Below are 288,358 nucleotides of genomic sequence, written 5' to 3' on the forward strand. Positions count from 1 at the left end.
TCCCATTTGAGCCCCATAGGGATCAATGGGAATAGGGAAGGAGCAAATAACGCTATTAGCGGTACCGTTATTCGTCCTGAAGTCCCTCAGCGGGTACCTTCCTTAATGTGTGGTCTGGCCACAAGTTAAGGACGGGACCCGCTGAGGGACCTCGTAGTATGGCGCTAAGGGATTACCGGCACCAGTGACCTCACCGGTGCGGGTAATCCCTTAGCACCATCCGTGTAATGAAGCCCAATGTCTGAATGACACTGTTTCACCAAAGTAGCATAAAGGGATACCAAATCCAGCTACTTAATTCCACGCAATTCCATATAAGAGAATCCAAGATGTACAGCCACTCTGCAACGATCTGCATGTACCTCCAACCAATTTATCCACGAATCCCCCAAAATCCAGACAATCTGCTTTCTAAAACACACAGCCATAGCTATCTCATCTCCTCACAGGAAAAATACTTTCTGACAAACTCTCTGCTCACACATCACACCCAGTAAACCCTATTGACCAATCCCTTGCTGCGCAATGTCTCATTGGCATCCCCCTCAACCTCAAAAATCCCATATGTAATACGTGCTGTCCTAGGACATCGGTGGTGTCGGCGGACAAATCGTAAAATCTGAGCATGTGGAATTCAAATTTAAATAGTGTCCCCATTTCCCTTTTGAGGTTGGCTCTGAAAAGAGCCTTTTTTGTTTTTTGGCAGATGCTTCAGAAACACCTTTTATTTTGTATTTATTTTGTTTTTTTCCTTATTTTCCTCGAATAATCTTGACATAAGCTTCTCCAAAGCAACCTTTATGTTCCAAAACAGCATGGCACAAAAGATAAAGACATGCCATTTTCTTTAAAGTAGTCAACTTATCAGAGTCATTGTTGGAAAAGAACATGCCAGCTCTAAGCATAAAAGCAAACATGCCTCAGTTATTAAACACCTAGCAATATTTTGCTGAGGACAATAAACTGAACTATTGTCCCATATTGGCCTAGGTACCAAACCAGAAAAAATTACCTTGGCATTTGGAAGTAGTTTCATTACTGCCTGGACCAAGTTTTCTAGATCTTTTAACAAAGTAGTGGCACTGACATAACCCAAATGCAAAGTACCACAGTGCAGAACATCCACTGTGGACTGTTAACCCTAGCCATATATTGGCAAACATCTACCATTGCCTGCAAATTGAAACCAGGCACAGTGCTCCACACCACCTCCACTCCTTTTACATCAAAATTCTTTCCCACATTCCTACATTTGCATACTGCTCCAACCCATTCACAAACATATCTCCAAGCACCAGCACCCTGAAATTCTCCACCTCCTCCATCTTCACTACACGCAGCCTCTCTCAATATGAAGCAGAACCTCAACACCTGATTGGCTAATCCTCAAAATACACTACCATTTCATGCTCGGAAGCCCCGGATGTGCCATGTCCTGCCTGTGAATAGCCGTGCTAGCCGTGGAGCGCATAGATAACACTGAAGCAGCCCTTCTGCCCTTTCCACTTCAATCTCTGCACCATTCCCACAACGGCTACTGTTAAGCAGTCAGACAACCATCCACCAATCACATGCAAGACCTCTACATCTAACATCATCATCACAATTCAGCACTTTAGATGTAGTGTTGATCACTGCTAGTACAATTGCGCTGTCCTTGCAAAGCACTTAGTGCAGCTAATAGTAAACTCTCCAACAATTCTACTTGCAGATTCATGCAAATCCACATGCATGAACACAAAGTACAGGTATGAATATTTTTTTCACAGTACATCATACATGCCAACATTCAGACCCATCTGGGAGAGACATTTCCTCCGAAAATTCGTGAGACAATATTTGTGTCATAAGAATGCATTGGGCAAAGATGTATTTTCAGTGAGAGAATGTTAAAAATAACAATATTTTTCACAGAAAAATGGGGAGTCTCCCGCCGAAATTGGGAGGATTGGCATGTATGGTACATGTACATCTCTTGCATAAATGCATATAAACAGAGTAACTGCCACTTACCTTGTGTAACCTATAAAACAAGCTTACTGTCATTTCTCCCATCTGCTATGATCAAGGGTCACTTGCAAAGTTGTCTGTTCTCCAAATTTTTATTTACCCATATTATTAACTGCAATGTGCAAACTGTTATTTTCTTAATTCATTCTATCATTTCTGTAACCACTGCCACATATTTAAACACATTTCAACCATGATACCATTTAATGCATTATAGTGCATAAGATGTGCATACCATTTCCTTTCTATACATTCTGCATATTTCACATACATTCTATCATTTCAACTTCCTTTACAAATGACTATATTAGTAATCAGACACAACACACACACAGCTATCTAACAAAGTGCCATTTCATGTTAAAGGATGGGAGAAATAACAGTATAATTACGGAAAAAGACTTTCTAGTGTGTTATAAAATTACGCACATCCAGGATGAGTACATGCATCTTTATTTATACACACAGATCGCCAATATCATTTGAAAGGCTCCCAGCTGAAACAACACCACTGCCTCTACAACTGTTCTTCCAATCTAGACAGCTCTCTCATTCCAGCTGATTGCCCATTCTGTGCTAGATTTCACAACAGCATTCAACTATGCACAGGTGCAGTCATATCTATCACATCATCTACAACTATGTACAGTGTTGTAAAGCAAGACATACAACATCTCCCCCCTTCCCTTCAGTCTGCAACACAAGCACCAGGTCCTTCCTTGCAACCCTTACTTTATTTCAGACTCTCCCATCTCCAAGCACCACAGAATCACCCAGTACTTTAGTAATCACCTACTGAGTAATAAGCGGCTGACTTCATCAAATTCTTCTGATTTACTTCCCACACCTTCACAAATATATACATTGCATACTTTTCCATACAGTTCCTGCCATTTACCCTGTAAAATTAACGTACAAAGCATAGAATTATTTGTTCTATCTCCTAACATTCAATAACACCGCCTTACAAAGTCAAGTGTGCTCTTTGCGCTTACTATTGTATGCATTTCTAAAGCACATTCAACTAACAGATTCTTAATAAAATATACAGAATGCACATAGGCAAAGAAAAGTGCATGTACATGCTATGTATAGTTATCAGAAAGCACTACTACTGCAAAAACAAAGAAATCCATGTCTACATTAACAGCGTCTGAAGTACGAACGAGAACTCAGAAGAAACCTACTCTTTCCATCCAAAAAAGTAAGTGCTTCCCCTCACCAATCCACACATCATCTCACTATCCTATAAACACTATTACACTACTACCAATCATTGCTCACATTTTTTAGAACAAATCCCCTAAGCAGCCCACATACCACAATCAAAATGTTTGGTAGTGTTGTATAGTTATACTGCGGTGGTTGTGGCCAGGGCCTAGAGTCTTGGGGGCATGGCCTACGGCCTACGGCCTTCGGCCTTGCCCCAAGACTCTGGGCCCTGGCCACAACCATTGCAGCATAACACACACATAGAAACAAACACCTACCAAATGACCACAACCCAAAAACATAATACATCTACCTCAAAGCTGTGCACTTCAATTAACATTCTAAAACATAATTACAACCAACATACAAACTCTTCAATACATAATCTCTTCACCCAATGCTCTTCTAACGACCCAAAACCAACATCATACTAAACTAAAATAGCCAGTAGTGTGCCCAGTATCTGGTATGTATAACCACGGTGACGGCGGATACCGCAAACACATCACGGCCTTCTCCCACCTAAACAGATACAGCATTTGACCCATCTCTTACTCCCCCACCCTCTACAAACACTCATACACACCAACACACTCCCCAACATTGGATTTATGCTCACTTCCAGCGCATGTCCGCACATCCAATATGGCGGGCACATCGAAACAATTTAACGCACCTCACGCCTCATCCCAGCCAATCAGAGAGCACGTTGCGTGTCTGCGGACATGACGCAAGCCGATTATCCAATCAGTGCCCTGTCTGCATAGTGAACAGGGAAGTGTGTCAGCGGCGCGGACATATATATCACACATTTTTTTAGACCTACTTTTTGGTCGTTTTAAAAAAGACTACTGAACAGATTTTCACCAAATTCACTAAAGCATGCTTTTGGGACCAAGCCGCCACTCCTGCTGCAAATTTGGTGAAAATCCGTCAAGCGGTTTGGACTGTAGGCGCAACAGAAATGTTTTCTCCATTCAGTCTATGGGAAAAAAAATGTTGGGACCCCCTCTATTACTTTGCCCCCCCTGGACCAAACCTCACCAAACTTTGCACACAAATTCAGAGTGGGACATATACTTGTTTTGCAAAGTTGGTGAGGTTTCCTCCCGGGGGAGCAAAGTTATAAGCCGCCAAAAAGTGCTCTTCCTATGGGTTTAGCAACTTAACCATAACTACACAGCCGCCACTGCGTGCTGTGTATATATATATATATATATATATATATATATATATATCAGCCTGCGGCGTGTAGTTGTGGTTAAGATGCTCAACTCTTAGACTCTTAGAGCAGTTTTGGGCCAGCTTATAACCCTGAAATCGTTTCATAAATCCTCACCAAACTTTGCAGAAAAAATATATAGGTTCTCGGGAATGATCTTGCAAAGTTTGGTGTGGTTTTGTCTAGGGGGGGCAAAGTTATAGTGGGGGTCCCAAAACGTTTCACATCCTCAGGTACATAATGGGAAAAAAGATTGCTCACACTTACAGCCCAACCGCTGGACACATTTCCACCAAACTTGTACGAGGAGTGGTGGCTTGGTCCCTAAAGTGTACTTTTGCAAATTGTGGTGTAAATCTGTGCAGTCATTTTTTTTTAAAAAAATAGCCAAAATGTAGGTAAAAATAAAACAGTGATATCTGCGTCCGGTCTGCAGACTTATGTCCTGGTTCGGTGTCCGCAGATGCCTCTGGACTGCAGGGAACGAAAATAGTATTTGTAATCTGGGGGAATGATATGATTGAAGTGTATATTGTATTTATGATTGTAGCACAATTGAGGATAGTGCTTATGGAATCTGTAGTTGTTAATTTGTGAAGAAAACAAAGTTTAATACTGGATATGGATACTTGGCTGGATATGGTAATAAGGCTGGAATTCCTTGTTCTTTTTGTGTGAAAAATTGCATAATTTGTTAAACAAGATAGTCTAAAACCTTTCATTGCATACAATTATACATAAAGATTTAGGGGGTAATTCATGGATTATTTGCGTCGAAAAAAACGGGATTTGTGCGCCATTCTGACCACAAATCCCTGTTTAACAAATTGGGATTTGAGGGAAGAATGGTGCACAAGTCCCATTTTTTTGAGCGCAAATAATCCATGAATTACCCCTTACTTTTTTGACCCTCATAAATAGTGCTATATTTGGTACAACATAAGCGTGTGATACACTGTTGTATAAACATGAAATAATCATTAGATAATTGGGAAATCCATAGTGGCTTAAAAAACCCTACTCTATTTACATACTGTTTTTGGCATTGACATGGTTTTAAACAATATACATACTAGAGAATACATGTGTGTGGTAGCATGGATATAGTATGTAAGTGTAATAGTATGTTTGTTTGAAGAGTGTTGTAATAAAAGGTGTGTTTAAAGATGTTAGATACCTGTTGTTGTATTCTAACTATTTTGGATTGTATAAGAAGTATTGTAGTAGTATGAATGTGTAGTGCAAGAATAACTGTGATGACACATTTGAAGTGTATTATCATGAAGGATATCTTTAAAGTAGTTACATACACGTCGGTGTGTACTAACTGTGTTGGATTTTACAAGTACTATTGTAGTGGTATGGATGTATTATGCAAATAAAACTGTGATGGCATATTTGAAGTGGATTATCATCAAGGGTATAAAGAAGTTAGATACCTTTTAGCATATTCTAACTGTGTATTGCAGTATACTTTATTGAGTACATTTTGGTTGAAGGAATATTAAGAAGCCATTTGTTAGATTTGCTAATAACCTATGTTTTGGAATAACAGAAGTGTTGTTACATTCAAACCAACCACTTCTTTTTATTAAATCTGCAGTATAGTGGCCTGAAGTGGATGTGGCACCAGTGTGGTAGATTACACCTAATGTTGTGAAAGTATTCTTGCGAAGAGATACTTGGCCATGTGTAAAGCTAGTGAGCCTACCACCATTTTTTGTACCATCTGCATTGCACCTTAGGAGCATTTGTATGACATATTGGCCATGTGAGTTTATTTGTATGCTTGAAAGATTGTCTTAATTGAAAAAAGGCCATAATATACCATGATTTTTATTCTGCAAAAGCTGGTTAAATCTAAGGTATTCATCATTTTGTATGTATACATAGAGAACTCGTTCATTAGGGATGTGATCTTGTGAAACATGGTTGCAGAGAGTGCATGTATGTTTTTACGTGTATGAAATATGGAAGATTTAATTTATAGGAATGTATTTTTTTTCTAGTACTTTTAGTAAGTACATTAGATATTATTGTGGATCTTCCTGTGTGTTTATGGTGATTTTACCATTCCTTTCCTATACCTGGTTGTTTGTGGCATTTCTATGAAGGACAAGCATTTGCAAACACAACTGGTCCGAGACGTTTAAGTAAATGTTGTGAACAATTGGTGGCAATTGAAAGAGAATATTGATTGCTACATTTGCATCGCAGTTTACTCCAACTGTGTTTCTAAAGGTGACGATATGTAACAATTCTTTGAATTCTCCCATAAATTCACTCATAAAGGTAGAGCCCTGATCAGTCAATATCTCCCTCAGGAATCCTACTTCAGAGAAAAAAGGGATGAAATGTTTAAAAATGTGTTGCGTGATGTTGTTTCTCAAAGGGAAGGCCTCGGGATAAATCTCGGGATGGAGTAAGGTCTAAAATGCCCTATGCTAAGGTTGGATTTCCCTACCTAAAGAAACTAAGGAAAGTCTGTGTCATTAGGTTCAACTGAAAAGTCTGTCTGTGTCCAAAATCTATGCTTGCCCCCACAACTAAGACAAAACAATGAGTAGGGATGTCTACCATAAACTAAGCAGTGGCCTTCATCAGGAGGTTGGAGGTAACCATGCCGCTTTTAGTGGCATGGTTGCCTCCTTCCCACATTCCGGGCCTGGGTTCCTCAAATGAGGACTTACCTGGTGATCACAACCTTGGCGGACCCGGTAATTCCCCGTCCGAGGAACCCAGACCCGGTCCATTCCCATTTGAGCCCCCATAGGGCTCAATGGGAATGGGGATGGAGCTAACAACGGGCCTGTTGTTAGCTCCCTGGTGTCCTTGCGGGACCCGGAATGGATGCCTAGTTTTTCCAGGCGCCCATTGCGGGTCCCGCCAGGAGACCTCGTGGAAGGGCGGAATGGGTTTACCAGTACCGGCACCCTTACTTGTGCCGGTCAACCCATTCCGCCAACCTTGTAATGAGGGCCAGTGTGTCAAAAGTAAGATTTGGAGCTATTTCCAGCTCAGTCTTATTCTTCAGTCTCTTTTCCACAAATGTCAACCAGTTAGTCACAATGTTCAATTTACCTTCTGTTGGTCTCAAAGTAATAAAGTTACACATTTTTATAAATGGCAGCATGCCCTTCCCCTAGTTCAATATATTTTCAGGCTCGCACGTCTCAAGTTTTCCTTCCCCAAGTTCAATGTCAAAAGACGTCACAAAAATAAGTATCTTGAAGTTTTGTTATTTACACTGTGTTTCAAAAGTTCTTTACAGCTCAGGGTTCCCTTCCCCAAGTCTGGTATACACCAGTGGTAGCTTTTGATATCACAGCAAGTTTCCTTGTTAGTTTATAGGGGTTCTGTGGTCTTGGCACAGTTGTTAGACAACATAGTCCACCCATTAATGGTCACGCAACCAGGAACCCTTCATTAGCTTTCAACAGTTCTTTATTGAACTTGTAGGAGTTCTCTGGTCTGGGCACAGTTGTTGTATTGCACGATCCACCCATTTTAGGTCAAGCAACCAGGAACTTCTAGTTCTCTTTGAGTAAATAAATATTCAGCTAAACCAGTGGTTTCTTAAATGTAGCTTCACAACTTCAGTAAACAAGAGTTTTCTCAAATGCAGTTCCACACCGAGCACTTGCACAGCCTTGACTTCAACTCTGCAGTTAAAGTCCTTCATTCAACTTAGTTTCATTCTTTCTTTAATTTCATCTTTTAAACTTAGCAGGTTTGATATTTGCATTCAGTTTGATGTTCAATGTAATTTTCTTTGCCTTGTTCAATAAATGCAATTTAGCTTGTGTCATTCAATTTGGTATTCAATAAATGCATCTTTACTTGTTTTATTCACTGCAGTATTCAGTAGGTACAGTTTTGCTTGTTTCATTCAAATCGGTATGTAATAAATGCAGCTTTGATTTTTTCATTCAATTTGGTATTAAATAAAGGCAACTTTGCTTGTTTCATTCAATTCAGTATTCAATAAATGCAACTTTGCTCTTTGTCATGGACCGCTATTGTATTTGCGGTCCCTTGGAGCGCCCAGGTAGTTCTAGTGTCCCCGACGCTTACCAGGATCCGTCATCTCCTCTGGGTGCTTTCTCCCCAAGTGGGAAAACCTGTTTGCTGGGTGCTTCATTCAACACACTCGGCACTCGTGCATAGCTCTTCCTTCGCTCCACGGCAGTGCCTTCTGTCCGCCTTCCCTTTCCGAGGGTTCTCTGTCATGCATAGTCCCACCAGCAGGACTCCCGGATCTTGGTCGGCATCTGGGCATCTTGGCTTCTCGTGTTATCACACTGCTGCTTCTATTGTGTTCCACTCTTTCCCAGGTGCAGTACTTACGTGCTTCTGCAGTCCATCTTTTATACACCTGCGTTCCGTTAATGGGCCTCAGGTTTATTCCATTAATTAAGTCTGCCTGACTCTGATTATAGGGACATGCCTGACCTTCATGCATCTTCTTTTTACCAGTACCAAAGTACCAAAGTACCGAAGTGGTGAGGGTAAGTGGTGTCCATTACTCTCAGTTGTTTCTTCCATGTCTCAGTACTAGAGTGGGGAAAGTGAGTACAGTTCCTAACTCTCTGTTTTTCTTCCCCGTCTCCATACTCTTAGGTACCCCAAGAGGGTAATAAAGGGGAACTACATTATAATGACTCATAATTGTCAGGGGATGGTTATGCTAATGGTCTTGATGATACCGGGATACCATGTCTCGCCTAAAAGTACCTCATTCCCAATCCCCAATGACCCTCACCCATGGTAGTCCTCCCTCACTTGTCAACCCCCAGGGTCAGGATCCAATAGCAATGGCCTTTCTATAGCCACCTGCATAGAGGATGCAGGGGGAGTAAGAGTGAACATACCCTCAGGTTTCTCACACCGTATAACTCATGGATTAGTCTTATTTTTAAGATTAATTGTTTATCTTTAGCAAGAAGACCAGTTGTAATGATTTTTAAAATGTGAGCATATGTGAGATCTGCAGACTGACACATGTTTTGAGTTAATTCTCTGTAGCAAAAATGTTGGCAGATATTTACATTTCCAATGCTGCCAAGTGTATTACGGAATTCTTTGTGTCCTAATGTTTTGAACATAGTTTGACCTTTTTCTGGTGTTTTCCTCCAAACAGTTCTTCGTAGTTGTTTTTTAGGACATCTTGCATTCTTAGATGAATTAAAGCCAACATGAGGTTGGAAACCATGCTTACTTCATCAATCAGCAGGACTTTTATTTCTTTCAGAATTCTGTGTACCTCCGTAGCAGCTTCTGCTGATAATTTGTTGTATTCTGATTTGTTTTGGTGTTCTACTAGGGTGAGAAGTAGCCGGTGTAAAGTTGCACCTCCAATGTTGTAGACAGCTAGACCTGTCAGGGCTGTTACAACAACTGAACGGTTGCTGTTTGTTAAGTCTTTTAGAAATATGATGATTATTTTAATTAAGAACATATCGCCAGAAGAAGTTCCACCACTTACATACAGGGGCAGAGGTTTATAATTGTTACAGCTATATGTTTTAGTTTCATGTTTAAAACCATATTGAATTTCTTCAGTGACATCTAGATAAATGGTGAGTTGTTTGTTATTTAGCTGTGATTTCAGCACTGTCATGTATTCTTCAGATTGTTTAGATTGATACATGGTATTTTCTACCTCAGTCATGGATATTTCTGCTTCATTTAGAATGAGTGGTTCTCAAAGTGTTTCTTGGCTTCATTGTCCAATATTTGTTTGTATTGTTTGAAATTGACATTTGTTATACTGCTTTAATTTTCATTGAATGCTGCTTCAAATGAGTCATGGTCACGTAATAATTCTTATTCTTTTCTCCAAGGTTTGAAAAGTTGTATTACGGCCATATAATACATCTATGTTGCAGAAATCTGAATGATAATGTAATATGATCAATTAGGCTGGGTTTGGTAAGTTTTACTAGGCTTCCTTCACAAGTTGAGACTGAATATTTACCAGTTGTCTCATATGGAGTTACATAGCTTTTGTAGGAGTCGTTTTGGGTTATGTTGTACAGGCAAATGTTTTCTAAAGCATTACTTCTGTTTGGATAGTATGTGTCAATAACACTGTTTTTTAAAATGTCTTGGCTGTTGGGATAATGTGTGGCTTTTGTTTCTATCTCTGTGTAGGTTTTTAGTGCCCTTGTTTGAGATGAAGCTGGACTAAGGTTTAGCCAGACAATCTTTTCAGATTTATATAAGGGTGTACCTGTTAAAAGATGTGAAGCTTTGTAGCACCCACATTTTCTATGGGTGATGTGAGACATCATGGTATTAAGAGAGACACAGACTCAAAGGTTAAAGTTTGAAAACCTTTATTTAATAAAGTTCTGGGATTGGTGTAATAACTAACTGGCCATTGCTCTATAGGGATTGTTTCTTCAACTGATGTTTGCAAGTCCAAAACAAAAATCTGTCTGTGTCTAAACCTATGCTTGCCCTAACTCTTTGATATAATGGGGTAAGCAGTCTTCTTAAAGAACAAATAGTGGTTCCAAAAATAATTATAACAAAGGCTGTTTTCAGGTGGTTTTCCCACCAGATGTCATTCTGACAATGTCCTAAAAATGTGTACAATAAAAAAGGGTTGTTTGTGAAACCTACCCCAGACAGTTCTTGCAATATTTTCAAACAACTTTGAAAGTCTCTGGTTCCTTGGCATTCCCTTCCACAAGCTTCAATTCTTCCAGGTTTCCAAAAGAATACAACAAAGTTTTTCTCCTTCACCTGTGCAGAACCACACCTTGTATAGTCTTCAGTGTAGTCAAGTGGAGTCAGGTGTGTACAGTTGGGGAAAAGTGCCTGAGCTTGCCTGACTCTATTAGTGGGACAATTCAAATGTGTTACATGGTAGGCCTCACTTTGTATTCCTATATGGGTAATTCTTATTGCTCCTGGTTGCCTCTTCTTCGTCCCAGTACTTTTAGGAAATGGGAAGTGGTGAATGGAGTGTATTGAAATACCCCATTGAGGCTGTGGGCCAGTGGGTTGGTGTCTAATTGGAAAAGGGGGAATACCATGCCTTGCCCTTGGGCATTCTCTGTCCAATACACCATAACCCTCCACTCAGGTGATCCTCCATCGCTTGTCCTTACCCGGGATCGGGATAGAAAAGCGATGGCCCTTATCTGGTCACCTGAATGAAAGATTCCGGTGAGTAGTTGGGAGAATACCATCAGGTTTTTCAGAGATCATTTTTATTCCAAAGCTGTACACATTTTGTGACAGTGTTTTGTTAGATTATATCTCATCCCAGAGGTCTTATAGCTCTATCTTCTCAGTTTTTGTGAGATAGGTTGTCACATGTCTTGCAACTGCAGTGGAATTGTCTGCAATGTATTATATGCCTATATTTGTATTCCACAAGAAGGCAATAATTGTATTGTAATCATTGATGTACTTGGATTATTAGCCCCTCTTAATGTTGCATGTGTTTTAGGGAATATCCCTTTTACACTGTGTCTAACAGAAGACATCAAGGTATTTACTTGTCCTTTTATGCAAACTGGTCTAGGGAAGCCAGAATGGCAATTGGTATAGAATGTATCTTTGTTTTTTATATCGACATCAGCAGTATTTGCCACACATGTTTTTGGAAGCGTAAGATTTGTGTACGCAGGTCACTATGTGTCGTGTCTGAAGGGATCTCACAGGTAATGTATTTTTCAATAAATTGGAAAATACTGGTATCACTGTCATGGCCAAATGTGGGAGCATGTTTTATCCCCAAAAGCATGTGGATGTGTGGTGCTCCTCTGAATTGATATTCTTTTTTCCAAAAGAAGTTTTCCACTTCTACGAGCGGAGGACTAGTTTATTGCAGATGAAGTGCAACATGGCAATGAAGCAATGGTGAAAGTATCTTGATACATTGACAGGGTCTATGGAACAGAGTTATCATAGTATTTTTGTATCTATTCCTTCTTTATTTTGGTTTGCAGTACATAAGAACTCATGCAAGTCATCTCATGCATATTTTGCACTACTTAAAGTAGCACACCATGTCGGTCGGCTTAGGTTCCTTAGCAGACAAAGTACATCGGCGTGATGTCAGAACTAGTATTCTTTTGTACCATGCATGTTTGCCAAGAGATTTGTGAAACTTGACTGCAAAACCTCATCTTTGGCTTTTATCTTTTGAAGCAGTTGTGTAACAGACATGTTCAAGAAATTAGAGCCTGTTTTTAATGTGTGTGCAACTCCATAACATAGAGTTGCTAGTTCACTTTCAAAAAGGAGGTGGAAAATGTATTCTACATTTTGTCTGAATCTTGGGTCTTCAGAATACATTTGCAAAAATAGTGATGGACTAATTTGTGCGGACCTTTTATCATATCTTCCTCCTTTTCCTGTAGGAAAGAGTAGAGGAACAGAATGTGCTCCTACACTTTTCTTCCATATGCTCATTGGGGATCCTTTGACTTGACGCATTTGATATGTTTCTAACACATCTTCTATGGTGTATTTGGAATGTAGTGGGTGAATTGTATACTAGTCTAAAATGTTGGCATCAGTAAGAGGATCTACATCTTCAAATTGACCAGTTTGTGGTGAATCTCCAATTATTTTGGTGGTTTCTCTTGTTTTCATCTATGTTCATATCTCTGTAGTATTCATTGTTTTCTTTGCAATATTGTTAAAGTTGACTAGTTGTTGCCAATTGTCTGATCACAGAGAGAAAAGGCCAAGACTAGATAAGGAAGACGCAGTCTTGATCTTTTCTCTCCACGAACAGCCATACACTAGCCATGTGTAGAGATTAGTAGCAGACAAGACCAGCACCTAGTAAACAAGATATCAAGTTGTAGAAAACCAGCATTGAACGATTTAATCTTACGCAATAAGGAAGAAAGCTAACTGTTAGAATCCTCCTCTCTGAATGGAACTCATATCCATAAAAATAAATAATTTCCACGAGTGTGAACAAATTTCAGATTCAACAGAAAAGGGTTAGATGAGCGATTGAAGTTCTGCATTTAAATGATTGTCTGGCCTGATGAAGCCCCGATAGAAACACAATAAGATGATCACCTGCATGTGCAGACCATTATAAGAAGGGCCAAAACACCCCATGATGACACTACCCCACAGAAAAATACTGCTGTGAAAGAAGAAAGGGGCAAATAAGTTTACTTTCATGCAGCCGCCGGGCATTTCAATGAGTTTTGGAATTATGTATCATGCGAAATGAGAAACAGTTTTTACATTTCAATCTTATAAGCATGTGAATTGTTTCTTGTTATTGAGAACTGCGCTGATTGTGTATTATGTTTTAAGATAAAAGGATAAGTGAGGTGTAGTGCAGCATCCATTCCACATCTGCACTCTTACAGATGACGCTAGGTCTGGAAATATGAGGCAGGGCAAGCTGTATGCTCGATCTGTGTTTAATATGCCATGCAAACATAACACAGAAATAATTAAACAGTTCTAACTGAATGCATTTAATGAGCTATGTTGCCACATCAACTTATATTATTGGAACAAACAAAACTTCTTAATTAAGGTTCAAATATGCATCATCACTCAGTACACTTAAGCAACCTACCATGTTCTTCTATTACATATGCTTCAAAACCCTCCCCCTAAGCATATAGAACAAAGAAATCACCTAATAACACCATTTCCTTTTTTATATCATAAAATATAGTAATAGTAAAGTAACGCAACAGAAAGGAGGAAATTACTATTTCTACCTGCATTCAAATATCAGTACTAAACACAATTAGCACCCGAGCAGGGGGGGAGCCCGCTAATCAGATGGCTAGGAATGCGTTATTCAACCGCCGGTGCAAGCCCGCTTTCCAAGCTGCCTGATGGCTGGCTCCCTGCTCTGCTATCTTCCCCCCACCCCTTTCTTATCCTTCCCGCATCCTTTCCTTACCTTTTTTCGGCTGCAGTGGCGAGTTCTGCCGCTGCATCCATGCCTTATGCTTCCATCCCACAGGCTGCCATGGAACGGGAAGAGGGGCTCTGTATGAAGCCCTGCCTTCCCTTTCCCTGTTGGCCATCTTTGTAAAGGATTTTCCCTTATTCAATAGATCGGGTATTAACGCCACAAGTTCACATTCTCATTTCACATTAACCACTCACATTGTGACTCAAACACGTTTTTAAAAACACACAGGGCCTCATTACAACAATTGCGGAATGCATTTAATGGTGCTGGCGCCGTTAAATGCATTCCGCACTATTACGAGGTTTCTTCGGGGATCCGATGTGGAAGTCTGGTTTTACCAGACGTCCAGAGCGGGTCCCGCGAGGGGACAAGGGAGCTAACAATGGGCCGGTCGTAATCGGCGCGTTGTTAGCTCCCGCACCCATTCCCATTGAGCCCTATAGAGGCTTAATGGGAATGGGGAAGGTCCGGGCCCAGGATCCCTGAAGGAGGAATTAACGGGCCCTCCAAACTCAGAATGGCCCGGTAATTCCCCATTCAGGGAACCTGGACCCGTACACAGTTTTGGAGGCAGCCATGCCTTTATTAAGGGCATGGCTGCCTCCAAAGTCATAATGAGGCCCACATAGTGGTCAAAATACCCTTTCTCATAAACTAGATTTCTAAACTTCAGTACCCAAATATTAAAACCTATGCTGTGAAGCTTGTACCCATCACAGTCAAAGTAATTCCTGGTATATGTAAGTATTGCCAAACACTCACTATCAACTTTTACAAAAGATGCAAAGCTTTTCACAAGAGCCAACCAATAAGCATCAGCATACTAGAAGTTTTGCAAGCAGAGTGATAGTTATCCACAAAAAATGTGCCTTTCAAACTTTTCAAAAAGCAATGGCAACAACAGAGGACTCAAATTTTCAGGAACTACATAAATGGTTGACCCATTTGTACTTCAAACTATCACATCCAATAACACAATGCAAACAATCAAGCCTACCAATTGCAAACACAAACATTGACATCATCCATGCCCACTCCTGCTAATAGTTGCATTATAAACAAACATGCATTTTCAAGAAGACAGTCACAGAGTCCAAATATCATGGCTGGAACTAAGACTGTATGGCTCTTTGAGACAGCTGGTTGTTTTAGTTAATGTGTTTTTGTCAAAATCTACATATTGACATGGACCTTGGTTTGACTGATTTTAGAGGTAAATGGTTTGGATTGCAGAAATGCGATGGTCCCAGAATGTTCCTACATTGTTGAGTCTGAGAAGCACATGGCAGCCAAACATCATACTCATTTATTGTGGTGGGAATGATCTGGTGAATGTTTAAGGCATATAATAAGCTTTTATGATGAAGCAAGATTTTAAAAAACTCATGGGGCCTCATCACGAGCATGGAGGTAAAAAATGCAGTCATTACCGGCATGGCGGTATTAGCGTATACGTGCACCCTCGACACCGCTAATAGCGGGTGATTATGAGAGCACGAGCATGCGCGAACCCCCATGCCGGTAATGGCCACACCGCCATGCCGCTAAAGGCCCCCCAAACCCTGATTGCACCATCATGGGACCCACCGATACCACCTCCACCTAGGAGCAACCCCTTAATAACAGACCCGGCAATACCATCATGCAAATACCGGGTTCGTAATACCGGACCCGGAGGTAACATCATTGCGCCGAAACAGGAAATGTGCCGGCAGCCATCTTTAAAAACACAATCCATTGCAATCCTCTCAACACAGCAGTGCTACAGAGTGGAGAGCAGGGCCATACTATCCATCATGTCTAAGGCAACCCGCAAGACCACCCCCCGCTTGCACAAGAAGCGCTTCTCCGACGAGGAGCTCAACATGCTTGCAGATACGCTGGCAGCCCATGTGGATGAGGTGTTCGCCAATAACCTGAAAAGGGAAGTGCAACTCCGAAAAAAACAAATATGGGAGTAGGTGGCGCGGAAGGTGTCAGGGGTTGGCACCACAGCCCGCACAGTGAAAGACCGCAAGAAGAGATGGGATGACCGACGTCTCCGGGTGCGAAACATCCTATCATCAAATCGCAGAGAGGGCATGGCGACAGACGGGGGGGCCCACTCACGTCCATCATGATGTGATTGGAGGAGACCTGCAGCACCACTATAAATATGGAGTCGGTTGAGGGCTTCGGTGAAATGGAAATGGGTGTGGCGACATAGGGAGATGGAGGTGAGTGACCCCGCAAACCCCAGTAAACCAAAGTATGATGTAGTAGAACAGATGTGAAAGTGAACCAAGCCCATGCATGGCGCATAATACACACATATACAGATCCATGTCCTGATGGTGGCCCAAACCCTGGCACAATGAAATGCATGCTGGGTGCCAATCCCATTATCAACAGACACCTAACACACATGGGTCATTCACATGTGACACATCACGCAAACCGCAATACAACGGTATGCCACCTGGCACACATCAGTACAGAATGGAGATGCCACGGCGTATGCCAATATGCCGCCTCCTCCCCTTGAAAGTACCCTGTGTGTCACACCTATAAGAATGCAATGCATTAAAAATGAAATACTGTACAGCACCAAATCATGCATCTTGCATCACTGATGCCCTGCATCTCTTGTTCCCCCACAGGCACTGACACAGAAAGTGAAGGGTAGGACCCTGCCCCAAGGGCATCGACACATTCTAAGGCATCCAGGGCCACACCAGAAGGCACTGGGCCTTCCACCTCCAGGGCAGCACCAACGCCCAGAGTGCAACCCAGGGCACAGTACAGTCCAGGCCAGCTGAGGAGGATAATGCAGCAGCCGACGAGACTGCCAATACAGAGTCGGCAACAAGTTCAAAGCCAGAGGCTGATGGTACGCAGTCCGCTACCACCAGTTCTGTAGGTGAGGCAGCAGCCACAGCCCCCCACAGCGACGTGGATGTCCACGCAGAGGAACACCAGGACATGGATGACAACATCCTTGTAGAATGTCTCCATACTCCAAGACCCAAGTCCACCCCCCAGCACTCCACACAGGGCACACCAGCATGCACCATGCAGGTACATGTGGTTCTACTGGGAAGTCCGCATCTGACCACCACATCAGAGGGCAGTCCTGAAATGGTCCACCCAGCCACAGCACCCTCCACCTCCACAGCCCCCACTGACATGGAGGCACACCTGTCGAGGGTAGAGGCCCGCCAGGACTCAATGATAGAACTGGTCCACCAGTATGTGGCCGAGGGGGAACAGACACGCTATGAAATATGGGTGGCAAATGCCGCAACCATAATGGCCATCAACTCCAACACCATAGTCATTCATGACAGTTTAGGGGCGGTGACACAGGTCCTTAGCAAGATGCTGGAACATATGCAGCAGCAACAACCTGAACAGGTGGTACCAAATCCATCCACCTCCACCCCATCATCCACACATGCCAGCTTGAATTCCGCAAGCCCTGTGCGGTGGATGAAGTGCAGCGCAAGACACACAGACAAGTTTATTGGGGGTATGGGGTGATTGGGGAGGTATGGGTTTTTTGGGGTGTATGGGGTGTTTGGAGGGTATAGAGGGAGGGGGGCGTGTGAGTGGTGGAGGGAGATAGCAATATATTGTTGTTTTTCCTAATACACCTGTTGTGTTCAAATTAATTTCATGACTGGACATTGTTCATTTCGTGTGTGTTTATTCAATTCATGACAGCACACAGTGCCCAGTTCCCCACACACCGTGTGTCCATGTCCACACGATCCCAGTGCTCAGTGTAGTACTAACACATCACTATCAACATCCCTGTGGTTCAGAAGTAATCGTCAATCAGTGAGTGGCGCACAGCACGGCCATCCTGTGCATCATGAACTGTCAGGGGTGCTGCTTCTCCTCCATCATCATCCTCATCATCCTCACCCGGTGCATGCAGGTCAATGTCAGGTGGCAGTGGTAAGTTTCTCTGGATGCACATGTTGTGCAGCATGACACAGACCATGGTGATCTTTGCCACCTTCTCAGGCCCATAAAGGAGTGCTCCACCAGACCTGCTGAGGCAGCGGAACCATGCCTTCAGCAGGCCAAAGGTCTGCTCAATCACAACACGGGTACGGGTATGAACCCAATTGTACTCCTCTTCGTGCCTGTTCTACGGGTTCTGTACAGGGGTAAGTAGCCACGGCTTAAAGGGATAGCCACCATCACCTGCATGGGAGCAGAATGAGGTATGTGTGAGTCAATATCTAACCTGACACCTTTAGGAATCACTGCCATGGCTGCAGCTATTTGGTGTTGACATGCACATGTCCCTGGATGTATGCAGACAGGTTCATTTGATGCATTGTGTAGTGTACTATGTTCTGCTGGTGTGGATTGCGTTGTACAGATGATGCAGGGTGTTCACTTGCATGCTGATGCAGATGTACTGTGGATGCGGAACAATGTCTTGCCACCCATATTTGCGGTGTATATTACTCTGCACCTATTCCCACTAGCAGCATTGCCACATGTGTAATCATGTTTAGTCTTTCATCACTTGACATACCCATGGTGGCCTGCTTATGCGTCTGGCATGTTGTCATTGATGTGCAGTTTTGGTCTTATGTATGCCATTGATGTGTCAAGTTCAGGTTGGGATGTTCAGGGCAACAGTGTTTAGCTGTAAGTACATTGTCCACCCACCGCCCAATCTCACCTAGGTGGAGTATGCATCCCCCATCTCACCCAGGTGGAGTATGCCTCCTGCCCAATCTCACCCAGGTGGAGTATGCATCCCCCCCAATCTCACCCAGGTGGAATATGCATCCCCCCATCTCACAACCCTACTGCACTGCCATGGTCCAGTCAGGCAGCTTACCAAGCAGCCAGGCACGTCGTCCAGCATGTCGCTCCATGTCGCGGGGTAGCATGGAGTTACGCAGCACCATGGCATCATGTGTAGATCCAGGATATCGGGCGCAACAATGTGTGATGAGCTTGCTGGAGTCACATACCATCTGCACATTGACAGAGTGGAATTGCTTGCAATTTCTGTACACCACCTTATTGGCATGAGGGACCACCAATTCTACATGGGTGCAGTCAAGGGCACTGACACAATTGGGCCTGCCTGCCAGTGCATGGAAGCCTACTTTAGTGTCAGCAAGCTCCTGGCCAGTCCGTGGTAGGGATATGTGGATGCTTGCATGCTTTAGGAGGGCATCAGCACTTGGGTCAGCATGCGAGAAAAGAGTTGTGATATGCCATGCAGCTGGTCCACTGTGTGCTGGTAGGTGCCTGTGGCCAGGAAGTGGAGCAGAGACACCACCTTCAGTAGAGGGGGGGTGGCAGTGCGGATTTCTATCAGGCTGACAATGTTGTTGTGCATCATGTCCACTATGTTGTTGATGGTGCCCCAATCCAACCAGTACAGGGTGTGGATCTGCTCAGGGGTTTGAATGGACTGGCTCTGATGTGAGGGATTGGTGGCTGCCTACGTAGTACCACTGTCTGCACTGGTTGGACTTGTTGGGCCTGTCTCACCCTCCTTCTCCTCCTACTACTCCTCTGTGCAGCCTGTTGTTGTTGTAGCTGTAGTTGTTGTTTCTGGTGTAACAGTGCATGCATGTCCTCCAGCCCCAGGATTGCAATAGCTAGTGGGATCATTTTGGTGTAGGAACGGGTGTGGTGTGTGGGTGTGCTCCTTTTGTACTCAGACAGGCTCCATTGACTCCACCTGTGGTGATTGTGTGCAGTTAGCTACACTGCAGGTTGCTATTCATGGGTGGTTCGCGATTCCTGTGTTGCCGCCATTGTGCAGGCCCTTTTTACCGCCTTTGGGATGCCGGTCAGTGCATGCCCGCGTAACTTTTGATGTCCTCCTGTTAGCGGCATCCCGGTATTTCCACCGCGAAGGGGCGCATGTACGTGCACATGCCGGTAAGAAGGGGCACGGTACGGGCGGTGGCGGTATTGCCAGGTTGTCGGCTCGTAATGGCCCAGACCTGTTAGCAATGCCGGTAATACCATTCCGCCTTCCTTTTATCATTACCTCCATGCTCGTAATGAGGCCCATGGACATTTTTCCTCAGACCACCTTCATTTTTTCCAACCGGAGTCAGTGGCAAAAATGGAAGTGGACCGCCAGATTTAATTCTATTTTAAGAAAGTTCAGAAAAATGTTTATAAAGTAATTTCTGCTTTCACCCACAAACACAGGTGGATATAAAACAACATCCATTTTAACATATCTAACCTGTATAAACATAATGGAGTACATCTAACTGATCAAGGAAATGCACTCTTCCTGGGCAACATTAAAGCAGAAATCCAACTTTGCTAAAACACTACGCTCAGTGTACCCCAAAACAAACCTTTTACCTACTATACACATTTACATATATATTTATATATTACAGGTCCTGTGGTGGCAGCCCTGTAGTTATGGTTAAGTAGCTCAACACATAGAAAGACCACTTTGTGGGCGGCTTATAACTTTGCCCCACTAGCCCCTGGGCAAATCTTCCCCAAACTTTGCAAAAAAATGATATGGCACCTTTGGAATTATTCTGCAAAGTTTGCTGTGGTTTTGTTCAGGGGGGTAAGTTATAGGGGGATCTCAAAATGTTTGAAATCCTCATAGACACAATGAAAAAACAAATTGCTAGTGCCTGTAGCCCAAAACGCTGGACAGATTTTCACCAAAAAGGAGCAGCAGCTTGGTCCCAAAAGTGTGCATTTGTAAATTTGGGGTAAATTCTTTCCAGTAGTTTTTAAAAAACTGGCCAAAAAGTAGGTAACAAAACATTGTGATATCTGGGTCCGGTCTGCAGATTCATCAAAAACACACACTGACTGCTTGTTTGAAAATGTGAGCTGTGTCAGATGTTCTGAAACAGTCACCATGTTGGATCTGTGCACTGCCACAGTTGGAGACGGACAGTTTTTAACCCACGAATGGGCCCTTTTAAATCCGTAACATGCAATACAAGGATGGGGAAGCAGAATAACTCTTACACCAAATAATAAGACCGACTCAGGATGTTTGGCAAAATGTCTCCTCTGACGGTTTCATTTTCAATTGTCTAAAACAGGGAGTTACAACAGACATCAACGTACGTTCAATCATGCTTTCAAATATTTTGCATAAAAAACACACTTAAGTAGTAAAGATTCATCATATGTGACTTCATACTACGTGGCAAACTAAGAAACCCTACGTGGGATTGTGATAGATTAAAGGGGAACATCTATGTATGCTTTCTTTGGGGGATCGGGTTGTGATTGGGTCTCTTAAATCAGGTGGACAACTTATGCCCACACCTAATGCAAGTCATCCTCATCAGTTACTAGATGCACAATGCACCATTGGCTCTCAAAGATATCTGGCCTTCTATAATTGGTTGGCATGCTTGTGCCCTTCTGGAACATTCTGCTCACTAGTTGCACATAAGATGGTACCCCAGGTGCTGGTGGGTAGACCTGACAATGCCTCCCCACCCAATTTGCCCTAAATCTGTAACGCTCACCTGGTTCCCACGGAAGCGCAGGTCTAGTCTGGATTGCTGTGGCCTCTTCAAGCCTGATGCGCAGAGCCCAGAACACCGATTGAACTGGTTCCCCAAATCTTGCTTGACTGGCCCGTAGGAATATCCTTCTGCAGATGAGAAAGGGAATTAACCGTCTGCAGAATAGTGTCCTTGATTCCCCCCTTGCTCCCCTTCGTTCTCCTCTAACTTCCTCCTCCAAACCCCCGGTTTAAGCTCACCTTATGGTTTGGAAGGATGAACTCTCCATCCTGCGTCTGGTGCAGGGGCGCATGTTAGTCCAGTTACTTCACTGGTTTTCAGAATGGCGCTGGCAAAATCCTCTTCACTTTTCTGAGCGAAACGCCGTAAGTATGAAGATTCAAAAGTTCAAGAGTGAGCCCCCTTTTATGTTGTCTTCCTAACTTGTGATCTGTCCTTTATTTCAGATGCAGAATGAAGACGATGCGTTGAAGGGGTTAATTGCCGATGGTAAACTCAGGTGAGTTAGTGAGGGCGATTCCTCTAAATGTCTTTATCATTTCCCAATAATGTCTTTTGTCCTTTCCCCATAGGGGCCGGGGTGCGGTACCTGCCAACGGAGCGGCGCCGACCCGAAATATGGGATGACACCAAGAAAAGCTGGTAAATATTATGGCTGTAAATTAGGCTTTCCTCCGGTGTTCCCTTTGCTCACCTTTTGTCTCTTCTTCTCTCCCCTAGGCGCAGAAGTGTGGCGACATGTGCTGACAGCCGCGATGGAGCCGGGAGATGTCTCGAGGACAGGTGAGTGAAGAGCGCGCTGCAGCGAGCAACACAATGCTTTTAAATGGAAGTCCTTCTTCAGGGATGCTGGAGTGAAGATTCCGGATGCAGGTAAGAAGTTTGAAATAGTTCGTGGTTTTCACCTTTCTCTTCTCTTCTCTTCTTTCCTAACAGGAGTTCCAGGTTCGAGGCGGGCGTGGTTGGAGTCCAGGAGCAGGAGCAGACACGGTGAGCGTTCAGCTGCTGGAATGCAGAACAATGCGAAGCATGAGCTGCTGTCTGGGCGTGGCTTAAATAGCCTCCAAAGAAGTCCCAGGTATGTATCCTTCCCCAACTAGGTATGTATCCTTCCCTGGCCACGCCCGAGTGAAAAAATAGTCCCTATGAAAAAATAGTCCCTTTCAGGTCTCAGGGAGGGCTGAAGCGTGCAGCATGGTCTGCATCAGGTAAGTGCACCAAACACCTCCCTTTATGAGTCTGGCGCCTATGGCGCCAGGACTGATGTCCAACATGAGCCTGGCGCCAAAGGCGCCAGGACTGAGTCCAAGGAGCCCCTATAAGGGGCCGCTGGGCTTTTACCCGAGGGCAGGATGCCTGCTTCCGGGGGTGCTGGGCCTGGCCTGGTGCTCCGGGGGCAGGCATCATGACAACACTCCCCCCCAAGGCCCCTCCCAAGGTCGTTCCTTCTGGAGGTTTCGGTTTGTTTGGGAAATTCCGATGGAACCTTTTTACCAGCCGAGGTGCATGTACGTGGTCACTTGGTTCCCAAGACCTTTCCTGAGGCCTGTGCCCTTTCCAATCAATTAGATAGAAAAGTTTTGATTTTGAGATTTTAGAATCCAAAATGTTCTTAACCTCGAACTCAGGCTCCCCATCTATCTGAATCGGTTCTGGTGGCTTTGTTAATCTGGTTCCTGGGTGCACTGGTTTCAAAAGTGACACATGAAAAACGGGGTGAATCTGCATGTTAGCTGGTAGATCGAGCTTGACTGCCACTGGGTTGATTATAGCTTTGATCGAGTAAGGGCCTAAATACCTTGGATTAAAAGTTTGAGGCCCCTTGAGTGATAGGTGTTTGGTAGCCAACCATACTTGATCCCCTATTTGGTATGGAGGCGCCTCTCTTCGATGCAGATCCGCATTCTTTGTGTATTTCCCTTTCGCATGTTGCAAATGTGCAGTTGCATTCTAGAAGGCTTGAGTAATCGTAGAATGCAAATGGTCCACTGCGGGCACTTCAAGGCTCAGAGGTGAGTCCAAGTCTGAAGTATGAGGGTGATGTCCATATAGGGTATAAAAGGGGCTCTGACCAGTTCCAGAGTGTATCGAGTTATTGTATGCATATTCAGCCACCCATAAGATGTCCTTCCAATTACCCTCCGATTGGTGCAATATACATCGTAGATATTGTTCAAGGGTCTGGTTCGTTCTCTCCGTCTGACCATCGGTCTGTGGGTGGTGGCTGGTTGAGAGTCTTACGTCGATTTGTGCCAGTTGACAACACTTTTTCCAAAAATGAGAAATAAACTGGCTTCCCCGATCTGAGACTAGTCTGGACGGGAATCCATGCAATCGGATGATATTTTCGAGGAATTCCTTGGCAAGAACAAAAGCTGTAGGTAATCCTTTCAATGGAATAAAATGGGCCATTTTGGAAAATAAATCCACCACGACCAGAATAGTATTGTATCCATTACAGGAGGGCAGGTCTGTGATAAAATCTAGTGACAAGGTGTGCCAAGGTGCTGGTGGAATGTCTAAGGGCTGAAAAAAAACCGGCGGGTTTTGTTTTCTGACCTTTGTTTTGGGCGCAAACTCCACAGGACATCACGAAAGATTTAATATCCTTTCGCCAGGAAGGCCACCAGAATTGTCGTTTAATCTTTTCCTCTGTTTTGGCAATGCCAGGATGTCCTTCCATCAGGGTATCATGGTGATGGGAAATAACCAGTTCTTGCAATTCCTTTTCTGGCAGAAATAAGCGTCCTTGGAAGTAAGGTAAGCCATCGGTTACTGAAAAGTAAGACCCCCTTTTGATCCAATCCTGCAAGGCTGAAGAGTCCAGGAATTGTTTTACTCGTGCTTGAATGTCTTCAAGGGATTGTAAAATCCCCAAAATTCTTTGTTCGGGAATTATCGGCACAGGCTCTGAGTTTGTGTCTATTTCTCCCATTCCATTTCGAGATAGAGCGTCCGCCTTGCCATTCTTACAGCTGGGGCGGTAGGTGATTACAAAATCGAACTCAGCAAAGAATAAAGCCCATCGGAGCTGTCGAGACGATTGAGCCTTGGCAGTTTTTAAATATTGCAAATTTCGGTGATCAGTGATCACGGTGATGGTATGCCGGGCGCCAAGAAGGTAATGCCGCCAAGCCTTAAAGGCAGACTTAATGGCTAATAATTCCTTATCGGTGATTGCATAATTTACCTCCGGCGGCGAGAACATCCTGGACCAAAATGCTACAGGGTGCAGTTGGTTCGTTTCAGGGTCTCTCTGAGACAGGACAGCTCCCATGGCTAAACTGGAGGCATCGGTTTCAACTATATATGGGAGATCGGGACGTGGGTGCTTCAGAATAGGTGCGGACGTAAATTTAGCTTCCAATTCCTGAAAGGCCTGTTCGGCTTCCTTGGTCCATTCAAAACGTTTATTTTTCCGCAAGAGTGCAGTGATGGGATGCACCACACATGAAAATTCCGGGATAAACCTTCGATAAAAATTGGCAAAACCAAGCATGCTTTGGACGCCTTTCACCGAACTAGGTGATGGCCATTTGAGGATGGCATCCACTTTCCGTGAGTCCATTCGGACCCCTTTAGGTGTCAAGATGAATCCAAGAAACTCAACCTCGGTGGTATGGAAAACGCATTTTTCCAGCTTTGCAAACAGTTTGTGCAGGCGCAATTTCTCTAGAACGGCCCTGACATGCTTTCTGTGATCAGATTCCGAAGAGGAGTACACAAGAATGTCATTGATATACACGACAACACAGACATCGATGAGTTCCCGAAGGACATCGTTCATGAAGAATTGGAAGGCAGCAGGCGCGTTGCACAACCCGAAAGGCATCACCTGGTATTCAAATAGTCCATATTTTGTACGGAAGGCCGTTTTCCATTTGTCGCCTTCTTTTACTCGTACCAGATGATAAGCCCCCCGGAGATCTAACTTGGTGTATATGCAAGCGTCCTTCACCTGGTCAAGGAGTTCAGGGATCAGAGGCAGAGGGTAACGATTTTTAACAGTTATCTGGTTCAATGCGCGGTAATCGATACAAGTTCTAAGGTCGCCTTCTTTTTTAGGCACAAAGAACAAAGCCGAGGATGCCGGAGACTTTGACGGGGAAATGAAACCATTGGCTAGGTATTGATCTAAATATTGTCTCAAATGCAGATTTTCCGGTTCTGTAAGGGCGTAAATCCTGCTACAAGGGGGTTGTGCACCGGGCACCAGATCGATTTGGCAATCGTACGATTGGTGGGGAGGTAACGTGTTGGCCTGTTCCTTTTGGAAGACGTCCTGAAAGTCTTGGTATTGTGGAGGTAGTTGCATGGAGTCAGAGGTTACTGATGCTAGACTAATTTTCAGATTTTCTGGGTAGCAGGTTTGTGCACAATCCGGGAAGGTTATTCTCTTCGCTCGCCAATCAATTCGAGGGTTATGTGTCTCTAACCAAGGAATTCCAAGAATAACCTGAAACTGTGGAGCCTTGATTACGTCAAACACAACTGCCTCCCGATGGCCGTCTGGACCAATAAGAGTCACCTCAGTAGTGGAATGTGTTACCGGTCCAGAGGCAATTTCAGTTCCATCGACTGTGGTGATGACATCTTTGCTGGTTTTAGGACGCAGAGGGCGGTTAATCCTAGAGACCAATTCACGATCCACATAGTTTCCTATAGCCCCGCTATCGATGTATGCCTTTATTGCATGCAACCGCTTAGGCTGTTCCGGATCTACGAGAACCATTGGCACAATGAAATGCGAGGTCTGAGAGTTAGTTTTCAAGCTCGGCAAGCGGACCCCTACGCTTGTCGGGCGGGGTCGTTTCCCGAAACAGAGTCTTCATGGTTTTTATCAGCGGCTCCTACCACCTTCTTGGGCGGTTTTGCCGGGCAATCTCGTAGAAAATGTCCAGAGTTCCCAAAATAAAGACATAATTATAACTGCCGCCTCCTTTCACATTCCTTTTGGGTTAAAGGTCCTTTAACCTCTCCAATTTGCATAGGCTCGGAGATATCGGCACCCTTGGGATTCAAGTGGGTCTTGACCAACGGCCGGGTTTCAAACTTGGACCGATCTGCTTTTCTGTTTTGAAGTCTGTGATCCAATTGGATCACTAAGTCTATATATTCTGTGCATTCTTGGGGCGGATTCACAACTTGGGCCAGGACATCTTTAAGTTCTCCGCGTAAACCTTGATAAAATAACGTGATTCTCTTATCCTCTGGCCACCCAGTTTCCACAATTAGTCTATTAAAGGTTGCAATGTAGGATAGGAGGTCCTGATTGCCCTGTCGCAGGGATAGAAGTTCATCATCCAGAGCCTGCCCGTGAGAGTGTCGAGCAAATTACCTTTCCATGCTTGCTTGAAATCCTTGAAAGTCACGGAGAATCGGGTCATCTTGAGTAACCAGTGGAACTGACCAATCGGCAGCACAGCCGCTGAGATATGACAATAAAAAGGCTACCTTATTCTGGTCATTAGGGAAGGCCCCAGGTCTGCATAGGAAGTGCAAACGACACTGATTCATGAATACGGCAAATCGTTTGGGGTCCCTGCAAAGCGTTCGGGTGGGGCCAGCGGCATGTTTCCAGGTAGATTAATCTGTACAGGGTTACTGGAAACCACAGGAGTGGGGTTCCCCCGGAACCGAGTAAAGGAGTTTGTCCAGCTTCACCTTGCAAAAGATGTCTAGCCAGGTCATTAGTTCTTTCCCTTGTTACAATCACTTCTCTCCTTAGGGCATTAGTCTCTGGACGAGCGGTGTGCACCTCGGCCCGTAATTCCCCCAGTAGTTGGGCCAGTTGGTCAGTCTCTGAAGTTTCCATAGCGCCTGGGTGGGAATTTGTAGGGAGGCTTCGTGTTCTGTAACGCTCACCTGGTTCCCACGGAGGCGCAGGTCTAGTCTGGATTGCTGTGGCCTCTTCAAGCCTGATGCGCAGAGCCCGGAACACCGATTGAACTGGTTCCCCAAATCTTGCTTGACTGGCCCATAGGAATATCCTTCTGCAGATGAGAAAGGGAATTAACCGTCTGCAGAATAATGTGCTTGATTCCCCCCTTGCTCCTCTTCGTTCTCCTCTAACTTCCTCCTCCAAACCCCCTGTTTAAGCTCACCTTATGGTTTGGAAGGATGAACTCTCCATCCTGCGTCTGGTGCAGGGGCGCACGTTAGTCCAGTTACTTCACTGGTTTTCAGAATGGCGCTGGAAAAATCCTCTTGACTTTTCTGAGCGAAACGCCATAAGTATGAAGAATCAAAAGTTCAAGAGTGAGCCCCCTTTTATGTTGTCTTCCTAACTTGTGATCTGTCCTTTATTTCAGATGCAGAATGAAGACGATGCGTTGAAGGGGTTAATTGCCGATGGTGAACTCAGGTGAGTTAGTGAGGGCGATTCCTCTAAATGTCTTTATCATTTCCCAATAATGTCTTTTGTCCTTTCCCTATAGCGGCCGGGGTGCGGTACCTGCCAATGGAGCGGCGCCGACCCGAAATATGGGATGACACCAAGAAAAGCTGGTAAGCATTATGGCTTTAAATTATGCTTTCCTCCGGTGTTCCCTTTGCTCACCTTGTGTCTCTTCTTCTGTCCCCTAGGCGCTGAGATGTGGCGACATGTGCTGACAGCCGCGATGGAGCCGGGAGATGTCTCGAGGACAGGTGAGTGAGGAGCGCGCTGCAGCGAGCAACACAATGCTTTTAAATGGAAGTCCTTCTTCAGGGATGCTGGAGTGAAGATTCCGGAAGCAGGTAAGAAGTTTGAAATAGTTTGTGGTTTTCACCTTTCTCTTCTCTTCTCTTCTTTCCTAACAGGAGTTCCAGGTTCGAGGCGGGCGTGGCTGGAGTCCAGGAGCAGGAAGAGACACGGTGAGCGTTCAGCTGCTGGAATGCAGAACAACGCGAAGCATGAGCTGCTGTCTAGGCGTGGCTTAAATAGCCTCCAAAGAAGTCCCAGGTATGTATCCTTCCCCAACTAGGTATGTATCCTTCCCTGGCCACGCCCGAGTGAAAAAATAGTCCCTATGAAAAAATAGTCCCTTTCAGGTCTCAGGGAGGCCTGAAGCGTGCAGCATGGTCTGCATCAGGTAAGTGCACCAAACACCTCCCCTTATGAGCCTGGCGCCTATGGCGCCAGGACTGATGTCCTGAGGTGCTCCAGGGGCAGGCATCATGACAGCATCTCTCATTGCTCATGCCTTCTGCCATTCAGATTGTCTTTGAACTTGGCCTTCCAAAGTATCACTGCTCCTGAGAATAAACAGGAGTACAGGCACATCCTTATCATAGTTGAGGTCTGCACATTCACTCCTATTTTCATCCTCAACTCACATGACAGGATACCATACCTTGTCCTGTTTTTTAAATTTTTTTAAAATTTTTATTTTAATTAACAACACACCAAACATTACAACATAGAGGACATATACTTTCCAGTCAACTGCAATATAGTCACACATTGTACATTGCGGTCCCCCCCTTTAACTCGAGCCCCTATTGCCATGCCGCCCACCCTAAATATCTCATTTTGCTCTCACGTCTCCGGCAGAGTGTCCTCATTGGGACCCGCCTTAGGGATGCCTGCTAGTGTGGCCACCAGTTGCCTCCATTCAATCAAGGGTCCCACTTCTTCCTCCCCGCCCCTACTAATTGCTCCTTACCATGCAGTCATCTTTGCGTCTGCTCATTTTAAGCGGTCCACCCACCACACTTCTATCCTGGGGCACTGGGCGGCCTTCCAGCACATTGCGATTCTTCGTTTGGTCAGGATGTAGGCCAGGTCCTTCATTTTTCTAACGTGCTTTAGGTTACGCAGTCTGGCGAACACCCCCAACAAACAGGCCCATACTGATTCCACCTCCAGTGTAATCCCTTTCTCCGCCAGGCGTAGCTTGATCTCTGTCCAGAATCTGCCCACCTCCGGGCAATCCTAGAACATATGTACCAGCCCTGCTTCCACCTCCCCGCACCGTGGGCACTTTTGCACCGCTAGGGTCCCAAACTTGGCAATCCTACCGGGGGTCATATATGCCCTATGGGTGACATATAGCTGTAACTGCTGAAGCCTTGCGTTGCGAGACACCTTCTTGTGGTACCTCTGGACTCTCTCCCATTGTCCATCTAGTAGGGCTTCTCCCCCCTCCTCCTCCCAATCACGTCTCAGTTGCACCACCTCCTTACCCACCCTGGACATCAGTAACTGGTATATGTGGGAAACGTCATGCCCCCCCTCTGAAATATCATACATTGTCTCGATGGCCGTATCTGGTATTTCGGATAGGACCTCTGCCGGCCATCTGTCCAACACCCGTTTAATGACTCTAGTATTGGTAATGTGTTGGCCCACATGCACCCCGGTATCCTCCATCAGCCTACTGAAGTCTAGTGTCTCACCCTCTTGCCATACATCCCCAAGGGTCACAAGTCCCGTTGGTTCCCAAAATGTACAGATCACCATTGTCAGTTGTGGGTCCTCCCCGCATACCACTACCAACGGCACCTGCGGGGAGCATGGGGTTGGGATTCCCACCAGCTGCCATTTTTTATTCCAGATTTCCCAGCCTAGAGTAAGGAGCCTTGCCCTCCCCTGCACCACGGTTTTGGGCAACCACGCCACCTTCCCCAGGAAGAAAGGGGCAGAGTCCTTGTACAGAAGCCTGGTCTGGGCGGACTCTTCCTCGGCCAACCACCTGGTCACGTACTTAAGTGGTCCAGACCGATAGTATAGCTCAAAGTTCAGTAGGTTTATGCCCCACTTGTCACTCGGGTTTTGTAACTTCCATAAAGCCACCCTATTCCTGGTATTGTGCCAAATAAAGCCCCTACATATACTGTGGAGTTTCCCGAAAAACCGTCTAGGGAGCATATATGGAATATTCACAAAGAAATTCAACAGTCTCGGCAAGACCACCATTTAAAGCAGCGCCGCCCTACCCATCATGGCTAAGGGGAGTCTAGACCAGAACCCCATGCTGTTCTTAATGCCCGCCACTGCCCGCTCTGTGTTATGTTTGTGTTCATCCTCAACCGAGTAATATATATCGATGCCCAGATATCTAAAAGTCCTGGTCTGCCAGGGGATTGGCAAGACCGGCAAGTGCGTCTCAGGGACCCTACGGGGAACGTGCTCGACTTCCTGGGGTTCACCGCTATGCCCGAGAGCGTGTCATAACGTTCCATCACCTCTAGGACAAATTGCAAGTTTTCCTCCGGGAAGCGCAGGTATAACAGGATGTCATCCGCATACAGCGAAGTGAGGTGCGACCCACCCTTTGTGGGGATGCCAATCTCCCCATACTGTTGTCTGAGGCAGATTGGCAGCGGTTCCAGAGCAAAGATGTACAGCATGGGTGACCAGAGGCAGCCCTGTCTCGTGCCTCTGCTGAGCTGCCACTTGTCCGAGATCATGGTGCCGGTTTTAACCCTGGCGACAGGGGAGCTATAAATCATTCTAACCCACCTCAGTAACCTAGCCCCATGCCATATTCCCTCAGCGCCGCCAGCAGCCACGGCCATCTCACCGAATCGAACGTCTTAATGGCGTCCAACGAGACTACTGCAATTTCACCCGGGTTGTTTTCTGTTTGTTCAATTATGTGGTGGAGTCTCCTGTGATTATCTGTGATATTCCTGCCTGGTACGTACCCTGTTTGATCAGTATGGACCAATTACCCTATAACGCGTTTAAGCCTGTTTGCTAACGCGGCAGTAAGGATCTTACTATCCTGGTTGAGCATGGACAGGGGTCTGTAGGAACCGCAGTCCGAGCTAGGTTTGCCCGGTTTCAAGAGCAGGATTATTACCGCCTCCCTAGAGGACTCCGCCAGCCTCCCCTGTTCATACACCTCGTTCAACATGGCAAGCAGTGGGGGGCGAACCTCCTGCTTGTATGTCTTGTAGAATTCACTCGGGATCCCATCTGAACCCGGAGCCTTGCACGTGGGTAGGTGCTGTACCACCATCTCAAGTTCTTCAAGGGTGATTGGGGCATCTAGATCCTCCCGCTCCTGGTCACTAAGCTTGGGCTCCTATGTCCTCAGGGTTTCCAGAGTCTCTTGCCCCGTCTCCTCCGCCGTGTCCTCATATAAGTGCCTATAGAATTGAAGAAATCCCTCATTGACTCCTTCTTGGGTATCCCAGGTCTGGCCGTCTTCATCCATTATCTCCCTGATCACTGGGCGCGGCGTTTCGTTCTTGCATAGCCACGCCAGCAGCCTACCCGGCTTATCTCCCCCCGCATGTTGCCTCTCAATGTACTTTTTATAATTTAACTTACAGAGCCTGTCCTAGTGCCCACTGCTAGTCTGCTGGAGTAGGGCCACCCTCCGAGTGCACCATTTCCCCGGCTATTCCTGAGGAAGCAAAAAAAGAGTCCAGTCTAGTATATAAGTTGTGGGGGGCCGAATAGTGTGAGTACTGCCTGTCCCTCGGGTGCAGCAGCCTCCATATGTCGACTAGATCAAAATCCCGCAGGAGGGCCGTTAGTGCCTTTGCCGTGGGGGTGGTTCTCTAAAGTTTCTCATCAGACCCATCCATCCCGGGGTCTAATGTGCAATTGAAATCACCCCCCCAGATGATTGCGCTACCCACCAAGGGGCTAATTTAATCGTATTGGGCCCTATAATAGGTCGCTGCATCCTGATTGGGAACATATTTGTTCACAATGCTGACCTCCCTATTTTCCAGCATCCCCCGCACCACTAGCATTCTCCCATCTGGGTCTGGCGTGGATTGAAGCAGCTGGAATGGTACATGAGGTGCTACCCACGTGACCACCCCCCTTGCGTACGCTGAATAAGTAGCTGGTTCCCCTCCACTTTCTCTTGACCACCTCTAATGTATCCCTGTTAAGGTGGGTCTCCTGCAATAATGCTATGTCCATTTTCAGCCTCCTCAGGTACATCATTACCTTATTCCTTTTCAGGTAACTGTTGAGGCCTCTTGCATTTCAGGTTAAAATCCGGAGACTATCCATAGCCATGAGAAGTGTGTCCGTACCCATCCCGGCCGGCATGAAATCGGGCTCGTTCCCCACCCTCCCCCAAAGTGGGCTATCCAACTAGACCACCCCCTCCCCCTGCCCAACCATTCCCCACTGCACACTTCCCCTTCCCTCCCGCCCCCCAACCACACCCAAACTAATGCCCAACTCCATCCCTGGATCTCAGGCTCCCCCGCGTTTGGTCCCACCTCGGAGTACCGAGATTGGGAACCCGGCAGGGTGTCACCACTATTTTGTGACCTGACTAATGTCCTAACTGTTGGGGTTAAGAGTTCTTCCTACTTGTCTCCTGTTACCGTAATACATTGTGCATCTTCAAAAAAAATTCCTCGCCCCTGCGGATCAACACATCGCTACACATTATTATAATCAATTCCCAGAGTCACCATATGTACAGCACCTCGGTCCCGTGGTCGGGCCTCACTTGTCCGTATCATCATTCTTTCGGCCTTACGCTCCATCTGGGAAGTTTTGGCCATCCAACCACGCCATCGCGTCCTCCGGACATTCAAAAAACAAAGCTCTGGCGTTGTGGAACACTTTCAGCTTAGCTGGGTACACCAGCATGTATCGCTTCCCCGCCGCTCGCAGTTTCCTCTTCACCGTCCCATAGTTCAACCTACGCCTCTGCACTTGGAGTGTATAATCAGGATATGCCGAGCTGGTCGCGGAAGCCCTCTGTATGGTGCCCCCCTTTCTGAAGTATTCCAGTATCTTCTCCCTATCCCGATAGTTCAGAATCTTGGTGATGATTGGCTACGGGGCGGTACCAGGGGGGGGCTTTCTCGTGAGCGCTCTGTGTGCCCACTACACCTCAAAGCCTTCCGTTAAGGTCCCGACTCCTATCTCCTGCAACAACATGTTTTCGACATAGTCTTCTTCCCCATCCGGAAGGCCCACTATGTGCACTTTGTTCCTTCGGGCGCGCCCTTCGGCCTCCTCTGCTCTGTTCTCCAGGTTGATCACCTGCTGCTTCAGGCTATGGATCTCCGAGGCGTTAGAGGTCTGGGCAGTTGTGTTTATGGTCACTTCTTTCTCCAGCTCATCCATGCGTTCTGCCATTTTCTGCACATTCAGTCTAAGCAAGTTGACCCCCTCCTGCACTGCTCCAATTTTGAGCTACAATGCTGCCTTAAGTTCGGCAATGGCTGCCTTAAGCTTGCCTTCCCACGTTGCCTTAAGGTCTGCAATCGCTTCCAGGATCTAACGGTCAGCGTGTGTAGGAGAGGTGTCCACCGGTGGGATCCTGTCCTTAGGTCTCGCCCCCTCTGTTTGTTGCGGGGTCTTGGTGAAGTCTTCCATTGTGGGCTGCTTCACTTTGGATTTGTGAAGTTTGGATGCTGTCCTGCCTTCTGGCATTTCCCCAATTTCAGGCAAGGCCTACTGCCCCCTCGCCACGGTACCGTAGATGGAAAGGCCTGCAATCTCAACAGTCAGCTGACGAGCTGGCCATATGTTGGGGGCCCGCCGTAGGCCCCTGTTGGCCTTCAGACACAGGTGGAAGCTACCACCTTATGTGCACCTCTTACGGGGCCTCTCGGGAGTATCCTGGGTCTGCTGCGTCAAGTCCAAAGGGCACTGATGCGCTGCCACTTCTGTTCCAACAGCCACTGGAGTGACCTCTCTGCTGGATTCCGCAGCAGCACTGCACGGGCTCCTCTCGGTGTCGTGTGGGCCGTTGTACCGGCCATCCAGGGATGCTTCCCCTCAAGGTGCGCAGCGAGCTCTCCTCCCCCGTCCTTCCATTCCTTTGTTCGAGGAGCCCTTATGACGGCCATCTTTGATTCTAAGCGCCGTCGTCTGCTGCCGGCACAATTTCCGCAGTAGCTGCTCTAATATTTGATCAATTTTGAGCGGAGTGCCATCATCTGGTGCAGCTAGCGTTCCTACTGACTCTGGTCTATCTTTGGTAGCAAATCTTCAGGATTAAGGTGCCATGCACCCAAGGATCATTCCGGATCGGCAGGAGACGGTCAGAAGCATGTTTTACGCCATGGCTGCCTAGTCACGCCCCCCCATTTTGTCTTGTTTTACAGCATTTAATTGTCTTGAATTAATGAACTTGGCACTCCTGGTATTCTTTCCTCGCACCTTAACAAGGGCTGATTCAGCTTCTCACGTCCACTGTTCTTCAAGGATTGATAACCTGTTCTTGACTGCTCCATCGTTTGTTACCAGGCCAGGCAGCTATTCCAGGCCTATCCGAGATCTTCAGCTGTTTTGTTGCTGTGACAGAGCCATTCTATCATTCTTTCTTCACGGGTCTGAGCATACTAAGTATGTGACAATGATGTCCAAAATTCTATATAATGGCGGCAGAGCATGCAGTCTATTCGCTACGCATAGCCAACCTTGATGATTACTTAATCTACTTGAGTTATAGCATCTGTGCAGAGATAAAATAGCTTGCATTTTCTGCAGTGCTCTTCACTCATGCAATCTTCATTCCGCATATGAAAGTCTTCTCTATTCTTTAATTCATCATCAGATTCTATAAGGTCTATACATCTTCTTTTTCAACCATTCTTTTGAGTGTGACACACTTATTTCTTGTGACATCACCAGCCTCTTTTCTTCTCAGACATGAGATGTCATCAGTGATGTCATCAAAGACATTTGTAATGTCATCTTTGATGTCCTGGGTGTTAGGCTTAGCAGTGCACAGTGGTGGCGCAAGTTATGGTTGCTTAGCTTACCATAACTGGCGAATTTCAAGGGTTTTTTGGTTTTACTTGGAACCATAACGTCCCTTTAATAAAGTTTTTTCACTGAATTTCATAGGTTTTTAGTAGCGCAACTTAACCATAATGTCCCTTTAACAAAGTTTTTTCACTGAATTTCATAGGTTTTTTGTAGCGCAACTTAACCATAACGTCCCTTTAACAAAGTTTTTTCACTGAATTTCATAGGTTTTTAGTAGCACAACTTAACAATAATAACTTTGACTTTATGTACATGTAATATGGAACATATTGAACCCCTTCTACTGAATTTGATGTCCGCAAACTTTTTTGATGTCCGCGGACATGTTCGGACAACAATACCACTACCTAAAAACTCTGGGAGGGTATGTTTAATTGTTATATCATAACATAGAAACATTTGAAAAATTCACAAAGCAGCACACATACATATTATATGTAGTAATACATAAGAAATGTAACCCATATATGTAACACACTAACCATACATTTAAATACAATATGTTCTAAAATGGAATATACCAAAAGAAGATAAATTGGCTTCCAACAAAATTACCTCACAGACACTCCACAACTAAGAGCAAGACCAGACCTACAGAGTACTCAGAACATATTTTACCTGAAATAGTAAGTGTACTTCATTTTACTCATATATTTATAAACTTTCTGTATTAGATAAAAAAAAATATATTATATTTTTTTTTTTCTCACAGAAATGTCTAGTACTCTGGAATGGTTAGAGGAGCATTTCCCACATGACGAAATGTCAGAAGATAGTGAAACTATTGGTACGAACTTTATAATATAAACCATTTAATTATTATTATTTTATATACATTTAACATATATATTTTTTTTGTACAGAGCATACCAAAATAGAAAATACCTCTGAAGAACCTGTTACAGATAACACTCTTGACAGCATAAAAGAAAAAATTGATATATTGTTGACCAATTTTAATAATTTGGAAACTTTTGTTGAGGAGCATTTTAAAACAAAAACCTCATACCATTGTCCCGCATGTACTTGTCCCCCCTCACCATATCCCAGTCAATTATCCCCAAACCCTCTCCATAACCCAAAATGTTTTGATGAGACTTCCATCCCTTCTTCCCCTGATACCAATCATGTAGAAACCCCTAATTCTCCTGTTTTTGTTTCCGTTTCTGCCTCACCTTCTCTGTCGTGAATTGTTAATATATGTTAAATAAAGTAACATTTTTATATTGTGTTGTAATTAGTTTCAGTTTAAAAAAAAAAACAATTTAGGTGTCCGCGGACAGCGCGGTTGTTCTGAAATGTTCATAAATAAATGAAAATGGAGGTGTCCTGAAGAACACTATACCTGTCCGTAGTGTTCGCTAGCAAGTTGTAACTGTTCTAAGAACACAAGTGGTGTCCTGAAATGTTCATAAATAAACGAAAATGGAGGTGTCCTGAAGAACACTATACCTGTCCGTACTGTTCGCTAGCAAGTTGAAACTGTTCTAGAACACACGCGGTGTACTGAAATGTTTGTATAGAAATGAAAATGGAAGTGTCCTGAAGAACACTATACCTGTCCGTAGTGTTCTCTAGCAAGTTGAAACTGTTCTAAGAATGCACGCTTTGTTCTGAAATGTTCATAAATAAACGAAAATGGAGGTGTCCTGAAGAACACTATACCTGTCCGTACTGTTCGCTAGCAAGTTGAAACTGTTCTAAGAACACAAGCGGTGTTCTGAAATGTTCGTAAATAAATGAAAATGGAGGTGTCCTGAGGACGCTATGTCTGTCCATATTGTTCGCAAGGAAGTTAAACTGTTCTAAGAACAAACGGTTGTCCGTAACTTTTCGTTTGACGTGTGACGCACTTTTAATTACTTCAGGACCCAAACAGTGTCCGTAGAACATCAATGCGCATGCGCAAACCAATGTCCGTGCATTTGGTGTCTTGCTGACAGCCGCTTCCTTCGCGAACATGTTCATGAAGCGATCATGTGACCGTGCCCATGCTGATCGCGTGTTCTGAATGCGAACAATGTTCATGTCCCCGAACAATTTAAAAGTACATTTTCAAGTAATCCACAATATTTCTAATTAAAAACTCACCATAGCACAAGTCCTACATACTAATCCTGAGTTTCTACATACTTTTTGAAAGTTTTTGAACCTTTTTTTGTGTTTGATCTGTCCGCGGACAGCACGCATGACCGCGAACCGCGTACAAGCACCCCTATAAAAGACCACACCCTAGAGCTTAATCTCATTGTGTTTCTGGCTATTCTTCAGAGCACAGGTATTTTTCCTGCAACTTGCAGATTACACCATCATCGAGATGGCATTCATGGCTGCACTACAGCCACCTGGTGCTGCACCTACTTCAGCACTACTCCCAACCCCTCCACCACCACCACCTCCCCAAGGGCCTGAAGAGGGGAGCAGGAGTGAGGATGCAGAGGAGGAAGAAGAGGATGATGAGAATGAGGTAATGGAAATCCCTACTACCCGCACTCGGCGTGAGTCTTGGGTGTGGCGGTTATTTACCATTCATGGGGATGGTCCCAAGGCTCGTGCGAACCGAGTCACCTGCAATGAGTGCAAAATGGTACTCAGTCGCGGGAGGCATGGTTCGTACAGCTTTGTGACCACTACCATGAAGCGACACCTAAGGTCATTTCACTCTGGGGCCATTCGAAGGTTGTACCTTGCGAGGAGCGTAATAGGTTGATTTCCTCTACTTCATCCTCCGTTTCTGATCCTGTCACCACAAGGAACACCTCTGTGGGACAGTGTCTTCCTCAACTGCCTCACACGCCATACATAATGCTGATGACCCTTACCTTTGGAGGGTCACAGTTGTGTGTATGTACTGCAGCACAGTACTCTGCAGGGGGGAGCAACTTCGTAGTGCTTTTGAGACTATCGTCTCAGAGCACGAGAAGACCTGCTCACTACCCAAATAAAACCCACTCTACATTTTCCTCTCTCAGCTCACCCTTTCTTATCCCTGTGGTTGGTGTCCCCCCCTTTCCCCTCCTTTCCCCTCCTCTCCTAGTGTGTCGTGTATAAAAACCCAAAAAAATATAAAATAACAAAAATCAAAAAAATAAGGCTCTTTTCAGAGCCGCCTTTCACAGTTAAAAAATAGAAGTGAAAATAAATGAAGCAGGGCCTTTTGTATTTTTTTGAAGTCTGCGGACAGTCCGCAGACATCTAAAATTTTGGAGTGCTACCCTATCAAAACCATTACAATTTTCTCTGGGAGGAAGTGGCGGCTCTGAAAAGAGCCTTTGGGAGGTGTTTGTGTTTCAAAAATAATAAATACTCAACACCTACTTCAAAATGGATGCTGTCATTCTAAAAAAGGTTGCAATGCATTTTGTATGTTTCTTAGAAAAATCTGATTGCCAGCATAAGTTAGATGTACTCCATCTCTGCGAAAAATGTATGTACTACGAAAGATAATATTTTCATTGTGAAAAGAGGACATGCCAAAATCTCTTAGAAAGGCACAAACAGCCTTATTGACATTGCGCCTTGCTTTCTCCATTTGTGGACCAAATGAAGAAGAACAAAGCCACATTTGTCTCTGCGCAATCCGTGAAAAAATTACTTGAGAATTTGGAAACATGTCCATGACCTTCCCAAGTCCATCTTTCATTGCAAATTACAAAGAAATTCCAGACACATGTCCTAAACTGTTCCCTCCACAATGAATTATAATTATATCTGGATGTTGCTCTGTCTCCAAAGTAGCACAGAGAGGTAACAAGTCCAACCACTTCATTCCACATACTCCATGCCAGTGTACTTCCACATGTGGGAATCCAAAATCTAAAGCTACTCCACAGGTTTCTCCATGCACCTTCAACCAATGTATCCACGAGTCTCCCAAAATCCAAACAATCTGTTTTCTGAAACACACAGCCATAGCTATCTGTTCTTCTCTCAGCAAAAAGAGTATCTGAGAAACTCTCTCCTGGAACAACACACCCACTAAACTTTCCTGACCAATCCCTTTCAGTGCTCGTTCTCATTTGCATGACTTCTGAACCCAAAAATCCCCGGATGTAACACCCGATGTCCGTGAGCTACCGCTATGTCCGCGGACATATTGTAACATGAACAGCCCTTCTACCATTTCCAGTTCACTCTCTGTGCCATTCCCTCATTGCATGTAGCTAAGAAGTCACATGACCATCCACCAATTATATTCAAGACCTCTACATCTAACTGCATCATCATAGATCAGCACTGCAAATGTACTATGAATCTCTCTGAGTACAAGTGTCATATCATTGGCAAGCACCATCTCCAAGAAATACTGTACAAGTCTCCAAGATTTCTACTTGCAGCTTCATGCATATCCTTATGCATGAACACAAACTACAGGTATGCATATTTTCTGTGCAGTACATGAACACATTTTCTAACTGACTTTTAGCTTGTATAATCTGTAAAATGAATCTACTGTCTTTTTTTCAATCTCCTAAAATCAACTGTCGCTTACAAATCTTTTTACTATTTAATTTCTTTATTCACACACACACACTCAAATCATGTTAAACTAACATTTTTTAAATGAAATATATAGACTACATATAGTCAAACAAAATTGCATGCACACTCTTTGTTCAAATCTCAAACAATAATACTTGTACAATTACATAATTTTGTTTTTATGTATTTATTTATTTAATTACTACATTTATAAGGGAGAAGCAGCCCATGACATTGAGACCCTATTACTTGGAAGAGCTTAGTTACAGGAATAATGGCATTCAGTGGTACATTATGAATTTCACAAGACATAGTAAAGATATTTTGTTTGCTACAGTTAGTCATTGCAATACAATTTGTTCATTAAGAACATATCATATGTATTCAACTGGTGCGACGTATCTTATGTAAATAAGATAGTTTTAATGGTTTTGAGGAAGGCGCTGAGTATTTGAATTGAAAAAATCAATGTCTAAATTAAAAACAGTGCAATATACAAACAAAATTACTAATTTATTTCTTTTACAATTGCAGTGAAGACCATTCTCCTGAAAAGAAGCAACTGAATTTGAAGTACAAAGAACAACTAAGAAGTAACCTTTTCATTTTAGAAAAAAAGTAATTAGAATATGACCATAATATTTGTATTATTACTCAAACACACTGTAAGGTTAATTCATGCTATTTCTGTGCCTAAAAATAGAGATTCTGCACCATTCTGTCCAAAAATCCCCATGTCTTAAACAGCGACTTACAGCCAGAATGGCCCACAAATTCCTATTTGTCGACACACAAATTACCCAACTCAACCAATAGAATTTAGATTTTATAGAACAAACAACTGTTTTAATTGTATAGCATTAGATATACTATTTATACTTCTCCACACCACTAGCTTACTTTTTTCTGTCATCTGAACCCCAGTTTAGTAACACAATAATTCAAGAATACCCATCCCTACTAGTTGTAGTTCCCAATGCACAATCACACACCATTACATACATCTTTATCATCTTACTCAAACACTCATGCACACAGCACACTTACATTGCAGAACATGACAACCCATACCTTCTTTATTTTTTTCATCAGACCCTAAAGAATGCCTACCAAAAATCAAGTCCGTAGAAAGCAATGCAGAAGTAGAGCAAATGAAAATAAAAGTGCTTGCTTACTTCTCCACTGGCTTGTTTCAAGATGAGGCGTATGGAGCTGGCTCTTCGGAGGTCTTGGTGTCAGGTTTCGGACTCGGATTCCAAGATGATCGGAGTTCCATCCTGCATGATGATGGACCTTCTATGGTGGTCTTCAACCAACAATCTAACAGTGGGGACCCTCCTTGTAGGATCCCTGCCCACAAGTGACGTTTACCACAGACTCCTCCCTTCTGAGGTGGGGCGCGACGCTGGACCATCTCCAGGTTTTCGATCTATGGACGCCACAGAATGGGCAGTTTCACAAATTATTTGGAACTTCTCTGGCACTGAAGGCTTTCCATCATGAACTTGGTGGTCCAACTCCTCGCGGACAACTCAGTGTCAATGTTTATATCAACAAGCAGGGTGGTACCAAATCACCACCTCTTGTGGACCTTGCTATTCAGGTTTGGGAATGGGCCATCCAGCACAGCATTTGGCTGCTGGCGGTACACATTCCGAGGCAATTCAATGGGACTGCAGACTCATTCAGCCGAAAACCATCGGCCAGCTACGAGTGGGAACTGAACATGGAAGTCCTCTCCACCATTTTTCGCCACTGTGACACTCCAGAATTGCGACTGCGACGAACAGGAAACTTCCTCTCTATGCATCCAGGAACAGTCTAGGGGTCTCCTCTCTAGGGGATGCTCTCGGGATTCTGTGGCACATTCTGTGGCATATGACACACTTAGATGGAATTTCTCAAGTTTAGTCTGCGCAAAATCTAGACAGAAATGTGATTGTTAGCATATGCCACACTTAGATGGAATTTTTAGAAATGTGATTGTTAGCATATGTGATTCTTAGCATGCACCACACTTAGAACTCTGAACCTAGCTTGCGTCACACCTAGATAGAAATGTAATTGTTAGCATATGCCACACTTAGATGGAATTTCTCAAGTTTAGTCTGTGCCAAATCTAGACAGGAATGTGATTGTTAGCATATGTCACACTTAGATGGAATTCTCAAGCTTAGCCCGCTTCATCTAGTTAGCATATGTGATTCTTAGCATGCACCACACTTAGAATTCTGAACCTAGCCTGCGTCGCATCTAGATAGAAATGTGACTGTTAGCATGTACCACAGTTAGAATTCTGAACTTAAGCTTGCGTCGAATCTAGATAGAAATGTGACTGCTAGCATGTACCACACCTAGATGGAATCCCACAATTGCAAGGAGAGCAATGCTAACTGACCAACCAACTAACAATTCCATCCCTCTGCATACACCTCTCAAACTATAACCAAACACAACCACAAGCCTAAAACGCAGCAATCCGCACAAACTTCACAACAATGCAACAACAAAACAAACCACACATAGACTTGCACAACAGCACACGACGACTACGGACCATAAAACACCCCAAGCCCAACCAACGGACCCACCGGGCTGAGGCTGCCAACAGCACATCACTGCTCTCTTGCACTTTTCCAGCTTATTCCCACTAACCAACCCCTGTCCTCCCCTTTTCAGAGACGCCAGAGTGCCAGGGGACCACTTTGGTGGTGATAGTGCGCGGTACAAATGTCCTTTAACGTTAACATTAACATAAGCATCCATCTCTAGAGCAATTTGTAAAAAAAATTGAAACAAAACAGCTAATACAGTCATTTAGTAAAACAAAAGAAGTTTCAAGTACAACAACTTTGCCTCTTCTATCAAAATGTAAACCAAACCAAAAAACAATTAGTAGAAAATCAGCTATCACTACAGATAAAACTGCTTCTTTAAATCTTGATATAGTTCAAAGTAAGCATACCAAGAAAAGTATTTTAGCTAAAATGTTCCGTCACAAAGTCCTTCAAAATCTTATAAAAACAGGAGAGAAACCAGGTTCAAGGCTTAAAACATATCGTAGGAAATTAATCTTAGAAGCGTTGATAGACAGTGCAATTCTTCTCAAAAGAAAGTTATTTATTTTAGTGTTAAACAAAATGAAACCACTAACAAAACTAATAACTAAATTACAAAAAAGACTTCTAAATAAACGAAATGTCAACAGAAAGAACTTCTTAAGTATCTGCGGAGGTGAATGGAGTCACACTACGAGCACAGAACCATACTTTAATGAAGAAGCGTACAAACAAAAGCAAACAAATACAATTGCCGTACATAGCAGTGGTCGAGGTTATGAAAAAGTTAATAATACCATAATGGAACAAGAAGTACTCCTTACAAAAATATGTCCTGAAAACTTAGAAGTACCCCTCCATTCAACTGAATCAGAACGTCTAGTGTACAAATGGCCATGCACGTCAATGTGTAACATCCCCAAACAATTTTTCAAGTCTTTACACCAATTCCTCAATCAATATGTGAAAAGCAAAGACAAAATCAAAATTAAACTACTGCAAAATATGGATACCTGTCCAGTACGCAAGTACACAGGACTACAAGGACATTCATTGGCCTGCATTACAGGACCTACTTACAAAACCACCTTCCATGATATCAAAAGGATATCAACACATCATTCAACTATAAGAAATGTACTATGCTAAAAGTCCTGCTTTAGCACTAGCCAATTTAAATAACATTCTTCTACATGGTACAGCAAAAGACCTACTAGAAGAAATCGACTATATCCAGAAAATATATTTTGGAAGTGAAACCCACTTACAGAATGAAATAGCAGTAAACCAAATTAGTAACAATTCTACACATGGCAACCTTTTACTACACACATACAAAAAAGAAATACTAAAATTTAAAAGTACATCAGCTGAAGTACCAAACCATGTGTGTGTATGCTGCCGCAGAACGTTTTATAAAAGTAACACCAAAACTGTAGACCTATCATACAAAATAGAAGACAATGAAGATTCTAAATGGTTTGAATTAGCTCTCTACCTTATAGCAGAAAACAAATATGAAATAACTGACCCCGTAATACTTTGTAGTTACTGCACTACAAAACTTGACAACAACCAAACTCCTTCACGTGCTATCACAAATAATTTGGAATTATATCCACTACCAAAACCCCTTCAACAACTTAATTTATATGAGAGCATCATAATTCAAACAGTGCACCCATTTCAAGCAATAATACGCCTTCAACCAAAAACTGCAAAATTACCTCCCTCTGAATTAGTGAAAGGTATTTGTGGAAAAGTAGTGTATTTACCATTACATCTAAAAGAAAATGTGCACACTCTAGGAGTGCAACGTCTAATGCAACAATCTTTAATTATCTTGGTAAATGGAGTACCTACAAAATACAAAAAAAAATGGCAACAGCTGGTAGATTTACATAAAGTTAGAGAAGCCTTGCAATATCTTAAAAAGAATAATGAATATTACAAAGAAAATAATATTGAAGAAAACTTGAAGGATACAACTGAAATAATTCAAGAGACACAAGAAGCTGGTCAATTTGAGCTCCTAGATCCTGCTACAATATCAAACACTTTAGACCATTATACAATTCATCCATTGCACTCTAATGACACCATACAATATGCACTGGAAACGTACCAAATGCGTCAAACAAAAGGATCACCAATCAGCATATGGGAAAAAAGTATAGAAGCACATGCTTTTCCTCTACTCTTTCCTACTGGCAAAGGAGGAAGGTACGATGATAGACCTATTCAAATATCAGCATCAGAATACTGCTCATTACGGATGTATTCTGAAGATCCCCGATTTAGACAAAATGTGGAATACATATTCCACCTACTCTTTGAAAGTGAACTAGCAACTTTATGTTACAGAGTTGAACACATATTAAAATCAGGATCACACTTTCAAAATATGACAGCTACACAATTATTACAAAAAGTGCAACAAAAAGATGAGGTTTTACAATCAAATCTTACAAATCTATTAGCAAATATGCGTGGTACTAAAGAGAACTGGTTTCGTCGTCACAGAGATGTACGTTGTATGATCAGAAACCTTGGCCCACCCACTTGGTTTGTTACATTAAGTTGTGTAGAATATACATGGGAAGATTTACATGGATTCCTACGCATATCAAACAAAAACAAAACAAACATAGATATACTAACACCTGGAGAACTTTGTTCCCTGGATCCTGTTAATGTTTCAAGATATTTTCACCATCGCTTCATTGCCATGCTACATTTTATTTGTAATAAAACTGTTCCTCCCCTTGGAGAAGTGCAACACTTCTTTTGGAAAAAAGAATACCAAGCCGAGGAGCACCACATATCCACATGCTTTTATGGAATAAAGATGCTCCTAAATTTGGTCAAGACAGTGATGCCACTGTTTTACAGTTTATTGAAAAATATGTCACTTGTGAAATTCCATCGGAATCCAAAAATAGTGATCTTCACGCACAAATTTTACAATTTCAAAGACACAAATGTGGCAAATATTGTCGTCGCAAATACAAAAACAAAGGGAAATAATACACCAAATGCCGTTTTGTTTTCCCTAGGCCAGTTACAAATATAGGTCAAGTGAACAACCTCATGTCTTCAGTTAGACATAGTGTTAAAGGTAAGTCATCTAAAAATACATATTACATAAAAAGAAAAGAAGAAGAAAAATACATCCATGATTATAATGCAATCATTGCCCATTTATGGAATGCAAACATAGATGTGCACTACATTGCAGACAATTCTACTGCAGTTGCACGATATGTAACAGCATACTTAACCAAAGCAGAAAAGACAGAGCTGCAAGACCTCTGAATGACCTGTCATCAGATAAAACAGTGTCTCAAAAATGATACAGCTTGGGAATAAAAATGCTGTCCCATAGAGAATGTGGATCCTATGAAGCAGCTGATCGTTTAACTGGTACTACACTGTATGGTAATTCTGAAAATATAGTATGGCTAAGTCTTGGTCCAGCTAAATATAGAAAAAGAGTTCTAAAATCATACGAAGATATAGAAACAATGGCCAAACATGATCCCAACAGCCAAGACATTTTAAAAAACAATGTATTGGACACATACTACCCAAATAGGAGTACCACTTTGGAAACCATGTGTCTATACCACATAGCCCAAAACTACACATACAAAAATAATATAAAACCTGATGAAAAAAACAGTAAATACAGAGTGACAAACTGTAAAGGCAGCTTAGTAAATCTCACCAAACCAAATTTAATTAATCATATCAAATTGTCATTAAAGACTCCTCAACATATGAAGTATATTACATGTCCCTGCTACAACTTTTTAAACCATGGAGAAAAGAAGAAGAAATACTAGATAACTATGACTCATATGAAGGCGCTTTCAAAGCAAATGAAAGCACTATAACTGATGTAAACTTTACACAGTACAAAACAATGTTGCACAATGAACAGCAACACGAAGAAGAACTCCAGGCCCAACTAAATAAGGACACTCCTGACAGTAGTCAACCTTCTGTAACAGGAAGCCAAGAACCACTGGGAGAGCCACTAATAACAAATGAGGCAGAATTAGCTATGTTAGAAGTAGAAAACACCATGAGTCAATATGATGATAAACAAGACTTAACTATACTACAATCAAAACTAAATAATGAGCAACGTAGCATTTTTCAAGCAGTAACAAAAGAAATTGCACATGGTGTACAACAGGAAAACAAAGAATGCACCTGCCAAAATTACAAACCTATACTATTGTACGTCACAGGTAAAGCTGGTTCTGGCAAAACATTCCTAATCAAAATCATCAGTAAATTCTTTCAACAATTGACAAACAACAAACTGTCAGCTGTTGTCACTGCCCCCACAGGTTTAGCTGCCTATAACATAGGTGGTGTCACTTTACACCGATTACTACTCCTGCCAGTAAAACACGAAAACAAATTAGACTATTACAAACTTTCTACAGAAGCTGCAATGGAACTACGCAGAGTATTGAAACAAATGAAATTGCTTCTAATAGATGAAGTGAGCATGATCTCCAACCTAATGTTGGCTTTGATTCACCTAAGATTACAAGAAGTACTCAAAACAAACTATGAAGAGCTCTTTGCAGGAAGACACATTATTGATTTCGGAGATCTTCTTCAATTGACACCAGTAAAAGGTGAGCCTATTTTTAAAACATTAGGACACAAACTCTGCCGTAAAACTGTTGGCAGCATTAGAAATGTCAACCTTTGGCAACATTCCCAATACAGAGAATTAACAGAAAACATGCAGCAATCTGCAGATCTCACTTATGCCAACATCTTAAAAAGTATCAGAGTTGGTATACTTTCTAAAGAAGCAGAAGCAATATTGAAAACCCGGCACATTCATGCACTTTATGGTGATAATGCATGTGCTGCAGATGTTATGGAACAATTAGCCCACAAAAATGTCATTTGTATGGCCTTAATGCCAACTCTGGCAAGCTGTTTCAAATTCAATGAAATAATGTTAAGTAAAGAAATGCAACCAATAATAGAAATTAGTGCCACAGACAAACTAGATGTACATGGCATATGACACTACCCATGTGTGACCAAGCCACAACAAGACTAAATAGTTTAGAAAAATCAATCTCAAACACAGCAGGATTGCAAAAGATATTAAAATTATCCTTAAATTGCAGAGTAATGCTTAAAAGTAACATTGACGTGGACCAAGAACAAGTTAATGGAGCACTGGGTACAGTTGTTGGCTTTCAAACATACCCACGTGACAACAAAATTCAGTTTGTCAATATTCTCTTTGACAAACTTTCAGAAGTAAAAAGGATAGGACGCTCAACAGCTCAATTCCTTCTCTTCAAAGACATGTATATACGCAGAGAACAATTTTCTCTAACTCTTGCATACTCAGTCACCATTCATAAATCACAAGGTCTTACCTTAGACAAAGCAATGATAGACATTGGTAACACAGTCTTTAAAGAAGGCATGAGCTACGTAGCAACATCACGCTTACGTACACTTGACGGTCTATTTCTAATCAACTTTGATGCAAGTAAAGTAAACGCTGATATTCCTTGCATTTTAGAATACAATAGGCTTTGCTCACTATACGCCCCCCATCTAAACACATATTCTGTACCACAAAAACTAAAACGTTGTAAAAGAAAACTAAATCAAACAGAAATGCAGGAGGTTGTTACTGCAAATCCTCCAAAGAGAGTAAAAGAAACTAAAACTTCATCAAGTACCACAAACATAAAAGAACCTTTTAGGGAAAGTAAACCAGGTAGTTCATCAAAGAAAGAAGACAAACAAAAAAAAATCAATCAGATACAGAACTACCTGGTCCATTTAAACTCTCAAATATAGTTGGAGTATATTGCTACACAAATGTAGCAATGAATATTCTATTTCAATTGCCACCAATTGTTGACAGCATTTACTTACACAGTACAGACCAATTGTGTTTGCAAATGTTAGTACTTCACAGAAATGCAACAAAGAATCCTGATAACCCGTATAGTGTTTATGGAATAAGACAACAATTGGACTTCTGTGCTGGAATGGTTAAATTCACTATAAACTCACAGGAAGATCCAAAAGAATTTCTAATGTACTTACTACAAGTACTGGAAAATAAAAACATACCTATAAATGAAATCGTGCAGATTTCATACATGTGGAAACATACATGCACTCTCTGAAACAATGTGAAACAAGAAGAAATCCCCAATGAACGCTTCACATAAATATCAATACCTAATTGTGAATCCATTCCATTTCAGCAACTTGTACAAAATGCAAACCATGGTAGATTATGTACTACCTGCAATTCGGATAATCGCTCCATGTTAGTAATACAAACACACAGTAAATACGTAATACTAATGCTTCTACGTTACAATGCAGATGGTACCAAAAACAACTGCAAGCTGACTGGATTCACACATGGTCAAATATCACTTGGTAAGAAAACCTTCACAACAATAGGTATAATCTACCACGCAGGAGCCACAACCAATTCAGGGCACTACACTGCATATATAAAAAAGAAATGTGGATGGTTTGAATGTAATGATAGTACCATTACTCTAAAGCAGAGATTACCAGCAAATCTTACAAATGCTTATTTAATGTTCTTAAAACCAAAATTTAATAACTAAACTGTACTTAAACTTTAAGTAAACTTATAGTAAAAAAAATAAACTGTTAGAATATTCCAAAAGCTATCTAACTGCCCAAAGATTCTACAACAACTAATCAGATAAATGAAAACCACTAAATTAGAGCAAAAAATAGACAGTTAGAATACGCCTACTGGTATCTAACTGCTCCAAAATTTTACAATATCCAAACAAATAAATAATATGTTACTGCTCCAAAAAACTGCAACAAGCCAATGTATATATCATTAGCCAGAATTAACAAGTGAACAATGAAAACAAACAAATAAACTGTAGCATAACAGAAAAAGTTTTTTTTTTAATCCAACATGGATATTTTTTTCTCCCACAGACCCAATGATTTTAGCAACAAACACAGAAACTGAGCAAATTGCAGAGTACTCTGGTTTGTAATCTACTAAATATGAGGGTCCAAAAAAAACAATTGTTGATTATACAATGTAAGTCATTACAAAATACTAATACTAACATGCTATTTTCTTTTATTACAGAAATGAACAAGAAATACATGTACTCCAGTTACTAAACCAAACAGTAAGTATATTATAATAAGTACAACCATCCCAGCATATCACACCCATAGTGGCTTATAACTTTGTTCCTTATAAATTTGTTTTTGACTCAAAGCTATAAGCAACTATGAGTGTGATATGCTGCGGTGGTTGTGGCCAGGGCATAGAGTCTTGGGTGCATGGCCAAATGGCCATGCACCCAAGACTCTATGCCCTGGCCACAACCACCGCAGCATATCACACCCATAGAGTCAAACATTTCAACTATGGCCTATGGAAACTTTTAATGTCCGCGGACATTATGAGTGTTCTTAGAAAACTTTCAACTTGCCAGCGAAAAATACAGACAGCGTCCTCAGAACACCCCCATTTTTTATTTACGAACATTTCAGGACACAGCTTGTGTTCTTAGAACACATTCAACTTGCCAGCGAACAATACGGACAGCGTCTTCAGGACACCCCCTACGAACATTTCAGGACACCGCGACAGTTCTTACAACACTTTCAACTTGACAATGAACAATACGGACAGCGTCCTCAGAACACCGCGAGTGTTCTTAGAACACATTCAACTTGCAAGAGAACAATACGAACAGCGTCCTCAGAACACCCCCATTTTTGTTTATTTACAAACATTTCAGGACACCACGAGTGTTCTTAGAACACATTCAACTTGCCAGAGAACAATACGGACAGCGTCTTCAGGACACCCCCTACGAACATTTCAGGACACTGCGAGTGTTCTTAGAACACTTTAAACTTGACAACGAACAAAAGGGACAGCGTCCTCAGAACACCCCCATTTTGTTTATTTATGAACATTTCAGGACACCATAAGTGTTCTTAGAACACATTCAACTTGCAAGAGAACAATACGGACAGCGTCCTCAGAACACCCCCATTTTTTTATTTGCGAACATTTCAGGACACCGCGAGTGTTCTTAGAACACATTCACCTTGCCAGTGAACAGCACAGACAGCGTCTTCAGGACACCCCCTACGAACATTTCAGGACACCGCGAGTGTTCTTAGAACACATTCAACTTGCCATAGAACAATACGGACAGCGTCTTCAGGACACCCCATTTTGTTTATTTATGAACATTTCAGAACACAGCGAGTGTTCTTAGAACACATTTAACTTCCCATCGAACAATACGGACAGCGTCCTCAGGACACCCCCAATGAACATTTCAGGACACCGCGAGTGTTCTTAGAACACTTTAAACTTCACAACGAACAATATGGACAGCGTCCTGAGAACACCCCCATTTTGTTTTTTACGAACATTTCAGGACACCACAAGTGTTCTTAGAACACATTCAACTTGCCATGGAACAATAAAGACAGCGTCCTCAGGACACCCCCATTCTGTTTATTTACGAACATTTTAGGACACCACAAGTGTTTTTAGAACACATTCAACTTGCCAGAGAACAATACGGACAGCGTCCTCAGGATACCCCCATTCTGTTTATTTACAAACATTTCAGGACACCACGAGTGTTCTCAGAACACACTCAACTTGCCAGAGAACAATGCGGACAGCGTCCTCAGGACACCCCCATTTTGTATATTTATGAACATTTCATAACACAGCGAGTGTTCTTAGAACACATTCAACTTCCCATCGAACAATACGGACAGCGTCCTCAGGACACCCCCTACGAACATTTCAGGACACCGCGAGTGTTCTTAGAACACTTTAAAATTCACAACGAACAATATGCACAGCGTCCTGAGAACACCCCCATTTTGTTTTTTACGAACATTTCAGGACACCACAAGTGTTCTTAGAACACATTCAACTTGCCATGGAACAATACGGACAGCGTCCTCAGGACACCCCCATTCTGTTTATTTACGAACATTTCAGGACACCACTAGTGTTCTTAGAACACATTCAACTTCCCATCGAACAATACAGACAGCGTCCTCAGGACACCCCCTACGAACATTTCAGGACACCGCGAGTGTTCTTAGAACACTTTAAACTTCACAACGAACAATATGGACAGCGTCCTGAGAACACCCCCATTTTGTTTTTTTACGAACATTTCAGGACACCACAAGTGTTCTTAGAACACATTCAACTTGCCATCGAACAATACGGACAGCGTCCTCAGGACACCCCCATTCTGTTTATTTACGAACATTTCAGGACACCACGAGTGTTCTTAGAACACATTCAACTTGCCAGAGAACAATACGGACAGCGTCCTCAGGACACCCCCATTTTGTTTATTTACGAACATTTCAGGACACCACGAGTGTTCTTAGAACACATTCAAATTGCCAGAGAACAATACAGACAGCGTCCTTAGGACCCCCCCTACGAACATTTCAGGACTCCGCGAGTGTTCTTACAACACTTTAAACTTCACAACGAACAATACGGACAGCGTCCTGAGAACACCCCCATTTTGTTTATTTATGAACATTTCAGGACGCCACAAGTGTTCTTAGAACACATTCAACTTACCAGAGAACAATACGGACAGCGTCCTCAGGACACCCCCATTTTGTTTATTTACGAACATTTCAGGACACCGTGACTGTTCTTAGAACAGTTTCAGCTTTTTTGCAAACAAAATGGACACATATTGTGTCCTCAGAACACCCCCCCATTTAGTTTATTTAGAACATTTCAGAACAGCGGTGTTGTCCGCAGACAAATCGAACACAACAAGAGCGTACACCACATAAAACAACACAACATTTAACCTATCTCATACTCTCCCACCCTCCCCAAACACTCTTACACACCAACACACTCTACTATATAATCATTTTAAACCAAGTTTTACCGCGCTGTCCGCAGACGTCTGCGAATCCAAGATGGCGGGCACTACCGAAAATCTGACACGCTTCACGTTCCACGCCGTCCAATCAGTGAACATGTCGCATGTCCGCAGACATCACGCAAGCCAATTGGCCAATCAGGACACTGTCCGCGGAGCGAACAGGGAAGTGTGTTCGCGGACCGAACACAGATATCACTAATTTTTTATGACCTACTTTTTGGTCATTTTAAAAAAAACTACTGGACGGATTTTCACCAAATCTGCAAAAGCACACTTTCGGGACCAAGCCTCTACTCCTGGTCCAAATTTGGTGAAAATCCGTCCAGCGGTTTGGGTTGTAGGCGCAAGCAAAGTTTTTTCCCCATTCAGTCTATGGGAAAAAAAAAGTTTTGGGTCCCCCCCTATAACTTTGCCCCCCTGGACGAATCCTCGCCAAACTTTGCAGAAATTGCAGAGTGGGCCATATACTTTTTTTGCAAAGTTTGGTGAGGATTCGTCCAGGGGGGGGCGGCTTATAAGCCGCCCAAAAAGTGCTCTTCCTATGGAAACAGCAACTTAAACATAACTACATGGCCACTACCGTGGCCATGTAATATATATTTATCATTATTTAATAACTGCAGCAATAATTGCTGCTTTAATCATGGCTATAAAAAAATTAGCGAAGCACACACTATATTTTCAATATTATTTTATACCTTCTACAGGTGGCTCTTAATGTGACCACCTGTCTACTTCTCCCCTTCCATTACAAGTTTCCTTTAAGGGCTTCAAATAAACATTCAGTGTGTCCTTATGCTCTTCCTTTAAATGCTTTATTAATTTTCTTTTCCCAAAAACATAAAATCCTGTGCTCCTTGTCAAACATATCTCTCACAAGACATACACACTGCTGGTCTTTCAAACACTCCTACCACAGTTCTGTTGTGATACCAAAAACATGTACTTAGCCAATGCTTCTAATTAACTTTGCCAAATTGTTCCACATCAATGTTGCATTCACAAAATTAGATGTTGCTCCATAATTTCTGAACAATGAGATTCATCTACTGAAAAATCACTCAGAGTTGACTGCTCCATCTTCAGATCTTCTCTCCATTTTTCCACCTCTAAAGAATTATTCCTCAAATGTCCTCCATTAACAGTAAGTATGCACTCTTCAACCGCTCAACTGCTAATAACACACCTCTCTCTGAGTACAATGTAAAGTAAACACCACCTTCTAACACCATAACATCTTTGAAAATGTAGTTTGCATCGACCAATCACACGTTCAACTGCTATTGTGATTGCTACCAACTTGTCACATTTAACTGTACAGCCACATTTATGAAAACATATGCCTCGATAATTGCATCTGGTTATCTACCTGTTGTAGACGCAGTTACCATATCCCAGCAAAATACATGATGTATTGGGGTAGATACATGAGGCACGCCTTTGTAGCCACTGTTAGACGAGATTGTGAAAACACTGATGCAGGGGGTAAGAAAAGTGCAAATGACATCAGGTTAGAGGTGAGAAGGGAGCAAGAGTGCAGCATGTGAAATCTGGAGTATAAGATTCAGGAAGTAATGATTTTGTAACAATTGAATTTTACGCTAACCAAACCCATTGCCACTTATATAATCGCAGCTACAGCGATGTCAAATATGCAAAATGCAGGGTGCGTATGAGGAATCATACTGTGGATAAGCACAGGGAATGCAGGGGGCATCCTAATTAGGGAAATTAGCACTATGGGGAGTAACAAAATGAGTTGCGCCCAGTCCTCGATGATGATTCTATGACCAGCTGCAGCAGAAGCAACACACGAGGTTCCCCTGAGCCTTTTTGTAACAATATAGCATAAGAAAAAGATGTATGTTGCCAAACAGCGCAGGAGACCCTCAAACCACAAGTTCAAAGTCCTAATTAGTAGGTGTTTTAATTGTTGTTACAGCCGACACGTGACTCAACCAATCAGTCGACCTCAAGACAGCAGTTATCATAGGAGTAAGCATGATTATACAATATTCCATAAATTGATTGATACACATGACATCCACAATCACAGTTATCAGGAAATGTATAATGATGCATGCACAAAATCACCAATTATATTAAAAAGGCAGCATAAATATATACATGCCCAGATAGATATCAAGTACAGACAGGATGAACAGATTCAGAGGGATGGAATAGGAAAGAGATTTCGCTATAGTCCATTCATTTGAATATTGGGCATCTTTCAATTCATCATTAGTGTATCCATTCCTAATGCCCAATGTGAGAGAAACAATGGATGTAATGGTGAGTACATAAGGCAACAAAAGGGAGTTAACAAGATCATGAAAGAGAAGCCAGTTTCCGAGCACACCAGACCCAACCCGTTAACCTTGTGTGAATCTGTAAAGAAAATATAACTATGTAATAGTGACGTGGGGTAATGACCTGGAGGAATGCCATACAGTCAGAATAGAGTAGAAATCCCCATGCAGACAACCCATGGTGGATGCATGCCTGAGATCAATAAAATAGCTCACCTAATTTCTCAGAACTAAATTCCTGTAGGGTTAAAGAGGAAGGGAAATGTGAGGGGAGGGAGAAAGAGGGGAACAGAATCATAAGTTACACAAGGCATCCTACTCCAATGGGTCGGAATGAAAGTAAGCAAGGTTTATAAATCGCCATAAAAGCATGTGGAAGCCTCTATTGACGGGGCTCCTTCTTCAAAGTGGTCTCGTGGACCGGAAGTCAGTCAATTATCCTAATGGATCTGAATACCAATGAACAGCATAAGCAAGATCTCATGAGCAAGCTGCAAAATTAGAGAAGTAACTGGTAATAGCAAATGCTAAAATAGGTATTCCAAGCAAAGGTCTTACCTCAGTGTAAAGACTTGTTTCAAAATAGCTCAAGACCATAGCTTTTGGTAGTCAGGAAATATGTAAGTTCACAAAATCAAATACCTAGGGCAAACAGTAATAGTATAGGTTTAGATGTTGTCACCTATAAATCAGTATAATTTGAGGAACTAGGGTTAGCAAAGTATCAAAAGCACTAGCGGGCTTCTTAGCAGTAGCAAAAGTAATGGGTGGGATTGATTCCTGCGAAAAAGAGTTGATGCGTATGACCGTGCCATTTTGGACCCTATAAAAAGGGTAAACAAAGCGCGCTATGTCATGCGCGGCGTATGACGTCATGCGCATGCCCAAACGCATGAAAGCATAGTGGGCCTGGTCATGCAAGTATGTTCAAGTAAATGCAAAAAGTGGATTTTCACTTCAAATGGAAAAAAATGGAAAATCCTTTCAGGATACAAGAAAGTAAAATTAAAATGAAAAATGACCCCAAAACTCTTGTGCCATTAGAACAGGGTAGATTCTAGAAAGATGGTACTATTTAAAATAGCAGAAATTGCAAGCAGTAAGGAAGTCCCAAGCAACACATGTAAGCATGTAAATATGCAATGAACGTGTGGCGAAAAGAAGGCCTTTTGGAACACTGATGAAAAACGCCTAAGCCTTACTCGGAGGCTGGCATTCTCTTCATGAAGTGATCATATCCAACTAAGCATGAATTATAAGGCATAAAATGCAGGCAGTAAGGAAGTCCCAAACAAAACAAGTAAGAATCTAAAAATGCAAGGAACATGAACATGTGATGAAGAGAAGGCCTGGTGTGACACTGATGAAAAATACGTATGTCTTAATCGGAGACTGGCATTCCCTTCATGACAGTAGTCACATCCAAATAAGCATACATTACATGTGATCAAAAAGTGTATATGGCCGTCTCTGCCATGTTATATATTCCTCTATAGCAAGCTTGTATACATTTTCTTTCTACCTTGCGTTACTGCGTATTTACAGTTATTGGGCAGTAAGTTACTTCATCTTCTTTAGATCCACAATTGCTTTAGCTTTAGGTTCATCTTACTCTCAGAGCTTCAGTTACATTGTTACTTAATATTGTGATATTGTTTCTACATTGTTCATATATCTTCTTCATAACACCATTTGGTCCTTGTCAGATTTCACTTCAACGTCCATTCCCGCTATTCATTGATGCATTCTGAAATCTTGGCAAGCCACATTCTTCCATGTAGCTTTCTCCCTTGCAACATCCTTCCACACTTTCAGTGCAAGGGTACATTCTGTATTGATGTAGGAGTGCATAATGTCTCTCATACACTCAATGCAGTATAAGAACAAAGCCAGGGATTATATTTATGGCTTTTCTCTGACTGTTCCAATATGACAGTGGTGAGGGGCGGGAGCTGGCAAGAAAACGTTGACCTGCTCCTCCACAGGTTCACAACCCTAGATCCAATATAAGGTTTAGAGACATTTAAATGTCAATAAGCCATGACCTCTTTACGTACATTCGGAAGAATATTCCTGTCAGAGGAAAAATGCTGTGTCTCATCCCATAGAATCTCCCCAACACCCAGTGCTCTGTCTCCTCCCAGTTGATCCCCCTGCAGTACACTACCCCCAGGGTGTGGATCAGGAACCCTTTTTCCTGGCCACCTGTCAGGAGACTTTAGGGAGAGTTTCAGTGAGGGAACCATAGGATTCTTCACAATGATCTCTTCTAAACTCTGCAATCATTATTTTGAACACTTGGGATATACTATAGGTTTGGGTTTTCCCCTTCTGGTTCTTCTAAATCGGACCACTCTATCTCTCTCTCTGGGTCTTGGCTCGTGAATGGGCCTTGCACGACTCCCCCTTCCTCCTCATTTTCACTTTCATACCTTTCCTCATCTGAAACACATTGTCCGACAATTGTCATCCTTTTTCTTCTCTGTCCTCAAAATCTAGTTGTTCTGGAGCTTTGTCTCGTATATTCCCTTCAGTGTTTTCTACAATAAAATCAGATCTCTTTGTGGATATCCTACTACACTCCTTTTCACCTTACGAATAACACCACTGTCCCTCCTGCTTCTAAACAGGTTGCCAACCCTCCTTCATATCGCTGTTCACTCATTTTCATCTGGAAGAGAATTGTTTTTCATTGTCACCTCCATTTCGATAAAGCACCTCTCTAAACTCTTTTCTCTTTCCCATTCCTGTTCCTCACTTTTCTCATTCCCTCAAGTATGTGTTTCTTAACGAGTCTTCAAACTACTTTTCACCACCGCTCTCTCGGCTCCGCTCAATCTGGCTCTCCCTTTCTTCTTCTACTTCCCTTGCTGTCTTCTCCTCTGCTTCCTTTTGTATTTCCCTTTCCTCTTTCTGCTTTCTTAGTCTTTCCCTGTCTTCTCTCTCTTTTTCACTTTCTCTTTCTTCTAATTCCCTTCTAATTTCTTCCTGTTGTTTCTTCTCCTTTTCTTTCTTTGGTTTATATTTTCTTTCCCTATCTTCCACTTCCTCCCTTTTCTCAACTCATTCTCTTTCTTCCTCCTCTAACTTCCTTCTCAGTTGTGCCTCTGCTTCCTGTTGGTTGTCACTTTTTAGCTTCCCTTTCCCCTTCTTTGTCTTTCGAATCGTATATATGCCTTCTATCCAATTTAACTAATGTCTGTCCTCCCAATTACTCATTTGGCACAGTCAATGTCTCTTTCCTGTCATCCGGCCTTCTTTTCTTCCTTTGCATCCCTTCTTCGACCTCTATTAGCTTCACTTGTAGTTTGCAGTGTTCGCTATACTCATCATGCATGGAAATTCTCTTTTGATTATTTAACATGGCTCCATTTACAGCATCTTCATTACTGTAAGGGGGTGGCGCATATGTGGGTTTAGTATATAATGACGCTGCATGTAATTCTTTTAGTGGATAAAATTCCTGTCCTTCATCTGGCAGATTGATGCTCTGGGGAGTAGGAGGAGGAGGATCTGGGGGTGCTGTGCCCTCGCCTTCATACTGATTAAGCATCAACTCCTTTGTGGGTGGATCGTCCACCTCGTCCCCAAACATTTTCCATAGTTATAAAAATTGACCACTCTGCCTTCTACGCAGCATATCAACCTGTGGGAATCAGAAAGGATTTTCTCCAAGAGTGATCCTGACAACCATCTCAGTGGTATCCAGTCAATTCATCTAAACCCATTCCATCTACTACCATTACATCAAAATGTTTCCATCTACAACATTTCCAACTTAAGCATTTTTTGGGGTGGTAAAAGGTTAATTTATGTTCAGGTGCATTTTAAAGGGAAGAAAACAGGTGTTTGGGGGGAGACCCCCCAAAAAAGAAAAAAAAAAGAAAAAAATGCAGTAGATGGAAATATTTTAGATGGAAAAATTTCAATGGAATGGCATTAGATGAAATGACCATAAACTGTCTCAGTTCATGCATTATTTTCCAGTTACAATGGGTCCCCTACACAGTCCTCAGACGAAAGGCAGGAACACTCAATAATACCAATATGTAATGGTGGGGTGGAAAATACCAACCCTGAGCAGACCATGTAGGCTCTGAAATGCAATGCCCAGAAACAGAAGATGCAAGGTAAATGACAAAGGCCTAAGTTATACACAAATACATTAAACAGGGACAGCAATGAATATAAAACACTTCCATCCTCTCATCAGTCATATTACACTCTTAGTTTCAAAAACCTATGGTTTGGAGTGATTGGTTAGGGGAATCATCTATGTATACAATATGTAAGTGTTCGTATTATCACTGTTCATACTCTATCTGATGGCTCCGCCTAAGACCACCTCTAAATTGATAACAGTGAATACATGTCATTTCTATAACACTTGATTGCCTGGTGTAACAATTATAGGACAGCATTATTCAAGAATTGAGATTGGTTGGTATTGACTTTTCCAAACTTTATTACTTGGCCGGTCATCAGCACATGAGCAACAATACTTGTAGGGGGAGCAATATAATGGTGTTGCTTTTCCCAAATATTACACACCATCTCTAATTTCCTTGGCTGTAAGCCAAACTTTTAGCTTTGAACTTGGCGATGTCCTGTATCTGTCATGATTTCTGCCCCTCATGTCCCCAGCCCTCGAAGATGTCAGGCTGGAGCCAGGCCACAATCACCTACATGGCCCTCAAGGGCCTCTCCATCCCTCCAAAGACCCACTTGGAGTCAGACTTGGCGCTTGTGGCACCAGACTCTCTCACTCCCATAAGATAACATTGGGGATTGGACTTGTAGTGCATTGATGGGGACAAGATGGATGCCCCCACATATTTCGGTTCCCAGAACTGCATGTGCAGTCTAGTCTTTTGGGTGTGGTTCAGCCCAGAGACACCTGGGATACCCAGAGACTATTTAAGCCACGCCCAGGCTGAGAAAGATGCTTTGTGTTTTCTGCACCTGCAGCATGACACTCACGTGTTCGGATCCGTCTCCAGTAGGCCTGCATCTTTCTTCTGCGCTCAGCTCCTGCAAGAACAAGAACACCGTTAGGAACAGCCTTACCTTGCGGCGCTTCTGCCCATCATTCATCACTTCTTCTGTTCTGCGGGCATCTTCGGCGGTGTCATTCCAATCCCGGCACGCCGCTTCCAAAGGAAAAGGGAAAAGAACAGAAAAAGGCATTAGTAAGCATTCAGTAAATCTTCACTTATTTTTAAAGACTGTACGAGCTTCAAATGCTGACATGAATCCCAGCGGCTCTGGGGGAACTCTGTCTCCGGAACTTCTCATCCATCTGCAAAAGGGAAAAGACACTCCAGGTTAGTGTGGAAACATCTAGAGGCGCCGCATACCGCGCTTACTCACCGCATTTCTTCTTCCTAACCGGCATCCACGCTGAAAACGTCGCAGCACTTAAAAGACGCAGAAAAACAACTCAGTTCAATACAAATACAAAAGGGTCACATCGCGCATCGCGCACTCACTCACCTTCAGCGCTACTCATCTCAGCAGCATGTCGCCATCCCCGGACGCCGGCCATCATCTAAGGAAGGAAAGGAACGAAGTTGGAGAACTGTTCAAAAGACTCATTATACTTACCTGACTCTTGCCAGTGAAGTAACTAGGCAGCAACGAGCCCGCATCAATCAACGTGCCCCTGCGCTAAAAGCAGGACTGAGAGCAAACTTTCCAAGAAAACAAGGTGAGCTGTGGACCAAAGAGAAGGGTTGGACCCCGGGGAAGAAGGGGTTCAAGCACACAGAGACAATAGGGAGATAAACTCTACCAATCCTGTGTTTCAGGCCCAGTCTCCAGTCGAGTAGACTCCAGGGAAGGGTTTGAGGTTGTAAGAGAACCAGAACAGACTAAGTACCGTCACTGTGGATACCAGGTGAGCGTTACAGAATCTTTGTTCTGAGAATCTGAGGGGAGTGAAGGCCTTGGTCTAATTGAGTTTGGCGTTAATAAGTAGCCCTTGTTCTACAAGTTCAAGTCACGTGTGAGGAGACCACAATTTGATTTATTCTGCTCATCTTTTACTGGGATTGTAACTTATTTTACAGTGCGTATCTTCCCCGTTCCTGTCCACTAGAGACTTGTTTGAGCTATTCTTCTTTCCATATTAAGTCTTAATTAATAAGCACCTGGTCTTCAAGGGCTGTTTGTTTCTTTGCTTAACCTAAAAGAACTGTGCCTAGCATCTAGGATTTGTTATCTTCTGTTCTCCTCGGTACTAGTCCAAGTCTCCCTTTTCTATCGTACCCTTGGCAGGAGTTGTGCAGTTACCATCTGCTCTGTTCAGATCTGTGCTTTCAGCAAATCCATTATGCCTATTCTTTCTGTAGCTTTCAGGTTTCTTTGCTGCTTCCCATTCACTCAAACATGGCTGCGCCATGCATTTTATCCAAAATGGCCACTTGTTACTGCTCATTTTCTACATTAAGCACGCATTATGTGTATTCTTATGTGTCTTGCGTTTAAGCATATGCGTAAAGTATGTCTTCTAATGTCTATTTAATGCAGGCAACATTCTTCATGTCTAAATACAGTTTGACCCAGTGTTTGCGTAACTTCATGGGGTGGGGAATGCATGCCTACTTTGTGTCTAATGCATCTACTTGGGTTCATTTTGGCAGTGATGTCATTTGTTTTGGTCATCCTGGGTTACAACATGTCCATTTCTGCTAGAGCTTGCAGGATAATCTATTGTAGATGTAAATGTCATAGCTCTCTTTCCTGCTCCTCTTGCGCTTCTTGGGCAGCTTGGAGAGCGCTTTCTTGGAGCCCTTCTTGGGTGCTGGGGTGGACTTGGCTGGCTCAGGCATGGTCTGCAGCTGGCTGTTCACTCTGAGGCACGGGAGAAATTAGTCAATAATCTATTGTCTGATTGCTCCGGGACAATGCTGGTAGGGTGGTGTCAGTAAGTAGCATCTCTCCTACCTGTTGTATGACAATGGAAAGGGGACATACGCCATGAATGATGTGCTCCTTTCATTCCTATGGTATAGAGGTGGGGGAGGGTCAACATTATGAATGACGCAGTCATCTGTATCTCGACAATTGTATTGCCACAGGAAATGCCACCCTATTAAGTTGGGCAGTGGTTTTTTCCCAACACCAAGCCAACTGCCACCGCTAGAATGTCTTTTGTTTTTTAAGTGGCAATTTATTTCCCTCTTTTCATGAAAAAAATCGCAAAAATTACAAAAATCAACAAAACACCAAAACTATATTCCTTTTTTACCCCTGTTATATATTGCAACCCCAATGTTATTCTCTCCCAGGTCTGATCCTACTTTTTACACGCCCCAAAACACATTTTATACAGTATGTGTTCGAAAAGGCCAATTTGTATACATTTGCTCGATAACCTCTGCCATATTAAAATGTACCAGGATGTAGCCTTGGTTATTTGACTAAAATTAGAAAATTGTGCCTTCTCAGTGTTTATGAAGGTTCCTTGACTTTATTGTTCTCCCCTTACATTCCTCACATCCCAAAACCTCCTCCCTCCCTCATTATGATGCCTCCTGCACTCCCTCTGTATCCACTGTATGTTTTGTGTGATATGCTTATGCTGAGGAGGTGTCTTCTCAGTCATAACTCAATGAAAGCACTTTCAGAGATTGAATTGTGCAGACAGCAAAACTTTGTTTATTCTTCAGCAGCCGGCTGGGAGCAGTTATTCATGCCACATATGTCAGTTAGCATAGCAAAGACTCAGAGCTTGTCCATTTTTAACACACTTTTATAGAAAATAAAGCATTGCACAATAATTTAATGACCTCATATTGTGCCAATTATCATGGAGTTTTCCACATTTTCTAAATCACAAGACATGTTTTTGCAACTTTAAAATTAGAAAATAGCAGTTTCTGAAAATGACTAATTTGTTTCAGACTTAGCACACTCTATCAGTTCATAGATTCGCTCACTGGTTTTCTATTGGTTAACTCATCTGGCTTATCTTTTCTCTGATTTTATGCCAGCTTCATTTGCAATCAAGACTGCTGAAACATAATATATTCTGCTATTTAAACTGCTGATTCACTGCATATTGGCTTCTGTCCAAGAACTCCCTTTCTGAGTTTGCACACAGCACAATATTTTCTATTTGCTCCAGACTTCTAAATTCCCAGGAGATTTAAGGCCTGTGGTTTATTTGTAATACATGATGTGGTATTCATTTTGAAAAGAAGGGGTCCTTTAGCAATTGCTATGGACCTTATTCTGACATATTTTTCTAATGGCTATTGAGTATGGGCAGAGGAGTACACACGGTAGGGCCTGAGGGGCAAGGCCCACTCAAAATCTGTAAATGCCCACTCAGCATTGCTCATAGGGCATTTACAACTGCCACTGTGCAGCCTGAGCAGCTGGGTTTGCTCTCTGGGAAATCCATGCATTGAGCAGATGAGCCGGAGAACGGACCCTGCTGCGTACATGTCAGGAACCAGGAAGCTATCTCTGCTTCCTGATTTCTGTCTGTGTAGGAGATATATAGCAGCTGAGGAGGCAGGAGTGCAGTGAGTCTGTAGAGAAACAAGTAATGGAAGAAAAAGTGTTTTTGTTTGTGTGTATGCGTGTGTGTGAGGATTGTATGTAGGTATGCATGTATGTGTGCATGCTTGCAAGGGTGTGTGTAAGTACACCTGGGTGTGTATGTACCATATGTATGTATGCAAGGGAGCTTCTGTAAGTGCATTTGTATGAATGAATGCAGTGTGAATGGTGTACATTGATGCAAAAACAGATGTGAATGTAAATGCAGTATGAATGTTCTGGATGCTTCTGTGAATGACAGATAATCTGTGACTGGCGGATGAATGTATTTAAATGTGCATGAGTTTGTGTGTCTGTATGTGTAAATGTGTGTGTGTGTCTGTCTGTATGTCTGTGTGTTTGTGTGTGTGTGTGTGTGTGTGTGTCTGTGTATGCGAGGCTGGGGCCCGGGATAGTCATTGGACCATGGACAATTTTTAACAGGGAGGTGGCATGTTTAAGTGGCATTTATGGGTGCAACAAAGCCACATTGAATGTTATTATTTGAAGGAGAGGTTGGTGTAGGCGGAAGGTATTGCACTATAAAAATGCATTGGAAACATATTCTGTGCATTGTTGGAGACTTGACTCTTATAATTAATCTTCCTTGACTGGTTAGGGTTCCCTATATGTGCTTTGTTACTCTTGCACATTTAGACCAGATGCAAGTCCCTCTGCAGACTCCCCTTAGGGTGGGCCATACTGCACTAGCTCCAGGCCCCACTAGTTGCACAATCCTGGCTATGGTGCTGAGTAAGTGTTATATTTCTTAGGTCAGGGAGCTGTGTTCCATATTTTTCATGTTGTGCACAATGTAAGCATTTCTTTATGTTTTTATGTTGTCCTAAATAAATGTGTGCAGTGTCACCTCTTTCTAATGTATCTGCCTATATTATGGGCTGCCTGGCTGCCTCAATGAACAATACCTCTGACTTGTATATTGTTAAACAGGAAGGCAGGGCAAATGCCCTGAATTACATTTTCACCTCTTTATCACCAAAGAGGTGGAGGATCTACTCCTCTTCACTTACATTTTGCATGTTTGACGTTATGAACTTATAGCTGTGATTATACATGTGACTAAATCTGTGATTAGCAAAAATTCCTACATAGTAAAAGCATTATTTCCTGCATCTTTGATTGCAAAATTATACATGCTGTCCTCTTTCCCCCTCCACATCTCTACCGTGATGTAATTTTAACTTTTCCACGCATCTACATCAGTGTTTTCAATTTTTTAAATCTCAGATAACCACAGCTACAACAGCATGTGTTGTGTGTATGTGTAGCCACAGCTATCCACAATTTCTTCAATAGCCACAGTTATTCCAAATATCCTTGAGGCAAGCTTCTAATTTCCAGCATCCTAGACTCCACAATGTCCTCCATACACCTCTAGCCCGATGTCGTTTTAACTTGTCCACCCTTCTACATCAGTTTTTTCAACTTTTTAAATCTTGGCTAACTGTGACTACAATGGTGTGTCTTGTGTGTATGTGTATTTGTGACTATCGACAATTTCATCCATGACAGTGCTTTGGATAGACACGGTTATCTGTAGTCTTTTCTTGATAACAGTGGTATCCTTGGCTCCCACCATTTTCTCAATAGGTGCCCCTCTCCTCCTGCCATGGTCCTCGCACACCCATCCATGTACGTTTCCCTCGCTAGCCTTCCCAACGCACCCCCCAATTGGTTGTTTTACTGCGTGACGCACTTTCAACCCTGTCTGCATTTTCTTCTAAAGCTGTGGTTACTTAGTTAAATAACCACGGGTACAGGAAATCGTTTGTGTTGCTAACTTGATCCTTAGCCCATCTTCAAAATTACACATGGTTTCCTCTCACCTCTTTCCACACCTCTAGCCTGATGCCATTTAGTCTTTTTTTTCCTGCTCCAAATGGCCTTTCCCTGTTTTTTTCTTTACCGGTAGCTGTGGGTATAGCCGCAGTCATCTCTTGCAGTAAAGAAAAAAGATGGCAGCTTTTTCTTTTTTGAATCACCATGGAAGATATCTCTATTTTTTTGAGAGAAGGGGCACCACCTTCTCTGTCACATATTTTAAAAAGTACTGGTCGCAGATACCCCAGCCCCCCAAAAGTATCGCGAGTCAACACCTAGTGACAAAGTTGTTTTGTACCTGGTCCGATTCCATCCAATGATTTTCGGTGCACGCTCAAGCAAAAATGTATCTTTTTTATGTGAAAATCAATGGGGACTAGGCGAAACTGCATTTTTTGTTTTCTTCATAACTGTTTTAATTTCTTAACTGATCGTTCCCAAAATGTCCAGTCTGGGGGCAGTTAGTTATGGGAATGAAGTCAAAGGAATAGTGGGTAGAGTAATGAAGCAATAAGAGAACAACAGCCTAGTCCACACAGTACGATCCTGGAATCACAGTGTAAATAAGTTTAGATAAAATCCTCAGGAATGCTGTACACCCATACTGCCCCATCGCCCTGATTAACATCGGTGGGCACTTCCTCTGTAATCTACTCGCTAACCAGTTGCCATCAGCAATACCATAATTTATCCATAAAGCAAGATTTGTTAAAGATAAAGCATATTAATACAATCACAGCCCTGCTGGATGTTTCAGAGACAGACGGCACTCTTCTAAGTTGGTTGTGGAATTTACTTTATCTATGGCCAGGACTCAGTGTATTGAACCGATTGTTATTGAATTATGACGAATATCTCTAGTTAATTATGTATTAACATTATGTTTTTACTATTTATTTTTTCTCTCTAGGCATCATTTCCCATGCAAGTTCTTGAATGATATTTACACTCATAAATTGTTAGACATTTTTGTTGAAAGAGGAACAGCTGTATACCTCTGCAGGAGATCCTGCACCCCTTCCTCCCATATGTTGAAGACATGAGACTGTGCGTGTTTGACACCAGCCGTTGTGCTAATACCGCAGCGTGTGCTCGAAAGAAGATAACCATTGAGACAACCCAATCAAATGTATCCCTAAGTGATGACAACCTAAGGGAGGGACTCCCTGAAGGAATATGAAAAAGAGAAAAGAAAAAAAGCTAGTGACATAATAAAAATTATGCACAACGTCCCAAGAAACTGTCTGAAGACAATGTATAGATCCTAAAGAAACAAATGAAGAAGTAAAGCATCAGGTGAACTTTTAAATACGAAAAAAGAAGATAACACGTGCACAAGGTGCTCCAGACAATCAACTGTTCAATAAATGTTCAGATCCTGAAACGCAAGGTAGACCAAGTCTACATAGAAACTGGCCATATGTAGTGAATAGAAAACAGGCGAAGACGCCATTATATAGAAGCTGGACATCGGTAAGCTATGACCCATGAAGCGGGAAGAGAAACTGTGTCGGAGCAAGAATAAGCAGAATCCTGGAGCTGCATGTTGAGGTTGTCTGGTCTGGAATCATGACTGAAACAGCCAAAGTCAGCTATCTATTCTGGAAATGAGCAAATGTGCAGAGGATAAATCATCCCTTGTTAAGGTGCAAAAAAATGACACCAAGAGTGCTAAATTTAATTCATTTAGAGCATTTATAAACCTGTAAAATGGACCAAATTGTGGTCTACTCTCGCGTGAGTCAAGGATGAAAATAGATTTTGAACTTGGAGCCCCAGACACGATAGTGAGTGCTATTACTCCTGTGCATTCTCAAAGGCAAGGATAATTTGCAAGGCCATATAGAAAGACAATCTTCATGGCAGAAGGCATGCACAATGAAAGATACTAGTCTAATTGGGTGGGGAGGTAGTGTCATGCCCCATCTCCTTGCGTCTCCATCTCCTTGGGTCTGGGCTTATGTGCTGCTAAATGAGCCAAATGTTCCACACATGGCACAAGCGTGCCAACTAATTATAGTAGTCCATATAACAAAGGACCTTATAGTTTGAAGACCAATGAGAAACTGTGTATCAAATGTTTCTGACAATTACATGTTTTAGAGGTATGCATATGTTGTTCACCTGATAGTGGGCAGCCAATCACAATCCTAGCGCCTATAAAAAAGTATACTTAGATGTTCTCCTTAGCCAATACCGATCCTTGGTAGGGTTTTCATTATTGCCATGTAGTATGACGTCACCTCTAATGTATTTTTGGTGTAAAAACTATGTTTTGTGTAAAGATCACTGAAAGACTGAGCGTACGTTCGTTGATGTTCATTGTAAACACCCTGTTTTAGATAATTGCTAATAAAAGAGTACTTCGCAATCTTCCTGAGTTGGTTTGGTTATTTGGCCTCGGAATTATTCTTTATGATCCCATCCAGTACATATGCACATTCCTAAATGGCGCTAAGCTCACGTGGTAGTGGTATGGATAGTTTAAAGATCCTAACTAGTTCTGCTCCAGAGTTTTGGACAATCGAGCATCCTCTGCCATTAGCTTGAAGAACACAGAGTTTCCTGTGGAGAGCGGCTGAATAAAAATAATCTTGCAAGAAGTACAGAGAGTGTGGGCAGGTCCCCCTTTGAATAAATTCCTGCTCGGTTTTCACAGGCGCCCTGCGGACGGAAGGCAAAGTGGTGAGATTGAAGGAGGAGTCGATACAGAAGGTCTCGAGTTGATTAAAGAATGGTAAGTAGACTAAGGGGAATGGCAATATAAAGGGATGGAATTGTGATAATTTTGAGTAATGGGAAATATTGTGAAGGTAAGAGAGACCACCTTGGAGTCCTAATTCGAATTAATTAGAAGGAGACATTTCAAACTCCAACAGGAGTGAAAATAGAGAAAAACGCATAGGTCAGAACCGTAAAAGGTGATGTCTCAAATCCTGTATAGGGTAAAGTAAAGGCAAGAGAAGAGTACCCTTTATTATAAATGAGAAATAAAGTTACAGAAAGTGCTAGGGAGATTTCTCAGAAATGTGCCAATTCCCTCTAACTTAGAGACCCCCAGCAACTTTGCTGAATTTTGAGGACTTGATTTTTTGAACCTGTTGAGAGTGAAAACCTTTTCAAGTGAAATTGACTTTACTTACATTTGTAACTTTCTAGACCCAGCACACACTGTCTTACAATACGGTGCTGGAAGGATTACTTAGTATCCCATTTGTCTAGCGTCGCATGTAACATTTGTATGTTACCCTTTCCTCACTGAATGGCTGGTGGCAGTGGTTAAATGTTTACTTCCATTATGGGATTTGTCAAAATGGCCCGGTTTTCTTTGTGGAAAGGTCCTTCTTGAGATTTACTCTGCGCACCAAACCAAGTTTGGTCGCTTTGTTCATTTTGCCTTTGGCTGGATTAATGAGTGAAGCCCGCCTCTGGCTCCAGGGAGTCTGGCGGGGGCATGAAGCAAGGGAGGTGTCAAAAGGTCCCTGTGCTCAGTCTCCTACGTGACAGGAATGCACTCTTAGGTGATTGGCCGGCTGGCTGTGCGGCAAGGGCTGCCAACCTGCTGTGTGACAGACAGCTGGGCTGGAATTAATGGGAGCAAGCTGCATAAAAGACAAGGCTCTTTGGCTTGGAAGGAAGAGTCGACCACTGGACGAAGGATTCCGAAGACTACTTGAAGAGGATGCCTGCTGCAACTCCTGGACCATTGGTTTGCCCGGTGAAGCCCTTCTGCTGTGTTGAAACTCCAAGTTCGTATCGACAGAGAAGACCCTGCAAGGACGACTTCTCCCTTTGAGTTGGTGGGACCAATCAACTCCAAAGTAAGCCACCTCTCAAAGCTGGTCGAGTATCTACTCAAAGTGGCTGCTGAAACCGGATAGCCAGGGAGAGGAACACAAGTTTGTGTGCGTTGCTTTTCAGCTGGCCAAGAGCTCCAGGAAGATCATTTGGAATCCCAGGAAGCAGGACCGACCGAGCCTGAGTCCCCTCAACAGCGTGCGGGACCCCAGATGCAAGGAAAGCCGATCTCTACAGCCAGGAACCGCTGTGTTGCTATTTGCGGTAGACACGAGGAGCTGAAACACTGAACAGCCACTTGTTTAAAGTTTGCCGCTTGCGAGTGGTGACCATAAACTTGCAGTGCAGGAGTCCCCAGAAGTCCTCCTTCATGTCCCCACAAATGAGGCCCAGGAACAGCAACATCTACAGAGCTGCACTGGAACAGAAGTCATCTGCTTCACTTTTTCTTCAGCTTAAAGATACTGTAAAGTCTAAGAGAACTTACCTCTTGTTGTGTAGCCACTTGCTTGGTTGCATATGTAGAGTTGCTTGCAGCTTCTTTACTTCACAAGTCTAATCAGCTTGTGGCCCTAATTTGATTTTCTCCTATTCTACAAAAACCTTTTAAACATTGGAAACAACGTTCTACTTGCCTGCAAGAAGTGCTTCAGTTCACCTTGACATTTGCTAACTTAACATTGGCTGGCCTAGGCTCCCTGAATGACTCTTCTCTCGTCTGCTTATGTGTTTTTCCTTCCTTCCAGGAAAGGGTTAACTGACTTTGCATTGAGGGTTGTATTTAAAGTACTTACCTACTTAAGAATAACTGTATGGATACTTGTTTTATTCTGAACTCTCTTCTCTTTAACACTACTCCCAAGAACGTTATAAATGCAACAGTGATATATTAAAGCCAACACCAGCCTAGCTATTGAAGTCACCTGATGGTGTAGGTAATGCCTGTGTGACATCCCAAATGGGTATTTGCTGATTTAGATAACTAAGAGTGTGTATTTTTGAAATATATGTGTGTGGTGTTTTATATTGCTCCCTTCTGAAGAAAGCTTATCATAACTGACTGGTAAATAAATTAATAATTTTTTACTCAAGAAACCTTGTGTGTAAGAGTTTATTTGAATACTTGTCACTGTGAATCTCTGTGTAACTCCCCTACAGCTCACATTGACCCCTCTTCAGATAAGCCTGGCTGCTGCTCCACACGCTACCCACCTGTGTAGTGCAGACCTATACCAAAGGTTGGGTTTCTATTGCCAGAAGGTCAGGGTTGTTGTAGTGCACCCAAAGGGTACTTCATACATTCTTGCCTAAAAGAAGGTGATCGCTGTGTTTTATAATGTATAATGTTTGAGGAGCGATAGAATTGTGAAGAGTTCAAAAGTAATAGTAATTAAAGATAAAGGGCCTCATTACACGGACGGCGGTGGACCAAGGTGCTATTAGCACCTTGGTCCATGCCGGTAAAATACTGGCACCGCCTTGGTGGAAAGGGAAATTACCGCCCTATTCCAAGGTTGGTGGGGCGGTAATTCCCCCTTCCCCCATTGCCCTTCCCCATTCCCATTTTTGCCCCATAGGGCAAAATGGGGAAGGTGCTAATTACGGCACCGCAAATGGTCATTTTGCGGGTTGGTTTTTAACGCCTGCAAAAAGCAGGCGTTAAATTCTCCAACCCGCAAAGGGACCTCAGGTAAGGCGGTAAGGGTTTACCGGTACCGGTAAAATACCAGTACCGGTAAACCCTTACCGCCGTCCCTGTAATGAGGCCCAAAGTGTAGCAAAACGATTGGCACCAATCAAAACAATAGATAGGTAATTGAAATAAGAGGATTGCGCAGCAATTGGTGGTGCTTGCTCATACTTTCTTTTTTTAAACGTTAAAGTGGTGAATTTAGTTGAGGTAAAAAGGTTTATTTAATTATCTGTTAAGTATTGACAGTCGATTGAGACTTGCCATTCCGGAGGACACTCCTCTCATGCACCTATGCAAGACACTGGCAAAACATGCACCCAAGCTCAAATAGTACAGTGCAGAATGTGTTAAAGGGCACAGCAGATAAAATGTTCATGCCATGGCAACAAGGGGGACCATTGTCAAAAGTGGTAATGCAACACATGACCACATACTTGCACGGCGCATATACAGGGAAGACATTAGAGAAATATTTAGCAATTTTACAACTTTGGAAGATGTACCAAGAGGAAAAAGAATATCCGCCACCTGAGGAGTGGATGCTTAATCAGCATGGGGGGAAGGCATCGAGCCCTCATCTCCCCTTACCTTGTCTGAAATTAAGAGTGTTTCTACGGCACAGATAGGAGTGTATGCTTTAAAGGAATTGAAAGCAACAATGGGGTATAGTAATCTGACATGTGAATCCTCCACTTACAGTAGTGACGATAGTCCGGGAGAGAATAAATGAAAGGAAGACATTTGGTAAATTCATGCAAGACAAGGAAGAAAAAGCAAATGGTCGAATTTATAGACAAAGAAATGAAGAGATGGAAAGGAGAAAAAGATAAGGCTGACGAGGTAGCACTTATACAAAACGAATGCTCGCGAGGACAAATATATACTCAAGATAGATGAAAAAAATATCGAGGAAGTTAGGCAAAGAGAAGATACAGACGAACAAGAGAGGAAACATCTGGAACAAGAGAGGAGATTAAAGGAAGATGAGCAGAGAAGGAAAAGTAGGTATCAATGGGAACAGATATGTGAGGAGGAACACAAGAAAGAGGAAAAATGGCAGAGGAACATAGAAAGTACGACAATAGACAAAGCTTGCTAGAAGAGAGGGACAGAAAGGAAAGAAAGAAGGAAGAGAAATAAGCACAAAGGGTGAGGGATGAAAGATTACAGAGATGAAGGGAAGAAGAGGAAAGAAGCGACCGAGTAAGGAGGGAAGAACGAAGGCAGGAGGAAGAAAGAGTAAGAAGAGATGCGAGAAAGCGCAGGGAAGTAGATGAAGAAATAGAGCAAAACAGAAGGCAGCGAGGTTCGGGTAGCAGTTTTATTTGTAAAGATCAAATGAGGCAGAGCCCAGAAATATGATGGGAGAGAGAGATATTCTCCCAATAAAGGAGAAGAAGTTAGACACATCTAGAGCAACGCTAGACGAAGAAAGGTCTCTTATGGAAGGCAGTATATAGAAAGGATCAATAACGCCTACCAGCAATTTAGATGAGATAGCATGTATGGAAATCGAGGAAACGATGAATGATCCCCAGTTCCTCAATCATGAAATTAGGAGAGGGAAACCTGTTTAGTGATCAATGTCAAGCATTGCCTTTGAGCAGATTGAACCTAGACAAAGGTGAGAAGGATGTCAGTCATACTAGTTGGGGTCTAGACATTTCAGATGAGGAAAGAGAGTTTGGTCTTGTGGTAGAAGGAAGGAGCGTGTGCGCCCCTGTAGGAAGCCCGCAAATGGACAAGGAAGTGAGATGGTCAGACCTGGGACATTCTAAAGATAGAACGTAGCACATCCTGAGCTTTCCCAAAGAGGATCATGTATTGAGAAGGTAGAGTCTCCACCATATGTAAGCATGTTAACGTCATTACCGGCAAGGATGTTAATGTCATTACCGGCAAGGAGACAGATAGGGATGATTAATCCTGCCATGGATAGACTATTAGTGGGATCAGACTATAGGATGGAGTTCATGCAGTTCCCCTTGTTATAGAAGGTGGGTGCAAGACCACATTATATTCCATGGCAACAGATGGGCAAGGATAATTTAAAATGCAAGCTTCCTGGTTTGACTTTGAGGACTGGGAAATTGATATACAAATCAGAGAAAATGACAGGAGGAAATACGCTGGCCATAGGTGACATACAAGGTCTCCTGGCGGCCATTCTTGGATAGAGGGCTCATGACAAATGGAGGAGAGTGGGATATTCAAGTGTGACTGCACAAAACACAGTGCATGAAGGAGCACCATTTAATAATTTTAGGGCAGATGTTTGGAGGGCTATCAGGGTATAATATCCTGACACATTGGTTATGGGTGCAATTATGACACAAACAATGAAGGAAGATGAAGACCCTATTGCTTGCATTTAGGATATTCAGGAGAAATGGCAGCTTAAAACTCGCGAGCCATCGGAAAAGACAGTGACATTATTTTACCATATTTCCTGTGAGGGATTGCCTGAACCAGTACAGAGACAGATCAAAAAAAGTGGGGATGGAAGGGAAGCCATGGGCTGAGATATAGTTGACAATAGTACACCATTGCTGGTTATTACAAGTGAAGAACAAAAAGAAAGATGAAAATAGAAAAATTGAGGAAGCCAAGTTGGTTCAGAAAAGTTGTCAAAATTCACCATAGAAGGGGCGGTATTGACAAGCAGATAAGGAATGGGAATGCAGGAAGCAATAGGTACATCACAGGCAAATAATCTGTGCCTGATGCACCAAGGTGGGTATGGGTTTATGCCACGAGGCAGAGGTATGGGTTATAGGGGAAGAGGAGGAAGCAGATTTCAGAATAATCAAGATGGGTTTCAAAACACACAGAACGAGAACCAGAGTGCTCAGGGACGGTATAACCAAGGAGGGTTTACCAGAAAGGCTTCCCGAGTATGTTGTAATTGTGGAATTACAGGACATATTGCGCATGCATGAGAGAGCCGAGGGAGTGCACACAATGGCCAGTTTTCCAGAGGGGGACAACTTATCCACTGCCATACAGCACACAGACCAGAGAGGGCTTTGCCCAAGATCACACATCTTATCAGGCACTGCATGTACAGCAGGTGCCACAGCAGGGAAAAGCAGAAGTGCATCCACTGCATAGGCAGTCGCAACAAGCCCCTATGCAGACACAGCAGTATGCAAATACAGGACAAGTATTAAGACCTAGAATAGGAGGTGTCACTGTGTTAGGAGGAAATCCTTTCACAGGGACAGGGATGAGCTTGTACCCACAGTAGGACAGCTAACAGGGTGAATTTATGTGTTCAGTACTATCCGTAACACCAGTCCCCCGAGAGGAACCAAGGAACCGATGTGACGATTGGAAGCACGTCTTTTTCTTTTCTTGTAGACACTGCAGCAACTCATTAATGTATACGGGAGGGACTATACCCAATTTCAGGTATTGCCATGAATGCTCAAGGGTTCTCTGGAGCTGCAAGCCGAGTTCCTTTTATGGATAAATTACCGGTTTCCATAGGAGAATGTGATATGTTGGTCCCTTTGTTATATTCCCGACAGACACCAGTAAACATTTTAGGAAGAGATCTAATGATGAAACTTAATATGATTATTTCATTTACTGACAAGGAATAGTGTGCTCCACTCCAGGAATAAACAATTTAAATGTTCGTTCACAGGGCAAGTGGCTCTGCGGGGCGATCCAGTAGATTCCGAGAATCTTCTATATGGAGTAAGCATTTTGCTGACATGCCTACCTAGTCTGGTAGGAAAGATTGTGAGGATACCTGATGAGTTTTTATTTAGACAACAAATACTTATGGATGTGAAAGTTGGACAGACTATTCCTATAGAGTTAGAAGCAGCTATATTGCAATGTCAATGATTCAAGGGATAGATAATGAGGGTAGACCGTGAAGAACAGTGATAGCTCTTGAGGAGGGGTACAGACTGACTGACATAATGATGATGATTTGTTCAGGGAAGACAGAAGCAATTACAAAGTGGTTTTCTTCATTAGCATTACATACTGGATAAGAATAGAAAAAGGGAAGTCTCACAAAGAATGGTGATAATGTGGCAACGACCAACATTTTTTCAGGAGGATATTGAAAAGGTGCTGAATGCCCTATGGATTTCAGGCCCCTATGACGAAGGTTTATTGAAGGGGATAGGAGATGTTAAAATAAAGCTTCATCCTGAGCAATTTCACCCCAGGCAAAACAGTACCCCATGTTTTGAGAAGCTGTTAAAGGTACATTTCAGACTATTTCAGCACTGAGGAATATGGGGATTCTGGTGCTATCAGAGTCATTGTGCAATACCGCTGTGTATCAAATTAAAACATCTGAAGGGGGGTTGTGGAGATTTATCCAGGATTTGAGACCTCTTAACCAGATTGTAGGTGCTGAGTTTTGTTTAGTTCCTAATCCTGTGATTATAATATGCAATATCCCAGTAGCAGATCAATACTTCACCGTGATCAATTTGAAAAATTAGTTTTTCTCGATCCCGCTTCACAAATTCTCACAAGACTTGACTTCTTTTACGTTTAGACAAAAGAGACTCAATACTTTTTTGCCTCAAGGTAACTGTGAGTCCCCATTGATCTTTGACAGGATCTTACAGATGGACCTAGGCAATATTGATCTTAAGAGTGCAGTGATACAAAACGTAGATGACCTATTGAATTGCAGTAAAAAGTAGGATGATTGTAGGAAACTCTCTCTCCAATTGAAGACTATTTTAGCAGACAAGGGGTCTAAGGGGGACACAGAGAAATGACAGTAATGTCAGTAGGAAGTGTTGTACATAGGTCAGGTATTTTCACAAGAAGGAAAGAAAGCGACACCTGAGAGGGCTGACCAAAATAGAACACAGTGAGACAAAGGAAGCGGTTTCTGGGTTTGTGCAATTATATTAGAACTTGGTTGTTTCATTACAGCACGTACACAAAGCCACTTCTGCATGCATTAAAGAAAGCAATAGTTGATAAGGCAAAAATAGAATGGACCAAAGAAATGGAAGAAGGATTTGAGAAGTTGAAAAAAGCAATTTGTACAGCCTCTGTTTTAGGGATTCCCAATTATGGCGAGGCATTCTATTTGTTTTCACACACAAATGGGAAAGTCATGATAGCAGTACTTACATAAAGAACCACATTAGGGTATAAACCTTTGACATATTATAGTGGGATTTTAGACCCAGTTATGAGAGGACACTTCCCTTGCAAACAATCTTTGATGGCTGCCGCATTTGCAGTTGAGAAGTCCGCAAGTATTGTCATTGGCTGTTTTATGACCCTTTACATGGAGCATGCCTTGTTTGCCATTTTAGAGAAACCCAAGGGCACATTGACATCCGAAAGAGCTTCAGCTTATGAGGTAATTATTTCCAATCCATAGAAGAAGGTGATCATGTGCACAACTGTGCCAAATATGTTTCATAATGATTTTCCCTGTGTGAAAGAGAATGCTGTGGTGGGAGGGGCACATCTTTTAATTGATGTTCTTTGACCAAACTAGTGGGAAAAGGCATTCAGGCGCTGCAGCAGTAAGACAAATATTAAATGGAGAATTCGAGGTGATGCAGAGTGCAAGGCTACCGTCTCAAACAGCAGAATTAGTAGCGCTTATTGTTGCGCTTGAGAAACATGGAAACAGGAAGTGACGGTGTAGAGTGACTCTGCCTCTGTGACATCAACCGCACACGCTGGGTTTTCTCGTTGGAAAAGGAGGGCTATCTCTGCACAGGCGGCTCTCCAGTGAAGCATGGCTCCTTATTAGATAGGCACATTAAGGCACTACAACTCCCAGTGGCCATAGCAGTGGTAAAATATACAGCGCATACTGAACAAACAGACTTTATCTCTTGCGGGAACAAAGCGAAAAGGGTTGCATATTCTCCATAAAGTTTGGGTTTTCATACCGAGGAAATTAAAGAAAATCTGATTACAACCATGATAGTACAGGAGGGGTTTAATATGCTATTCATAACCCAATTAATATAGATTCCACAAATAGAACCAGATGAAGAGCAAGAACTGTGGAAGCGAAGGGGGTGTTCTTTATCCCCCACGGAAGCTTTATGGTGACAGGAAACCACTGGAAAGCCAGTGATGCTAGTAACTTTATTAAAATTCACCTTTCAACATCTGCATTACCCCACTCATATAACTAGAGAAAGTCTTGCTGCCAATATTGCAGAAGACAGGTTCATTCCTAATTTGTTGAAACGTGTTGCACTGTTTGTGGTGAATTGCAATGTATGTCAAAAGTTTACGGTAGGGCACAGCAAGTCGGGGCTGCTGATGCTATTAGATCTTTCGGCAGCTTTTGACTTGCTGGACCACAAAATTCTGCTCAATAGGATGGTGACTGTTGGAGGTCTCTTTAGGAATGCCATTACTTGGCTTAGATCCTTTCTGGAGGGTCGCCAGTCACGTGTTTATTGGGGCGACTGTGCTTCTGAGCCACAGACAATAACATGTGGAGTTCTCCAAGGGGCATGTCTTTCACCCTTATTGTTCAACATTTATATTTTACCCTTATGTGTTGAGTTGGAATCCCTGGGGATTTTTTTCTGTAATTATGCAGATAATTTTCACTTGGTACCGAACATAACCAGGAACTACGATGTTGATCAACAAACCCTAACTGTAGCATACCACGTCATAAAACAATGGATGTCAGCAAATTGGCTTTGCTTAAATGCTGCCAAAACTGAGTTGATGCTCTTTGGGTCTCAGCATGCTCAATCCAAACTAAACCAAAAATATAATTGCTTCTCCATTGAAGGCAATCAAATTAAGATTGTGCAGAAAGTCAAGACCTTGGGCACTTACATGGAGGAAATTCTTGATAGTGAGGCACACGTCACAGCCATCTCTACCAACACCAACAACCATTTAAAGGTACTTAGACAAGTAGCTCCGTTAATATCGGTGGAAAACCATATAAAACTTGTAAGAGCAGTGATTCTGCCACATGTGGACTATTGTAACGCCTTACTAGGAGGAGCCAATAAGGCTGATATTCAACAGTTGCAGAAAATACAAAATGCAGCCGTGCGAATCATCTTTCAGATGAAATGTTTTGAACCCACTAGCGCTGCAAGAAAAAAACTCCACTGGCTCCCGGTGGCAGCTCGTATTCAATTCAAACTGCTTACTACATGTCACAAATGTCTTTACGGTAATGCTCCCCTATATTTGAAGGAGAAGATCAGCATCTATCAACCGAACATATGATTAAGATCAACGGAAGGCTCCCTGTTGGCACTGCCACGGATAAAAAGATCGCATGGACTAGGGCGGGCCTTCCATGTTCAGGGTGCACAAGCCTGGAACACCCTACCACCTCGGATACGTAAGATAGAAGATCACTTTCTCTTCCGCAAACAGTTGAAGACAATCCTGTTTAGCTAGGATAAATCTCCAGTCTTCTCGTGCTACTTCTGTCTTTTGGCGCCTGGATGCCTGCGGGCTTTGGCGCCTTATAAATCCGATTAGCATAACATAACATACACTGAGAGTGATTGGAGGAGTGAAACCTCAACCAAATTGTCCATTCCAGAATTTACATATCGACTATGTCGATATGTTGAAGACATGTAATGAATATAGGAATCTATTAGTGGTGGTGTGCCCCTTATCTTAATGGATGGAAGCAGGTATGTGTGCACATCCTGATGCCACTTGCATAGCAAAGGTTTTAGTATGCAAAAATTTCCCGAGGTGGGGTGTGTGTGAAGTACTAAGATCCAAAAATGGGCCACAATTTGTCAATGAGCTATTTAAATAAATTGGGCTTTTATTAAGTATAAAGCACACATTCTCCTCTGCATACCACCCAAATGTGAATGGGATATGTGAGAGATTCAACAGCCTCCTCAAAGAGAGATCTCTAAGATGCAATTGACTTTGCAAAATGGATGGCTGTATTGCCTACCCCTGGCTTTGAATGCCATTCGGAATCAGCCAGGTTTGGACCACCACCTCAACCCGCACTAGTTAGTAACAGGGCATTGAATGAGAATTCCCCTTACACCTCCATCTAGGATCAGGAGTGATGCCCAGAGTCTAGCTCAAAACTGTAGGTGAAGAAATGACTGATTATCTGAAATGTATGTGAGTGTTTCTCACCTGGTCCCTGTGGCGGCGTTGTGGCACAGTTGCAGACTTCCCAGGAATTGGATCACCCTCGTCGATATGTCCCCCTGTGGATAGGCTGTAGACTGCGACAACTGGTGACTCTGCTCCTGCGCGGATATGAGAAAATGTGAGTGCGCTGCCCGGCGACTATGGTACCTCCCAAACCCTTCTACCCAAGGTGCGGTTTCTGTGGGCATGTACCGGCCCATAAGGCTCAGCTGGTATTTATTGATGGTGAGCTCTCCATCCTGCTACTTCTGGCAGGGGAGCTTGTTGTTGGATCTAGTTCCTTCACTGATCCCTGGTGAGTAACAGTCCAGTCCAGCTGCGACTATTCTTCTCTTGATTGGTAGTGTTTCTCAATGTCTCTTGTCTTTTCATCCTTCTCTTTTCCCCTTCCCACTTGCTGTCTTGTATTATTGCTCTCAATTTTGTGTTCATTTCCTGAATAACGTTTTCTCTTCTGTTTTCTTCCCAATAGATGGAATCGCGGCTCAACAGCAGCTGTGGAGGAGCGGAACGCAGCCGAGATGAAAATAGATGAAACCGCAGTGTCCGACAACAGGTGAGTGATGGTTTAAGGGAAAGCGCGAGATGAGATGGGAGCGCAACCTTAAACTCAATTGGCCTCATTACGAGAATGGAGGTAATGAAAAAAGGAAGACGGAATGGTAATACCGGCATCGTTAATGGGTCTGGGGCATTACGACCCGACAACCGGCCAATACCGGCACCGCCCCTACCGTGCCCCCTCATACCGGCATGGGCGCATAAACACGCCCCTTCGAGGAGTAAATACCAGGATGCCGGTAATAGGAGGACATCACAAAGGCGGTAATTAGGGCTTGCATGATGGCGGCCATACATGCATCGCGGACCACCCGTAAACAGCAATCAGCAATCAGGCCAACTGCCATAGGTGCACACAATCACCACAGGTGGATTTCATGGAGCCTGGCCCAGTATAAAAGGAGTACACCCACACACCACACCCCTTCCTACACCAAAATGATACCACTAGCTGTTGCAATCATGGCGCTGGAGGACATGCCTATACTGCCACAACTACAGCAACAACAGCAACTACAGCAACAACTACAGCAGCAACAACAGGCAGCACAGAGGAGACGCAGGAGGACAAGGAGGGTGAGACAGGCCCAGCAATTGCCACCAGTGCAGCCAGTAGTACCTCATAGGCAGCCACCTATCCCTCACATCAGACTTAGTCCATTCAATCTAACCCCTGACCAGATCCATACCCTATACCGTTGGACCGGGACACCATCACCACCATAGTGGACATGATAGGCAATGACATTGCCAGCCTCATAGAAATATGCACTGCCATCCCCCCGCTACTAAAGGTGGTGTCTGTGCTCCACTTCCTGGCCACAGGCACCTACCAGCACACAGTGGGGCAGCTGCATGGCATTTCACAGCCACTATATTCACGCATGCTGCAGCAAGTGCTGGATGCCCTCCTGAAGCATGCTAGCACCCACATATCCCTACCACGGACTGGCCAGGAGATAGCCGACACCAAAGTAGGCTTCCATGCACTGGCAGGCATGCCCAATTGTGTTGGTGCCCTAGACTGCACCCATTTGGAATTGGTAGTCCCCCATGCCGTAGAGGTGGTGTACCGCAATCACAAGCAATACCACTCCATCAATGTGCAGATGGTATGTGACTCCAGCAAGATCATCACACATTGCTGTGCCCGATTTCCCATATCAACACATGATGCCATGGTGCTGCGTAACTCTACGCTACCCCGTCACATGGAGCGACATGCTGGACCACGTGCCTGGCTGCTTGGTGAGTTGCCTGACAGGCCCATGGCAGTTCTTTGGGGTAGTGATGTGTTGGGATGCATACTCCGCCTGGGTAGGAAAGGGGGGGATGCATACTCCACCTGGGGGGGAAAGGGGAAATGCATACTCCACCTGGGTCAGAATTGACGGTGAGTGGAGAATGCATGCAGAGCTAAACACTCCTGCCCTGAAACTCCCAACCCCAACATGACACATCACTGGCACACATTTGACCAATTACGTATATCAATGACAACATGTAAGATGCACAACCTGGCCACCATGGGTATGTCAAGCAATGCATGACTGAACTGGATTGCAACTGCAAGCGCACTAAAACTGCGCATGCAAATTCGGAAATAGCGCTCCCAGCCACGCGCGCCGGAATTGCCTCTATCTGCCTCCATATTTGCCCTCTGTGCCTTATTGCACCTTGCCACCCTGTCCCAGGCCCAGTTGCCCTGCCCTGGGGTCCTTTGTGCTTGTGGATGCCATTGCAATGCACGAGGAAGGAAGCACCTTACAAGATGGCCGCACGCCGAGATTCACTGCCTTCTTTACCCTAACCCCAGCCTCAGGCCTCCCTACATGGCTCTGATTGGCTTTCTGGCCGTTTTTCACCAGCCTATCCAGTGAGCCGACAGGCGAAAGCCGGCCCACGTCTGCAAGGCCCAAGGAGACAAGGCCAGCACCTGTCCTCAGCCTGTGTCTCCTTGGAACCAGCCCTCTATGGAGCAGGAGCTCCTTCGGTCCACTGCAGGAGCAGTGGGCAATCCTCGGATGTCCCAGCTGATTTCCCTGTGAAGCGACGGTAAGCGCACTAAAACTGCGCATGCAAATTCGGAAATAGCGCTCCCAGCCACGCGCGCCGGAATTGCCTCTATCTGCCTCCATATTTGCCCTCTGTGCCTTATTGCACCTTGCCACCCTGTCCCAGGCCCAGTTGCCCTGCCCTGGGGTCCTTTGTGCTTGTGGATGCCATTGCGATGCACGAGGAAGGAAGCACCTTACAAGATGGCCGCCCGCCGAGATTCACTGCCTTCTTTATCCTAACCCCAGCCTCAGGCCTCCCTACATGGCTCTGATTGGCTTTCTGGCCGTTTTTCACCAGCCTATCCAGTGAGCCGACAGGCGAAAGCCGGCCCACGTCTGCAAAGCCCAAGGAGACAAGGCCAGCACCTGTCCTCAGCCTGTCACCAGCCGTCTGCCTCTGCATGAACCCCTGCACCTTGGTATTAAGGTAACATTACAGCCCGAGTGGCTATCGGACCATTGTCTGCTTTGTTTGAACACCTGTCCCTGAACTACTCCTCTTGCCCATGTGTACACGCCACCTATCGACTCATAGTGCTATCCTACTTTCACTAGCCTGTTGTGTCACAGGTGCACGCTCGAACTATATTTGCTTCTTAACTATGCTCAGCGACCTGTACTCCCATCTCCCTTTTCTCTCGTCTTCACCTCCTCCCACAGCCACATATTCACCTTGATGTGTTTTCATTACTGCTGCATTGTATGTGTTATCTTTATTGCTGCACTGTACTATGCCACAATCATGCGCATGTGTTCTATGATACACTTGCTTCTTTGGTGAAACCCCTCATATTTGTGTCTTTTGAACTGCTGTCCACACTTCGTGGCACCACATAGGTATTGACCTTACTCCATACTTGGTAATTTACCCTGCTGCCCTACTTGCATTACCTTATCAGGGCTGTCTAATCGGCTTATCAGCTAACTGTTACCCTGCCTACATGCCTCACTTGTATTAACATATTTTGTCGTTGCCTATTGCCACTGCCACACTCGTGCTGCTTGGCGGTGAGCTGGCCCAGGTGCCTCACCTGCATTGACCCACTTTGTTTATTCTTGCTGCCCAATTGTGTTCTGGCCCAGGTGCCTTACCTGCATTGACCCACTTTGTTTATTCTTTCTGCCCAATTGTGTTCTGGCCCAGGTGCCTTACCTGCATTGACCCACTTTGTTTATTCTTGCTGCCCAATTGTGTTCTGGCCCAGCTGCCTTACCTGCATTGACCCACTTTGTTTACTCTTGCTGCCCAATTGTGTTCTGGCCCAGGTGCCTTAACTGCATTGACCCACTTTGTTTATTCTTGCTGCCCAATTGTGTTCTGGCCCAGGTGCCTTACCTGCATTGACCCACTTTGTTTACTCTTGCTGCCCAATTGTGTTCTGGCCCAGGTGCCTTACCTGCATTGACCCACTTTGTTTACTCTTGCTGCCCAATTGTGTTTTGGCCCAGGCGCCTAGTTGCCTCACAAGTACTGCCTTATTCGTGTTGACCAACTGGTACCCGGAATAGGTGCATCTATTAGCACCGCCATATCCCTGCCGCTTAACTGAGGAAGATGTTAATTCTAACTATTCTGTTTTGCACTATGGCTGCCACATTACATACTGGTACTAGAAGCCTAGAGTGCTTCACTGAGCTCCCTCTAGCACCCATACTAGATCCTAGCCCGTTCAAACTGACAAATACAGCTTTACATTTTGCTACGCCCTCACAACCCGCACTCCATATTGCCCCAGGGCCAGCATCCTTTGCTTCCCGACCTTGTGCCACGTCTAATAGAAACCTTAGACTCCGTGCCAGATTAACAAAATTACACGAACCACTAAGAAGATCCCTACCTCCCACCAACCTGAAGTCTAACCTTCAGTATACTTTGAAACCTATTCATTCTAATTTATCACCTTCACATTCTATCGCCAATACTAATGCCCACCAAACCAATAATCATAAACGGAAATCAAGCGATATCACAGCTAAACCTGTCCAGGTCAAAACTGTTACTGAGGCCCCCTCCCTTAAAGGAGCACTTCTCAACGCAAGATCGCTTGTCGCCCATGCCCTTGACATTGCTGATCTAATCACAGAAGGCAATCTTGATTTCCTTGCGATTACCGAGACATGGCTACATAACGCAGCAGGACCATCGCTTATGCTAGCCATCCCAGATGGCTACACAATAGCCAGACAAGACAGAGATGGTGCACGAGGAGGTGGTATCGCTATCATCTCCAGAATGTGCCTATCCCTCAGACTAGCCCCTACCCAATTGTCACAATCCTGTGAATTTCTATCTGCTAAATTCCAGATAAATAATTCTCAATCACTCACCATCCATCTAATATACAGACCGCCGGGTCCTCTTGGCACTTTCGAGGAGGACCTGCATAATATACTTTCTAATAACCTCAAACCAACCTCTCAATTACTCCTATTAGGGGATCTCAACATAGGCTTTAATGACCTCATGGACAAAAATGCTACAGACATAGCTAACTCAATCACGGCATTAGGCTTGTCTCAAAAAGTCAATAAACCCACCCATTTGAAAGGGAGAACATTGGATTGGATAGCGGATTATAACTGTGCAGTTACTATTTCATCCATCACTCCTCTTTCCTGGACAGACCACTCACTGGTGTCCTTTTACTTATCTACGACCAGACCCACTCCTACTGCCCCTCTACTAGCGCCACCATGTCTCACAAGAAATAAAAAGAGTATTACAGTTGATAAAGTAATCCCTGCGATCCTTCCCACTCTAAATGCTTTACCAGAAAATCTAGATCCTTGCATCCTAGTCCATGAATTCAACAATATCATGCTCACTACATTGGACAAAATTGCCCCTCTTAAACTCAGATCTAGCAAACCCAAAGCCCACTTAAATAAATGGTTCACGCCACAACTTAGAGACCTACGCCTTTTGAAAAGAAAAAGCGAAACCAACTGGAGACTCTGCCCCTCCACCGATAATAAAGCCAAATTAACCTTGCTCTCCTCACACTATAAGAATGAAGTCTGCCTGGCTAAACATAATTCTTATGACGAGCGCATCGCCAAATCCAACTCTAGCATGAAGGAACTCTTCTGTATACTAAAAGAATTAGAGTCACCTATAGCCACACCCGATATCTGTACTAAGGATAAATCCTGGTGTACAGACATCCAACAGGCATTATCAAACAAAATTAACATGCTCCAAAACAAAATCCAGCACAAAAAAGAAACCCTGAATCTACAGCACTCACCTAAAAACCCTCTGCCTAGCGACCCACCGAAGACACGCGATAATATCTTCCATTTCACCAAAATGTCTACTCTGGAAGTAGAAAAAATCATACTCTCATTGAAGCCTTCTAATTGTAAAGGCGACATCTGCCCTGCGCAACTAATAAAAGATGCTGCCAGGGAACTATCTCCGTTCATTGCTAAACTGATTAATGCCTCCTTTACTTCAAGCTCCATCCCTGCCAACCTAAAACAGTCTTGGGTGCTCCCTCTCCTAAAGAAACAGACATTAGATCCCCTCATTCCCACCAACTACCGCCCCATTACCACTGTACCATTTTTACTCAAAATATTGGACAAAGCTGCCTATAACCAAATTCAGAAACACTTAGAACGGCACAAACTCCTAGGAGACAGACAATCTGGTTTCCGCCCTCTATATGGAACAGAAACCGCCCTTATCGATTTAAAATCCCATATTCATGAGCTGAGAGACAAAGGGAAGTCAGTACTTTTGCTCCTACTTGATCTCTCTGGACCATAAGATCCTCTGTAGACACCTAGATTCTGCTGCTCACTTCTCCCCTGAGGCTATCAGATGGATTGAATCATTCCTGAGTGAGAGAACCATGAGAGTTTTCTCTCCTTCGGCAGCTGCAGACCCTACCCCTATCCTGTGCGGTGTTCCTCAGGGTTCTTGCGTCCCTCCAACTCTATACAACATCTTCACCAGGCCCCTGTTCGATGATTTGGACCATCTGGGTATCATCTACACCAATTAAGCAGATGATACACAGATTCTCCTCCCGCTTTCTGGGGATTATATCAAGGACACGGAGTTGGTGAACAGGGTATATCTTATCATCCAGGCATGGATGGCCACTCATGGCCTATGCCTGAATGATGATAAAACCGAGTTGATAATCATGGGAACACATGCCAACATCAAAAAACTAGGTCAGGAATTTTCCTCATTCAACATCGATGGAAATACCATCAAAGTCTCCAAGGAAGTAAAAACCCTTGGCTTCTACCTGGACTTCACCCTGTCCTTTGATAAACAGGTAAAATCCCTGGCCTCCACTACAGCCTACACCTGCAAGCTGATCAGAGCTGGCAAGCCATTCCTCTCTAATGACAGCTGCTTGATCCTGGCCAGAGCGTTAATACTATCTAGAACTGACTACTGTAATGCCCTATACAGTGGGGCTAGTAAAAATACCATCAAGCAGCTTGAAACATTTCAAAATAATGCCTTGAGAGCAGCACTCGGCATAAACATAAGAACCCATATCTCCTCCATTAGGCGCCAACATAAATGGCTGTCTACTGGTAACAAAATACAGCTTAAGACCCTATCACTGACTCACAAAGCTCTAAATAACGCTGCCCCTAGCTACCTCACAGATAAACTTCATAGAAGAACCTCTCTCAGACCTACTAGAGCTGGCAATGCCAATTGCTTGGCCATACCAAGATACAGACTCACCACTATTGGTGGTAATAGTTTCCCAGTGAAGGCTGCTAAATCTTGGAACCTACTGCCACCTGATCTAAGCGTAGACCAACCTTTCCCACTTTTCCGAAAAAATGTCATCAAATACCTCATCTCTACCGACCCCTAGTCTCCTACCTTTAGGTCTATTTCGTACCTTGATCAATTGAGTCTCACTCGCCTTTATATTCTCATTTAAACCTTGTGCCTCTCTGTAACCTGTATATTTGTACATTGCATATTTTTGTAACCACATAAGTCCTTATTGTATATTGTGTATATTTTATAACTACGGACACTATGTAAGCCTTTATTGTATATATTGTATCTCTTGTAACTATGTAAGCTTTGCATTTTCTTACTGCGCCCTGTTACTTACAGGGCGCAGTAAGAAGTGAATAAACAAACAAACAAACAAACAAACTGTGCCAATGTGGCTAGTGTGACCATGCACAGTGTAGTATACACAGCAGAAATGGGAGGCAAAACATAGTCCTACAACCACAGTACATCCGCATCAGCATGCATGATTTCACCATGCAGCATCTGTACAATGCCATCCAGACCATATTGCAGTATCGAATGCATCTAAACAATATTTGTGAATACTTACAGGGACATGTGCAGGTCGACAGCAAATAGCTGCGGCCATGACTGTGTATCCTGAAGGTGGCAGCTCAGAATGAGTCACCTAGACCTATCTGTATTCGCTTGCATGTGATGGAGGATATTCCTTGAAGCCGTGGCTACTTAACTATGTGCGGAACCCACAGAACAGCCATGATGAGGAGTACAATGATTGAGCAGACCTTTGGCCTCTTGAAGGCGCGGTCTCGCTGCCTAAGCACTCCTCTATACGCCTGAGAAGGTGGCAAAGATCACCATGGCCTGTGTCATGCTGCACAACATGTGCGTCTGGAGAAATGTACCACTGCCACCTGACATTGACATTCATGCACCGGGTGAGGATGATGAGGATGAAGATGGAGGGGAAGCAGCACCCCTGCCAGTACGTGATGCACAGGATGGCCGTGCAGTACGCCAATCACTGATTGACGAATACTTCTGACCCTTAGGGACGTTGATAGATATGTGTCAGTGACATATTGTACACTGTGTCCATGTGGACATGCACACAGGGAATGTATGGAGTTGGGCACTGTACACCATCATTAATTAAATGGATACACACGAAATGAACACTGTCCAGCCATTGAATGTTTTTTAACAACACGGGTGTATTGATAACAACTGGAGAAAGTGCAACTCCCCTCCAAACCCCCAGTGAACTCCCAAAAACCCCCAGTGAACTCCCAAAACCCCAGTGAACTCCCCCTAATTCACCCGTTCGCATACACCATCTGAGCCACACCCATAGTTCCCCTACACTATTTCCTTAAGCAGGATGGAAGTGAGGACCTGTGTGATGGCCCCCAGACTGTCTCTCATCAACGATGCCGAGGCATTGACGGTGGCAGTGTTCGCCTCTATGGCAACATATTGTCTGAGCAGGTCCAACATAGAGTCATGTCTGGCCACCACCCTCACTAGCTGTGCCTCGAGGTTGTTGGTGGGAGCAGCAGTGGTCGAGGGTGCTGTGACTTGGCCTGCAATGACAGTGCTGTCCTCGGGGGGGCTGCTGAGTTCAGAATCTTGCAGCAGGGGATCCGCACTGCTGCAGGTGGGTGAGGTCTGAATGTGGGGTGGAGGGTGGTCACAGGGCTTTGGGAGCATGTACATGGCACATGGGTCAGTACATCCCGGTCCACATCCTCCTCCACTTGGGTAGCAGTGTTGCTCAGTGGGTCAACAGCCTGCCTTCCACTGATGTAGCCAGCTCAGTGTCCACGGTGTCAGGCGCCCAGGGTGTTGGTGTGGGTTGAGAGGCTGCCCCGGAGGTGGTGTTGTCGGCAGCCATTGTCTTTGGCCGGGACGTGGATGCCCTTGCGGTTGGATCCTCACTGGCATCTTCTCCATCGGTGCCTGGGGGTAGAAGAGATGCAGGGCATCAGTGATGGTGTTACATGCTGGATGCATTATATGGTGCTGTGGAGTATTACATTTATCATGCCTTCATATCTTACAGGTGTGTCACACAGGGTAGTATGAAGGGGGCATTTTGGCGTTTGATACATGGCAGGTGGCATGCCGTTGTGTTGGGGTTTGTGTGATGTATTACATGGGCACGGTCCATGTGTGTTGGCTGTGTGTTGGTAATGGGATTGGCACTCAGCATGCATTTCATTATGGCAGGGTTTGGCCCTCCATCTGCACAAGAATATGTTGATGTGTGTGTTGAGACATGCATTGCCTTGCCTAGGCTCTCTTCCACATCACTTGTGCTATGTCATGGATTCCCCTACAGAGATCTGCAGGGTCACTCACCTCCATCTGCAGATGTTGCGGCACCCGTCTTCATCTCCCCAAATCCCTTGATGGACTCCATCTGAATAAATGTGCTTGCAGTCTCCTCCCAGCTTGTCAGTTTGGCAGGTGAGTGGGGACCTCCGCCTGTGGCCATGGCCTCCCTCCTGTTGCTGGCCAGGATATTCCGAACCCTGAGGCGGAGGTCATTCCAACTCTTTTTGCAGTTCTTCACTGTCCGTGGTGTGGTGCCGACTGCCTACACCTTGTGGGCTACCTCCTCCCAGATTTCCTTTTTGCGCTGCTGCACCTCCCTCTTCAGGTTCTGCAGGTTGATCTCATCTGCATGTGCTGCAAGGGTGTCTGCCAGCATGTTAAGTTTTGCATCTGAAAAACGCTTTTTGCGCAGGTGCGGGGTTGTTTTCCGGGTAGCCTTTGACATGGTGAAGGGATTGGCACTGGTCTCTCCTGAATGCAAGTGGTGGTTTGGGAGGGTGGCAATGGATTGTGTTTTTAATGATGATCGCTGCTGAATTTCCCGTTCCGACGCGATGATGTTACTTCCTGGTCCGGTATTTCGAGCCCGGTATTAGCATGATGTTATTACCGGGTCGGTATTAAGGGGTTCCTCCTAGGCAGAGTCGGTATCGGCGGGTCCTGTGACAGCGCTATCGGGGGGGTTGGAGGGCCTTTAGCGGCATGCCGGTATGGCTATTACCAGTATGGAGGTTTGCGTGTACTTGCGCACTCGTAATCACCCGCTGTTAGCGGCGTCATACGAGCACGGACCCGCTAGTACCTCCATGCTGGTAATTACCCCGTTTTTACCGCGCTCCTCGTAATGAGGCTCAATGTCTTTTTTTTTGTATAAACTTGCTTTTTGCTTTTTCTTGCAGTTTCTGCAGTCACGGACGAAGAGCGTAGTACAGCGATGCCAAGGAGAAGATTTCAACGTCCCTGAAGTCTTTAAGATGAGCTGCGGTGTCAAGACGAAGAGTTTGGCGCTCCATAAGATTTGAAAGTGAGCTTTGGTGCCAAGATTAAAGGTTCGGCGCTCCAGAAGGTTTGAAGGTGAGCTGCAGACGTGGCCAGGTGAGAGCTGATTCCCCAGATGGTAATTATGGAGACAGGAAGCAGAATTTCCTAGGTAAGTTCAAATCCCAGGTGGCGGTGAGCGTTACGCTGTATGGATGTGTAAATATTAAGCGAAGCGTCTGCCTCGTGGATTGGAGCAGCTTTTATAGCTGTGAGCGTGTGCACACCCAGTAGTCCTGGCTTGCTTGCCACACCCTGCCATTCCTAGTGAGTCAGCAAATGCAAGTCAACCCAGTAAATAGCAGCCCCACCCAAGAGTAGACATGGGGCTGCTTTAAGTGATGAAAGTGTTCATGTTAAATGCAGCTTGCACCCGGAATGAGGTGCGATGCTTACAATAAAAGCATTTCGTCCCCAATAAATGTTTCTTGTTGTCTATTATTTATGAGTCTGGTGCCAAAGGCACCAGGACTTTGTCCAACCGGGCCCTGTCTGTGTTTTTGGCCCAATGACAATGACAGCACTTCCCCTCAAGGCCCCTCTCAAGGGTGGTCCTCCTTCCCGTCCTGGCTTGGTGGGATTATTGTGATGGAACTGCCGGATTCAACGTGGAGCATGGATGTGTTCACTGGGTTCCCATGTCCGGTCCTGAGGTCCGTAACCTTTCCAGTCTATAAGGTAATACAATTTGGAACTAACCACCTTGGTGTCCAGGATGGATTTAACTTCATACTCCGGTTCCCCATTTAGTAATTCGGTCTCTGGTGGAGGACTAATTTGCGTATTAGTTTTCATTGGTATGAGAAGAGAGACAGGAAATACTGGGTGAATCTTCATGTGGGATGGTAACTCAACTTTATGGTGGCAGGATTGATTATTAATTTGATAGTATAGGGGCCCAAATATCTTGGGCGGAAGCCCTTGGTCCTTTTAGCGGTATGTACCTGGATGCTAACCAGACTCTATCCTCAACCTGGTAATCGGGAGCTTCTTTTCGGTGCTGGTCAGCAAACATTTTTTGTCTTTCTTTGGCTTTAGTCAAATGTTCTGTCGCTTCCGCAAGAACCTGAGTGATGATTTTATGCAAGGATTTTATTGTAGGCATTTCCGAAGTATTAAGTAGATCAAACACTGATGTCTGCGGATGCCTTCCGTGCACAGTATAGAATGGAGTTTGCCCAGTACTCGTGTGGACAGAGTTGTTGTATGTATACTCGGCTACCCAGAGTATGTCTTTCCAGGAGTACTCGGAGTGCTGCAGCATACACCTTAAATACTGCTTCAACGTCTGATTAGTTAGTTCGGTTTGCCCATCAGTTTGAGGGTGATGGCTTGTGGCCAACCGGAGGTCAATCTTGGTGATTGCACAGCAACTTCTCCAAAAGGCGCAAACAAATTGAGTTCCGCAATCTGATATTAATATCGATGGGAATCCATGTAATCCGACAATTTGTTCTAAAAACAAAGTTGCGGGAATTGATGCAGTTGGGAGTCATTTCAGAGGATGATATTGGCCATTTTGGAGAATAAATCCACAATATCCAAGATGGTGGCATAACCATTGCAGGGGGGAAGATCTGTGATAAAGTCCATTGACAGAGTATGCCAAGGTGCTGGAGGTATCATCAAGGGACATAGTAAACCAGCAGGGTTTTGCTTCTGAGACTTGTGTTGTGTGCAAACACCACATGTTGCAATAAACTGGGCAATATCTTTTCTCCATGTTGGCCACCAGTAGTTTTGCTTTATTTTAGCCTGAATTTTGGCTATTCCTGGATGTCCTTCCACTAATGAATCATAATAGTCCATAATGATCCAGTTCTGTAGTTTCTTGTCCTAGATATATAAGCGTCCTTGAACATATGGTAGATTGTTTTCGATGGTGTATTGATCTCCCTTTAAAAGCCATTCCTGTTTGTGTTGACTGAGTCATCTGGGATTACAAACTGGTTTTTAAGTTATCTACACATGTGGTGGCAGCGATCTTGGTTTTGATTTGTTCTTTGAAAAAGATGGCCACAGGATCAGCCGTTATAAAAGCCTCTTTTCCTTCACTCATGCGTGATAGTGTGTCTGCCTTTCCATTCCCTATTCCCTATAGGTGATAATGAAGTCGTATTCTGTGAAAAAGAGAGCCCAACGAAGTTGACACAAGGATTGTGCTTTGGCAGTCTTTAAGTATTGTAAGTTATGATGGTCTGTGATAACGATGACCGTGTGTCTTGCCCCAAGAAGATAGTGTCTCCATGCCTTGAATGCTGCCTTAATCGCCAGTAATTCCTTGTCTGTGATCGCATAGTTCGATTCGGGGGCAGAACATTTGCGGGACCAGAATGCAACGGGATGTAACTGTCCTGTTTCCGGGTCCGATTGGGACAATACCACTCCCATGGCCACATTTGAAGCATCTCTTTCAACAACATATGGGAGGTCTGGTCGAGGGTGTTGAAGAACTGGTGCTGTGATAAATGCTAGTTTCAGTTACCGGAAGGCTTCCTCAGATTCGGTGGACCAATGGAACTTCTTGTTCTTTCTCAGCAGGGAGGTAATTGGGTGTACAATTTGCGAAAACCCAGGTATAAATCGACGATAGAAATTGGCGAATCCAAGCTCACTTTTTAGTCATTTTGTGGATGTTGGTGAGGGCCATTGGAGGATTGCATCCACTTTTCGTCTGTCCATATGTACCCCTGTGGTGTGAGCATGAAACCGAGAAATTCAACCTCAGTTACATCGAAGAAACATTTTTCCAGCTTGGCATACAACTGGTGTAGTCAAAGCTTCTCTAAGACTGCCCGGACATGACCGACATGTTCGTCCTTGGAATGTGAGTAGATGACAATGACATCTATGTAACAAGTGCACAAACGTCCAATAATTCACAGAGTACGTCATTTATAAATTAATTAGAATGCCGCAGGAGCGTTAGATAACCCGAAGGGCATGACCTTCAAAGAGGCCATACTTCGTACGGAAGGCCGTCTTCCACTAGTGTCCTTTTTTGACTCTTACAAGATGGTAGGCCACTCGTAAATCCAACTTTGTGTAAATATGAGCGTTTTTCACCTGATCCAGGAGCTCTGATATAAGTGGTAAGGGGTATCATTTTTTTATTGTGATCTGATTGATTGCTCTTTAGTCAATACAGGTTCTTAAGTCCCCCTCCTTCTTTGGCACAAAAAAAAGGGGCGATGAAGCAGGGGACTTGGATGGGCGGATAAAGCCATTTGTCAAATACTGATCCAGGTAAGTTCAAGATGTTGGTTTTCCTGTTCAGTTAGAGCGTAAATTTGGCTGCAGGGAATTTGGGCTCTGGGCACCAGGTCTATTTGGCAATTGTAGGGTCTGTGCGGGGGTAAATCGTTGGCTTGCTCCTTTTGGAAGACATCCTGGTAGTCCTGTTATTCAAGTGGTAAAGAGCCAGTGAGGCCCAGCATGATTCCTTTCTTTGGTTTCAGTTTGACGACGTCTTTGTTGTAACAGGTGTTGGCACAGTCTTGAGGAAAGGTCAGAACCCATTTTCGCCAGTCGATCCTAGGATTATGGGTCTCTAGCCAAGGCATTCCCAATATCATCTGGAATTTAGGAACACCGATGAGTTTGAAGGTAATGTCCTCTTGATGTCCATCCTGCAACAGAAGTTTGACTTTCTCAGTGTGTTGTGTCACCGGCCTGGATGATAGTTGAGAACCATCCACTGCAGTGATGTTTTCTGATTTCCGCTTCTGGTGGAGAGGAAGGCCCATTTGGATAGCCAAATCTTGGTCAATATATTTTCCCACCGCTCTGCTGTCAATGTACACCTCCAAGGTTTGTGTTTTTGACGGTTGCTTGTGATTCACCAAAAGTACCGGAAGGACTAGATGTGAGGCTGCACGGATTCCTTTTTCTCGCTCGACAACTGGACCCCTACGTTTGCCGGGCATTGGAGTTTCCTGAGTCCTGTACTTCTTCTTCATCATTTTTGTCGGTTGCTCCAACGATTTTCTTGGGTGGTTTTACTGGGCATTCACAGAGGAGGTGACCTGTCTTACCACAATATAAGCAGAGCTGTTGCTGTCTTCTTTTCTCACTTTCCACCTTAGTAAGAGGGCTCTATAAACCACTGATTTGCATTGGTTCCGACTGTTCGTGTGGTTTGGTCTGGTTCTCATTGGGTCGCACATAAACTGACCTTCCTTCTGTTCTAGCTCGATCCATTTTCCTATTTCGCAACCTAAGATCGAGTTGCACTGTTAGGTATATGTAGTCTGCGCAACCCTCAGGTGCGTTCACAACTTCATCCAACACATCCTTAAGTTCTCCACGCAACCCTCGATAAAAGAGCGTAGTTCTCTTTTCCTCTGGCCAGTTGGTTTGGGCTATGAGACGATTGAAGGTCACAATGTAGGTCAACAGATCTTGGTTCCCCTGTCTGAGTGACAAATATTCGTTGTCCAGAGCTTGTCCTTGAGTATGTTGGGAAAATAATTTCTCCATTTCGTGCTGAAAATCCCCAAAGTTCTGAAGTAAAGGATCGTCTTGAGTTACCAATGGTATTGATCAGTCCGCTGCATTGCCTCCTAGAAATGACAGTGCGAATGCAACTTTGGCTTGATCATTAGGAAAGGCTCCTGGTCTGCATAGGAAATGAAGGCAGCAGTGGTTCATGAATATGGCAAACTTGTTTGGATCGCCAGAGAAATGTTTGGGTGGGGCTGGAGGCACTGCCCCTAAAAGAACTACCTGAACCGGTGCTGGATGCTGTGGTGTGGAAGAGTGGGCTATCCCAGGCAAGTGAACCTGTGTTTCTTGTGCCTGTAGCATCTGTCTTGCGAAATCATCAGTTCTTTCTCGAGTTACAATAAGATCCCTCCTTAATGCACAGGTCTCCTGGCTTGAAGCATGTACTTCAGTCCGTAATTCAACTAGTAATTGGGCCAATTGGTCTGTCTCAGAAGTTTCCATAAAACCCAGGCAGACAGTTGTAGAGACTTTGCATCTGTTACGCTCACCTGATCTCTGCGAAGGCTTTGGGGCACGGTTGCAGCCCTCCCAGGAATTGGATCACCCCCGGTTGGATCTATCCCCCTGCAGATAGGCTGTACACTGCGACACTGGTGACTCTGCTCCGGCACGGATAAGAGAAAATGTGAGTGTGCTGCTTGGTACCTCTCAAACCCTTCTACCCAAGGTGTGATTGTGTGGGCATCTACCGGCCCATAAGGCTCACCTGGTTTTTATTGATGGTGAGCTCTCCATCCTGCTACTTTTGGCAGGGCCGCTTGTTGATGTGATCTAGTTCCTTCACTGATCCATGGTGAGTAACAGTCCAGTCCAGCTGCGACTTTTCTTCTCTTGATTGCTAGTAAGTGTTTCTCAATGTCTCTTGTCTTGTCCTCTTTCTGTTTTCCCCTCCCCGCTTTCTGTCTTGCATTATTGCTCTTGCTTTTGTTGTTATTTCCTGAATAACATTTTCTATTCTGTTTTCTTCCCAATAGATGGAATTGCGGCTCAACAGCAGCTGTGGAGGTGTACGGAACGCGGCCAAGATGAAGACAGATGAAACCGCAGTGTCCAACAACAGTTGAGTGATGGTTTAAGGAAAAGCGCAAGATGAGATGGGAGCGCGACCTTAAACTCAATGGGCCTCATTACACGGTAGGCGGTAAGGGTTTACCGGTACCGGTATTTTACCGGTACCGGTAAACCCTTACTGCCTTACTACGAGGTCCCTTTGCGGGTTGGGGAATTTAACGCCTGCTTTTTGCAGGCGTTAAAAACCAACCCGCAAAGGGACCAGGGAGCTAATTAGGGTACCGCAATTTGCAGTGCCGTAATTAGCACCTTCCCCATTCCCATTATGCCCTATGGGGCAAAAATGGGAATGGGGAAGGGCAATGGGGGAAGGGGGAATTACCGCCCCACCAACCTTGGAATAGGGCGGTAATTCCCCTTTCCACCAAGGCGGTGCCGGTATTTTACCGGCTAAGGCCAAGGTGCTAATAGCACATTGGTCCACCGCCATCCGTGTAATGAGGCCCAATGTCTTTTTTAATGTCTGACCTTGCTTTTCGCTTTTTCTTGCAGGTGCTGTGGTCGCAGACGAAGCACGTAGTGCTGTGATGCCAAGGAGAAGATGTCAATGCCCCTGAAGATTTGAAGATGAGCTGCGGAGTCAAGATGAAGAGTTCAGTGCTCCTGAAGGTTTGAAGGTGAGCTGCGGGCAAGATGAAGATAGATGAAACCGCAGTGTCCGACAACAGGTGAGTGATGGTTTACGGGAAAGCGCGAGATGAGATGGGAGCACGACCTTAAACTCAATGAGCCTCATTACAAATCAGGCGGTCTGGAAATAACGGTGGCGGTAAACCCGCCGCCACCGTTGTTTCCGGACCGCCTGATCCCGACTCCTGCAGCCGGGAGGTGATGTTCCCGCCAGGTTTGTCCTGGCGGGTTTAAGACTGCCCGCCTGCAGGTGGCCGAGGAAACACCGGCAGCATTACGAGATGCTGCCGGTGATTCCATGATCCCCATTCCCATTGAGTCCCATAGGACTCAATGGGAATGGGGTTTAACACCATTCTGCCTCCGTGATTCCCGGGAAACCAGGGTTGTAATGCCCCGGTAATTCCGGGAATCACGGAGGCGGAATGGTAATACGAGTCCGGCGGTAACCAGGCGGTTTTACCGCCTCGGTTACCGCTGGACTCGTAATGAGGCCCAATGTCTTTTTTAATGTCTAACCTTGCTTTTCGCTTTTTCTTGCAGGTGATGTAGTCGCGGACGAAGCGCGTAGTGCTGTGATTCCAAGGAGAACATGTCAATGCCCCTGAAGTCTTGAATATGAGCTGCAGAGTCAAGATGAAGAGTTCAGCGCTCCTGAAGGTTTGAAGGGTAAGCTGTGGTGCCAAGATGAAGAGTTTGGCGCACCAGAACGTTTGAAGTTGTGCTGCGGTGCCAAGAGGAATAGTTTGACGCTCTGGAAGATGTGAAGAAGACGTGCACAGGTGAGGGCTGATTCCCCAGATGGTAAGTATGGAGACAGGAAGCAGGATTTCCAAGGAAGTTCAAATCCCAGGCGGCGGTGAGCGTTACGCTGTATGGATGTGCAGAATAACGCGAGCCTCTGCCTCGTGGATTGGAGCAGCTTTTATAGCTGTGAGCGCGGGCACACCCACTAGGTCTGGCTTGCCTGTTACACCCTGCCACCCCTAGTGAGTAAGCACATGCAAGGCATCCCAGTAAACAGCAGCCCCACCCAAGAGTACACGTGGGGCTGCTTTAAGTGATGAAAGTGTCCATGTTAAATGCACCTTGCACCCGGAATGAGGTGCTATGCTTACAATAAAAGCATTTTGTCCCCAATAAATGTTTCTTGTTGTCTATTATTTATGAGCCTGGTGCCAAAGGTGCAAGGACAGTGTCCAACCAGGCCCTGTCTGTGTTCTTGACCCGATGACCATGACAATTTCTTTAATTTCAGATCAAGTCATGCATCGGAGGGGAAGGTCTGGGAACAAGGAAGAAGATAATTTGGCGACCAAGTAAGTGAACTATTACCACCACCTAAGTTATATGTTGGGGACCTGATTTTAATTAAAAACTTCACCTGGAAATGGCATGAGTCTTGATTCAATGGCCCATTCCTTGTTAAGGAAGTTTCCCCTTCTGCTGTTAAAGTTGCGGGAAGAAGAACTTGGTTGCATCTGAATGACATGAAGATTTATAAAGGCGAGACCCTGCCTCCCACTGTTGCTGATCTAGAAGAAAGACAAGAAGAAGAATTTCAGCATGTGCAGACCTGATTGATGACTAAGAAGAAGGATGATAAAGCAACAAGTGACTAATACGCACTTTATTTGGACTGAAATTCAATACACACTCTGTATATATTTTAGTAGTTAGTGCAAGGACTTGCAGAAAAATCCCAGAGCTTGAAATTAACTTGTATAAATATATTGAAATAGTGAAAAATGCATCAGAATTATGCCTAAACGACAGTTATTGATCATAAATTGGAACAGAGATCAATATCCAGATTCATTTCATGCTGAACATCTGTTTTAATTGATAAAAATACATGATACATGCCAATAGTGATGTTCATCACCTGGTGGTTGCTGTCTTTTTGTTGTTACTACAATCTTACCTTGCTCTTGTTAGAAGAGACGTTAATATTTACACTTTTTTACAGGATCCTAAAAACGGCTGTAAATGTAAAAGAAACTCAATGCTTGTATTAAAAATTATTAATGAAGAAGATGACACGATTATAGAGAGAGGAAATGTTCAGCAAGCAGTTGGATGGCACTTAAAATGGTAGTCCAGATGTCTATGCATAGTATTTATTTGCATGATTTTTCTCTTTATCTTTGTGTTCCTTATTTTTCACAGTCTCTATTATCTTAATGGTGCTACTGAAGAAAGAGTTCCTATTATTTTCCCCACTATGAGTACGAATGATGACAATTTCTTTGATCACTATCGGTATGTTAGAAGACATAAAAGACACGCAGAGGAAGATAATGAAGGGATACATACCTATCTAGATAATTCAGCTGTCCTGGGGAATAATATGTGGTATCAGCACATGGAAAAGATGGGGAAAAGAGCATCTGATGATAGTTGCTATGTCTGCTTTTTCATCCCCTATGCCATGAATACACTAAGGACTTTCATTTCAAAGGAGGTATCAGCATACAATGCGAAATTGCTCAGCCATCTTGCAGCATTTACATACTCAGGGATAGTTTCTAGGAAGATGGGCAACCTTGTGATGGAGTTCAAGATGGTTGTTTCTATACCAGGATGATTATATGAAGGCCATACAAAAGGAGATGGAGCCTGGATGAACAAACAAAATGCTTGTGTATACTGCTGCAGGACAGAATGAGGTGATCGTTGAAGAAATGAAGAGAATGAATTGTTCTGATGTGACGGAAATAGCAGCATAACCTGGATGTTGGGAACAATCACAACTATTTATCTATGGATGAGTGGAAACCAAGAAGGGTTGGGAAGATGGAATGATGTCCCGTGCAGGTCATCTCCTGAAAACGGAATACATAAAGAAGTGCAGATTGTGAATGATGGATGCTTAAAGTCATGGGCCAAGCACTCCAAGCTACTGACATGGGTAGAAGACAAATCAGACCCAGTAGTTGTAATCCCATTGGTAAATGCGACAATATGTTTCCGAAACCATGGAGAGATCCATGTGGGACATAACAAATGATGCAAAACTACAATTGACATTCCCGGAATGAGAAAAGGGACAGCTGTCCTTATGGATCAATATTCAGCTTGTGGATCTAGAGCCTATATGAATTTGTCAAGAAATTGAGGCAGAGTGTGTTCCCTGGTGCTCATCCATGTTCCAGCATTAGTGATTCCTCAGAACGATCTAAACATTGATGAATTTCCAAAAGTGGATTACCATTTGAGAAAAAGAAAATCACTTGATCTCCGACGCACGAAAAGAGAAAATGATTTCTCTGCCAAATCCATAACAGCATATGAAACCATTAATGATGAGCACAAGTTGTTTAGTAAGACTGCTATGATAATGTCAGCTATATTTATGCTGGGAATTCAAACAGTGGCAAATGCAAAATTGGTTGCAAATCACCAGATGGGAGCTTCTGAAGACAATAAATGCTACCTTAAAGGGATTCAACACCATTAAAGAAGAGTTTACGGCCATACGATTGATGACCCTCCAGAATAGATATATCTTGATATGATCACAGCAGAGGAAGGAGGAGTTTGCCCCAACATTGGGCGCACATGTTGCACATTCCAACCTTCTCACGATGGCCAGAATGGGTCCTTGGCAGAGGCCATATCGCTGTTGACAGACCTGTATACCAAGATGAAAGAAGAGACAGATGACATTGAAGATGACAGTTGGTTTAACTACTTATTTTCATGCATTCCTCATTGGTTGGTGAATCTATTCAAGGTTCTTGGAGTAATACTGGTGCTAGTAATATTTGGATTATGTACAGTCAGGATGGTTATTGACCAATGCAACAAAACGGCAAAAAAGTAGTAGGAATGAAGATCATGATTGATGCCAAAGATGAACCAACCACCAAGGAGCTGACTGATGATGCTGTCAGAAAATATATAAATGCTAACATTGTAGCACCTGAGGGAATGAAGTTTCTGTATCCAAAGAATCATAAGAAGTACATGGTATGATGGGTCTATTGTACCCTGAATGGACAATGTAACTCATGACCTGGATTGTAGACGGACATCTCAAATCAGCAGGCACCCTGAGGGAGGTGATGAAAATATGAACACCTAACAAACACTTCTGCAAGAGAAAACACCAGGATGCAGAAACACTCGCAGAGGTGGTCGAGGACTTGACCAGAGGGGGGAATTTAGAAGAGCATCTTTATACCTCTGTGTATTGCTCTCCTCTAAAAAGTGCACGGAACTACCATAAATCACCAGTGCAATTATAGAGCAAATACTTCAACCCAAAAACAGACACAATAATTCACAGCCACGCACACTTTAGAAGATAATCAGCTCTTTACGGCTATTTATTCAAAGCTTACAGGTACATAGAAATAACTCGTACAACTCACATGGGCATAGATCACAGAAAACATAAAGAAGTCAAAGAAAGAAATACATCACCGTGGGCGTAGTTTAATGGAACTTCATCTGGCCAGAAGCGGCTGAAAGACCCCGATAACAGCCAGGCCAAGAGCACAACAACCCACAGGAGTGTCGGACCGAAGCATCCCCCCTCCGACTGAAGTCTTTGTGCTTATCCCGTCTGACCGCTAAGGGCTTCCGCATATATGCCCTCCTCAACAAGGGGTGGCAACTTCTCGAACCTTCTGGCAGTGCGCTTGCGCATTGATGGGTGACCGTTGGTTGCCAGCTGAATCAACCAACAGTAACCTCAAGGAGCAAAGCACTTCTCTCTCCTAAATGCCCCGGTAAACAATTCCATAACTCATCTCAAAACCTTGGCACAGGCCGAGCAAACCCAAAACAAACTTCGCTATCAGGTACCAGCCGGCACCTGCGGATCTTAGCTTTCCCAGCGCCGTGTCCTTGGCTGGGAATGCCTGCATTCCAAGCCCATCAGCAATAACGTTGAAAACATGTTGTTTCGCAAAGCAAGTGTAGCTTTCCACTGAGGCATGGATAAATATCCATCATGGCTCTGAGTTCCCCCAGAATGCACTGCGCACCAGCGCCATGTTTTAGCTCAACCATCACAATCCACCCTTGGATATTTACTTTCCATAGCCCAGTGGCAAAAGAGGCGGTCTTTAAAACCGACGAAATGTTAGAACCAGGTTGGGACAACAACAACAAGCTATTATGATAGCTAATATAATACAAATACAAGCGAAAGCATAACGCAGTGTACCTCCAATATCGGGAACCCAATGAAATAACCAATCCCACCAATTCCCAGTATGTATCCCTCAAACCTTGAATATGACTTTCAATGGATAATGGTCACTTAAATTGAAACAACACATCCCTTCAACTGCGTTACAACCTAAATTATGTTTCAGCAATAGATAATCAACAGCAGCTCTGTTTTGCAAAGTAATCATTATCAAGGAGTAACTCTTGTAAAGCTTGCGAAATATGATTGATTGAAACTCTTAACTACTAAACATGCTAATTTCATCAAAGATTTGTAACCCCACAGCAGCTAAACCCCAAACACCTACTAATGAAATGGTTAATGCTAAAACCCCAGCTTCTGATAGCAAATGTACATGTTAATCACAGTCAGGAAATAATCCCATACATTCAAAAGTTGACCTTTTACCCAATTATCACTGAGTGTAAAGGAAACATCATTAGTTTTAATCAAGTCAAAGCACATGTTACCACATGGAAAGAGCCATCCTGTTTCAAAGTTACCCATCTCTAATTAGAGCTCACACACTTGGCAGCATTACTACCAATCTATTGCTCGCCCAACCCTGCTGCCCAAACAATTCATGAATCATTTTCTGGCTACATGCAATGTAGTAATTTTGGAAAAGGCAAAACATATTAATCTCTGGTTAAGGCAATTCATGGCAAAACATTTCATTTTCTCTTTTCACATATTAATCTCAAAATGCATTTAAGAATCGGGTTTCAACATGTTGGCATTCAAGTGCTGTTTCACACAGCTGTTTGTGGTGCATGATGTCACAGTCCACAACTCATTGTCCACAGTTCTTTAGACAAGAAAGGCAAAACATATCAATAAGGTCATTACAACCGTCGACTGAATCATTCGAATATGCAGCATCAAATGTTTGACAATATGCCAAGTCCGCACCGTGACAGTTCAGCAAAAGTTATTACTTTGTTGGACACTTCTCACAGGTTGCCGAACGAATGTTTTCACTTTTCACGCACGTTAGCAGCCTTGAGTTCGGTGCAGGACAGGTTCAAAGTTGAAATAGCATGTCGCAGTGGCTCGCTTTCTCTGAGAATGCGTCTGCTTGACTGATCAGTGTTACCCGGCAATTGCACACGTCTACCCCTTAATCTACTTTCTTGGTTATTTGCCTAGGCAAAATACAAACAGAAAGGTTAAGATTTCATCAAAAGGTACACTATCAGTGTTATCCACATTAGGATGTCATCAAGACTTCAATATCAACGTTGTCCACCCCTTCCCTTAACACCACCCTTCTGCATGTTACTGGGGGCTTATTTGCACTCAACCATACGGGGTGTAACCGCCTACTCACAAACTCATTCGTGCAATGCGATCATAGTTGGTCAATGGTACCTCAGACTGATCTGTGATTTTACAATAGCCATATAATAAGTACCCAGGTCGCACTTCTCAATGGTCTTTTTCACCAAAGCAATCACGAATGCCAGGCATCAACTTGCTTCCAGTATTTCATGACCTTGATTTAGATTGCCCTGCTGGCCTCACTCCATTTTTCATAGGTAAAGTCTTTTCGTCCAATACTGCCTGCAGTTGCACAAGCAGCCTTGTTTATTTTCTCTCTGTCTTTCAAGCCTCTGGTTTTCCACTTGTCATTTTCCCAAAAGGGTGTTTGTGGATTTCTTGACCACCCTTTTTAGAGCGATAGTTTGAGTCAGTTCCTTTATTTGCTTCAACAAATCATTCATTCTTGCACTAAGCCGTGAGGCTTCTGGATCATGGCTAATGTGCAGCGTTCATGTTATACTCCAAAGCCTCGCTCTGCATGTTGTCTCTTGCAAAACGGCTATCTTTGTCAGTTTGCTTCCATCTGGAACACCATAATGTCTTTGTCAGTTTCTCCAGCCCTGGCAATGTAACTTGCATTTTGCCGGCTGTGTGACAGCTGTGTATTTTCACTCACAAAGCGCCTAGAGGTTTCTTCTCCAGTGCACAGCGCTTTACTTCAGTTCACATCACATGGGGCACTGGAATGCAGCTTGCATGGCAATGTCTCTTGAAATGGGCAGCTGTGTCTTCTCTTAGCCCATTCACAAATGCACAGTTTTCCCCAAATGTTCATATGCGCGATGCGCCCAGTCTGCCATTTGATACTGGGCAAATTTTTTACTTGCATACATCATCCTTCAGTTCAGTTTCAGCATTCTGTAATTGCACCCCCCCCCCTCCTCAGTTTTTGACAGTGTCTCTCACAGGGGATGGAATGCAGGAATGTCATTGTTTATCTTTCGCGCAGCAAGCTTATCTCTTTGCTCTATAACTCTTAAACTGTGGTGGCTTTAATGGAGGCAACTCGTTTCAGACAGTTCACTCAGATTAACTCTTTCCTGCACTGTTCCAGCAACTTAGATCTGCCAGCTTCTGTAAACACCATTTCACCGAACAGGAGTGCAGCATTTTTCTTTTTCTGCCTTCCTTCAACAGTTTTTTTTTTTTCTTTCGCGCACCTCGCCCAAGACAGTGCAAGTTATCTCCAAGCCACAAGCTCCGCACAGCAAGACTCCCATGTTCAAAAGAGGCACATTTTCTTGTCATCAGATTCAACTTCATGTAATTTTGCAAAATGTCTTTTTAGCCTGTTTAAACTGATGTCCCATTTAAAGGCATACATTTTTTTTTTTCTTTTTCCTCGTAACCTTGTAGTTTGGCTTCACAAACTCAGTCCAATGCACTGTGCGATCTTTCAACCCACTAAATCTTTGTGCTGTCTTATCACACACAGATTTTCCATTCTGTTGTACCATTGCCAGAATATAACCACTTATGTCAGTGCATTTAAAACATGTCATGTGTAGTGCAGCTCCCTGCACGTTATCTACAAAAGCAACCCACACTCTGTATTGCTTGTGGGCCGTTAATTGGTCAACAACATTTTCACTATATATCACAATCAACTTGTCCTTGTCTCGTATAAAACATACATCCCTTAATAACAACAGTACTTTTGCTTTTAGCAGCAATTCCATGGTATAGCGTGCGAACAGTCAAAATACTCTAGAGGCAATTTAGAAAATGTAAATTGTCTTTTCCCCCCAAACCCTTGCAAACTGGTTCTGCAATTTCAAATCAATACACAAAAATCGAAAATTCAAATGCCATTCACTCATTCATTTTTTTTTTTTCAAGTGAGCCTCTCACCCATTGCAAACATGGCACAGCAGGCAATTTTAGTGTGTTCCTTAAACATAATGCACCGCCAGCACATGGAATTTATAGTTGCCAAAAACAAACCCTTTAAGCTTTCAACAAGGATGTTACTCTTTCTCCTAAACACAGCTCATTCCCACGTTATCTTCAGGAATGTGAACGCTTCAAAAGCATACATTATAAGAAAGGCGCACCTTGCCTCCTTATATTACAGCCCCCCACTCGCTAGCACACTGGGGCTGAATCCCAAGGTTTAAACACTTAGTCACAATTTGACTGTCAAATACTTGCATTTTTTTCTTTCTCTGCTCTCATGCCAAAATAGAGCAAACTTTCACTTTGCAACTTTGTCAAGGGAAACCGCATGAAAAAATTCTTTCCTAATTGAACATAAATCTTTAATTCATCATTCATCGGAGCACCGTGAACATAGACATTGTTCCGCTTTGCTCACTGCGTTTCGGCTCCTTGTTTTCATTTCCCAGCAGTAAGTCAGCCACGACTGCTTTACTGAAGGGGAAAGATCTCAAACACACATGCTATCGGCCGCGGCAGGCCAACACAAAAGGTGCTGTCTATTGGCTGTCTCAGAGCTGCAGTGAGACGACCAAGGAAAGGCGACAGCCTGCTCTGCACTCTCTCACACAATCGTCATTTCACAGCAAGGGAAAAGGAAAAAAACAAAACAGCTTAACACAGTTCAACACTCACTGCCCAGTTAAAACAACCTTTCGCTCGTTCAAACAGATTATTTGGAACAGTTCATCACAAATATCTCTGCTGCATACAGACGGATTCTTTAATACTTGGAGCAATTCATCACAAATATCCAATCCTCGTCGCCAAAAATGTATTGCTCTCCTCTAAAAAGTGCACGGAACTACCATAAATCACCAGTGCAATTATAGAGCAAATACTTCAACCCAAAAACAGACACAATAATTCACAGCCACGCACACTTTAGAAGATAATCAGCTCTTTACGGCTATTTATTCAAAGCTTACAGGTACATAGAAATAACTCGTACAACTCACATGGGCATAGATCACAGAAAACATAAAGAAGTCAAAGAAAGAAATACATCACCGTGGGCGTAGTTTAATGGAACTTCATCTGGCCAGAAGCGGCTGAAAGACCCCGATAACAGCCAGGCCAAGAGCACAACAACCCACAGGAGTGTCGGACCGAAGCGTCCCCCCTCCGACTGAAGTCTTTGTGCTTATCCCGTCTGACCGCTAAGGGCTTCCGCATATATGCCCTCCTCAACAAGGGGTGGCAACTTCTCGAACCTTCTGGCAGTGCGCTTGCGCATTGATGGGTGACCGTTGGTTGCCAGCTGAATCAACCAACAGTAACCTCAAGGAGCAAAGCACTTCTCTCTCCTAAACGCCCCGGGAAACAATTCCATAACTCATCTCAAAACCTTGGCACAGGCCGAGCAAACCCAAAACAAACTTCGCTATCAGGTACCAGCCGGCACCTGCGGATCTTAGCTTTCCCAGCGCCGTGTCCTTGGCTGGGAATGCCTGCATTCCAAGCCCATCAGCAATAACGTTGAAAACATGTTGTTTCGCAAAGCAAGTGTAGCTTTCCACTGAGGCATGGATAAATATCCATCATGGCTCTGAGTTCCCCCAGAATGCACTGCGCACCAGCGCCATGTTTTAGCTCAACCATCACACTCTGCCAGAGATCCTGCCCCACTTCCTCCCATGTGTTGGAGACATACGACCGTGCCGTGTTTGACACCAGCTGTTGTGCCAATACTGCAGCGTGTGTTCAAAAGAAGATACCGTTGAGCCAACCCTACCGAATGTATCCCCAAAGGGATGACAACCTAAGGGAGGAACTCCCTCAAGGAATATAAGAAAGAGCAAAGAAAAGAAGCTAGTGACATCATAAAAAGTAAGCATGACATCTAGAGGTACTTACTGAAGAAAATGTATAGATTCTAAAGAAACTAATGACAAAGTAAAGAATCAAGTGAACTTTTAAATACGAAAAATAAGATTACACATGCACAAGGTGCTGAAGAAAATCAACCCTTCATTAAATGTACAGATGCTGAAACGCAAGGTAGACCAAGTCATCATAAAAACTGGCCATACGTAGTGAATAGAACGCAGGCAAAGCCACCATTATATAGAAGCTGGACATCGGTATCATGAATTTAGTAAGCCAGGACCCATGAAGCGGGAAGGGAAAACTCTGTTGCAGCAAGAATAAGCAGAATTGTGGAGCTGCATGGCAAGGTTGTCTGGCCTGGAGTAAAGATTGAAACAGCTATCTGCTATCTATTCTTGAAAAGACCAAACATGCAGAGGATGAATCATCCCTTGTTAAGGTGCAAAGGAAGAACACCAAGAGTGCCAAGTTTAAGTCAGAGCATTTAAAACCTGCAAAATGGACCAAATTGTGGACTCCTGTCACGTGAGCCAAAAATGAAAATAGAGTTCGAACTTGGAGTCCCAGACACGATAGTGAGCGCTCTCTCTCCCATGCATTCTCAAAGGCAAGGATACTTTGCAAGGCCAAGTACAAAGACAATCTTCATGGCAGAAGGCATGGGCAATGAGAGATGCAGGGCTACATGGGTGGAGAGGTAGTGTCATGCCCAATCTCTTTGCACCTGGGTCTGGGCTTACATGCTGCTAAATGAACCAAATGTTCCAGACATGGCACACGCATGACAACCAATTATAGTAGTCCATATAACGTATGACCTTATAATATGAAGACCAATGAGAAACTGTATCTAATGTTTCTGAAGATTACATGTTGACTTAGATGTTCCCCTTAACCAATCCCGATCCTTGATAGGTTTTTCATTATTGCCTCTTAGTATAACATCACCTCGGACATATTTTTGGTATAAAATGTATGTTTTGTGTAAATATCATACGTTGATGTTTGTTGTAAACTCCCTGTTTTAGATAACTGCTAATAAAGCATTTTTATCTTTTTTATTTTTATTTTGTGCATTTAGGAAACATTAAATCCTTTCACACATATAAAAACCCTATACTTATAGTAAAATTACATTTAAAAACAACAATATTTTATCAAGAAACAACAAAGAATTACATTTAATTTGGGACTTTAAGCAATATTCTAAAATGCATCCCTTCATACATTCATTCGTCCATTTCCTTCAGCCAAATGGTCAATTACAAAAGGGTACATTGCCTTAATCTTAAGGTATATGTGAAAGGCGCCTCCTGCAATAACATATTAATCACCACAATAGAGCATGCTCCAGAACTGATCTCAACAGTTATCTACAAATTTAGCATAGCCCCATGTATAAAGAGCACTAAGAACCCAACCCCGAAAGTCAGTAAGCACATGATGTACTGTTTCTACCTGAGAATGACATAGTTGTCAAAGGCGCTCCTCTCTTTTCATCCTGTTCCATGCACCTGTGTATCCCAAAAGCGGAAGTATATCTAATCTGAGGTGGACTAAGAATCTTATGAGGCCCGGAAGATATAGTGAAACAAGATATCTACACAGCAAATCTCCAAATTGGCACTGCTGACAGTACACCGCGTACCTGCTCAATTTCACCAATTTATTAAGGGATGTAATACGATCATGGATGCAGGATTTGCAGCTAAACCCGCTCAAAAATATGGGGACATTGCTTATATTGGAGCAGGCTAAGTTAATATCTAGGCAGTGTGAGCCCACCATGTTCTCCAAATCCTGAAAGAAAATGCTTTTGTATCGGAGATTGCCATGTTCCTGTGCTGAATATAGCAAGCAGGAAGTTGTGTTCCAATTCAATTTGATTTCAACTCAATGCTTGGATGCAGCCACTTTCCATCGAGACAACAGTGACTGAAGGCCTCTACTGGTATGGAAGTCGTTAGATTAACAATAAAGCACAGGATTTTAGCGTCAAGTTTTGGAAGCCACAGCACTGCCTTCAGGGGGGAGACTTCTAGCGTGTATAAAATGGTTGGTATAATTGACACCCTATATGCTATCACCAAAGCTTCAATAGATCTGCCCCCATTATCAATGATGACCTTCCTAATAGGCAACTACTTGGCCCAGGTTTTAGTGGTTATCCCTTCCTTCAAATGGGCCAAAGACAAAGAGGCAGAAACCTTCATGCCAAGATATTTATAGTCCGTTATGGTATCGAGTCGAACACCATACAGGACCCAAAGAAGGCTACCTTTGCATTACATCTTTTTGATACAGATCATGACCTTGGTCTTTGCTAGATTAATTTTCAAAGCATTCATTTTGGAATATGCATGTAACTGATTTATTGAACGCTATTGCCCCAAGGCAGTCCTGTCCATGACCACCGTATCATCTGTATAAATAAGGTAGACTGTTTGCCCTCCTCGAAATTGAGGCAAAAAGTTATGAGCCTCTTTTAAAAACTGTTGTAAGTCCGACACATAAAGGGTATATAATAGGGGTGCCAGGGCATACCCCTGCTTACGGCCTATATTAGTGTGGTAGGAAGCTGTCAGGGAGCCCTCTTGCACAAGTCTAACCCTGATCCTGGTGTCCGAGAACAGGAGTTTAACAAAGTACAACAGTGTGTCGTTTATGCCCATGCTACCAATTTGTCCCTGAGGTGAGATCGAATCATACTGTCAAAGGCAGCACTATAATCTACAAAACATAGATACAGTGGCATGTCAGGATATTTATAAGCATCCAATATGAGTGTCTGAAGGATCCAGATGGAATGGGAGGTGTTAAAACCCTTTCTGAAACCAGACTGATGCGGACCAATTACTTTTTCTCTGTCAGGCCAGTTGTTCAACAGCTGTATTAATGGGTCCACAAAAACTTTCGAGCTGCAGTCTAGCATAGCTAGTAAGTGAAAAGCGAGGGGTGAGCACACAAGCCCCATTTAAAAACAGTGATCAAGATCAAGTCTCATGAAGATTGTGGAATCACCCATATCTCACAAATACGTGAGAAGAGCTGTTTCAACAAATCAACCCAATATAGGGTAGCTTGGAGTTCAAAATCATTCCCTCCAAGTTTTCTTTGGCCACATTATGCCAGACAGTGGTTTTGTTCAGGGGAATAGTGGTCAATGTGCCACTCAGGTCCTCTTAAATATCAGAGATGTATCTACCCCAATCTGCCTCAACGACACATCAAACTTCATGTGCCTCGGTATTAGTTTGAAAGTTGCCCAGTATATGCCAACATTTCTTGGAATCGTGAGTAAAGCTGCAAGTGTGAAGAAGCTGCCATCTTGCAGAAGTATAGCTAATTTTATGGCCTTTTAGTCATGTCCGGTATTGATTTTTTAGGATTTTAAATTGTTTACTGCATTCTCCTGGAAATGTATCCAGTTTCTGCCTAATGTGTCTGACCACAGAGCTAAAAGCTCTTACCTTAGCTGCAAATAAAGCATCATAGGGTGGACCCTGCTTAAAGGATTTAATGTGCTTGGTCAATTGTTTATTGCCCTGTGGAAAAAAACGTCCTTTAACAGAACCATATGATAATTACATCTGTCAAGGACCAATGCTGTGGAAGATTTTCCCTAATCAGAGCTTGATAAAAACTGTCAATATTGGCCATAGACCAGAGTAATCTATTGCCCAATGAGTTGACCTGAGGATGGTTCCTGAGGTACTCACTAGATTGTCTATCAACTTTTTTACAGGCCATTCTTAATGTGGCATGATCAATCATATTAATTGGGTAGAACATTGAGGGGCCAGATTTCTAATGGCCTTGTTTACAAATATAAAATCAATTCTGCTATGGCTTGTCCCATTGGAACATGTTGCATTGACTAGGGGAGATTCAACAGACAATAGACTCAGGTCAAAATATGAGGACCTCACGCCAATCCCTTGCTCACTTATTTATAGCAGTCCCCATAAGACCTTCAGCGGGGCACCCAAACTCTAACGAGAAATCAACATTAAAATCTCCCGTAAGTATAATGCCCCCCACCTTCATCCTATCCAGCCATTCACACAAAGTATCATGCACACAATCAATAAGGATAGCAGTTATAGCATCACCTGGGAAATCATAATGTGTAGTCACCAATTGAACACCTCCCTTTACAGGAAAGTCTGATATAGAGACTGCCAGGAAGTTTTTCACATCCCTTACTGCATGGAAAGGTGCACAAGAATGATCACATCTAACACCTGTGCAAAGGCACCTTTAGGGAATCCCCAACAGGGGGGAGGAGAAAGGCAGAAAAACACGAAAATAAAAACAGAAAAAAAGAGATGTAAGCCATTTTTCCTGAAGGCAAAATATGTGATATGACAATAGTTCCTTCATGCCGTTGAGGTTAGTCAGGAATGAGGCATGTCCACGAGTATTCCAAGAGAGTAATGTAAAAAGATCAGATATAAGTTCACTAGAGGGACATGTACCCATGACCTCATCATTCTTCCCTTAGTTGGAATAGATCCTTGATTGTGGATCTCTTCCTGAGTCGATGTACGAGTAGGGCCAGCAGGACCCTCATGTAACATATGTGGCCTAGTAAGCTGGTCGAAGGCAGGATAGAAGGCATACATTTCAAAGCCCAAGTCATAGAGCAAGGAAGCATTTTCACAACCACAATCCACAATCAGGGAGCAGGCCAATTTCACCAGTACCCAGTTTGTGGAATTGTGATAAGGGGGCAGCTCTAAGGACACTATGGGCCTCATTACGACCATGGAGGTAGCCATGCCACTATTTGCTGCATGACTACCCTCATACCGGGTACCGGGTCCTGGTTCCCTGAATGGGGAAATACTGGGCCATTCCGACCTTGGTGGGCCTGGTATTTCCCCATTCAGGGAACCCAGACCCGGTACATACCCATTCCCATTTGAGCCCCCATAGGGCTCAATGGGAATGGGGAGGATGCAAACAACGTGTCCCTTAATAGCAGGCCCGTTGTTTGCATCTGGTCTGCTCACGGGGACTTCTAAGGATGCCTGGTTTTACCAGGCATCCATAGAAGGTTCTGCAAGGAGACCTCGTAATGAGGCCGTAGGGGGTTAATGGGGTCGGCAGCTCTACTGGCCCTGTTAACCCCCTACCACCTGGGTTGTAATGAGGCCCTATGTCCTTCGAGGTAAGACCTCTTAGGTCAGGGATAAGCTACAACCAGGGGGGCAACCATGTTCGATTCAAGAAGGGACTTCACATAGCAGGTTCTCGTTCCACAATCTTGATGAACTTATCGCCGGCTTTATTCAGGTGAATATCTGTAGACATCTTCTCATTTGCCCTGGGTCTACTACCAGGTTTCACACATGTGTGCCATGCACCTAGGAGTGAGTTAGAAAGGCCATTATGAGCCAACTTTGTCAGCGGCAGGGAGAGAGCCAGTTTGTTAGACCTCATGTTAAGCACATTGGGCTGTGCCTCATTATTAAAGTTTGTCTGGTCAACCATCAGATCTATGGCTCCAGTGAAAGTAGAGGGATGACCATTATCTATCTTTAGAGCAACAGGGGGCCGGCTTTCCAACCACTAGATATTTATCAGATATATAAGGTGCTGGGATGGAATTTGGTAACTGTCAGAAAAAGGATGACGGAGCTGGCACCTTAATCAGAGTTTCCCAATTTTTGAAGCAGAAAGGATACATGGCCGACCCCCTGACCTCATCCTACACCTCTTTTCCTTCTTGGGTAAAACCCTAGTGCTGGTTAGAATTGACTGTTCCACTTCAATGGCATCTAAGGCTTTCTTTCTTGAGGACGCTGTCACCCTTAACTGGGGACCCTGGGAGATCACAGGGTGGAGGAGCACTTTTTTGTTAGGATCAAAAGCTGCCTTATTTTCCAGGCCAAGTCTCTTCTCAGCATGTACAATATCATCAGAGTCTCTAACAGGACGAGGCACTACTTTGGTGATCTTCTGCTGGACTTTTGTAAATTAGTGGATCTGTTCCAGCATATACTTAATTGATAGGTGATCTTCTGCCAATTTAGAGCCGAGAGAGAAGACTTCATTCAGTTTAGCCAAAATAGTGTCTGACTGGGGGTCTATAGAAGTCGTAGGACCCCATTAGTTAATTTTGGGTTTACCTCCTGGAGAACTTCTGATTCCTCCTCCTCACTTACCAAATATTAGAAAGATTCTGGTGTTACGTGTTGCTTCAAGTTAGGAGTATAACATAGATTAGAGTTCTCAGCAATAATTTGGCTACATATGTCAGGTGCCATGGAAAGCCTCTTCAAGTTAAGACAATGATTCAGCAGTGATTGATTATTGTCTATTAAGAAAGAACTTTGCAGACGGTTTACATGCTGAACATCACACTGCTGCTGTGCTGGTTTCATAATCAAATTGCTCCCAATCTTGGGCATTGTATGTTTAGATTCAAAGTAGTTGATCATTTTGTTTTGAAAAGATTGTTGAGTTTTATTAATATCACGCTTAGTTAAGGGATTCAGCTGCTTTGTGGATTTGTTCTTATTAAGTGGATGTGGGTGAGATGGTTGTTTGGATGCACAGGTAGCCACCCTACCCATAACGACTTTAATGGGGTTAGGTTTCCCCATTGTATCACTCACCAGTCCCGGGTTAGTTTGCCCGTTCCACACTCCCGCCGTACCTCTCTTTTTGCTCAACAAGGGAAAAATGAAACAGGTCAGGTATAAGAAAAGCACAAGAAGAAATTAAAGTAAGCACAAGACCAGGGGTTTGAATAGTCAATGCCCAGCCATGGCCACCATGGCAAGAGCATCCTCTATGCACCCCAGGTATACAATAAAGTCAAGATAGGGTCACAAAGGTCCGAGTGCCCTTAAAATAGGCTAACACCAGCCGCAACAATTCATCAACCGTCAATGCCCAGAGCCTAGGCACAAGAAAAGCATAGCCCACAGTAGCTCATGCGCCAATGGATGAGTAGCCAGGAGTTGGAATTTCAGATCACGGTCACAATAGCACACTCAGGCCAGCGAGGATAAGGAGGAAGGAGGAAATGGGACTAGCAGGGGGCAGAGCGGGAGCCAGGCAGGGTGCCATTTGTACTCAATGCCTCCTCACTTCAATCATGCCGAAGCTCGCCCCTAAAACCTCCTAAACATACAGTGTACCTGATCTCCCACACTGCCGGATAGTGTAACAGGCTCCGACCACCGTTCGCCAATCAACCAGTCTCTGCCTCGCCCTGCCCCAGTCCTCAGTGGTGAAGAGTCAGGTCCCATTGTCAGCAGGAGAGCAAGTCAGCCAAGTTGGTAAGCGGACAACAGTAGCGTTATGAGATTAGAGTGAAGGATCCTCTGCAACATGCTAGTACATGTCAAACTGCAGTGCTAGCAAGATAGAAAAGAAGAAAGTGATCGAGCAGCCGCTTCTGACATGAACACGATGTGAGATAATGAGGAGATGCTCCCTCCTTCCAACTGTTTCAAATAAGACAGTACTTTGCCATCTTCCTGAGTTGTTTCAGTTATTTGGACTATTTGAATTATTCTGTATGGTTCTATCAACTACATATGAACGTTCTGAAAGGGCCCTAAGCTCTAACTCTGTATAAACAAATGTAAAGAAACATTTGCCATTTTGAAGCCTTGATGAGGACCTAGAAGAGTTGAAACACATGTTGGCTAGGGCAAGAATTTGTTTCACTGTTATTTTGCTTTCATTAAATCATGATGTTATTCATTATTTCTGTTTGATATTAGTTGGGCATGCACACAGCTAGCTGTGTGTTTCTTTTTTATTGAGATTGTTCTGGATGTCCAGCCCAGGGGTCCACATCTAAGGGCCAAAAGCAGCAAAGGGCAACTCCCTGTGTGTGCCTGTTTGGAATGGAAAGAGGGTATAACTTGAGCTTCTGCTAAAGCCTGTCTTTTCTGAGCTTGCCCTTTGCCTGACGTCTGCTCCCAACAGAGAGATTCTTCTCCCAGCGGTTCTCCATTCACTGCAGAGCTGTTATTATCTGTGCCCGTTCTCCCATGATTTCCAACCTCATCTATTCCCCTTGCCTACCACACAACACCTGTACCTCTCCCACTCATGTGATCAATGTTCCTCTTGGCCTCTGGGATGCACAATCCATTTGCAACAAATCTTCCTACATCACTTACCACTTTGACTCGTCTCACCCTCAAATATCACAGAGACCTGAATCTCCCTCCAAGATTCTGCTACACCAGAGGCTCTTCACACTGACCATTTCCCCCAACCACTTGAGAAGAGCAGTGGAGTGGGGTTCCTTATTAATAAGCCCTTGCCATGGTACCCAAGCCCCCTTTGGATGTGAAATCCTCCTCTTTTGAATATGTCACTAATCAAGTGTTCCCTCTTACAGCTTTCATTGTTTTCCATTTTATATAACCCGAAGCACTCACTACTCCTACTTGCCTGACTTCAACCTTCTTTTTATATCACTTCCCATTGATAGTCCCATTGTCATGCTGGGGATGTGTATCTCTTCCTAGCCATCCCTAGTCACCCGCCTTGAAATCAAGGGTAACAATTTCAAGTTGCAGCTTCTAGCCAGCTATAAAAAAGTTACTTGCCAACTCAATTTTTAGCATACACTTAGCACACCATGTCTTAGTCACCAAGAGTAAATTATCACTTACACATGGCTAGTGGCAAGTGCAAATTGTGAGCCATGTTGAAATTATCTGACTCTCCTATCTAACAACTCCTTCTACTTGTGTTCAATAAATTGTTCACTTGAACATCTCAGTCCCTCCCCCTCTACGCCCCATGTGCCCTTTCAATGACCAAGATAAAAATGTAAACATAACTCTCTTGGCCCTTACCCTGATGATTTGAGGACTTTTCTCTAGCCTCTCCCCTATTTATTCCTCTTCCGTTGGCCGCTTTTTCGGATTTTCACTATGCAATTATGACTCCCTTTGACCAAACTATCTCACCTTCATGACCCTGTACTGAGCCCTGTATTACCTCATCCCTGATATTCAGACCCTCAAAAAATGCATGCAATACGACTGACAATGCTGGTACACATCCCGTAGCCCCACCCGACCTCTAGCCTACACAAAATCCCTTGCTGCTCTCTCCTCTACACTGCATTCTGCCAAATCCTCCTACTTCACAAACCTGATCTGCTCTGACTATAATCACCCCTACAACCTTTCATCTGCCCTCCAAGCTTTGCACAACCTAATGACTTTGCTCACTATTTTTCCTCTAAAATCTCTAAAATACATGAAACTAACAGAACACTATTATCTTTCCCTCCCCATACTCCAACCATTCTCCTTCTCTCTTCCCCACATGTTCTACTCCAGACTAGTTCTCCTGTACTTCTCCGAATGAATACATGGCCATCATTCAGATGGCCAACCCATCTTGCACACCTCCCAAACTGTTTGCACTGGAAACAGTCTAGCACGTAGTCTCAATCATCTTCCCTCATCTGCCCTCATATCTCTGAGTTCTATAACCTCTCTGTTTCTGCTGGACTGTAACCTGTTTCCTTCAAATCTGTGACAGTCCCACCCATTTTGAAGAAATTCTTTGCTGAACCAACCGATTAGGTTACTATGCCCCATTTTCTATCCTAATCCATTATTCAATGGTCCTTGAGTGCGTGGTCTTCAACTGGATCGCTAATATCTTGGAGGTTATATTCTTGGAGATACACTTCAATCCAGATTCCTTGGTAAGCACTCAACTGAGACTGTACGTATTCAAATCCCAAACTTTCTCTTTGATGTTCACCACTTCAATCCCTCTTTTATGCTTATTCCTTTGAACTGCTCTGCAGATTTATAGACTGTCACAACCCCTCAATCCTCCTCACTTTCCAGAACCATGAGTTTCACAAATCTGATCAGGCTAGAATTGCATCCAGGCTGGAAGCCACGCATCAAAATCTCCTGTAACTTCCAAACCTCTGATCCCACCCATCTCATTGTCGGCATCCCCCAAGAATCCACCTTGGACCTCTGCCCTTTACCCTCTATATCTCTGCCCTTGTAAGACTTATCTCACCCTTTGGTTGTCACTATCACGTTTTTGCTAATGGCTCTCATCTTTTTTTTATCCTATCCCTCTTTCACCCCAGCCATCTCAGAACAGATTAGCAACTGTCCCACTGCAATATGTTACTGGATGGCTCTCTGCTGCCTCATGCTGAACCCTTCAAAAATTGAAGTCATCTTCCTCCTGGCTTATAATGCCATCCCTAACCTCCCATCTCACATCTCCTTCCTTCCTGCTCATCTTGAAAACTTGGGGTCCTGTTTGATGGCAACCTTCGACTGCAACAATTCATCACAGTCACTATCCGCTCATATCAATCTTCACATCATTTGGGAAATTTGTGTCCACTCCTTGGCCTTCCACTCTACTCCTATACAAAGCCATCAAGTTCTATACCCACACACTCTACCACTTACCCAGGTCATCTACCACTACTACCTACCTACATGTTGGTAGATGGCCCTCCATGCACAAACAATCCCCTTTCAAGTACCTTCTTCTAGTCTACACATCTATTAATTGTCTTGATCCTCATTCCTAGCTGACTGTGATTTTGACTGTTCATCATCTTGTCCTCTCCTCTCCTCCTCTGCACTCATCCTCACTTATCCATCCCCTGTGCCTCCTCTATGCACTTTTGCTCTACTCACCCTGATTCATTGGAACCCACTGCCAGGAACATTCAAATGCAGCTCAACTGCTAGTGGCTAAAGTTACTTTAGGGGGTCTAGGATGCCTGTAAACCCCTTTTTTGGGCCTTCAAAGTTTTCAACATTTTTGTCCACCACCCTCAACCCATCCTCCCGAACCTGACCCCACCACTCCCTCCAGTGCAGTGTAATAATGTGATTTTGGGTATTACCCAATTTGATCAAATATAATAGTTCCAATGGGACATCTGGGTGAATTCATCAAGTACCATTCCATTGATTTAGTTCGATCAAATTGGGTAATCAATACCAAACATGGAGAGTGAGGATTTCAGGGGTGTCCCCTGCTCCCCATGTTTGGGAATTGATGGCATTGGGGGGTTGCAGCGGTGTTCTCCGCTTCCTCAGTATTGGAGACAGGGGCCTAAAAAAAGAGAAAAAAAAGAAAGAAAAGGGGACCAGCGTTAGAGGGACGGAACTGACACTGCAGGGTCAGGAGGTTCAGCGGATATGCAAAAGGTAAGTGGAGGGGATTTGGGGGATGTATTGGGGGTTGCGGAGGTATAGATTTGCGGGGTTTGGCTGCAGTAAAATTGAATTTGCTGCAAAATTGACTACTGTCAATTCCCCCGCGAACAATTCTGCCACGGCCAAATCATACAGATCCTGATTTTGTATATATGTACAGTGGTCCTCTTTAGTTTGCCCCCAAGTTGAATGTTACCTTATAAGTTACCTGTTTTATTTTATATTTATGTTTTGTTTTGTCCCTGGTCTATGTTTGACTTTGTTCACACCCTCATAAACTTGCTGACCACATGTTCTCTTCTTAGTGCTATTATACCAGCACCCTTTCAGAGAATGTCTATGCCACCCGCAAATGTCTTTTGTGAGTAATTTCTGATTGGATCTGAAACCCCTGTTCTTCAAATAGAAATTCAAAATACAAATCTTTTTTCAAATATTTACACTGAGTTTCTGTTCAATTTAAAAATGGTTTCCTTCTGTGTCCAGCACACGTAGACATAACGTAATTTACATAACTAGCACAGTAAGTGGCATGGTGGTGGAATGCCTAGGGGTAATTGCAATGTGCTGGAGAAAGGATACACCTTTTGCTTATTTGTGTAGCATAAATATTAGAGCATTTTTTTCTTTTCATTCCCACGAAGATGGGTAGTCCCAGAAACATCAAAATCAAGAATAATGCTGAATCTTTATAATAAAGATTTTTTTGAAAGGATGATCATGAACAAAACTAATAGCGTATTAGGAAAAACATGAAGTGAATATCACATATCTGTGGTATGGACCTTTTGGAAGCTTTTTGAGCTTTGGATTAAACATGCTGATGACCTAAATTTAAAAGATGATGAAATACTTACCATAGGTGTTTCTGGATAACAACCTGTTGGTGTCTGAGAAGGATAGTAGTGAAGTGAGATGAAAGACATATACACATTAAAGTAATGTAATACAGTATGTGTATAGCACCCTGAAAGCGCTATAGGTGAATTCCCTCACCACCAAGTTCGTGGTATGGGAGGTTCATCAGAGGTGTTTATAATGCGTGTGTACATTTAGCCAATACAAAGGTAGGTAGGGGTGGACAAGGCCCTGCTAGCGACCCATGACGATCTGACTTGGGGTTTGGTGCCATGAGGTTGTCGGGAGACTATGTGAGTCCAGGAGACAGATTATGTGTCGAGCTAGACCATATATTTGTCATAGGGTTTAGCTGCATTCTAATGGCAGAAGTGCTGTGCGATGTGCCACTTGATGTGTAATCAAGTGGCGTATGATTGCAGATGCATGCGGTTGGGTGGTCGTGCCTGTGGCTATTTTACATTGACATGGAGTGCGATACATACCTGTGAGTGCTGGTTGGGTTCTGGTTTTGATGTGGTGCAGATCCTGTCCTGTGGCCTGCTTGAGTCCTTTCTATGCGAAAAGCCAGGTCATGAGGGCTTTCCGGAAGGTAAAATGATACTCTAAGCTGCGGATGGAAATGGTAATTGCATCTCATATTGTGTCTGCCTGTCGCAAAAAGGAGGTTCCCCCTATTCTGGTCAATTTGATGGGAGGGATGACAAGGAGTGTGGTGCCTGATCTCAGGTTTCTGTTGGGGTTGTAAGGGGTGAGCTTGTGTTGTAGGTATTCTAGGCTTGTCTTGTGCAGAGCATGGTTGGTGGTGCACATGCCTTTGAAGGTGGACCAACGCCCGGCCGGGACCCATTGGAGGAGACGGAGAGTGGGTGTGATGTGCTCTCTGGGCAAAGGGGTAGGAAGAGCCTAGCTGCAGTATTTTGGACCTTTTTGAGCTTTCTGAGTTGAGATGCAGGGACGACCATGTATAGGAAGTGAGCATAGTCTAGGTGAGACAGGACAATAGTTGTAATTGTTGTGACTCTATGAGGGTAGGAGAGCTAGTGTAGGCGTATATAGCACAATTTAGAGACTAAGTTGATGTGGTGGGAAAGTGTCAGATCTGCATCCCTGGTACATCTCAGGTTCTTTACTGAGTTGGATGTAGCGGGTGGAGGGTCTAGAGAGGATGGTCACAGAGTGGCTTGGGGCTAGAGGGCAGTATGGGCAAATGAGAGCAGAGATGGGACACAGGTAGAGGTTAAAGAGCAGGAGTGATAGAGAGGCACCCTGAGGTTGTCGGTTGGTGACAGAGTGTGGGGTTGAGGAGAAAGGATGTATGTGTGTAATTTGCAATTGGTTAGTGAGGAAGGAGGCTGTACACATCAATGCCAAGAGGTTGGAGTCTGTCCATGTGGGTGCAGTGTTTGATAGTTTCAAAGGCCTCTTAGTGGGCTAGGAGGATAAGTGTGACACAGACTTCTGAGTCTGCAGTTCTTTTGAGATCATCCCAGGTGGAGACTAGGGGTGATTCAGTTCCTCATAGGGATCTGAAGCCCGGACTGGTTGGGGTCGAGAGGGAAGTTGGATTCGAAGAAAAGGCAAAGCTTGGAGTAGGCTGTTTGGTCAATTAGTTTTACTATGAAACAATTGTTAGAGATAGGTCTATAGTTGGCCAGGAGGTGGGTGTTAAGGGATGTTTGTTTTATCAGGGGTTGATATGGTATGTCTTGAAAGCTGAAGGGAATGTGCCTAATGTGAGGTAAGAGTTGATGATAGATCTTGCCTGCTCAGGTTGTTGAGGAAAGGAATCTTTGCACTGGAAACATTGGGCCTCATTACAAGGTTTCTGGTCTGGAAACAACAGTCCCGGAAAGCTTGCCGGTACTGTTGTTTCCAGACCGGCAAACTACGTGTTCTGCAAGCGGGTGCCTTTCCCCCTGCCAGGTCTGACCTAGTGGGCAGAAGGCAGACAGTTCCGGTGCATCCGTCCTCCCCATTCCCATTGAGTCCAAGGGGACTCGAATGAGAATGAGGATTTTCTTTTTTCCGTCGCCTGGCAAGGGGCCGATGGGCCTGTAATGCCCTGGTAAGTCCCCATTGCCGGGCACCAAAAAAAATAAAGACTCCGGAGGCAGCTGTGCCGTTTTTACCAGCACAGCTACCACCGGACTCATAATGAGGCCCAATATGTGTATAAGCATTGCCACCAAATAAAATAAAAAAACGTGGAGGGAAAAAAGACACACAAAACTGACCTACCAATTGGTTATTACCTGAAAAACACAAGGAATTAAATATTTAAAAGAAAGAATTATGATACCACAGAGTTTTAGACCAAAGAGCCATTGACAGTCGTCTTCTATATTAATAACATTCACCTAATTCAGATAACGGGGGTTCAGACTTTCCATTCTGGTCAGCAGAAGACGTAATGAGGTACACCTTACTTCGATTAACATCATTTGCGGGTAGTTTTATGGCACCTTGGTTTCGCTAAAATCACCCAAAATATCATTGAATGAATGTTGTGGTAGGCCAAGCCCACTTTTGCTATGCTAACCTCAAGTTTTTAAAAGTTATGAAGGGTGAGCAGTGGGCTGTGCTGCACGCAAGTAGTGTGTGGGCTATAACCGTGCCAGAAAAACTAACAGTGGCCAACCAAATTAAAAGAAGTGTCAGCTACACAGGATGGGGCCTCGAGTACAAGTATTCAAGCAGGAGACCAAATGCAGAGTTTGTCTGTGGCATACGAAGATGGTATGTCAAGGCCTCCATGGACACACCACTTAAGTAGTCAGTTAAGGTACAGCGTTACACCGGGGCCCAGGCAGGGCAGACTCAAGGTTTAGCTTTTCGACAGTGGGTATAGTTGGAGACTGTATATATATATATATATATATATATATGTTACACGGCCACGGTAGTGGGCGTGTAGTTATGGTTAAGTTGCTTTTTCCATAGGAAGAGCACTTTTTGGGTGGCTTATAACTTTGTTCTCCCTGGACGAATCCTCACCAAACTTTGCAAAAAAAGTATATGGCCGACTCTGAATTGTTTTGCAAAGTTTGGTGAGGTTTGGTCTGGGGGGGCAAAGTTAAAGGGGGGGTCCCAAAATGTCTTTTTTTCCCATAGATTGAATGGGGAAAAAACTTTGCTCACGCCTACAGCTTAAACCGCTGGATGGATTTTCATCAAATTTGCAGCAGGAGCAGCGGCTTGGTCCCGAAAGCATGCTTTTGTAAATTGTGAAAATCCGTCCAGTTGTTTTTTTAAAATTACCAAAAAGTAGGTTAAAAAAATTGTGATATCTATGTTCGGTCCGCTGACACACTTCCCTGTTCGCTCCGCGGACAGTGTCCTGATCGGCTAATCGGCTTGCGTAATGTCCGCGGACATGCAACGTGTCTGCTGATTGGATGGTGGAGAGCGTGGCGTGGGTCAGATTTTTGGAAACACCCGCCATCTTGTATCCGTGGACGTCCGTGGACAACGCAGTGACAAATGGTGGGGAAATACAATTTTGGCAAGTGTGCTGGTCTGTAAGAATGTTTGGGGATGGTGGGGGAGTAAGAGATGGTTCAAATATTGTGTCTATTTAGGTGGTAGGCACCGCTGTTGTGTGTGTTGTGTCCGCGGACATCAGTGCTGTCCTAGATGTCTGTAATCGACGCATGTGGGGAAGTCCTAAGGACCCTATACCTGTCCGTACTGTTCGCAGGCAAGGTGATGCTGTTCTACGAACATACACGTTGTCTGGGATGTCCGTAAAAAAAAATGGAGGTGTTCTAAGGGCACTGTACCTGTCCGTACTGTTCGTAGGCAAGTTGAAACTGTTCTAAGAACATGGATGGTGTCCGCGGACATTAAAAACGCTATATGGCATGGTTAAAATGTTTGATTCTATGGGTGTGATCTATGGGTGTGATATGCTGCGCTGGTTGTGGCCAGGGCGGTGGTTGTGTTATGGAGCAGTATTTATGAGTTATACTTATTGTAGTATACTTACTGTTTGGTTTGGTAACTGCAGTACATATATTCTTTGTCAATTTCTATTATAAAAGAAAAGATCATGTTAGTATTGGTAGTTTGTAAGGACTTATAGCATTGAATAATAGACATTGTTTATTCATTTGGACCCTCATATTTAGTAGATTACAAACCAGTGTACTGTGCTATTTGCTCAGTTACTGTGTTGGTTTTTCTAATCATTGGGTCTGTGGAAAAAATAAATCCATGCCGGATTAAAAAAAAACTTTTTTTGTTATGCTACAGTCTATTTGTTTGTTTGTTTTCAGAGTTCACTTGTTGTTTCTGGTTAATGTTCTATCTGTTGGTTTGTTACATATTTTTTTGAGCAGTTAGATATCTGTTGGCATATTCTGTCTATTTTCTGTTATAATTTAGTGGTATTGATTTATTTGTTTGGTTGTTGCAAAATATTGGGGAAGTTAGATACCTGTTGGCGTATTCTAACTGTTTATAGTTTTTTAATTGAAGTTTTGTTAATGTTTAAGTACAGATTAGTTATTAAATTTTGGTTTTAAGAATATTAAATAAGCGTTTGTAAGATTTGCTGGTAATCTTTGCTTTAGAATAATGGTACTGTCATTACATTCGAACCAACCACATTTCTTTTTAATATATGCAGTGTAGTGACCTGCATTGGTTGTGGCTCCTGCAATGTATCTTATACCTATTGTTGTGAAGGTGTTCTTACCAAGTGATACTTGACCATGTGTGAATCCAGTCAGTTTGCAGTTGTTTTTGGTACCATCTGCATTGTAATGTAGAAGCATTAGTTTTATGTATTTACTATGTGTTTGTATTAGCATGGTGAAGCGATTATCTGAATTGCAGGTAATACATAATCTACCATGGTTTGCATTTTGCACAAGTTGCTGAAATGGAATGGATTCACAATTAGGTATGGATACATATACCAAGCGTTATGTTTCCACATTTATGAAATCTGGAAATCTGGAAGATTTCATTTATCAGTATGTTTTTGTTTTCCAGTACTTGTAGTACGTACATTAGAAATTCTTGTGGATCTTCTTGTGAGTTTGTAGTGAATTTCACCATTCCAGCACAGTAGTCTAATTCTTCTCTCATTCCATGAACACTATACGTGTTGTCAGGATTGTTTGTTGCGTTTCTATAAAGTACTAACATTTGCAAACACAATTGGTCTGTACGTCTAAGTAAATGTTCTCAAAAATTGGTGGTAATTGAAATACAATATTCATTGCTACATTTGAGTATCAAGTTACACCAGTTATATTTGTAAATTTGAATGGACCAGATAGGTCTGTGTCCAAGTAATTTTTTCAGAGTGTTTGTTGCTTCATTAAAGAAGTACCTGAGTTACTTTGAGTAATAGGTTCTTCTTTGTTTGTGGTAATTGATGAAGTATTTGTTTCTTTTTGTCTCTTTGGAGGATTTGCAGTGAGATCCTGTTGCATTTCTGTTGAAATTATTTTTCTTTTACAACGTTTTCATTTTGTGGAATGTTTTTAGATGGGGGTGTATTGAGAAGGTAGTCCATTGTATTCTAAAATGCAAGGAATATCAGCGTTTACTTTATTTGCATCAAAGTTGATTAGAAATAGACTGTCAAGTGTACGTAAGCGTGATAGTGCTATGTAGCTCATGCCTTCTTTAAAGACTGTGTTACCAATATCTATCAATGCTTTGTCTAGGGTAAGACCTATTGATTTATGAATGGTGACTGCGTATGTTAGAGTTAGAGAAAATTGTTCACTACGTACATACATGTCTTTGAAGAGAATGAATCGAGCTGTTGTGCGGCCTATCCTTTTTATTTCTGAAAGTTTGTCAAAGAGAATATTGACAAACTGAATGTTATTGTCACGTGGGTATGTTTGAAAGCCAACAACTGTACCCATTGCTCCATTAACTAGTCCTTGCTCCACGTCAAGGTTATGTTTAAGCATTACTCTACAGTTTAAGGATAATTTTAATATTTTTTTCCAAACCAGCTGTGTTGGAGATAGAATTTTCTAAGGTATTTAGTCTTGTTGTGGCTTGTTCACACATGGGTAGTGTCATACCATGTATGTCCAGTTTGTCTGTTGCGGAAATTTCAATTATTGGTTGCATTTCTTTTTTCAATATTGTTTCATTGAATTCGGGACAGCTTACAAGAGTTGGCATTAACCTATACAATTGATATTATTGTGTGCTAATTGTTCCATAACATCAGTAGCACATCAGTAATGCCCATGAAGTGAATGGATGTGCCAGGTTTTTAATATTGCTTGTGCTTCTTGAGATAGTACACCAACTCTAAAACTTTTTAAAATGTTGGCGTACGTGAGGACTGTAGACTGTCGCATGTTTTCTGTTAATTCTCTGTATTGGAAATGTTGCCAATGGATGACATTTCCTATGCTACCAATCGTTTTCCACAGGGTGTGTGTCCTAATGTTGTAAAAATTGGTCCACCTTTCACTGGTGTCAATTGAAGAAGATCTCCGAAAACAATAATGTGTTTTCCTGCAAAGAGCTCTTCAAAGATTGTTTTAAGTACTTCTTGTAATCTGAGGTGAATCAAAGCCAACATTAGGTTGGAGACCATGCTCACTTCATCTATTAGTAGCATTTTCATTTGTTTTAACACTGCATAGTTCCATTGCAGCTTCTGTAGAAAGTTTGTAATATTCTAATTTGTTTTGGTGTTCTACTAGTAGGAGTAGTAATCGATGTAAATTTACACCCCCTATATTGTAGGCAACTAAACCTGTGGGGGCAGTTACAAAAGCTGACAGTTTGTTGTTTGTCAATTGTTGAAGGAACTTGCTGATGATTTTGATTAAGAATGTTTTGCATGAACCAGCTTGACCACTGACGTATAGTAGTATAGGTTTGTAATTTTGGCAGGTACATTCTTTATTTTCATGTTGTACACCATGTGCAATTTCTTTTGTTACTTCTTGAAAAAAAAATGCTACGCTGCTCATTGTTCAGTTGTGATTGCAGTCCAGTTAAGTCTTTTGTATCTTCTTCATATTGAGACATGGTGTTTTCTTCTTCTGTCATAGCTAATTCTGCCTCATTTGCTATTAGTGGCTGTCCCAGAGGTTATTGGCTTCCTGTTAAAGAAGGTTGACTACTGTCAGGAGTGTCCTTATCTAGTTGAGCCTGGAGTTCTTCATCGTGTTGCTGTTCATTGTGCAACATTGTTTTGTACTGTGTTAAGTTTACATCGGTGATAGAGCTTTCATTTACTTTGAAAGCGTCTCTATAGGAATCATAGTTATCTATTAACTCTTCTTCTTTTCTCCATTGTTTAAAGAGTTGTAGCAGGCATATGTAATATGGGTCTTTCTGTTGAGGAGTTTTTAATGACAATTTGATATTATAAATTAAACTTGGTTTGGTAAGTTTTACTAAGCTGCCTTCACAATGTGTCACTCTGTATCTACCTTTTTTTCATCTGGTTTTATATTATTTTTGTATGCCAAGTTTTGCGCTATGTGGTATAGACACATGGTTTCCAAAGTGGTACTTCTGTTTGGGTAGTATGTGTCTAATAAATTGTTTTTTAAAATGTCTTGGCTGTTCAGATCATTTTTGGCTATTGTTTCTATGTTGTCGTATGATTTGAGTACTCTTTTTCTAGATTTAGCAGGAACAAGACTTAGCCATACTATATTTTCAGATTTTCCATAAAAGCATTACTGGTTAAACGATCTGCAGCTTCATAGCAGCCACAATCTCTATGGGAGAACATTTTTATGCCCAAGCTGTACAATTTCGGAGACAGTGTTTTCTCTGATGACAGGTCATTCCAGAGGTATTGAAGCTCTGTTCTTTCTGCTTTTGTTAAGTAGGCTGTAACATATCATGCAACTGCAGTGGAATTGTCTACAATGTGCTGCATATCTATGTTTGCATTCCACAATAGGGCAATGATTGCATTGTATTCATTGATATATTTTGCTTCTTCTGTTCTTTCTATGTAACATGTATTTTTAGGTGATGTACCTTTAACTCTATGACTAACTGAAGACATGAAGTTGTTCACTTTACCTGTTTCTGTAACCGGTCTAGGGAAACCAAAACAGCATTTGTTGTAGTATTTCCCTTTGTTTTTGTATTTGCTATAACAATATTTGCCACATTTGTGTGTTTGAAATTGTACAATTTATGCATGAAGATCACTATTTGTTGCTTTTGATGGAATTTCACAAGTGACATATTTTTTGATGAACTGTAACACAGTGGCATCACTGTCTTGACCAAATTTAGGAGCATCTTTTAACCATAAAAGCATGTGGATATATGGTGCTCCTCTGGCTTGGTATTCTTTTCTCCAAAAGAAGTGTTGCCCTTCTCCGAGGGGAGGAACAGTTTTATTACCAATAAAGTGTAGCATAGCAATGAAGCTGTGATGGAAATATCTTGAAACATTAACAGGATCTAGAGAGCAAAGTTTTCCAGGTGTTAGTATATCTATGTTTGTTTTGTTTTTGTTTGATATGCATAGGAAATCATGTAGATCTTCCCATGCATATTTTGCACAACTTAATGTAACAAACCAAGTTGGTGGGCCAAGGTTTCTTATCATGCAACGTACCTCACCATGACGTCGGAACCAGTACTCTTTCATACAACGCATGTTTGCTAACAGATTTGTAATGCTTGATTGTAAAACTTCATCTTTTTCTTCCACTTTTTGTAGTAATTGCGTAGCTGACATATTTTGAAAGTGGGTTTCTGATTTTAATGTGTGTGCAACTCTGTAAAATAGAGTTGCTAGTTCACTTTCAAAGAGTATGTGGAATACGTATTCCACATTTTGTCTAAATCTGGGATCTTCAGAATACATTCGTAATGAGCGGTATTCTGATGCTGTTATCTGAGTGGGTCTATCATCGTACCTTCCTCCTTTGCCAATAGTAAAGAGTAAAGGAAAACATGTGCTTCTATACTTTTGTCCCATATGCTGATTGGTGTTCCTTTTGTTTTTCGCATTTGGTACGTTTCTAGTGTATCATCTATGGTGTATTTAGGTTTTAAACTTTTATTTTTATCGGCAGAGGTTCACAAGGTACAAACATCGAGGCAACAAGCATATGAATCATGTAAAACGTGGAGCTGCTTACAGGCTACCTTATCATCATTACAACAGTGATTGCAATATTTTATGAATAGAGGAGGAAACCAGATCTATGGTGTATTTAGAGTGTAATGGAAAAATTGTATAATGGTCTAAAATATTGGATATTGTAGCAGGATCTAGAAGTTCAAATTGGCCAGTTTCCGGTGACTCTTGTATTATTTCAGTTGTTTCTCTTACGTTTTCCTCAATATTTATTTCTTTGTAGTATTCATTATTGTCTTTTAGATATTGCAAGACTTGTCTAACTTTATGTAAATCTACGAGTTGTTGCCAATTTATTTTGTCTTTGTAGGTACACCATTTGCTATGACAATTAAAGATTGTTCTATTGGACGTTGCACTCCCAGAGTGTGCACATTTTCTTTTAGATCTAATGGTAAATATACTACTTTGCCGCGAATGCCTTTCACCAATTCAGAGGGAGGTCATTTTGCTGTTTTTGGTTGAAGGCATATTATTGCTTGCAATGGGTGTACTGTTTGAATTATGATGCTCTCATATAAATTGAGTTGTTGTAGGGGTTTTGGTAGAGGGTATAATTCCAAATTATGTGTGATAGCACGTGAAGGAGTTTGATTGTTGTCAAGTTTTGTAGTGCAGTAACTGCAAACTGTTAAGGGGTCATTTATTTTGTATTTGTTTTCTGCTATAAGGTAGAGGGCTAATTCAAACCATTTGGAATCTTCACTGTCTTCTATTTTGTATGTTATGTCTATAGTTTTTGTGTTATTTTTATAAAAAGTTCTGCTGCAACACACATCTACATGCTTTGGTATTTCAGCGTATGTACCTTTGAATTTTAGCATTTCTTTTTTGTATGTGTGTAGTAGAAGGTTGCCATGTGCAGAAATGTTGCTATTCTGTTGTAAAGCTATTGCATTTTGTAAGTGGTTTTCACTCCCAAAATATTTACTATGGATATGGTTGATTTCTTCGAGTAGGTCTTTGGCTGTACCATGTACAAGATTGTTATTTAAATTGGCTAATGCTAAAGCAGGACTTTTAGCATAGTACAGTTTATAATAGACTAGATTTCTTATAGTTGAATGATGTGTTGATATCATTTTGATATGATGGAAGCTGCTTTTGCAAATAGGTCCTGAAATGCAGGCCAATAAATGTCCTTGCAGTCCTGTGTATTTGCGCACCGGACAAGTATCCATATTTTGCAGCAGTTTTATTTTGATTTTGTCTTTGTCTTTCACATATTGAGTGAGGAACTGGCGCAAAGATTTGAAAGATTTTTTGGCAATGTTACACATTGACGTGCATGGCCATTTGTATACTCGATGTTCTGGTTCAGTCAAATGGAGAATTGATTCTGAGATCTTTGGAGATATTTTTGTAAGCAGTATTTTTTGTTCCATTATGGTATTATTAAGTTTTTCATAACCTTATCCACTGCTATGGATCACAATTGTGTTTGTTTGATTTTGTTTGTATGCTTCTTCATTAAAATATGGTTCTGTGCTTGTGGTGTGACCCCATTCATCTCCACAGATATTTAAGAAGTTATTTTTGTTGACATTCTATTTATTGAGAAGCTTTTTTTAAAATTTAGTAGTTAGTTTTGTTAGTGGTTTCATTCTGTCTAACACTAAAATAAATAATTTTCTTTTGAGAAGTATTGCACGGTCTATCAAAGCTTCTAAGATTAATTTTCTACCGTAGTTTTGAAGGGTTGTGCATGATTTGTCTCCTGATTTTATAAGATTCTGATGGACTGTGGTGGAACATTTTTGTTAATATACTTTTTTTGGTATGGTTACTTCCTGCTATATCAAGGTTTATAGGAGCAGTTTTAGCAGTAGTGGTACCTGTATTTCTGTTAATCATTTTCTGTTTTCTTTTACATTATGATAGATGAGGCAAAGTTTCTGTACTGGACTATTGTATAGTTTTGTTAAATGACTGTATTAGCTGTTTCGTTTGAACTTTTTGTACAAATTCTGCTAGAGATGGATGCATATTTTGGACATTTTTATTTTTATTTGCTCTATTTCTGCATTGCTTCCTACGGACTTGCTTTCTGGTAGGCAATCTGTGGGGTCTGTTGAAACAAAAAAATAGAAGCATGGATTGGGCTGTTGTGCAATGTATGTGTGTTGTATGCATGAGTATTTGAGTATGATTGTAAAGATGTATCTGGTGGTGTGTGATTGTGCATTGGGCAGCTACAATTTATTGGGAAGGCTACTCTTCTATTTGTGTGTTACTATACTGCGGTTCAGATGATAGTAAAAAGTGAGGTAGTGGTGAGGATAAGCACTAATAGTAAATAAAGTGGTATAACATTAAAACTATTTTTTGTTTTGTAATACCAATATTGTGTTCTGAAAAACAGAGATTTGTGTGCCCTTCTGCGTGCTAATCCCCGTTTATTAAATGGTGATTTTCGGGTAGAATGGTACACAAATGTTTGTTTTTTTGGTGCACAAATTACATGAATCACTTGCACAGTGTGTTTGAGTAATATATTTTAATAACAAGATGATAAATATAACAAGTTAAATAATAATAGTAACAATGGAAACAATTTAAAATTGAGAATCAGACCAAGAAAACAGTAAGTAGACCATTTAAAGTGAAGGGAAGAAGGTAGTGCAGTAGAAGTGAGAGGGAATGGTGGGGAAGAGGAGGAGGAGGAGGAGGGAAACGGATGGGGCTAAAGGTGAGAATGGGGGGAGAGGGAATGGGAGGGAGATGATTAATGAGATAAGGCAAGGGGGGGTGAAGAAGGTGGGAGGGGTTTCAAGTTGGGGAATGGAGAAGGAGAGATTTGAGTAAAGTTTAGAATGAGGAAAAGGTAGAAATACGGTGGAGTGAGAAAGGTAAGGAGTTCCGGTGCAGGGGGGCTAGGAGATGAAAGGAGCAGAAATGGGGTGTGGTATAAGGGGAAGGAGGAACAATGAGAAGAAAGTGGCCAGCAGAGTGAAGGGAGTGCAAGGGAGTGTAAAAAGAGAGGAGAGAGGAGAGATAAGGGAGAGTAAGATTGTGTAGAGATTTAAAGGCTAGGCAGAGAAAGTATGGTAGTATTGTACTTACTCTTTTTTTGTGGAATGAGCAGGTTTATTTGTAGTATGTGTTTGTAGTTCAGATGGTGTTGTATTCCAGGAGAGTGGTCTTCACTTCAATTGTAAAAGAAAGAAGTTAGTAATTGTGTGTTTATAGCAGTGATGTTAATTGAGAGATTCATATTTATGTTTTTGTAATATTATTCTTGTTTGATATCTGAACATAGTGTATGCATGCAGTTTCATTTGACTATGTTCAGCTTTCATATTTCATTTACAATATGTTAGTTCAACATGCTTTACAAATGAGTAGAATATTAAGTGTATATTAAGAAGAAATAATGATATATTTATTTTGTAATTTTTATAAGGGAAATGGCAGAAACTGTAGAGAAAAGCATGGAATGTGTGCATTTGTGAATGTGTGGGGTAATAAAGCAGAAGGATGTGATTTACAGGTATTGGAGTTATTGCAGCTGGGAGCTTTTCAATTATAGTGTGTATGTGTGTGAGTGTATGAAGATGCATGACCTTTTACTGGCTTGTATAATTCTATACTACACTACTAAATGTGTTCCACTATTATGTTGTTATTTCTTCCATCTTCTAATATTATAATTTTTTACATAGGTGTGTATGTAAAAAAGAAGTAGATAGTAGACAGGTTTGGAAGTGACAGTTGATTATTTCAGAATGGAAAAATGACAGTAAGTTAATTTTATAGGTTATACAGTTTAAGTGGCAGTTACTCTGTTTATATGCATTTATAAGAGTTGTACATTTACTGTGCAGAAAATATGCATACCTGTAGTTTGTATTCATGCATGTCTTCGAGACTTGTAGAGCAGTTTTTGTTGTAGGTGCTTTCCAATGATATGAGACTTGTCCTCAGAGTGATCAACAGTACATTTGAAGTGCTGAACGCTATTGACGCAGTTAGATATAGACTTTGTGGATGTGATTGGTGGATGGCTGTGTGACTGGTTAGCTGTATCCAATGAGGGAATACACAGAGAGTGAAGTAGAAATGGTAGAAGGACTGTCCAAGTTACGAAATGTCCACGGACATGGCGGTAGTCCGCGGACATCGCGTATTACATACAGGGATTTTGCGGTGGAGAGGCATGTAAATGAGAGTGAGCAGAGCAATTGATTGGTTAGTAAAGTTTAGTGGGTGTGTTCTTTAAGGAGAGAGTTTGGCAGAAAGTATTTTTCTGAGAGAAGAACAGTTAGCAATGGCTGTGTGTTTCAGAAAGCAGATTGTGTGGATTTTGGGAGACTCATGGATACATTGGTTGGAGGTGCATGCACAACACTGTGGAGTAGTTGTAGATCTCGGATTGTCTCATGTGGAAGTGCACTGGCATGGAGTGGAGGAAAGAAGTGGCTAGACTTGCTACCTCTCTGTGCTAGTTTGCAGACAGAGCATCATCCAGACATAATTCTAATTCATTGTGGAGGGAACAGTTTGGGACATGTGTCAGGAATTTCTTTGCAATTTGCGAGGAAAGAAGGACTTGGGAAGGTCATGGATATGTTTCCAAACTCCCAAGTAATATTTTCTCGTATTGCGCAGAGACAAATGTGGCTGCGTTCTTCTTCATTTCAGTCCACAAATGGAGAAAGCGAGGTGCAATGTTAATAAGGCTGTTTGTGCCTTTCTAAGAGATGTTGGCATGTCCTCTTTTCACAATGAAAATATTATGTTTCGTAGCACATACTTTTTTTGTAGAGATGGAGTCCATCTTACTTATGTTGGTAATGAGATTTTTCTGAGAAATGTACAAAATGCATTGTGTCCTTTTGTGCAAGTACAGCCATTTATTTTGCAGTAGGTGTTAATTATTTCAAGTTTTTCAAATAGAAAAAAACACCACCAAAAGGCTCTTTTCAGAGCCACCACTTCCTCCCAGATAAAAGTGCAATAATTTTGATAGCACAGCACCACAAAATTGTTGATGTCGCAAACTATCCGCAGACTTCTCAAAAAAATGCACAGGAGCCTGCTCAATTTATTTATCACTTCTATTTTTTGACTGTGAAAGGCAGCTCTGAAAAGAGCCTTTTTTATTTTTGTTGTTTTAAATTTGTTTTGGTTTTTTATACACGACACACTAGGAGAGGAGGGGAAAGGAGGGAAAGGGAAAGGGGGGACACCAACCACGGGGATAAGAAAGGGCGGATGGAGAGAGGAAAATGTAGGGTGGGCCTTACTTAGGTAGTGGGCAGGTCTTCTCGTGCTCTGAGACTGTAGTCTCGAAAGCACATCGAAGTCTCTCCCCCCTGCAGAGTACTGCGTCGCTGTACATACACAAAACTGTGACCCTCGAAAGGTAAGGGTCATCAGCATTGTGAATGGCCTGTGAGGTAGCTGGAAGGATGTGCTCTCCCACAGGTGTGTCTCTTTTGGTGAGAGGAGCGGAAATGGAGGATGAAGTAGAGTAACTCAACCTACTACACTGCATTCAAGGTACAACCTTGCGAACGGCCCCACCGTGGAACGACCTTAGGTGGCACTTCATAGTAGTCGTACCAAAGCTGTACGAACCAAGCCTCCCGCGACTCAGCACCATTTTGCACTTGTTGCAGGTGACGTTGTTCGCACGCGCCTTAGGTACGTGACCATGAATGGTAAATAACCGCCGCACCCAAGACTCACGGCGAGTGCCGGTAGTAGGGACTTCCACCACCTCATCCTCGTCATCCACTTCATCCTCCTCTGCATCCTCAAGCCTGTTCCCCTCTTCAGGCCCTTGGGGAGGAGGTGGTGGTGGTGGAGGGGGTGGGGGTGGTGCTGAGGCCGATGTAGCACCAGGTGGCAGTAGAGTGGCCATGTTTGCCAACAGGTTTCAGAAAAATCTGAAGATTGGCAGCAAAATACCAGCCAAAGTAGACAATGCATTGTCAAATAGCCAAAAGCACAATGTGGATGAGCTCTGGGGTGTGGCCTTTTATAGGGGCGCGCTGTCCATGGACAAATCGAACATCCCAAAAAGGCTCTAAAAGTTTCAAACAGTATGTAGAGAGTCAGGGTGATTGTCTGGGACATGTGCTATGGTGAATGTTTACTATAAAATACTGTGGATAGCCTGAAAATGCATTTTAAAAATGTTTGGGGACCCGGACAGTGTCCGCAATTCAGAACACACGATCAGCGTGGGTGCGGTCACAAGATGGGGTCGCGAACATGTCTGCGAAGGGGATTGGTGTCCGCAGGATATCAAATGAACGGGAATGATTGTGCGCATGTGCGCGGGTGTTCTATGGAGTGTTCGGGTCCTGAAATTAATTAAAAGTGCGACACAAGTGGCGCGAACAGTTACGGACAGGCGCGATGTTCGGAAAAGTTACGGGTGTGGTGCACATGTGCATAGATGTTCTTTAGGCAGTATGGACAGGTAAAGTGTGCTTAGAACACCCCTATTTTACATATATGATGACAACCCAGACACCAATTGTGTTCTTAGTACAGTTCCCATTTGCCTGTGAACAGTACGGACAGGTATGGTGTCCTGAGGACACCCCCATTTTGGTTAATTACGGACATCCCGGACACTGCGTGTGTTCTAAGAACTGTTCCATTTTGCTGGTGAACTGTACAGACAGGTATAGTGTCCTTAGGACACATCCATTTTGGGTTTTATGGACATCCCAGACACCGAGTGTGTCCTTAGAACAGTTTCAACTTGCCTGCGAACAGTACGGACAGGTATAGTGTTTTTAGGACTCTTCCATTTTGCATTTTACGGACATCGCAGACACCAATTGTATTCTTAGAACAGTTTCAACTTGGCTGCGAACAGTACGGACAGGTATAGTGTCCTAAGGACGCCTCCATTTTGGGTTTTACGGACATCCCGGACACAGAGTGTGTTCTTAGAACATTTGTAACTTGCCTGCGAACCGTACGGACCGGTATAGTGTCCTTAGGTCAGCTCCATTTTGGGTTTTACAGAAATCCTGCACACAGAGTGTGTTCTTAGAACATTTGTAACTTGCCTGCGAACAGTACGGACAGGAATAGTGTCCTTAGGACCTTAGGACACCCCATTTTGGTTAATTGCGGACATTCCGGACACCCGCACTGTCCGCGGACATGCTAACTGACTTTTTTTTAAAACGAAAAAATAACTGAATTAAGACACATAATATTTTTGTTTTAATATATATAGATGTACAATTTATGAAAGAGAAGGGGAAGCAGAAAATGATATAAAACACAGGGGAATTATGGGTTTGAAGAGGATGGATAGGAGGAGATGAAGGGATGGAAGTCTCATCAAAACGTTTTTGTTCGTGGAGAGGGTTTGGGCATAATTGACTGGGATATGGAGAGGGGGACAGATACATGTGGGACAATGATGTTTAATTTTTCCTTTTATGTGGTCCTCTATAACGTTCTTCAAATGGTTGAAATTTGCCATGAGCATGTCAATTTTTTCTTCCATACGCTGGAGAGTCTTATCCAATGTATCTTTTGGTGTACTATTTTCAATGTTTGTATGGTCTGTTAAAAATAAATATATATATATATATATATATATATATATATATATATATATATATATACACATATATATATATATATATATATATATATATATATATATATATATATATATATATATATATATATATGCTAAGTGTACATAAAGTAATGCTTATTAATTTGGTTATATAGAGAAGTGTCTACCATTAGTATCACTATCTTCAGACATTTCCTCACGTGGGAAATTCTCCTCAAGCCACTCCAAAGTACTGGACATTTCTGTGAAAAAAAATATATATATTACTTTTATTGTATCTTATACAGAAATTTTAGAAATATATAAGAACAATTAAGTACACTTACTAGCTTCTGGTAAGTTGTGTTCTTACTGGTCTGTAGATCTGCTGTTGCTCCTAGTTGTGCAGTTTCTGTGAGGTAATTATGTTGAAGGCTATCTTCTTTTAATTTTGGTATATTCCATTTAGTACATATGGTATTTAAATGGATGGCTGATGTGTTAGATATATAGGTTCTATTTCTCATATATTACTACATATAATGTGTTTGTGTGCTGGTTTTTGAATTTGTGCACTGTTCATATGGCACAATATAATAATTCAAGATACCCCCTGAGTTTTTGGGTAGTGTTGCTGTTGTCCGCGTCTGTCCGCGGACATACACACAGTCCGTGGACATCAAAATCACTAGCTGGGTGTTCAATATGTTCTATGTTACATGTATATAAAGTCAGGGACATTATGGTTAAGTTGTGCTACTAAAAACCTATGAAATTCAGTAAAAAAAAAAAACTTTGTTAAAGGGACGTTATGGTTAAGTTGAACTACTTAAAACCTATGGAATTCAGTAAAAAAAAACTTTGTTAAAGGGACGTTATGGTTCCAAGTAAAACCAAAAAACCCTGAAATTTGTAAGTTATGGTAAGCTAACCAACCATAACTCGCGCCACCACCGCGCACTGCTAAGACTAACACCCAGGACATCAAAGATGACATCACAAATGTCATTGATGACATCACTGATGACATCACATGTGCATTTACTTTTCATGAAAACTCTGTAGAAGGGATTCTTATTGTAATGTTGACAAAAAAGTGTCAAGGAACATTGGAATAAATATCATGAGCTAATTCGTGCATTAAGGAATGTGTTGATATAAATAGCATTCTATTATGAAGTTCTATCCAGTATATTAAGCTATTCATGCAGAAACATAAGCAGTGTGTGCCGCATACATGATGAAGGTGCAATATTCATAATCTTGCCATGTTCAATACTGAAATGATAACTGCTTTTTTTATTAGAGTTTTGCGTATTAAGAAACATGTACTAGATAGCTAATAAAACCCAATTACTACATTATTGCATTACCACACACAAACCACAAACAGACAACAACACATACAAATAGAGCATATACAGGTAAAGTGAAGTAAACAAAAAACAGCAGTATTACCCGACAATTTTCATAACGTAACTGATTATCTTCATGTACAGAAATGATTGCTCTGCTTCAAAGCTACTACTTCCCTATGTATAACTATCACATATTGGGCCTCATTACAACCCAGGCGGTAAGTTCCCTACTTTACCACCATGGTGTAAACTCTGTTTACACCATGGTGGATGGCGGATTTACAGCCCCATTCCAAGGTGAGTGGGGCGGTAAATCCCCATTCCCCATTTACCCTTCCCCATACCCATTTTTGCCCCATAGGGCATAATGGGAGTGGGGAAGGCGCTAATTACGGCACTGTAAATTACGGTGCCGTAATTAGCACCAAGGCGGGTTAGCGCTTTGCATTTTAATGCCTGCTAAAAGCAGGCGTTAAAATGGTAATCAGGCGTTAAGGGTTTAACGGCGCCGACGGCGCCGTTAAACCCTTAACGCCTGGGTTGTAATGAGGCCCATTGTGACTGGACCCTAATGGAAGTAGTGTACGTGCAATGTGTAAAAATATGAGCATATTCAGGGAAAGTACAATAATAAAAAAACAACAGAACTACAAGTCAGTGTTGATAACCGTACTAATCATCTTAGCACATAGAAAGCATTGTTGTCTTCCAAGTCTGCGTTTTCTCCTTTGTATATGTTTCATATGCTTTGAGTGTACCCTAAGTGAACCACTGTAAGAACATATTTGAAGTATATGCCTACAAATATAGTACTTTGTAGTATAGTATAGTGAAACGTTTTTTTAATGAATTTCATAGGTTTTTAGTAGCGCAACTTAACCACAACGTCCCTTTAACAACGTTTTTTAACTGAATATATATATATATATATATATATATATATATATATATATATATATATATATTAGTTATTTAAACTTTATACAATCCAATGTAAAATGAAGAGTGCTTGTAATAACCTGATTAAATAATAAATGACCCACATTTCGCAAAAAAGGCTTGATAGACTATTCGTTAAAAGTTTTAATAGGCACAAGCAGTGGAGTAACTTTGCTGAAAATGTTGGGGGGGACATGGCATCTGAAGAAAAGGGGCCCCAGCCAAATGAATGGGGACAAAAAGTTAGGGGGGACAAACACCCCTGCCCCCCCTAAATCACACCCATGGGCACAAGTGCAGTTTCCATTATTCTTAACACACAAGAATTTTGAGGCACAATGCTTCAGCAGAACAATTGGAATGTGTGCTAGTGGAGAGGGGGAACTGGATGGGAGTATGTACCAAAAGAGGTAAGAACATGCATTATGATGGAGTGGTGAGTGAGACTTGGAGAGGATAGTGATGGAGGAGTAGTGCAACATTGTGGTGTGACCAGCATATTTAGTAAAACAAAGGCAAGAGTTTGAAAATCAAATGTAGGCTGGAGGCAGGAAAATTGAAGGTTCTGTATCAGAGGGTAAACATCTAGGAGCATGGCTACTGAGTAGGACCCTCCCACCAACTGAAAAATGTTGCCATTTCAACTTTTATGCCCTTTTTATGCGTGGCTGTAGGTAGAGGAGTAATGATAGGGGACATGGGATGTGTGGAGGGACACATGACAGGTTCCTGAAACTTACTAAGCAGCGGATCTAGGACTTCATCTTTAAGTTGATCGTCGGACCTGTCATCCTGACATTGTTTTTCGAAACTGATTACAGCAGAGCTCATAGATAGCATGGGAAAGGCTATCCGCTGCAAAATGGAAGTCAGCAGAGGTGAATTCTTGTGTTTCTGGGTTAAGAACTGATACCTTCTAAGGCACATACTGTGGTCTGGAAAAAATGGCAGTAATTCAGGCTCAGGCTTTTTATCCGCACCGGCACACTTCAAGTTTGCCAGTGAGGGCAGCGATCTACCGGCAGGCTTGACCTACCGGTAGTTCAGGCCCCTGTTGGCAAAGAAATGCCTGAATCACCGGCACCAGTAATGCCAATGCGCTGATTCAGGCAAACCCATCCAATTGAGTCCTATGAGATTTCATAGGAATGTGAACTTACTGGCTCCCCACTGCGCGTTCTATATCTTGGGATATCGGGCAGAGGAGATGGCAAGTGCAGTTTGCCAGTATCCCGCCGGTAATGATGTTCAAAGCATTGCCTGTTTAGTGTTTGACAAATGCCTGTTGGCAGAGTTTCTTTTTCGTGATGCTTCTCCTAGGAGTATTACCTCGAAGGTTTGTTCTTGAAGTAGCGCATATGTTTCCATGTTTACTGCTTGTCCTTTCAGTAAAGATTGAATAATTGCCAATCCCCTTTGCATGTTCTAGTCCAATGGAATCCTTGTCTCCGGACACATTCAAAGCTTTTACTGGAGATGCCCAAACCTCATTGATGCTTTTAGTATTATATAGAGGCGTGGCTGCCACATCGACCTTCTGAGGCCAATTGGCTGGGACAGACCACCTTTTGCACGAAGTTTAACTTCGATATCCCTGTTATTTGTGTAGTATCGCAAACCCTTCCTTGATTATTAACTGGGGAATCAGAGATAGACACCCCTCACCAGCTGAAAATATTCTAGAATTTATTGGATTCGAACATGATCATGGAGCTGTCTGGATGGAAGGAGGGTGGAGGGTTCCATTTGTCCATAGTTGATTTTTTCGTTTTTGGTGGGAGTATTTTTACTCACTGTTTTCGGGGGGTCGGGTAGTTACTGTTTTTTTAGGGAGTAAACTTGCTTGCTATGCTGATTACCTGCATGTCTAGATAGAAGCATTATGGCAGTGTTTGTTAAAGGCCTCTCCCATGCTTACACCACTAGACAGACTAATGCAGCATACTAGCACACCAGGAGTAACTCTGACTTACTCCTGACTTGCTCCATTTCCAAAGGTAAATCAGCAGCAAGTCTGAGGCACCCTTGTAACTTCTTTGGCAATCGAATAGTCTGCCTCGAGGAATAAGTCAAGCGTACATCAGAGTTTGCAGACTCATGACGGTCTTCAGACAATCTTTGGGAAATGTGGAGAGGTGGACATAGTGTGACGGAGAATGCGGGAAATAAATGACACACAGTTCCCAATAATCGCATTTTTCAATACAAATACACAACAAAAGTAACATAGGCGCATAAAGCTACAAAACTGCCTGGGGGGTGGCGTATCCTGGCATCTTATTTATTTAAAACATGAGTTAATAATATAAGCTAAACGCTGTATTCCATACACTTTTGGAAAAGGGTAAAAACACACTCAAACTGCCGACGTCATACTATCAATTCTCACGCCTGTTGGCTTACACGTGCTTTAAAACAAGTTAAACACCTAAATACCTTCAAAATGAATATAAATACAACGACAACGTGCTCCAGGGAAAGCTGTGCTAAGATCTCGGTGGCTGGCGGCCTGTGGAGTGCAGAAAGCCTAAAGGCATTGCTTTCTGGGAATACAGCTCCAGCCTTTTCTTCACTGGGACTTTCACAACAAAGAACTGAGACAAAAAAGCACAAGCATTTACAAAAAGAGTATTCTGCTTCAATTTTGGCCGCCTACATTTTGTTTCCCTTGGGAAAGGCAAATGTAGAAAAAGGTCTTTCGGAACGAGTTTGGGGCACCCCGTTGATGCCCCATAAAAACAAATAGGACACGAGGCGTCTGATGGGAGAATTTTGCACCAGACTCTCTGCATGTGGAACTCAACTAACTGCAGTCATGCGATTGGTCCTCAGGCAGAAACAGGAGTGGTCTGCGCTGTGCGTGACCACACACTGTTCTGGTTTACAATTCAGAAGAAGCCAAAACTCCTTTCATTAAGAACAGAGCAGGAGGAAATAAAAGCAGGCGTGTGTGTGTCATTACGCAGGAAGGCACCAATCGGACCTGCTGCTTCATGGAGCATATGTGCCTTGAATTTGAAATTGATCTCGTATTGCAGTGATACATTTGTAAAAGAAAATGAGATATTTGGAGAATCTATAAGCAGATGCCGCAAGTCAATAAACACACAAATGCATCGGGAGGACACATTACATGTAGCCACCCAGACGCAAGTGCTCACTGGAAATAAGAATATACCATTTGGATTTAAGAACAATTCATGGTAGTTGGGCTTAAATGCTAAGCAAAGCAAGGTAGTGCGCTGCTCCTGTGAATCTGGAAACAACCATTCTCTCCCTATGCCCTCAGCAGTGGAAAAGCATTTGCGTGAACATGAGACTCACACCCACCCTAATGCAATTCAGAAAAGAAATCAAGACCGTGCTGATCAAGCCACACCTTCTCCACAAACTGTACAAAACATGCCCCCAAATCCCACCCACTCTAGTATTCCTCCCGATGACCACCCTTTACATCTTCCCCAGTTCAACGCCAAGATGTCTATTCAGCACAGCTATTCGTTGTCCTCTTGCAACATTTGGCTCTCCAGGTCTTGCGGACGGCAACTGTTATCAGTCTTGGCCAGCAAATCAATGGTGAGGAATCATGGGGGCTGTAGTTGAAACATCTGGAGAGCTACAGGTTGCAGACCCCTAAAAGGGCTACTGTCATCTGTAACTGTTTATTGTATGCCTATACACCCTAACACTGTACAGTGCTCCATTGCTCCCCCAAGTTAGGCATGTGATAAATAAATACTCCAAAAAAATATACTCGAATGAATCTACTATTGAAAAATCATTACAGGGTGTGTTTTCAGAATGTACGTTATCCTTATCACTTAGCTCTCAAGCATCACAGCTAATGTCCACCAGACTAAGAGGCACAGTTCCGTGGCTGAAACCCTTATTTATTTTATCAAATACATAATAATAATAATTTAGCATTTATATAGCGCTAGGTATCGGACTGAAGCATATTATTACCCACGGTGTGTGTTGCTCATTTATCGACCTCGGAAGGATGAAAGGCTGAGTTTGGCCCTGCCGAGATTCGAACCTGTGTCGGCACAGATGTCAAAACGAGCGCCCTGGCAATGGGTATTGATGGCAGCTGCGGCAATAGGGCCGTGTTTAAAATATCTTCAGAAACTAAGGATGTTCTAAATGGAATGAAGAACTGTCATAAACATATTTTGAAAGTATCAGAATAAGACAAACAAGAGGAGCCTGCACTCGGGTGGAAAAATGTTAATAGTTACTAATATTCTCCAAAATCATTAAAAGGAGTGCATCGCTGCAAAATCTGTATGCCTAGCCATGTCAAATGCCATGCCAACAACCAATGTTTCTTAAAGAAAACACAAGATGTTGGATTTTTTGATTTTCACACAGTGGTTTCGATATCAAAGATCCAATGTAGCCAAGCTAGTAGTCATCCATCCTCCAACAACATAGGCCCGCTTCCATGTGTGTTGCTTTTGATATGACCATGACAGATATCATTATATTATATATTATTAGCTGCTGTGGATTCAACAGGGAATCCCGGATTGCACCTGTTTATACATGTAAACGTGCTGTTTCTACCTCTTCCCGGGGTAATTAACTAACATTAAACCAAAATTTGGCAAAATAGAAACTTTATTAAATAAGTCAAAAGACAAAATTAAATTAATTGCACCCAGTTTATCAATACGATGACAGCTAATGCACGTATGTCACAGAGGTCTTTCAGAAGCTATCCGTGGTTGAGGACTTTCTATAGTGAAGCAATTGTTGGGGGTGGTCAGTTGGACTACACAGGGCTCAACTTCATTTAGGGAGAAAAAACATGAAGTCATATCTATTTCAGATTCATGATGTTGCCCTTTTACAGGAAACATGGCTCGGGAAAAATGGTACCTTGATGGTTTTACGTCATTTCACCAGGGGGCTCAAAAAGCTCCACAAGGAAAACCATCTGGTGGTTTGATGATAATGATAAGGAACTCTCGCATATCCTTATCTTAACACCTGCCAATTAGTAGGCAAGGGATTCTTGCGGTGAGAGCATCGTTCCTTGTTGCTGAAAATTCATTTCTAAAAGCCTCATGGATTATAATTAGTTTATACTGGAGCCCTGCCCATTCCATCTGTCCGATTTCTTGGATGATACAATATCCTGATGATAACATTTTTATTGGCAGGAGATTTACAGGGTAATTCATAGAAATTCGCACAAAAGTGGCGCATGCGACTGGCGCACAGCGTGCCCGTGCGAATGTCTGCGCCAGCCGCGTGCGCTAAAATCGATTTCCGCGCACAGCATATTCATGAATTTTCACTTCCAAAACCAGCCGTGGCGCAGCGACCCTGCAGCAGCGCCAGTTACGCCCCCAAGAACGCCCTCGCGCAAGGAAAAGCCTTCAAAATCCCCAAATAATCGCAAAGGGCTGCGCTAACCCTGGACCAGTTCACAGGGCTGGCAAACAGCAAACGCCAAGCGGGGAACGTGTATTACAGTGGTTTGCGGGAAGTTCCACACGCGATTGTCCTGTGTACGTGTGCATCAGGGGTGCGCGGGAAGTATCACACGCAAAATCAGCAGGGTACGTGTATTTCAGGGGTGCGCGGGAAGTATCACACGCGATTCCAGCAGGGTACGTGTATTTCAGGGGTGCGCGGGAAGTATCACACGCAATTCCAGCAGGGTACGTGTATTACAGGGGTGCGCGTGAAGTTCCACACGCGATTTCAGCAGGGTACGTGTATTTCAGGGGTGCGCGGGAAGTAACACACGCGATTCCAGCAGGGTACGTGTATTACAGGGGTGCGCGTGAAGTTCCACACGCAATTTCAGCAGGGTACGTGTATTACAGGGGTGCGCGTGAAGTTCCACACGCGATTTCAGCAGGGTACGTGTATTTCAGGGGTGTGCGGGAATTTCCACACGCGACTGGCCCCGTGCGAGCAGGGTACGTGTATTTCAGGGGTGCGCGGGAAGTTCCACACGCGATTGGCCCCGTGTGAGCAGGGTACGTGTATTCCAGGGGTGCGCGGGAAGTTCCACATGCGATTTCAGCAGGGTACATGTATTGCAGGGGTGCGCGGGAAGTTCCACACGCGATTGGCCCTGTGCGAGCAGGGTACGTGTATTTCAGGGGAGCGCGGGAAGTTCCACACACGATTTCAGCAGGGTACGTGTATTTCAGGGGTGCACGGGAAGTTCCACACGGGATTTCAGCAGGGTACGTGTATTTCAGGGGTGCGCGGAAAGTTCCACACGCAATTTCAGCAGGGTACGTGTATTTCAGGGGTTCTGGGGAGTACTACACGTGAATTGGCCGTGTGGGTCCTCCCAGGTGTTCGCTATACAACCTCCACGGCCCCTGCAGGTAGCCCACACCAGGGGGACTACCCTGCACCCCTGCACATGTCCCGCAGGCAGCCCATCCACCATGGGCATGCCCCCCAGCCAACCCACATGTCACCTTGCACTACTGATCAACAATGCATGTCTCCCAGCAACCCCACCCCCCAGCAGTCAGGGGCACCCTTCACCAGGCCCCCACTCATGTCCCCTATTACCCCCACCCCCCAGCAGTGCAGGGGCAGCCTCCACCAGGCCCCCACTCATATCTCCCACCACCCCCACCCCCCAGCAGTGCAGGGGCAGCCTCCACCAGGCCCCCACTCATGTCTACCACCACCCCCACCCCCCAGCCACCAGGGGCAGCCTCCACCAGGCCCCCACTCATGTCCCCTATTACCCCCACCCCCCAGCAGTGCAGGGGCAACCTCCACCAGGTCCCCACTCATGTCTCCCACCACCCCCACCCCCAGCAGTGCAGGGGCAGTCTCCACCAGGCCCCCACTCATGTCTCCCACCACCCCCACCCCCCAGCAGTGCAGGGGCAGCCTCCACCAGGCCCCCACTCATGTCTCCCACCACCCCCACCCCCCGGCAGTGCAGGGGCAGCCTCCACCAGGCCCCCACTCATGTCTCCCACCACCCCCTACCCCCCAGCAGTCAGGGGCACCCTCCACCAGGCCCCCACTCATGTCTCCCACCACCCCCACCCCCCAGTAGTGCAGGGGCAGTCTCAGCCAGGCCCCCACCCATGTCTACCACCACCCCCACCCCTCAGCCACCAGGGGCACCCTCCACCAGGCCCCCACTCATGTCCCCTATTACCCCCACCCCCCCAGCAGTGCAGGGGCAGCCTCCACCAGGCCCCCACTCATGTCTCCCACCACCCCCACCCCCCAGCAGTGCAGGGGCAGCCTCCACCAGGCCCCCACTCATGTCTCCCACCACCCCCACCCCCCAGCAGTGCAGGGGCAGCCTCCACCAGGCCCGCACTCATGTCTACCACCACCCCCACCCCCCAGCCACCAGGGGCAGCCTCCACCAGGCCCCCACTCATGTCTCCCACCACCCCCACCCCCCAGCAGTGCAGGGGCAGCCTCCACCAGGCCCCCACTCATGTCTACCACCACCCCCACCCCCAGCCACCAGGGGAAGCCTCCACCAGGCCCCCACTCATGTCTCCCACCACCCCCACCCCCCAGCAGTGCAGGGGCAGCCTCCACCAGGCCCCCACTCATGTCCCCCTGCACCCCACCCCCCAGCAGTGCAGGGGCAGCCTCCACCAGGCCCCCACTCATGTCTCACACCACTCGCTACCCCCCAGCAGTCAGGGGCACCCTCCACCAGGCCCCCACTCATGTCCAACTCATGTCTCCCACCACCCTCACCCCCCAGCCACCAGGGGCAGCCTCCACCAGGCCCCCACTCATGTCTCCCACCACCCCCACCCCCCAGCAGTGCAGGGGCAGCCTCCACCAGGCCCCCACTGATGTTCACCTGCACCCCCACCCCCCAGCAGTGCAGGGGCAGCCTCCACCAGGCCCCCACTCATGTCTACCACCACCCCCACCCGCCAGCCACCAGGGGCAGCCTCCACCAGACCCCCACTCATGTCTACCACCACCCCACCCCCCAGCAGTGCAGGGGCAGCCTCCACCAGGCCCCCACTCATGTCTCCCTGCACCCTCACCCCCCAGCAGTGCAGGGGCAGCCTCCACCAGGCCCCCACTCATGTCCCCCTGCACCCCACCCCCCAGCAGTGTAGGGGCAGCCTCCACCAGGCCCCCACTCATGTCTCACACCACTCGCTACCCCCCGGCAGTCAGGGGCACCCTCCACCAGGCCCCCACTCATGTCCAACTCATGTCTCCCACCACCCTCACCCCCCAGCCACCAGGGGCAGCCTCCACCAGGCCCCCACTCATGTCTCCCACCACCCCCACCCCCCCAGCAGTGCAGGGGCAGCCTCCACCAGGCCCCCACTCATGTCTCCCACCACCCCCACCCCCGGCAGTGCAGGGGCAGCCTCCACCAGGCCCCCACTCATGTCTCCAACCACCCCCTACCCCCCAGCAGTCAGGGGCACCCTCCACCAGGCCCCCAGTCATGTCTCCCACCACCCCCACCCCCCAGCAGTGCAGGGGCAGCCTTCACCAGGCCCCCACCCATGTCTACCACCACCCCCACCCCCCAGCCACCAGGGGCACCCTCCACCAGCCCCCCACTCATGTCCCCTATTACCCCCACCCCCCCAGCAGTGCAGGGGCAGCCTCCACCAGGCCCCCACTCATGTCTCCCACCACCCCCACCCCCCAGCAGTGCAGGGGCAGCCTCCACCAGGCCCCCACTCATGTCTCCCACCACCCCCACCCCCCAGCAGTGCAGGGGCAGCCTCCACCAGGCCCCCACTCATGTCTACAACCACCCCCACCCCCCAGCCACCAGGGGCAGCCTCCACCAGGCCCCCACTCATGTCTCCCACCACCCCCACCCCCCAGCAGTGCAGGGGCAGCCTCCACCAGGCCCCCACTCATGTCTACCACCACCCCCACCCCCAGCCACCAGGGGAAGCCTCCACCAGGCCCCCACTCATGTCTCCCACCACCCCCACCCCCCAGCAGTGCAGGGGCAGCCTCCATCAGGCCCCCACTCGTGTCCCCCTGCACCCCACCCCCCAGCAGTGCAGGGGCTGCCTCCACCAGGCCCCCACTCATGTCTCACACCACTCGCTACCCCCCAGCAGTCAGGGGCACCCTCCACCAGGCCCCCACTCATGTCCAACTCATGTCTCCCACCACCCTCACCCCCCAGCCACCAGGGGCAGCCTCCACCAGGCCCCCACTCATGTCTCCCACCACCCCCACCCCCAGCAGTGCAGGGGCAGCCTCCACCAGGCCCCCACTCATGTTCCCCTGCACCCCCACCCCCCAGCAGTGCAGGGGCAGCCTCCACCAGGCCCCCACTCATGTCTACCACCACCCCCACCCCCCAGCCACCAGGGGCAGCCTCCACCAGGCCCCCACTCATGTCTACCACCACCCCCACCCCCCAGCAGTGCAGGGGCAGCCTCCACCAGGCCCCACTCATGTCTACCACCACCCCCACCCCCCAGCCACCAGGGGCAGCCTCCACCAGGCCCCCACTCATGTCTCCCACCACCCCCACCCCCCAGCAGTGTAGGGGCAGCCTCCACCAGGCCCCCACTCATGTCTACTACCACCCCCACCCCCCAGCCACCAGGGGCAGCCTCCACCAGGCCCCCACTCATGTCTCCCACCACCCCCACCCCCCAGCAGTGTAGGGGCAGCCTCCACCAGGCCCCCACTCATGGCTACTACCACCCCCACCCCCCAGCCACCAGGGGCAGCCTCCACCAGGCCCCCACTCATGTCTACCACCACCCCCACCCCCAGCCACCAGGGGCAGCCTCCACCAGGCCCCCACTCATGTCTCCCACCACCCCCACCCACCAGCAGTGCAGGGGCAGCCTCCACCAGGCCCCCACCCATGTCTACCACCACCCCCACCCCCCAGTCACCAGGGGCAGCCTCCACCAGGCCCCCACTCATGTCCCCTATTACCCCCACCCCCCAGCAGTGCAGGGGCAGCCTCCACCAGGCCCCCACTCATGTCTCCCACCACCCCCACCCCCAGCAGTGCAGGGGCAGTCTCCACCAGGCCCCCACTCATGTCTCCCACCACCCCCTATCCCCCAGCAGTCAGGGGCACCCTCCACCAGGCCCCCACTCATGTCTCCCACCACCCCCACCCCCCAGCAGTGCAGGGGCAGCCTCCACCAGGCCCCCACCCATGTCTACCACCACCCCCAACCCCCAGGCACCAGGGGCACCCTCCACCAGGCCCACACTCATGTCCCCTATTACCCCCACCCCCCCCAGCAGTGCAGGGGAAGCCTCCACCAGGCCCCCACTCATGTCTCCCACCACCCCACCCCCCAGCAGTGCAGGGGCAGCCTCCACCAGGACCCCACTCATGTCCCCCTGCACCCCACCCCCCAGCAGTGCAGGGGCAGCCTCCACCAGGCCCCCACTCATGTCTCCCACCACTCGCTACCCCCCAGCAGTCAGGGGCACCCTCCACCAGGCCCCCACTCATGTCCAACTCATGTCTCCCACCACCCTCACCCCCCAGCCACCAGGGGCAGCCTCCACCAGGCCCCCACTCATGTCTCCCACCACCCCCACCCCCCAGCAGTGCAGGGGCAGCCTCCACCAGGCTCCCACTCATGTCCCCCTGCACCCCCACCCCCCAGCAGTGCAGGGGCAGCCTCCACCAGGCCCCCACTCATGTCTACCACCACCCCCACCCCCAGCCACCAGGGGCAGCCTCCACCAGGCCCCCACTCATGTCTACCACCACCCCCACCCCCCAGCAGTGCAGGGGCAGCCTCCACCAGGCCCCCACTCATGTCTACCACCACCCCCACACCCCAGCAGTGCAGGGGCAGCCTCCACCAGGCCCCCACTCATGTCTCCCACCACCCCCACCCCCCAGCAGTGTAGGGGCAGCCTCCACCAGGCCCCCACTCATGTCTACTACCACCCCCACCCCCCAGCCACCAGGGGCAGCCTCCACCAGGCCCCCACCCGTGTCTACCACCACCCCCACCCCCCAGCCACCAGGGGCAGCCTCCACCAGGCCCCCACTCATGTCCCCTATTACTCCCACCCCCCAGCAGTGCAGGGGCAGCCTCCACCAGGCCCCCACTCATGTCTCCCACCACCCCCACCCCCCAGCAGTGCAGGGGCAGCCTCCACCAGGCCCCCACTCATGTCTCCCACCACCCCCACCCCCAGCAGTGCAGGGGCAGCATCCACCAGGCCCCCAGTCATGTCTCCCACCACCCCCGCCACCCAGCAGTGCAGGGGCAGCCTCCACCAGGCCCCCACTCATGTCCCCCTGCACCCCCTAGCCCCCAGCAGTCAGGGACACCCTCCACCAGGCCCCCACTCATGTCCAACTCATGTCTCCCACCACCCTCACCCCCAGCCACCAGGGGCAGCCTCCACCAGGCCCCCACTCATGTCTCCCACCACCCCCACCCCCCAGCAGTGCAGGGGCAGCCTCCTCCAGGCCCCCACTCATGTCTCCCACCACCCCCACCCCCCAGCAGTGCAGGGGCAGCCTCCAACAGGCCCCCACTCATGTCCCCCTGCACCCCCACCCCCCAGCAGTACAGGGGCAGCCTCCACCAGGCCCCCACCCATGTCTACCACCACCGCCACCCCCCAGCCACCAGGGGCAGCCTCCACCAGGCCCCCACTCATGTCTCCCACCACCCCCACCCCCCAGCAGTGCAGGGGCAGCCTCCACCAGGCCCCCACTCATGTCTACCACCACCCCCACCCCCCGCCACCATGGGCAGCCTCCACCAGGCCCCCACTCATGTCTACCACCACCCCCGCCCCCCAGCAGTGCAGGGGCAGCCTCCACCAGGCCCCCACTCATGTCTCCCACCACCCCCACCCCCCAGCAGTGCAGGGGCAGCCTCCACCAGGCCCCCACCCATGTCTACCACCACCGCCACCCCCCAGCCACCAGGGGCAGCCTCCACCACACCCCCACTCATGTCTCCCACCACCCCCACCCCCCAGCAGTGCAGGGGCAGCCTCCACCAGGCCCCCACTCATGTCTACCACCACCCCCACCCCCCAGCAGTGCAGGGGCAGCCTCCACCAGGCCCCCACTCATGTCTCCCACCACCCCCACCCCCCAGCAGTGCAGGGGCAGCCTCCACCAGGCCCGCACTCATGTCTACCACCACCCCCACCCCCCAGCCACCAGGGGCAGCCTCCACCAGGCCCCCACTCATGTCTCCCACCACCCCCACCCCCCAGCAGTGCAGGGGCAGCCTCCACCAGGCCCCCACTCATGTCTACCACCACCCCCACCCCCAGCCACCAGGGGAAGCCTCCACCAGGCCCCCACTCATGTCTCCCACCACCCCCACCCCCCAGCAGTGCAGGGGCAGCCTCCACCAGGCCCCCACTCATGTCCCCCTGCACCCCACCCCCCAGCAGTGCAGGGGCAGCCTCCACCAGGCCCCCACTCATGTCTCACACCACTCGCTACCCCCCAGCAGTCAGGGGCACCCTCCACCAGGCCCCCACTCATGTCCAACTCATGTCTCCCACCACCCTCACCCCCCAGCCACCAGGGGCAGCCTCCACCAGGCCCCCACTCATGTCTCCCACCACCCCCACCCCCCAGCAGTGCAGGGGCAGCCTCCACCAGGCCCCCACTGATGTTCACCTGCACCCCCACCCCCCAGCAGTGCAGGGGCAGCCTCCACCAGGCCCCCACTCATGTCTACCACCACCCCCACCCGCCAGCCACCAGGGGCAGCCTCCACCAGACCCCCACTCATGTCTACCACCACCCCACCCCCCAGCAGTGCAGGGGCAGCCTCCACCAGGCCCCCACTCATGTCTCCCTGCACCCTCACCCCCCAGCAGTGCAGGGGCAGCCTCCACCAGGCCCCCACTCATGTCCCCCTGCACCCCACCCCCCAGCAGTGTAGGGGCAGCCTCCACCAGGCCCCCACTCATGTCTCACACCACTCGCTACCCCCCGGCAGTCAGGGGCACCCTCCACCAGGCCCCCACTCATGTCCAACTCATGTCTCCCACCACCCTCACCCCCCAGCCACCAGGGGCAGCCTCCACCAGGCCCCCACTCATGTCTCCCACCACCCCCACCCCCCCAGCAGTGCAGGGGCAGCCTCCACCAGGCCCCCACTCATGTCTCCCACCACCCCCACCCCCCGGCAGTGCAGGGGCAGCCTCCACCAGGCCCCCACTCATGTCTCCAACCACCCCCTACCCCCCAGCAGTCAGGGGCACCCTCCACCAGGCCCCCAGTCATGTCTCCCACCACCCCCACCCCCCAGCAGTGCAGGGGCAGCCTTCACCAGGCCCCCACCCATGTCTACCACCACCCCCACCCCCCAGCCACCAGGGGCACCCTCCACCAGCCCCCCACTCATGTCCCCTATTACCCCCACCCCCCCAGCAGTGCAGGGGCAGCCTCCACCAGGCCCCCACTCATGTCTCCCACCACCCCCACCCCCCAGCAGTGCAGGGGCAGCCTCCACCAGGCCCCCACTCATGTCTCCCACCACCCCCACCCCCCAGCAGTGCAGGGGCAGCCTCCACCAGGCCCCCACTCATGTCTACAACCACCCCCACCCCCCAGCCACCAGGGGCAGCCTCCACCAGGCCCCCACTCATGTCTCCCACCACCCCCACCCCCCAGCAGTGCAGGGGCAGCCTCCACCAGGCCCCCACTCATGTCTACCACCACCCCCACCCCCAGCCACCAGAGGAAGCCTCCACCAGGCCCCCACTCATGTCTCCCACCACCCCCACCCCCCAGCAGTGCAGGGGCAGCCTCCATCAGGCCCCCACTCGTGTCCCCCTGCACCCCACCCCCCAGCAGTGCAGGGGCTGCCTCCACCAGGCCCCCACTCATGTCTCACACCACTCGCTACCCCCCAGCAGTCAGGGGCACCCTCCACCAGGCCCCCACTCATGTCCAACTCATGTCTCCCACCACCCTCACCCCCCAGCCACCAGGGGCAGCCTCCACCAGGCCCCCACTCATGTCTCCCACCACCCCCACCCCCAGCAGTGCAGGGGCAGCCTCCACCAGGCCCCCACTCATGTTCCCCTGCACCCCCACCCCCCAGCAGTGCAGGGGCAGCCTCCACCAGGCCCCCACTCATGTCTACCACCACCCCCACCCCCCAGCCACCAGGGGCAGCCTCCACCAGGCCCCCACTCATGTCTACCACCACCCCCACCCCCCAGCAGTGCAGGGGCAGCCTCCACCAGGCCCCCACTCATGTCTACCACCACCCCCACCCCCCAGCCACCAGGGGCAGCCTCCACCAGGCCCCCACTCATGTCTCCCACCACCCCCACCCCCCAGCAGTGTAGGGGCAGCCTCCACCAGGCCCCCACTCATGTCTACTACCACCCCCACCCCCCAGCCACCAGGGGCAGCCTCCACCAGGCCCCCACTCATGTCTCCCACCACCCCCACCCCCCAGCAGTGTAGGGGCAGCCTCCACCAGGCCCCCACTCATGGCTACTACCACCCCCACCCCCCAGCCACCAGGGGCAGCCTCCACCAGGCCCCCACTCATGTCTACCACCACCCCCACCCCCAGCCACCAGGGGCAGCCTCCACCAGGCCCCCACTCATGTCTCCCACCACCCCCACCCACCAGCAGTGCAGGTGCAGCCTCCACCAGGCCCCCACCCATGTCTACCACCACCCCCACCCCCCAGTCACCAGGGGCAGCCTCCACCAGGCCCCCACTCATGTCCCCTATTACCCCCACCCCCCAGCAGTGCAGGGGCAGCCTCCACCAGGCCCCCACTCATGTCTCCCACCACCCCCACCCCCAGCAGTGCAGGGGCAGTCTCCACCAGGCCCCCACTCATGTCTCCCACCACCCCCTATCCCCCAGCAGTCAGGGGCACCCTCCACCAGGCCCCCACTCATGTCTCCCACCACCCCCACCCCCCAGCAGTGCAGGGGCAGCCTCCACCAGGCCCCCACCCATGTCTACCACCACCCCCAACCCCCAGCCACCAGGGGCACCCTACACCAGGCCCACACCCATGTCCCCTATTACCCCCACCCCCCCAGCAGTGCAGGGGAAGCCTCCACCAGGCCCCCACTCATGTCTCCCACCACCCCACCCCCCAGCAGTGCAGGGGTAGCCTCCACCAGGCCCCCACTCATGTCCCCCTGCACCCCACCCCCAGCAGTGCAGGGGCAGCCTCCACCAGGCCCCCACTCATGTCTCCCACCACTCGCTACCCCCCAGCAGTCAGGGGCACCCTCCACCAGGCCCCCACTCATGTCCAACTCATGTCTCCCACCACCCTCACCCCCCAGCCACCAGGGGCAGCCTCCACCAGGCCCCCACTCATGTCTCCCACCACCCCCACCCCCCAGCAGTGCAGGGGCAGCCTCCACCAGGCCCCCACTCATGTCCCCCTGCACCCCCACCCCCCAGCAGTGCAGGGGCAGCCTCCACCAGGCCCCCACTCATGTCTACCACCACCCCCACCCCCAGCCACCAGGGGCAGCCTCCACCAGGCCCCCACTCATGTCTACCACCCCCCCCACCCCCCAGCAGTGCAGGGGCAGCCTCCACCAGGCCCCCACTCATGTCTACCACCACCCCCACACCCCAGCAGTGCAGGGGCAGCCTCCACCAGGCCCCCACTCATGTCTCCCACCACCCCCACCCCCCAGCAGTGTAGGGGCAGCCTCCACCAGGCCCCCACTCATGTCTACTACCACCCCCACCCCCCAGCCACCAGGGGCAGCCTCCACCAGGCCCCCACCCGTGTCTACCACCACCCCCACCCCCCAGCCACCAGGGGCAGCCTCCACCAGGCCCCCACTCATGTCCCCTATTACTCCCACCCCCCAGCAGTGCAGGGGCAGCCTCCACCAGGCCCCCACTCATGTCTCCCACCACCCCCACCCCCCAGCAGTGCAGGGGCAGCCTCCACCAGGCCCCCACTCATGTCTCCCACCACCCCCACCCCCAGCAGTGCAGGGGCAGCATCCACCAGGCCCCCAGTCATGTCTCCCACCACCCCCGCCACCCAGCAGTGCAGGGGCAGCCTCCACCAGGCCCCCACTCATGTCCCCCTGCACCCCCTAGCCCCCAGCAGTCAGGGACACCCTCCACCAGGCCCCCACTCATGTCCAACTCATGTCTCCCACCACCCTCACCCCCAGCCACCAGGGGCAGCCTCCACCAGGCCCCCACTCATGTCTCCCACCACCCCCACCCCCCAGCAGTGCAGGGGCAGCCTCCTCCAGGCCCCCACTCATGTCTCCCACCACCCCCACCCCCCAGCAGTGCAGGGGCAGCCTCCAACAGGCCCCCACTCATGTCCCCCTGCACCCCCACACCCCAGCAGTACAGGGGCAGCCTCCACCAGGCCCCCACCCATGTCTACCACCACCGCCACCCCCCAGCCACCAGGGGCAGCCTCCACCAGGCCCCCACTCATGTCTCCCACCACCCCCACCCCCCAGCAGTGCAGGGGCAGCCTCCACCAGGCCCCCACTCATGTCTACCACCACCCCCACCCCCCGCCACCAGGGGCAGCCTCCACCAGGCCCCCACTCATGTCTACCACCACCCCCGCCCCCCAGCAGTGCAGGGGCAGCCTCCACCAGGCCCCCACTCATGTCTCCCACCGCCCCCACCCCCCAGCAGTGCAGGGGCAGCCTCCACCAGGCCCCCACCCATGTCTACCACCACCGCCACCCCCCAGCCACCAGGGGCAGCCTCCACCACACCCCCACTCATGTCTCCCACCACCCCCACCCCCCAGCAGTGCAGGGGCAGCCTCCACCAGGCCCCCACTCATGTCTACCACCACCCCCACCCCCCAGCCACCAGGGGCAGCCTCCACCAGGCCCCCACTCATGTCTACCACCACCCCCGCCCCCCAGCAGTGCAGGGGCAGCCTCCACCAGGCCCCCACTCATGTCTACCACCACCCCCACCCCCCAGCCACCAGGGGCAGCCTCCACCAGGCCCCCACTCATGTTCCCCTGCACCCCACCCCCCAGCACTGTGGGGCACCTGCCAGCAGGCCCCCACTCATGTCCAACTCATGTTCCCCTGCACCCCCACCCCCCAGCACTGTGGGGCACCTGCCAACAGGCCCCCACTCATGTTCAACTCATGTTACCCTGCACCCCCACCCCCCAGCACTGTGGGGCAACTGCCAGCAGGCCCCCACTCATGTCCAACTCATGTTCTCCTGCACCCCCACCCCCCAGCACTGTGGGGCACCTGCCAGCAGGCCCCCACTCATGTCCAACTCATGTTCCCCTGCACCCCCACCCCCCTGCACTGTGGGGCACCGCCCAGCAGGCCCCCACTCATGTCCAACTCATGTTCCCCTGCACCCCCACCACCCAGCACTGTGGGGCACCTGCCAGCAGGCCCCCACTCATGTCCAACTCATGTTCCCCAGCCAACATGTCATCACAATCTAGATCCCCGGTCCCTATGGTCAGCCTCAAAATGCAAAACACCCACCCGAGTATTGCATCCACCCACTCAGAAATGGCAATAACATGATAGAACTGCAATTGCAAGTTTGGAAACAAACACATGTCTCTCACATACACCCAATGGGTGTCAGTGAATCTCAAAACCCATATCATGATATGCATGAAACCAATGAGATGATACTACACATTGAAGTTTGATCAAAAAATATTTTTAAAGAAAACATGAATTGAATCAAAAATAAACTAACAGAAATGGGAATGTAAAACAAGTAAAAAGAAGCATGTCCATGAAAAAATGCAAAACCAAAAATCAGAATCCAAAGGAATGGTGTCCAAAGTCACAGTCCAGAAAAGAAAATCCAATGGGAAATTATAATTGAAAGCGATTGCTCCATGGGTAAATTGTAAAAAGAAAAGAAAATCCAACAGTGAACTATGTACAGGTGAACAAGCCAGGGTCCATGATCCCAACAAAAGAAATGAAACCTATCTAACAACACTACCTAATAAAAAATAACTATATACAAAAATGTGGCCCATTGTCCAAAAGGTCCAAAGAAAATGCAAAAACAAAGGAAACCTAACACTAACTACATAACTATTTACATGGGCAGCGGGCTAGTCCAACGGCTCACTGGATGTTGTCATGGGCCAGGGCATCATCGAACTCCTGTTCAATGGCTTGGAGGCGGGCATGTTCCCTGGCCCCGAGGTCTCGCAGGGATAAAGCAGTGTCCAGCTCCAACTCCCTGCGAAGACCCTCGAGGCACTCAGCCCGCCTCAGTGCCCTCCGCATGGAGTTCTCCGCCCTGACCATTGTGAGCCGTTCCTCCTCTGCCCGCTGCCACTCCGCACCTATCTGCTGGCCCAACCGCTCCCACACGGAAGCCACTCCCATTCCAGGGATCTCCTGCCCTCCGGCCGATGCCTGCACCCCATGGCCCCGAGCCATGATGCCTCCCACGTCGAGCCTGCCTCTGCCTCCGATACAACTGCCTGTGCCAGCACGACGGCATCCAGGCTGATGGTATCCACCGACGCCGTCGTGCACGTGTCCTGCCCGATGATGCCGTCACATCCTCCATCTGCTGGGGTCCAGTTGCTGGTGTGTCCACCCCTGCTGGACCTCCGACTCCAGACTGTGGCAGGGATGGGATCCCCACCGAGCCGGCTGCATTGGTCGGGGCAGGTCCACAGGGGGCCCTGGTGGCATCTGTGCCAGAGACGGCATGGAGAACGACTGGTGCATAGTCTCCACAGAGGAGGAGAGGGTCGCCAGATTGGCCGACACTTGTAGGAAACCCCCGACCATGGCCGTTCCCAACTGGGCCACGTCGGCCCAGTGCTCTCCGTGATGACGTGCATGCTCCTCCCGGGAAGCACGCACCTCATCACGAATTGCACCTGTGCGCAACGCGACACCAATCAGGACCTTCTCCATACGGCCAGGGGTCCCCTGTATTCAGGTGGAGGGGAGTCAGATGACATGGACATCCCCCCTACCTGCGGATGGGCCTGGGATGGGGCATCCCTGGTGGTGCATGGTGGTGCAGTCACAGTGTCAGGGCCAGTGACATGCACAGGCCCCTCCACGGCGACCTGTGCTGCCTCCTGCCCCTACCCCTGGACTGCAACACTTGCACCAGCAGGGATGCCCCCACCAGGCCCCATGTGCGCCTCAGTAGCGGCCTCCTCCTCCTCTGTGGAAACCACCAACCCGGATGGCTCCACCCCATCTTCCACCATTGCAAGCCCCTGTGGGGGCTCACCCACCCCTTCCGCTGCAGCCGTGGGGGCATACCTGCCGCTTTGCTCCACAGAGCCGTCTCCGCCCTCTTCCTCACGTGGCGCTGTGTAGAGGGAGACATAGAACACAAGCATCAGGGTACTGTACAATGGTCCCCTGGAAAGGAAGCAATAGCAGATGAGTGGCACTGTCAAAGATCACTTCCATCATGTCCCTCCACAACACATGGCTCAGTGCAGGTAAAACACATGCGGTAACAGGCATGGCGCATGCTATGGACATTAGCATACATGTCCAAGTGATTCTTGAAACATACACTGTTTTTTTGGAACTCACATGCATCATGTGCCATGCCTATCACATGCACACGCTTCACCCTAGTTTCATCCATCTGGCCTTGTACACCACAGACACAGTGGATACAAGGATGACTAGGCTACATCAGTGAACCTGAACATTGCGACAGACATGTGTCATGCATCCCTGGCATTCACAAGTCACAGACACGCAGGTCAGACACACAGACATGGACAGCATACATGTACATGGCATCAGCACCCATCCCTCACCCATGTCCAGGAACAGAGACTGGCATGCTTTCATGTGGCCATTCCGCATAGGGCAACCCATGTTGCATTTGAACACATGCACCAACAATGTGGTTCACACATTACTGGTCTCACATGCATGACGTCCCTGCACACACACATGCATACATGGCCTATGTCACACATACAGGCAAGTATCAGACAACCAGCACACTGCGACATGCCCTGTCTCACACAGCAATGCTTGGCCACTTACCGCTCAACTCCAGATGGGTCTGCCTCTCAAGGATCTGGGCGTGGAGCGCTGGGCCTAAGGGTTCCAGGACCCTCATCTGGATGGTACTCATGCGGCCCCGGCCCCACTCCACGAGGTGCCGGGCCTTCAAGAGGGTCCTGGACCTGCAGTCATCCCAGCGCTTCTTGACATGTTGGTAGTCGCGGACTGCCACCCCCTCCGCGTTGATGGCAGTCACGATGTCCGTCCAGATCCGAGTCCGTCCTTCCTTGTTGGCGCACTTACTTCCAAAGAGGGCATCATACTGCCCCAGGACTTGCTCCACCAGGACACCAACTTCGGTGGCAGTGAAGCTCGTGCCCCTCTGCCTCTCTGGCCGGGGGTTGCCAGTGGTGCCAGATGTTGCAGTGCCCGACATGGCAACCCCAGAGGCAGGAGTGGGTGGGCAACTGGGTCCTGGGGCTGGGCTGTGGAGCGATGGTATCCCAGTCGGGAGTCTTCTGTTCCAGCAGGGGTGGACACAGCAAATGGACCCCTGCAGATGGCTGATGTGCAGGCACCAAATGGCAGGGCACGGTGGCAGCAGGCAGGCAGGCAGGCAGCAGCAGATGGCTCGCGGGAGGCTGCTCGGGGCTCTGGGGGGCAGTAATTCGGCCTTTTGGGCAGGAGCGTGGTCTTCTGTGTGCTTACGCGTGGCCAGCTTGATACGGAGTGATTTGGCACGTGAAAATCCTGCACGTCTGCATGTAAATCGAGGAAAGGCCCTTAGCGCGTATGCACGTCAGCACGCATATGCGATTTCATTGGACCAAAGGCCCTTAGCGCGTGAGCGTGTCTGTGACGTCAGGCGCGCGAGTGTTTCCCTCATTACACGTGATGACAGAGCACACGTGGCTTTCCACCAATCGCGTGTGGAACTTCCTGCGCACCCCAGAAATACACGTACCCAGGCCAATCGTTTGTACGCTCACTTCCCTCCGATTACACGCAATGAGTGTCAAAGCGCGTAATTGGTGGAAATGGCCTCATTGCGTATGCGCGTCTGTGACGTGTGTATAAAAGGTAAGTGTAGAACGCCATTTCCTTGTACGTGCTTTTCGTGGAGAGCAAGTGGGTGAAATCTGTACTTCTTGTCGGTTCACACGCGATTTACTTCACAGCGTTTCCAGTTCGTACTCCCTGTTACCTCTGACAGCTTTTTCTCTTTTCCTCTTTTTCCTGGGCCTGTTTCCTCAAACAGCGTTCCCTACTACTGTTGTCCTTTCTCCTCAAACAGCGTACAATTCTTCTTTTGGCGGGGGTGTTGCCAACGCGCACACGTGCATATTTTTCACGCTTTTGTTCCTGGCGGACGGTGAGTCGCGCACGTATTTAACATCTGTGCTTGCCCCGTGTGTCGCGTACCCCTTCAGAGGTCATTCTAGGCTGCGTGTGACACGCATACGTTCATTCTTGTGTTCCTGGGTGCCACAGCGTAGTGCAGGTTTATTTTTCCACGCACGTGGTCTAGGAGGGGTTGCGTGCACCTTACTTCGCTTTTTTGTGGTGCCTGTGCGTTGCGTGACCCGTCATCTTTCCCCAGGGGTGACATACAGCCTTGCTAGAGCACTAGGGTACGATTACCATCTGGTACCCAACCCCTTTGACCCCCAATTGCCCAGGACAATAGTTCACATCGACTCCCATACGCACAATAAGATCAGTGCCATTGCTGGGAGGCGAAGAAGCCGTAAGGGTGGCAAAGGTGGCCGAACCCCAAGTGGTGGCCGTGGTGGATCCGGTAGGGGACGTGGCCGTGACTTGCAGGGTACCCCTAGCCCCCCATGTGTGGCGGAGCAGTCATGGACACCCATGCCCCTCCCCCTGGTTGAGGTTACCGTGGCTGACACCATCCATGCTCAGCCCTTGTTGGACCAGCCCACTGTGGAACCAGACCTGGCACAGGGTGACTCCATGGCTGACTTCCAGGTCAGCAGGTCTAGGCCACGTGCACCGGTGAACTTTGGTGTCATCAGGCCACGTGGATCAGGGGCAGCTAGGTCACCTGCTGCCCCGCGTAGGCAGGCTGGGGAGGCTGCAGGGGCAGCTGCGGCTCCATCCACCCCACCTCTCAGACACCCATCCAGGACAGTGTTGGTCCAAGTCCATCATGCTGACATTCCCCCTGACACCATCACACTTGAGGTAATGCCTGCACCAACTCCCATGCTGAGTGTGCAATCCCACACTCCTGCCCCTGGTGTCCAGAGCGGCGCAGGACACTCCGGATCCCCACCATCTTCCAAGCGGAAGAGGAAGAGTGCTCGTCCAGTAGAGGATGATGCCCCAGACACGGCTACACAGTCCGGCCCGTCAAGGAAGCCCAGCTTCAATGAGGCCGAACTGAATGCACTTGTAGAGCATGTGTCCGCACATGACCGCGAAATGGTGATTGTTCCAGGATCTAAGACCACACCTGCACACCGTCAGGCACACTGGCAGACCATTGCGGACATCATAAGTGCCCTTGGAATCATGAGGCGCACAGCTAATGAATGCTACAAGCGCTGGAATGACCTGAAGCGCAGGACAAAGAATAAGCTGGCCTCAAGTCATGCCGCAACTGTAGTGACTGGAGGTGGGTCTCCAGCAGACGACATAGAACTCACTCCACATGAGCAGGTTGCTGGGACCTACGTCACGAAGGAACAGATCCAAGGTGTGGGAGAAGTGGCAGATTACGAGGCATTGTCCGGTGAGTGCACATGCATGGGTGTGTCATCCATGTGCATGATGTGTGTGGGAGGGCTTCTGTTTGGGTGCCAGGGGAGGGTGTGTGTGCCTGAGTGGTTCGGCTCACCCATGTGCCTCTTCCTATACATTCTTGGTAACAGCATTTGGGTATAGCAGCATCCCTTCGGCCAACATTAGACATCCAGCCCAACACCACGCCAGTTGCCCTTGGAGTGTCATCTTGCCACAACACTGTTGCTTATTTACCTCTGTTTATTCAGGCAGATTGTTTGCATACCACCACTTTTACTCGGGATTTCTCAGTCCTATTGTCACATATCTGTCATGGCTATGGTACAGTGGACTGGCTCAGTTTCGTGGACATGATTAGTTTGGACATGTCCCTGTGCTATAGGACCATTTTTGACTGGCAGCTGCAGGTTAAACATTTGAACCATTACAGTGAAAATAATCAATTATATGAACAAACTGGACTGAATGAACAATTGGTGACCTCCTCTCCCTCTTCACCTCATGGCTAGGGTACATGCCATCTGTGTGATGGCATGTGTATTTGACCTGCCAATCACTGGCCAATGTGTGATGCCACTGCTAGGCAGCATGCAGAAAATGTGTTCATCTTCCATCTTGGTGTCAGCAATGTGTGCCATCTGCCTCCCCATCACACGCAGTGACGGTGCATGCATGGGAGTGTTTTAGTCATGTGGGACATGTGTCAATCAAGTACTGTTTCTGTAGCCTCTCAGCCCTAATTGTGTGCCATAGTGCTAATGCCTATTTCCATTTGTTTTCTTTCATGTCTTTGCAGGGGAAGATGCACTTGATACTGCTGGGGTTGTGGAGATGGTGCAGACCCAGGAGGGGTCTGAGGGCCGACCGACCACCAGTGAGGGACGTGGTGTGGTGGTGGGTGAGAACCCACAACTGCTGCAGGTCGTGCTCTCAAGGGGTGTCTCTGGCTGCACCTCCCCCGAGCTGTACTCAGGTGTTGATTCGGATGATGAGACCTACGTGCCGTCGCAGGTGAGTGTTCCTGGGAGGGATTCTGTTCTGTCCGACCCACCTGCACCAGGGTTAGAACCCTCAATGGGGATGTCAGTGTTGGCAGGTAAGCCTTTGGTGGTTACGGATGCAGGGTCACACTCCGCGACATCTGATCCTGTTCCTGGGCCAGCAGATCAGAGGGGGAATGCAGTCCTGCAGCCTCAGGCAGTGCCGGCACAGCAAGGCGCAGTTCGCCTTGCCCCAGACAGGTGTGGTGCCCGCTGACGTGGTGGCCGTACGCCACCTGGCAATACCGCATGGGAGCAATCCATTTAAGGTACGGCAACCCAACAGGAAGCATCATCAGAGATGATGGCTCAGGCCATGGATAGGGTGGCCACTTCCATTGTCCCCCCGAAAGGCTGATGGAGCGACTACAGCAGGCAACCGACTCCATCTGCCAGTCACACAGGGAGGACATGTTGGCGTCCGACAGGGACAGGCGGGCGGCACTGGCGACTCTGCAGGAAGCCATCTCCATAGAGTCCCAGGGCCACAGGGAAGCCCTGAGGCTGGAACTCCTTCACCTCAGGACGACTCTTGTTGAGCTTGAGGCTTCAACAAACCGAAGGACAGAACAGCAGCTGGAGCGTCTCACCCGTACGCTCTCAGCTGAGATGCAGGCAACTAGGGCGGAGGTCCGGGCATCCCGTGAGTTCTTGCATGGGGACCTCCGCACACTTATCCTCCAGAACGATACCTACCACACCCGCATGCTTGCAGCCATGGAGGAACAGACTAGGGCTTTGCGTGGGCTGCCTCCCATAGTGCCACCACCTCCGGATGCAGCTGCAGAGGGTGAGGATAGCGACAGCAGTGATACTCCCACAATAGGGTAGCCGTGTAGGCCATGAGCCCATGGAGGTGTTTTTTTTTCCGCAAGATCCACACAGGTGGGTTTTGGTGTGCACCCTGCCCTTGGACCTCCTGGGTGGCCTCCCCAACCCCCGGGCCCATTAATGGCCATTTTTGATTTTATTTATTTATTTTTTTTGGGACAGTGTGTTGCCTTGTGTGGCTCCCGTGGGCATACACTGCATTGTGGCTGGGCACATGCAGGTTTGTCATGGATTTGGTTCAGATGCTTGGGTTTTTGTCACACACACCCCTCCTGCTTCCCGTTTCCATGGGCTTGCAAAGGGTGTGACCAAGTGACATTGACGTACATGGTGACATTGGACTCCCATGAGCTGTGTGGGCAGTCTGTAGTCAATACTGTGTATACATTCATAGTGCATATTGTTGTTGTATTGTACACTGCGTGGTGTATTGATATGTGCCTCTGCATCCATCTCATACTCCATATTTGCAGGTCCATTCCTCATGTCTTTACAATGCGGTCCACCTAGGAACTGGAGTCCATGTTGTAAGCAGTGCACCTACACTCTTGCGTGGCGCTAACACTGTATACTTGGAAGTGTTCGGAGGGCTGTCATCATCAGGTGGTGAGGCTAGCTAATTTTTAAGTCTGTAATGTCATGTTTAAGGTAGGTTGGAGGTTGTGTAGGTGATTGGTATTCTTGGTAAGTATTTGGTAATGTGGGTTGTAGGTCCTGCATTACTGTGAGCATTTCATGTGTGGACATGTTTCCATTAGGGACACTGTAGCTGCTGACACTTGGGGCATGTTGTGGGGAATAATTTCTTTCCTCTCACATTGCATGACATGCCATGGTGTGTTGTGTGGCCGTGCCGGGGTGGGGGTGGGTGACATGGCACTGTTTTCATGTAGTATTTTGCAAGTGGGTATTCATTTCTGCAGCATGGAAATGTCTTTTCATGACACTGCATTGGTGGTGTTTGTGTAGGTAGGGATGCACACATTGTGACACTTCCACATGAACAATCTCAGGCTGCTATGGTTCTGGCAGTTGACAGTCCCTTTGTTCGTCTTAATTGTCAGGTCGAGTCATCATTGCTTATCAGATGGTATGTGCCAGGCCTGTGTGCACTCCACTGGGGTGTGATTTCTATGTGAAGTAATTAGCCACCAGCTGCATGCGGGCTGCCTCGCCCCATGCCCTCTCCCCTCCCATGTGCAGCGGGCGTGCATGTGGTTGGGGATGTGGGGGCACCACCATGTCCACGGCCAGGCCCCGGCGTGTTGCAACATTGTGCAGGACACATGCTGCCACTATGATCCTGCACAATACTGGGGGCGCATATAACAGCTGCCTGCCAGAACGGTCAAGGGAGCGAAAGCGTGACTTGAGCACTCCGAATGTGCGCTCCACTATGCCCCAGGTTGCAATATGGGCTGTGTTGTATCTTACCTCTGGAGGCGTTATGGGGTTCCGAATTGGCGTCATCATGTGGGTGCTCAGAGGGTAGGCACTGTCCCCTGGTGAGGAGGTGATGGGTATCCTTGGTGGGGTAGTGACATAACTCTGCATCTGACATGCATGCATGTGCAGTGGCATTCATACTCACCAAGCAGCCATGTATCGCCATGCCGCCCAGCTTCTAGGTCCCGGTTTAGGGTAGACATTCGGTATATGAAGCTGTCGTGGGTGGACCCTGGATAGTCGGCATATACTGAGGTGATGATTCCCTTAGCATTACATACTACCTGCACGTTGGTGGAATGCCAGTGCTTGCGGTTCCTATAGATGTGCTCAGATGCCCTGGGGGGACGTAGTGCCACATGGGTGCAGTCAATGGCACCTAGCACTTTTGGGAATTGTGCCACACCGTAGAAATCGAGGGTGGCAGCCTGCCTTTCTGCAGGTGTCCTGGGCAGGTATATGTGCCTACGGACTGATGGGCGTGCAGTGATGATGTTCAAGACCTGGTGTAGGCAGCATGACTGCGTGGCCTGTGACACCCCACCCACTATGGCACTTGTCCGCTGAAATGATCCTGTGGCCAAGAAGTGCAGTACATTGAGGACCTTCTCCAGGGGGCTGAGTGCTTGGGAGCACAGGGTGGGTGATGTGAGGTCATCCTCCCACTCACTGACAAGGTCCAGTATTATGTGTGGGGGAAACCTGTATCTCCCATACACCTGGTCATCAGGCATCCCAAAAAGGCTGGTTCTGGGAGTGAAAACTCGGGCCCTCACTATCCTCCTCCTCCTCCTCCTTTGGTAACCCATGCCCACTGCTTCTAGGAATGGTATATTCATCCTGGCGTATGAGCTTGTTTGTTGTTTGCGTGCACTTTTATGCTGCGCGGGTCGACGTACGCCTGCTTCATGCTGGCGTACCTGTCTCAGGATTGGACCATTTATTTTTCGGCACGTCGTAGGCGAACGTGTGAATCTTCCCGCCCACCCCAGGAAGACACGTAGCACGCTCTCACAGGCACAGTTGTGGGTAAATATTCCCACCCACCCCTGGAATACATGTACCCCACTCTCACAGGCCCAATCGCGTGTGGAAGTTCACGCGCACCCCAAAGTACACGTACCCAGGCCAATCGCGTGTGGGACTTCCCGCGCACCCCAAAGTACACGTACCCAGGCTAATCGCGTGTGGAATTTCACGCGCACCCCGAAGTACATGTACCCAGGCCAATCGCGTGTGGAACTTCCCGCGCACCCCTAGGTACACGTACCCAGGCAAATCGCATGTGGAAGTTCACGCGCACCCCGAAGTACACGTACCCAGGCTAATCGCGTGTGGAACTTCCCGCGCACCCCGAGGTACACATACCCAGGTCAATCACGTGTGGAACTTCCCGCGCACCCCGAATTACACGTACCCAGGCAAATCGCACGGCTGGGGAGTGGGGGTTGTGAGAGACATGAGTGGGGGCCTGGTGGAGGCTGCCCCTGGTGGCTGGGGGGTGGGGGTAATAGGGGACATGAGTGGGGGCCTGGTGGAGGGTGCCCCTGGTGGCTGGGGGTGGGGGTGGTGGTAGACATGAGTGGGGGCCTGGTGGAGGCTGCCCCTGGTGGCTGTGGGGTGGGGGTGGTGGGAGACATGAGTGGGTGCCCGGTGGAGCCTGCCCCTGGTGGCTGGGGGGTGGGGCTAATAGGGGACATGAGTGGGGGCCTGGTGGAGGCCGCCCCTGCACTACTGGGGGGTGGGGGTAATAGGGGACATGAGTGGGGGCCTGGTGGAGGCTGCCCCTGGTGGCTGGTGGGTGGGGGTGGTGGGAGATATGTGTTGGGGATCAGTAGTGCAAGGTGACATGTGGGTTGGCTGTAGGCATGGCCATGGTGGATGGGTTGCCTGTGGGACATGAGCAGGGGTGCAGGGTAGTACCCTGTGGTGTGGGCTGCCTGCAGGGGCCGTGGAGGGTGTAGAGGGAAGACCTGGGGGGACCCACATGGCCAAATCACGTGTAGCATTCCCCGGCACCACCGAAATACACGTACCCTGCAGAAATCGCGTGTGAATCTTCCGCGCACATCGGAATACACGTACCCAGGCCAATCGCGTGTGGACTTCCCGCGCACCCCGAAGTACACATACCCAGGCCAATCGCGTCTGGAACTTCCCACGCACCCCCACCTACCCAGGCCAATCGCGTGTGGAACTTCCCGTGCACCCCATAGTACACGTACGCAGGCTAATCGCGTGTGGAACTTCCCGCGCACCCCGAAGTATACGTACCCAGGCTAATCGCGTGTGGAACTTCCCGCGCACCCAGGAACACGCGCACACGCTATTTTTCACACAGCGGGTGTCCGTGTTTGTCGGTGCCCCTTTGCACCTCATTTGTCCTAGAGGGCCACTGTATGGGCCATTCATCATGGCTGTATATGGGTGCATTTTGTTAGCGCACATTTTGGCGCACATTTTTTTCAGTCACAGGGGCGCTACCGCCTGCTTTCTTGTGGCGTTCTTGTTTGGCCCTGTGCGCGTCTTTGACCGTGTGCTGGTTTGCCCTTTTCGATTCCATGAATACGGGTTGTAGGCGAGCATGTGGGTGTTCCGCGCACTTGCCTCCTGTACTTCCCCCATGACGCCCATATTTTCAACGCGTTGTTCCCCATTCCGAGTGTTACGCCCCGTGTTCCGCCTACTTTTGTGATGTGCGCCGCGCTATGTGCGATTTCGCAGTGGCCGTGGTGCACGCTGTTGGATGACCTGTGCGCCGGCGTGCGCGGCCCACATTTTTAGCGCACATCCAATGTTTTTCTCGCGCACAGACTTCCATGAATCGCTGTGCGCTTGTTTTCCTGCGATTTTCGCACTTGCATTGCGATTTTCGCACTTTTCCTGCGATTCGCACGTTTTGGCACCTCAGCGCGGGAATTTTCGGCGCACATTAATTCCATGAATCGACCCCTTAAACTCTAATTGCTTGAGGAATAGTGCTTATGCTAGTGAAAAGACTCCTTCTATCATATATGGTTGTCGGTGGTCTAATTTCTTTGGGGATTGGAACCTTCGAATAGCCAATGGGTCAATAGAGGGCGACATCCCAGCTGCCAAAACATGGAAAAGTGGTGGGAAGTCATCCACAATAGACTATTTTGTTATGTCAGATCAGCTGTATGTGAATTGTAGGGAGTGTAAAGTTCTGGATAAAGGGTCTAGTGATCATATTCCTCTCGCATTATTTTTTGATGTACAGAAATCGTCACAAGTAAGCGACATATATAAAACTGTATTACTCGTAAATCGAAGTGGAAACTGTGTTCGCAGGTTTAGGCAGCATGGAGATCAGTTAAATAAGAGATTAAACCATCAAATGAATATGATTAGGAGTGATACCATTGACTCAATAACATCTCCAGCTATATTTGTGGAATCCCTTTGGGAAATTGATAAACCGATAACCAAAAAGGGAGAGAACCTAGTAAAACATCTGCACAGATTTGATAAAGAAACCACAGCCCACAAAAAAAAACTTAATTTGTGCCATACATAAACTTAAACCAGTGGGGGTGAGTATCAGGTGATGTTTAGGGAAATAAAATCTTTGTGGAATAAACATTGAAACTGGTTTTGACTTCAAAGGGCAGAAAGACTAGATTCAGATGGTAAAGGGATGTTGGGGGCAGTAATGGAGTCTAATTCCAGAAATGTTTGGGATTTAATCAATGGCTCCTCCTCAATGAATTCCAGCTCTCAGTCCAATTGTATTGGCGAGTTGGTCTGGATAAAATATTTTCAATCTAAATTCGAGGAATCTCATCCAATTGATTGCCATCTGGAAAATGGTCAGAAGTGGTCATCAACCATCGATAAAAATCAGATTGAGGACCTTATCAGTAGCTCTAGAAAATCAAGAGCTTCAGGACCAAATGGCTTGACTAATGAGATCTTGTGTAAATCAGTGGGACTATGGTTTTCTATTTTACTTGCCTTGTTCAATAACATCTTGATTTCTTATAAAACCCCAACCTCATGGAATAATGTAATACTCGTACCAATCTTTAAAAAAGGGTGAGCAATCCGATCCAAATAACTACAGACCAATAGCATTGATGGATGTGTGTAGTAACATTTTTACCAGATTAGTCCTTAAAGATTTGGAAGATTGGGTGGATCAAGCCAACATAATATCGAAACATCAAACAGGCTTCCGCAGGGGGATCTCCACTTCATTAAACGGTACTATACTCACAATTCTGTTTACTGACAACACAAAACAAGCAGGTTTGTATGTTGCATGGATCTCTCTTGTCAGAGAAAAAGTCAAGGGCACTAGCCTTCTTTTTTGCTAAATGGGGGCCTGGTTCTAGAAGGAAAAAGTGGGTATCAAGGACAGAAAGAAATAGACACAGGGTACCCCTCCTTTTGGTGTAATAGCGGGGGACCTATTTGAGAACTAGTGATTGATTAAAATAGCTATAGAAGATCACACTTGGATTTATACACATAAAACAAAGTTTAATTGAAACATGTTAAAAAAACATACGTAAAAAAGGTTATAATTTGTTAACCAGGAAGAAGACAACATGGCATGTGTCTTGACAAGAAAAAATTCAATATGATTCTATTCAATATCTACATATGGGCGCTGGTCTGCCTTATCCGCTCGTATGGACTTAATTGCTATTCCTACGCGGAAGATACCCAAATCCTGATCCGCCTGGATCAAGATCATATTAAGGTCTCAGCTTCTCTTCATGATTGTTTGGCATCAGTCGGTGTCTGGATGGACCAAAACTGGCTCAAGCTTAATGGCGACAAGACTGAGGTGATGATGGTGGGCTATCCTCCCTGCCCGTCATTATGGACCCCTGCTTTTTGGCCTACTTCACTGGGCCCCTTGCCCTGTCCAGTGGACAAAGTAAAGAACTTAGGAGTCATTCTTTCCACCTCCTTGTCCATGACAAATCAGGTCTCTACGGTCTGCCAATCCGCCCACCACCAGATTAGGGTACTTAAGAGGGTCCTTCCTATGATCCCAGAGGCTATGCGCCCTCCTGTGGTTGCTGCATTAGTCCTCTCACGGTTGGACTATTGCAATTCCTTATACCTCGCTCAGCCGACAGGCCTTCTTCAACGTCTCCAACGTATACAGAACCTGGCAGCTAGACTGGCCACAGGTTCCCCCTATGGAGCTCATATTTCGCCAGTGCTTCGCCAACTCCACTGGCTCCCAGTGGCCCAGCGAGTTAAGTTCAAATCACTGTGTATTGTCCACCGAGCAATCCATGGCCTAGGTGCTGAGTTTCTTCAAACTAAATTTGTCCGCTATATTCCGGAACGCAACCTTCGTTCCCTGAACACCAATCTCTTGGTGGTTCCTAAGTATACCCGGGAAAGACTCGGCGGCAGAGCCTTCTCCATTGCTGCGGCAAGGCTGTGGAACTCCCTCCCACTGCCACTTAAATCTATCTCCAATCATTTGGCTTTCAGGAAAGCACTGAAAACTACCTTATTTTAGCTCTCTGACCACTACTGTGCTTCCCGTTTGATAGCTTCCTCACCAGCGCCATGATGCCCTAGGGCGACCGTGCGCTCTACAAATTCAGGTAACATAACATAACATAACAGATACTAAACACTAGCTTGGAGAACCAGGTTACAGTTTGTAAGTCAGATACAAATGTTATAGAGACTAAAGTCTTGTTGATGGTGAGATGACTTTCAGGGGCTCTGAGCCTTCTTCAGGACAACAAGAAGATTAATAGATGTACGAATGTTCATCTAAAATAGTAAAAATAGCACACATTAAAAGGGGGGGAGTGTGATCATATCATTCATTATTAATGGAATGCGAGAAGAAAAGGTCTAGCCCTCACCTTAGGTTAATGATGTCTAGGGAGGCGAAAAGGAATCCGGACTTCTTGCATACAGTTGTGGAAGTCTCTAGTGTGCAATGGCTACCTATAATAATAGAGACGGTAAGTGGATTGTGGCAATTGCTATACTAATATGTGTCAATAAGCAACGGAAAAAAAAAAAAAATACCTGGCAAGGCTGATTGATGGTCACAGGATGTGACGTAGTAGGTAGAAGTCCACGGAGGGGGACTCACACTTCAAATGGTTGGCAAACCGTGGGGCAAGTCATAGATGGAGGTAGAATGGCCTGATTGTAGCAATAAGACTGCGATGGCCGGTCGTACATTTGTCCTAAAAAACCACATGAATGGGCATTATTAAAATGACTTGCATGCCTTAGCTTTTGAAACAGCAATATTTGGTAATTGTGTGCTGCGAGCGGCACATGGGGCTGCTTAGACAATGCTGTTGGAAAAATGGGGGCTGTTCAAGATAGTCAGGCGCAGGAGAATGAGGCTGGGTAAGTGAAGGCTGCGGCATAGAGGATGGTTAAACGGGTCAGGGTGATGAGCCCGGAGCATGACTTTGGCAGGAAAACTTTATCATGTGTCAGAAACGCAATAAGTGCGGGTCATTAGAGTAAAATGGAAATTAGGGCATAAATCGCTCGCAGAGAGCGGAGCATAACTTTGGCAGGAAAATGTTTTTGTGTGTCAAAACCTTAATAAGTGCAGATTGTTAGAGTAAAGAGGGAGTGGGGGCATTAATCCATATCGGAGTGCGATTAGAGCTCACCTGGAGTTGTGTGTTTCTCTATGATGCGCTTTAGATTGAATTACTTCATTGGTTCCAAAGGACCGAGAAAGCACAATGTGTCGAGCAGTAGTCTCAAAACACCTGACTTCAATTATAGTGCGGGTTGCGAAAAAGTATGCGGTGCCCTGAGGATCATCGGGATGGCTTTTCACTATTAACCTTGAGGCTATCGATCATTACTTTCCCATCTAGCAGGACTAGAAATAATAATGGGAGCTGATATTTTCCTAGTACAAGAGACTTTGTGTGCCAGACCCTTTTTAATAGCGGGATATCAACTAATTCTAAATCCTGCAATACCTTCAAACAGAGGTCAAAGTAGTGGGGGGCTTGCCATAGGTGCTAAATTATTACACAACCTAAGCCCTTTCCCTGCAAGGATTAGCACTGTGTATGTTCTCGCTGCCATTCTTTCTCCTAAGGGTAATATGCAAGATGCTATATTGATTGTACACATATATGACCCTCCTAAGGGGTTAATGATCATTGCCAGCGATTTTAACACAAAGAGTCTCAGTACACAATACCCTTGTACTAGGAAAATAAAGTCCAAAAAAGCATTTTCTGGCAGCATTTGACCTAGAGCAACTTGGGTTTGACAATGTAGATCCAGATGTAAAAAACTACACATGGACAAACGGATTAGCTGGATACCATCTAGATTATGTCATGATGGATCCATTATTATCTAGCAATCTTATTAAAATGTATTTTAATAAACTGAGTGATCATGCTGTGCTAATCTGGTTTATGACTCTGGAAAATATCTATACTATTAACGTACTCTGCTCCAGAACCACCATAAACATTCAGGGGAATCGATTACGCTGGAGCAAAAAAGATATAAACTTTATAAATGACTTTTTGAATTACAATCTGCAAGACCTAATGGAAAATGGTTTGCCAGTTAACTAAATCACTTGATCTGTAGTAGGCAAAACACCCAAAAGAATGCACTAATGTAAATTTTGAGTTTGATCCAATTATCATAGCACAAAATCATTTATTTCGAGGTGCTAAGATTGTGATAAACAGAAATATTTTGATCCCTGCGGCATAGAAATCGCTTCAACTAACCAGATTATCTACATGCTACAGAAACTGGGTAAAACAACACAAATCATCAATAAATACAACAAATTGGACTTGTGTATTTGGTTGGCTCAAAGCGCATGACACCAAGAGATTCTCTTCCCATTTCAACACCTTTAGAAGAGGTGAACGCCCAACAAATACAAATCTAGTTTCAGAAACTATATGGCTTAAATACTTAAGAGACCTGTATTATGATCCCATTTATGATGATTGTAAGGGTCTCGTGAAATTCAATGCCTTGGTGGCGCTTACACTTGATATCAAAGAAGACACAATAGAGAACATCATTGTCAAACTGAAAAGCTTGCGAGACGGGATTCCAAACATAGTAAAGAAAGCAAATCCGACTTTGTGAGCTAAGATATTAACAAAATGATATCATTAGATTGCACAACCTGCAAATATACTGGATAGCTGGCACAAATCAGTTCTAGTCCCTGTTTTTAAATGAGGGGATAGGTGTAACCCCGCAAACTGCTGACTCTTGGTTATGAACAACGCTAGCCACAAGATATGCACAACAGCTATATTGAAAGAACTTACTACATGGGTAGAAAAAAAGGAATTAAGTCCTTTTCAAACAGGATTTCGTAAAGCCCACAATTTTATTGGCAACATATGTGTTCTGCAATACCTCATCGCTGAGACAGTCAAAAGCAGCAGACCAAATTTATCCTGCTGCTATATAGATTTTACCAACGCCTTCGACCTAGTCTTACGACCAGAACTGTGGAGGAAACTAATGGCTTGGGGAATAAACCCAACAATACTATACTTCATACAGCAATTCTATATAGACTCCTCCATATCTGTCCTCTTAAATCTGACAGGATTACATACCAACTATGTCAGTACCAACTGTGGACTGAAACAAGGATGTGTCTGTTCCCCTATTCTTTACAACCTTTACATGGAGGATCTACCGCAGATATTCCAGCTAATAAAAATCTACCCACCCAAGATAAATGGAATACATGTGCCATGCCTGTCCTATGCAGACGATATAATATTATTAGATCAAACTCTGATTAGCCTCCAGCGATCCTTGGATGCGATGGCTACATATGCACATAGAAATGTCATGACCATTAACATACTGAAAACAAAAACCATGATCTTGGGGAAAAGCTGCAAAAGATCGAAGGAAAAGAGATGATAATGAAAGGATTATAAATTAGAAAATGTTGATGAATATGTCTACTTGGGTTTTCCCATTAAGGTAAATCCTGATGAGAAATATTACAAAACTTACACAGTTGCGAAGACATGCAAAAAATGGTTGGAGGTTTGTCATTACATAATCCACCATGGTGGTCATAATATCCAGGGCCTCATAGAAATCTACCGTACTGAAATAATACCAGGGATTATGTATGCTCTTGAAATGTCAACCTATAAACTGACAAAATGGCTAGATGGTCTCAAAAGGAAGATGCTGCAAACAGTTATAAACCTCCCAAATGCTACCCCTGTTGAGGCTCTAAGACTCAAATTTGGAGTGAAGTCACTTAGATCATCTTGGAAAATACAGATGATACTGTTATATATGACATTTTGCCAAACAAGCCCTAATCCCAACCAACTGTTCAAATTATTGGGTGAAGCTAATAGCACAGAGAATAAAAAGGATTTCCTGCAAGAACTGAAAAGCTCTACAGAAAAATATTTGGAAGAAGTGGGCCTCGATACAGATTACAACTGATCCCAATTTTGAGAAGAAACTCAAAATAAGGCAAAATTATGGGATAGTGTAAAAAACATTGATGCTCTACATACTAAACAAAGATATAAGGAGTGTTTTCATTAGAGCTTTCCAATATACAGACCGAACAGCTACTTGAGACTTAATCTTTGACCTACTAGAGAACACTGCGCAAATTGGAATAAAACTGAATGCACTGATGATACCTGCTGATTGTGCCAAGCTGAAGTGGAGAACAGCAGACACATATTGGTGGCATGTGTTGCCCTAATTGATTGTTCTTACAAAGGCTAAAGGAATATTATGACCCACCTAGAAGATATTAGTGGTGATCAATGTTGGGCTACGCTTGTAGGAGCAAAATCCGTAGTCATTTCTGCTATGGCTTGGACAATCTGGCAGTAGGCGAACAAGAGATTTATTGAGTTTTCTTGAAACAGAAGGATTAATTATAGAGATATTTGATTTTAGAAATTCAGAATAGTATGAAGGCTAATTATGTTTCCTTTTATAGGAATGTTGTATGAATTCTTGTGTTAAGTATGTTGTTTTGTTTTATAAATAAAATGGTAGAAAAAGTTTAAATAAACGAATGCACAATCAAAAAATGAATATGGCACCTTGTTTTGTAACAATCATGATAAAGTACACAAAGCATCTGTGTGGCATATAAACCCAAATGACCAGCTGACTGAGGTGAACCTGCGAAGTCCAAGTAGTATGATCAATTTGCCAGTGGTGAACAACATAAGACCACCTAATTCTGCTACTGCCTAGACCATTCCATAGGTTCAGTGATGTGCCTGCAATAGGAATACATGGATTCACTGTTGTTCTTTTCAATTCAGTTCTGTCTCCCTGGATGTTTTCCAAGAATCAAGTCTGTTGAAGATACACCAGATCTAATCAGTTCTTGTATGGCCCTTGTCCCAAAGGTGTTTGACCTTAGGAGCATTAGCTGTCTTGCATCTACCCCTGGAGTGGTATTCTGAAATATGCACATTCACAGAGGGCATGCTTTGCCTATGTATGGTAAGCCACAGGGACATATCACAACATGTAAAACCTTTTCAATTTTGCAGTTGATACAAAAAGGGATGTATCATAGTTTTGTGTTTATCTCATCTAGTTCATTTTATGTGTGTATGGCCCAATACCAGAGGTGCCACAAGGGTAATGACACATTATTTTTGGAAGGCCCCATAGGATACTCTGTTCTTCTCCTTTTTTTTATAGGATAATAGGTATGAACTAACTCTTTGAAATGTCTTTGTCTTTTCAGGGCAAACACAGGCTTTTCCATGTTTTTAAGGCTAAGTTGAATAATTGGGCCGTGTTTCATATGTACCCTCTTGATACACTGCTTATTGGGACTGAAAGAAGTGATGCAGATCATCTCCTCCTGCTTGCTGTCAGCTGGTATCCATTGATGGGGAACATCTTTTGGCATGTATTTAGCCCAGTTACGGAACAATTAGTAATTTTCTTAGGGTAGCTTTGCACTCAAAATTGGGTATCAAGATCACCTGGATGTTGTTCACAGTCCTCCTTTGAAATGCAGTTCCTCCTTGTACATAGGTACAGTCCATAAGGAAAGTTATCCCTAAGAACACTGGGTAAGAAATTATTATATCCAAGAATAGTTTTATGATCTGTCTCCTTAAGGAAGAGGGAACAACACAGCTTGCCTTCCACTGCTTTAATGGTGGGGCAGAGGGAACAACACAGCTTGCCTTCCACTTCTTTAACGGTGGGGAAGAGGGAACAACACAGCTTGCCTTTCACTACTTTAATAGTGGGGTCTACGAAACTCATCTGTCGATTAATGAAAACATGTGTAGATTGTATGTGTGCGAGAATAACGGGTTGGAGAGAAGAGAGAAGAGAGCTAGATACACAGGTGCTGGGAGCCGTGTCATGCAGGAGAGAGAGACATTGGGGCAGAGGATGGCTGTGAAAGAGTCTGAAGGTCCTGCTACCCTCATGGGTGGGACCATGCAGCAAGAGCTGTGGCACTCCCACAAACCCCAACTGCTGCAGGAAAGCAGGTGAGCGGCAGTGCTCTCTATGGCTGCTGTTCGAGAGAAGTGAAGCTTGGGGAAGCTGTAAAGCTGAACGAGCAGTGAGGGGCCCATTGCAAAGGACTTCAAGCAGGAGGGAGCTGCCGTGTGCGACCGGTGAGTGTAGATCAGGGAAACACTCATACGGGGACACTCTGGTAACTTGTAACAAAGACCTTTAGTGATTGAAAGTACTTTTGAATGCCAAAACAAGTACTTTAAATACCTAACAAACCAAAAGTTACTTTACATTTTTTTTTTAATGTCGCATAGAGTAAAACACAATTGTGAATGGATGAAAAGAAGAGTGATACATGTGGCAGATACCATGGAATGTATTGAATGAAACACAAGTATTAACAAAGTCAAGAGACTGCCAAGATGAGTATGAAATGAGAAACCAAGTATTGGCCCAAAGCATAAAGGGCTACAACAATTGCAGGTTAAGAGGAAGCCTGTCTTGGCAGGAGCCAGGGGAATACAGAAAAGTGCCAATGGACAATTGTTGATGGAAGCAGTCAAGAAGATGTATTGGTTGCGCGACCTGCAATGGGCTGTGTGTTCCAACATCTGCACCTAGACCAAGTGCCCCCCTTTATGAAAAAGCCAATGAAAGAAGCTTGTCATTTGCAACTACTTGTATGTGATTTTGAAATCAAGAAACAGAACTGCCTATGTGAGTTGGTGAAAAGTACTGATATCAAAGGAGCTGGGAAGTGTCCCAAGGAACTGTGTTGTTTTTGAAAGCTGGAAGATTTGAACTCTTAGGGAAGGGAGTCCTGATATCATGTGCATTCACCATAAGCCTAGAGCTGGAAGAAGCTCTGAAAATTATTTTGAACACTATTCATTTTGATGCTGACATCCCTACACATTGTATACAAATAATTGTCAGGGGGGCAAGTATAGGTTTTGGACACAGACGGGCATTTGATTTGAACTTCCTGACACAGACTGTCCATGATTTTCTTTAGATAGGGAAATCCACCTCAGCATAGGGCAAGTTAGGTTTAACTCGATCCTAATTTAATACAACTTTTGAGAATACATTTTGAATCTGTTGTCTGTGTCTACTTCATGATGCCTTCACATAACCTTGAATTTGGCAGAGTGCTAGACCCATGATCTCAATACTGAACTTCTGAGGTACCATGTCCTCCATCTCGGCGGTGCTGAATAGTTCTCTAATGCACTCTATGGCTTCTTGTTGAGGGACGTGTTTGTATGAAACACAAATATCCATAAAGTCCAGCAGTTGTGTATTCACATCAAATGTCAAGTAGATTATCCTTAAAAACATGGATTACTGACCTGGAATTCCATACACAAGTACGAGTCTCTTTACTCAATTGCTGTGGAAATGTATCATACATATTTACTACGTTGTTCCAATATAGATCCACAACCTGAAACTATTTGGCTGCCTGGAGGTGTTGCAGCCTGTTAATGGATCTTTGGGGGTACATAGCCTGAAGGGATATTGGTTTTACTTTCATTCAAGTAATCTTATCCATGTCATGTAATGTAATTCTCCTCAAGATTCCTACCATTTATTTCAAAATAACTTTCTGAATGCCTTGTGTAGGGTCATGCCTCAGTTTAGTATAATACAATAGTCGCAGTCACTGAAGAGACCAAACAGCATTTACACATAGTGACTATGATCCGGTACCCTCATGGAGACACCTTTATCAGAAGGCTTCATTTCTAGATGGTGGTTATTCTTAAAAGACATTAAATCACATTATCCTCCATTCTTGAATAACTTCCCATATATTGCAGTTTCTTTCTCAGGGTTCAGATGTCCGTCGAGACTGCTCATTAAAATCTAATAACTTCAGCAAAGTTCATCCCATCCATTGTAATATTTTTATATTGCCGAATCCTCTTTCAAAACTACTTGGTCTTCAGAAACATTTAACAATCTGATCTAAGTTCCAATGACAACTAGTCATTATGTCCAGCAGGTACAACAGAAAGGCCCCTAATTATTACTGTTATTTCTGCACCATGCAATAAATGGCTCAACAGATAAATCTAAGGTCAGTATTATTGCTAAATGCCCACGTTCTACAAGTCACCTCATCTTGTGAGGAATACCCCCGGCCCGTTGCCAGCACCGTAAAGCGGACGTCTGCGGCAAGTCTCTTCCTCTCTATTCTGTGGCTCTTCCTCTCCTGAACGCTCATTATTATTAGTATTGTCAGACAATGTTATGGACTTTCTTGGCTTCCTGGATCATCCTCTTGATTGGTAGACAAAACATTTGATGTCCTCATTTACATATACTGCCAGATAAGAATATCTGTATTCTTTGTACCTTTGGTTAAAATGCTTGATTTTAAAAAAAAAGTTGCTGAGAGTAAATCATATTTTTTTTTTTGTTAATCACATCAAGTTTATCTTTCACATTTAAAAACGTATTATTGTCCAAAAACGTATGTTCAGCGTCATCCACTTCCTTGTATATCTGAGAACGTATACGTGGTGTTGTAATAAGGGTCAATTGACATTCACAGGCCGATTCAAGAAATTAATGTGCGCCGAAAATTCCGACGCAGAGGTGCCAAAACGTGCAATTCGCAGTAAAAGTGCGAAAATCGCAGTGCAACTGCGAAAATCGCAGGGAAACCAGCGCACATCGATTCATGGAAGTCCGTGCGCGAGAAAAATATTGGATGTGCACTCAAAAAGTGCGCGGCGCACAGGTCATCCAACGGCGTGCGCCACGGCCGCTGCGAAACCGCACATAGCGCGGCGCACATTACAATAGTAGGCGGAACACGGGGCGTAACACTCGGAATGGGGAACAACGCGTGAAAATATGGGCGTCACGGGGGAAGTACAGGAGGCAAGTGTGCAGAACGTCCACACGCTCGCCTACAACTCGTATTCATGGAATTGAATAGGGCAAACCAGCGCACGGTCAAAGACGCGCACTGTGCCAAACAAGTACGCCACAAGAAAGCAGGCGGTAGCGTCCCTGCGCCTGAAATAAATGTGCGCCAAAATGTGATCTAACAAAAAGCACCCATATACAGCCATGATGAATGATCCATACTGTGGCCCTCTAGGACAAATGAGGTGCAAAGGGGTACCGACAAACATGGACACCCGCTGTGTGAAAAATATTGTGTGCGTGTATTACGGGGTTCGCGGGAAGTTCCACATGCGATTGGCCTGGGCACGTGTATTCCGGGGTGCGCGGGAAGTTTCACACGCGAATTTGCAGGGTACGTGTATTTCGGTGTGTGCGTGAAGTTCCACACGCAATTTCAGCAGAGTACGTGTACTCGGGGTACATGGGAAATTCCACACGCGAATCCAGCAGCCTACGTGTATTTCGGGGGTGCCGGGGAGTCCCACACGTGAAATGGCCTTGTGGGTCCTCCCAGCTGTTCCCTCTACACCCTCCACGGCCCCTGCAGGCGGCCCACACCACAGGGGACTACCCTGCACCCCTGCACATGTCCCGCAGGCAGCCCATCCACCATGGCCATGCCTCCCAGCCAACCCACATGTCACCTTGCACTACTGCCCACCAACGCAAGTCTCCCAGCACCCCACCCCCCAGCATCCAGGGGCACCCTCCACCAGGTCCCCACTCATGTCCCCCTGCACCCCCATGCCCCAGCATCCAAGGGCACCCTCCACCAGGCCCCCACTCCTGTCTCCCTGCACCCCCACCTCCCTGCATCCAGAGGCACCCTCCACCAGGCCCCCACTCATGTCCAACTCATGTCCCCCTGCACCCCCACCCCCCTGCATCCAGGGGCACCATCCACCAGGCCCCCACTCATGTCCCCCTGCACCCCCACCCCCCTGCATCCAGGGGCACCCTCCACCAGGCCCCCACTCCTGTCTGCCAGCACCCACACCCCCTGCATCCAGGGGCACCATCCACCAGGCCCCCACTCATGTCCCCCTGCACCCCCACCCCCCTGCATCCAGGGGCACCCTCCACCAGGCCCCCACTCCTGTCTCCCAGCACCCGCACCCCCCAGCACTGTAGGGCACCCTCCACCAGGCCCCCACTCCTGTCCCCCTGCACCCCCACCCCCCTGCAACCAGGGGCACCCTCCACCAGGCCCCCATTCCTGTCTCCCTGCACCCCCACCCCCCAGCAGTGCAGGGCACCCTCCAACAGGCCCCCACTCCTGTCCCCCTGCACCCCCACCCACCAGCACCGTAGGGCACCCTCCACCATGCCCCCACTCCTGTCTCCCAGCACCCCCACCCCCCAGCAGTGCAGGGCACCCTCCACCAGGCCCCCACTCATGTCTCCCAGCACCCCCAACCCCAGCACTGTGGGGCACCCTCCACAAGGCCCCCACTCATGTCTCCCAGCACCCCCACCCCCCAGCATCCAGGGGCATCCTCCACCAGGCCCCCACTCATGTCCAACCTTAAGGCCCCCTTGCACCCCCACCCCCCAGCACTGTAGGGCACCCTCCACCAGGCCCCCACTCCTGTCCCCCTGCACCCCCACCCACCAGCATTCAGGGGCACCCTCCACCAGGCCCCCACTCATGTCCAACTCATGTCCCCCTGCACCCCCACCCCCCTGCATCCAGGGGCACCCTCCACCAGGCCCCACTCCTGTCTCCCTCCACCCCCACCCCCCAGCACTGTAGGGCACCCTCCACCAGGCCCACACTCCTGTCTCCCAGCACCCACACACCCCAGCACTGTAGGGCACCCTCCACCAGGCCCCCACACATGTCCCCCTGCACCCCCACCCCCCTGCATCCAGGGGCACCCTCCACCGGGCCCCTACTCCTGTCTCCATGCACCCCCACCCCCCAGCACTGTAGGGCACCCTCCACCAGGCCCCCATTCCTGTCTCCCAGCACCCACACCCCCCAGCACTGTAGGGCACCCTCCACCAGGCCCCCACTCCTGTCCCCCTGCACCCCCACCCACCAGCAGCCAGGGACACCCTCCACCAGGCACCCACTCATGTCCAACTCATTTCCCCCTGCACCCCCACCCCCCTGCATCCAGGGGCACCCTCCACCAGGCCCCCACTCCTGTCTCCCTGCACCCCCACCCCTAGCACTGTGGGGCACCCTCCACCAGGCCCCCACTCATGCCCCCCCCACCCCACAGCAGTGCGATTTGCCTGGGTACGTGTATTTCAGGGGCGTGCGGGTAGTCTTACACGCGATTTCATCAGGGTACGTGTATTATGGTTCCGCATGAACTTCCACACGCGATATCAGCAGGGTACGTGTATTATGGGGTTCACAGGAAGTTCCACACGCGATTGCCCTGGGTACGTGTATTTTGGGGTGCGCGGGAAGTTTCACACGTGAATTTGCAGGGTACGTGTATTTCGGTGTGCGTGTGAAGTTCCACACGCGACTGGGCCTGTGAGAGTGGGGTACGTGTATTCCAGGGGTGGCTGGGAATATTCACTCACGACTGGGCCTGGGAGAGCGTGTTACGTGTATTCCTGGGGTGGGCGGGAAGATTTACATGGTCACCTACAACGCGCCAAAAAAAAAGGTCCAATCCGGAAACACGTATGCCAGCATGAAGCAGGCGCACGTCCCGCGCAGCATAAAAGAGTGTGCAAACAACAAACAAGCTCAGACACCAGGATGAATATGCCGTTCCTAGCAGCAGTGGCCGTGGGATACTGCAGGAGGAGGAGAAGGATAGTCAGGGCCAGAATCTTCACACCCAGAACCAGCCTATTTGGTATGCCTGATGACCTGGTGTATGGGAGGTACAGGTTTCCACCACACATAATACTCGACCTGGTCAGTGAGTGGGAGGATGACCTCACATCACCCACCCTGTGCTCCCAAGCACTCAGCCCCCTGGAGAAGGTCCTCAATGTACTGCACTTCTTGGCTACCGGATCATTTCAGCGAACAAGGGCCATAGTGGGGGGGGTGTCACAGGCCACGCAGTAACAGTGCCTACACTAGGTGTTGGCCATCATCACTGCACGCCCATCAGTCCGCAGGCACATATACCTGCCCAGAACACCTGCAGAAAGGCAGGCTGTCAGCCAGGATCTCTACAGGGTGGCACAATCCCTGCCATTGATTGCATCCATGTGGCTCTACGTCCACCCAGGGCATCTGAGCACATCTATAGAAACCGCAAGCACTGGCATTCCATCAACGTCCAGGTAGTATGTGATGCCAAGGGAATCATCACCTCAGTATATGCCAACTATGCAGGGCCCACCCACGACGGCTTCATTTACAGGATGTCAACCCTAAAACGTGACATGGAAGCTGGGCAGCATGGCGATGCATGGCTGCTTGGTGAGTATAAATGCCACAGCACATGCATGCATGACAGATACAGAGTAATGTCAATACCCCACTAATGATCCCCATCACCACCTCCCCAGGGGACAGTGCCTACCCTCTGAGCACCCACATGATGACGCCAATTTGGAACACCATCACGCCTCCCGAGGTAAGATACAACACAGCCCATATTGCAACACGGGGCATAGTGGAGCGCACATTCGGAGTGCCCAAGTCACGCTTTCGCTCCCTTGACCGTTCTTGCAGGCAGCTGTTATACGCTCCCCCAGTAGTGTGCAGGATCATAGTGGCAGCATGTGTCCTGCACAATGTGGCAACACGCCGGGGCCTGGCTGTGGACTTGGTGGTGCCCCCACATCCCCAACCACATGCACGCCCGCTGCGCATGGGAGGGGAAAGGGCACGGGGTGAGGCAGCCCATACGCAGCTGGTGGCTAATTACTTCACATAGAAATCACACCCCTGCGGAGTGCAGACAGCCCTGGCACATACCATCTGACAATCAATGATGACTCAATCTGACAATTATGATGAATTAAGGGACAGTCAACTGTCAGAACCATAGCAGCCTGAGATTGTTCATCTGGAAGTGTCACAATGTGTGCATCCCTACCTACGCAAACACCACCAATGCAGTGTCATCAAAAGACACACTTCCATGCAGCAAAAATGAATACCCACTTGCAAAATACAACATGAGAACAGTGCCATGTCACCCAAACCCTCCCCGGCACGGCCACACAACACACCATGGCATGTCATGCTATGTGAGAGCAAACAAATTAATCCCCACAACATGACCCAGGTGTCACAAACTACAGTGTCCCTAATGGAAACTGGACACACATGAAATGCTCACATTAATGCAGGACCAATAACACACATTATCAAATACTTACCAATAATACCTACACAACCTCCAACCTACCATAAACATGACAGTACAGACTTAAAAAATTGGTAGCCTCACTACCTGATAATGCCAGCACTTCGAACACTTCCAACTGTACAGTGTTAGAGACACGCAAAAGTGTAGGTGCACTGCTTACAACATGGACTCCATTTCCAAAGTAGACCGCATTGTGAAGACATGACAAATGGACCTGCAAATTAGGAGGATGAGATGGATGCAGAGGCACATATCAATACACCATGCAGTGTACCATACAACAACAATATGCACTAGGAATGTATAAACAATATTGACTACAGACTGCCCACACATCAAATGGGAGTCCAACGTCAATGTGTAAGTCAATGTCACTTGGGCACACCCTTTGCAAGCCCATGGAAACGGGAAGCAGGAGGGGTGTGTGTCACACAAACCCAAGAATCTGACCCAAATTCAGGACAAGCCTGCATGTGCCCAGCCAAAATACAGTGAATGCCCACGGGTGCCACACAAGGCAACACACTGTCCAAAAAATCAAAAATCAAAATTCAAAATTCAAAATACAAAAATCAAAAATGGCCATGAATGGGCCAGGGGGGTGGGTGAGGCCACCCACGAGGTCCGAGGAGAGGGTGCACACCAAAATCCACCTGTGTGGATCTTGCGAAAAAAAAACACCTCCATGGGCTCATGGCCTGCACGGCTACCCGATTGTGAGAGATTCGCTGCTGTCTCTCTCCTCACCCTCTGCAACTGCATCAGGAGGTGGTGGCACTATAGAAGGCAGCCCACGCAAAGCCCTAGTCTGGACCTCCATGGCAGCAAGCATGCGGGTGTGGAAGGTCTGGTTCGGTTCTGGAGGATAATCGTGCGGAGGTCCCCATGCAACAACTCACGGGAAGCCCGGACCTCCTCCCTAGTTGCCTGCATCTCAGCAGAGAGTGTACGTGTGAGCCGCTCCAGCTGCTGTTCTGTCTTTGTGTTAGTTGAAGCCTCAAGTTCAACAAGAGTTACCCTGAGCTGACGGAGTTCCACCCTCAGGTCTTCTCTGTGGCCCTGGGACTCAATAGAAATGGCTTCCCGCAGAGTCTCCAGTGCCGCCCGCCTGTCCCTGTTGGATGCCAACATGTCCTTCCTGTGCGACTGGCAAATGGAGTCTGTTGCCTGCTGTAGTTGTTCAATCAGCCTTTCTTGGGGGACAATGGAAGTGGCCACCCTATCCATGGCCTGAGTCATCATCTCAGATGATGCTGCCTGTTGGTTTGCCATACCGTATATGGATTGCTCCCATGCGGTATTGCCAGGTGGCGTACGGCCACCGCGTCGGCGGGCACCACACCTGTCTGGGGCAAGGCAAACTGCGCGTTGCTGTGCCGGCACTGTCTGAGGCTGCAGGACTGCATTCCCCCTCTGATCTTCTGGCCCAGGAACAGGATCAGATGTTGTGGAGTGTGACCCTGCATCCGTAACCACCAAAGGCGGACCTACCAACACTGACATCCCCATTGAGGGTTCTACCCCTGGTGCAGGTGGGTTGGACAGTACAGAATCCCTCCCAGAAACACTTACCTGCGACGGCACATAGGTCTCATCATCTGAATCGACACCTGAATATAGCTCGGGGAAGGTGCACCCAGGGACACCCCTTGAGATGATGGTCTGCAGCAAGTGTGGGTTTTCACCCACCACCACACCACGTCCCTCACTGGTGCCCGGTCGGGCCTGAGACCCCTCCTGGGTCTGCACCATCTCCACAACCCCAGCAGTATCAAGTGCGTCATCCCCTGCAAAGACATGAAAGAAAAGAAACGGGAACAGGCATTAGCACCATAGCACACAATTAGGGCTGAGAAGCAACAGAAACAGTACTTCATTGACACATGTCCCACATGACTATAACCCTCCCATGCATGCACCGTCACTGCGTATGAAGGGGAGGCAAATGGTACACATTGATGACACCAAGATGGAAGACCAATACATTTGCTGCATGATGGCTAGCAGTGCCATCACACATTGGCCTGTAATTGGCATGTCCAATACACATACATGACACATGCCATCACACAGATGGCATGTACCATAGCCATGTCACACATGTGACAATTGGACTGAGAAATGCCTAGTGAAAGTGGTGGAATGCAGACAATCAGCCTGAATGAACACAGAATAATACGCAACTATGTTGTGGCAGGATGACACTTCACGGGCAACTGGCGTGAGGTTGGGCTGAATGTCTACTGTTACCAGAACGGATACTGCAATACCCAAATCCTGGTGCACAGAATGTTATGGATGAAGCACATGGGTGACCGAAACCACTCAGGCACACACACCCTCACCTGGCACTCAATCACCGGCCCTCACACACACACCATGCACATGGATGACACACACATGCATGTGCACTCACCGGACAATGCCTTGTAATCTGGCAGGTCTCCCACGCCTTGGATCTGTTCCTCCGTGATGTAGGTCCCAGAAACATACTCATGTGGAGTGAGTTCTATGTCCTCTGCTGGAGACCCACCTCCAGTCACTAGAGTTGTGGCTTGACTTGAGGCCAGCTTTTTCTTTGCCCTGCGCTTCAGGTCATTCCAGCGCTTGTAGCAATCATTAGCTGTGCGCCTCACGAATCCAGGGGCACTTATGAGGTCCGCAATGGTCTGCCAGTGTGCCTGACGTTGTGCAGGTGTGGTCTTGCATCCTGCACTAATCACCATTTCGCTGTCATGTGCGGACACATACTCAACAAGTGCATCAAGTTCGGCCTGATTGAAGCTAGGCTTCCTTGGTGGGCCTGACTGTGTAGCCGTGTCTGGGGCATCAGCCTGTACTGGACGAGCACTCTTCCTCTTCCGCTTGGAAGGTGGTGGGGATCCTGAGTGTCCTACACCGCTCTGGACACTGGGGGCAGGAGCCCCGGTGGACTGTGGACTAGGAGTGTGGGAATGAACACTCACCATGGGACTTGGTGCAGGCATTAGCTGAAGTGTGATGTAGTCAGGGGGAACGTCAGCAGGATGGACTGGGACCGACACTGTCCTGGCTGGGAGACTCAGAGCTGGGGTGGATGGAGCCGCAGCTGCCCCTGCAGCCTCCCCACCCTGCCTACTCGGGGCAGCAGATGACATAGCTGCCCCTGATCCACGTGGCCTGGTGACACCAACGTGCACCCCCACACATGGCCTAGACCTGCTGACCTGGAAGTCAGCCATGGAGTCATCCTGTGCCAGGTCTGGTGCCACAATGGGCTGGTCCAACAAGGGCTGAGCAGGGATGGTGTCAGCCACGTTATCCTCAACCAGGGGTTGGGGGCATGGGTGTCCCTGACTGGCCACCCACACATGGGGCTAGGGGCACCCTGCAAGTCCTGGCCACGTCCCCTACCGTATCCACCACGGCCACCTCTTGTGGCTCAGCCACATTTGCCACCCTTACCGCGTGCTCGCCTCCCAACCATGGCACTGATGTTGCTGTGCATATGGGAGTTGCAGTAAACTATTGTCCTGGGCAATTGGGGGTTAAAGGGGTAGGGTACTAGATGGAATTCGTACCCTAGTGCTCTAGCAAGACTGTATGTGACCCCTGGGGGAAGATGACGGGTCACACAACGCACAGGCACCCCAAAAAAGGGAGATAATGTGCACGCAACCCCTCCTAGATCACGTGCGTGGAAAAATAAACCTACACTACGCTGTGGCACCCAGAAACACAAAAATGAACGTATGCGTGTCACACGCAGCCTAGACTGACCTCTGAAGGGGTAGGCAACACACGGGGCAAGCACAGATGTTAAATACATGCGCGACTCACCGTCTGCCAGGAAAAATCATGTGAAAAATACGCGCGTGTGCGTGTTGGCAACGCCCCCGCCAAAAGAAGAATTGTACGCTGTCTGAGGAGACAGGACAACAGGAGAAGTGAACGCTGTTTGAGGAAACAGGCCCAGGAAAAAGACAAAAAGAGAAAAAGCTGTCAGAGGTAACAGGGAGTACGAACTTGGAACGCCGTGAAGTAAATCGCGTGTGAACCGACAAGAAGTACAGATTTCACCCACTTGCGCTCCACGAAAAGCACGTACGAGGAAATGGCGTTTTACACGTACCTTTTAAACATGCCCACACGTCCAGCGTCACTTCCGCGTGTACGCGCTAAGGCCCTATCCTCCAATTACACGAGCTGACACTCTGATGTGCAGTCATAGGGAAACGCCCGCGCACGCACGTCACAGATGCGCATACGCGCTGAGTCCCTCTCCACCAATTGCATGCTATGACACTCTGACGTGCTTATTTTTTCTATGCGCCATGGAAAACGCACGTGCGCGTAACGTCATAGACGCGCCTACACGCTGGGGGCCTTTGGGCCAATTAATTTGCGTATGTGTGCTGACGCGCTTACGCGCTAAGGCCCTTTCCTTGAATTACATGCAGACGTGCTTGATTTTCACGTGCCAAATCACTCTGTATCAAGCTGGCCACGCGTAAGCACACGGAAGACCACGCTCCTGCCCAGAAGGCTGAATTACAGCCCCCCAGAGCCCCGAGCACGCTGCCACCTGCCATCTGCTGCTGCCTGATTTCCTACTGCCCACGTGCCCTGCCATTTGCTGCCTGCACATCAGCCAGGGGTGCTGTTGCTGTGACCACCCCTGCTGGAACCGAAGACTCCTGTCATGATGCCTGCCCCCGGAAGACCAGACCAGGCCCAGCAGCCCCGGAAGCAGGCATCATGCCACTTGGAGCATGCCCAAAAGCCCCTGTTAGGGGCTGTTTGGGTGCAGTCCTGGCGCCTATGGCGCCAGGCACATAAAGATAAAGTCAGTCCTGGCGCCATGGGCGCCATGCTCATTATTGATAACTTACCTGAAGCAGACCATGCTGCATACTCACCTGAGGCAGACCATGCTGCATGAAGACTCAAGCCAAATGAGGCTTAGGAGGGACTATTTTACTGAAGGGACTATTTTGTTACTTGGGTGGGGCTGTGGAAGAATACTTACCTGGATCTTCTTCCAAGGCTATTTAAACCACGCCCGGACAGCCACACGTGCTTCGCGTTATTCTGCTTGCTGCAGCGTAACGCTCACCGTGTTTTCAGCAGCTCCAGTCTTCAGCCATGCCCGCTTCAGTCCTGGGACTCCTGAAACAAGAAGAAAAGAAGGATAAAGGTTAGAACAGGAGTTTTAACTTTAATCCTTACCTGAATCCTGATCCATTTCGCCACGGAGCTGAAAGACAGAAGTCTTTGAAGCATCGCTTCGCATTCCTACGGCACCACGCTGAACTCACATGCTTGGCGGTACTTCAGCATTCCATCACGCTCTCTCCATCTCGCAGCCGCCCTCCGACACCTAAGGAGACAAAGACAGCAAGGTGAGCAAGGGGGCTCTCTAAGGCTATACATGCTACCCCCAAGGACTTACCTGATTTACCACGGGAGGTACTCACCTCATCTCGGGTCGGCACAGTCAACTCTGCTTCATCGCCGTACCCCGGCCCCTAAGGGGAGAAAGCAAAGACAATACCAGTTACCCCCCCACAAAACTTACCTGATTTACCACGGGGGTCTCACCTCATCTCGCGTCGGCACAGTCAACTCTGCTTCATCGCCGTACCCCGGCCCCTAAGGGGAAAACCACAATAGACTTACCTGAATCTTACCAATTGCCATTTGGAAATCTTCGAGTGGATTAATCGGCAACCTGCAAGGAATCGGACAGAGTGAAGATCAGACATTTGAACTCTTATGAACAATTGGACTTTAGAGTCAATACTGAAACTCACCAATTCCTCTACGCCAACTGGTAGTAACTGGTCATCAACGCGCCCCTGCGGTCGACGCAGGATGGAGAGCTCATCCTTCCAAACCATCAGGTGAGACTAAGGAGGGGACATCAAGAGTGATCTGTGGGAAGACAACGGGAGTGGGGAAGGTGGGTTGACACTCAATTCCACGGGTGGTTAATTCCTCTTCTCCTTTGCAGAAGAATATTCTTGCGAGCCAGACAAACTAGGCTGAGCGGGCCAGTCCAGTCAATCATCTCGGCGCTACACGCTGGTGGAAACAACAGCGGCCCAGTTCCGGTCGACGCCCCCGTGGGAACCAGGTGATCGTAACAACTCCCAACTGGGATTCCATCGCTCCACAGACCAGCCCCAGGACCCAGTTGCCAACTCACTCCTGCCTCTGGGGTTGTCATGTCAGGCACTGCAACATCTGACACCACTGGCAACCCCCAGCCATAGAGGCAGAAGGCCACCAGCTTCACTGCCACCGAAGTTGGTGTCTTGGTGGAGCAAGTCCTGGGGCAGTATGATGCCCTCTTCGGAAGTTTGCGTGCCGACAAGGAAGGACGGACTCGGATCTGGACGGATATCGTGACTGCCATCAACGCGGAGGGGGGGGCAGTCCGACTATTCCATCATGTCAAGAAGCCCTGGGAGGACTTCAGGTCCAGGACCCTCAACAAGGCCCGGCGCCTCTTGAAGGCAGCGGATGCTAAGGGGCGCCGGGGCCACTTGTCGGACGATCAGATGAGGGTCCTGGAACGCATATCCCCAGCTATCCACGTCCAGGTCCTTGAGAGGCAGACCCGTCTGGAGTCGAGCGGTAAGTGTACATGCATCATGATTGAAAGCTGTGCGTGTGGTGGTGTGGCAGTAGTGTGCAGGTTGCACATGTGTATTTATGGTGCCAAGTATGGGGGGTTTACAGGGCCGTGAGGCTAACATATGCGAGGGCTCTCATGTGTGAGACATGGATGGTGCTTGTGTGTGTAGGCTTGCATGCCAAATACAGATGTGTGGGCACACATGTTTGGATGAATGTGTATGTAAGTAGGCATGTTCGTGATGTCACACCTGGATGTTGGTTTCAGCTGCATGTATCAGCACTGTGTACATGTGCATGTGTGTGTATTTGACAAGGGGGATACAGTGATGCAACATGGATGCATGTGACAGCGGGATGTGGAAGCCTGATTGCCAGATGTGACATGGATGCCAATCTGAACACTGCAACAGTTGGCAGAGGCGTACACATGCATGCAAGTGTGGTGGTGTGTGTGCATGTGTAGTGCACTCCGTGTTGGATGGTGCTGCCTGTTGCAATATGGCTGTGTATGGCTCATGTGTGCGAGTTGAAATTACATGAGTGTTGGCGAATGTGATGCCATGTCTGAGGTTTCCAAATGCCACTCATGTACAACTGTCATGTGTGTATGTGTCCATTGTACAGTGCCCTGATGCCTGTGTTTTATTTCTCCCTGTCTGCAGCGTCAACTGATGAAGAGGGCGGAGAAGGTGCTGTGGAGCACAGCGGAAGGGATTGCACCGCCAGCCGGAGACGCAAGGCCCGGCTCCCCTCCCAGGTTGTCATCTCGTCGGGGAGTGAGGAGTCCGGTGCCGCGTCCCAGGCCGCAGCTGCCGGGGGGAGGTCCAAGAGGCGGAGGTCGGAGTTGGACTCCTCGGCAGCAGAAGGGGGAGCTGGGACCCCACAGGGCCTAACGGGGGAAGATGGCACGGAGTCATCCAGGTTGGTGGGGTGTTTGGTGGAGGTGGAGGCCGTGCAAGCGACAGAGACGGGGTCTGGAGGTGGGGATTCCACTGGTGCTAGTGGTGCAGTGCAGGACCAGGGACAGGAGGCAGCAGAGGCCACCGCGGATTTGCCTGTGTGCAATCCTGTCCCTGATCCTGTCACTGAATCATCTTGCACTAGCAGGGATGCCTACGTCCAGACCCGTTTTCAGGCAGGGGATGAGCTTACAACAACTGGCCTTCCTCTGCCTGCGGACGTGGCTATCCAGGTACGGGTTGAGCCTGTCCTGACTGGTGTGGCGTTGCGTCAACGGGCCATGCGAGGTGACCTGCAGTCTTTTCATGAGGAGACTGCACGTCATCTCGAATGGCTCGTTGACCACGCCGGCCTACTGGGACAGGTCACCCAGGCTGGATTCCTCCGTTTTCTGGAGCTTGTTCCGACCCCCTCCTCAACTGAACACCCTATGCGCCAGTCGTCCTCCGTGCCATCTTTCCACCCATTTGTCACCTGGGTGCCCTGTGGAGCTGCCTCTGAGGGTGCGGCCAGGCTGGTGGAGGACACATCCCTGCCACAGTAGGGAGTCGGACCTCCAGCAGCGGTGGCCACATCAACGGCTGCACCCCGGCAGGTGGAGGATGTGCAGGCAGCAGGAGCCAGGGCACGGGCACAGGCACAGCAGCAGCAGCAACAAGGTGGGAGCCATGATGGCTCGGGGCCTTCGACATCGGAGGGGCAGACATCGGCCGGAGTACAGGAGGACCTAAGATGGGAAGTGTCTTCCATGTGGCAGTGGTTGGGCCACGCCATATATGTGGAGCGGCAGCGGGCGGAAGAGGCACGGCTCACGATGGTCAGGGCAGAGAACTCCATGCGGAGGGCCCTGAGGCGGGCCGAGTGCCTCGAGGCAATCCGCAGGGAGTTGGAGGAGAACATGTCGTCGGCGCTGCGGACCCTCGGGGCCATGGAGGAGGACCTCCTCCAGGACATTGAGCAGGGGTTCGATGATGCCCTGGCCCGGAACATCCAGAAGTGAGCCGTCAGACTAGCCCGCTGCCCTTGTAAATAGTTCTTTAGTGTTAAGTTTCCTTTCGTTCTTTTTTTTTTTGGGTTGCTTGGACAATGCCCCAACTTCTTGTATATAGTTCTTCATTAGGTAGTATTTTATTTTATAGGTTTCATTTAAAGGATTGGGCACATGGACCCTGGATGTTCACCTTGTACATAGTTTGACAATGGATTTGGAATTTTATTTTATTTATTTTTTCACATGGATCAATGGTTTTTTCTTATTTTGGAACATTGGATTTATTTTCTCACACTGACACTTTGAAGACTTGCTTTTGGATTGCCTTTCATTTGGATTTCATGCATCTTTTTCATTTATTGGACATGCTTGATTTCATTTATTATTTCCATTTTCCTCTGTTCCATTTCATTGCCTTGCTTTTCTGTTTAATACATTATCATTTTGTACTTCAATGTGTGGTATTCCCTCTTTGGTTTCATGCATGTCACAATGTGTGTTCTATCATTCACATGCTGTCATTGTGTGGGTTTGACGGATATGTGTTGATGTGCAGACTAGCCATTTGGGATGCTTCATGTGCTGGTGATTTCTTTGTCGGTTGGATGTCATACCTGGTGGTGTGTTCGGACTGGGGTGGCATAGGCAGTGTATTGAGTGGGCATGGGGGCCATGATTATGGATCGTCATGAGGTGTTGGGGGGACATGTATGGGGGCCTGGTGGAGGCTGCCCCACAGTGCTGGGGGTGCGGGTGCTGGGAGACATGAATGGGGGCATGGTGGAGGGGGACATGAGTTGGACATGAGTGGGGCCTGGTGGATGGTGCCCCTGGATGCTGGGGGGTGGGGGTGGTGCAGGGGGACATGAGTGGGGGCCTGCTAGCAGGTGTCCCACAGTGGTGGGGTGTGGGGTGCTGGGAGACATGTGTTGTTGATCAGTAGTGCAGGGTGACATGTGGCTTGGCTAGGGGGCATGCCCATGGTGGATGGGCTGCCTGCGGGACATGAGCAGGGGTGCAGGGTAGTCCTCTGTGGTGTGGGCTGCCTGCAGGGGCCATGGAGGGTGTAGAGGGAACACCTGGGAGGACCCACACGGCCAAATCATGTGTAGTACTCCCCGTGCACCCCTGAAATACACGTACCCTGCTGAATTCACGAGTGAAACTTCCCGCGCACCCCTGAAAGACACGTACCCTGCTGAATTTGCGTGTGAAACTTCACGTGCACCCCTGAAATACACGTACCCTGATGAATTTGCGTGTGAAACTTCCCGCGCACCCCTGAAAGACACGTACCCTGCTGAATTTGCGTGTGAAACTTCACGCGCACCCCTGAAATACACGTGCCCTGATGGAATCGTGTGTGAAACTTCCCGCGCACCCCTGAAATACACGTACCCTGCTGAATTTGCGTGTGGTACTTCCCGCGCACCCCTGTAATACACGTACCCAGGACAATCACGTGTGGAACTTCCCGCGCACCCCTGAAAGACACGTACCCTGCTGAATTTGCGTGTGAAACTTCCCACGCACCCCTAAATGACGTGCAAAGGGGTACGCGACAAACACGGACACCTGCTGTGTGAATAATAGTGTGTGCTTGTATTTCATGGGTGCGCGGGAAGTTTAACACGCTATCGGGCATGGGGGAGCGTGGTACGTGTATTTCAGGGGCTCGCGGGTTGTTTAACACATGATTGGGCATGGGGGAGCGTGGTACGTGTATTTCAGGGGCTCGCGGGTTGTTTAACACGCGATCGGGCCTGGGGGAGCAGGGTACCACTCACCGTCTGCCTTGCGTGTAGAAGAACGCGTAGCCAACACCCACCCGCTGTGAAGTAATGGCGTATGAACCCCAACGCCTGCATAACACACGCACCACACCCCACGAAAGGCACACACTGAGCAATGGAAATCCATGTGGGATCTTCAAGCCCTGCCAGGGCAATGCCCGTGGGTGATACATCACAGACGCGCTTACTCGCTAAGGGCCTTTGGTCCAATGGAATCGCGTATGCGTGCTGACGCGCTTACGCGATAAGGGCCTTTCCTCGAATTACACGCTGACGTGCAGAATTTTCACGTGCCAAATCACTCCATATCAAGCTGGCCACGCGTAAGCACACTGAAGACCACGCTCCTGCCCAAAAGGCCGGATTACTGCCCCCCAGAGCCCCGAGCAGCCTCCCACGAGCCATCTGCTGCTGCCTGCCTGCCTGCCTGCCGCCACCGTGCCCTGCCATTTGGTGCCTGCACATCAGCCATCTGCAGGGGTCCAGTTGCTGTGTCCACCCCTGCTGGAACCGAAGACTCCCGACTGGGATACCATCGCTCCACAGCCCAGCCCCAGGACCCAGTTGCCCACCCACGTCTTCCTCGGTGGTCGCCATGTCGGGGCAAACACCATCCGAGACCACTGGCGACCCCCAGCCAGAGGGGCAGAGGGGCACCAGCTTCAGTCAGAAGGAAGTTGGTGTCCTGGTGGAGCTTGTCCTGGGGCTTTATGATGCCCTCTTCAGATCATCACGCGCTGACAAGGAAGGACGGACTCGGATCTGGACGGACATCGTGACTGCCATCAAGGCGGAGGGGGTGGCAGTCTGACTATTCCATCATGTCAAGAAGTGCTGGGAGGACTTCAGGTCCAGGACCCTCAACAAGGCCCGGCGCCTCTTGAAGGCAGCGGATGCTAAGGGGCGCCGGGGCCTCTTGTCGGAAGATCAGATGAGGGTCCTGGAACGCATATCCCTAGCGCTCCACGTCCAGGTCCTTGAGAGACAGACCCGTCTGGAGTCGAGCGGTAAGTGGCCAAGCATTGCTCTGTGAGACAGGGCATGTTGCAGTGTGCTGGTTGTCTGATACTTGCCTGTATGTGTGACATAGGCCATGTACACGTGTGCGTGTGCAGGGACATCATGGTCATGCATTTGAGAACAGTAATGTGTGAAGCACACGGTTGGTGTATGTGTTTAAATGCAACATGGGGAGCCCTATGCGGAATGGACACATGAGAGCATGCCAGTCTCTGTTCCTGGACATGGGTGGGGGTGAGGGATGGGTGCTGATGCCATGTGCATGTATGGTGTCCATGTCTGTGTGTCTGACCTGCGTGTCTGTGACCTGTGAATGCCATGCATGCATGACACATGTCTGTGACAATGTTCAGAATCATTGATGCAGCCTAGTTATCCTTGCATCCACTGTGTCTGGGGTGTACGAGTCCAGATGGATGAAAGTATGGTGACCTGTGTGCATGTGATAGGCATGACCCATGATACATGTGAGTTCATAAACAACATTGTATGTTTCAAGAGTCCCTTGGACATGTTTGCTAATGTCCATAGCATGCGCCTTGCCTGTTACTGCATGTGTTTTGCCTGCACTGACCCATGTGTTGTGGAGGGACATGATGGAAGGGATCTTTGACAGTGCCACTCATCTGCTATTGCTTCCTGTCTAGGGGACCATTGTACAGTACCCTGATGCTTGTGTTCTATGCCTCCCTCTACACAGCGCAAAGTGAAGAAGTGGGCGGAGACGGCGCTGTGGAGCAAAGCGGCGGGGATGCCCTCACGGCTGCATCGGAAGGGGTGGGTGAACCCCACAGGGGCTTGCAACGGCAGAAGACGGGGTGGAGCCATCCAGGTTGGTGGTTTCCACAGAGGAGGAGGAGGCCGCTACTGAGCCGCACATGGGGCCTGGTGGGGGCATCCCTGCTGGTGCAAGTGGTGCAGTCCAGGGCCAGGGGCAGGAGGCAGTACAGGTCGCCGTGGAGGTGCCTGTGCATGTCACTGTCACTGACACTGTGAAAGCACCACCATGCATCAGCAGGGATTCCCCGTCCCAGGCCCGTCCGCAGGTAGGGGGGATGTCCATGTCATCTGACTCCCCTCCACCTGCGGAAAAGGGGACCCCTGGCCGTATGGAGAAGTTCCTGATTGGTGTCGCGTTGCGCACGGGTGTCATTCGTGATGAGGTGCGTGCTTCCCAGGGGGAGCACGCACGTCATCACGAAGAGCACCGTGCCAACGTGGCCCAGTTGGGAGTGGCCATGGTCGGGGGTTTCATACATGTGTCGGGCACTCTGGCGACCCTCTCCTCCTCTGTGGAGGCTATGCGCCAGTCGTTATCCACGCCGTCATCTGGCCCAGATGCCACCAGGGCCCCCTGTGGACCTGCCCCGACCAACGCAGCCAACTCGGTGGGGATCCCATCCCTGCCACAGTCGGGATACGGAGGTCCAGCAGGGGTGGACACACCAGCAACTGGACCCCAGCAGATGGAGGAAGTGACGGCATCATCGGGCAGGGCACGTGCACGACGGCGTAGGTGGATTCCATCAGCCTGGATGCCGTCGTGCTGGCACAGGCAGTTGCGTCGGAGGCAGTGGCAGGCTTGGGAGGCATCATGGCTCGGGGCCATCAACATCAGGTGTGCAGGCATCGGCCGGAGGGCAGGAGAACCCTGGAATGGGAGTGTCTTCCATGTGGGAGCGGTTGGGCCACCAGATAAGTGCGGGGCGGCAGCGGGCAGAGGAGGAACTGCTCACAATAGTCAGGGCGGAGAACTCCATGCGGAGGGCGCTGAGGCGGGCTGAGTGCCTCGAGGGTATTCACAGGGAGTTGGAGCTGGACACTGCATTATCCCTGCGAGACCTCGGGGCCAGGGAACATGCCCGCCTCCAGGCCATTGAACAGGAGTTTGATGATGCCCTGGCCCATGACAACAACCAGTGAGCCGTCGGACTAGCCCGCTGCCCTTGTATATAGTTATGTAGTTGTTGTTAGGTTTCCTTTGTTTTTTTTTTTTTTTTGGACCTTTTGGACAATGGACCGCATTTCTGTATATAGTTTTTTGATTAGGTAGTATTATTAGGTAGTTTTCATTTCTTCTGTTGGGATCATGGACCCTGGATTGTTTATCTGTATATAGTTAAGTGTGGAATTTTATTTTTTTATTTGGAATTTACCCATGGAGCAATGGTTTTCGGTTTGGATTTTACATTGGATTTACTTTTTTGAACTGTGACTTTGGACACCTTTCCTTTGGATTATGATTTGTGGTTTTAATTTATTTTACAGACATGCTGCTTTTGGTTTTTAATTCCCATTGTCGTTTGTTTATTTTTTATTCCATTTATGTTGCTTTTAATACATTTTCTTCATCAAACTTCAATGTGTAGTATCATCTCATTGGTTTCATGCATATCATGATATGTGTTTTGACAGTCACTGACACCCATTGTGTGTATGTGAGAGACATGTGTTCATTTACATACTTGCCATTGGGGTTGTATCATGTAATTGCCATTTCTAAGTGGGTGGATGCAATACTTGGGTGGGTGATTAGCATGTGGAGGCAGCCCATAAGGGCCAGGGATCTAGATTGTGATGACTTGTTGGCTGGGGCACATGAGTCGGGGCCTGGTGGAGGGTGCCCCTGGATGCTGGGGGGTGGCGGTGCAGGGGGACATGAGTTGGACATGAGTGGGGGCCTGGTGGAGGGTGCCCCTGACTGCTGGGGGGTGGGGGTGCAGCGGGACATGTGTGGGGGCATGGTGGAGGGTGCCCTGCACTGCTGGGGGGTGGGAGACATGAGTGGGGGCCTGGTGGGGAGGTGCCCCTGGATGCTGGGGGGTGGGGGTGCAGGGGGACATGAGTGGGGGCCTGGTGGAGGGTGCCCCTGGATGCTGGGGGCTGGGGGCGCTGGAGACATGAGTGGGGGCCTGGTGGAGGGTGCCCCTGGATGCTGGGGGGTGGGGGTGCAGGGGACATGAGTTGGACATGAGTGGGGCCTGGTGCATGGTGCCCCTGACTGCTGGGGGGTGGGGGTGCAGGGGGACATGAGTTGGACATGAGTAGAGGCCTGCTGGCAGGTGCCCCACAGTGCTGGGGGGTGGGGGTGCTGGGAGACATGTGTGGGGGCATGGTGGAGGGTGCCCTGCACTGCTGGGGGGTGGGGGTGCTGGGAGACATGAGTTGGACATGAGTGGGGGGCCTGGTGGAGGGTGCCCCTGGATGCTGGGGGGTGGGGGTGCAGGGGGACATGAGTTGGACATGAGTGGGGGCCTGGTGGAGGGTGCCACCGACTGCTGGGGGGTGGGGGTGCAGGGGGACATGTGTGGGGGCATGGTGGAGGGTGCCCTGCACTGCTGGGGGGTGGGAGACATGAGTGGGGGCCTGGTGGGGGGTGTCCCTGGATGCTGGGGGGTGGGGGCGCTGGGAGACATGTGTGGGGGCATAGTGGAGGGTGCCCTGTACTGCTGGGGGGGTGGGGGTGCTGGGAGACATGAGTGGGGGCCTGGTCGAGGGTGCCCCTGGATGCTGGGGGTGGGGGTGCTGGAGACATGAGTGGGGGCCTGGTGGAGGGTGCCCCTGGATTCTGGGGGGTGAGGTGCAGGGGGACATGAGTTGGACATGAGTGGGGGCCTGCTGGAAGGTGCCTCACAGTGTTGGGGGGTGGGGGTGCTGGGAGACATGTGTGAGGGCATGGTGGAGGGTGCCCTGCACTGCTGGGGGGTGGGGGTGCTGGGAGACATGAGTTGGACATGAGTGGGGGCTTGTTGGAGGGTGCCCCTGGATGCTGGGGGGTGGGGGTGCTGGGAGACATGTGTGGGGGCATGGTGGAGGGTGCCCTGCACTGCTGGGGGGTGGGGGTGCTGGGAGACATGAGTGTGGGCCTGGTGGAGGGTGCCCCTGGATGCTGGAGGGTGGGGGTGCTGGAGACATGAGTGGGGCCTGGTGGAGGGTGCCCCTGGATGCTGGGGGGTGGGGGTGCAGGGGGACATGAGTTGGACATGAGTGGGGCCTGGTGGATGGTGCCCCTGACTGCTGGGGGGTGTGGGTTCAGGGGGACATGAGTTGGACATGAGTGGGGGCCTGCTGGCAGGTGCCCCACAGTACTGGGGGTGGGGGTGCTGGGAGACATTCGTTGTTGATCAGTAGTGCAAGGTGACATGTGGCTTGGCAGGGGGGCATGTCCATAGTGGATGGGCTGCCTGCGGGACATGAGCAGGGGTGCAGGGTAGTCCCCTGTGGTGTGGGCTGCCTGCAGGGGCCGTGGAGGGTGTAGAGGGAACACCTGGGAGGACCCACACGGTCAAATCACGTGTAGTACTCCCCGCGCACCCTTGAAATACACTTACCCTGCTGAATTTGCGTGTGAGACTTCCTGCGCACCCCTGGAACACACGTACCCAGGACAATCGCGTGTGGAACTTCCCGCGCACCCTTGAAAGACACGTACCCTGCTGGATTCGCATGTGAAACTTCCTGCGCACCCCAGTAATACACGTACCCCGCTCGCACAGGGCCAATCGTGTGTGAGACTTCCCGCGCACCCCAGTAATACACGTGCCCCGCTCGCACAGGGCCAATCGCGTGTGAAACTTCCCGCGCACCCCAGTAATACACGTACCCCGCTCGCACAAGGGCCAATCGCGTGTGAAACTTCACGCGCACACCAGTAATACACGTGTCCCGCTCGCACAGGGCCAATCGCGTGTGAAACTTCCCGCGCACCCCAGTAATACACGTACCCCGCTCGCACCAGGGCCAATCGCCTGTGAAACTTCCCGCGCACCCCAGTAATACACGTACCCTGCTGAAGTCGCATGTGAAACTTCCCGCGCTCCCCAGTTATACACGTACCCCGCTCGCACATGGCCAGTCGCGTGTGAAACTTCCCGTGCAGCCCAGTGATACATGGACCCCGCTTGGCGTTTGTTCTTTGACAGCCCTGTAAACTGGTCCAGGGTTAGCGCAGACATTTGCGATGATTTGGGGATTTTGATGGATTTTCCTTGCGCGAGGGCGTTCTTGGGGGCGTAACTGGCGCTGCTGCAGGGTCGCTGCGCCACTCTGCGCCACGGCTGGTTTTGGGGGCTAAAATCCATGAATACGCTGTGCGATGAAATGGATTTTATCGCACGCGGCTGGCGCAGTGCATCGCACGGGGACACTGTGCGCCAGCCGCGTGTGCCACTTTTGTGCGAAATTCTATGAATCACCCTGACAATCTCAACTTCATTTCTTTGCAATATAGCAAAAGTTGTTCGTCTACACTTCGTCAGCAAAGACTAGGCCCAGTTCATTATGTACAATCAGCCCGAAAGGTATTGTGTTTGCTCATACTTGCACGAGCAATGCTCATGTATGGCAGTGCAAAAGGACTTATTTGGAAGATCCTCATTTGTAATTAGACCCTCTTTGGTTCATCGCATTAGGTCAAACGGTATAATCTGTCCAATTTGTTCCTCACTAAATTCTATGTGGGTTGCCTCCCACATAGCGATCACTGCACATAATTTCCACTGGGGAGGTTTCAAAAAAGACACATTCCCCTAAAAACCTGGCAGTTCAATAAGACAAAATCAAGTGACGTGGCAGTGTCTTTTACATCGTCGCCATATAACACCATCTTCAACAATTCTTTCAATTCCCATTAGTTACCCTGTCTTCACCACCTCCCATCGTTGTGTCTCAGCATTGCGAGTAGATAGCTAGCAATGGAATTGGATTTTCAGCTTATATAGTGACTGCTTGGCTCCCGCTGGAGCCTCCACACAAACTACAGCAGCGTGAATCCTGTGCCTTTGGAGGAAGCGTGGGGGCAGGGTTTGCAGAGGTTGTGAAAAAGGTATAATAAACGTGTGCATAGTAAACACAGTTGAAGAGTCATTATTATTTTGTTGATTTCGCCTCAAACAGAGAGCCCACCCTGCTAAATAGACATGTCTTTCCTCTGTAAATCTCTTAATATTGATGGAAGTTGCATTGCTTGGGATTCTGATGATGGCAATACTTATCTCTTCATGTTGCAATTTACATGCCCATTGCACATATACCTACTTATTTACTACTCTTGAACAGCATTTCTAAAAGGCTGCATTTAAATACATATCGACTGAACCGAACTGTTAGTTCCCCGCTAGTATTTTCTCCAGGGAACAGAAGTGCAGAAGATAAATGTTCCTGGGAAAAGAAACGAGGCTGAACCTTGACCTGTGAGGCTGTAACTGGTTTCCCCTTGCTCTCCTTGACATATGATAAAGAGACCGGGGAATAGATAAAATGGCTGACCCCCGGAATATGACGCTTAGAATAAGCATGTGAGGCTGCACCTCAGCAAATCATTAGATGGGTGTAGGAGGTTACAACTGGTACTAGATGGCAGCACCTAAGCTAGGAGTCTGAAATCTTTGGCTCACCTATTCCTTACACTACATGAGCCCTAGTCAGCATAGTCAATGGTGAGAGATCATGGGAGCTGTAGTGTAAAATATCTGGAGATACGCAGGCCGTAGACCCCTGATGTAGGCATATAAGACTGCTTTGGCATTCGATATGCACACATTGGCATAGAAGGCTGTGCTTGGCATGGTGTCCAGTCAAAGTTTCGAATACATAGTTTCAAAATACAATACTTTCGAAACAAAAGGATCGGAAAAAAAATATTGGAAACCATTTTTTTAATGTAAATGTTTTTTGTTTTGGGTTGTATTGTACAATTTGTGGTTTTTGCCAAAAATACAGGGGTTTGGGGGGAAACACGGGAACCCCCCAAAAAATAAAAAAATAAAAAATGCATTTGAAATTATTTTTTTCGATCCTTTTGTGTTGAAACTTTAGTATTTCGACACTATGACTGTCAAACAAGTGACTAGGAACCGCTTGGCATATCACAATTGCATACTGGCACAAGCATTTTTTTGTGATTTTCATAGCTCTACGTGCCAACTAATAGCTTCAGGGCACAAAGGGTGAAGCAGATGAACGATGAGGAAGGGTAACGGGGTAGAGGGAAAGAAAAGGGGCGTAAGAAAGCAGAAGAGCATTCGTAGCAGAACCAGTTTTGCTTTCCTGAGTCATGTAGATAGCCTGTGATTTTTGCACAATAGCTAGTCGGTTTTCTCAGTGTAAATTCCATAGGCTCTCCAGCAGGCACATAGCTTTTCAGATCATACAAAATAGCAGAGCTGTTTGAATAGAGCTGTTCTCAAGGCGATTTTGAATCTTAGGAGATTTTTCCGGTATTGCACCCTGAGAGTCGTTGGGTGAGACAGAGCCATGCTTCATTATTGCATAGATTGTGTTTGTCAGAGGTTGGATTCTTTTTCAAGGTTCGGATCTCAGGTTCTTGGTTGGGTGATGCGTCAAGTGGTTCAATATTTAACAAGATCTTTTTTTCGAGCACTTCTGAGTTAGACCTAAGACCGGGTATTTTATAATATATTGCAAAGGAAGTCAAAGAGCCAGTATGATGTGGCCATTGAGCTTAGGAGTATATTGTTTCTTCTGAAATGGTGTAAAAAGACTAAGAAAAAAAACACAATGATTTTAAAACCCATTAACAACATCATAATTTAAAAGAGCCCTAAAAACATAAATGTGGGATGTGAAAGGGATAACTAGATGTGCTTAGGAGGGGGAGTCAATAGGAGCACAGGAGAATCCTACTCATTCATGAAAGCTTAAGGGGTAAGGGAAAATAGAAATTCAAAGAATACATTAAGTGCTGTTGGGACCAGAATTCATTGAAAAAGGATGGATCAATTGAGTTTCAGGCGTAACATAATCCATGTGGCTCTGTTCTGTACCAGCTGGATATGGGCTCTAATTACCCATGTGTGTTCTATTAAAATAAAGTAATAAAAGTGACAAACCTAAGACATGTGATAATTCAATTCTGTGACTCATTTTAAGATAAGAGGAGATCTTTTTTAGAAACTTCACGAGAAGTTCTTGTCAACGAGTTTTTTTGGGTGAGAAAAGATAGGTTGTTATCAAATACAATTCCTGGGTGTTTAACCATTTCTGCTGAACCTGGGGGTTTATCCAGAATACTAAGCCATTTGAGGGATAGACTGCTAGGTCGAGCCTAACCAAAACCTCTATTTTGCTTGCATTCAAACAAGCTGTTGACAGGCATCTGATCTTGGTTTGCGGTTAGGCAGTCAGAAAGCAGGCTTTCTGTTGTTGTCAAACTGTTACATTAACTGTGAGTCAGCAGTGCTTAACTGAAAATAGCGGATATACTCATTGGCAATAGAAAACCTCGAGGGTAGATATTCATGTAAAAAAGCCAGGAAGAACGAGCAGGGCCCTGCTATACTCCGTTTTTGAGTGGTATGGATGTGGAATGCAAGTGACCTCAAATCACCTGTTTAGTTTGATCTGCCAGAAAGGATTTGATATACATGTACAGATCACTGAAGTCCGCAGTTGTGAGCTTCAGCATCTTAGACGTTCTTTATAAGACTCACGCAACAGACTTTCGACGTAATCACACATGTCGACACTAGTGGGTGCCTTTCCTTCCATTTCTTCTGGGAGAGTTTTAACACGCAATGGCCCTCATTACGACCCTGGCGGAAATCGAAAAACGATGGCGGAAATGCAATACCGCCATCGAATAGCGCTCGGTGCGACTATGACCCGTCACCGCAAAGTACGAAGCCATTAGCGACACCGTAGTGAACGCCAACGCTAACTGCACCAAGCACGCGCGCGCGCGCCATGCCAAACCGCAAACACCACCATGGTGCAACGGTACGCCAATTCCGACCCTAGCGGACATGTACCTAACGCCATCAGGCATGGCGTAATGTACCATTCCGCCATGGCGAGAAGTACGGCATCGCGAATCAACCGTAAACGGCCCCACTGAGTGCCTGTACACCGCTCCCTGCCCACAAAGTACAACTCCCCGTAGGTGCAATGAAGCCACAATGCAACCATTGAAATGTACAAGTCACCCATGCATGCCAACGAACAAAAGAAACACAACAGGGGCCAATGGGAGCTGCAGGGCACAGATGGCACGAATACAGAAGCCATCCCAATGGACATGACCACAGTCCCCCACCAAGAAACGCACGCAAACACAGGCACCTGTGACCAGCAATATTCCGAAAATCACATCATTCCACCAGTCCACCTGGCTGACCGGCATCTGTTACACAAAACCCAATCCCCCGCCCCTGAGCATGACAACATTCAAACTGTGATATTGGCAGCCCCCATCTCTGACCTCACTGGGCTTCGTAGGCAAACGCGGCCAGTACAGTACCACGCAACTAAACCCCGAAGCCGGAACCCGATGCAGATCTCCTCACAATACATCGCCCCCCAAATTGGCATATGCCACATCACTTGCAAAGAAAAACGCTACACGGGCCAAATCCGAATAGAAATTTTATGCACATCAAAATCACCAAGCCCATACAGCCATCAGGCCATGAACTCCAAAACACCAATCACCATTGTGGGCTGCTTCCGCAAGAAATGACCAGCCACTACCTGTGTGTCGCCCTGTTCCCCCATGGTACACAGAGCCACAATCACGTACGAAAAGGCAACATGGAAGCGCACAGAACCGCAGGGCCGTCCCAATGGGGAGGCACTAGTCCAGCTGAAAGGCCGAAATGTTGCTCCGAGCCACCAGTACTGCGTAAGGGCATGTGGGCCATTGGCGATCGTCCCATAAGATCATAATGCTGCTCCACTGATTAACACGAAGCAGCAGGTGTCGGGAGTAAAATCCATCTGCAGGAGTGGCATACAGATGGCAGTGGCAAAAGGGGAGGAGATACCTGTCAACCAAAAGAAAAGAAAAAGAACAGAATGGCCATCAGAACTACATTCCGACTACTCACTTCAATGATCACACGAAATCCACAGCCATATGCATGCTAGCCCAACCAAAAGGATCATCACCACCCCAAAACCACTTGCGACTCATAACCATCTATATCGAGGTGCAAACACCATCACAAACGAGTGTACCTGTGCATGCGTCTGTCAAAACAGATTCCATCAGATGGGAATGTTAACGTGCATGGACACAAGTGTCTGAGGGCGCCTCGAGACAGGGAGGGCTCAACAAGGCCAGATGGACGATGGTCCCACAATGGCAGCCCTGCATCACATAGCGTAGGGGAGGCGGATAGATCCCAAGAAGCCCTGTACATGGCAAACTCTGTATCAAATCACCTGCCCATGCATCCATCCATCATTCCCTCATCCCGGGATCAAAATGCCTGAATAATTACTCACATAACATTAGAAACATCCATTGAGTCCGTGCGTTATGCAGCCTGCTAAATCCACAGTGCCCCAGCCCGTAATTCCAGTGTTGTGAAGTAACATGTATTTGGGAACGGCCGGCCTCATCGCCCACGTAGCTATTGCGCATCCCAAACTATTCATATCAATCATTGCTCCCTCGCCATGGGCCCTGTCTCAAGGACATAGAACAATAGAACGTTACATTTGCAGTCAGACCTGTGGGCATCTCCTCGCCGCTAGCTGGAAACCGAAAGCGCCGCCCCTCGAATTCCTCATTTGCAACATCACGTCGAAAAGGCATCTGTGGCCGTTTGAAATCACTAATTATTCCATCGAGTGCGGCTGTGTGTGAAAATGGCAACTGCCTTCACCCACGAATGGGACGCCCCGCCCGTCGTTGAACCTCGGTGCAGTGATGCATGAGGGTCCACCGTTACTCGAGTACTACGTTCCACTGACCCCTCACAAGTCAGTTCGTGACTGCACAGATAGTATGTGAAACAATGGGACCACAGCAGAATGAACATATCAACCAATCTTACACGGCCATCGGGTACAAATACATGATTGCAATAGCAAGATACAATTCCCCGAATTGCAGCGTTGTGCGCGGGACGTGCTCGGCCAAAGGGGAGAGCAGTAGGCACAGGTGGAATCATTCACCACAGGTGGAGGCCATACAGCATGAAAACACATAAATTGCACAGCCAGTCTCCTCCAACAACACACACCGAAATGCTACCGGCAGGACTCGCGATGTTGGCCCTGGGGGACCTGATAGCACTGCAAGCGCTCCGACTCCAAGAAGAAGACGAACACCAACTACAACCAGCCGCACGGAGGAGACGCAGGAGGAGGAGGAGGCCAAGGCAGGGCCAGCAAGGGCTGCCAGCACAGCCACTACCACCACGCAGGCAGCCCGCAATCCCACGCCTCCGAGCACATCCGTTCAACCTCACTGATGAGCAGATCCACACCCTCTACCGTCTGGACCGGGACACCATAACTGCCATTGTGGACATGACACAGGCTGACCTTGTCAGCATGATAGATAGCCCAACCGCCATCCCACCCCTACTGAAGGTGGTGTCTGTACTCCACTTCCTGGCCACAGGCACCTACCAGCACACAGTCGGACAGTTGCATGGCATTTCTCAGCCACTGTTCTCACGGACACTATTGCAAGTGCTCGATGCCCTCCTGAAGCACGCAGACGACTACATCTCTCTACCACGCTCGGAGCAGGAAATAACCAACACAAAAGTGGGATTCCATGCACTTGCCGGCATACCGGGTTGTATTGGTGCCATCGACTGCACCCATGTTGAATTGGTCGTCCCACATGCCATGGAGGCCCAGTACCGCAACCGAAAACAATTTCATTCCCTGAATGTACAGACGGTGTGTGACTCCAACAGGATCATTACACATTGTTGTGCCCGATTCCCTGGATCAACCCATGATTCTATGGTCTTGAGGAACTCTACAATACCACGCTACATGGAGCGACACGCAGGGAACAGATCCTGGCTACTCGGTGAGTCTCATTACATGCATGATGATGTGGGGTATGTGAATTGGCATTGACCTGCCAGGAAGGGGGGGGGGGTGTGCGTACGTATCAATGGCATTCCACATCATACGTTTCTCGTCCACATACAGGTGATGCTGGATATCCACTGAAGAGATGGCTCCTCACACCAGTCCGGAACCCACGGGACCAGCATGAGGAGGACTACAACCATGCCCACTCACGTACCCGTGTAGTCATTGAACAGGCATTCGGCCTACTGAAGACCCGTTTCCGCTGCCTCAGCAGGTCTGGCGGGGCACTCCTGTACCGCCATGAGAAGGTTGCAAAGATGGTGATGGCATGTGTCATGCTCCACAACATGTGCGTACGTAGAAATGTGCCCATGCCCCCTGACGCAGAACTGCAAGCACCTGATGATGGTCATGATGAGGGTGGGGATGTGGCAGCACCTCATGGAGTCTGCGAGGCACCGGAGGCCCGTGACATTCGTCAGCATCTCATTGATGTATGCTTCTAGCACTCACGCCTGGTGGCTGATACATGGACACGGGACTCGTGGCACTGCGTGTGTCTGGGACATGCACAATATGGACTGTACGCCTATGATGGCCTAGTACACAAAGATCAATGTCCACACTTCTCATTGGTTGATCGTGCACTTTTTATGGCATATGTGATATCATGTTGAACACCCTATCGACCCGCCACCCAAGTGAGCCCAACACACCCCCTCCACCCTCCTACCTCCCCCCCGAACACCAGCGTCCAAAGATGCTCATTGTCAGTGGGCTGTCGCTATTGCATGCCCCCTCTGCGGGTATCAGGGGCACCCCTGCCTGTGGAGCGCAGGTTCCTTCCAGATCTACGTTGGGGGCTGCCCTGGACGGAACTTGCAACGGATGATGTGTCTGCCTGCTCACGTCCATGCATGTCCCTAAGGGTTTGCGAGAGCTCAGTGAGCACACGGCGCATTGCGGCAAGTTCGGCACATACGTCTTTGGACGTCGCATGCAGTTCCCCCCTCAGGCTCTCGGTGCTTCTCTCAATTTGTGCCCTTAGCGTCTCTGTACCTCTCTCCATTTCTGCCCTAAGTGTCTCAGTTGATTTTTCTATGTCTGCCTTAGTGCCCCCACATTCATCGGCATGGTCCTTGAGGAGTGTGGCCAGTTGCTGCTGTTGTTCGATCAACTGGTCGAGGGACTGTTGCCTCTGCTGGGCCATGGCCATTTGTGGGGGTGTCACAGAGGGGCTGTTGTCCTCATGTTGCCTTGCCACAGGGCTTGTGGGGGATGGCCAGTCGTCGTCTGGTGGGTGCCCCTGCGTGGTATCCTCATGTTGTACGGGATGGAACAGACAGGGGGATTGGGACAAGTCATGGATGGATCTGACTTCGGCATCCCCGTTTTCTGTGTCCGAGCATGCTGCCATCAATGGGGTGTCACCTATGGTGCTGCTGCCACCAGAGGCAGTGCCTTCTGTGGCATCCATTGGGGGGACCTGTGGTGGTGGTGTTGTGGACATGCTGGCTGCTGGGGTGCCTGTTGATGTTCCCTCCTGTGTGCTGCCACCTGATTTGTGCTGCTGCCGTGTCTTGATGGTGCAGCTGAGGTGGAGGGTCTCTGGCCGTTGGTCTTGGCCCTCTTTGCAGGTGTGCTGGTAGGGGTGTCCTGTAGCTCGTCGTTTGGATCGGACCCTGTGGTGGAGTAAAGGAGGGCGAGGGTTATTGATGGGTCTGTGGGAATTGGAATGGCATTGTATCACATGCATTGGGGTGGTACCTGAGGGTGATTTGGGTCGGGGCCTTGGAGGTGCTTTGATTTGTGTGTGGAGTGAGGGTGCAGTTGTCTGGCAGCCTGCAGTTAGGGTGTGCCTGCTGCACGTGTAGTGCGTGTATTAGGGGTTTTTAATTATTTATGTATTTATTGTGGGTTTTAACGTGCGCTTGCAGGCCGATGTGTGTGGCCGTTCTCCTGGACATGTGTTTCTGTTGCACTATGTGGACGCATGGTACTTCACATGGATGGAATGTGTGGATTTGGCATTGTTTTATCTGGCCCACCTACCTGAATCTTCGGATGTCTGCACTCCTTTCTCCATCCCTCCGACTCCCTCTATGCTCTCCATTCCGATGGTGGAGGCACAGATTTCTTCCCAGGGGGTCAACTTGATGGGTGATTCAGGACCTCCCCCGGTGGCTTTGGCAATGTTGCGGTTGGCAGAGAGTATGCTGCGGACGCGTATCCGCAGGTCGTCCCATCGCTTGCGGCATTGCTGTGGGGTGCGGGGTGCGGTCCCCACCGCACTTACCCGCTGTGCCACCAGAGCCCATATGGCCTTCTTGTTTGCAAGTGCCGTCCTGGTCATTTGCGTGGAGAAGACGACGGCAGCATTCTCCTGGAGGGTCTCTGTTAGCACGGTGAGTTCCTCACGGGAGAAGTGGACCTGCCGCTTGCGGTCGCACGCTTTCTTCGCTACTTTTCCCATTTTTCTTGGTTTCGCTAGGGTGGTTGACGGGTTGGGGTGTGTTTCAGGGTAGTGATTTTAGTGGTTGTGTGGTTTTAGTGTATTTATAGGTGTACGCCGGGATGTTTCCCGTTCCGGGCCCATGTTTTAACTTCCGTTTCCGTATATTTCCGGGCACCGTACTTTCCGGTAGGCGCACACTGCGGTGACCGCTAAGAGGGGTGGCGGTATTGCACCTAGGGCGCCGTACGGCGGCGGTGTGGGCCGTTTTGGGGTCATTTCCGCCATCGCGGACTTTGCACTTCCGCCATGCCGTGGTGCTCGTGCCCGATGGGTCGGAATGGGCCGCACTTTGCTCCTTCGTGCAATGGCGGAAACGCTATTTACGCTGTGGCGCTCCGGTCAGTCGCTTTCCGCCAGGGTCGTAATGAGGGCCAATGTGTTTTGTCTTATTTGGTAGTCAGTTTGAAGCTGATTGTCTTTCAGAATTGTATCATTTTCTCTGATTTTAGTGTAGGCTGTGTAGTCACTTGTCTACGCCCTCTCACATTTTCTCACCCTATCATCCTCCTTGTCCACATGGGCGTTGGTAGCCTTAGGGGCTGGTTCATGGAAATGAAAGGCTGCACGCCAAGAACGACACTGCACCAGCCTGCGCGCAGAATATTAAATGTCGTCCTGCGTATTCAAGGAATTTTATGCACAAAGTAACCTTATACGTAAGTCATGGCCAGAACGCCTCCGACACACACCCGCGCAAAGCAAAAACAGCCAGAACAGCTACCTTTGCGTGCTCCCCTGGGTGCAAATACATGCACCCTTCAAACATTATGTGGGGTCCCGTACAAGTGGATCTGCATCTCAGGGACCCTGCATGGGGTGCCTCGTAACTGTTACTGGCACCCAAACAACATGCGTACGCTGTATCATAATTCAGGTGAAACTGTGAAAACTTGCATGCAAACCCCTGTAAACTGCTCCTGCATCACACTATATTGAGTACGAACACCCGTAAGTCTGATGGGGACCTCAGTCTCATACACGCACCCCTGAATCCGACATGCAAACCCACCTCTGTGCTGCGATTCCAATGAGATAGTGTACTTATGCCTGCCTAGGGTTTTTGGAGAGATGGAGGGATTTGCGTGGGCATTTCCCCGCTGAGAGGTTGCATGCTTGGATCCATGAATGCGTATCGTTCCATGGAAAAGTGGGCGTGCTATGGACTGCCTGTGGCCCGACCCATGTAACGCCCACTTTTCCCCTCATTATTTTCATTTTCTGAGCTCTGCGTGGTGTCACAAGCAAGGCACTTGACCATTTGCAGAGATGTGCCAAGCCTGCGCGAAGTTCCCACAAGTTATGAAAAAGTGCCACGCAAATAATTCCATGAATCTGCCCCATAATGTTTGCTGCCAGGACTGCCATGTTTGATTTGATATCCAGGGCCATTTTCATATGTAGGTCTAAGTCACTCATTTAATTTTGCCTCACTGCTGTCAATGGGATCTGTAGGGCATCAGGATTGTTTTGCCTCTTGTGGTGAGGGGAGTCAGGTTTCCTCAATGTTTTGTTATGTATATCTGCGTCTATACGTTTACAGGTAGATTCTCTAAAGTGTAATCATGTTTCATTGGGCCACATTGAGTGGTAACACCACACAGCCTGAGTTAACAGGGCAGATCAAAGCAAAGGCCTTGAATGGGGGATACAGGCTGTAAGGAACCGGGATGTCCCAATATGGCAGTGATGCCACATTAGCACTCTGGCGTAATTCCGGAAATGCTTGTCTGCAAACATTTAAAAAAATATATATATTCTGTAGGTACCATGGGCTTGGGGAGGTGTGGCACTAACTACGAGTTGTCCAGTGGAGGGATGTGGAAATTATCACCTGAGTCTTACAGAAGTGACGCACAAATGTGTGCCGGACCCTCCTGGTGTATAAATAAATGCAATTGTAGTGACCCCATATAAAACCATACACTGAATATAGATACTTAAAGATTATTCATAAACACTCTAACAGCAAATAGGGGAACTGCACATCAGTGTGTCAATTGATGTATCTGAATTCATGAGAGGCTTCATATATTTCACAGAACATGGGGCACACTTTTTCTGAAATTGATCTGTTAATGTACAAAGACTTACATTAATTGATGCTGACAACAGACTGACCATAAGGAGTTTTGCACCCCCAACGCGGCTCCCTGAAGTACAGAGTGGCATTGAGGAGGGCTCCCTAATAGCTCGTGCTCACTAGAACACCACACAGCAACTCTGATGCTCATAGGCAGAGGTGCAAATGCTAAGAAGCGGACTCTAAAATGCTGCTTCGCTCATTCTACTCTCTGAGAATGTACTCATAGTGATGTGCTCCCCATCCGCAGCAGAGGACTAGCAGAGCACCTCATAAATTGATCAAGCTGCGCATGCCTAGGAAGCCATTCGGGCACCTTCTACTCTATGCTTAAAGAACCAGGAGGGCATAATGACCAGCAGCGAGCCAGATTTCTAATGGGAGAAAAGAAATGAATAAACTAGGTATAGGGGGATTCACAATTCCTGGGCTATCCATCTGATCAATAGGAAACCATGAGGAAGTCAGTATGCTTTATGTGGAACCCTCAACCTCTAGAACCACAAAAGAAGTGAGAGGAATGCTTCAAGGGTTTGTGGAACCATCACCAACTGAGAAGACTAATATGCTTACACAGGCTCCACAGCACTATTGGCTACTGAATTCAAAGATGGAGCAGTGCAATCTCGGAAATGTTGTATACAGGTCCTGGGCATTCTGAAAATATAATCACCTGTCATCCAACTTACAACTCCCAGTGAAAAACCTGAATGCACACAGTACAAAAAGCCTGTGACTGGGCACCAGATAACCATTGGATTATGCATGGTTTTAAATAAATAAATATCCTTTCATGAAAATACACTAGTTTTCAAGACATTCATGAGAGGAAATTAGCCCAAACAAAGATGGCCACCTTGAAAAAAAGAACATTGTGATTGAAAAGTAGTCCTTGTCCCTTTCTATGGTGGTGACTCGTGCAGGACACATAGAAGAAGCACGTGTGTTTGTGTGTGTGTGATGTTATTTTGTTTCATTCAAAGTCATGTGGTTGCGGCTTCAATGGGAGCATTGTGGGAGGAAGTGCTGTGGCCACTGAAGCTCAGAACATCAGCATTTTAACAGCAATTAGCATCTGAGTTCTGAGCATTCCGGTTGGGTAGTGTTATATGGTACCCTGTCGTTTAGTGCACACAGCAAGCCCCCCCTGGGCCCACAGATGACACAAGGAACCTTGTTCTCCGTCCGGGCTCTGCACATTCTCTGAGGCACCAGGGGTCATGCGCCATTTATTAAATTCCACATGCAACAGAGTTACGTCACTCCGCCGTGTGTGTTTCTTAAAGGGACACCACAATCCTCCTTTTTCATCACATAAACAATTGGTAATTAACCAGACAGACAGCAAATGTAGTTACTCAGTCACTCAGGACAGCGTCCAGTGTTCAGCTCATGTGTCCAGCACATAATCCTCCAGGTGAGCAGGTCTCCCCCCTACCTACCATGATGGATCAAAGAACGCCATTGCATCTCCAGCCGTGCAGGCGATCTTCACGTCATCGAATACTGATTGCTCGTGAGGGCACCACTGCCAGGTGGTATCTTTTCTCGCAAGGTTCCTCAGTGGTTCCGATCATGTGGCCGGATTCCTTATAAATCGCCCGCAGTATGTTACCATCCCCAAGAAACTGCAAACTTCAGTTACTGTCTCTGTGGGGTCTGGCCTTCATAATGTCCTTGACTTTGCGGGGATCAGGTGATACACCATCGTCCTTGAACACAAAGCCACAGATTTCAATACTGGCTTTTAGGAACTCACACTTCTCTTTGTGAAGCGTTAGGCTCGGGGCCTGGATGCGTTCAAGAGTTTTGACTAGTCGTGCCATGTGTTCCACCTCTGAACTTGCGAACATCAAGATATCAGCGCTGATATTTATGACCACTTCGAGGTTAGCCAAAGTGCCCCTGATGATGTTTTGAGACACCTCAGAGGCAGACGACACACCGAAGCTGAGACGTTTGTACCTGTATGGTCCTCTGTGCAATGTGAATTTTGTAATGTACCTGGACTCGGGGTGTAGCCTGACCTGGTGGTAACCAGCCCTCAGATCAAGCTTTGAGAGGAAGCTTGCACCTTTGTAAGTCAGCTATTATGACGTCAATTGTGGGGGATAGATGTCGCGCCCTTTTTATCGCCTTGTTGCGCAGCCGCATGGCCACACAGATTCTGACAGATCAGGTTGCTTAGGCTTCCAACCAATGGAAATGGCTGACACCCAGGACGCTGACCCTTTGACCTTCTCAATGATATCAAGGTTGATGAGATTCTCCAGTTCCTTGTCCACCAACTCCCTTAGATGAAAAGGGACCCTCCGATGTTTCAGGGTGACAGGTCAGATGAACTTGTCTATGTGCAGCTTGAACGGCTCCCACACCATCTGTGCAATTCCAACAAATATGTCTGCAAAACTTTCCAACACCTTATGTACATCCTCCACATACACACTACATGCAAAACCCACAATCCCCAGGGCCTCGGCTGCAGCGCAGCTCAAAGGGTGTTTGCATATCTGTGACGAAGAACCTGGCCTTGATTGAACTGGTGCCATCCACCAACAGCGACACCAATGCACCCAATAGCGGGATTGCTTGGTCTCCTACAATCGTGAATATGCATGCTATTGGACACTTCAGTGTGGGGACAACCTTCATCGTGTCATATTGCACTCTCACCATAACGTTGACGGAGGCACCTGTGTCCACTAACACCTGAACCAGTGACTCATCTACATGCACCTGCACTTTGGCTGACTCCTGGCCTTCACTTTTAACACACTCACACTGGAAATGAAACAGATGTTCTCTTCATTGTCATCTTCCTTTTCCTCTAGGCCTTCTCCCTCCTCCTCCTCCTGGTCAACGAGGGACACATTCGGTGGACACTGCTGCCTGAAAAAATCAGCCCTGACGGGACCTCTCCTTACCATCACCAGGTTTGGAGCTCTGCACATATGCGCGTAGTGGTCGATATCCCTGCACCTCCCACATGCTTTGCCCTTCACTGGACATTCACTGGACATTCTATTGGGTGTGTAAGGTCATACCCACACTTTAGAAAAGACTCTGGTAATCTGCAACCTCTATCCTTTGGCTGGGCTATGGCCTGCTTCCTCCCTCTCGCCCCTTGACTGCGATTTATTGCATTCACCTCGTCAACCTTGTGCGGACCTATCGCCGCTTCCATCTTGGAATCACATGTGTCCACCACCTCATGAGAGCATCCAAGTTTGAGGATCCTGGGCAGGGTTAGGCCTGGTTCCCTCAGCACTCGATGCCACAGCTTGCCAAATGCACAACCCCTGGATCAACAGGTTAGGAATAATGCCTTGCTCATTCTACCATGCGCAGGTTGCCGCCATACGCCATAGACGTCCATGAAAAGAGTCTAGGGATTCATCATCTTTTTGCCTTGCATTACACATCAGAAACTTTTCATAATCCATGTTAGCAAGGGGCATGAAATGTTCCTGCAGTGCATTATTTGCTCTGTCATAGGAATCATCCACCGGCTGCAAAGTGTTAAATATTTGATGCACCGCCGGGCCTGCCCAGTGTAAGAGGGTTGCCACCTGCTGTCATCGTCAGTCTCCCCTGTGGCCTTGAAATAGATGTCCATTTGGTCAATCCACAAGTTCCAACGTGGACCCAGGATGGATGGAGCCCCTGAAATGTCAAACTCTGACATCGGGGCCAGTGCACCATGTTGTTGCGGTGTCCGCGCTACCACCCATGCAATCCCTGCAGCAACAGCACCTCCACCATCCTGCTCAACCATCATTAGGAGGGCACTTGCAGTGAGCCAACCTTGGGTATAGTGTCTTATACTCACCTCCTACAAATGATTCACCATGCACGTGGGCATACAAGCACCCCTCCTAAACCAGGGGCCGCAACACACACAAGAAGAAGAGAAGAAAATATGATGCCGTCCACCCCTTCAACTGGGCACTTTGAGTTCACTGGCCAGGACAGCCCCTCCTTGACACAACTGGGCTTGCCCCCACCAGTGCTCGAGAAAATGTCACTGTGAAAAATCCTCCCCTGGGCTCTCCTTCAGAAATAAAGAGAACAGCATCTTACTTGTGCCCAAGATGAAAACGTAGGCCCTCCTGTGTTCTCTCGACAATTGCAGGCAAAACAAAAGCAAGATCAGGGAAAACATCGTACTTTCTCTTTCCTGGTTTTATATTTTTCTTTTTGGAAATGTCCACATTTTCGTGGAGCGTCCAACTATTTCACCAGGGAGGTGCACAAGCACTCCCTTAGGGAGCTGCAACCTCTGTGACTCGAGCAACAAAGATGGCGGTCGCTGCACTGCAAACTTCGGCTCTGCGGTCGGTCAACGTACTTCTCTCTGAGTCGCAGCTCAGAATCACTGCCACCTAGCCCAGTGGGTCCATGCTGTAGCAGTCGACCTCCTCATCGCCAATTTTACATGGACCCCTGTCGTGGCATGCGCACAAAGAGCCACCCCTGGACCGACAAATGACACAAGGCAACTTGTTCTCCGTCCATGCACCGCACGTGCTCTGAGGTACCATGGGACACGGCCAATTTATTAACTTCCACATGTGACAGAATTACGTCACTCTGACGCATCTTTTTCTTTAAGGGACACCAGAGGTAGGATGCTAATAAGGATTCTGTGTTTTAGTTGGGCTATCTGATAGCGATAAAAAACTGCTTATTTATAATATTTTTGATACTGAGAGGTGGCAATCCTTTGAATGACTTTCGGGATAAATGTGAGGTTTGCTACTGGCCTGAAATAAGTTAGCTACTTTGAGTCAGCATTCTGTTTCGTCAGTAGTGTGATGGTAAGGGCTTCTTTTTGAGCCACTGCATAGAGCAGCATTGCATGGGACCAGACTATGCATTTGCCCTTTCATCAGAAAGGACAGGTGAGTACTTTGCAAGATTAGTGATGCATTCACTACATTACGAATTGTCAGACTTTCTCCTTCTGAGACAGGTTTAACAGTAGAGAAAATCTCCATAGTTTCTATTTCCATTGATAAAAAGTGCTGTGATTTTTTGAAGTTGTGCCTAGCTAGCTTTATCTGGACCACTTTTTCATAAACGTGGGGTGCAAAGTTAGCTATTAGTGATTTGGAAGGCTTGATACCCCATTTGAATTGTTCCAGTCTGCTAAATGTTCTACTTATCTTGAAAAGCTTCTTGGTTGTGTTAAGAGTTCCAGTTAATCACCGGAGCACAGTGTGTTCTCCCTCAAATGGATAGCCCATAGATAACCATGGAGACAGGCATTTCATGTTTCACAATTTCCTATCCAGTTTCCAATCTGCTCTCTTAAGAACTTTATTAAAGCATATATTGTTTAGCTTAGATAGAGGTTTAGGCGACTAGAGGAAGAATGTCTATAATCAGGGTTACATTCTGCATTCCAGATTCAAGTATGTTAGTCATGTAGCTGTAAAGGTCATATGAGTGCACCGGGGCATACCATGGCATATGTGGCTGCACCTGCAATGCCACAATGGTCCCTAGTCAAAGAAAGTAACACCTGGTGTAAATTGTGAGGCAGTATCTGTGCGTATCACATGAGGGTGAGTCTGTACAATTGAAGCTGTATCTGGATATGTGAAGCTGCAGCTAAGCATATCAGACTGCATCTGGGCATGCCGGAAGTGGATTGCACAAATGAATTCAGACCACGCATAAAATGAAGTACTTCAGAGTATGAGAATATGCCTAGCATGTAAGACTGTGTCTGTGCATATGATGCTCCTGTCATAAGGAGCTGCATTTGGACATATGAGTCTGTATCTAAGCAAAAAGGAATACACCTGATCATATTATTATGATCAGATGTCATGCACAACAAATCATTTACACAACTACGCACCACACTGCCTGATACCCCGACACACACTGCTAGACTCCCGGGTCACAGTCCGCTTCCCAAGCCAGCACTTCACCTATGGTGGAGACTGCGTTCGGGCTTGAGCACCCTTCCTGGTTCTGCGACGGCTTCCCGATCACGTGTTCAAGGTTCCGCTCACATGACTGGGAGCCGGCGCACGTAAAATCCGGGAAGTTCGAGTTGCTCACCGCTTCACAGCTGTTTCACAACTCTGTTTGGCGCTTTCAGGATTTATGTTGTTTGCTGCATCGGATTTTGGACTCAGACTTATGAACCACGGATTGGCTTTCTTGCTCCACGGATACTATCACTCGGAACTCTGTACGGATATTGGTACTCTGGACACTTTTGCTACGCTCAACGGATTGCTTTCGGATTTTCCCTTCTGGCTTTGGATCTTCCGACCATAGACTTTGTGATCAGTTTCAAGTTCCCTTCGGCTACGGAAGGGCTACAGTTATCAGCCGGTACCTACCATTTGGAACACGACTGCCCGGATCTTTGACGCTCCCTCGCATCTGACCCCAGGCACCCTAGCTCCATCCCGCTAGACTTAGGTAAGAAGGTTTTGCACACTCTTTCATATCAATGTACTGTGCTTGCCTGTGCTAACCCTAACTTCCTTTTAACAGCCTCTGGGGTTCTCGGCGTCATCAGATCCGGCGAATCATCAAACCACCTGTGGCCTCAAAGCTCACACAGGGAGTTCATTTACTTTCTCCCTGTGGGTGATTTGTGGACAGAGGCTCATTTACTCTTCACTACGCGGCAAGTCACGACAGACTGTGAAGCCGTTGCGTTGTGATGAGTATGGAGCCTGTAGCTGAGGATCCCGTGGCTGCCTTGGTACAGGCACTCACAGTGCTAAGGGCAGATATGGGTGCAGCCAATGCTGCAATACACCAGAGGCTAGATTTGATCCAAAGTACACAACACCCTCTGCCCGCCGATGCTGAGTTCGGGAAGGCCGCTGCCGCGGCACAAACCCCACCTGTCCAGCCTATTGTTCCTCAGCCTCCTATTGCCCCTACAGCACATCAGTTGCCGGTACTCATGCCCACGTCCTTTCCCTTGGCCGCCCCAGAGAGGTTCCACGGTGACCCTAGAAAGTTTCGCACCTTTATAAACCAGTGCAAACTACACTTCCTCTGCAGACCTCAGGCTTTTCCCGATGCCACCACAAAAGCAGCGTTCACTTTGTCTCATTTGGCCGGCACTGCGGCAGCATGGGCTATCTTTTTGTTGGAAAATGACAACCCTGTTCTATACGACTTGGAGCTGCTGATCACAGAAATGTCTCGTGTGTTCGACACACGTCACAAGGCCCAGTCCCGGGACCTCGAGCTGTTAGATCTGACTCAAGGAAAGGGATCCCTCATAGAATGCATTGCTCGTTTCATTCTAGCCGCTGAAACGTCCTGACCTGAACAAAAAAAGGCAGTTGTCTTCTATAGAGGGCTTAACAACACCATGAAAGACGCTATGGCTGTCGTCCCTTCCTTGCCCACGACCCACACCGATTTAGTGGACCTCGCGTTACAAATTGACGCAAGGCGTTCCGAACGTAGGTTTGAAACAGGAGTCCCCAATACCAATTTGCCTTCCTCTTCCTCTGATACGGGCGTCGAGCCCATGCAGATAGGTGGTATTCGCAGCCCCATCACACAAGTAGAGAGGGACAGCAGAAGAACTGACCATGCTTGTTTCTATTGCGGCCTGAATGGCCATTTTGTAAAGTCATGTCCTAGACGACCTAAGCTCAAGAATCCGGTTTTTCGGAATGCTCGACCCTAGATCCGGGGGCCGGCTCGAGCAATACTTCCATTTCCCTGGACAGGTACCCCCACTTTGGCAGGTTTAGGCCAGTGTTAGTACAGACCACGTTAAAACCAATGCTCGATATTGTTCATGCTGTCTCGATTTACTTAGACTCAGGCGCCACGGGCAACCATATCGACATTAAACTGGCTGGGTCCTTAAATCTACCTCTGATTACCAAGGAACATCCAGAGCCGGTACAGGCGGTGGATGGCACAGCACTGATTTCAGGCCCAATCAAGCAACAGACTGCCCCGGTGACCCTAACTATTCAGAACAAGCATCAGGAAGTTATCTCATTCGACCTGATTACAATGCCACAGTTTGGGATCATATTGGGTCTCCCTTTGTTGCATCAACACAACCCTTTGATTGACTGGAAGTCTGGGCAGGTTCATTTCGAATCTGAAACGTGTCAGAACTATTGTCTCACGGCACCTGACGACACTGAATCACCCCCATGAGCCCTAGGGGCCATAGCGCAACTCACACTACACGAAGACGTTCCTATGGCCCTGGAGCCTCATGTGGTGGGAGCTGTTGCCACTGGTTTCCCTACAGAATACGGGAATTTCCATGAGGTCTTTGATAAGGGTTCCTCGGAGGTGCTCCCGCCACATCGTTCCTACGACTGCCCCATCAACCTGCTTCCTGACTCTGTGATTCCCTCAGGTCGCATTTATTCCTTGTCTCCCTCGGAAGAACAAGTATTAAAGGAGTACATACAGGTAGCCTTGAAGGTCGGTCATATACGTCCCTCCACCTCACCTGCGGCTAGCCCTATTTTCTTTGTCCCCAAAAAGGAGGGTGATCTGCGTCCTTGTGTGGACTACCGCCGACTAAATTCTATTACCATCAAGAATCGATACCCGATTCCTTTGATTACCCCATTATTGGACAGGTTAAGCCATGCCACCATCTTCACAAAACTTGATCTGCGCCGGGCCTATAACTTGGTCAGAATCCGCTCCGGAGATGAGTGGAAGACGGCCTTCTGTACTCGCTAGGGATTGTTTGAATATGTGGTCATGCCCTTCGGGCTTTGTAACGCCTCTGCTACCTTTCAACGTTTCATGAATGAGATCTTTCACGACTTGTTGGATGTGTGTGTAGCAGTATACCTGGATGACATCTTGATATACTCACAGAACATGAAGGACCACATATCACATGTCCGCGAGGTACTGTCCTATCTCCGCCGACACTCACTCTATGCCAAACCTGAGAAATGCCAGTTCCACACTGAAAGTGTGGAATTTCTGGGTTTCCATATCACCCCTGGGGGTTTGGCAATGAACCAGTCCAAGGTCCGTGCGGTTTTGGACTGGCCGAAGCCCTGTAACATTAAGGGCCTGCAATCATTCCTTGGGCTCTCGAATTTCTACAGGCGCTTCATCCAGGATTTCTCGTCCCTTGTAGCCCCCCTTACTGCCCTGACCAGTCCCAAGTCACCTTTTGTCTGGTTGGATAAACACCAAGCTGCTTTTGACGCCCTGAAATTTGCATTTACCATGGCCCCTGTCCTGAAGCACCCTGACCCAGAACTCCCATTCGTCATGGAGGCTGATGCTTCCTCCTTCGCCCTTGGTGCGGTCTTGTCCCAACGCCGTCCTTCTTCGGGTCAGTTACACCCGGTTGCGTTTCATTCTCGGAAGTTCTCTGCTACGGACTTGCACTACACCGTCACGAAGAAGGAACTGTTGGCCATCAAGGATGCCTTCCAGGTCTGGCGGCATCATCTGTTGGGGGCAAGGCACGCTGTCACTTTGTTCACCGACCACCGTAACCTCCAGGATTTGGCCTTGCTAAAGTGTATTAACAGTCGGCAGGTGCGGTGGCACTTGTTCTTCGCAGCCTTTGACTTCCAGATTAAACATCGGTCCGGTCTGTCCCATGGGAAGGCGGACGCGTTGTCTCGCTCTCCGGGTGGGGTATCCTTGCCTGTTTTCCCGGAAAATCTATTAGACCAATATGTCATTTGTATTTGTACCCATCCTCTGCCTTTGTTGGATTCCATTTGCACATGGGTTCACTACATCCTGATCAGGTTACCGAGTGGGATCCGGTGTTTCATGACGGGCTACCGTATATTCAAAACAGATTGTGGTTACCAACAACCGACGCTAGCAATCTTGCTCTGGAATGGTCCCACGATAGCGCCATCAATGGCCATCCCAGACAAAGACGCACGTTGGACCTCCTCAGACGTTGGTTTTGGTGGCCCTCCATGAAACATGACGTAGAAGGATACGTTAACACCTATGCAATATGCGCCCAGTGTAAGCACCGCAGAGGGCTTTCGGTGGGGCTCCTGCTTCCTTTACCCATACCCCCAGGCCCTGGCACACGGTATCCATGGATTTCATAACAGACCTACCCCGAACCAAGGGATTCGATACCATTTGGGTGGTGGTCGACTCCTTTTCCAAAATGGCTCGTTTTATTCCCTGTTCTGGCATCCCTTCAGCCCCAGCCTTGGCTGATCTTTTGTTTAAATCGGACTTTTGCCTCTTTGGGTTACCCACAATTATCATCTCAGATAGGGGTCCCCAGTTCACTTCCCGTTTCTGGCGAGCACTCACGGTCCTCCTAGGTATCGATTCCCGTTTTTCCTCCGCATATCATCCGGAGACGGACGGCCAGACTGAGAGGGTGAACCAAGCCATGGAGCAGTATTTGCGTTGTCTAGTGTTGCAACACCAGCAGTCCTGGCTGGGTTTGCTACACCTCGCTGAGTTCTCCTACAACAACGCCACGCATTCCTCCACTGGCTCTTCTCCCTTCTATGTTTTGTATGGTCAACACCCCCGCACCTTGCCTATCCCAGACCTTGCACCTTCTGATAATCCTGCTGCTGCTGCCTGTGCTCGCAACTTGTCGGCCGTTCAGGCCCAAACCCTTACTCACCTTCGGGAGGCCCAGGAGTCTACAAAGGCTGCAGCGGATCGGAGGAGGACAGTGGCACCTTCCTATGTTGTAGGGGACAGGGTTTGGCTCTCTTCTCGCCATCTCAGGCTTCCTGGTTGTCGCAAATTACTCCCTCGTTTTGTGGGCCCTTATAGGATTTCCGCTGTGATCAACCCTGTGGCCTATCGCCTCTCGGTCCCTGCCTCCTGGCGCATACACCCTGTTTTCCACACCTCTTTGTTGAAACCTTGTCCGGCCCCTACCCATCTCCGGTCTACGCCTGGTCCTGTTTCAGTGGGTGACTCGATGGAGTATGAGGTCTCGGGTATATTGGGTTCTCGTATGGTTCGGGGTGGTCTCCAGTACCTTGTGGACTGGGAGGGTTTTGGCCCCGAGGAGCGTTGTTGGGTCCCCACGTGTGATGTCCATGCCCCGAGGCTTGTTTCACGTTTTCACCGGGAACACCCTTCTTGCCCACGTGGTCGTGGGCCATTGAGGGGGGGCTCTGTCATGCACAACAAATCAGTTACACAACTACGCACCACACTGCCTGATACCCCGACACACACTGCTAGACTCCCCGGGTCACAGGCCGCCTCCCAAGCCATCACTTCACCTATGGTGCGAGGGAGTCGTCATCACCGGTGGATTCGGGCCATGCGCAGACGCCGCCCCGGGTTTGTTGCCTCGTTTCCATTGGCAACTCCCGTGGGGACTGCGTTCGGGCTTGAGCACCCGATCGCGGTTACTTCCTGGTTTCGCGACGGCTTCCCGATCACGTGTTCAAGGTTCCGCTCACATGACTGGGAGCCGGCGCACGTAAAAGCCGGGAAGTTCGAGTTGCTCACCGCTTCACAGCTTTTTCACAACTCTGTTTGGCGCTTTCAGGATTTACGTTGTTTGCTGCATCGGATTTTGGACTCAGGCTTACGAACCACGGGTTGGCTTTCTTGCTCCACGGATACTGTCACTCGGAACTCTGTACAGATATTGGTACTCTGGACACTTTTGCTACGCTCAACGGATTGCTTTCGGATTTTCCCTTCTGGCTTTTGATCTTCCGACCATAGACTTTGTGATCAGTTTCAAGTTCCCTTCGGCTACGGAAGGGCTACAGTTATCAGCCGGTACCTACCATCTGGGACACGGCTGCCCGGATCTTTGACGCTCCCTCGCATCTGACCCCAGGCACCCTAGCTCCATCCCGCTAGACTTAGGTAAGAAAGTTTTGCACACTCTTTCATATCAAAGTACTGTGTTTGCCTGTGCTAACCCTAACTTCCTTTTAACAGCCTTTGGGGTCCTCTGCGTCATCAGATCCGGCGAATAATCAAACCACCTGTGGCCTCAAAGCTCGCACAGGGTGTTCCTTTACTTTCTCCCTGTGGGTGATTTGTGGACAGAGGCTCATTTACTCTTCACTACGCGGCAAGTCATGACATCAGACCTATGATGATGCATCTGAAATAACACGATAGTGTGTGGGCATACACATCTTTTGATAGCATATGCATCAGCATCTGGTCATTTCAGGTGTTGTCTGTGCATCTGACGGTGCATTATAGTATTTTCAGGCTTTTCCATTCCATGTAACCTTACAACTTGCATAAAATAGGATAATCTCGGTTTATTGGACTATGGGCCTCATTACGAGTTTGGAGGCAGCCATGGTGCTATTAGCACCATGGCTGCCTCCAAACCGGGCTCCATTACCGGGTTCCTTTAATGAGGAATAACCAGGTCATTCCAACATTGGAGGACCCAGTAATTCCTCCTTGAAGGAACCATTCCCCATTCCCATTTGAGCCCCCATAGGGCTCAATGGGAACGGAGAGGGAGGCAATAACGGGCACATTACGAATGGCCCGTTATCACCTCCCTCTTCCCCTCGCGGGACCCGGAAAAGACGTCTGGTTTTACCAGACCTCTGGTCCGGGTCCCGTAAAGGGAACCTCATAATCGGCGCTCCCGTAATGAAGGGTGCTGGTCCCGTACGGCACCCTTTATTACGGGAGCAACACCCTTGAAATGAGGCCCGCCTCATTACGAGTTTGGAGGTAGCCATGGAGCTATTAGCTTCATGGCTGCCTCCAAACCGGGCTCCTTTTCTGGGTTCCTGTAATGGATACTTACCGGGTCATTCCGACGTAGGATGGAGGTAACAACGGGCACATTATGAGTGTCCCGTTGTTACCTCCTTCTTCACCTCGCGGGACCCGGAAAGGACGCCTGGTTTTACCAGGCGTCCGATTTGGGTCCCGCAATGGCAACCTTGTAATCGGCCCTGACGAAATGAAGGGGGACGGTCCCGTACTGGCCCCCTTCATTCCGTGAGGGCCTGCCTTGTAATGAGGCCCCCAATATCTAGGTTATGAGCTGAAAATGAGCATATGAGACTACACTTGGGCTTATCACAACTATACCTAGGCAGACGAGTTTACACCGGTTATAAGACGGCAGTGAAGGGGTATTTCCGTTTGTATTACTAGGCACATACAATGTATAGACATTCAGCAGATAGGGCAGTGCTTGGTTTTTGATAGTTTTGTCCTGCATATTTACTGTGCCAGAGCACATGACAGTGTCACCAAAGCATGCAAAGACTTTGACATAACGAGACTCTATCAGTGCATGCAAGGATACACGCCTGCAGCATGCTCATCTGAAGATCTTGATGTTATATGGTGATGTAAATGCAATTATTAAAATGTCCCAAGAGAGAGACCACCAGGGGGCACAGGAAAAATGACGGCCTGAAAGTTAGGCTACCAGAACAGCAGAGAAAGTGAAGAGTGTGAGATGTGAAGAAGACAAGACACGTGATTTCCAAATACACTTCTTTATTCTCAGTCCATCCTTAACAAGGCTCACTCTCCTGCTAGCTGCTCTCTCTTCTCCCAACGTTCAGGACTTCTTACATATATACATGTAAGGTCCCATTCTGAGATGGAACACTGGAACACTCTCAATTATATACATAACGAGTGGAATGAGTAACTGACTGGGCAGCAGCACATACCCATACTTAATAAAATGTAAACACATAACTTCAAATCACAATACGTGTAATGCACCTGTCCTCCTTTGAATACACAAAACAACTTATTATTGTACCTATTCTTAGTTTGTGACCAGAGGTGCAAGAAGGAAGTTGCCCTGAACTTACACATTTAGGAGAGTCACTGCTCTCTCACAGAGAGTTCCATGAAGATTTGAGCACTGGAGGGCTATAGTACCATCAATGTACAGGTGGGGGTTAATTGGCAGTTTTGCATGTTGGGATTTTGGAATGGGGAAGGCCCTGTAGACTTGTGGACCTGGGGACTTGCTTAGATGGGGGAAGAGTGATATGTGTTTTACAGTGATGCTAACCACCTGTGCGGTGGTGGGGAGGGGTGCAGGGAGTTTTACCTTGTGTTGTCTGGTGTCCCGGGTTTTCTCGCCCATCTTGAATGTTGACTTAGAGTTGGGGAAGGGGCTTTGCTCTGTTGATGCTGGTTGTTTATTTATTTGGAGGATTTGGAGGGTGAACATTTTGGGGCAGGGTGACCCAAGGAAACAGCCTGTTTGGTAGGATAGTCGATGGGTGAAGCTAATGGAATCCCAGAATGTGGGTTGGACAGGGGAAGGATTCACACAGTGCCAGAAACAATGGGGGATGATAGCAGAAGTAAGTTGACATTCGCCACCCTGATTGTCAAAGCTTTAAACACTCCCACAAAGAGGTCGTTCTTGATTAGAGAGATGACCTGAAGCCAAATAGTATTTCATTTTGTACAGGAAACTAACTTCGGGAGGGGTGCAGAGTGTAGGAGATGGAGAAGCAGATAGCAAGAGTACCAGTCCTCGGGGCAGGAGAAAATGAGGGGAGTCGGCATACATGTGGGTCAGCATGCCCCACTGGCTGATGTAACAGTTAAACGTGACCTGGAGGGGATGCTTCTCATGATCAAGGCCAGACTAGGTGTCAGGCGGCTACATTTAGTCACACTTTATGCTCCCAATACTCAGCAATTGGAATTGATCGAAGATTCACTATGCCACATAGAACAGCGGTGAGAGGGAATCACGATAATAGAATGGCACACCAGGCATTAAGGAAGAGACCTGCTAAGGGACCTCGTAGTAGGGTGGTAAGGGATTACCGCCACAAGTGCCCTTACCGGTGCTGGTAATCCCTTACCGCCTACCGTGTAATGAGGCCCATTGTCTTTAAACAGATTAGATTGTGATGATGTGGAGAAGGACAATAGTCACACGAGTTGGGGCATAATGATGTCAGATGAAGAAAGGGAGGAGAATTAGAAGGTGCAAAGAGAGCGTGCATTCAGATTTTCAAAAGAATAGAGCATAGACAAAGGGGTAAAATGACCAGATTTAGGAGACCCCAAAGAGAGAACACCAGACACGGCACCATGTATTGAGTGATTATAAGCATGATCTCGGAGCACAGACAGAAAAACGGGTGAGACACGCCCCATATAGAAAACAGAAAGCATGGGCAGGAGTGATAATGGCCTTGGATTTTCAATATTCCTATTTTTGGAGAAGGGGGAGGACGACCACAAAATATACATTGGCCACAGATGGATAAAGACAATTTAATATGTAAATTTCCATGTTTGACATCTGGTGCGGGAAAATGGACTTATGAGTTAGAATGACATCAGGAATGTCCCTAGCTATAGGTGATGTAAAAGGCTTACTAGCAGTTTTTCTAAGGGAGAGATCTGATGACATTTGGAAATGAGCAGGACATGCAGGTGTGACTGTGCAAAACACAACATACAATGGAGGACCATTTAATAATTGCAGAGCAGATGTATGGTGGGCGCTCAGAGTTTAATATCCTGATACAACAGACATGGGCACAATCATGACTACGACAATGCGGGAGGATGAGGATCCGGTTGCTTATATTCAAGATATTCAAGATGGTGTGAGGTGACTCATGAGCAATGGGATAAAACAATAACATTATTTATTCACATTTTATGTCTGCGGCTGCCCGAGCAATGCAACATCAATTAAAGAAACAGGTTTGATTGGAAGTGAAGCCATGGCCAGAAATACAATTGACAATCGTGCATCATTGCCGATTAATATTAAGGGAAGAGAACAGTGAAAATTAAGCTGAGAAGAGAAAGCACGAGGAAGCGAAGTTAGTTCAGAAAATGTTGTCGAAAATAGCCATAGAGGGAGCGTTATTGACAAGTAATGAAGGAAGGGTGACACGGGAGATGCAGTCAGGCTGCAAAATAATGCAGGGTATCCCACAGACCAGAGTGGGTACAACTTTTGGCCAAGAGGAAGTGGGAATGGGCCTAGAGGAGTAGACCGAGATGAATTTCAAAACCCTCAGGGAAGAGGAGGATTTAATAGCAGAACGCTGCAACAATGCTGGAATTGTGGAAGCATGGGACATATAGCTAGGACATTCAGAAGCAGAGGTGGCATGCAACAGAATTGACAAGCACCAAGAGGGGGGATGTTTTATGATCCACAATATAATACTGAACCACAGCAATATTATGTCCATGATCACACACAAGCACAGAAATATGCGCTGCGCACCCCAACTAATGCAGCCAGTGCCGCTGAAAATGAACTTACCCATGCAAGCACAAGAGGTACAACCACAGTAAGTACAGACACAGTAGGCTATAATACCACAATGGCACATGACCGCAGGAGATCAACAAGTACCCGCAACCAAATTGGGAAGTGTGACTGTGATAGGAGGACATGATACCATGAGTATGGGGATGAATTCATACCCACAGTATGACCTGATGTTTTCAGTACTATCGGTGACACTAGGCCCCCCAAGAGGAACTAAGGGTCAGAGTAACGATAGGAAGCAAGACATTTTCATTTCTCGTAGACTCTGGGGCTACTTGTTCCCGTGTCCATGAGGGAAAATACCCAATATCAGGTACTGCCATGAATAGTCAAGGATTCTAGGGGGCATTGAGTTTAGTTCCTTTCACAGAAAGATTTTCAATCTCTATAGAGGAACATGATATGTCATTATTATATTCTAGAAAGACGCCAGTTAACATATTAGGATGTGACCTTATGACAAAACGTACATGAGAATGGGCTTCATTATGAGTCCGGCGGTAAACATGGCGGTGATACGGACGGGTGCATGAATTCTGATGCAACCTGGACATTATAAGTCCCGGCAGCACGGGAAGTCAGGGACAAGATTTTTTAACTTCCCATTCCTATAGGACTCTATGGGAGTTGGGAGACTGAAGCACCGGCACCGTTACTAATGGTGCCGGCTCTTCCGTGAAGAGTCTGGCGACTGGGCCACTGCGCCCAGCCGGTTCATACCTGACAGGTGCAGTGGCCCCGGCAGGCACACTTGTAATTTGCCGGTTCAAAAACAAGGCTGTAGGTAAGCTTACCAGCACCCTTGTTTCCAGATTGTCAATGTTGTAATGAGGCCCAATATCTTTTCCTGACAAAGGAATAGTGTGTTCTACTCCAGGGTGACACTATATGAATGTGGGAGAGTTTATATTAGCTTTTAAAGGCCAGAAGGCATTTCAAGGAGTTCCTTTAGATCCAAAGGTATTTTTATATGGAGTGACTATCTTATTATCATGGTTATCCAGATTGGAAGGTAAAATATTGAAAATACCTGATAAATTATTGTTTAGACCAGAGATTCCCATGGACGATGAGGAAGGGCAGATAGAGTTAGACGCAGTAGTGGTCAGTGAAGAAAGGGTGGTGCTTCATGGGACAGATGATGATTGAAGGGGATGGAGAACAGTGATAGCCCTGAGGGAAGGATATAGGCTAACATATTTGATAGATGAAGAACTGTTTAGAGATGACTACTCTGACGATGAACTAGCGTTTTTAATAAGTCTCACTTATTGGATTGAAGTAGGGAATATATAAATACCGCAGATAATGGCATTGGTAAAAAAAAGACTGTCATTCTTTCAGGAAGACTTAGAGAAAGTGCCAAAGATTTTATGGACCAAAAGCCCATATGATGGGGGTCTATTAAAAGGGATAGGTGCAGTAAAAAAGAGACTAAAACCAGGAACCTTTTTACCATGAACAAAGACACATCCCATGTCCAGAGAGGCTGATGAAGGTATTTTTGAGACCATTTCGGCTTTACTGAAGCAAGGAATATTAGTGCCACCAAATTCATCATGTAACACAGCTGTGTACCATGTGAGGAAATCAAAGAGGGCTTGTGCTGATTTATACAGGACCTTCTCCCCCAAACAGTTTAGTTGAAGGTAAGTTTATTTTAGTTCCAAATCCAACCACACATCAACATCCCATCTCAGGATAAAGAATTCACAGTTATAGATTTGAAAAATGCATTGTTTTCGATTCCCCTTCATGAAGACTCATACGATTTGGCTTCCCGTTCCTATAGAAATACGTGTCTGAAACATACTGGTTTGCCCCAGGAGTACTGTTAGTCCCCTTAAATCTTTAACAGAGTCCTCCAGATGGACTCGGGTAAAAACCAACTTGAAAGTGCAATAATCCAGTATATAGATGACATTTTGGTGTGCAACAAGACAGAAGAAAGATGTAGAGAAAACTCAGTTAAACATGACAATACTCTCAGAGAAAGGATACAAAGTAGTTAAAGAGATGTTACAACACTGTCAGAAAGAGGTCTTGTACATAGGACAGATGATCTCTCACAAAGGGAGGAAAGTGGCACCTGAAAGAGCAGAAGCAATCATGAAAACTGTAGTACCTAAAAAGGAGAGGGACATGCACCAGTTTCTAAGTTTATGTAACTATTGCAGGGCCTGGATTTTTCGATTACAGTACATATATTCAACCACTTTCAAAAGGATTTAAAGAATCACAGGTGGACAAAAGCTCAATAACATTGACAGATGAGATGACTGAAGGATTTGAAGAATTAAAAAAGGCAATCAGTACAGCCCCTGTGTTGGGGATACCAGATTATAATGAAGAGTTCTATGTATTTTCCCATTCAAATGGAACCACAGTCCGCACACAGATGACAACATTAGGGCATGTACATAAACCATTGGCTTATTGCAGTGGGATTTTACATCCAGTTTAAAGGGACAATATCCCTGTGAGCAGTCTTTAGCTGCTGCTTCATTTGCAACTGAAAAGGCTTCAAGCATAACAATGGGGTGCCCAATAATGTTATTTGCAGAGCATGCACAATGCACAATTTTAGAAACACCCGAAAGTCCATTGACCACACAAAGAGCATCAGGGTATGAGGAGATTATTTCCAACCCTGCATTTAAAATTGTTAGATGTAAGACAGTAAATCCAACAACGTTTATAGCAGAACTAGTAGGAGAAGATGATTATGTACATTATTACCCCACGTATACTGAATGTTGTAACAAAATCCCCCAAGTTAGAGAAAATGCTCTAGGGATGGGGGAAGATGTCTTTATTGATGGGTCCTCGAGAATTGATAAACAACTGGGGAAAGGCACACAGCATCAGCAGTAGTAAAGCTGAATTGAGGGGGTGAACTTGAGGTAGTGACACATACTGTGAGATTGTCCTCAAATTACTCAGCATTGGCTTCAGAATTAGTGGCACTCATGAAAGCACTGCAGAGTTTTGAGGATGAGGAAGTGACGGTGTACTCTGACTCGGTCTATGTGATGTCAACTGTACACGCAGGTTAGTCACACTGGAAAAAGAGGGGTTTCCTCTATGCCAATGGCACTCGAGTGCAACATGCAGTCCTATTATATAGGCTTATCAAAGAATTAAGTCTTCCACTGACCCTAGCAGTCATAAAATGCTAAGCGCATTCCAAAAGAACAGATTTAATTTCCCACAGAAACAAAGCCGCAGATTTAGCGTTAAAAAGGCAGCCTATTATCCCCCTATCTCTAGTTTGCAAATATAAGATGTTGAACAATATGACAGGACAATGCATGTTGGTAAAATAGGGCTTTAACATGCTGTCTATTGTCCCATTAATTAAGCAAACAAGGGCGAGAACCACAAGAACAATAGGATTTATGGAGAAAGCAGGGGTGTTCTTTATCCCCCGCTGAGGCAATTTGGAGACAGGATAGCACTGGAGTTATGCTTCTAGCATTATTGAGAGAAGTGCTGGAGCAGCTTCACTACCCAGCACACACGACTCGAAAGAGTCTTGCTGCTAAAATTGCAGTAGAATGGTTCTCACCCAATCTATCAGAGCATGTGGCACAGTTCATTGTAAATTGTATTGTGTGCCAGAAAAGTACTCCAGGGGACACATTTTGTGAACAGAGAGAGGAGTAATTCCAAGACCCAGTGGCCCATTTCAGTATCTGCATATAGATTAGGTGGATATGCTGCTGACATGCAATGGCTACAGACATATGCTGGTTGTAGTATGTCAATTTTCTATATAGTTCAAGGCAAGTACATGAACGCACCCTCATGCCTCGTATTCCAACAAGTTAATTGTAAGCAAGATGTTCTCCTGGTGGGGTGTGAGCGAGGTTTTGCAGTCTGACAATGGACTGCATTTCATAAATCCATTGTTTTAAAAAATACTTCTCTTATCAGGTATCAAACATAAGTTTTCTTTCACTTATCACCCACAGATGAATGACGTCTGTGAGAGATTAAATGGAATATTAAAGGAAAGAAAAGCGAAAACTAAAATTACCTTAAAGAAGGGGTGGCTACATTGCCTCCCCGTTGCCTTATATGCCCTGAGAAATTGGCCTGGCTCACATCACCAACTAACTCCTCATGAGTTGGACTGGACACTGTATGAGAACCCCTCTTACTCCTCCAACTAGGGTAAGAACTGATGCTCACAGTGTAGCAAGGGCATTAGGTGATGAGATGCATGATTACCTAACAACAATGATTGCAATTATTTACTTCACATCTCAACAGATCAAGAAACGAAGGGAGGGGTCAAAAAGAATGACAAAGATAATCAACCTATTGAAACACAAGAATTGCTAAAGCCTGCAACTTTGTATCCAGGTGACCAGGTGCTAATATCCAAATTTATATGCACCTGGAGTACACCTCGCTATGAGTGTCCATATAAAGTGTAATAAGTTAGCCCCACAGCTGTAAAACTAAGGGGACAAAGAGTGTGGCTACATCTGCACAATACCAAACCCTACAAAAGCAAAGCCCCAACCCCTCCTGCAGCTGGCCACAGTGAATCAAAAGAAGTAGTTCTGTGTGTACTGATCAATTAAAGTGAAGCAAGTGAAGTAGTTATGTGCATGCAGACTCGTTTAATGGCTAGAAATGAGAATAAGGAAAATTAAGTGCACACAAGGGCCCTCATTACAACCCCGGCGCCAAACCATGCCGCTATTAGCACCATGGTTGGTGCCGGTGTTGTAACGAGTCCGCCATGGTGGAATGGGGAAATACCGCCCCATTCCAAGGTTGGCGGGGTGGTAATTCCCCATGCCGCCATGGCCCTTCCCCATTCTCATTTTTGCCCCATAGGGCTCAATGGGACTGGGGAAGGCGCTCATTACGGCACCGTAAATTACAGTGCCGTAATTAGCTCCTCGGTCCCTTTGCGGGTTGGTTTTTTAACGCCTGCTAAAAGCAGGCATTAAAGTGCCACCCGCAAAGGGACCTCGTAATCAGGCGTTAAGGGTTTAACGGCGTCAACACCTTTTACGGTGCCGTTAACCCCTTAACGCCTGGGTTGTAATGAGGGCCAAGCACTATAGAATAAGGACCAGTGTTTCCCAAAATTTGATAAATTAAAAATATACTTGCAGTTACCCCAGAACTGTTTTGATAGGATAAAAGAGGCAATGAGAGAAGAATCGGAGTTTGCATAGAAAAAAGAGTAGCGTTCATCCAGTATGCTAGCCTATCATAGAAACAATACACACACTATTGTATGCTATTTTTTCCTACATATTGCAGTCATATCCAGCCCTGATCGAGAGAGGAATAAACATTATTATGTTTTTCGGAGAACCCAACAATAATTGAGTTATTTGGAGAGTGATATTCACAATTACAGTTTTTGATATAAAAATAATTCACAAGGACATAACATATTTGCATATTAAAGTAAACGCAAAATGGAGAGGTTTCAACATTTCAGAGACTCACTTCCATCTAGAATGTCAATAGGTTTTCATGGAGTATTGATGGTGATACCATTTGGTATTATAATTTGTGTTTTTTCTCATTTCTATGGCATTTCAATGTGTTACAATAAGTAATACAGGCTTGGAGGGTGTCAATGAAGCATCTATTGTTGTCTCCACTAAAGGTACAGAGAGCCTGTTTTACAATATAACTAGAGGTCTATTTCGATTTAAAAGGGATGATGAGGAAAACCATGAAGGTATAAATATGTATATATTGCACATTGAGTTTGTTTAAAGAATTATCTATGGTACCAGCACATGAAAGAAGAGGGCGAAAGATTGTCAGACGAAAGCTATGTTTTTTCCCTAATGCCATATAACATGAATGCAGCAAGGTCATTTATTGCAAGAAAGATGTCTACACATGATACAAAATATCTCAGTCATCTGGCAGCAAGGACAACCAGAGGACAATTTGAAGGAAAATGGGCTATGTTACGATGGTGATAAAAAGTAAAATTCCCATATGAAGATACCTATGAGCTTATGGCCCTTGGAACGTGCATCTGTTACTGGATGCAATTATGCCAGAATAATTCTGAGTCCAAATAACCAGACAAACTCAAGAAGATTGCAAGTTGCTGTTGTATTAGCAATTATCTAAAACAGGGAGTTTACAACGAACATCAGCGGACGTACGTAATTCTCTGTGATTTCCACATGAAATACAATTATATAGTTCTTTATACATAAGAATGACATCATGCTACATGGCAATAGTGAAAAACCAATCCAGGGTCGGGATTGGTTCATGTTAATGTTAATGTTAAAGGACATTTGTACCACGCACTATCACAACCGGAGTGGTCCCCTGGCGCTCTGGCGGCTCTGAAAGAAGGAGGGAGGGTAAGTAAGTGGGAGGAGGTTGGAAAAATGCAAGAGTGCAGTGATGTGCTGTTGGTGGCCTCATCCCGGTGGGTCCGTTTGCCTGGGCCTGGGGTTTTTGCGGCCGGCAGTCGTTGTGTACTGTTGTGCAAGTCTATGTGTTTTTTGTTTTGTTGTTGTGGTGTAGTGAAGTTTGTGCAGTTTGTTGTGCTGTAGATTTGTGGTTGTGTTTGGTTTGGAGTTTGAGAGGTGTAAGCAGAAGAGGAAATTGTTAGTGGAATTGGTTAGTTGGCATCTCTATCCTGAATTGACGATTTGGGCTTGCGTAATCGCTCTGGGGCAGTCCTGCATTCGAGGTCCCTCTCACGTCTCGCTGCCACCTCCACTAGCCTCCCTAACAACCCCACATGTTCCTCCCCCTACCTACATGGCCAGTGCACCTGCCAGTGTTCACAACTCAGTTAGTGTGGTGATTGGTAGTATCTCGACAATTCCACAACATGGTGGTACCTAGTAGCAGCTATGCGGCGGGTGAAGATCTTGAATTGGATTAGCTGGGGTTGTTGACTCCGTCTCCTTGGGTGTCGCCTGTGTTCCACTCTGCTCGACGTCACCCGTCCAGGTGCCTTGGGTGCTTCTCAGTCGGTTCCAGGAGCTTGTCAGTGTCCTTTCTGGTTTAGTCATTTCTTTTTCCTTTCTGTTATTTCGATTTTCAGGTTGAGTCTGTGGTGTTGAAAAGCCAGGTTTTTAGTAACTTTCTGAATTTTAGGTGGACTTCAGTGTTTCCTATTTGTTTTGGGATGTTGTTCCAGGTTTTTGTAGCCAAGTGGTAGAAGGTGGTGCCTCCAAGTGTTTTCTTAATGTATGGTTTTAGTTCCTGTCGGATTTCGTTGCTTGACCTGAGGGGTCTCGTTGGCTTGTAGATTGTTATTTTCTTTTGTAGGAATTCTGCTCCTTGTTCACAGATTGGTTAATGGACATATCTAGATACTCAATCATATAGGAGCTAAGTTTGTTATTGGCTGTCCGATATCAGGTGGATACCCCATAATTACCTCTTCAAACATGTCATTTAAGAAAAATCAGTTACACAGCGTTTCATTGGTTTCTCAAATGATTATGTCCTTCATTATATGGACTAATACAATTGGTTAGGCAGGTGTGTGCCATGTCTGGAACATTCAATTCAACTAGTAGCACATAGGCCAAGACCCAGGTGCATGTAGATAGGACATGAAGCTGCCCTACCACCCAATTAGCCCAATATCTCTCATCGTCCATGCCTTCTACCATGAAATTCTCCGGTACTTGGCCTGGCAGTGTATTCTTGTCCTCTGAATGCAACAGGAGTAAGGGGACTCACTATCATTTCTGAAACTCCAAGTTCAAGCTCTATTTCCATCCTCAACTTGCATGACAAGAGACCACAATTGTGTTCATTCTGCAAGCTTTTAAATGATTTAAATGAATGAAGACTCAGAATTCTTGTTGTCCTTTCTTGCACCTTAACGTGAGAGGAGTCATGTTTCGCCCAGATGTTCCTCTTCAGCGTAAATAGCTGACCTCGACTTCTCAGTTCATCACTTCAGGTCGGACAGCCTTCCAACACAGCTCCAACAACCTGATATTTTACTGCAACACAGCCTTTAATTTTCTCTTCAAAATTCATTAGCTTACTTATTTCATGATACCGATGTCCAGTTTCTGTACAATGGTGGATCGGCCTTCAATCTATTCATTACTTATAGCTAGCCTATACAATGACTTGATCTATCTTGCATTTGAGCATATGTACATTAATTAAACTTCTGATTTCTGCAACACTTTCTAATGTGTAATCTTTTCTTTTACACTTTTAAGGTTCACTTGATTCTTTACTTTGTCATTTCTCCTGTAGAATCCATACATCCTCTTCATTCAGTATTTCAGGACTTTGTGCACACTTTCTTATGATGTTATCAGTTCATTTTCTTAGCTCTTCCTCATATTCCTTCAGGAAATTCCTCCTGCAGGCTGTCATCAACTCAAGGGTACATTTGACATGGTGTTCTTAATGATACCGTCTTCCTTATACTCGCTGCGGTATTGGTACAATAGCTGGTGTTAGACAGGGCACGCTCTCAGGTCTCCAATACAGGGAATGTAGGGTGTACGATCCCCTCTGATTGTTTACATCTGCTCCTCTACATCCCCCCCTCTGGTCGAGTCCTGGACCACCTCCTCAAGTTTTCCTGCTTCTTTGAATCTTCTCTTGAACAAGGTTTTCTTTGGTATCCATACTCCCATTCTCAGAGTCCCCATATTTGTGTTGCGTTCATCCACACTCCAGGTCATGTAATTGCATTCTCCACTTGGAGTATAGAAGACTCAACGTCCCACATCATTCTAACGATATCTTGGGTGCAGGAAGTTCGCTCCTTCAGGTGCCACAATACTTGCTTTTATGTTGTCTCTAATGGTATTTTCAGTCTGTGTTTTGTCTTCTGTTTCATCCTTCACATTGATCATGATCTTCATTTCAACTGCTTTCTTTGCTGTTTTTGCCATTGCCCAATTATTATCCTTATAACACAGAATCTGAACATTATCATCACCAATATTGTTCCAAGGAACTTGAATACATTTTCCATGGAATCTACTCTGGAATCGATGCAAACAGATATGAGAACCAATCGTCATCTCCAATGGCCTCTGTCGCCTCCTCCATTTTTGTGTGCAGTTCTGTCACCATAGTTATAGAATCCTTTCAGGGTTCCATTCTCACCAGCATGATATGGTGTGAAAGTACAGCAAGACGGCCTGACTTTCGAACAAAAACCTCCTTCCGTTGCTGTAATAATGTCGAGCACAGACCTGTTCTGGAGGGTCATTAACCTTATGGCCCTCAACTTCATCCTTTTATGGTGGCATTGATTGTCTGTAACAGCTTCCACCTGGTAATCGTCAGTCATTTGGCATTCACTGCTGCTTGGAGTCCGGGTATAAATACAGATGTCATTGTCATAGCAGTCTTGCTGAACAACTTGTGCTCGTCCGGAATCTCATTGGAAGCTTCTATTGACTTAGTTGAGAAATAATTCTCTCTCTTCATCTGCTGGAGTGCAAGTGACATTCTTTTTTTCAAGTGCTCATGCTTTTTTGGAAATCCCTTGATATTCAGGTTGCTCTGGGAAATCACCAAGCCTGGAACATGGATGAGTACAATGGAACACACTCCTCCCCAGTTCCTGGGCAACTTAATATATGCTATGGATCCACAGGCCCAATATCAATCCATTAGGACAGCAGTCCCTCTCCTCATTCCCGGGATATCAATTATGTTCTTGCACCCCTTATTCTCTCCAACTTGGAATTTACCTTTGCTTAGAAAGCACATTGTTGCATTAAAATGGCATTACAGCCATAGGTCCTGATTTGTCATCCATCCATGTCAGCAGTTTAGAGTTCTTGGCCGATGACTGTAGGCACTCACTGTTCACTTTCTGCACCTCATGCACTGGTTCCTTCCTCAGTAGATGAGCTGCACAGGTCATTAAACCATCTTCCCATCCTTTGGTCATAATCTCTCATCCATAGATCAACAGTTGTAGGCGCTCCCAGCATCCAGGCATTCCAGCCTTTTCAGTTTTGTCAGAGCAATTCATCCTCTTAATTTCTTCAATTATTACTTTGTCTTGCCCCACGGAAGGATACACAAAAATGTTGACTGTCCATCCAGGCTCTTTTCCCATTTGCTGTGTCTTCATATACTCATCCTTGTATGGGAATGCCTGTCTTGATCACCATTGCAGGGTTGCCCAGCTCCTTTGGAACTTCCCTCTGGTAGTATCTTCTGCTAGATAGCTGATGTACTTCACAGCATGCGCCAGCATCTCCTTTGAAATGAATGTTCTTACTGTACTCATGGAATAGGGGATGAGAGAGCAGACATAACAGCTCTCTTCAGATGCACTCTTCCCCAGTTTATTCATATGTTGGTACAACATATTATTCCCCAAGTGAGCCAAATTATCAAGATAGGTATTTATCCTCTGGTTATTATCTTCCGCATCCCTCTTATGTTGTTTGACATGCCCAAATAGGTCAAATAATTGTCATCATTCGTACTTACATTAGGAAAAATCACGTGTTGTGTTTTCAATTGAACCATCAGAATGATAAAGACTTCGGAATGTAAGATACAAAAAGAAGAAAAAAAATATATGCATATGTATCTCATGCATAGGGGTTTAGAACAACATTTTGTGTGCCACACAATGCCTTGTTTAATTGCAAGTCTTCGTGCAACTGCATTTTCTTCTTCCTGAATCATTTTTAATGCACATACTGAAATCACATTTGTAGCTGAACAATCTGTTCAATTATTGCAATCAAAGGCCTAACTGGGCCGTTCTTCAGATCATGGAGAAAACTGAGAATATTAACATCTCTCCTAATGGTGGTAGGGTATGACTGAAGTATAAATACAATCACTGTAACCAAAAACCTATGTGTGTCACCATAAACTGGTGTCATATGTTATATTTGCAAACAATGTTCTTCAAAATGTTGGCTATTGATCTCTCTTCCAGTGTTTATGAAGGAATCAGTACTTGGGCATAGTGCCAATATGATTCTACTTTTTCAAATAATCCCTAAAAAGTATGTTTCAGGTCTGGAATTCTCTGTAAGTCCATGCACTTCCTGCTAGTATTTTTAGGAGTGTCCAAAGAATTCCAGTCCAAAAGAAATGTTTTTTTAATCACACACTTGATTTTTTCTCCTTCTTGTTGGTCATCCAATTCTTCTTGTTGTCTTCCTTCAAAGTCAGCGGGTACTAGAGGGAGGGTCTCGCCTTTATAGATCTTTACGTTGCCCAAATGTAACCAAGCTCTTCTTCCAGACACCCTAACTACAGTAGGGGAAACTTCCGCTACTTGGAATGGTCCAATAAATCTTGGCTCATGCCATCTATGTGTGACATTTTTAATAAGCACTTGATCTCCAGCATACAACTTTGGTGGCAGCAATAATTCTCTAGGATCAACTACTGGGCTGTCCTCTTCCCTGTTCCTCAACCCCTCCCTTCGATTTTTGACTTGATGTGAAATGAAAGAAACACTGGTAGTCATACCTGTCAAATAATCGTGCATCTTGTCACCTACAGTCTGTGCTACACTCTGAGCATCACTTTTAACTCTACACAGGGGTATGAGGGGCATTCTCATGCAGTGCCCTGTTACTAGTTCATGGGGCATAAGATGATGTTCTTAATCTGGCTGAATTCGAACGGCATACATGACTAGGGGTAAGCAATTTAGCCATCCCTTTTTCAAAGTGAATCTAATCTTTGCTATTCTTTACTTTAGGAGGCCATTGAGCCTCTCACATATCATGTTTGCTTGTGAGTGATAAGAAGAATAAAACATATGCTTTATGTTCAATAAGAGCACCATTTGTTCAAATAGCTCATTGACAAATTGTGGCCCATTATCGGACCTTGATACTTCGTACACACCCCATCTCGGAAATACCTCATGCACTTAGAACTTCGCTGTGCAGATGACATCAGGATGTGCACAAGGACCAGCTTTGATCCATCAAGAAAAGGGACACACCACCACTAATAGATACCGCTATCAATTACATGCCTGCAACATATCGACATAGTCAATATGCAAATGTTAAAATGGGCCATTTGGATGCCGTATTACTCCTCTGATTGTTCTTAGTGTATGCCCAGCTGTAAACCTCTGACACTTGATGCAATTCACAATGAACTGTGCAACATCTTCCAATAGATTGGGAACAAACCAGGCCTCAGCAATGGTGGCAGCAAGACTTTATTTGGTTATATGCGTGGGATAATGTAGCTGCTCAAATGTGACTTTCAGTAATGCTCCTGACATCAATTGCTTTCCAGTGCTTTCCTGGTAATCTGTCTGCACCGAGATAACCCCTCCTTTTCCAATGTGACAGAACTGCATGTACGGTTGGCGTCACATATGCGGAGTCTCTGTACACCATCACTTCCTGATCTTTGTGTTTCTCGAGCGCAACAATAAGCGCTACAAATTCTACTGCCTGTACTGAAAAATGGAATGGTAGTCTTGCACTCACAACTACCTCAAATGTACCATTTAATCTACATCTTTCAAATGCAGATCCTGAATACCTCTCTCCACTATTGTGATAATTTTTTAAAGGACCATCAATAAAGAGAATCCCCCTTCCTGATAAAGCATTTCTTTTACCAGGGATATATCATCATAAACTTCAACATAATTAGTGCAAAAGTGTATATGATCACCTTCTTCTATAGGTTCAGGTACAAACGTGGGGGAGATCACTTTTACATCTCAGAATTTTAATATGCAGAAGCTCTTTGTGTCATCAATGTATCTTTGGGTTTCTCTAAAATGGCAAATAAGGCATGCTCCACATATAACATTATTGCACAGGCGATGGTAATATTTGGGGACTTCTCAATGGCAAATGCAGCAGCAGCCAAAGATTGGAAAATGTCCCATCATGACAAAATCCCACTGTAATACACCAAAGGATTAAGCCCTAATGTTGTTCTGTGTGTCAGTACTGTTTCATTACTGATCCTTTGGTGTGCAAAAACAAATAGAATTCTTCACTATAATTGGGAATTCCTAAAACTGGAGCTGCACACATTGCTCTTTTTATTCCTCAAATCCTTCCTTCATTTTTTCAGTCCATTCTATCTTTTCCTTACCAACTTGTGCTTTCTTAAGTGCTTGCAAAAGTGGTTTTGTATATGTGCTGTAGCCGAACACCCAGGCCCTGCAATAATTGTATAGGCCCAGAAATTGCTGCATTTACTTCAATGTATTTGGCTTTGGTGTTTTCATGATATCCTCAGCTCTCGATGTGTCACTTTAGTTCTTTCATATGGAATTAACTGGCCTATGTGAAAGACCTCTTCCTGGCAATACTGTAATTTCTCCTTATCTACTTTGTATCCCTTGTCGGCAAATACAGTCATTAGCTGAACAGAGTCTTTCCTATGTTCATCCTCTGTTTCACTACGGATTAATATGTCATCTACGTACTGAATTACTGCACTTTTGAGTTCATTGTTACCAGAATCCGTACGTAGAACCCTATTAAAACTCGATGGGGACTCACAGTACCAATGAGGTAAACGAGTATGTTTAGTCTCTTTTGTCTGAATGTAAAGGAAATAAGGTCTTGTGAGTATTTATGCAATGGGATCGAGAAAAATGCATTTTTCAAATCAATCACTGTGAAATACTTAGCTTCAATTGGGATGCTACACAATATTTTCACAGGATTTGTAAATTAATTGAAACTCTGCTTCTACAATCTGATTAAGAGGGTGCAAGTTTTGGATACATCTCCATGATGCCCCTTTAGATGTCTTAATTGGATACACCACAGTGTTGCATGAGAATTCCGATGGTCCCTGTTTCTTCAACGCTGAAATAGTCTTAAATATGCTTTCATCAGCTTCTTGAGACATGGGGTTATGTTTTGCTCATGGTAAAATTGCTCCTGGCTTGAGTTTTAATTTAACAACCCCTATTGCCTTCAATATGCCTATATCATATTGGCCCATAGTCCAAAGGACACTTGGCACCTTTTCTATGTCTTCCTGAAAGAACGCTGGTCTTTGCCACATCAGTGCCATTCACAGTGGGACATCCCTTTTGTTCATTTGTATCCAATATGTAATGCTTATTAAAAAACATTATCTCATCATCTATACGTTCATCTCTGCACACATCTTCATCTGTTATATCAGTCAATCTGTATTCCTCCTCAAGAGCTATCACTGTTCTCCGTGCTCTGCCTTCGTCATCTACTCCTTCAAGCATTGCTATTTGCCCTCGTAATATTGCGACTTCCAGTTCTATAGGAATAGTCAGCCCTTCCTTCTCATCCATAGGTACATGTGGTCTAAATAAAAATTAATCAGGTATCCTCACAATTTCCCCCTACAAATCCAGGTAGCTATGTTAATAAAATGCTCATCCCATACATGAAGACTTCCGGATCTACCAAAACTCCTTGTAGACTTGCTTGTCCTGTAAATGCCAGTATAAACTCGCCTATATTTAAATAGTGCATTCCTGGAATGGAGAACACTATTCCTTGATCAGTGAATTAAATTGTTATGTTAGGTTTTGTCATCATATCTCTACCCAGAATGTTAACTGACGTTTGTCATGAATATAACAAGGGGACAGACATGTCACACTCCCCTATAGAAACAGGTAATTTATCAGTAAAAGGAACTAAATTCATAGCTCCATAGAACCCTTGAGCATTCATGGCAATACCTGACATTGAGTATTGCTTCTCCCTTATACAAGAGCGAGTTACCCCAGTGTCTACAAGAAAAGAAAAGTATTTTCTTCCTATTGTCACCTTGACCCTTGGTTCCTCTAGGGTTTCTGGTGTTACTGATAGTACTGAACACATCAAGTCACCCTATCGGCTGTCCTACTGAGGGTATGTACTAATCTCAGTCTCCGTAAAAGGATTCCCTCCTACCACAGTGACACCCCCTGTCCTAGGTGTTAGTGTTTGCCATGTGTTCACATTCAATTGTGTCTGCATAGGTGCTTGTTGTGATTGCTCTTGCACTGGGTGCATTTGCACTGACCCATGATGTTGTGCCTGCTATGCTTGCGGCACCTGTGTCTGATAGAATGTGGGATCTTGTACAAAGCCCTGTTGAGTTTGTGTGCTGTATGGCGATGGATAACCTGTACCCCCTCTTGAATTTTGTCCATTTGGTTGCATGTTTCCTTGACTTCTACCTAGATGCGCAATATGCCCTGCTATCTCATAATTCCAACACAATGCGGGTGGCCCTCTGAGAAACCCACCATTATATTCTCCCTGAGTATTCTCACTTCCATCCTAGGCATTTTGAAATTCACCTTGGGTGTTCTGAAATCCACCTCCTCTTCCTCTAAATCCTCCACCTCTTCCTTGTGGCCAAAACCGATACCCACTTTGATCCACTGGGTGTACATTGTTCACCTGCAATGCACCCATTATTTCTTGCATTCCTACTCCTTCTCCACTTGCCAATACTGCCCCTTCTTTAGCAAATGTTGACAATTTCTTCTGAACTAACTTAGCTTCCTCAACCTTTCTGTTCTCATCTTTCTTTCTATTATTCTCTTGTAACAATCGGCAATGATGCATGATAGTTAACTGTATCTAAGCACACCGCTTTGCTTCCATTCCTACTTTTTTTTTAAACTTTATTTTCAATATAAAATAACATCAATGTATAAAATGACAACATATTTAGAGTCTATTTACAAAGTCATATAAACATCAAAAATAACAATAGCACAGAAACAAACCCCATAGAAACCCACAGTTCACATCTTATAATATACAAAGTCAGATTCAATACAACGCCAAAACTTTCCCCCAAATCTTCACAAATAATCCATTCTTGCCTTGTTTCCTATATAAACATTCTTCCATATCCACCAAAATATGCATTTCATTCAGCCAAACTTCTTTCTCTAATGTAACATTAGATTTCCAATTTATAAGGAAGATTTTCTTACCCACTGCATCACCTCTAAATAACCATTTCTTTTGGCACTGAGTGAGATTATCCAAGAATGAATCATTCCCCAAAATTAATGTCTCAAAGTTAAAACCATTTGAGTCATTCGGGACCTTTTCAAAAATCTCACCAATATCGCTCCAAAATCCCTGTACCTTTCTACAATCCCACATCATATGTTCCAACGAACCACTCTCATGAACACATGCCACTCATTCCGGATCATCCTTCAAACCGCTCTTCCATAATCTCTCTGGAGTCCAATAAACCCGGTTTAGGATCTTAATTTGTCTCGTTCTTTCAGTCAAACCCAAGGAACAAAGATTGACATTCACGCACATCCTTGTCCAAGTCTACACTGTTATGTCAGAGGCAATTCCTCAACTCCATTCAATTCTTAGCAAATCATTGCTATTGTATTCATGCACAATCTGCTTGTATACCCAGCTAGCTAAGCCACCCTGATTTACCAAAGATTTTCTCTCAAGAAAGTCCAGATTCAATCTAGCCTGGAAATCTACCTCACCAACAGCAATCTTAAATTTCCTGTAATCTGAAAACCTGAAATTCTCAATATGAAATTCTTGTTGTAAGTCTCTAGCACTCTTCCATTTCTCCTCGTTGAAGAGGTCATCAATCCATCTGACATCACCCAAAAACCATTCAGGCCAGAATAACATTTTGCCATCCAATTTAATAGAGGGATTCATCCATAATGACACACCAGGATCTTTGTATGCATTCACACCCAACAAGCCAGTCAGTTTCTTCCAGGAATTTCTCAGACATGCAGTCAATGGATCTTTCACACCTCTCGCTCTCGATTCTGTGGCCAATAACACCCTCAGTGACAAAGGGCCATTAAACCTCACCTCCGTCATAACCCATTCATTAGGATTCGGCGCCAAGAAATCAACTATGAAATCACAATTAAAGGCTAGATGATAGCCCCTAAAGTTTGGTACTCATAGTCCAAACTCTCTATTCCTACTTGTTTTTTCATTTGTCTCTGTACTCTTTCTGGCAATCACTGACACTACATATGATAGAATAATGCCACTGTTTTTCCCAACGCACATGCGTCTCAAGCTGCCATCTTCTTTCATTTTATGTGTTATAATTGCACCCATATCTGACATATCAGGATACTGTACCCTGAGAGCCCTCCAAACATCCGCCCTGCAATTATTAAATGGCGTTCCATCATGCACTGTGTTTTGTGCTGTCACACTTGCATATCCTGCTCATTTCCAAATGTCGTCAGCTCTCTCTCCAAGAATAGCTGCCAATAGACATTTTATGTCTCCTATGGCCAACCTATTTCCCCCTGTAATTTTGTGTAATTCCTAAATCCATTTTCCAGCCCCTAAGTCACACTAGGTAACTTACATTTGGATTTATCCTTATCCATCTGGAGCCATGTTATATATTGCGGTTTTGCCCCTCCCCCTTCTCTAACAAGGGGAACTTTGTGAACCCCATCCCGTAATTCGACCCCAATATTAGTTTATTTAATGCAGCGGTAATCAACCCTATTCATCTTTGTGCTGGTAATGACCTTAACCTGCTCACATAGGGTGGGGATTCTCCTCCCACACTACACGATCATCTTCGGGAAAGTTCAGCATATAGTATAGTATCTGGTGTTCAGTCCTTAGGGTGTTCCAGATCTGACCATTTTACCTCCTTATCCAGATTTTGACTTCCCAAAGGGATGCAAGTACCATCCCCTTCTTTCTCACAACCTGACTCCCTTTCTTCATCTGACATTGCTACACCCCAACTGGTGTGACTATGTATTTGTTTATTTATTTTGAAATGTATAAAGCACGCCAAAGACGGGGGCATCTGGGTGCTGAACTTTAGATAGGAAGACATTACATGTAGACCATTCCCCGTTTTGGCGTACGCTGATGATACGGTCCTCATGGCCAGAACACCTAAGGCATTACAGTAATTGGTCAATGCGTACGCCTCATTCATAACCGGTCTAGGTTTAAAAAATAAATACAGTAAAAATAGTGTGCTGCAGCGGTAGTAAAAAGACGATCAAGATGTGCCCCATTGTTTGTATAGGGGATATTATCCCGAGGGTAAATGAGTATGATTACTTGGGTGTGAGGTTCTCAGAGTGTTTTTCGAGCAAGGCACATGTTACAAAACAATCCTTGAAAATGTGCCAATATCTGGGGGGCCTCAATCTCTTCTCCTCTAGGTGTAAGGATCAAAACCTGAAATCTGCACTCAAGGTCTACTCCATGCAGGTTAAGGCAACCTCTCTCTATGGAGCAGCCCTTTGGGGGTTTAAAAAACCTGGTGACATGCAGGTAAGGGAAAACCACTACTTTAAAAGGCTATTGGGACTCCCCGACTCTTCTCCTCTGCATCTGTACCCAGAGAACTGGGGATGCCGTTTCTGGAGGATGAGAGGGAAGCAGCACCCGGTTTACTATGGCTCACGATTTGGGGTAATCCCAAAACCGAGTTGTGCCATTGTATAATTAAATCAACTATGACCATGGATTTGTGGCATAAGATACCCTGGCTCAAATTTGCAAGTGAGCACATGTCCAGGGTAAATTTGGCAGCTATGCCCTCGGCAACCAGGCTGCTTCAAGTTAGAGAAGTAAATTCTTCTAAGAAGGTGGTAATGATGGAATTAGTAGAAACTCACACTAATGTAGCACTGCCTTTGCAGGCTGATGTGTATCATCAGCTTATTAGTGGCTTGCCCACCATTCAGCCGTATCTCACTTGGGCTAGGGTGGGTCACCATAGCTGGCTTATCAATAGGGCTTGTTTCGATTGCCTGCACTTGAGGGGGTATATGGCAAAGTGGACTGGCTACTCGGATGATCCGAGTTGTCCTGTCTGTGGTGCCCCTCCCTTTGAAGATCTGGCCCATTTTATTTTGTTCTGCCCTGGTTATACAATTATCAGAGAGCAAACCGTTTTCCAAGTATTGAGATGCACTGACTTGCGCTTATACAGGCCATCACTGATGCTGCTATTAAAGGCTGAAACAAAGTTTATTTCCTGGGCCTTGCTCTCATATCTGAAGGTTGCAATTTGTTTGAGAAGGGGAGCCATAAGAAGAGGTCTTTTAGTATCTTAATTTATCCTGTAATGTGTGGATTTGAACTGTATTGATTATCTTTGTATTTTAGAAGATTATGAACTGCCTTATTGTGATTTTGTATCTGTGGTTACGAATTATATTGTAGATTGTTGCATTTTATGGAGTAATGTTCCATGTCCGAGACTTATGTACTTCTCATGTTTTTTTTATATTGTGTTATTTGTATGTATGTGTTTGATTTATATTGCTTTGTCCGAATAAACTTTTCAAACAATGTAGCAAATAGACAGAGTGACATGTATACTTTAAAGATATAAGACATGAATACATTAATGGAAGATGACCTTCAGATGGTAACCTCTGTCAGGGGTGCTAACTGGAGGGTAAGCTTTAATTACAGGTTGCCATTGTTTTCTGAAGGTCCAGACAGAGTCTTCAGATCTTAGTCTTGCTGGTACTATGTTCCAGTGTTTTGCAGATATTGTGGGGAAACTGCAACCTCCTGCTTTCACTCGATTGAATCTTGGTGTGTCTAGCAAGTGTTTGTGTGCGGCGTCAGTGGGCCTGTTCGATTGGGATCTGGTAACTTTATTTGCCAGGTAGGCAGGCGCTGAGATGTTAATGTATTTGTGTGTCAGAGTGAGGGATTTGAAGATGATGCTCTCTTGAACCGGAAGCCAGTGTACATTCCTTCTTGAGTTGGAGATGTAAAATGTTTTCAGAATATTTAGGGCTGCTCTGAGGAAGTTGTTTTGTAATACTTGTAATTCTTGGAGATTCTGGCTCTTAGTGCCCACATAGAGGACATTGCAGTAGTCCAGTCTTAACCGGGTGAGAGCTCTGGCCAGTGTGGTGCAGCTGTCAGGGGACAGGAATGCTCTTCAGGCATCTATGAGCTTACCGGTGTAGGCTTCTGCTGATGCAGTGGCATTAACTTGTTTGGACAGTGTCAGGAAAGTGTCTAACTAGAATCCCAGGGTTTTTACTTCTTTAAACATCTTAAGGATGTTGTTATCTATGTTAAAGGATCTAAAGGAGTCATCAAGTTTTTTAAGGTGGAGTTGAGAGCCTAGGAGGAGGAGGTCAGTCTTATTGTCGTTTAAACATAGACCATGGTGAGCATTCCATGTTTGGATGGTTTGGTAGATGATTTTGAGGTTGGGTGAATCGATGTCATGAGAGCCGGTGAAGGGAATGATGATTTGGGTGTCGTCTGCATAATTGGTGTAGTTGACACCCAAATCATTGAGGTGGTCAAGTAGGGGCTTTGTAAAAATGTTGTAGAAGATTGGAGAGATATAAGAGCCTTGTGGAACACCAAAAGTGACTGGAATAGGTTGGGCTGCTGCGCTCAGGGAGAAGACTCTCATCGTTCTGTCCATGAGGATTGATTCTATGCACTGGAAGGCTTTGGGTGAGAAGTAGGCTGCTGCTGCTGGATAATTACACAGAATTGTATGATTAACCAGATCAAAATGCAGTAGAGAGGTAGAGTAAGAGGAGCAGGGCTAGTTTGCCTTTGTCTATGAAGACAACCATTTGTATTTTCAGATCAAGAAGTGCAGTTTCCGTCCCATGTCTTGGGTGGAAGCCGGATTGGTGGAGGCCAAAGAACTTGGAGTTTTGGATCTCGAGATATGCTAATCTACCCAGTATTTTGAGTAGGATGGGCACTGTGGTAATAGGCGAGTAGTTGGTTGAGATAATGGGGTCGAGTGAAGGTTTTTTTAGAAGTGGGAGAACCAGGCATTTTTTAGCATCCTCCTCTTCCCTATCAAAATCTAATCTATTAAAAGACAATGCTTTGTGTTCATCACTGAACATGTTTTCCTCCTCATCCCGTGTTTTTAACATCAGGGATATTTGCCGCTCCCTTGAAGCCCATACTCACTGTTCTGCCTTTTTTGCTGATATAACTTATCGATCCTTTGTGCAATACCGTCTGCATAATATCTTTCCTCTTCTTGTGTTACTTTATATATTCCTTGAACAATTTCATTTATCGTTTCCCTTCGTCCCTGTATTTCATCGCTCAGTCTTATTTGTTCTTTAAGAACAAGACTGGCATCAAGACCTTGCTGCCTTCTATTCTGTTTTATTCCTTCTTCCACTTCCCTTCACTCTCTTGCATCCCTTCTTGCCTCTCCTCTTCTTGCTTTTGTGCCTCCCTTCTTATGTCTTTTCTTTGTTCTTTTCTTATTCGCTGTAATCTTTTTTCCTTCACTCATTGTGCCTCTTCTTCCTCTCTCTTTCCTTCACTCCTATCCTTTTATTCTATTTCTTTATTCCGACTTTCATACTTCTTTTGTTCCTCTGCCCGCTTTTCAACTTTCTTTTGCTCTTCTATATATATCTATTTTTTCCCGTCATTCCCTGCTTTTCCTCCCTTGGTCATCCTCTCTAAACTGCTACTCTTGTTCCCTATCCTTCTCTTCTTGCTCATCTTTGTTTTCCTTTTGCCTAACCTCGTCGATTCTTTTGCCATCTAACTTGAGTAATACCTGTCCTCCGATTCATTTGTTCTGTACAAGCAAAACCTCTTTGGCACTATCCGTTTTTCCTTTTCATCTCTTCATTTCCTTGTCTATATCTGTTGATATATTCTATCTCTCACCTCATTCCTCTTTATCTTGTATCAATTTACACGTGTCTTCCTTCTTTTTGCTCTCTTCTAGACTGTCATCACTTGGATTAATATACCCCCCGCTGCTTTTAATTATTTTAAAGGATAAAATCCTGTCTTTTCTGCATCTACATCCTTAGTTTCAGGACGAATAAGAGGAGCTGAGGGCACAGCGCCCTCAGCTTTTTGCCGATTAAGCATCCAGTCTTCCTGTGACTTGTCCTCTTTCTCCTCTTGTTACATATTCCAGAGTGCTATGTGTTCATGTGTTGTAATACTGCCTTTGACAATAATCCCCCTTGGTGCCATGGCATGAACATTTTATCAACTGGTTCCTTTTGAGCATGGGCGCATGTCGTGGTAATGTTTAACAAAGGTGCATAAGAGGAGTGTCCTCCATAATTAAAAGTCTCAATTTACTGTCAACACTTACCAGATTGTTACATTTATATTTAATAAATCTCTACTTATCATAAAGTTTATTGCTCCACTGTTTTAACCTCAAAAACAATAAATATGAGCAAGCACAATCAATCACCGCTCAATCCTCTTTTGTCTCAACAACCTATCTATCTTCTGACTGGTGCCAATCATTTACTACCCTTAACTCAAAATGACCTCAATTCCAAATTTCACAATTTATCTTGTTTCTGAACTCCATACATCAAATAATAATAAAAATAATAACACAATACACATTATAAACCTCTGTGATCATCATTCCTTTTCCCTATAATCATTTATAGAAAGAGGAAGTCTTTCTACGCCTCCAATTATACTACCAGGTACAAAGTTTAAGACGTCACCTTCCATGGTCCTGACCTTGTGTATCCTCTCTCTTAATATTCTGTTATTCAATTTGAGATGTCTTCTTCTATCTCCCTTGAAATAGGATTACCTAGACGTTCTTTTATTCACACTAAATTCCAGTTACCAAACTTATTTTCATAAAATATCACAATGCCACCCTTTTATAGTGCCATTTCCCTGAGTGTACTTAAATCCGTTGAATCAATTTGAGGCCTTCGGTATCGACTCCTCCTCCAATCTGACCACTTCGCTTTCCATCATGGAAAATGAGCAGGGATTTCTTCAAAGAGGGACCTGCCCACCATCTCAATTTTTCTTGCAAGTTTACTTCGGCGGCTCTCCACAGGAAACTCCACGCTCTTACAGCTAATGGCAGAGGAGGCCGGATTGTCCGAAACTCTGAAGTCAAACTAGTATAGATCGAAACCATCTGCACTGTTACCACATGTGTCACGCGCCTTGGGCGCCTACCCTCATGGAGGCTATGGAAGGCTTGGAGGTTTTCCGGCCATTAGGGTGTGCCGTTCTTTCTCTTCACTAGTTCTGGTTTGTGGGTCTAGTTGTTTTTTCTTACCTGTCGTCTCCCTGGCCCTTTTTAACCACTCCCCTTTCTGCGACGTGTCACGTTGCAACCCTTTCGCTTCCGCGCTTGGGTTTACAAGCTGTGTTTGTTTTCTCCTCCTGCTCACTCCCTTCCCCGTTCCTCTGCGGTTTCCTCTCTTCCCTTCTCCCTGTGTTTTTGTCCGCTATTAGCCATTCTCCCCCTTTTCTGGTTTTTTCCCGGCTTCCCCTTTCCTTCGCCGAGTTGGGTCCATCCCATTTTTCTGCGCTCGTTCTTTCTTTCTCCTTTCACATATTCGGCATACAAACCCTTGCAGAACCAGTCTACCTGGGTTCTGCTGCATTTCCCTCGGAATATCACTGTTCCACTTACCATACTTACCGAAAGGACCGCCTGCGGGCCTTGGAGACCTTCAAAGAGCTTGGACCAGCCTGTGCTTCCAATACCTTGAGAAGACCATCACCCGCTGAGTCACCACTCCGCAAGTCCTGCCAATCGAGCTTCTTGAGAGGTTTTTTCCACCTTCTTGGCTTTTTCCACTCCAAGGGCTGTTCCAGAGTGGGGCCCATTGCTGCCCTTTTAATAAGGGTACCGTTTGGCTTCGCTCCGGGGAAGACCCTATCTCTTCAAAAAGAAACGAAGAGGATGACGAAAAAAGGACTTTCGACAGGAAAGCACGTCTGAAGAAACAGGTGAGGAGGAGGGGGTATTGTCTGACATAGAAGCGGAAGAATTTGAATGTGATCCAATTGACAGTTTGCAATGCCACAAGGTCGCCAACATGGTTACTTCTGAACAATTTCAGGAGATGGCTAATGCCATTCAAGGGTTAACCCAGGAAGTCCAGGCACTGAAGGTAGAAAATGCCAACCTCCGCCAAATGAAAAATACCCGAGACGAACAGCATTCTGAACTCCCCCCCCCCGCCTCTCACCTCAGGAAAGTATGATGGATCACCCCGCAAGTTTAAAGAATTCATGGAAGTCTGTATAATACATTTCACCTTTTGGCCCCAGACTTATACTTCCGACCAATCTCGCATTGGTTTTCTGATTTCCAACCTAACTGGGAATGCCCTGGCCTGGGCCACTCCTTTGGTAACCAGTGCCAGCCCATTTCTTCAAGACTACAGCGCCTTCACGGCAAGGTTTAAGGAGACCTTTGAGAGGCATAGTTCTGCTCAAGTTGCCAGCGAAGAGTTGTTGGATCTTCGACAGGGATCTGCAGATTTACTCAGCTACATCTCCAACTTTAAGAGAGTGGCGGCAGAGACTGACTGGCTGGATGCAGCTCAATATACGATCTTTCGGTGGGGTCTTCGCGAAGAGCTGAAAGATGAACTAGCCCGAGCACCATGACCTGCCACCTTTTCAGAGCTCCTGTCGACTGTATTCCAGATTGATTTTTCGCCTTTCAGAGAGGCGATCCGAAAGAAGAAAGAATAAAGGTTCCCTTCCTCTTCCCGAGATGTCTACATCAGCCTCTCCTTCATCTTGCTACTCCAAAGAGGAACCGATGCAGATCGGGGTAACTCGAGGTCCTCTTACCCCCGAAGAACGCAAATGACGGCAAGATAACAACCTCTGCATGTACAGCGGTTCAGACAGGGATATACCAAGAGACTGTCCTCATGTACCACCTGGTAGGTCGGGAAACGACCACCCTCGGAACTAATTTGGACAAGTATCCGAGGCAAAGCCATTCCTCCCTTCATCACGATGTCAGTTGCTTCCACAACAATAACCAAAGATAATCGATTGATGGTTGTGACTGTGCATATTCTCGTCAACACTAGAACCATGGAAGCCTTGCATCTCATCGAATGCGGAGCGGCAGGCTGCTTCATGGATCGTCTTTGGACAAACGAATGCAAGTGGAAGAGTTGGAGAAAGAAGAGGATCAGAAGGTGGAAGGCATTGATGGACGACCTCTGAGTTCTGGTATGATAACCCATTCTACAGTATCACTACGCATGACCATCCAACAACATACCAAATGTTTTCCCTTTGATCTGATCAGAGCAGCGCACTTTCCTATATTTTAAGGGTGAATTGGTTGCACAAGCATAATCCTGCTATTGATTGGAAGAATAACCAACTAGCCTTCACTTCCAGTTACTGTCTAAAGTCCTGTTTACCGGAACCTGGTCTAGTCACTGTTAGGACTCATGCTGAATCTTCAAATTCTGCAGCCACCCTTGGAATACACGCCATTCCTGCCGGACTGCAAGAATACTCTGAGGTATTTCTTGAGAAGGACCCTCAAGATCTCCCCCCTTACCGGCCGGAGGACTGTGCGATAGATCTACAGCCAGATGCTCTGGTCGCTTTTGGTCGTATGTACTCCCTATCTATGAAGGAAAAGGATGTCCTCCGGAAATATTTGTACTCCAACTTATGCAATGGCCTCATCCAACCTTCACGCTCTCTGGCTGGAGCCTCATTATTCTTTGTACCCAAGAAGGATACCCAAGAATTGAGGCCGTGTATCGATTATAGGGGATTAAACAGAGTCACCATCTGGGATCAGTACCCCATGCCTCTTATCAAGGACATCCCGGAGGCTGTACAAGGCGCTGTGATATTTTCCAAACTAGACCTTCGAAGAGCATATCATCTGCTCCGGATTCGAGCGGGTGATGAATGTAAAACAGCATTTCTAACCCCGTTCGGACATTTCGATTATCAAGTCATGCCCTTTGGGTTGGTAAATGCTCACTCTATCTTTCAGAGATTTATGGACCGCCTTTTTTCAGATCTTATTCAACAATGTACCATAGTTTACCTGGATGATATCCTGGTTTATTCCTCATCTTTGGTTCTACATAACCAACACCTTCGATTGGTATTACAACAACTCAAAGAAAACCATTTGTTGGTAAATCCAGAGAAATGTGTGTTTTTTGCCACCACTGTTCCATACTTAGGATTAATCTTTTCTGAAGCTGGGGTGCAGATCGACTCTAAAAAGGTTGAGGCCATCCTTAGGTGGCCCTCACCAACCTCCGTGAAAGAAGTTCAGAAATTCCTTGGATTGGCAAACTTCTACCGTAAGTTCATAACAAACTTTTCGGAGACAGTGCTTCCTATCACATCTTTATTGAAGAAATCTTCCTTACCTTTTGTCTGGTCATTTGCAGCCAAAACAGCTTTCCAAAAGCTGAGGGAAAGTTTCTCTTCAGCACACATATTACACCAACCAGATCAGGAACGCCCTTTCATTGTAGAAACTGACGCTTCCTCTGTGGCTCTAGGGGCTGCTCTTCTTCAGGAATCCAACGGAATAGAGTACCCAGTTGCCTATCTTTCCAAAACTCTCACCCCTAGTCAAGCTAATTATTCGGTGATAGAAAGAGAATTGCTGCATGTGAGGAGTGGCACCATCTTCTAGAGGGAGCTGCTCATCCCTTCATACTCCGGACTGATCATAAGAACCTGAAGGTCATCCAACAGATGGAGTGCATAAACTCCCGCCAGGCAAGATGGGCACATTTGTTTTCTCAATATGACTTCATCCTCAGATATCTCCCAGAGAACATACTGGCTGACTCTCTATATCGCATTCCTAGTTCAGATACTTGTATGGACGCCCTACCAGAAAGGATGTTTCCCCAAAAGAAGGTTGTGTGTTCCCTCTCGACATTTCTCAAGCGGGTCAGAGATGCCACTGACATAAGCCAGTTGCCATTTAAGGCTAATCCATCCACCCTCTGACTTTCTCAAGAAGGCTTATTGTTCGGTGGTCGCAAGCTATACCTGCCCGATATCACGTCCAAACTGTGCGCTCTTAACTGGTGTCATGACAACTTCGGAGCTGGTCATCGGGGTACAGCCAATACTAAGGAGCTATTACAACGGCAATTATGGTGGCCAAGATTGGCCCTTGACATAGACCGCTACATTTGCACATGTTCAGTTTGTAATCAGGCCAAGAACACTACTCAGAAACCTATGGGTTACCTCCAACAGGACCCACCACCTGCAAGACCCTGGGGTACAATCTCCACTGATTTTGTGGTGGAACTACCTCTCTCTGAGGGGTGTACCTGTATTATGGTAACCATAGATTCCTTCACTAAGCTGGCCCACTTCTCGCCCTTTGCCTGGTTTACCAACAGCTGATGAGATGGAAGTGGTGTTTCTTAAGGACGTATTTCATCTCCATGGCCTACCAGATAAAGTCATCTCGGATCGTGGGAGCCAATATACATCACAGTTCTGGGGCGCTTTATGTAAGAAGACGGGTATCGAAAGGGCTATGTCCTCTGGTTACCACACACAGACTAACGGCCAAAACGAACGACTAAATGCATCTTTGGAACAGTACCTCCGTTGTTATGTCAACCATTCACAGGACAACTGGGTGTCTCTACTTCCTACTGCAGAGTTCGCTTACAACAACGCCAAACACAGTGCCACCAAACTCAGTCCTTTCTACTGCACTTATGGGTATCATCCTCGCTTTCTACCCCCCTTGTTTACCGGTTCTACCCCTGTTCCTTCTGTGGACGCGGTTCTTTCTAACCTAACTGAAACCCATCGAATGGCCAAGGAGAGCCTCCAAGACAGCCAGTTACACTACCAGGCCCAGAAAAAACCTCACCGCAGGCTCCCCCTTTATGGTGCAAAGGTGATAAAGTTTGGCTATCGACAAAATACCTTCCACGCTGGCTTCAGCCTTCGAAATTGTCACCCAGCTATCTAGGCCCCTTTCCAGTACTGAAACGCATTAACCCTGTGGCCTATAGATTGCAGTTACCTCCCCACCTTAAACTTATTCATCCCTTGTTTCATACCTCGTTACTGAAGCCTTTTCAAGCAGACCCCTTTGTCAGGCCCAGAGCTAGAGTTCCTGTGATAAAGGATGATGATTCTGCCGTATATGAAGTCAGCAGGATATTGGACTTGCAGTACCACAAGGGGCGACTCCAGTATCTTGTGTGAAGGAAGGGGTATTCCTCATCTGAAGATTCCTGGGAGCCGGTTTCCCACCTCCAGGCTCTTAGATCGGTCCGATAATTTCATCGTCGGTATCCAGGCAAGCCTGGTGGTCTGGCCATGCCGAGGGGGCATACTGTCACGCGCCTTGGGTGCCTGCCCTCATGGAGGCTATGGAAGGTTTGGAGGTTTTCCGGCCATTAGGGTGTGCCGTTCTTTCTCTTCACTACTTCTGGGTCTAGTTGTTTTTTCTTACCTGTCGTCTCTCCGGCCTTTTTTAGCCACTCCCCTTTCTGCAACGCATCGCGTTGCAACCCTTTCGCTTCCGCTCTTGGGTTTACATGCTGTGTTTGTTTTCTCCTCCTGCTAGCTCCCTTCCCCGTTCCTCTGCGGTTTCCTCTCTTCCATTCTCCCTGCGTTTTTTTCTGCTATTAGCCATTCTCCCCCTTTTCTGTTTTTTTCCTGGCTTCCCCTTTCCTTCGCCGAGTTGGGTCCGTCCAATTTTTCGGCGCTCGTTCTTTCTTTCTCCTTCCTTGCAGCGTATTCGGAATACAAACCCTCACGGAACCAGTCTACCTGGGTTCTGCTGCATTTCCCTCGGAATATCACTGTTCCACTTACCATACTTACCGAAAGGACCGCCTGTGGGCCTTGGAGACCTCCAAAGATCTTGGACCAGCCCGTGCTTCCAATACATTGAGAAGACCATCACCCACTGAGTCACCACCCCGCAAGTCCTGCCAATCAATCTTCCTGAGAAGTTTTTTCCGCCTTCCTGGCTTTTTCCTCTCCAAGGGCTGTTCCGGAGCGGGGCCCATTGCTGCCCTTTTAATAAGGGTACCGTTGTGGCTTGGCTCCGGGGAACACCCTATCTCTTCAAAAAGAAACAAAGAGGACGACGAAGAAAGGACTTTCGACAGGAAAGCACGTCTGAAGAAACAGGTGAGGAGGAGGGGGTATTGTTCGACATAGAGGCGGAAGAATTAGAACACGATCCATTTGACAACATTAGCTTATGGCCCTTGGAAAGTGCAGGTCTCTGGAAGATAGCTCAGGGGCAACGTACTCACCTTGGAAGCAAGACGACACAGAGCGACACATGTTCGATCCCTGGGTCCGCGCTTAGAAACCTCTGGGTATTAAGCACGTTAAAAATAACTTATCATATCATATCATCTGTTACTTGATGGGATTTCCAAATAAGCAGACAGACTCAAGAAGATGGCAAGTTCCTGTTCTATCAGCAATTATCTAAAACAGGGAGTTTATAACGAAAATCAGCGGACGTATGTTCATTCTCTGCGATTTCCACATAGAAGATGCTTATATACTTATTTATACATCAGAATGACAACCTGCTACATAGCAATAGTGAAACACCTATCAAGGGGCAGGATTGGTTAAGGGACACATCTAGATAAACAATCATATAGGAGCTAAGTTTGTTATTCGCTGTCCAATATCAGGTGGAAATCTCATGACTACCTCTTCAAACATGTCATTTAAGAAAAATCTATAAGGTCCTTCATTATATGGACTAATACAATTAGTTTGGCACACTTGTGCCATATCTGTAACATTAGGATCAATTAGTAGCATGTAAACCAAAGACCCAGGTGCAAGTATATATGACATGAAGCTGCCCTACAATCCAATTAGCCCAACATCTCTCATCATCCATGCCTTCTGCCATGAAATTATCTTTGTACTTGGCCTTGCAGAGTATTCTTGTCCTCAGAATGCTACAGGAGTGAGGGCACTTGCTATCATGTCTGGAACTCGAAGTTCAAGCCCTATTTTCATCCTCGACTCACGTGACAAGAGACCACGATATTTTTAATTCTGAAAGCTTTTAAATGTTTTAAAGACTTGGCATCTTTTTGTCATTTGTTGCACCTTAACGTGAGAGGATTCATCCTCCGCACATATGTTCCTCTTCAGTGTAGATAGCTGACCTCGACTTCTCAGTTCTTGAATTCAGGCCAGAGAGCCTCCCAACGCAGCTACAGCAACCCATTATTTTACTACGACAAAGCCTTTCATTTTCTCTTCATAATTCTTTGGCTTACTTATTACATGATACCAATGTCCAGTTTCTGTACAATGGCGGCTCTGCCTGCATTCTATTCACTACTTATAGCTAGCCTATACGATGACTCGATCTATCTTGCGTTTCAGCATATGTACATTCATTAAATTTCTGATTTCTGCAGCACTTTCTAAAGTTTAATCTTCTTCTTTTACACTTTTAAGGTTCACTTGATTGTTTACTTCATAATTTCTCCTCTAGGATCCATACATCATCTTCATTCAGTATTTCAGGACTTTGTGCGCACTTTCTTATGAAGTCATCAGTTCATTTTCGTAGCTCTTTCACATATTTCTCCACGAAGTTGCTCATGGAGGCTGTTATCAACTTGAGGGTACATTGATATGGTCATTTTAATGGATATTGTCTTCCATAAACTTGCTGCGGTACAATAACTGGTGTTAGACAGGGTACTGTCTCATGTCTCCAATACAGGGGATGTAGGCGGGTAGGACAGAGGTCTAGCCAGGAGTGTCTAACATGTAGGGCCTGAAGATAATGTAGTTGGGCCCACCACAGTGACATTAACATCTGTAAACGCCCACACAGCACTGCTGAGTGGGCATTTACAGACTTTGGGTGGGCCTTGCCCCTCAGGCCCTACCCTGTCTACGCCTATGGGGTAGGATCTCCTGCGAATGTATACATCTGCTCCTCTACACTTATGTAAAAAAAACAAGAAGGATGGAAAGTCAACTAGGGTGAACAAGCAAGGAACATATGTATCCACCCCAGCTTGGAGAAAGAATAAAGGTTGTCCAGATGAAGAACCTGAATTGCTCAGACGTAACTGAAAAACCAGGAGAGTCAAGATGCAGAGAAAAACCTCAGCTAGTGATATTTGCATGTGTTTGCATTAGTACCAGATGAGAAGAAGGACTATTGGCCTGCCCTGCACATTTATTGAAGAATGAATCAGCAAGCATAGTGTAGATAGTAAGTGAAACATGCCTGGAATCATGGGCTAAGTACTTAAAGTTACTTACATGGGTTGACAACGAAGCAGGCCCAGTTTCAATAATACCACTGAGGAATGCAACAACATGCTTCAAACATAATGCAAAAGCAAAGGATGTGGACAGATAACTGAAGTCCTAGGAATGAATGAAGGAACTCCAGTGTCAATGGATCGATATTGGGCCTGTTGATCCAGAGCTTACATGCAGTTGCCTAAGAATTGGGGAGGAATGTGTTCTATAGTAATGCTATATGTTCAAGCATTGGTGATGCCCCAAAGTGACCTTCATATTGATACATTTCCAAAAGGAAGATGAAGGGATGACCCGAATTCCGCCGGTTGAGGAGAAGCAATTATTTTTCAGCAAAATCAATGGAGGCCTATGATAATATTCCAGATGAGCATGAACTGTACAGCAAGACAGCAATGATGACAGCTATATTTTTGCCAGGACTTCAAGCTCCAGTGAATGTCAAGTGGCTGCAGATTACAAGATGGGAGATACTGCAAATGATCAATGCAACAATAAAATAAAATAATGTAATGTTATCAGAGAAGGATTGAGAGCCATCAGGTTTATGCCACTCCAGAGCAGATATGTTCTAGACCAGATTACAGCAATGGTAATAGGCGTGTGCGCCAAGATCGGTCCTTCTTGATGTACATTCATACCATCTCATGATGGAGAAAATGGAACCCTGACAGAGGCAATAACTATGCTGACGACCCTATATACGTAAATGGAGGATGAGACAGCTTGAGATGAGTGGTTTTCATCTTTATTGTTGCGGATTCCAACCTGGCTGGCAAATTCTTTTAAAATACTTGCAGTTATACTAGTGTTTGTGTTGCTAGGATTCCGCCTCATAAGGACCATCTTGGGACAATGCCAGAAGAGAGCATTGAAAGCTATGAGGATGCCGATCATGATTGATGTAGACTCTGGAACTGGTGAGCAGATGCAGAATGAGGGATGAACCTGTGAGAACATAAATAAAGGTTCCCTTGCACCTCTGGGAAACAAGTTCTACTATCCCAAGGATCATAAAAGATATGTAGGATATTGGATATTCTGTCCACCATCTGGAGATTGTTGTCACATGAGGATGTGTGGATGAACATATAAAAAATGCAGGCCACCTGAAGGGGGGGAAAAAGATTTGGATTCCAAAGGAAAAGAACAGGATGAATAGAAGATGAAGATACATGATGAAGAGGTGATGAAGACAATGGAAGAAGATCATTTAGTCAACAATTCAACCAGTGAGGGGGTGTGAAGAGGATCAGTTAGATGATTTCTCACCATTCCCTGCCCCCTCAACACTGTCATACTGGAATAGCCAGAGATGAGCAGTAAATGGGACCCTCTGTATTGTTCCCCTACCGCATAAAATGTATGAGAGATATTATGCACTCAGATAGCCATACAGAATGTACCCTTACACTGAAAGTGTGGAAGGATGCTACATGCAAGGATGCCAGCACACACCTATGGACATCATGGAACATTAAGTGAAATCTGACAAGAGTAGAGTGATGTCATGAAGAATATATATAAATATGATGTTTAAATGATATAACAATTCTTAAGAGTAACAATGTAACTGAAACACCAAGAAAAACATGTACCTAAAGCTAAAGTAATTGTGAATACAAAGAAGATGAAGTAACTTAGTGGCCAATAACTGTAAATATGCAGTAACGCAAGGTAGAAAGGAACATATATAGGCATGCTGTAGAGGAATATATAACATGATAAGGACGGCCATGATAGAAACATGGGCAATGGTGCATGCCGAATTCAACCAAGCTACCTCAGAGACAAACTAAGACTGTGGAATCAGGAGACACTGAATAATTGTTCTGTGTGCAGAACCGACGATGAGTCAAGGTTGGCACAGAATTGGGCATGCTATTTTAAGGAATAAGCACAGAGCACAAAAGAAGTTACATGGATAAGCACTAAATGTGTGACATTCCTCATAGTTTGAAGAAGAAGAAAACATCTGAAACGCCAACTGTTGGTCAATTAAAAGTGTGCAAGGTTCCTACGATATAGAGTGAGCAAGTCTCTAGCGGGTTAGAGGAGCAAGTGCATCCTGCATAATTGAATCAAATAGCAGTAAATAGATGGCTGAAATGGACACATTCGTGGTACACTAACACGTGATTTAGAAGAAGCGAACAAGGGCTATTCATTAAGCCTCAGAAAAAGATAGTGGTGTGCTCACACTCCTTTCAATGTTCCTGGACAGTGAGCGGTCAACAAGGTCAACTACAAACAGAAAACCTTGGCTTATGGCCAATCGATGAGAGATGATGGACTAATTGGGAAAACGGGGAGTAGTCTGATGGATTCAAACACCTAAGTTTCATTTCATGTATGTGCTGCTAAAGAGCCTAAGGTTGGCATATTATGCATAACAATCAGTTGTTTTGAGGGGACACCTAACATACAATGTTGCATAGACCAATCCACTGTTATTTTCTCTGCTATAATCAGTACTTTAAATGTTTAGAGGAAGTTCAAGGCGTGCCCTATAGGTATTGTATTGTATTGTATTGTATTGTATTTTATTTTATATAGCGCCGGTAGCCCGTGGGCATCAGGGCGCTTGCACTTACAATACAGCAACAACAAGACAGACATAAAGAGACAAACACTGCGGCCTGTTAAGGACCCCGAAACATTGCTTTCCCCAGGCTCTTCATCTGAAGAGGTATGTCTTCAGGTGCTTCCTGAAGGTAAGGTGGTTTGCCTCTGATCTCAGCACTTCTGGCAGGCTGTTCCATAATTTGGGGGCCATCACCACGAAAGATCTGCCCAAGCCAGATTTCAACTTGAAGTTAGGGACTGACAGCAGACATTTACCCTCCGAGCGTAGACTTCTCCTCGGTATATAGGGCACTAGGCTCTTTTTCAAATATACCGGCGCTGAGCCGTAGAAGCACTTGTGCACCAAGCAGAGGGCCTTAAACTTGATACGCTCTTCAACCCTGAGCCAGTGTAATGATAGTCTATCTGCTGTGGTGTGATCTTTCTTCTTTAAGTTCTTGACAAGCCTGACCGCATTATTCTGGATCACTTGGCAGCTAGATAAGTCCTTAGAAGAGGCCCCCAGCAACAGAGCGTTACCATAATCAAGCCGTGATAGAATAATGGCTCTCGCTATCGTGGCCATATTACCTTCATTAAGAAACGGCTTGATAGCTTTCATTAATCTCAGGTAATACGCTGTGTTCTTTTGTAGGTAGCTGGTCTGGGCATGGGAGTCAACCGCAGAGTTGGGGTAAGGGGTAGCCAATGATGTAAGGGGTAAGGGGTAGCCAATGATGTACTCATTTGTATATGCTCCGGACGTAGGTCTGTTCCCTTAACTAATCCCTTCCCTCAATAGGTTTTGTTTTTTGCCACATAGAATGACATCACAGATGAAGCAGATTGAGGCATAAGATCTCTATCTAATCAAGCTACTGTATGATTGTGCATGCATCAGTCTGATGTTTGTCAGGTCTCCCTACTGTATTAAATCAGAATACAGTAGTACTTTGACATATTCCTTGAGTCTGTCCGATTATTTGATCTGAGATTTCATCTAGCACAAAAGATGCTTTAAAGTGCTAAAACACAAAGTCCTTAGACAAAAGAGTTCAGAGGGAGGGAAAACTGTCCTGGTGGAATGAGGCCTGTTCTGGAGTGAGAGCAGTGATTGCGACATAACTGAGCAGGTGCACAGTCATGGTAATGAGAACATTTTTACAACATCTCACTTACATTTCTTGACTTTCGCTGACTGCATTCTTTTATAGTGTGGTTAAGCTCAGACTAGTTGGTGGGAAAACCCTAGGGACAAAACTCCTGCTGAGTATTTGCCAACCCTCCCCTGACTGATGGACAAACACAAGAATAGCCTCATTGCATCCTTGCAAACCACACTGGCTGCCCACATGCCAAGTGCACACGAGCACTATATGCTACTCTACTCTCTCCACTGGCCTTGCCTAAGGTCCACAAGGGTGTTCATCCCACAGCATTTTGAGATTATACCAATGATATATAAGGCACTATACAAATACAAATTAACATAACCTAACAAAAGGTGTGCAGGAAGAACAGTCTGGGGAGTTACATGACAATGGGGAGCACAGGGCAGGGAATTGACAGTGGAGCACATTACTGTGAGGCAAGGGCCTATATTTTTTATGAGTTATGAGCTGGAAAGCACATTAAAATAAAAGTATGGTTCTGAAGGGAGCATGGTCTAGGATAGAGCACAGTGATTCAAACTATTATTTACTTTTTCAAACTCTTGTCAAACAGGTATCTTCTGAGCTTGTATTTTCCCAGACAAGTCTTTGGAACAACCACAGTGGGAACATGGACCAGCCTTGCACATTCTCTTGGACAACCATAGCAAGGGAAATACATCTACGACTACACATGTTCTTGGAAATGGCAGGGTCGAGAGTGTTGTAAAATGTGTCTGGGAGGAGCACAGGCGTGTCAGAGCACAATTGTGCAGTTGCTAGCACATTCTTTGCAATACTTTCTCTAAGTAGGGAAACTTCTGAGCATAGCCAAGCCCAATTTACGGGACATGTGAGCTGAGAACAGGTGCAATAGTCGGTAACCTCAAGACATATGTAATGAAGCAAGCTCATGGTAGTTTTTCAGAAAATCACTGTTTATCAAATGTTCAGACTAAAGTCACTGTTGTTGAAGTAAGAAACCACACACCACTCCCATTAGTTACTACTGCATTCCCTTCAAACATACATTCAATGTATGCCTCTCAACTTGCCAATGATGTCTCAATTTCCACTTGGTTTGCAACACATGCCCCTGAACAGGTTAATGGAAATAAAGACTAATGTATCTAGATATTTCTATATGTTATTGGTATTCGCAATGCTACCTGCAGGGCAAGACCAGTACTATTTCAGTGTCATTACATGGGAAAAAGATTGTAAAGTTATTAACAAGGTTATAATGTGTATTATACATCACATCATAATTATTGTATCTGTTGATAAAACAACATAGTGCTTGATTGCTATAGTACGAATTGCTTAAATTAGTAGTTTTCTCTGTTACATTGCGCAGAATATGTCTGGCATGACCCATTGACATTTTGTGAACTTTTAAGTTGTGAACTACAGCTCACCTGATGCCTTATATTCATGCCAAGCACTCTTTTATTCTGCTCTTTATACACAAGAATGTCCGGGTCTGTATTAACATATCATTTACAGCAATCAATGGAAGACACGCAGAGCAGATGTGTGTACCTAAGACAATATTCACTAGTTTTAAATGTCAAAAATAACATCTAATGCAAAGATTATGTTGGCTATTCAGCTAAAACTATGGTTTTAGCTTTTAACCAAATTCGAGGTAACCATTTCAGTGAATAATATCTTGTTGACCATTTCATGCATTTTCAAAAAGCAGATGCTAGGTTCATGTAACCTTGACTCTGGGAAAGAAATACTTGTGAGAAAGAGTGTGCATCTGTTCCATTATTTTACTGTTAATAGATGGTAAGCAACAGATGGTTTTTGCTGATAATGACCAAGCCACACACACAGATAAAATTCATCTAATGTAACGCACCAGTCAACTTTAAATTTGTGTGATTCTCAGCCTCTTTCTTCGTGGGGTGATGAGCTACCTGGTCACTTAGCGCTCCCATTTTCATTTTTTTTTTCAATTGATATATTTTTTTTCTTCCTGAGTGCACTCTGCAACTTCTCCTTTTCCCAGCTGCCCCCTTCTCCCTCATTCCTTTCTCCCCTCCTTCCTCCCGAGCCCACCCACCACCCTCTGATTGCCTATTGTGGCCTCCCACTCGACCTGGGACACCAGACAGGCACTAGGCTTAGCAGTGGCCCTCCCTAGCCACTCGACATCTGTCTTCATGGGCTGAGTAGATGCCTGGGGCCCTAGCGCTCCCATTTTCATTTTGTTTTTCAATTGATTTTTTCTTTCTGGAGCGCACTCCACACCTTCTACTTTTCCCTGTTCCCCTCCTCTGCATACTACATTTCTCCCAGCATACCTCCCTTCCAACCTACTGCCCTCTGATTGGCCTATTGAGGCCTCCATGAGACCCAGAACACCCCTTCTATGACCCTCCTATTGCAGCCTTGCCCTGTGCAGCTGGTGGAGTAGGGCTGGCAGTAGCCCTCCCTAACCACTTGACTAGGGAGCCCCACTGTCTCCCTGGGGTGAGTAGCTTCCTGGGGCCTTAGCACTCCCGTTTTCGTGTTGGTTTTCAAATGATTTGTCGTTGTTTTTTTTCTTTCTGGAGCGAATGTGTGCCTTCTCCTTTTCCCTGCTCCCTCCCCCTCTTCCCACTTCCTTTCTCCCAGCCTGCCACCCATCCCCCTACTGCATTGTGATTGGCCCATTGAGGCCTCCATGAGACACAGAACACCCCTTCTATGACACTCTTAGGGCAGCCTTGCCCTGAGCCACCGGTGGAGGGCCTAAATCAGAGGGCAGCTCCCCAATTACGCAGCTTCACTCAGTGTTTGCCCATGGTCACCCAGGATGCCTGACACAGACAACCTTCTGCGACTGATAAGGTAAGTTTGGTGCGGTCGGGAATTACAGCCATTACTGTACTCCAGTAAAGCCCCATCACTTTGATTATCTAATATCATATACCTACATGCAGTCAGCGCTTCTGTGCTAGTTAGCCATATTTTGCATTTAGCCCAACTTGGTATGGTAGCCGTATTTTTGCATTTAGCCAAAAGGTTTAAGGTAGCCATATTTTTGAATTTTGCCAAAAGGTGTAAGGTAACCATATTTTGCAGTTAGCCAATTGTATAAATTAGTGATTTTTGTGTTTACCCTAACTATGAAGGTGTAAGGTAGCCATGTCTCTCATTTTGCCTACTTGTGGAAGGTAGCCATTTTGAATATAGCCATTCTTACATTGACCCTAATTGTGTAAGGTAGCCATATTTTTGCATTTAGCCTAATGGTGTAAGGCAGTGTCAAGTCTGATGAATGTATCAATTTGCTTGATTGATTCCTCCTTGCTCTCACCTGATGAGGAGGATGAATCAGACTGGTTGGAGTACTCAGCGGTGGTGTCCTGTGAGCGTCGAAAAAGGGTGTCCCTTCTTTTTAATTAGGTAGGGTCTGTTCCTAGAGGACGCCAGACTTTCTTATGGTGTGGAAACAAGGAAAGAATGGCATTATCTCTGCATACATCCCAAAATTGGGCAAAAGCCAAAAGGCAAGTAAACCCCAGGAAGGTGTTGTTCTCCAATAGTATATGACATGGCTGCGAGTTGGTAACAATCCAGGGTAAACTGCAGTAAAAAGGCAGCGAGAAATTGGTAAGAAGACAATGAATAATTGCAGTGAGCAGGGAGATAAACAGACTGGAAAAGGCTGCAGCGAGGAGGCACAGAGATAGCAAAGCAAGGCAGCAAAAATGCAGGATCGAACAGAATGGGAGAGCTGCTCTCAAGAGGGGGTAAAACAAAAGGTAAAGCAAGGATGCCATGAGTATGGCAAGGTAACAGTGGAAGGCAGAAGCAAGTGCAGAGGAAAAATTACAGACGAGCGTCAAACCCAGTGCGAAAAGTTGCAATGTGAAGGAGTGGGCGGGAACAGATGATAAATTGTGGATGATGCAGAAGAAAAGACTAGACCGACCATCACGTTCGGAAGCGGGAGTGATGGAAAAATCTATGGCAGCCCTTCAATCGGTCCCAGAATCTCCAGGCACGAGTATTCATGACAGGCAGCCATAGGTATGTATTTTGCATAAGGTAGCCATATTTTACATAAAATGTCCATCCAACATTGCATTTTAGGCCCTGCTGTCCTTTACCTCTAGGCATTTTTAAAATTGTGTTCACAGTACCTCTGTCTCTGCATTACAGGCCCCACTCTCCTTTTGAACCCAAGTGTTTATCTAAATGTGTTCACTCTACATCTTTCTAATCATTTTAGGCCTTGCTCTCCTCTTGAATTGAGTCGTCCCTCTGCTCCTAACCAAATCCTCCACCATGCCAACCCACTCCAAGGCCAGCTGAGCCCTCTGGAGCATCAGGACCCAGAAGCCCACCCCTCCACCTCAACCATCTCTTCTCCTTCCAGACCACCCAACAATGCATCTCAGACAGGCCCCTCCCCCTCTCACAGTGCAATATCCCCTTCACTCAGCTCCCTCCACCCTGATCCCCCCTCCCACCCTCCTTCTTGCAGAACTATTGCAACCCTGTCCAACCCTTCTTGTGCCCTCTGTTAACTCCACTTGCCCAGCCCATTAACCCCCTTTGTCCTCCCCTGCCCTCCACCTTCTCTGCCCTTTCTCCCTGCCCAATCCCCCCTGTCTGACACTCAACCTTCACTTCCCTAAGTGCAGCTTGCACCACCTTGCCCAAAACTCCACACTCAGCAGTCCTTCCCACCCTTACCCACACACCTTTGGCACCCATCCACCGGCACAAGAACAGAAGACCTTCCATGCACACACCCCTGCCATCGCAATCGTCCCCTGCTCTACCACTGCAACCCCATTTGTTTACTCTCTCCTTCACCACTGCCCATCCGCCCAACTGTGTTCATCATCTCTTGTTCTCCCCAGAAAACCCTGCATTGCCCCTCACACTCCACTCTCCCTCTCTGCCCCCTCAACCCTTCCCCCCTTTTATCCCGGCCCATACTCAATCTTCCAGGCAATCAACCTTCACCTCCGTAAGTGCAGCCCGCACAGCCTAAGCCAACACTTCAGACTCTGTTGACCCCCCACCCTCACCCACACACCTTTGGCACCCTCACCTCGGCTCAGGCACAGAATACCATCTACTTGCAGCTGCCACCAGTCGCACTCCTCTCCCCACTGCCCTTCCGACCCTTTGTTCCTCCACTTTGCTACACTCCTACCCCCTTCCTCCCTACACCCAACCCTATCCACCGTCTCTTCCTCGCCCCTGTAACACCACTTCTCCCTATTACCCCCCACTTTCCAACCATTTGGCAATCAATCACTCTCGCCTATCATGCTTCTCTCGAATCCTCCTCTTTTTAACCCTCTCCCTTCTCCGACGTCACTCATGTCCCACCTTCCCTACCCGCAGCATCGCCCTCCATAAGCCCACCCCCTCCTCAGGATTTTGCCACCTCAACCCCTCTCTTGCATTCCCATCAATACCAGATCAGTTGCCAGAAACAAATACATGATTTTTGACCTTATTACTGACAAAAACGAAGACATCCTTTATATCACAGAAACCTTGTTCTCTGACGACTTCCTCCCCTCTGCACAAAAGGCCTTCCCCCAGGATACTCCCTGATCACCCACGACAGAGCCAGCAGAGCAGGTAGAATAGCCATCCGCCACAAATCTCACCGCACATCCTTACAAGTCGAGAAACAACCCTGCAGCGATGACTGCAAATCCTTGCTAATCAAATTCCAACTTTCTCCCTCAGTTTCCTCCTCCCTTGCAGACCCCGGGCTACAACACATCCTTTGCAGACCCTCCGAGTGACTCTGTAGTGGCCATTTTGATGTCTTATCCCATGCTTACCATTCTTGGTGACCTAAAGATCTGGTTTGGCACCGCCTACAACCACATGACCCGTCAACTCCTTGACAACCTGAAACTCATATTAGGCCCCAGACACATTATAAGTCACACCTTAGATGCAGTGTTCAGTTCGTCCAACCTGATCTCATCACACTGACCCCTCATCTGGACTGATAATGTTATCTTTTTTCTGCGCTCTGACTCCTGTGCGCCCCCATCCCTGTCCACCTGCCCCTCTCCGACTTCCCAAGGATAATGCTCTGGAACAAGGAAACCATCTGCCTAGATCCATTACCCTTCCTACTCTCCTCTCTTCTCAATCTCCCCATCCAAATAGAACCCCCTCCCCAGACCATTTCGACCAATGGCTCTCTAAGAGTCTATCTCACTCAACCCCCACAAAACCCCCATCCCACTGCACTGGTCCTTCCCCCAGGTGATTCAGCCCTCTCCTCAAATCCATCAAAACTCTCAAGTTTCACCTTGGATGCCATTGGTTGACCATCCCTTCTGTCTAAACAAAAGCCACTCTAGAAATACCAGCGCTTACATATTTGAAATTAGAAAAGCCAAACATGCCTTTCACAGCTTCTGCATTGCCAGTGCAAACAACCCATGCAAAGTACTCCAGATGATCATCTCTGAGTTCAAATCCCCATTCTGCTCTACCTCTATTTACCCTGTTTCCCAAGCACTGTGCGACAACCTTTGTGACCATTATTTCAACATATCTATTGAAAGGAACCTTGCCATCCACGCTAAACTATCACCCTCTTCCACCATATCACGACTGCCCCCACTCCTCTCCTGCCCCCGACAAGCACCCTCTTCAGTTAATTTTCTTCAATCTCCACTTGTTAGCTCTCAAGAGTTCTCTCCAATAGTAACCCCTCAGGATCCCCGAGGAACCCTTGCCGCCAAGCCCTCCTCAAAAACATTCTTTCCACCTGTGCAGGCACCCTCGCCAGATGTATAATCATCCACTCACTAACAGCTGGCTTCTTCTCTTCAGTTTACAAAACCTCTCACACCAAACCACTTCTAAAATAACATCTCTTGACCCCCTCATCCCCTCCAATTACTGCCCCACCTGTAGAAATCGCTTTATAGCCAAACTACTAGATCACACAACATACTCCCAGCTCAAACTCTTCGATGAATCTCATAGCCATCTTGACCCTGTCCAGTCTGGCTTCAGACCCCTTTATGGAACTGAATCCTCCCTTGTCTCTATCTGGGATGACCTGAAAAAAGCGGCAGACTTTGAGGGCTGCACCAAACTCATCCTCCTCAACCTCTCAGTAGCCTTTGATATGACCAACCACTTAATTCTTAAAAACAGACTCTTTGACCTAGGCATCAGGGACTCCGCCCTCAGTTGGTCTCCGTTTTCCTCTCTGACCACTCCCAAATCGTATTTATCCATTCTTTCCCCTCTGCCCCCCTGCCCTGGACTCCACAGAGTCCTGCAGGCAGCCTCCCTCTCCCATCTCATCTTCAACTTCTACTTCTCACACCTCTCCACACTCATGCACTCGCACAGTCTCACTTGTTACAACTCTGAAGATGATACTCAGATCATCCTCAAGATTCCCAACTCCCCTCCTCACACCGCACAGACCATGCATCTTGTCTCTCAGACATTGACCTCTGGATGACAATGAACCTCCTTCTACTCAACCCCGGAAAAAACAAAATCCTAATCTGCGGCAAAACAGTTCTCCGTCTCCATTCTATCCCTTGGCCACCTTTACTAGGACTCGCACCCACTGCATCCTCCACTGTCAAAACTTAGGATACATGTTAATTTCAGACTTGACCCTCTCCCGTCACATCAATGCAGTCCCCAGATATTGCACTTTCCACCTCTGCATCACAAAGCAGATCTTTACACATCTCTCCTACCCCATAGAGTCTCTGCAATCATGGTTATCATCTCTGTGTGCCCAGACTATTCTAACTCCTTCTACCTACGCAAGCTTGAATATCAACTCAGTAAACTCCAAATGATCCAAATTTCTGTAGCAAGGCCCCCCTCACATTCTCACCCAGAGAACACATCTCCCCCACACTCAGGGTACTTCACTGGCTGCCAATCGGCCGACAAGCCTCTTTCAAAGCCATGTGCATTATCCACTGTGCCATCCACAAGACAGGCCCTGATTTCCTCCAAAACAAGCTCACACGCAAACTCCCAACCCGAACACTCAGATCAGGCTCTGTGAGTTCTCCAGGCTAGGAGATGCCTGTTTCTCTGTCCTCGCACCCACCTTCTGGAACTCCCTCTCCGTCTCATAGAGCATCACCTGGCTTTTAGGAAAGCCTTCAAAACCTGGCTGATCCCAACAGCGCGTTGGGACCATAATTATGTTGAAAGGCGCCATACAAATGACAAAATGAATGAATGACTGACATGAAAAATTAAATCTGTAAATATATTCATCCGTTGTAAGTTCTGAGCCATTTGCCTCACTTAAATCTCAGATAAATTCAGCCTTTAGTAGACAAACATAAATACAATGCATACCATAAAGTCATTGTACATTCTATGCATAATATGCATATTTTAATAACTCCATCATGCATGAAGTGGCAGAAAGATACATGATATCTCTTGATTTAGAATGTTGTTAGGAATCTGAATATGTCATTTTCACCAACATCAAATATTCACAGAGAGAAATATTTGAAGAAAGAATGTTCCAGCTCCATTTTTTTTTCCAGTCCTTGGGGTCAGGGGGTAGTTGATAGCTGACACATCCCTAAAGACACACCATTCAACTGGCCAGTAAATGCAAGTATGAGGGCCCCCTTATGTTTGTGAGAAAGTTAAAGGAACCTAGCACAGTGTAAACCCAAACCAAAATGCTATGTCAAATGCTGTTGTTTTTAGAGTATGCTGGGAAGTTCAGTGCAAACAAATAGGAAGAAGGGAGTGTATTTGGGGGGAAACAGAGGAACATGACAGCATGCCTGACAGCAGAAATGTTTATTGGACACCATCCGGAAGACCCCATGCAGAAATCTCTTTAAAAATGCTTTTTCTTGATTTGACTGAATGCAGAGGTATTTTCCAAAGGCAGGACCGGATTACCTGAGAATGATGTTGGAGCATAGGCGAAGGGAGAGATTACCTTGTGGAGTTGCCGGAAGCCAGTGGAAGTCCCTACCTGTCGTGCATCTTTGAAAGAGGACACAATGAAAGTACCTACATGTCAGAACTATTTAGATATTTTCCCCAATAATTAATTACATGCCAGATAGCAGGCGGACATGGACACACCGGCTCTGTCATAGACGGATCCAGTGTTTCCACGGTCCCCAACCCCATAGAGATGATTTCATGGGATTGGGGATTTACAGAATTCTGCCTCCGGAATGACCGGGTCACCGGGGTTGTTATGCCCTGGTGATTCCGGCAATCACGGAGGCTGAATGGTATTACGGGTCAGGCAGCAGCCTGACGGTTTTTCTGGCACGGCTACTGTCGGACTCGTAATGAGGCCCATTGAATTGGAGTGTGGTGAGTGTACCCTGCTTCTCTGAAAAGAATGAAAGAAGTGCGCCTGAATGTCCCTGTAGTCCCAGAGCAAGAGATATTTTGAGAAACACAAGACTTTGCAATGTTCCACAACCCATCCATCATCATATTATATAGTCAAGTGTTGTATTTGCCCATGCTAAGAACTGATAATTTGTCTTAGATAGTGTCCAACATTTTACATTTAAATCAGTCTGGGTATTGCGAATCACAATTTAGATGTAAGCGCAGTAAATTGATTATTCTGAGAGCTCCTTCAACTTTGATTTCAGGGTCGATGTGGTTTAAAAGTAGAAATAATTCTCTACTGTAGATTGTTTGATTTAATGTTTATGAAACTGTTAATGCCAAATTGTGTGCCTATTTATAGAGAAAAACTGTGTTCATATATGGATTATAAAATAAAATGCCTAAGCATATTGTCTCGAATAGTTCATAGGTTCTTTCTATGCCTGGATGTTTGTGTTAAGTTAAATCAAAATGTCAGTGAGACAAAAACAGACAGACTGCAGTGTATCTAATATCATTGTAGTCAGAAATAATTTGTAATGTTTTGAGGTTACGTTGCCAGCATTGTAAGTTATGGATTTATACAGTGAGGTTGATTAGATTTGTTCAACTTCTATGTCATATATAAACCCCTAAAAAGTAAATACACATGGCATAGACATTTCATTACACCCCTCCTTGCATGAACTATATTGTATGCTGATGCATCCTCCTATTAAATCAACAGTAGTCTGTATTAATAAAACCAACTGCCCACTTTAATTGCACGACATTTTGAAGCCAAATAACCGTCCTTCACCCTCTTTTAATGTGTCACCGCTTTATGCCCCTCCCACTTAATATCAATGCCCCATTCCACTGTAACGTGTGCTAATGGCAATGACATGTCATGAACAATGCTTTGAAGATTGTCCCTATTTTACTTGAAAACAAACGGCTCAATTAATTTTTTAGATGCTTTAAAAGCAAGCAACAGGAGCTTATTTGCCTTTCCCTGTACCAAGGCTCGGGCAGGCATATGGGGCAATTGAGCAATGTCTGAAGGGCAGGCACAACCTAATAGCAGAGACATTATTTTGGTACCGTTTCTTGGCAAAAGCAGCCAGTTTGTTGAGCTATGGTGCAGCTAGTTGCTTTGACCGGTCTAACTGACCACATTTTCTTTACAAAGCACACTTTGCTTCACAACAAATTTGACCAGGAGGCTTCCCCCTCCCCCCTTGGGTACTACTCACACAATATGTGAAGAAAGGAACACATTGCCATTAGCAAGGATGGACCATTCCCCTTTATCAATGGTGCCCAAGCCAATTGTGTTCCCCAGTCCGACCCTGTTAGTACCATTGTATTTCTTCCTGTGTTGAGCAACCTCTTCTCTTCCCTACAGGGAGCCGACCCTTATACTACCTTCTTCAACGTCTTCCTTATGTGTCCTTCCCGTGTTTCTTCACCACCCTCTCCCTCTTTCAACAGAGCAGATTGACAGAAAAGATGTATTTATATTTGTTTGCAATGACTGTGCATATAGAATTATTTCCATGCACCGTTCCCTCTTCACTCACTAGTGCGTTGTTGCAGTGTGTAGGTGCTTCTGATAAAAGTCTATTTTACTTGGTGCATGTAAACTAGTAGGGGGGGGAGACCAGAGTTTTGTTTTCCCCATTAGCATTTCCAAGTGGGGATCCCACAGCACCTGGGCAGCTCATATGTAATAACGACCGTGAGGAAAATAAACAGAAAGATCTCCCCTATCAATTCCAGTAGCTTACAGAGTGTGGCGACCAAGTATGGAACCATATCTCACCTGTGCTGTCATTTAGTCCTTCTTCGATATAGATGCACAGTCTCAAATGTTAGTCCTACTTCTCTGACAGTAGGATGGCTGCTCTGGTACTCGGTTTTGTAAATATGTTAATTCCATCTGTATAACCTCTGGCAGGGATTTATTGAGATCTTGACTAAGATATGAAGTAGAAATCAATTGTACCAACCCTCACCCAACAACAAGGAACGGACAACCCAGGAAAGATGTGACAGAATCAACACCTTTTTATTGAAAAAATACACGAAATTCGAGAGACTATCAAATCAGCCTCTCACAGCATTAGCATCCCCTGCACCCCTGCACAAAACACTGCCCCTATGGACCAAATTCTCTCCTCTCCTTCCCCTAGATCTCCTGAAAATGATTGCCTCTCTCAAACCTTTCTGCATGCTTATATCACTCACTGCACAGACACAAATAAATGTCTTATGGATTATCGGGTAAGTTATCAGAATCTTATAAGATCTTGCATAGACCTTTCTTTAAACATATACGATTTAATAAGAATTTGGTAAGTATTTGGGTGTCAGATCAGTTCTTATAAAGTTCTTATTATTGTTCTTATAAACCCACTAGCTTCTCATAAGCTCTCATAAGCTACTTATAAGAATCTTACAAGACATGTTTGTATGAGATGGGGTGTTCTTATACAGGCTTACTACGCTGCTATGTTTTTGTGATCATTTTGACAACAAAACCACCCTTGAAACCTTACCTCTCCACTCATGCCCGTCCTGTGCATGAGCAATGTAAAACAAAAGATAGCTTTAACTTCTTAACATACAGCATTACTCAAGCCAAATCATGCATTCTTCCTTCTGTATACATGGTTGTTTTAGACAGAGATGTAGCCGGGGAAATGGTCATTCTGTGCAATAGCCTTTCCCTACTCAAATCATCTAATGATTTAATTTGTTTTTACTTTCTTTACATATTCTACATCAGCTGCTGATTAAAAATAAATTGAACATTTTTAATGTGTTTTGCACGTGCATACTTTCTGGCGATTACCTTATATGGTCATGGTGCCGCTTCATATGTTCAGAAACAATCTTATTTGCCCAGGTGCAGTGGCATATGCCCACGTGTAGCCATTTAATGCCGGGTGTAACAGCATATTTGCCCAAGCAAAACTGTCACAGCAGCAAGCAACTAGGACAGGAAGACAGTAAACAAAAAAAACCAAAAACAGGTCACACTCAAACTGATGCATATTTCTTTATTGTATTTTCTAGTTTATTATTTCATCGATTTCAAAGGGGCAATCTAGTTTACCTGCGCATCATTTAATGTTTTCATAGGACAACCCTATGTATGCAAATAACTTTAAAACACATTTAAGTCCAGCATATAGCATTTTAAATTAAATGTGATGGTACATTCTGAGAAAAATGGAACAAAAGAAGACCACATATACAGATAAATCACATATAGGCACGCATTATTTTCCTATATCCTATCTAGAGAGCATGTATTAATGACAAAGACAACTGAAGTATAAAACACAGTATCAAACTTCCAAATTCCGCACTACATACTACATAGACACATCTTTGTCTAATAACAATTAATTATCGATATGGTTTGGTAATTAAAGTCAGATGTAGTTGGCATGTATGTTTCACACAAACGAAGTACTAATCATGACCTCATCAGGACTAGGTACGCATGCGAGACCCTGTATAGGCAAACGCACAATGGATTCTTTTTAAAGAAGAGGATGGAAGGCATTTCTTAAAATTATGACCGTGATTTAGGCCCTAATTCATGGATTATTTGCACCGAAAAAAATGGGATTCGTGCGCCATTCTGCCCGCAAATCCCTAATTGTTAAACAGGGTTTTACGGGCAGAATGGCGCACAAATCCCGTTTTTTTCACCACAAATAATCCATGAATCAGGGCCTTAATTTTTTTCCAGAAAGCTCTTATGTCTCATCCAGCTAAGACCAAATGTAAGTTCTCCCCAAACACCATGAGCCAAGTTTTTGATTTTCATACACACATGTTTATTGAGTATATTCCCCCATGTTACTCTTTCATTGTTGGTTTGTGTTGATTTAAAGTAAGGCCCTCTGCCGCAGCATAATGAATAGAGTCTGATAATGCAAAGCACTCACCTTATGTAATTATTTATTTATGATGCAACAGTAGGAAGTATACACGTTCTACTTCTGTTGGTCACCTATGGGTCAAATAGTAACTAATCAACACAATCAAATCTAGAGAAATGATATGCTGGAACTTGAATAGGTATATTGCTCTTAGTGATAATTACCCTTTAAGCAAACATACATTTAATTTCAATCACTCGTAATGTATGTATTTTATTATTAGGATAATCCACCTGCACACTTTGTGCCTAATGAAGACAATCTTCAAAAGTAGTGTAGGATAATCAAAGACAAACACAGTGCTTATAGATGTACTGCACTACTGTTAAAAGATGCCAGCCCAAGCCTTGCCTACAGACACCCTGTTCAGCACTCTGCTGCTCTCGAGCTAGCTCTAGGCTTTAAAAAATAACATGAATATGCATTTCAAGACCGACTATTCATGCATTAATGGTGAGACTTATAAAGTAGTTTTACATTTTAAGTAATCTTATTTACTTCATAGGTTTGTGAATTATGTTTAATTTGTAAATCATTTGGAATGGGGAGCTACTAAAGAACTTTCCTGTTTTTAATATGTTCTCAGGATGTGCTTGAATGTGAGCCGGGGAACATTGCAGCACAACGCTATTCTAGGACATTTTCTTTTTCAAAATTGTATTGATTTCAATTTTACTAAAAATCTTGGAGACTTGGCACCAGGAATATTCATTACAGTTCAATGATGCACCTGGTCCCTCCCTTTCATAGGTCCCACGTCATTCAAAACATGCCTGCTATTCCAAAATGCATTAACATAATGGGATTATTCGGAAAAGGAATATGCCCGGTACAGTAGAACATTGACCATGTCACACAAAAAAAAATGGAAATCCCTCTCCCATCTAAGAGTAGCCCAGATGCCTGGCTCCAGTCTCGGGTATCAACCCTATGTCTCAGTGGCTCACTTTCCACACTCCGAGGATCTGGAAGTATCATGCGGAATAGAATTTAAGCATCTGGAACTAACGGGCACCTGAGTATCACAGAAGGATGTTCTTGAATACACTACCTGGCAGTGATTTATTACACTGATTGGAACTACAGAATTTGTAACTAATGGGCACTTGATGGTCTTGGTGTCGGGAGGAACCACGTAATAGCCTAGATACTAGGTCAGATGTCCAGCATGCTAAGGGATATTGCTAAGTGATTGAAAGATATTGGCCATATGGTTTACAGGCTTTATTAAGACATTTATGGACATTAGCTTTATTAAGAGCTTGGTATATGGTCTGTTTGTCTCTGCAGTGTCTCCAATTGAATACTGAGGTGACTTGTTTGCGCCTATGGTAAAAGTAGATGCATCCAGGAATTGGTGCATGTGGTGAAGCGTCTATCAAGAAAATGGCATTGATGAAATTCCCAATGAATGTAATTTTGAGTTCATTTATAGAACTATGGTGGGTGGTCTAGTTGTGGACCATGCCTCTAGTCTCCATACTCCGGATGTTGTTGCTGTAGAGTGTGACGGTATATTTAGTATTGCAATACTCTACCCAGACCTTAAAGATCCCCTTTTTGTATTTTAGGTGTATTGGCATCCATTTGTGTGATGCTTTGACATGACCCACTTAACACAGTGTTGAAGCAGTCTACAGTGTTTACAGAGTTTCCCCTGAAGAATGTTCACCCTTTGAGGAACTGGAAGAACAGAAACATGTCAGGAATACATTTTATGACACATTTAGAATGTTGAATGTATCAGTGTATTGTCATTTGTGTCTGTCGAATTGTGTTAGGTTGTTTTAGATGAATTTTTGATGTATTAGTTTTTGGATCCACTGTGTTTTGTTTTTAGGGTCAATCTATGTTTTATGAGTTTTGATATATCAATGCATACAGTCTATATTGTCAGGACGTAGTGAGCCGGGTAATCAGGGTCATATAGGTTTGGTGATGAGATGATTAGTGTATATTTTGTATCTATCTCCTTTAAAAAATTTCCCATGTTGGTGGATTTAGATGTTGATTTAAGTAGGGGTATTGTTATACAAACCTATTTGAAACAAAGCTTGTTGAGGCTCTTGTAGTCTCGTAGGTACTTAGTTACCAGTATTCAGGAAGAGTGCAGAGACAGAGTATTGTTTTAACAGTACCAGATACCATGGCTACTCCTTCTGAGAAGTGCCTGGCTTAAAGCAAGGATTATGTCAAACAATTGTTGGATTCACTGTCAGTGTTGTCAGGATCCAATGAAAATGAAGTTAATACCAACAATAATGACCAATGGGATGAATCCATCCAATTGAGGAAACGTCTTAAACGTACTGAGCTACATGGGACAATTATGCTTGAATGTTTAAAGAACAAGGCCCTTACACAAGGCTTAATTGTTAGAAATGAACCCCGCTTGTTCTTAGAGAACAAAGAGTTTAAGATCAAGTGGAGTTACATTTCCAATAAGTGTGGGCAAGATTGGTTGGTGCTAATTATCGATACGGCTAATGAGGTGTCTAAACAAATTGAGATTGACATCAATAGAGTACAAGAAGAAATAAAGAAAGACATGGACCTTGATGCTTTTAAGGTGAAGTTGGAACAACACCTGAAAGGGCTGATAGATTTAAAAAATGATACCACTCTAGAGAGGTTTAAAAGGATGAGAAAAGACTTGTCTCATTTAAATCATGAAAAATCCTTCCCATATATCGTGGAAGGTTTCAAATTTGGTAACACTTCCCAAATGCCTAAAAAAACCCAAAAATAAACAAGTACGAGACAAGTGCATTTTCGTGACACCTCATATAGCTCAGGCGATGAAGGAGCACTGGTGCCAATGGTCCGGATACTCAACAGAATCCTAATAGAGGGAGAGGTAGGGGCCAGAGAAGGGCTAATCGACAGCGTCAAATGATGCCTTTTTTAGGGCAAGGCCCGAATTGAGGAGATTGGGGCAATCAGATCAGAACAGGAAGCCGATCGGGGAATCAGTGGTAATCAATCTTTCATGTCATTTCCTGAGTAGAGAAGAGGAGGCGGTCTTGAATAAAGGGCTTAATTGTGTCACCATCAAATTCCATGATCCCTTTGAATTCAGAATTGAGTTCCAGGCTTTCATGCGGAAAATCCACCTCAATGAGTATTTTAGTGAGAACCAGGAGTACACTAATAATAAATGTAGTGGTCTCCGCAATTGTTGCACCTTTAATGCCCCCTCTCACTCCTTCACTCCCGAATCTGTGGTATTCAAATGCCAGGTTCTTGCGGAGGTGCTAAAGTTGGAATGGCAGGGGAGGTCTCTGAATTCCAATTTCAGTAGTGCTCAGAGAGCTTTGACTATGAAATTGGCTAAGGATAAATCACTAGTTATTCGACAAGCAGACAAAGGTGGGCCTATTGTCCTCATGAACCGGTGTGACTATGGGCCTCATTACAAGATGGGCAGAATGGGATTAACGGCGCCGGTAATGGTGCCGGCGCCGTTAATCCCATTCCGCCTTATTACGAGGTTCCCTCGCGGGACCCGCTCTGGATGTCTGGTTTTACCAGACGTCCATAGCGGGTCCCGTGAGGGGACCAGGGAGCTAACAACGGGCCTGTTATTAACGGGCCCGTTGTTAGCTCCCTCCCCATTCCCATTGAGCCCTATGGGGGCTCAAATGGGAATGGGGAAGCACCGGGTGTGGGTTCCCTGAAGGAGGAAATACTGGGCCCTCCAAAGTCAGAATGGCCCGTGCTATCTACGACTCTCAGATGATCCTTCCATGGAGTTGATGAAGGTCATAAAAGAAAAAGTTTAGAGGGCCTTTGAATCCAAAATGATTAGCAAACAGGAGCATGAATACCTCATCAGGGAACAAGGGAGAGTTCTGGTATTTTACATCTTACCCAAAATACATAAGAATTTGTTACATCCTCCCGGTCACCTTATAGTTTCTGGAGTTAATTCCATTTTGGAACCGTTGTCCAAATTTGACGACTTTTACCTAAGACCCTTTGTCCTTAAGATGCAGAGCTATCTCAGGGACACCACTGATGCTAAGACCAAGATAGAGAATTTAACCTTTGTCTCTGAACAGTCCCTACTAATCAGTTTGGACATTCATTTGCTATATACTATGATACCCCAGAAAGCTACCTTAGACATTATAGAAGAGATCTTGTTGAGTAGAGAAGACGGTCACCCCGTGCGTAACAGGTTCATTTTATGGTGCACCTAATTCACCTTAACTCAGAATTTTTTCAAGTTTCAGGGGAAGTTCTTTCAACAGATCTAGGGGACTGCTATGGGGGCGACCAAGGCTAACTTGGCTAATTTGTACGTTGATTTTTTCAAAAAGTCTGTCATATATCGTGCCACCAACCCTTTTGGCCATCTATTGAGGAAGTGTCTATGTTATATTCATGATGTTCTAATTGTGTGGGATGGGACTTTGGAAGAAGGTAAAGCTTTGTTGACTGGTTCAACCAACTGAATCGGTTCTTAAAGTTTACCAAATCTATCATTGATTGTGAAATACATTTTTTGGATATCACGGTTTTCCACTCCATGGGTGTGTTAAAAGTCAAACCATATAGTAAGACCACTGATAAAAATGTACATAATTATCGGTGAGGGATGGTGATGCGCTCAGCACCAAGAATGCAATTAATAGTCACTTGAGTATGAAAAATTAGATGATGACTTTAATTCAGTTGCGAGCAGCCTAAAAATGCTTTGCTCAACTATGGCAGTCATTGTGCAAAAAACATTAAAATGAATTTGCCCTTTGGACAATTCCTGAGGTTAAAAAGGAATAGTAGTTCTAAGGAAGTCTCAGATTTTAAAGAATCTTTGCGTTGGTCAATGCCCTGAATCACCACCTACTCCTCCTCACCTGAATCTGGTCCTTCTGAGGAGCTCTCAGTGGATATCGTTCTTCTTTCTCTCCAGGCGATGTCTTGCTTTTTTTTGTGGAGTTTAGGACAGACTCTTCTGGAGGCCACCTTGCCAGTTAGCTATATGGTTGGCAGTGGGATCCCCAGGGAGTCCGCTCCCAATCCCAGGGAAAAGCGTAGCTAAAAAACCCTGGTAAGATGTTTTCTCCAGCACAGCAGAAGCCAAGGTAGGTGAGGACTACAATTCCCAGAAGTCTGCAGGTGGCTCAAAATATACACGTTCCAAAGGATCTGAGTAGGACGAGCGTTCCAAGCTATTCCGATAGGGAAGGTAGCAACTAAGAAGGCTCGTAGTCAGCAAGCAGTTAAGCAGGAATGAGCGGAGCCAAAACAATGCAGGAAAGGGAAATAGAGTCGGGTGTCTGGCAGAAGCCGGAGTAAGCAGCAAGCAGGAGGCAGAAAAGCAACACAGCGTCTTCACTCGAAGCAGAAGCAAGGGGTTGCAAAGCATCGGCGTTACTGATGGACACGCACATGTACGCATCACCATCCCCCGGAGGCGTGGTGAGCAAGCCGAAAACTAGACCGCTGCAGGCAGATCCCATACTAGCTCTTCCTCCATTGTGTCCACATTCTCCATGGCGCGCGCGTCATGACAGTATGACCCCTTCTCCACGGACCCTCTCTGGGTTTCCGTGGATGATTTCTATGGAAAAGGCGCAGAAGTCTGGGTGCACTGAGATTTCTTGCTGGTTCTCAGGATCTCTCTGTCCAGGGGTATCCCTTCCATAGTATGAGATATTGAAGTACTCCATGTCTGTATCGAGAGTCCAGGATGCAGGAAACTTCATATTCATGGATATCTTAAAGGCTTGGTACGTTCTTCTTGATCCGCCTCTTATAGGGATCAGCCTTGTATTCCTTGAGAAGGGAGACATGGATTACTGGATGAACCTTCCGTAAGGAGTGGGGCAACTTTAATCGAAAAGCCACTGGATTGATTTGTTGTTCAATGTAAAACGGGCCAATATACCTTGGGGTGAACTTTCCTGGGTGTATCCGCCTAGGTAAGTATTTCGTGGATAACCAAACTTTAACCCCAGGCTGCCATGATGGATTTGCTTGTCTGTTTATGTCGGCCCATCTTTTATATTACTGACGGCTGGCTGACAGGGTTTCCTGAGCCTTCAAATGGGTTTGTTTCAGAATGTCCAGTAACTGATCCACTGTGGGAATGTTGGTGGTTGGTATTGCCGACAATGGGATATGTCGGGGTTCGTAACCGTAAGTACACTTGAAGGGACTCATTCCGATAGCTGAATGCAAGGTACTATTATAGGAGAACTCGGCTATTGGTAGAAGTTGACACCAATTATCCTGAGTTTGGTTACAGTAGCATCTGAGATATTGTTCCAATGTGGCATTCAGGCGTTCCGTCTGCCTGTTATTCTCGGGGTTGAATCCTGAGGATAAAGCCTTATTGATCTGCAATAGTTTGCACAACATGGCCCAGAACTTGGAGGTACATTGTGTCCCTCTATCAGAAGCTATTGTTTGAGGTAATCCATGTAGTCTTACAATGTCTTTCAAGAAAACTTCTGCAGTCACGGTGGCAGATGGAGTACATTGGAGAGGGGAAAAATGAGCAGCTTACTGAAGGAGTCAACTAATACCATGATTGCCGTGAACCCTTCGGATGGAGATAATTCCACAATAAAATCCATGGATATATGTTGCCAGGGTCTCGCGGGTATCTTTTCTTGTTGGAGAAGTCCCAAAGGTTTTGCTGTACTATATTTGCTTTGCGCACATGTAGGACAGGAGGATATGTATGCAAAAGCATCTTTGACCATTGTCTGCCACCAAAAGTGTCTCTTCAGTAGATTCAATGTGGCAGAGCGACCCTTGTGTCCCGCTGTGGGTAGATCGTGACACCAGGCTATAGCTTGGGACTGAAGAACTGGGATTGGTAAATATAGCAGGTCTTCCCTAAACAGGTATTCCCCGTTTTTGACTAAGGATGGTATTTGAGTACTCAAGGATTTACTCTGTGCTTCCAATACCTGCTGTAGAAATATGTTTATAATGCCAATGAATCTTTTCCCATTCAACAAGTACTCGTGATTGGAGTACTGTTCAGTTTCTTCCCCATAACTTTGGGAGAGGGCATCTGCCAGGTGGTTCTCCTTCCCTGGTAAATATGTAAGCTCAACATCATATTGTGAAAAGAAATAGGCCCATCTGACATGGCAAGAATCACAGGATTCCATCTTTTGTAGAACACTGAGATTCCTGTGATCCGTGCGAACCTGAAACGGGAATTGAGCTCCTTGTAAAAGGTGTTGCCACTCTTCACATGCCTGCCTGATGGCCAGCAGCTCCTTTTCCACCACCAAATAGTTCTTTTCACTAGAGGTGAGGGTCCTTGAGTAATAGGCTATGGGATGTTGCAAATGGTCTTCCTTTCTTTGTAGGAGAGCTGCTCTGATGGCTCCTTGAGAGGCGTCTGTTTCTACAATGAAGGGTAAAGCTTGATCCGGTTGTCTGAGGATGGGTGCGGAAATAAAGGCTTCCTTGAGGTGGTTGAAAGCTAGATCGGCTTCCTGGTTCCAGCCAAATTCCGTTCCTTTTTTCAACAAGGCAATGATGGGGAGGACGATGTTGGAAAAACGGGGTATGAATTTACGATAAAAATTAGCTAAGCCCAAGAACCTCTGTATATCCTTTACCGAGTTAGGAGTTGGCCAGTTGTGAATGGCTGCACTCTTGTTAGGGTCCATTTCTACTCGACCTTCTGAAAGGATAAAGCCCAAGTATGGCACGGTAGCAGCCTCAAACAAGCATTTTTCTGGTTTTGCCAACAAATGGTGGTTTCGGAGTCTGTTGAGTACCTCCCTTACATGCTGTCGATGTTGTTCTAAAGTTGAAGAGTATATCAGGATGTCATCCAAATAAACCACAACAGAGTTGAACAAAAGATCACTAAATATCTTGTCCATAAATCTTTGGAACTGATCTGGAGTGTTAACCAACCCAAAGGGCATCGCCTTGTACTCATAATGACCTAAGGGGGTCCGAAAAGCATTCTTCCATTCGTCTCCTTTCCGTATTCTCAGGAGATGGTATGCTCCTCTGAGATCCAGATTTGTAAACCACTTGACTCCTTGCACTGCTTCCATGATGTCTTTTATCAAGGGCATGGGATATCTGTCTCGAATGGTTAGACTATTTAGACCACTGAAATCAATACAGGGTCTGAGTTCTTTTGTACCCTTTTTAGGTATAAAAAATAAAGAAGCTCCAGCGGAAGAGGTGGATTCTTGTATCAGCCTGTTCTGAAGATTGGTTACTAAGTATTCTCTTAATTCTTCCTTCTCAGGGAGGGACAACGGAAACATTCGACCGAAAGGAACCACTGCTTCTGGCATAAGGTCAATCTTGCAATCCTCAGTACGATGCGAAGGTAGGGGTCTGGGTTGAGTGTCAGCTAATACATCGACAAACTCTTGATATGGTACAGGTATGGTGTTAATACTTCTTACGGGTATAGAATTCCCTTGATGGCACGGTAGTTCCTCGTTGGAGAGGCAGGACTGTAAGCAATGTTCAGAACGGAATTCCACAACGTTGGTTTCCAGTCTATACCAGGATTATGCCTTCTTAGCCAAGGAATGCCTAGAATTACAGGGAAATGGGCTGCTCTTATTAAATTGAATACCATACTTTCCTGATGTGACTTCATCTTGACTCTGACCTCCTGAGTTTCCTGTCTAATCAGACCTGAAGATAAAGGGGTGCCGTCCACACCTTATACAGGAACTGGAAGCGGTTTCTCCCTTCTCGGTACACCATGTTCTTTAGCCCATTGATCGTCCATGAAGTTTCCGGCTTCTAGACAATCTAGCATGGCGAGACACTGAACTGAGTGATCCTTCTTCCATTCTAGAACCACTGAAAAGACCATCAATTGGTGAGAGGTATCCGGAAACTTGGGTGTATTAGTGATACAGGGACTAGCCATTGGAACCCCTTCGTGTCCCTGATCAGGGTCGGGGTCTTTCGTTTCCCGACCATCTGGGAGGCACTTCGGGACAGTCTCGCAGAAGATGTTTCTCAGAGCCACAGTACATACATAGGCTTAAGTCTTTTCGTCGTTTTATTTCAACGACAGTCAGGGGACCCCTGGCAGTACCTATTTGCATAGGTTCTTCTGTCGGCTGTACTGGCCTTTCCGATGGAATTGGTGTGTCGGAGGGTGAGGCAGGTGGAATCCTGGGCTTGTACTTCCTTCTTTCTGTCTGTCGCTCAGAAATGCGGTATTCAATCTGAAGGGCTAAAGTAACCAGCTCCTGAAAAGAAGCTGGTCTGGCCACCCTAGAAAGTTCATCTTTTATTTCATCCTGTAATCCCCTTCTGAAGAGTGTTTGTTTGGCTGAGTCCGGCCATCCGGTCTCCATCGCAATCCTTTGAAAGTTTCACACGTACGTCTGTATGTCTAAAGGACCCTGTTTGGTATCCAAGAGGTTCTCATATGATGTGTATAGCACTTCTGGTCTTTCAAACCTTGTGCGGAACTGTTGAACGAAAGTTACGTAATTGGTCAAAACAGGATCGGAATCTGTTACTAACAGGGTTGCCCAGGCCAAGGCATTTCCCCCTAGATTGGAGACGAGAAATCCGACCTTTGCCTTGTCTGATCTGAACATTTTTGGGGCGAAAGGTAAAGTAAACCTGACAAGCGTCAAGGAATTCTTTCATCCTTTTAGGATTGCCTTCATATTTGCCACAGGGCAAAGGCACAGGTGGAAGATCGTCACGAACATCCTCCCTTTGAGTGATTTGTTGTAGTAAGGCAGCATTATTTGCCTTCAGTGCATTGTTCTCTGCTTTTATAGACTGTAGTTTGGCCGTGATTCCTTGGATGGCATTGACCAGTTCCTGGTATTGCTCCAAGATGGCCATCCCTTGGCGTTGCAAACTCTCAGATTTTGAAGAATCTTTGCGTTGGTCAATGCCCTAAATCACCACCTCCTCCTCCTCCTCACCTGAATCTGGTCCTTCTGAGGAGCTCCAGTGGATATTGTTCTTCTTTCTCTCCAGGTGATGTCTTGCTTTTTTTGTGGAGTTTAGGACGGAATCTTCTGGAGGCCACCTTGCCAGTTAGCTATATGCTTGGCAGTGGGACCCCCAGGGAGTCCGCTCCCAATCCCAGGGAAAAGCGTAGCTAAAAAACCCTAGTAAGATGTTTTCTCCAGCACAGCAGAAGCCAAGGTAGGTGAGGACTACAATTCCCAGAAGTCTTCAGGTGGCTCAAAATATACGAGTTCCAAAGGATCCGGCTAGGATGAGCGTTCCAAGCAATTCCGATAGGGAAGGTAGCAACTAAGAAGGCTCGTAGTCAGCAAGCAGGTAAGCAGGAATGAGCGGAGCTAAAACAATGCAGGAAAGAGAAACAGAGTTGGGTGTCTCGCAGAAGCCGTAGTAAGCGGCAAGCGGGAGGCAGAAACAAAGGTAAGCAGGGTGCAACAGGACAGAAGAGAGGAGGAGAGCAGCAGCGGCATACACACAAAGAAGCACAGAGGAAAGCAACACAGCGTCTTCACCCGAAGCGGAAGCAAGGGTTGCAATGCATCAGCGTTACTGACGGACGCGTACATGTACGCGTCACCATCCCCCGGAGGTGTGGTGAGCGAGCCGTAAACTAGACCGCTGCAGGCTGATCCCATACTAGCTCTTCCTCCATTGCGTCCACATTCTCCATGGCACGCACGCCATGACAGGAAGACTATAGTAAGAGTGTGAATATTTTGACACAAAAATTGTTGGTCAAGGGTTATCCATCTAAAGTAATCAGGAATGCCTCTAAGAGGGCCTATAACAATTACCGGTAAGCCCTGTTAGAGAAAATCTACAAAGAGCCCAGAGAGATTGGGATGGGTTTTGTTAAAACGTACTCCAATTTACTTTACAAGATCAAAACGATCATTAAAAAAACTTGGGGAAAAGCTTACCATGGTAAAGAAGTTCTCCCACCATTGGTAGCTTTTAAGAAGAGCCAGAGCTTACAGAACATTCTTGTTAGAAACGATGTAACATACTCTCAGACCAGGCAGGTATGACAAACCACTTTGTGGGGGTTGCCAGAGGTGAAGGGACATTTCCCGTGTGGCCAATGCAGTATGTGTGGACAAACAGAGGAGAAAAGAACTGTTCAAATCTCACCCCACCTGTTGTGGAATCTCAATGAAAAGACTAATTGTAACACCCAGAATGTCATTTATTTGATCAGCTGCCCTTGCAGCCTACATTATGTAGGTAAGACTAATAGGAAATACTGGGTTTGCATGGTCGAGCATCATAGCTGTATAAACAACATAGTAATCACAGCTCCATTGGTGAAGCATTTTTTGGAAAAGGAGCATGTACACACAGATTTTACTTGGTTAATATTAAAAAAGATACATGGGACCAGCAAGTTAGAGATTGGCCGTAAATTGCTTATTTTTAAGCTGAAAACAATCTTTAAACTACAGAGCCATATAGTAGGTTTGAATGAGGGCATTGATTGGCATTGTGTGAACCTAATGTGAACTATAGATCCTTTGGTTATTTAAGTTATAGCACCTTTATCTCAGTACCTTATAGGCTGTGATGTCAACCAATTGGCCCACTGTCTTTTTGTAATGTAACCTGTTGTGACATCTATTTTGCAGGATATCCTATCGATTGCCCTTGTTCAAGCTTGGGATGAGGAGGCTAATGTTAATAATGTTAATATGTGATGAAGTATGATCTTGAGGGTTTTCCATCAATAATTTGATATACACAGATCCAAAATATGTGTATTGCATTGGTTGCCAGATTGTTTGTGCACACACAGGTCTGGTGTTGACACCTCCTAGGAATTTACCTATGTCACAATGATGGTTATGTATATACCTGTTGAAATGTGTTTACAGGTTGAAAAATGTACTGTGATATTTACATTGTATGTGATTAATACCGCTTAATATCTTCCACCAGTTCTAATAATACAAGAATGTGGCAAATCTTAATCTCTGTCTGACTAAGTGAAAAATATTTCCAAATGTCTCTATTACAGTTGAGATATCTACCCCAAGAATCTGCACTGTTTTGTCCCTATTTTGTGGTAACTGATGTAATGTTGTTGCCAATTCTGCTCCATCCCTCCTTTGTGGAGTTATTCAACACTTGTTAAGGGGTGAGACAAATAGCAATATCCTTTTTAAAGAGACGGGATTACCAATTTGTTCCCGGTTGTGCCTACTTCTAGATGGCCGCGGGTAGGTTTTCCAACATTAGTCCTTTTTTTGTGGCCGTACCCACTCGCTTAGATCTTAGTCCACTTTTAGTATCATGCAGTGTGTGCCACAGTGAAGTAGTCCTTCTTTGCTGACTAGTCAGTGTTTCACTGTTTGGCATGGAGAGAGTTGTTAGGTCACCCTCCAGCCTGGCTATATACAACCGATTGTGATACCATTGATTGCTTTCGGTTTGGTTGTATTTTGCATTTTAACTATCACTTGTCACTATAGGTGGTGGTTACACATTAATACCAAAGCACTACTTTGTTATAGCATTGCACAACTTTGTTCAGTTGCCAATTCAGCTATGTTAAGGTTCTCTGAATGTTAAGAACAAACTATCCTTAATATACTGGATATCAACAAAAAATCATAAAAAACATGTCAAATGCATGACTAAAAAATGCATGAACAGCCAAATAAATAAAAGCTGTATCCTCTATTTTTGTCTGCACTCTCATTTTCATGAGCACTATTGCATACTAAATACATTTGCATGCAAGTTACATGACAGAACAAGTCTAGGTTTACTGCATTTAAGAAGTAGACCTCAGAAACATAGATGTCAGGGCAAACCCCCTTTGTATCATGTATTATTAGCCCATAGTTCTGACACTCTTATGGCTATCCCTCCAGTTACCAACAGAGAGAGTTGTATGCCGCCGTACTTGCGGTAAGTTTAAGAATGTAACAGGCTTAGGGCCTCATTACACGGTAGGCGGTATTAGCACATGGACCAAGGTGCTATTAGCACCTTGGTCCATGCTGGTAAAATACCGGCACCGCCTTGGTGGAAAGGGGAATTACCGCCCCATTCCAAGGTTGGCGGGGCGGTAATTCCCCCTTCCACCACTGCCCTTCCCCATTCCCATTTTTGCCCCATAGGGCATAATGGGAATAGGGAAGGTGCTAATTACGGCACCGCAATTTTGCGGTGCCGTAATTAGCACCAAGGTCGCTTAGCGGGTTGGTTTTTAACGCCTGCAAAAAGCAGGCGTTAAAGCACCAACCCGCTAAGGGACCTCGTAGTAAGGCGGTAATGGTTAACGGTGACCATTACCATTACCAGTGACCATCAACCATTACCGCCATCCGTGTAATGCGGCCCTTAGTCTCCCCATTGTCTAACTTTGAATCATACATCAGAAGCATGCTTTTAATTAATCACGTGGCTTTGTTGTATCATATGGAATAGAATTTCAGCATCTGGAACTAACGGGCACCTGAGTATCACAGAAGGATGTTCTTGAATACACTACGTGGTAGTGATTTATTAAACTGATTGGAACTATAGAATTGGTAACTAATGGGCACTTGATGGTTTTGGTGTCGGAACGAACCACGTAATAGCCTAGATGCTAGGTCAGATGTCCAGCATGCTAAGGGATACTGCTAAGTAATTGAAGGATATTGGCCATATTATTTACGGGCTTTACCTGATTTTTGCCTTCAGGTGCTTTTCGATGTTGATTTGGTGTTATACTGAGCCAGGGTGTTTCCTTTGGTACCTATGAAAGTTGACTTGAGCATCCATATCCAGACATAAATTAAGGTAATATAGGTAAACAGGATAACTTCTCTATGATGTTATGCCTACTTTGGCATGAGGTGGACATTATTAAGAGCTTGGTATATGGTCTGTTTGTCTCTGCAGTGCCTCCAATTGAATACTGAGGTGACTTGTTTGCGCCTATGGTAAAAGGAGATGCATCCAGGAATTGGTGCATGTGGTGAAGCGTCTATCAAAAAAATGCCATTGATGAAATTCCCAGCGAAGGTAATTTTGAGTTCCTTTATAGAACTATGGAGGGTGGTCTAGTTGTGCACCATGCCTCTAGTCTCCATACTCCGAAAGTAGTTGCTGTAGAGTGTGATGGTATATTTAGCATGCAATACTCTACCCAGACCTAAGGATCCCCTTTTTGTATTTTAGGTGTATTGGCATCCATTTGTGGGATGCTTTGAAATGACCCCCTTAACACAGTGTTGAAGCAGTCTACAGTTTTTACAGAGTTCCCCTCAAGAATGTTCACCCTTTGAGGAATTGGAAGACAGAAACATGTCGGGAATACATTTTATGACACATTTAGAATGTTGAATGTATCAGTATATTGTCATTTGTGTCTGTCGAATTGTGTTAGGTTGTTTTAGATGAATTGTTGATGTATTAGTTTTTGGATCCACTGTGTTTTGTTTTTAGGGTTAATCTATGTTTTAACATTGAATATCATTTTGAATAAATTTAAATTATGGGTTTTGATATATCAATGCATACAGTCTATTTTGTCAGGACATAGTGTGCTGGGTAATCAGGGTCCTAGAGGTTTGATTA

Source organism: Ambystoma mexicanum, chromosome 3p (genome assembly GCF_040938575.1).
Source record: "Ambystoma mexicanum isolate Mex_15411 chromosome 3p, UKY_AmexF1_1, whole genome shotgun sequence".
Taxonomy (NCBI): domain Eukaryota; kingdom Metazoa; phylum Chordata; class Amphibia; order Caudata; family Ambystomatidae; genus Ambystoma; species Ambystoma mexicanum.